General features: G+C 41.0%; 1 protein-coding gene across 1 annotated transcript; it reads left to right on the plus strand.

Annotated features, from left to right (window-relative positions):
• Positions 1–12,693: 12,693 nt before the first annotated feature.
• LOC130682205 (transcription initiation factor TFIID subunit 1-like) lies at positions 12,694–157,146 on the plus strand. Its single transcript, XM_057496335.1, has 38 exons — positions 12,694–12,777; positions 15,252–15,591; positions 65,551–65,673; positions 66,782–67,023; positions 67,433–67,651; positions 68,038–68,256; positions 68,591–68,798; positions 70,061–70,237; positions 70,584–70,711; positions 70,807–70,914; positions 71,035–71,208; positions 71,683–71,856; positions 72,084–72,188; positions 73,724–73,924; positions 74,087–74,228; positions 74,605–74,735; positions 75,411–75,491; positions 93,959–94,108; positions 94,296–94,415; positions 94,684–94,859; positions 95,485–95,663; positions 106,904–106,915; positions 113,791–113,992; positions 114,453–114,615; positions 115,932–116,143; positions 118,694–118,802; positions 125,382–125,480; positions 125,778–125,955; positions 129,530–129,597; positions 130,692–130,814; positions 131,469–131,561; positions 131,644–131,728; positions 147,986–148,053; positions 148,394–148,510; positions 151,575–151,700; positions 152,834–152,990; positions 153,612–153,789; positions 156,434–157,146. The coding sequence occupies exons 1-38, from the start codon at positions 12,694–12,696 to the stop codon at positions 156,648–156,650; spliced, it is 5,688 nt and encodes a 1,895-aa protein (XP_057352318.1). The 3' UTR covers positions 156,651–157,146.
• The last annotated feature ends 131,212 nt before the right edge of the window (positions 157,147–288,358 follow it).

Genomic DNA, 288,358 nt, shown 5'->3' on the forward strand with positions numbered 1-288,358 from the left:
GTCTTCAAATTCCTTTGGTTCCTGTGCCACCACCATGGTATGTCAGTGCTCTGTGTAGGAAGCCTGTAGCATACAAAACATTTGGGATTGCTGCTGTCTCAGAGTATGTACACACAAGTCATCAATTCATCAGTGCTCTGAGCATCCAGCACAGACATAGGCAGATGACACTTGAACCTGAACAGTTCACTTTAGAGATTTCTAACTTAGCCATCTCTTTTATGAAATGGTCAGATACAAATATCACCTGCCTTTTTATTAAATTTGTGCATTGATTTAGTTATATACCTAAATAATGGTAGCTTTGGTGTTTTTCCTTGGAAGAAAATATACTCATAGGTTCTGAAAGTTCCTTTGTGTTGGAAGAACCTATTATAAGTAGTAATTTTAGAATTATGTCCAGAACTAAAAATTAAATTCAATTCAGGTATTGTCTCCCGAAATGATTTAATGCATGCTCTTGAAATACCTACAACTTAGACACTGTTACATGAATAGAAATGTAAAATATAAGTATATGAAACCATGGTAAAATGCTACGTTTTGTTTGTTTTGCTTTTTGGTAGTAGGGAATACCTGGGATTTGTTTCAGTGGTTTTTTGAAAGAGTGAAGAGACATTTTAAAACCTGAAGAGTGTGTGTGTGTTCGTGTATAATAGTAGTTGTTCTTTTTTGACTTTTATCACTTCTAAAATTCAGGAACAATATACTCTGTTACATATTAGCTAATGCTACAATAATTGTATTTGGAATACTGATTTGCAAGTACTGGTTATTTTTAAAGTTTTACAAAATTACTAGTATATTTGGCTTTTGGATGCTTTAAATTTTCTTAGAAAGGTCTCAATCTGGTATTGACCCATTCCGCTCACTTTGGTTCATCTCAAAAGTTGAAACACACACATCAGTATTGTAGCAATAAGGAAAATGTCTTACTTTTTGTGGGTACCTGGCCTTACTGGTACCAAATTGGTGTTGAATCACTTGTGCCCATTTACCAAAAACAGCAGAGAACAGAGTAAGGCTTCAATTTTTTCAACTTTTGGAATAAAGTTGAACACAGGCTTCCACCTGCTATTTTGTCTTACCACTTTTAATCTTGTGCTGTCAGCATGAATCAGCAGTTTCTATTTCTTCTCATGTTTCACTTTTTTTTTTCCACCCCAGAAAACTAGATGTTTACCTTGATTGTAACAAAAATCTCTCCTCTTCCCATCTGATTTCCTTCTAAACAAACACCAATTTCTCTTACATACTGAAGAAGGAAATAATCCTTAAGCAGGTGTCTCAGCCAGCTCAGGCTGCTATAACAAATTACCATACTCAGGGTGTTTTAAGCAGCAAATATTTGTTTCTCACAGATTTGGAGGCTGGGAAACACGAGCTCACAGTGCCGGCAGATCTGGTGTCTCGTGAGCACCTGCGTCCTGGTCCACACGCGCTGTTCCTGCTGGTGTTCTCACACAGCAGGAAAACGGCAAGAGAGGCCTTTGTGGTCTCTTTTATGAGGGCATTCATCTCATTCATGAGGGCTGAACCCTCATGACCTGATTACCTCCTAAAGTCCTCACCTCTTAAAACCATCACACAGGGGGTTAGGATTTTAACATGCAGATATTGGGGTGACACAAACAGTCCATTTCAGTAGGCAAAAAGCAGGAGGTGCTAGAAGACATTTCTAGAAAATGCTGATAAAACTCTTGAAGGTGGTCTAAATTTCTAAAACATTTAAAAATCCCATCCTTCACCAAACCTTAAGAGAGCTTATTTCAGTCTATTCATATATTTAGGCAACAAGTATACCTTTAGGACCTATCACCTGCCCAACTCCATACCAGGAACTACATGAAAGCAGACCCACTTCCTGGAACCTTAAGGTCACACCCAGTTATAACCCAGCATGTTTAGTAAAAGTGTTGACACCTTCTTTCGCATTTTTCCCTCTCACATTTTTTTCTCATTGTTAAATTCCAATAATTTGCATCATCTTTCATTAAAACTGCTTTACTTCTTCCTTGACAGAAATCCTCTAGTTTTCTTAACTTTTAAATTAGAAATCAATCTAGATAATATCAGAGGTTCCACTTGGTTCTCTTTGCCTAGAAATAGAACTGTATATTTTCTGTTCTTATTGAGTCTCCAAACAACAGTAGTACCTGGGGAGTAGGCTGCATCTCCCACTGTAACTGATTCTCCCAGTGAGAATCCACTTTATTCTGTCTGTCCCTACCCCACCTCCAGCCTCTTGAGGATCCTGTTTTACCAAAGTCCAGTGTGACCATGAAGAAGTTCTTCAGAACCCTGGTTGTGAGGCTGAGCAGATAATGCCAAACTGCTCAGTCCCAGGCAGGAGGAATGGATGGAAGACTATGGACCCTCATGAGTAAACTTGTCTTTTACTTAATTAAAAAAAAGTTTAGCAGAGAAATACAAAATTCTAAAACCACAATAAAGTACCATGGTTCACACCCACTGGGATGGCTATAATCAACAAAATGGAAAATAACAAATGTCAGTGAAGATATGGAGAAATTGGAACCCTCATACATGCCAGAGTGAATGTATAATTGTGCAGCCTGTTTGGGAAATGGTCTAGCATTTTCTCAAAGGTTAAACATATTTACCAGAAGACCTAACAGTTCCAGTCCTAGGTTTATAACCAGGAGAAAAGATATGTTCTCACAAAAACTGGTGCATGAATGTTCATAGCAGCATTATTCACAAAGTCAATAAGTAGAAACAACCCAAATGTCCATCAACTGATAAGGGGATAAATAAAAGATGGTATAGCCATGCAATGGAATATTATTCAAGGGTAAAAAGGACCAACGTACTGATACATGCTCCAGTATGGATGAGCCTTGAAAACCTTACGCTAAGTGAAAGAGGCTAGTCACAAAAGACCACATACTATAGGAGACTGCTTATATGAAATGTCCAGAATAGGAAAATCTATAGAGCTATAAAGTATATTAGTGGTTGCAAGGGTCTGGAGGGTATGAGGGGTGGTGGTATGATGGCTAAGAGATATAGGTTTAGAACATTAAAATGTATAAAATTGGTTGTGGTTCTCATTGCACAAATCTGTGGATATAATTTTAAAAATCATTGAATTGTACACTTAAAAAAAATGAAAAGAATGCCACATACAGAATTTCATTTTAATTGTTATTCTTAAATTATTAAACAGTTTAATAAAAAATGATGCTAAGTTGGGGGTGAAGGGATCAGACTTTTGTGTATTTGTAGATATATCAAACAAAACTACATTGGTCAGGCTTATGAATTTTGAGGCCTAGCCACAAAGGTTTTTTTTTTTTTTTTTTTTTTATTTTAATAATTATTTTTTATTGAAGGATAGTTGACACACAGTATTACATTACATGAGTTTCAAGTGTACAACACAGTGGTAGAACATTTATATACATAATTCTAGGTTCCAGCTATCATCCTACCAGGCTGTTACAATATCTTGACTATATTCCTTATGCTATACATTACATCCCGGTTACTAATTTATTTTACCATTGGAAGTCTGTCCTTTTTTTTTTTTTTTTTTTTTTTGTGAGGGCATCTCTCATATTTATTGATCAAATGGTTGTTAACGACAATAAAATTCTGTATAGGGGAGTCAATGCTCAATGCACAGTCATTAATCCACCCCAAGCATAATTTTTGTCAGTCTCAAATCTTCTGAGGCATAACAAACAAGTTTTTACATGTAGAACAAATTCTTACATAATGAATAAGTTACATAGTGAACAGTACAAGGGCAGTCATCACAGAAACTTTCGGTTTTGCTCATACATTATGAACTATAAAGAGTCAGTTCAAATATGAATACTGATTTGGTTTTTATACTTGATTTATATGTGGATACCACATTTCTCTCTTTATTATTATTATTTTTAATAAAATGCTGAAGTGGTAGGTAGATACAAGATAAAGGTAGAAAACATAGTTTAGTGTTGTAAGAGAGCACATGTAGATGATCAGGTGTGTGCCTGTAGACTATGTGTTAATCCAAGCTAGACCAGGGCAATAAAACATCCACGTATGCAGAAGATTTCTCTCAGAATGGGGGGTGAGGTTCTAAGCCTCACCTCTGTTGATCCCCAATTTCTCACCTGATGGCCCCCCTGCGACTGTGCCTGTCTTAGGTTGTTCCTCCCTTGAGGAATCTTACCCGTCTCTGGCTAACCAGTCATCTTCCGGGGCCATACAGGGAAATGTGAAGTTGGTAAGTGAGAGAGAAGCCTTATTGTTTGAAAAAGTTAGCTTTTTACTTCTTTGCATATTTATGCCCTGTGGCTTCTATGCCCAGCATTTGTCTTGAGGTATCTTTACCACTTGGAAGAATTATGATACTCGGTAAATTTGATATGAGGCACGAATTCTATTTAAGGGTTGTAATTAGGAAGGAAGAAGAAAAGCTATAGAAGTAGCAGGCAGAAGAAAACATGGGAAGATTGATTATTTCTTTGATATATCTTTTTGGAGAGTAACTTCAGCATGTATAGGTTTTAACTACTACTTAAATTGCACACACACATTAACATAATAGGAGTATAGTTACATAACCAAAGCATATCTGTAATTACCAGCCATCTGCAGTGAAACCAAGAAAACCAGTTAGGCACCTTAGGCATTTGTGAAAACTTATCTATGATATGGTGGATATTGTCCAACTGAACTTGAACAGTCTGAGAGAAATCAGACAAATTAAAACAACCCATTCCTGGGGACTGTTCACATGCCATATGTTCTTTTAACAGTAAATAGTTTGTAGTTGTAAGACTTTGGAGCGCTACAATTTGCACTTCTCCAAATTCTTGGTTGAGTTCCAACAGTATAGATCCAGTCCAATTTTGTTGTTTTACTGTATGCACAGGCCAGCTTAGATATCTCCTTCCTCATTCCCATGGCAGGTCCAGGAACTGGTGGGATGAGTGCATCTACAGCTGTAGCAGTGCGTGGATCTTTGTTGGGGTTTTTTGCTGATCATCTTCTGGCATGAGTCTTCCAGAGGTTGCAGATGTTGGAAGTTCTTTTTCATATCATATCTTAGTTCATTTTCGGGGTAGCCCAATTAGGCTTTGATCCTCTGTATAAACACAAACAGACCCTTTGCCTACACTTTTATATGCCCTTTATACCCTTGTGTAGAACTCGTTGGAGGTTACCACACATGAACTGCCCTTTTTTTTTTTTTTTTTTTGCTATCACTAATCTACACTTACATGACGAATATTATGTTTACTAGGCTCTCCCCTATACCAGGTCTCCCCTATAAACCCCTTTACAGTCACTGTCCATCAGCATAGCAAAATGTTGTAGAATCACTACTTGCCTTCTCTGTGTTGTACAGCCCTCCCTTTTCGCCTACCCCCCCATGCATGTTAATCTTAATACCCCCCTACTTCTACCCCCTTATCCCTCCCTACCCACCCATCCTCCCCAGTCCCTTTCCCTTTGGTACCTGTTAGTCCATTCTTGAGTTCTGTGATTCTGCTGCTGTTTTGTTCCTTCAGTTTTTCCTTTGTTCTTATATTCCACAGATAAGTGAAATCATTTGGTATTTCTCTTTCTCTGCTTGGCTTGTTTCACTGAGCATAATACCCTCCAGCTCCATCCATGTTGCTGCAAATGATTGGATTTGCCCTTTTCTTATGGCTGAGTAGTATTCCATTGTGTATATGTACCACATCTTCTTTATCCATTCATCTATTGATGGACATTTAGGTTGCTTCCAATTCTTGGCTATTGTAAATAGTGCTGCAATAAACATAGGGGTGCATCTGTCTTTCTCAAACTTGATTGCTGCATTCTTAGGGTAAATTCCTAGGAGTGCAATTCCTGGGTCAAATGGTAAGTCTGTTTTGAGCATTTTGATGTACCTCCATACTGCTTTCCACAATGGTTGAACTAACTTACATTCCCACCAGCAGTGTAGGAGGGTTCCCCTTTCTCCACAGCCTCGCCAACATTTGTTGTTGTTTGTCTTTTGGATGGCAGCCTTCCTTACTGGTGTGAGGTGATACCTAATTGGAGTTTTAATTTGCATTTCTCTGATAATTAGAGATGTGGAGCATCTTTTCATGTGTCTGTTGGCCATCTGTATTTCTTTTTTGGAGAACTGTCTGTTCAGTTTCTCTGCCCATTTTTTAATTGGGTTATTTGTTTTTTGTTTGTTGAGGCGTGTGAGCTCCTTATATATTCTGGACGTCAAGCCTTTATCGGATGTGTCATTTTCAAATATATTCTCCCATACTGTAGGGATCCTTCTTGTTCTATTGATGGTGTCTTTTGCTTTACAGAAGCTTTTCAGCTTAATATAGTTCCACTTACTCATTTTTGCTGTTGTTTTCCTTGCCCGGGGAGATATGTTCAAGAAGAGGTCACTCATGTTTATGTCTAAGAGGTTTTCGCCTATGTTTTCTTTTAGGATTTTAATGGTTTCATGGCTTACATTCAGGTCTTTGATCCATTTTGAGTTTACTTTTGTATATGGGGTTAGACAATGGTCCAGTTTCATTCTCCTACATGTAGCTGTCCAGTTTTGCCAGCACCACCTGTTGAAGAGACTGTCATTTCGCCATTGTATGTCCATGGCTCCTTTATCAAGTATTAATTGACCATATATGTCTGGGTTAATGTCTGGATTCTCTAGTCTGTTCCATTGGTCTGTAGCTCTGCTCTTGTGCCAGTACCAAATTGTCTTGATTACTATGGCTTTATAGTAGAGCTTGAAGTTGGGGAGATCCCCCCTTCTTTATTCTTCTTTCTCAGCATTGCTTTGGCTATTCGGGGTCTTTGGTGTTTCCATATGAATTTTTGAATTATTTGTTCCAGTTCATTGAAGAATGTTGCTGGTAGTTTCATAGGGATTGCATCAAATCTTTATATTGCTTTGGGCAGGATGGCCATTTTGACGATATTAATTCTTTCTAGCCACGAGCATGGGATGAGTTTCCATCTGTTAGTGTCCCCTTTATTTTCTCTTAAGAGTGACTTGTAGTTTTCAGAGTATAAGTCTTTCACTTCTTTGGTTAGGTTTATTCCTAGGTATTTTATTTTTTTTGATGCAATTGTGAATGGAGTTGTTTTCCTGATTTCTCTCTCTGTTGGTTCATTGTTAGTATATAGGAAAGCCACAGATTTCTGTGTGTTGATTTTGTATCCTGCAACTTTGCTGTATTCCGATATCAGTTCTAGTAGTTTTGGGGTGGAGTCCTTAGGGTTTTTTATGTACAGTATCATGTCATCTGCAAATAGTGACAGTTTAACTTCTTCTTTACCATTCTGGATTCCTTGTATTTCTTTATTTTGTCTGATTGCCGTGGCTAGGACCTCCAGTACTATGTTAAATAACAGTGGAGAGAGTGTGCATCCCTGTCTAGTTCCCAATCTCAGAGGAAATGCTTTCAGCTTCTCGCTGTTCAATATAATGTTGGCTGTGGGTTTATCATAGATGGCCTTTATTATGTTGAGGTACTTGCCCTCTATTCCCATTTTGCTGAGAGTTTTTATCATGAATGGATGTTGAACTTTGTCAAATGCTTTTTCAGCATCTATGGTGATGATCATGTGGTTTTTGTCTTTCTTTTTGTTGATGTGGTGGATGATGTTGATGGACTTTCGAATGTTGTACCATCCTTGCATCCCTGGAATGAATCCCACTTGGTCATGTTGTATGATCCTTTTGATGTATTTTTGAATTCGGTTTGCTAATATTTTGTTGAGTATTTTTGCATCTACGTTCATCAGGGATATTGGTCTGTAGTTTTCTTTTTTGGTGGGGTCTTTGCCTGGTTTTGGTATTAGGGTGATGTTAGCTTCATAGAATGAGTTTGGGAGTATCCCCTCCTCCTCTCTTTTTTGGAAAACTTTAAGGAGAATGGGTATTATGTCTTCCCTGTATGTCTGATAAAATTCCGAGGTAAATCCATCTGGCCCGGGGGTTTTGTTCTTTGGTAGTTTTTTGATTACCTCTTCAATTTCGTTGCTGGTAATTGGTCTGTTTAGATTTTCTGTTTCTTCCTGGGTCAATCTTGGAAGGTTATGTTTTCCTAGGAAGTTGTCCATTTCTCCTAGGTTTCCCAGCTTGTTAGCATATAGGTTTTCATAGTATTCTCCAATAATTCTTTGCATTTCCGTGGGGTCCGTCGTAATTTTTCCTTTCACGTTTCTGATACTGTTGATTTGTGTTGACTCTCTTTTCTTCTTAATAAGTCTGGCTAGAGGCTTATCTATTTTGTTTATTTTCTCGAAGAACCAGTTCTTGGTTTCATTGATTTTTGCTATTGTTTTATTCTTCTCAATTTTATTTATTTCTTCTCTGATCTTTATTATGTCCCCCCTTCTGCTGACCTTAGGCCTCATCTGTTCTTCTTTTTCCAATTTCGATAATTGTGACATTAGAGCATTCATTTGGGATTGCTCTTCCTTTTTTAAATATGCTTGGATTGCTATATACTTTCCTCTTAAGACTGCTTTTGCTGTGTCCCACAGAAGTTGGGGCTTAGTGTTGTTGTTGTCATTTGTTTCCATATATTGCTGGATCTCCATTTTGATTTGGTCATTGATCCATTGATTATTTAGGAGCGTGTTGTTAAGCCTCCATGTGTTCGTGAGCCTCTTTGCTTTCTTTGTACAGTTTATTTCTAGTTTTATGCCTTTGTGGTCTGTAAAGTTGGTTGGTAGGATTTCAATCTTTTGGAATTTTCTGAGGCTCTTTTTGTGGCCTAGTATGTGGTCTATTCTGGAGAATGTTCCATGTGCCCTTGAAAAGAATGTATATCCCGCTGCTTTTGGATGTAGAGTTCTATAGATGTCTATTAGGTCCATCTGCTCTACTGTGTTGTTCAGTGCTTCCGTGTCCTTACTTATTTTCTGCCCAGTGTATCTATCCTTTGGGGTGAGTGGTGTGTTGCAGTCTCCTAGAATGAATGCATTGCAGTCTATATCCCCCTTTAGTTCTGTTAGTATTTGTTTCACATATGCTGGTGCTCCTGTGTTGGGTGCATATATATTTAGAATGGTTATATCCTCTTGTTTGACTGAGCCCTTTATCATTATGTAGTGTCCTTCTTTATCTCTTGTTACTTTCTTTGTTTTGAAGTCTATTTTGTCTGATATTAGTACTGCAACGCCTGCTTTCTTCTCGCTGTTGTTTGCTTGGAATATGTTTTTCCATCTCTTGACTTTTAGTCTGTACATGTCTTTGGGTTTGAGGTGAGTTTCTTGTAAGCAGCATATAGATGGGTCTTGCTTTTTTATCCATTCTGTTACTCTGTGTCTTTTGATTGGTGCATTCAACCCTTTAACATTTAGGGTGACTATTGAAAGATATGTACTTATTGCCATTGCAGGCTTTAAATTCGTGGTTACCAAAGGTTCAAGGTTAGCCTCTTTAGTATCTTACTGCCTAACTTAGCTCGCTTATTGAGCTGTTATATACACTGTCTGGAGATTCTTTTCTTCTCTCCCTTCTTGTTCCTCCTCCTCGATTCTTCATATGTTGGGTGTTTTGTGCTATGCTCTTTCTAGGAATGCTCCCATCTAGAGCAGTCCCTTTAAGATGTTCTGTAGAGGTGCTTTGTGGAAAGCAAATTCCCTCAGCTTTTGTTTGTCTGGGAATTGTTTAATCCCACCGTCATATTTGAATGACAGTCGTGCTGGATACAGTATCCTTGGTTCAAGGCCATTCTGTTTCATTGTATTAAATATATCATGCCATTCTCTTCTGGCCTGTAGGGTTTCTGTTGAGAAATCTGACGTTAGCCTGATGGGTTTCCCTTTATAGGTGACCTTTTTCTCTCTAGCTGCCTTTAACACTCTTTCCTTGTCCTTGATCTTTGCCATTTTAATTATGATGTGTCTTGGTGTTGCCCTTCTTGGATCCTTTCTGTTGGGGGTTCTGTGTATTTCTGTGGTCTGTTTGATTACTTCCTCCCCCAGTGTGGGGAAGTTTTCAGCAATTATTTCTTCTAAGATACTTTCCATCTCTTTGCCTCTCTCTTCTTCTTCTGGGACCCCTATAATACGGATATTGCTCCTTTTAGATTGGTCACACAGTTCTCTTAATATTGTTTCATTCCTGGAGATCCTTTTGTCTCTCTCTATGTCAGCTTCCATGCGTTCCTGTTCTCTGATTTCAATTCCATCAATGGCCTCTTGCATTCTATCCATTCTGCTTATAAACCCTTCCAGAGTTTGTTTCATTTCTGCGATCTCCTTTCTGGCATCTGTGATCTCTTTCCGGACTTCATCCCATTTTTCTTGCGTATTTCTCTGCATCTCTGTCAGCATGTTTATGATTCTTATTTTGAATTCTTTGTCAGGAAGACTGGTTAGGTCTGTCTCTTTCTCTGGTGTTGTCTCTGTGATCTTTGTCTGCCTGTAGCTTTGCCTTTTCATGGTGATAGGAATAGTCTGCAGAACTGGGACGAGTGACGGCTGGAAGGACTTCCTTTCTTGTTGGTTTGTGGCCCTCCTCTCCTGGGAGAACAGCGGCCTCTAGTGGCTTGTGCTGCACAGCTGCGCGCAGACAGGGTTTCTGCTTCCTGCCCGGCTGCTATGGAGTTAATCTCCGTTGTTGCTGTGTGCGTGGCCTGGCTCGGGCAGCTACTCCAAAATGGTGGAGTCGCGTTGGAGCAGGAGCTGCTGGGAGGCTATTTATCTCCGTAAGGGGCCTCCCTGCTCCCTGCAGCCCAGGGTTTAGGGTGCCCAGAGATCCCGGATTCCCTACCTCTGGATTAAGTGGCCCGCCCTGCCCCTTTAAGACTTCCAAAAAGCACCCACCAAAACAAAACATCGACCACAAAAAAAAACAAGAAAAAAAAAATTTTTAATTAAAAAAAAAAAAAAAAAATTTTTAATTAAAAAAAAAAAGGTGGTCGTTCGTTTTTCTTTATTCTCCGGTGCCAGCCTCAGGCCTCTCCTCACCGGTCTTTCTGCCCTGTTTCCCTAACATTGGGGTCCCTGTCCCTTTAAGACTTCCAAAAAGCGCTCGCCAATACAAAGCAGCAAAAAAGCAAAAAAAAAAAATGGTCGCGCGCTTTTCTTATATCCTCTGTCGCCCAGCCTCCAGTGCCTGCTCACTGTTCTTGCTGCCCTGTTTTCCCAGTATCGAGGGCCCTGCACTCTGGCCCGGATAGCTTGGGCTGGGTGTTCGGCAGCCCTGGGCTCCGTCTCCCTCCCGCTCTGCCTGCTCTTCTCCCGCCGGGAGCTGAGGGGAGGGGCGCTTGGCTCCCGCGGGGCCAGGGCTTGTATCTTACCCCCTTCGCGAGGCGCTGGGTTCTCTCAGGTGTGGATGTGGTCTGGATATTGTCCTGTGTCCTCTGGTCTTTATTCTAGGAAGGGTTGTCTTTGTTATATTTTCATAGATATATGTTGTTTTGGGAGGAGATTTCCGCTGCTCTACTCACGCCGCCATCTTCCGCCCCACCCTCACAAAGGTTTTATTTATAATATTTGTCCATATATTTCTTCCTTGTGTCCTCTCCCAGAAAATTTGAGATCATAGCTACAACAGTCAAGTAAATTTAGATTCTTCCCAGCTCCCTGGAACCAAATATATCAGTCTTGTAGTTTCAGGAGCATATAGAAAAAGGTTTTGAGTCCTAAACACTAAAGATTAGTTGTCACCACAGTAGAGATCCAAAGGTAACTTCCAATCTTCTGTTTCATACTAATTGCCCTAAGAATGCCTGGTGATTTATCATAAGAATTCAATTTAAATGCTAGAGTCTGTTCTGTCCCTAGAAATGTCTCCATGACAACCAAGGGACCTGCTAATTTCTTGCAGATATTGCTCCAAGAGTATTTCGAGGTTTTTAAACTATTTAAAATTCTGGTAATAAGAAAAAGTGAGGAATTAATTACAGAAACACATTCTTGGCAGTTTATATCAATAGGTGTACCTGCAGAGAAAGGGATAATGATCCACTAGAAAGGTATTTTTATCCATGATAATGATCTCTGCTTAAAACTGCAGTCATCTCACTTTTCCACACACTTCCTGTCTTCCCTGGCTCATCCTGTTTTCTATACCATGCCACACACTTTCTATCTCATGATCAAAAGTAGAGCTCACTAGCTCTACCAGTGACATTTCCTCTGGGCCACTAAAAACCGTTTAGATGTCGAGCCTTTCTCCTTAGGCACACCTAACTTGTACAGCCAAGATTACTAAAACAAGGAGTATTTGGCAAGGCAAATATATTGTGAAATTTGTTTTAATACTTTGTCTCACATGTGGCTCTTAGGCTCTGAGTTAGAGCTTTTTATTGGTATTTACTTTGGTGCTCTGAGAGTGTAGCAGTTGAGTGTTTAAGAAGAGTTCAAGCAAATGGATTCTGGCTTGAGATAAAGCTGCTTGGCAACTTGGCTCTTGTACTTTCTAGCTAAAGTCCTCTGGTGTATTTTCTTTGTAGAAAATAGTAGGACGTACATCATTGGATTATTGTGAGGAGCAAACGAAATACCCAAAACACAATTTCTGCCTCAGTTACAATGTAGGACCATATATGCAGTACTCTCCAGACAAAATGTCTTAACAGGGAATGTACCATATCAGTCTACCCAAGTTCCAGCGGTGCAAGGAGCATCTTTATGAAAAGAGAAAGAAAAGTTGATCCTTTCTGGGAAGTGCCTATTTGGGTAGACTTCAGATATTTTATAAAATCCAAGATGATGATCCTAGTTGTGAAGAAGGGATTGCTTACTGTAGATATGGAAAGTGATATTAAAGACAGCAAGAAAATAGAAAAAAAGGTACTAGATGGTACTTGTTATGTAACAGGTCTAATTAGAATTGGAAATACAAGAGGGATGGACACAAAACACAGATACCCTTAGGAAGGTTCAGAAGGATAGGTCAACTTCAGAGTGGTGGAAAGCACAGACTGAGGCACAGGCAGAGCTGGGTTATGAAGAGGTTGTTTTGACTTCAGTGTGAGAAATTTTTTTTCAGATTTGCAGTTGGAAGAGGATGGCAACAATGAGGGAAATATGAAAAATTGGGGGATAGGGTTTAGGAAATATAGGAGGTGGTGAACACCAGAGGTAAGTCCAGGTGAGAAACTGCATAATTAAAATCTTGATAATTTGAGATAGAGGTTTTAGAAGCCTGATGTCCTGATACTCTGACTCTGACCAGCACCTGGAGGTGGGTAAGACAGGTAATCAAACCTCTTTTTACTTCCCTTGTGAAAGCCACACAATTTATTTGGTGGTAAGTGAGGAAAAACAGCAGGTTCCATTCTTTCCCATCCTGACCAAATGAACTTTGACTCACCATTTAACTTCTGTGAAAATACCTTCACCCTGCTTAATGGAGATGTTTTGAATGTGTTGAGTGTTACAGGTAGAACAAAAAAGTATCATGATACTCAGCTCTTATGGTTTTGTGTGTGCTTGGTTACTTTCTCTATCAACAATCTGCTCTCTGGGAACACATAGTTACTTTGGAATCTTCCCAGATTGTTTCAGAGCACCTGACTCCTTGGGCTGAAGAAAAAATTTACTGCTGCCCCAGAACTTTTCTATGTTGTGTTTGAGTTTGTCAGAGTACTAAGCAGTTAATTTCTCCTGTAATTTTCATTCCCATTTTAAAGATGCCCTGTGATGTCATACTAATGGCAAATACATGTGCTTTCAATAAAACGTTAAAGGGTATTTGGGATGTTGAGCAATTTCCCAGTCAATTTCAAGCCCAGAGCTGTCCTTATCCTTCGACACCTCCTGTAGGAGCAACACTACAGCCCATTTCAGAATGAGAGTCTCTCAGAGAGCTCCTAACTCTCCTAAAGTCTGAGTATTAGTGTCAGGTAATCATCCTGGTTTTGTTGGACTTACTATCACTGGATTCTAACAATAGGGAGCATGGAAACTGTATAGCTAAGAAACATCCCAAATTAGAAATACCTGAAAGTAAAAATGACACCTGTCATCAAAACTCATTTCCAAGGCATTGTTAAAACCTTCACACCTTATTATAAAACCAGACCAAGAAGTAGAACTTTATTTATAATCTAAGTGATAACATAAAATAGGGCAATGGCTTATAAAAACAATAGCACTTCGTTTCAGAGTCACTGAGGGCCTATTTTGAACTCAACGATCTATAAATATGGCTTAAGTTATCAAAGCTAGAACTAGAACCAGGTCTCCACAGTTCCCGTCCACTAACCTTTTCATTACATAAAGGAAAGCTGCTCTGTGGGGAGGGCCATGGAGGAGAGATTTTAAAATATTCTTGTAGCATAAGTGAGCTCTTCTGTTCTGGGAGAGTTTGGGCTCTTCCAGTACCACCATGAGGATTTGCCTGAATATGGTGGTCAATTGACTGGAATATCTCCTTCCCTAGAAACCATTGAAAGTTCATTGGCAAGAGTCTGTCGTGGGGTTCAGATTAATTGCTTTCAGGGCAGGAGATTAGAAGATGTCATCTTGATTTACAATGAGCTAAACTGTAGGGCCTTTAGGTCAAATACCCATGAGTTGTACAACTGAGCTGGTTGTACAAAGGGAGTTTCTGTTTCATTTCTCAGGTTGTGGTTTCTCGATCAGTATCATGAACCCCTTATGTGAATTCCCAACTGCGTCTCCAGAAGTTATTGTGGAACACCCATTAAACCAAAATGGCAGAGGAGGGAGCCAAGATGGCGGCATGAGTAGCTCAGTGGAAATCTCCTCCCAAAAACATATATATTTTTGAAAATACAACAAATACACCCATTCCTAAAAGAGACACCAGTGGGTACAGTACAGCATCCAGGATACATCTATATCTATGAGAACACACCACCACATGAATGGGGTAAGATACAATCCACAGCAAAGTGGGACCCAAACGCTCCCCCACCCCAGGTCCCAGAGTGAAGAAAGGAATCAGAGCAGGGAGGGAGAGAAAGCCCAGGGCTGCTAAACAAGCAGCTCTAGAAATCCGCACCAGGAGCTCAGACACATGATGCACCGGGTGCTGGATATTCGAGGAATGGAAAAGCAAAACCTGTGAGCAGGTCTCCACAACAGGCGCATCCCTGGAACAAAAGAAAAGCGAGTGCTTTTTGCCAGTCTTAAAAGGACAGGGACCTCACAGTTGGATGAAGTTGTACCGGCACACTGAGCCCAGCACCTAGAAATCTTGGGGAACTCTAGGTGACCTAAACCCTTGGGTGGCAGCACAGCTCTGAAGCACCTCATGGCTATAAGAAGCCTGCCTGTAGTTCCCCTAACTGGCACAGTCACCGACACACCAGCCCACTAGTGGGAAAGTAGCAAAGGATGCAGGGGCAGCAGTGCCATACGCGCTTGGGAGCGGCCTGCACGAACCCAGAGTGGCAGTGACTGAGCAGCTCATGGCCAACCAACGTGAGCCAGCGGTGGTGGTGACAGAGCGACCCACACAAGCCCACAGTGGCAACGCCATAGGGGACCAGGAGCAGCCTGCAAGAGCATCACCAGTGGCAGCGGTGCCAGAGGGGCATGGGTGTGGCCCACAGACATCTGCAGTGGTGCCAGAGGGTCTTGGGAGTGGCCCGAGGGAGCTGGCTGCGGTGGAGAAGGAACAGCCCAGGAACAACCGTACCCCAAGCAGCTGCCCAGAATCTCAGCCTGGCACACAGCTGCCCAGGCCAGACCCAAATGGTGCTGCAGGCACACAGCTGCCTGGCAGGGGCACCGATTCCACAGGAGAATATGAGTCAGGCCAGCCACTCCCCGCAGGCTCTGTGCTGCTCTGACGGTGACCCCGCCCACAGCAGCTTAGGCGATTAACCCAGTGGACACTCCAGGAGTGTGGGTAACTGACACAGGCAGCGCATAAGTTTAAGGAATCCAGCAAGCAGGAAAGGACTTTATTCTCCCAGTTGACACATCCATAACCTGCCTACAAGTACTGCTACCACTATGAAAAGGCAGAAAAATTTAGTCCAGTCCAAAATAGTCCAGACAACCCCTGAGAGAGGATCTGCAGAGACAGACCTAACCAGTCACCCTGAAAAAGAATTCAAAAGAAAAATCATAAGCATGCTGATGGATCTGCATAGAAATATACAAGAGCTAAAAAAACAAGTACAGAGGGAGACTACAGAAATGAAAGAATCTCTGGAAGGACTTAAGAGCAGAATAGACAGGATGCAAGAGGCCATTAATCAAATAGAAACCAGAGAACAGGAATGCATAGAAGCTGATGCAGAAAGAGATAAATGGATCTCCAGAAATGAGACAATATTAAGAGAACTGTGTGACTAATCCAAAAGGAACAATATCCATATTATAGGGGTACCAGACGAAGAAGAGAGAGAAAAGGGGATAGAACATGCCTTTGAAGAAATAATTACTGAAAACTTTCCCAAACTGGGAGAGGAAATAGTTGCTCAGACCACAGAAGCACACAGAACTCCCAACAGAAAGGACCCAAAGAGGACAACACCAAGGTACATAATAATTAAAGTGGCAAAGATCAAAGACAAGGACAGAGTATTAAAGGCAGCCAGAGAGAGAAAAAAGGTCACCTACAAAGGAAAACCCATCAGGCTATCATCAGACTTCTAAACAGAAACCTTATAGGCCAGAAGAGAATGGCATGATATATTTAATGCAATGAAATAGAAAGGCACTGAATGAAGAACACTGTAGCCAGGCATGATTATCATTTAAATATGAAGGAGAGATTCACCTATTTCCAGACAAGGAAAAGTTGAGGGAATTTGCCTCCCCCAAACCACCTCTACAGGGCATCTTACAGGGACTGCCCTAGATGGGAGCAGTCCTAAAAAGAGCACAGAACAAAACACCCAACATATGAAGAAGGGAGGAAGAGGAATAAGAAGGGAGAGAAATAAAGAATCATCAGACCGTGTTTATAATAGCTCAATAAGTGAGTTAAGTTATACAGTAAGAGAGTAAAGAAGCTAACCTTGAACCTTTGGTAACCACAAACTTAAAGCCTGCAATGGCAATAAGTACATACTTTTCAATAATCACCCTAAATGTAAATGGACTGAATGCACCAATCAAAAGACACAGAGTAATAGAATGGATAAAAAAGCAAGACCCATCCATGTGCTGCTTACAAGAGACTCACCTCAAACCCAAAGACATGCACAGACTTAAAGTCAAGGGATGGAAAAAGATATTTCATGCAAACAACAGAGAGAAAAAAGCAGTTGTTGCAATACTAGTATCACACAAAATAGACTTCAAAATAAAGAAAGTAACAAGAGATAAAGAAGAACATTACATAATGATAAAGGGGTCAGTCCAACAAGAGGATATAACCGTTATAAATATATATGCACCCAATACAGGAGCACCAACATATGTGAAACAAATACTAACAGAATCAAAGGAGGAAATAGAATGCAATGCATTCACTCTGGGAGACTTTAACACACCACTCATCCCAAAGGATAGATCCACCAGACAGAAAATAAGTAAGGACACAGAGGCACTGAACAACACACTAGAACTGATGGACCTTATAGACATCTACAGAACTCTACATCCAAAAGCAACAGTACACACATTCTTCTCAAGTGCACATGGAACATTCTCCAGAAAAAAACACATACTAGGCCACAAAAAGAGCCTCAGTAAATTCCAAAAGATTGAAATCCTACCAATCAACTTTTTAGACCACAAAGGAATAAAAGTAGAACTGAATTGTACAAAGAAAGCAAAAAGGCCCACAAACACATGGAGGCTTAACAACATGCTCCAGAATAATCAATGGATCAATGACCAAATTAAAATGGAGATCCATCAATATATGGAATCAAATGACAACAACACAAAGCCCCAACTTCTGTGGGACACAGCAAAAGCAGTCTCAAAAGGAAAGTATATAGCAATCCAGGCATATTTAAAGAAGAAAAAATAATCCCAAAGAATAGTCTAATGTTACAATTATTGAAATTGCAAAAATAAGAACAAATGAGGCCTAAGGTTAGCAGAAAGAGGGACATAATAAAGATCAGAGAAGAAATAAATAAAATTGAGAAGAATAAAACAATAGGAAAAAGCAATGAAACCAAGAGCTGATTCTTCAAGAAAATAAACAAAATAGATAAGCCTCTAGCCAGGCTTATTAAGAGAAAAAGAGAATCAACACCCAACAACATAATCAGAAACGAGAAAGGAAAAATCATGACAGACCCCACAGAAATACAAAGAATTATTAGAGAGTACTATGAAAACCTCTATGCTGACAGTCTGGGAAACCTAGGAGAAATGGACAACTTTCTAGAAAAATACAACCTTTCAAGACCGACCCAGAAAGAAACAGAAAATGTAAACAGACCAATTACCACCAACGAAACTGAAAGCAGTAATAAAAAACCTACCCAAGAACAAAAACCCCTGGGCCAGATTGATTTACCTCAGAATTTTATCAGACATACAGAGAAGACATAATATCCATTCTCCTTAAAGTTTTCCAAAAAACAGAAGAGGAAGGAATAACCCCAAACTCATTCTATAAGCCAACATCACAAAACCAGGGAAAGACCCCACCAAAAAAGAAAACTACAGCCCAATATCCCTGATGAACATTGATGATAAAATAACCAAAGTATGGAAGCAACTTAATGTCCATCAGTAGATGAACGGATAAAGAAGATGTGGTACATATACACAATGGAACATTATGCAGCCATTAGAAAAAGACAGATCCTACCATTCGCATCAACATAGATGGAGCTAGAGGGTATTATGCTCAGTGAAATAAGCCAAGCAGAGACAGACAAGTACCAAATGATTTCACTCATATGTGGAGTACAAGAACAAAGGAAAACTGAAGGCACAAAACAGCAGCAGAATCACAGAACCCAAGAATGGACTAACAGTTACCAAAGGGAAAGGGACTGCGGAGGATGGGTGGGAAGGGAGGGATAAGATCTTAGTGGGGAATAAGAAAGAGGGTGTTATGATTAGCATGTATACTATGTTGGGGGGCACGGAGAGGGCTGCACAACACAGAGAAGACAAGTAGTGATTTTACCGCATCTTACTATGCAGATGGACAGTGACTGTGAAGGGGTATATGGGAGGTACTTGGTGAAGGATGAACCTAGTAAACATAATGTTCTTTCTGTAATTGTAGATTAATGATATCAAAATTTAAAAAAGAGAGACTCCAAACAATCAATCAAAACAAAAAATTAACTCAACAAAATGGGCATAGAGGGCAAGTACCTCAACATTATAAAGGTCTTATATGATAAACCCACAGCTAACATCATAATCAAGAGCGAGAAGCTGAATGATTTTCCTCTGAGATCAGGAACAAGACAGGGATGCCCACTCTCCTCAATGTTATTTAACATAGTACTGTAGGTCCTAGACATGGCAATTAGACAGAAGAAAGAAATACAAGGAATCGAGATTGGTGAAGGAGAAGTCAAACTGTCACTAATTGCAGATGACATGATATTGTACATAAAAACCCTAAAGACTCCACTCCACAACTACTAGAACTAATTTCAGAATTCAGCAAAGTTGCAGGAAACAAAATTAACACACAAAAATCTGTGACTTTCCTATACACTAACAATGAACTAATAGAGAAATCAGTAAAATAATTCCATTCACAAAGCATTCAAAATAATAAAATATCTAGAAATAAACCTAACCAAGGAATTGAAAGACCTATACCCTGAAAACTACAGTACACTCTTAAGATAAATTGAAGAGAACACTAGCAAATGGAAACTCATCCCATACTCCTGGCTAGGAAGAATTAATATCATCAAAATGGCCATCCTCCCCAAAGCAATATACAGATTCAATTCAATCCCTATCAAATTACCAACAGCATTCTTCAAGGAACTAAAAAAATAGTTCATAAATTCATATGGAACCACCAGAGACCCCTAATAGCCTAAGCAATCCTGAGAAAGAAGAATACAGTAGGGGGTTTCTCACTCCCCAACTTGAAGCTCTACTACAAGTTCACAGTAATCAAGACAATTTGGTACTGGCACAAGAACAGAGCCACAGACCAATGGAACAGAATAGAGACTCCCAACATTAACCCAAACATATATGGTCAATTAATATTCGGTAAAGGATTCATGGACATATAATGGGGGAAATGACAGTCTCTTCAAAAGATGGTGCTGGCCAAACTGGACAACTACATATAAGAGAATGAAACTGGATAACAGTCTAACTCCATACACGAAAGTAAATTTGAAATGGGTCAAAGACCTTAATGTAAGTCATGAAATCATAAAACTCTTAGAATAAAACATAGGAAAAATATCTTAGACATAAACATGTGTGACATTTTGAACATATGGCATTCCCTCCCCGGGCAAGGGAAACAAAAGCAAAAATGAACAAGTGGGACTATATCAAGCTTAAAAGCTTCTGTACAGCAAAGAACACCATCAATAGAACAAAAAGTTATCCTACAGTATGGGAGAATATATTAATAAGTGACAGATCCGATAAAGGTTTGACATACAAAATATACAAGGAGCACACACCTCAACAAACAAAAAGCAAATAATCCAATTAAAAAATGGGCAGAGGAGCTGAATGGACAGTTCACTAAGGAAGAAATCCAGATGGCCAACAGACACATTAAAAGATGCCCCACATCGCTTGTCATCAGAGAATTGCAAATTAAAACCACAATGAGATATCACCTCACACCAGTAATGATTGCCAACATCCAGAAGACAAACATCCACAAATGTTGACAAGGTTGTGGAGAAAGGGAATTCCTCCTACACTGTTGGTGGGAATGTAAATTATTTCAACCACTGTGGAAAGCAGTATGGAGGTTCATCAAAATGCATAAAATAGAAATACCATTTGACCAAGGAGTTCCATTCCTAGCAATTTACCTGAAGAAAACAAAATCCAAGCTGCAAAAAGACAGATGCACCCCTATGTATATTGCAGCACTATTTAGAATAGCCAAGAAATGGAAGCAACCTAAGTGTCCATCAGTAGATGAGTGGATAAAGAAGATGTGACATATACACAATGGAATATTATTCAGCCATGAGAAGAAAACAAATACTAACATTTGTAACATGGATGCAGCTAGAGGGTATTATGCTCAGTGAAATAAGCCAGTGGAGAAAGACAAGTACCAAATGATTTCACTCATATGTGGAGTATAAGAGCAAAGAAAAACTGAATGAACAAAACAGCAGCAGAATCAAAGAACTCACGAATGGACTAACAGTTACCAAAGGGAAAGGGACTGGGGAGGATGGGTGGAAAGGGAGGGATAAAGGTGGGAAAAGGAAAGGGGGCATTACAATTATCATGTATAGTGTGTGTGGGGGGGTATGGGGTGTGCTCTACAACACAGCGAAGACAAGTAGTGATTTTACAGCATTTTACTACACTGATGGACAGTGACTGTGAAGAGGTATGTGGGGGTGTCTTGGTGGAGTGGGAACCTAGTAAACATAATGTTCTTCATGTAATTGTAGATTAAAGATACAAAAAAAACACGATGTATGAATCTAAAAAAAAACAAACCAGAAGAATCCACATTAAGGTCCTATGTGTTACTTTTTGAACGTGGTTACCTATATTTTAATTAATATTAGATGTCTGACAAACTTTCAAGAATGGGTTTTTAAAAAAGCCCTACTACTGAAATTTCAGTAATAGTGTAAGTCTCAAGAAAAAAAAATATTTCTGGCCAGAAATTGAGAGGAAATTCTTTTTGCTCCACAAAATCAGTCCAATTGGTGATCTGTTAGTCTAGTGGGAATATGGCATAATGGAAGGAGTAGGATTTGGGAAAAGATGGATCTGGGCTTGAATTCCATCTCTGTCCCTCCTAGTTATGTGGATTTAAGGAAGTTTTTCTTACCTTTCCCATATTCCATTTATTTACCTGTACAATGAAAATTAAAATACCTACTTTGTAGGTTGTTGTAGAATGTTAAATAATCCATGCAAAAATGCCTGACCCAGAATAGTGCTCCATAAATAGTAGTATTGTTTTAGGTCTTTTCTTCCTTGCACTGTAAAATGTCTTGAAAGGCACAACCTCTATTTCCACACCTCATTCCCTCCTCAATTCTCTCCAGCTGAGTTTCCCATTCCTCCATTCCACTGGCTCTCTTCTTGTCAAAGTTACCAGTGGTGTTAAATCGTTCCTCAATTTTATGCCACTTCTCTGCAATATTTGGTCCAGATGATCACTCCTCCCTCATTGATTAGCTTTCTTCTCTTGGCTTCAGTGACACCACACCATCCTAGCTTCTACCTTTAAGTCCAGGGAGAAGAAATCCCGGGGAAAAATACGTCTTAAAACCGAACTCAGTCATAGGGAGAAATGAAGTTTAAAACCCATTTATTTCTTACAAACTGCAGCCCAGGGCTGTCTCTCTCCTTTGCTCCTGAAGAAGGAAGCCAGCAAGGAAGCCAGCTCCCTCTCTTGAACCTCTCAGATTCAGACACGCCCTCAGTTGCCTAGGTAATTACCCACTGACATAAAGATGAACTTCTCTCCACCTCCCCGGGAATGATACAAATGCACTAAAGCCATACTTCTCTCCACCCTTGAGCGTCTGTTGATATGCATATGTGCTTAAAGCCAGACGAGACATTCTGGAAATATTACAATTTTACCCACACCACCTATGTCACAGAAGGCTCCTTCTCAGTTTCCCTTGCTGGGTCCTTTCCTCCCTCCAACTCAAGTATCTCAGGTGCAGTCCTAGAACCCTGTTTCTTTTGTGGCCTCATTCCCTCCCAAGTAAAACTGTGCAGCCCTGTTGTTTTAAATTCATGTATAGACCTCCAACTATTTATTTTCCCCTGAATTCCAGACACATATGTTCAGCTGCCAATTGACATCTCCAGGTAGTAAGGTTAACTGATAAAAAAAATAGATCTCTTGACTTTCCTGGCTCCTCACATCTTCCCCCACCTTAGTAAATTGCATCATGCACCCAGTGATACTCTACCAAAACCCTACCCTCCAGCACATGCTCTTAACTCTGTTTCCAAAATGTACCCACAGTCTGCTTCATCTGTGCCACCAAACCCCCAAGACCAGGCCACCATCATTTCTTACCTGGAGCACTGCTCAAATGGTCTCCAAGTTTCCAGTACAATCCATTCTTCCACAGCAACCAGAGTGAACTTCTGAAAACATAAATCATGTCATGTCAGTTTCACACTTAAAATCTTTCAATGGCTTCCCACTGCGCTGAGAATGAAATCCAAAGTTTACCGTGGCTCTTTAAGGTCTGCATGACTTGGCCTCATCTCCCTCTCCAGCCCATCTCATCCTGCTCACCCCCTCTAGCACCCTACTCTCTGGTCGTGCCAGCCTTTCTTCTCGCCTCAACGCTTGTTTCCCCCTCAAGGTCTTGCCCTCCTCGTTTCCTCAGCCTAGACCTCTGCCGCAGATCTTTCCGTGGCTGCCCCTCCTCCTCGGCAAGGCCTTCCCTGATCAGCCGGTCTGCAATAGCACCAGCCCCTCAGTCATGCTCTATCACGTGACTCTGCTTTCTTTTCTTTTCATTATTTATAATTATATGAAATTATCTTGCTTATCTTTGTGTTTATCTGTATTTTCTTTCTTCCCTCCACTAGATTATAGGCTTCAGGAAAGTAGGATTGATCTCTCTTATTCATGCCTGTGTCCTTAAAACTTAGACAGAGCCCGACACACAATAGACACCTGAAAATGTGTGTTGAATGAGTGAATGACTGAGTGACTGCTCTGCCTGTACGCCAAGCTGAGACTCAGATGCTGTGGAATCCAGTCCTCTTCTTGGTTCAGCTTTTTCCACATGGACAGTTCTTCTGCTTTATCTAAATGTTTTTTTTTTTCTTCTCTTTCTCTGCTTCCCTCTACATTTTAAATGTCAGTGTTTTTCAACTAGTTATTAAATTCTCTCTCTTCAACATCTCCTATTTCTATCTTGTCCTCTCCTGCTCATGTCTGTCCTTACCTCACACTATCATCTTTTACCATAGCATTAAACAGTCTCTTAATTAGTCTACCTCCCTCCAGTATCACCATTCTTAAACCCAATAACCAGTTTTTCTAACACATAGATTTCAGTTAACAGCCTGGAAAGTTTCTACCTATCCCACAGACCCCTAAGTGAGGTGGGGAGAGGTCCTCTGTGGTTGGGCTGGGCCCCTGCCTTCTGTGAGCATCACAGTTCCCAGCCTCCCCAGATGACCCTATGCTCCAACCATTCCTAAATGGCTTTCAAATGTCTTCCTGCTTTTCACCCCTTGCTCTGGTACAGACTTGCTCTTTCTGCTGCCAACCCCTTCCATCTGTATGTTAAATTTACACTCATCCATCAATACCCAACTCGAGGATCTCCTCTTCTGCAAAATCTCCTCCAATCTGCCAAATCCGCATTGGTCCTTTTTCTCCTATGCTGCCTCATTAACAAGTACAAACTTTTGTGATTTTACTTTTCAAGTTATACAACAATCATTTATTAGCTTGGTACCATATTTTGAGTTCCTTATTCACAGAGATTTTGTATTATCTTTGCATCTCTAGCACTCTGCATGAAATCTCACAATTATTTATGTCCACAATACCTCTCCCTTCCGTAACTTTGAAAATGACTGGTTAACAAAATCCTTTACTTTGCATACACCTAACAATTGCTCTGAAAAAAAGTAGTCTGCTAATTATGAGAACTCTAGGTTATTTTGGAATTCCTGAACCAAATGCATAAATTGGTTCTTTTAATAGTCCTTGGAAATAGAGAGCAACCAAGCAGATGCCAAAAGAAAAGGAGATGTTTGGTGTTCTTTGCTGGGGCGTGAATGTTAGGAACACTTGTGCCTTTTGGAGCCTTCTCACTGCAGTGTCATTGTCAGCACAAATGCATACGCGCACTATAAATATAAGCCTCTTTTTTTTTTGCCTTTATCCCCTAAATCCAAAAGACTGAAATAGGATATACATCTAAACTGTATCATCTGGCCTCTGCTGCTCAGAAGAAAACTATCTACCCCAATTTTAAGGCCTGTCCTTCCTACCACTGAAGTCAGTATACCACCTTTATAAAATTCCTGTTAAGAAGCACCCCAGAAGATTTCTCCCAAGCAAAAATCAATTCCTATCACTCTGTTCAGCATTAGCGTGTGAGATTTTCAAAGAGAAACCAGCTCCCAAGATGTCAGAGGGATAAGAAACAGGAAGTTGTTGACAGAAAAGGAAGCCTGACAAGGGAAGAACAGGACTGCAGGCAAAATTCAGGGCACTTCCCGCTCGGGAAGGCCTTAGTTTTTGCATAACGATGTGGTGATTAAACCTTGCGAGTAAAATGAGCAATGGCTTCCTAAGGGGCAGCCTATTAAAAATTAGGGTTCAAACTCAAGCATCTCTGGGGCTTAGGACGATTCTCAGTCCCCCAGAGAAAAACAGTCATGGTTTGTGTGCTTACCTGGCCGTAACAAAGTGAAAACTCTGAGGTTAATGACCCGCGAAAGCATCAAAGACTGAAAGCAATACATGTGGTTCCTAACTTGGGGTGGGCTTCATTTATGTGAAACCTGACTAAGACTACCATGCTACATGTGTTTTCTTTGTGTGAAAGTATTGAGAAAATCTTAGAAAACCAAGAACTCCTCTGTAAGTCCAGGGAGAGGAATTCCCAGGGAAAAACTCCTCTCAAAATTGAAATCAGTCAAAGGGAGAAATAACGTTTAAAATCCCATTTATTGCTTACAAAACTGCAGTCTGGCCCATCTTGCTCTCCTGCTCCATCAGCAGCAAAACCGGCGCTCCCCCTCATCTCTCAGGTCCAGATAAGCCCTCTTTGCCCAGGTAATTACCCACTGATATGCAGATGAGCTTCTCCACCCCTGAGGAAAGATGCAAATGCACAAAAGTCGTACTTCCTTCCTCCTCTGAACGCCTGTTGATATGCAGATGTACCAAAGCCAGGCGCCATATTTTGGAAATGTTACCATTTTACCCACACCTCCTAAAGTGTCATAATTAGGGGGAACCCACAATAATGAAATGTTTTGCATATAGAAACACGTGAAACAACACAAACGCAGAACTGCCTTTTCTTTCTACACCAGAGTGTAGACCCCACATCCTGGGAATTCCAGTCAGAACAGCATGAACTTACACAGAAATGCTACAAGATCAAAATGGTTCAAACCTTAGAATAGCTGGTCACCTCTCAGGGAGAAGAAGCAGTGGAATGTAGGAGCGGGAAATGGAGAGATGAAAGGATGACAAGCAAAAAAAATAGTTCTATTAAATGAAATCTCTTTGCCAAATACAGAATAGAGTGTAATATTGTTATTAAGAGTATTGACTGAAACTCTTATTTACAAAACCACACTTAAGGGTTAAAAAAGCCATGACTAGCTGCCGGAAGAAAAAAAAACACTATTAATAAACTGGTAGCAACCATTCTTTTACCATCAGCATACCCAAGCATATTAGTTTCATCGGGCTGCCGAAGCAAAGTACCACAAACTGGGTGTCTTGAAGCAACAAAGTTTTTCTCCTATTGTCTATAGGCTAGAAATTAGAAATCAAGGTGTCATCAGGGCTGGGCTCCAAGACCGAGTCGAATTCGTTCTTGTCCTGACCTAGCTTCTAGTAGTGGCTGTTCCTTGTTTCTTGTTTTACAGCTGCTTCACTCCAATCTCTGCCTCTATTGTTAATGGTGTTTTCTCTGTGTCTCTCTTTAACATGACGTTTTCCTCTTATAGGGACACCAATCATACCGGATTAGAACCTACCCAAATGACGTCATCTTAACTTGGTTGCATCTGCAAAGACCTTGCTTCCAAATAAGGTCATAATCGCAGGCACTGGAGGTCAGGACTTCAGTACACCCTTTGGAGGGACACAATTCCTTTCGCGTGATCCAACCTCCCATGGAAATCTAAAATAGGGCAAGCCTCAAGTTAAAATTGTCCCAGAATCCAAAATGAATTTGTCCCAAGCCCTGCCACTTCCAAATGCAAGCTCATATGTATCTTTCACAACGACCAATATCCATTCTGTAATTCTACAGCATTTATCTTGTGAGCTCCATTTCTAAAGTACTGCACTTTTGATTCACACATCATGTAAATGGATACTTTACATCCAATCATTTATGTCCAATCTATATGTCCCACTCTTGTATGTCTGTTCTTGACTATGAGCTCCCAGAACGCAGTGACCAATTAATGGCTCCTCTTCTTTTTTATTGTAAAGCTCTTTAAGGAGTTCCTACAGCAAAGTGTTTTGAGCCCATAAAGATGTAGCTCATATATAGCAGCCTTGCAGTGTTGACACTGAGTCAGGGTAGCCTCATGTGTAGTCACGCATTGTATTCAGAATCTTCTATCTTCTACTTTGGACTTTGACCTAAGAGACTTAAGTGTAACACATTCCCTGCTCCCTTATAAGGCTTTCTTATTTTATATGTCCTTCTGTCCTCCCTTTAATACAAATTCCCTAAACCCAGCTTCCCATGAGCACATCAAGCATTGCTTTACATGACTGAATGCTAAATATAGCTGTCAAATAAGTTCTTTCCAGTGACACTCCTGAGAATCAGAAAAATTAAGAGATACAGGTGGAAATCAATTTAAGTGGCCCCCTGAGTACTTCCTTCATCATCATCATCATTTAAAAAAGCACATTGACATTCATTGAGTGCCCGACAGGTATTTTCACATTAAAAGCCCATAAGATAGGTACTTTATCATCCTAATTTAATTTGTAGTAAGGAAAACTGAGGTACAAGGACATCAAGTGACTTGCCCAAGGTCATTCAGCTACTAAGTAGAGGAACACAGGATTTCATGGTGTCTGAAGCTTTTTCTGCTTTACAACAGAGAGGACTCTGGAAACCTAGTTACCTAACTTCACACACTTGTCCCTGGTAGCTGGGGCACGGAGAAGATGTCATGTTACAAAGGAAACGTATATGTCTAGGAAGAAAAGTAGTGTGGTATTGGGTATAGGATATATATATTAATTAATATTTAATTAAGCAGGAAAACTCTTCTTATATGCAGGAGTTGGAAGAGGAAGAAAACTGAATGACCACAAATGGCTCTCTGAAAATGTGCTCCTCCTCCGAGAAATTTATTTATACAGTGAGTTCAAAGAGTCATGTGATGGAAGAGCTGTTGAGACTATCCCTGGCAAGAGGTGACTCAATCCAGTCTTGACAAGTAAGAAGTTTAAGTTCAGTTCTTCATATGTCCCATCTTCACCTCACCGATCTGTTTTTTTGATGAATTTCTCCCCTAGTCTCTTTGAATTGTTTAAGTGGACACTAGTAATGCAATACTAAATCTAAAAGAACAAATGTTGAGGATGTTGAGAATGTTGAGGTCAGGATGTGCAAAAGATGATTTTGGTGAGTGAAATCTTTTGTTGCCTCTCATAGTGTATGTGACTGGCAGTAGTGTAGGTGGTCCACCATCCATGTGTCTAATCATGACAATGGTAGTTTTTCTAAATAGTTATGAGGTAGGGCAAGGACATGGAACAAGCATCGTGATTAACTTTTCCTGCCTATGATGTAAACTGCCAAAATACAAACAGCATAGTAAGAACAGGAGGGACTCCATCTTAAGGCTAAGATTCCATTTTTAAAACAAGGGATTTAGGAAGTAGGATTCTAAACATATTCTTTGGTAATCATCCAACAACCTATCTTAAGGCAGGGCAAGCAGTCCTAATTGATATGTTCTCAGTGCTTGAGACATACCACTATCTTGGAGAAGAACTGGTCAATAAGTTCATTGTGTTAAATTTATCTTACAGAATATCTAGAGTACTGACAGTGGGTGGTGACATAAGGTCTCTCGCTGAAGAGAGACATCATGAGACCACGTGTCAAGATTACACCTCCCAACCCCCCCTGCCCTTTGCCCCATTCTTGAAAGCCTTAAAAGACAGAATCCTTAGCCCATAAGTGCACCTATTCTCTGAGCTTGTCTGCACTCCCCTTTCTTTAAGTGTGTACTTTTTGCCTTAAAGACTTGTCACTGCTCGACTTATTGCATTTTGTCTCTGCCCACTTCTGGTCTTATGTCTCTCTGTTACTGGACTATTTCATTCTATTTTCTAGACTTAAACACAAGTCTTAACTATTTCTGTCCTACTTCAGACAAGAAGAGAAAGGGAAATAAGGTTTCTGATTTGAGCTTGAAATTTTCCATAACCTGAGTGACTGGACAGGGCTGTAGATGTATGATCATGCTCTCTAGTAGCCTGCCTGAAAATATCCTTTCTTTGCCTTTTTGAAGTTCTCAGAACATAACCTCACTCTACCCAGTGCTCTGCAGCACCCCTTAATCCTGGGGTGGTAGGGGCTAAGTTCCCATGCCATGCAGATTCGGGTAGTCATTGTATACCAGGTGAACCTGGCTTTAGGAGTTGGCAAGGATCTGCCCCATGCCTAGCAGGAGTTGAGTGAGCCTCATCTCCTCCCTCCATTCTTTCTTGCTCTCTGCTGCCTGCAAGGCAGCTGCCATTCCCTGCTACTCTTGCTTTAATGAATTCCTTCCTTACCTACACTTGTCTGACCTGTTTTTGCTCAGAGTCAATAAGCCTCTTCCAATCAGACTTAGGTCTCACCTAATAGCAGGGAGAGACCTCCACAGGTGCAGCTGCCCGACAACATTTGTACTGTGTAATTAAAACTTGCAGAGAAGGAAAAAATTGTACATATTAATCATTGCTGGTATATATTGTGTACTTACTAAGTACAAGGAATGTTCCAAATACCTCACTGTTATTATCTCAGTTAAATTCTCAAAACCTTTGTCAGTACAATTCGTCAGGTTTAACATAGGAAATTGGTGATATTCAACTGTTCATAACCTATAAAAATGGCAAGCTCATATTTCAGCCTAATATTATAACCCCTTTTTAATAATGAGTAGAGTAAGGCTCATAGGGATTAAGGAATTGTCCCAAATAAATGATGGAGCCAAATAGTTGAATACAGGCAGAGTGCTTTCAATGTCCAGAGTCTTCGACTTGTTTGAAGGACACAGCATATGACAGAATGCATTAGGACAGATATCATACAAATATCTATGTTCACACATGTAGAAAGTCTCCCAGAAAGTGTTTGTTCTTCATCAAGGACAGTTTCCCTTCTTGGATTAATAATGCTTTTCCTTTTGATGCCAAATACTTAATAGCCAAAAATTTCAAAGGAAACATCACTGTGTGTGCACTACTCCTACAAATGTTCTTTTCTCCTAATAATTAACCATTTATCCCCTTTCTGACCTTTATCACAGTGAGACTGAGAATCATCACAGGGCTCCCCACACTGGAAATGATTCATCTGGTGAGTCTGTGCAGTTTGTTGGGTGATTCAATTTGTAGGAGGGTACTGGTTAAGTAAATAAAAATGTACTTGTTGTTCCAAAATATGATCTTGGAACAGAAAAAGAACATTAGAAAACAACTGATGAAGTCTGCTGAAGTATGGACTTAATAACAATGAATCAATATTAGTTTATTAATTGTCAAAAATACATCATAATAAATGTTGATAATGTGGAAACTTGATATGGGAAAACTCTGTACTATCTTGGTACTTTTTCTGCGAATCTAAAACTATTCTAATATAAAAGTTATTTCTTAAAATCTGGTTGCCTAAGGATCTCTCCTGCTGAGATGGCCTGGTCATTATATCACTCAGAATTATCTGTGAAGTAGTAATTGGAAAATCAGTATAAGCTGGCAAAAATAATCCATTGGCATAGTTTCATTTTTTGTATTATTTCTCTAATCTGATCACCCCACAGTGGTCCCAGTTCAGACCCCTCAGAAGGCCCTAAGTAATGGTAAGGGCTTCCCTAATCCAGCTGCCTGTTCCTCACCCAGAGCATATGTAACCCTTAGGGTCAGTAGCAAAGCACAGGCAGGTGAATTGAGCCACTTGGCTATTTTACTTGAAGACTAGTTATGGGGCAGGTAAAAAACGTAATTTAAATTTCAGAGTAATGTACACTTTCAGGCTTCTGGTTGCAGTAAAGCAGGGTATACAGTGGGCTTCAAAGTACTTGTAAAATATTCCCTATCTTTAGTTGAATGGAGAGTACAGGACTGCTTCTTTTATTATTCTTTAAAGCACATACATGCTTTATACACCTGTCTCAAGTTGACATTCCTGGGAAGAAGCCTCAGAGATGGAGGTTATCATAGAGAAGATTTATTTGGGAGTATCCTTAGAATCAACAGTGGAAGGTAATTGAAGGCAGCAGGATTGGATAGGGAAAGAAGCTGATCTGCAGTGCAAGTCTCAATGGATATCTCAGCCAGCAATGTAGGGGGTTTTGAGCTGGGGTGGTCCTTGAGGGTCGTCCTGACTTGGTGCTGAGGGACTGGTCTTTACAGATCCATGCTGGTCATCCAGTGAATGAAAGCTGCTCTTGGAAAAAGGTCTTCACCTTGAACACAGCTCCTCTCTTTGTCTGATGTGTCCACACAGCAGGCTCACTGCTGAGGGCTTTCTGCTGCCCTCAAGCAGCTGGGTCCAAGTCCTGACAGAGATTAGGCAGCACATCACAATGCCCACCACAAGACTAGTTTATGTGTGCTGTTTTTCACAATAAAATGCTTTTTAAAGGAAAGAAAATGAATAAAGCAAGAAGGTCAAGATGCAGAAGTCCAGCTCCAGTGAGTCCAGGAGTCCCGGAAGGATGGACAGCATTGGTGATGAACCAAAATAAATGAGGACACAGACACTAGCAAAAGATGAGCCTGGCCTTTAATTAAAAGAAGCAGCTTGATTATATACTCTTTCATTACTTAAAGTTCAGATATTAATCATTTAATTGACACGTAGCATGGTTACAAGAGTTTAGAGACTGATCTTCACCAGATCATTCATCAGATCTTAGCAGTTAACTTGTTTCTAGGTAAGCTTGGTTTTTAGTTATTGCGGACAGAAAATTTTGCAAAGGTCAGGTAGGTGTCAGACTCTTGGTTTCTACACAGATGACTATCTAAAGGTCACTACACTATTCTTTTATTTTTATGTAGAGCCCTCATTCTTTCACAGCTATACTCCCATTCCTCATCTCCAATAGGAAAGAAGGAGGCTCTCTGTAAAAGAACATGATGACCTTCTGTCAGGCAGGAACAAAGTTTATGGACTGGGCATCGGACCCATTTTCAGTAAGACTTACAATGGAGATTTTTCTGATCTGGAGTTAGGTAATGCCCTGTTCTCATTTGTTTTATTGTTTGCCAGGATGTTCTTTGGCAGGCTAAACAAAGAATATTATTTGTTCTCCGTACCCAGCTGTTGCAATTAATCATTGACTATTTTATTTGGAGGCCACCTAGGGGCTGAGGACAGAACCTTGACCCAGGTAAATTTCCCGTATCTTTTCTCCCATAAGACTGAATCCAGTACTCATGGGGTCTCACTTTCCCATCATCAGGGATAGTCACAAGGACAGTAGTGGTTTTTCCAATTTCCTTTAGGACCAGTACCCATAATTTTCAGGGATAATAGGATATGGCCTCTTCCCTGAAGGGGCAGTTTGAATTGAAACCAAAATAAACAAATGTGTTAGGAGAGGGACATTTACAGCAGGAGGGATTTTGGGGCTGCTCCTCTGGGAAGGCCACTGTGCAGTCCCTTCCATCTGACTGCCTGGACTGTGTCATCAGGCTGGCGGTTCGGCTGGCTCCCGACATCAAGATAGAAAAGAGAATTGTTTAGGAATGCTACAGAAGCTCAGACATGACAGGACAAAGTCAGGAACTTAAAATCATGAGTTAGAATGCGGGAGAAAACTGAGCAGAGTTGGGAGTGTCTGCCTGCCTACTAATACAGAGGATCTCCACTGAGAAAGATGAAACCAGTGAATCAGGTGTCACTTGGTAATACAACCCAGGCTGTATGATTAACAGTCCTAGTGGAGTCAGCCTTATGGGTGAGTTAGTGTGACAACTCTCACGAAGTTAATCTGCATATTGGGCTTTTGCTTTGTCCCCACTGTAAGGACATATGTGGACAAGGGTTTTTATTCTCAGTCTGAGAAGTCTGTGCTCCTTTAGTTATACAGTGGAAGGTGGTCCACCAGGGTGGTGAAAGATTCCTTGAGAATTCTAGTCTGGAATATGTTCAAATGATAGTAGGAATTCACTTTCTCTTCTCTCTTGCTGACAACTATTTATTATTATAAATGCTATAATAAATGTTTATTATTCACTATGAACCAGACACTGTTTTAAATGTTTAAGTGTCTTATTCATTCTTCACAACAGCTAAATGAGGTAGGTACTGTAGTTATTTCCATTTTATTGATGAGAAAAGTGAGGCACAGGTGAATTAAATCACTTACTCAAGGTCTCCAAGTTAGGAAGTAATAAGACAAGCATTGAACATAAGCCCCTTGTCCCCAGAGGCCCTCAGCTGGAATACGCAGCTGCCTGGTAGGGGTGGGAAACCATCAGTGGTGGCAGGAGCCCTGTGTGCAGCACACTCTCTCTGGGCAAGGATGCAGCTTAACTTAGCGGTCAAGTTGGCAGCACCCAGAGCTGAGATGCAGATATAGCATCCAGGCATGGAAGGTGTGCCTGGTGGGGAAGGCTGTGGGGTGACAACAAGAACCCTAAGAACCAGAGACAGCATTACCCCAGACCTTGTTCTGACTCCACAGCAGTCCCAAGGAGCTCTGCCTTGAGCCCCCAAGACTGTTCTATAACACCCTCACTCTATTTGCACAAAAATGGGGCATAATTAGGATCATGACCTGAATGAAGTTCTTGTCTGCAGATGGATTTTGAGAGTCAGGTGAGCAGTATCACTAGACAAGGAAGGATGTTGAAAAATTCTGTTCTTAGGCCGAGCAGTTCAGTGAGAAAGGAAAAAAGTTTTCTGAGGCAGAAAACACTCATACTGGGATGGGAACTTTTACGGCTCTTCCCACAGAGCAGGTTAAGAACCAGACCCTGTAGGCAGACTAGCTGGATACAGAACTGAGTAACTGGGAACCCTGCACATGATACTAACACTCTCTGTGCCTTAGGCATGGGTAAGGTGGTACCAACCTCCTCACACTGCACCCCAAATTGTAGAGCGTTGACACATGTCAAGTTTTCAGAACAGGGCCTGACCTGAGTTTTTCTGAGTACCTAGGTGCTATCATTATCTCTTCCTGGGTAGTAGGACCTTGTTCCCCTTGACAAGTCCACTCTGGTCTTTCTTTTTTTCTCCAGGAAATCAGGGTGTGGTTCTGGGATTAAAATCATTCTGAGTAACAGAGTAACTAACCATTCTGTCTGGAAGGAAGGCAAGTATCCCGAACGAGTAGACAGGCTAATTCTATTCTAGTTCTAGCATAAGCAGACTAATTCTAAAACTGGGAAACACATCAAAATGTATGATTTAAAAACAGAAAACACAATCACATTCTCTGGCCCTCTGGTTCCTTATATGTAAAGTGTGGTGGAGGTTCTGGACTCAATTGGTGGTTCCTAAATTGGCTTGCTCAGAGCTGGCATCATCAGCCTCCCAGGAGGGATGGAGGAGAAGCTGTGCAAGCAGGACCCCAGCCCCTACTCCAGCCAGAGCAGCCCCAAATGGCATCTGCTTTATTACAGTATCATGATTGCAAGAACAAAATACCTGTCAATGGAAAGAGAGCAGAACCACAGCTCTTGATGAGATATAATCAAGTTCATCCTAGAGTATGAATCTCAAATCTCTCTTTTTATAATTAAGGGTACAAACATTAAAATATTATACAATATTATACCCTTTTTCTTAATTCATGACAAATCCAAGTGAGCATAATTTGGAAAGCAGCAGGGAAGGGAATGAATAAATTGAATTAATTCCTGTGCTGAATATTCATATAATGCCACAGAAAGAGAGATGCTTTACAAATTTAAGGCAGTTGGAAAATATTTTTATCCTTGTTAGGAATTTAGACTGCTGTGTCTCTGGGAAGTCCCTTATTTCTGGCGAATGTGTGTGTCTTGTCCAACAGGCAGGCCTACCAGGACTGGCTTTTTCCTTAGACATGGTAGACACAGCAACTAGGGCCCATAATACTTTTAGGGCCCCACAGAAACGTTTTATTTTTCATTTCATGTAAAATGAGTAGAAAAAAATATTATCAATAATAATCATTTCAGACTGGATCATATTCATCTTTGTACCAACAAAATCATAAAATGTGTACATTATAAAATGTCCTTTTTAACATTTTTCAATGGAAGGAGTCAACAAAGGCAAGTGAGTGTGCAGCCTGCTAATGTCCTAATGCAGCTCACAGCAGGGAAGGGTCACACAGGGGACCGGCTGTGCAGAGTCCAGGCCCAGCCCACTTGGAGGGCCAAATCCCCTGATGTGTCTTGGAATTTAATCATGTCAGCAGCCTTCCATTTGTCCTGAGGATCCCTTGCCTAGTGTGTTAAGAGAACCTTCCTATTCAGACTGTGGCCTCATCTGGGGACTGGTTAGAAATGCAAACTCACAGGCCCCACCCAAGACCTAATGAATCAGAATTGGGATTTCCACGAGATTCTGAGTGACTTATAAGCACAGGGATATTTGCGAAACATGGTACCAAGCATGATGATTCAGATGATTCAGATGTAGAGAACTAAAATCTTCAGAGAAAAAAGCTGACCCCAGAGCAGATCAATGCCTGAGATTAGCTGGACATTTTCTTAAAAAAAAAAAAGGTAGAAGCACTAGTAAGAAGGGGTAATGCCAAAGGCAGGAGGGCCAGGAAAGAAGCAGGAATGGAAACTAAGGGAACCTGTCAGAGACGTTTGACCTTTACTGTGTTTTTCCCACTGGACTCCCTAAACGGTGTCTTGGGGTTGGGAATCTGGACACCTGACCACCCAGCATGATGGCTCCCTGGAAGCTGAATGGACAGCATGGCAGAATCAAGCTACCTGCCCACATTCTCCTCCCCCACTTGGACTCAGGCAAGGGCATCGCATCCCCCCAAGACCAGAGCCCAGAGTTTTGAGGTGACAAGAAGCTAAGGAAGCCGTGGTGTGTGGCAGAGCCAGAATCAATCCAGAAGATCAGGAGATGCCAAAGAGCAGCTTCCAGGTAGCAATTTTAATAGAGATAATAAGACCAAAACAGCTACTCTCTCCTTGTAGTCTGGGCAAAAGGGAGGTGGGTGCTAGCTCTTTGGTTATAGTAAGGTTTCATCTACATTTTCTTCTTTAAGAGGTGGTTGTATTGCTTTAAAATGTTCAAAAACTCTAAACTGGAAAAAACTCTCAAGTTCCTTCCAGCTGTAATGAGGCCTGTTTCAGCCCTAATCCTCCCTGTCTGGGAAGGTTGGTGGGCACCAGTCACTATCTTTCTCTCTCCAGCTTCAAACCAGTTGAACAAATGCACATAAGGAGCCTGAAGATGATAAAAGGACAAAACCAACTATATATCTGGTGAAGTGGAATGGGAAATAAAAACAAATTCCCACACCCCTAGGAAAGACCTGATCCCCTTATGCTATGGCAATGAGTGGCACTCAGAACCTGCTTAAAACTTATTCGAGATAGTCACAGACTCACCCCAATAACTGTCCCACCATGTCAATCAGCCAACAGCAGTCTCACCTGAGTACCTGGCTTCTGCAGGTGATGTCATCACCCTGAGCTTCTGCAAACCCACAGGCCCTGAGCCTCTGTGTTTCCCTGTAGAACCCTATTAGGCGTTTTATCAGCCATCTGCTCAGAGAGACTGTGGCTTCTTTACTATGGTTAGCGATCAATTTGGTTTTGTCGTTTTATTTCAAATATTGAGTGAGGGTCACATCATCCTTTTGACACCCCAAACTCAGGGTGTATGAATAGAACTTCTCCAAACAGTTGTAGGTGGAGATGCTTAGTTAACTAACTTCATAGATAAAGAAGCCACTGGAGAACCCTGGCATTTTTACTAATGTGTGCAGCAGTTAGAGGAAGAGAGGGAATTAGAGACATCCTAGTTTCCACTGTCCAACTGGCCATGAAGGGATGTCCACCAGATTCTCTCAGTCTCATCAAGCATATTAGTTACTTTCCAGGAGAGGGAGCACAGGTGAGAGGGAAAATGAGAGGATGGAGATAGAAAGTGGAAATAATTCTCCAAAACTGCTCCTTCCAGAGATTGGAGGCTGATTCCATAGAAACAGGAGGAAGAGAGAACAAGGACTCCTCCTAAATGTTCTCTATATGAACCACTTTGCAAGCTGGTTGGGGACAGAAGATATAAATACTTAAAACACTTGAGAAATACAGGGCAAAATAGTCTGAGAAAGATAGTTTCATTGGGGGTCAGATAGTAAGGAAGGATTTCATAGAGAGGAAAGAATTTGAGATGACCTGGAAAAGATGGAATAAATTCATCAAATATCATCAGGTATTTTTCATCAAATATGATCCATTTATCAAGTACCATGGTGTCAGATAGTGGTTTCTGGGCTTTATAAACAAAGACAGGTAAGTCATCATTTCTAACCTCAAGAAGCTCATGCCCTGAGTCAGTGGTTTGCAAACATAGCTGCACATTAGAATTACCTGAGGAGCTTTTTTCAAATACCTACAATCCTGATTTAATTGATCTGGGATGGGTTCTGGGTATCAGTATATTTTAAAACCTTGGGTGTAAGCAAAGAAATATTAAAGAGAAAAAAAGATAACCATAGAAAAAGAAGATAATTTAGACTTCATTAAAAGTAAGCTTCTCTTATCATTAAAAGACACTACCAGGAGTGAAAAGACAAGCCACAGATTGAGTGAAAATATTAGCAGAGCAAGTATCCAAAACTAGAAACAATATGAATGTTCTTTATTGCTTGTAACAAAACAATTCCCCTTAATAGGAGAATGAATAAATGAAATGTGGTCAGTACATTGATACAATGGAATACTGCACACAAAAAAATAAATAAACCACTTACACAAAGAATGAAATGGGCGAATCTCACATTTTGCTTAGTGGAAGAAGCCAAAGACAGAAGAGTATATACTGAATAACTCAATTGTTAAAATTTCAAGAACAGGTAAAACTAATTTATGGCAATCTGAGTTATTCTTTGGTGACTTGACTGGGAACAGGAACAGAGCTCTCTAGGAAGCTAGAGTTGTTTGTTTTTTTCTGAATCCTGATATGGGTGGCAGTTACACAGAGTGTGTACAAGGACAATTCTCAGGAATCCAATTGTGAACCGTCAGCAACCAACACCTTCAGCAAACAGGGGAAATAAGGGTCTTAGTACTGGAAAGGAGGTCTAGGAAGAGAATCAAAGCATCCACTCTCCAGGGAGTTCCAGTGTGGACCCCAGGGATGAGAGCTATTGGTAACTGGTTGTCAAAGTCCCTGAACACACAGGGTAATACCCAAGTGATGGTTAGAAATGCAAATTATTAACTCCTACTGAATCAGATCTGAAAGTAAAGCCCAACAACCTGTATTTTAACAAGATCCAGATAGGCACTAAACTTGAGAATACTGTTTTAAGCAGATTTCACTTATAAGTGGATAAAAGCTTTTGGAGAAATGGAAGCAAACATAGCAATGTCACAAAGCAAGTCCAGTATGACATGAACAGAGTGCATCCTGGACAGATCAATGAGAAACTTGATTAGCAAATGGGACTAGTTAGTAGAGGATTTTATTTTAAAATTTCCTCTCTTGGGGAAAGGATTAAAGATGGCAGCTTGAGAGGTGAGACAGAGGCTTCCTCCTAAAACTGCATATAATATGAAAATATAATTAATACAACTAATCCTAAAAGAGCACCAGGAAAGAGGGCTGTGCCAGACTGCATATACCTGGAGAAAAGAGCAGATCTCGTGGAACAGGGTAACATACCAAGGCTGTGGCCCACCAGGACCTAAGCCCTTCCCCCACCGCAGCTCACTGGTGGGAGGAAGAGAAACAGAGCAGGGAGGGAGTGGAAGGCTTGGGACTACTGAATACCTAACTCCGGAGATCTGCTCTGGGAGCAAAAACCTACATTTCATGGTGCAATCATGATACCCTCGTGATTAGGGGGTTGGAAAGTCAAGATCGGCAGAATTCCTGGAGAGACTGAGATTCCAGCCACTTGTGGAAAACAGGGATCCATATCTGGCTGCTCTGGTACAAAAGAAAGGCAGGCAGGAATGAAATAGAAAAGCAACAGAGACTTTTACCACTGGAAGAGTGCAGACAAATGTAATTCTAGTGTCGAGGGCAGAGCCAAGATGGCGGCGTGAGTAGAGCAGCAGAAATCTCCTCCCAAAACCATATATATTTTTGAAAATACAACAAATACAACTCTTTGTAAAAGAGAGACCAGAAGACACAGGACAACAGTAAGACTACATCCATACCTGCAAGAACCTGGCACCTCACAAAGGGGGTAAGATACAAGCTGCAGCCCAGTGGGACCAGAGTGCCCCTCACCCCAGCTCCTGATGGGAGGAGAGGAGTCTGAGCAGGGAGCTAAAGGTAGCCCAGGACTGCTAAATACCAGCCCTTGCCATCCACACCAGAGCGCAGACACAGTGCATGCATGGGGTGCTGGAAAATAGGGACACAGGACAGTAAGACCTGTGAGTGGGTCCCTGCAGCATGTGCACCTGAGACAAATAAAAGTGAGGGCGTTTTGAAAGTCTTAAAGGGACAGAGACCCTGCAGCTGGACGGAAGCATCCCAGGACAGTTAGCCTTGCAGCTGGGAATCCTGGGGAACTCCGGGCGCCCTAACCCCCTAGGCAGCAGCACAGCTCAGAGGCCCCTCACAGAGATAAACAGCCTCCCGGCCATTTCCCCTCTGACAAGGCTTGGCCATATCAGAGCAGCGGCCTGAGGCAGGCCACACCCACAGCAACAATAAAGCTAAACTGCATAGTGGCAGGGCAAGAATTATAAGCCCCATCTGTGCGCAGCTGCCTAGCACAAGCCTCTAGAGCTCGCTGTTCTCCCAGGAGAGGAGGGCCACAAACCAGCAAGAAGGGATGTTCTCCCAGCCGTCACACATGCCAGCTATACAAACTATCTCTATCGCCAGGAAAAGGCAGTAGAATTTGATAAAGACCAAAATCACAGAGTCAACCCCTGAGAAGGAGATAGACCTAACCAGTCTTCCTGAAAAATAATTCAAAATAAAGGTCATAACCATGTTGATGGAGCTGCAGAGAAATATACAAGAGCTAAGGGATAACATCCAGAGGGAGATTACAGAAATGAAACAATCTCTGGAAGGACTTAAAAGCAGAATGGATAAGAGGCCATTGATGGAATAGAAACCAGAGAACAGGAACGCATAGAAGCTGATGCAGAGAGAGATAAAAGGATCTCCAGGAATGAAACAATATTAAAGAACCTGTGTGACCAATCCAAAAGGAACAATATCTGCATTATAGGGGTACCAGAAGAAGAAGAGAGATAAAAAGGGATAGACAGTGTCTTTGAAGAAATAATGGCTGAAAACTTCCCCAAAGTGGGGGAGGAAATAATCAATCAGACCACAGAAGTACACAGAACTCCCAACAGAAGGGAGCCAAGGAGGACAACACCAAGACACATAATAATTAAAACGGCAAAGATCAAGGATAAGGACAGAGTTTTAAAGGCAGCTAGAGAGAGGAAAAAGGTCACCTACAAAGGAAACCCCATCAGGTTATCATCAGACTTCTCAACAGAAACCTTACAGGCCAGAAGAGAATGGCATGATATATCTAATGTAATGAACAGAAGGGCCTTGGACCAAGAATACTGTATCCAGCATAATTATCATTTAAATATGATGGAGGGACTGAGCAATTCCCAGACAAGCAAAAGTTGAGGGAATTTGCCTCACACAAACCACCGCTACAGGGTATTTTAGAGAGACTGCTCCAGATGGGAGCATTCTAAGACTAAACAGATGCCACCAAAGAAAGTAAAATACCAGCAAAGTAAACCAACCAAATACTAACTAAAGGCAAAAAATAAAATCAACTACTCACAAAAGCAGTTAGAGGAAACACAAAAGAGTACAGATTCAAACACCTAACACATAAAGAATGGAGGAGGAGGAATAAGAAGGGAGAGAAATAAAGAATCACCAGTGTTTATAACAGCTCAATAAGCGGGTTAAATTAGACAGTAAGATACTAAAGAAGCTAACCTTGAACCTTTGGTAACCACAAATCTAAAGCCTGCAATTGCAATAAGTACATATCTTTCAATAGTCACCCTAAATGTAAGTGGACTGAATGCACCAATCAAAAGACACATAGTAATAGAATGGATAATAAAGCAAGACCCATCTACATGCTGCTTACAAGAGAAGCACCTTAAACTCAAAGACAAGCAGGGATTTAAAGTCAAGGGATGGAAAAAGATATTTCATGCAAACAACAGGGAGAAAAAAACAGGAGTTGCAGTAGTAGTATCAGACAAAATAGACCTCAAAACAAAGAATGTAACAAGAGATAAAGAAGGACATCACATAATGATAAAGGGCTCAGTCCAACAAGAGTATGTAACCATTATAAACATATATGCACCCAATACAGGAGCACCAACATATATGAAACAAATACTAACAGAATTAAAGGAGGAAATAGAATGCACTGCATTCATTTTGGGAGACTTCAACACACCACTCACTCCAAAGGACAGATTCACCAGACAGAAAATAAGTAAGGACATAGAGGCACTGAACAACACACTAGAAACAGATGGACCCAGTAGACATCTATAGAATTCGACATCCAAAAGCAAGAGTACACACAATCTTCTCAAGTGCACATGGAACATTCTCCAGAATAAACTGCATACTAGGCCACAAAAAGAGCCTCAGTAAATTCCAAAAGATTGAAATCCTACCAATCAACTTTTTAGACCACAAAGGAATAAAAGTAGAACTGAATTGTACAAAGAAAGCAAAACGGCCCACAAATGCATGGAGGCATAACAACATGCTCCTAAATAATCAATGGATCAAAGACCAAATTAAAATGGAGATCCATCAATATATGGAAACAAATGACAACAATAACACAAAGCCCCAATTACTGTGAGACACAGTGAAAGCAGTCTTAAGAGAAAATATATATCAATCCAGGCATATTTAATGAAGGAAGAACAATCCCAAATGAATAGTCTAATGTCACAATTATCAAAATTGGAAAAGAAAAACAAATGAGGCCAAAGGTCAGCAGAAGGAGGGAGATAATAAAGATCAGAGAATAAATAAATAAAATAGAGAAAAATAAAACAATAGAAAAAATCAATGAAACCAAGACCTGGTTCTTCAAGAAAATAAACCAAATAGAGAAGCCTCTAGCAAGACTTATTAAGAGAAAAAGAGAATCAATACCCATCAACAGAATAAGAAACAAGAAAGGAACAATCACGATGGACCCCACAGAAATACAAAGAATTATTAGAGAATACTATGAAAACCTATAAGCTAGAAAACCTAGGAGAAATGGACAAGTTCCTGGAAAAATACAACCTTCCATGACTGTCCCAGAAAGAAAATGTAAAATTTAAACAGACCAATTACCAGCAACAAAATTGAAGTGGTAATCAAAAAACTACCCAAGAAATAAATCCCTGGGCCAGATGGATTTAACTCGGAATTTTATTGGACATACAGAGAAGACAATACCCATTCTCCTTATAGTTTTCCAAAAAATAGAAGAGGAGGGAATACTCCCAAACTCATTGTATGAAGCCAACATCACCCTAATACCAAAACCAGGCAAAAACCCCACCAAAAAAGAAAATTACAAACCATATATCCCTGGTGAACATAGATGCAAAAATACTCAACAAAATATTAGCAAACCGAATTTAAAAAGACATCAAAAGGATCATACACCATCACCAAGAGGGATTCATCCCAGGGATGCAAGGATGGTACAACATTCGAAAATCCATCAACGTCATCCACCACATCAACAAAAAGAAGGACAAAAATCACACCATCATCTCCATAGATGCTGAAAAAGCATTTGACAAAATTCAACATCCATTCATGATAAAAACTCTCAACAAAATGGGCATAGGGGGCAAGTACCTGAACATAATAAAGGCCATATATGATAAACCCACAGCTAACATCATACTGAACAGCGAGAAGCTGAGAACTTTTCCTATGAGTTTGGAAACAAGACAGGGATGCCCACTCTCCCCACTCTTATTCAACATAGTACTGGAGGTCCTAGCCATGGCAATCAGACAAAACAAAGGAATACAAGGAAACCAGATTGGTAAAGAAGTCAAACTGTCACTATTTGCAGATGACATGATATTGTACATAAAAATCCCTAAAGATTCCACTCCAAAACGACTAGAACTAATATCGGAATTCAACAAAGTTGCAGAATACAAAATTCACACAGAAATCTGTGGCTTTCCTATAAAAAAAAACTAATAGAAAGAGAAATTGGGAAAACAACTCCATTCACATTAGCATCAAAAATAATAAAATAACTAGGAGTAAACCTAACCAAGGAAGTGAAAGACCTATACCCTGAAAACTACAAGACACTCTTAAGAGAAATGAAAGAGGTCACTAACAAATGGAAACTCATCCCATGCTCCTGGATAGGAACAATTCATATCGTCAAAATGGCCATCGTGCCCAAGGCAATATACAGATTCGATGCAATCCCTATCAGTTACCAACAGCATTCTTCAATGAACTGGAACAAATAGTTCAAAAATTCATATAGAATGACCAGAGACCCCGAATACCCTAAGCAATCCTGAGAGGGAAGAATACACTGGGCAGGGTTCTCACTCCCCAACATCAAGCTCTACTACAAAGCCATAGTAATCAAGACAATTTGGTACTGGCACAAGAGCAGTGCCACAGACCAGTGGAACAGAATAGAGACTCTAAACATTAACCCAAACATATATGGTCAATTAATATATGATAAAGGAGCCATGGACATACAATGGGGAAATGACAGTCTCTTCAACAGATGGTGCTGGCAACACTGGACAGCTACATGTAAGAGAATGAAACTGGATCACTGTCTAACCCCATACACAAAAATAAATTCAAAATGGATCAAAGACCTGAATGTAAGTCATGAAACCATAAAAGTCTTAGAAAAAAACATAGGCAAAAATCTCTTAGACATAAACATGAATGACTTCTTCAAGAACATATCTCCCTGGGCAAGGGAAACAAAAGCAAAAATGAACATGTGGGACTATATCAAGCTAAAAATCTTCTGTACAGCAAAGAACACCATCAATAGAACAAAATGTTATCCTACAGTATGGGAGAGTATATTTATAAATGACAGATCCAATAGAGGGTTGACATCCAAAATATATAAAGAGCTTACACACCTCAGCAAACAGAAAGCAAATAATCCAATTAAAAAATTGGCAGAGGAGCTGAATAGACCGTTCTCTAAAGAAGAAACCCAGATGGCCAACAGACAGATGAAAATATATTCCACATTGCTTGTCATCAGAGAAATGCAAATTAAAACCACAATTAAATATCACCTCACACCAGTAAGGACTGCCACCATTCAAAACAGAAACAACAACAAATATTGGTGAGGTTGTGGAGAAAGGGGAATCATCCTACACTGTTGGTGGGAATGTAAGTGAGTTAAACCATTCTGGAAAGCAGTATGGAGGTTCCTCAAAATGCTTATAATAGAAATTCCATTTGACCCAGGAATTCCACTTCTAGGAATTTACCCTAAGAATGCAGCAGCCCAGTTTGAAAAATACAGATGCACCCCTATGTTTATTGCAGCAAAATTTACAATAGCTAAGAAATGGAAGCAACCTAAATATCCATCAGTAGATGAATAGATAAAGAAGATGTGGTATATATATAGAATGGAATATTATTCAGCCATTTGAAGAAAATAAATACTAACATTTGCAACAACATGGATGGAGCTAGAGGGTTTTATGCTCAGTGAAATAAGCCAAGCAGAGAAAGACAAGCACCAAATGATTGCACTCATATGTGCAGTATAAGAGCAAAGAAAAACTGAAGGAACCAAACAACAGCAGAATCACAGAACTCACGAATGGACTAACAGTTACCAAAGGGAAAGGGACTGGGGAGAATGGGTGAGAAGGGAGGGATAAGGGCGGGAAAAGGAAAGGGGCATTACAATTAGCATGTATAATATGGTGCAGGGTACGGCGTGTGCTCTACCACACAGAGAAGATAAGTAGTGATGTTACAGCATCTTACTATGCTGACGGACAGTGACTTTGTAGGGGTATGTGGGGTGGTCTTGGTGGAGTTGGGAGCCTAGTAAACGTAATCTTCTTCATGTACTTGTAGATTAATGATACCAAAAATTGTTGAACAGAAAGAAAAGACGTGCAAATATAGTAAGGTATAGATTTTTAAAAAATCAAGCACCAACCCACGAGACAGAATATATCAATAACTAGAAATGCAGAAAGATTTAGATAGCATAAGAATGGAAATCATCAATGAAGTAATTTTAAAAGTTTCTCAGAACTAAAGGATGTGCTTTTTTGGGTTGGAAAGATCCAAAGGACCCACAAAAATTAAAGAAAAGCCATTCCACTGTGACGTTTCAGAACTCTTAGGACAAATGTCACTGATTATAAAATAAAAAATTCTGGAGAAATGGAACAGTGCCATCAAAATTCTGAATGAAATGATTCCACTGTAGAATTCCATATACATCCAAACTATCAGTCAACTGCAAGTGCATGATGTTTTCAGATATGAACCATTGCAAAAATCTACTCCTTACTTGCCTTTTCTCAGGAAGGTTCTGGACAATATGTCCTACAAATACAAGAGTAAATAAAGAGAAAGTCATTAGAAACAGAGAAGAGGAGATCTGACATGGCAGTAGGGGATCCCAGATAGAGTCGATGCAGAGGACTAAAGGAATCTCCAAGAGAATGAGACAGGGAGACACTGGAGGGGACATGTTCCAGCTTGGAGCACAGCGTGCCTCAGGAATAAGGACTTCTCATGGGCTGTCAGGACAACAATGCCTGCTGTGATCTGAAGGCCGAGGGCTGAGGTGAGCCTGACTCAGGTCTGTGTCTGTAGTGGGCTTACTTTGACCATGTGCTGAAGTGCCTGCTCCCTCCTCCACACCCAGGGCAAGAATCACCTGCTAAGACCATCTTTGGACCTTGGTCTCACCCCAGAAGTACACTGCTCCAACCTAAACCTGAGAGTGGGAGGATGGCTCTGGTGAGCCTGGGATCAGGATACAGAGACACCCACACCATCCTCATTCCTGGCAGATGTCTCAAACCACATTTGAGACTACCAACTGGTGCCATAGTGTTGCCTGGAACTCACTCACAGACATGCCCCCTGATTTTTTTCTGCAAAGCATTTGTAAACTCACAGAAATGCTGAAGCCAGGTTGTATAGCACAAAGACCATTTTGTTGATCTTCTCCCAGAAGCCTTCCTTTATGCTTAGGATTATTGTCCTGTCCTTACACAATGAAATATTGCTTGAGCAGTAAGGTTCTTAATCATCTTGTCTTTCCATTTACACGTAAACTGTTGTTGAAAAAATTATAAAATATGTGGAGAAAATAAGCAGCACAGAATGATACACATTGAATCCAGACAGTGTTTACCTCAGCGAGGTAGGGATAGACAGGGGAATGAGATGAGGAGGAATATCCGGGGACCTCAACTTTGTGAACAATGCTTTATTCATAAACATCTAGTAAAAGACATATGACATGAGGCTAGTTAGTTAACATCTGATAAAGCTAGACCGTGAACATGCAGATTTTTATGATGTTAATCTCTATTCTTGCCTGCATATTTGAAACACTGCATTGTGCAATAGAATGTATTTTAAAAATGAATTGGAGAGAGGTTAGATGTAGAGGCTTAAATGACTGTCTAGAATCAATCCCTTTTAAATGGGTCTGTGATTCTGCTCTGCTTCCAAGCAAACAATTTAGCCTACTACAGATATATGGATGCTGGCAGAAAACATGAGACCCCTTGCAGAAGACAAAGGGCTTTATTGCTCATGACATATAAAGTCACAAAAGCATCATCATTATTTGCATTAATTTCTCTTGTTCCTAAGTCTCATTTGGCAGCACATACAAATTCAGATGGAAGGCCGCATGTGTCATGGGGTACATTGCAGAAGAGGAACCCTGAGCTTAGAGAACCGGAGTCTTTATCAATCGGAAGTAACCATGCTTCTGTTTTGCTCTAGAGGTAGTCAGTATCTTCTAAGGTTGAGGGCTATGCAGGTTTCTTTTAAAACGATAGTCCAGAATAATCATCTGCTTCCAAGATGTGCAGCAGCATGAGAGGCCCGTTGAGTATTATCTCCCAGTTTATATACTCAAATCACCCTGTGTATTCCCTTCACTACACTTAACACAATTATAAATAACATAGTGATTTGAGTGATTATTTGTTTACCATCCATTTCTTCTCTAAATAATTAGCCCCATGAGGGCGGGTACCTTTTCTGTTTTGTTCATGGCTACGTCTCAAGAGACTAGAAGTGTGCTGATGTGTAATAGAAGCACAGTAAAGGTTTTCTGATGAACTTCTCATGCATTATTAGACTTGAGTACACTAGAGGGACAACCAGAAGAAAGGTGAATGGCTGGTTGCTGATGTCACAAGGCAAAAATTACTTTAATGATAATTCTTTACATTCATCCAGCACTTTTTATTTTATGAACCACCTTTTGTACATTATTTCATCCAAGCTTCATAATAAATCTTCAGTTGGATGAAGATGCTGAGAAACCTGTCTGAGATCAATGGACATTTTAAGTGAAAAAACAAAACAAAACAAGTCTGAAGTCTTATTCTAAGCCAATACCCTTTCCTATCTTGGATAAGACCATTTTTTATCCATGACAGTTATAAGGTACGACAATGTCAAAGCAAACTAGGAGAAATATATTTTCAATGTTTCATGTAAATGAAAAGTTAAACATTTGGGCAAGTATTTAATATATTCATTAAAGGTATCACAGTGAAGATGAATGATTAGAATTCAATTTCCATCAGACCATGAAATACAAACAGCAATGCTTTATATATTTATAAACTATGCAACATTTATACATCATTTTATCCTTACAGAACACAGTGAGGTATATCTTATTTGTGTTTCCTTTTTAACAGATAAGAAAATTGAGACTAGTGAAATCAGTGGAATCATACACCTATTTTTTCCATAAATTAAAATATAGAAATGTTAGACTGAAAACATGAGGCTTTCTTATAAAGGAAATTGCTTTCCCAAAATGCAGAATCCTTTTCTTCAATACCACTCACAACGGTCTATTCTAATATGTTCTGCTCTACATTAATCTCTTACTTTGGCTCATTATGTCAAATATTGTGAAATCAGGAAACTATTTCCCAAACTAAGCCAATTCATCTAAGAAGCAGTTGGTATATAAACTCATAGAATCAATCACATCATCTTCAGAATCTTGATTTTCTCTGGGAGCATTGAGATTTAGAGTAAAAGTAAATATTAATAATTAAGCTTTGTAATGTGCTTTAAATTCACACTGTTGTCATGAGACAGGCATTGTAGAAGATAAAGAACTACATTAGAGGAGCAGAACTTATAAGTCTATATTTCATCCTTTCATACATTTTTTTCAGTATGTGTTCCATCCATTCTCATATATATAAAGAAAACATTTCTCATTTTTACCATTTATTTTGTAGCTATTGTATACTGCTTTGTAGGCTGATCTTTTTTTTTTTTTAAATAATTATTTTTTATTGAAGGGTAGTTGACACACAGTATTACATTACATGAGTTTCAAGTGTACAACACAGTGGTAGAACATTTATATACATAATTCTAGGTTCCAGCTATCACCCTAACAGGCTGTTACAATATCTTGACTATATTCCTTATGCTATACATTACATCCCGGTTACTAATTTATTTTACCATTGAAAGTCTGTCCTTTTTTTTTTTTTTTTTTGTGAGGGCATCTCTCATATTTATTGATCAAATGGTTGTTAACGACAATAAAATTCTGTATAGGGGAGTCAATGCTCAATGCACAATCATTAATCCACCCCAAGCCTAATTTTTGTCAGTCTCAAATCTTCTGAGGCATAACAAACAAGTTTTTACATGTAGAACAAATTCTTACATAATGAATAAGTTACATAGTGAACAGTACAAGGGCAGTCATCACAGAAACCTTCGGTTTTGCTCATGCATTATGAACTATAAACAGTCAGTTGAAATATGAATACTCATTTGGTTTCTATACTTGATTTATATGTGGATACCACATTTCTCTCTTTATTATTATTATTTTTAATAAAATGCTGAAGTGGTAGGTAGATACAAGATAAAGGTAGAAAACATAGTTTAGTGTTGTAAGAGAGCACATGTAGATGATCAGGTGTGTGCCTGTAGACTATGTGTTAATCCAAGCTAGACCAGGGCAATAAAACATCCACGTATGCAGAATATTTCCCTCAGAATGGGGGGGTGAGGTTCTAAGCCTCACCTCTGTTGATCCCCAATTTCTCACCTGATGGCCCCCCTGCGACTGTGCCTGTCTTAGGTTGTTCCTCCCTTGAGGAATCTTACCCATCTCTGGCTAACCAGTCATCTTCCGGGGCCATACAGGGAAATGTGAAGTTGGTAAGTGAGAGAGAAGCCTTATTGTTTGAAAAAGTTAGCTTTTTACTTCTTTGCATATTTATGCCCTGTGGCTTCTATGCCCAGCATTTTTCTTGAGGTATCTTTACCACTTGGAAGAATTATGATACTCGGTAAATTTGATATGAGGCACGAATTCTATTTAAGGGTTGTAATTAGGAAGGAAGAAGAAAAGCTATAGAAGTAGCAGGCGGAAGAAAACATGGGAAGATTGATTATTTCTTTGATATATCTTCTTGTAGAGTAACTTCAGCATGTACAGGTTTTAAGCTACTACTTAAATTGCACACACACATTAACATAATAGGAGTAGAGTTACATAACGAAAGCATATCTGTAATTACCAGCCATCTGCAATGAAACCAAGAAAACCAGTTAGGCACCTTAGGCATTTGTGAAAACTTATCTATGATATGGTGGATATTGTCCAACTGAACTTGAACAGTCTGAGAGAAATCAGACAAATTAAAACAACCCATTCCTGGGGACTGTTTACATGCCATATGTTCTTTTAACAGTAAATAGTTTGTAGTTGTAAGACTTTGGAGCGCTACAATTTGCACTTCTCCAAATTCTTGGTTGAGTTCCAACAGTATAGATCCAGTCCAATTTTGTTGTTTTACTGTATGCACAGGCCAGCTTAGATATCTCCTTCCTCATTCCCATGGCAAGTCCAGGAACTGGTGGGATGAGTGCATCTACAGCTGTAGCAGTGCGTGGATCTTTGTTGGGGTATTTTGATGATCATCTTCTGGCATGAGTCTTCCAGAGAGAGCAGATGTTGGAAGTTCTTTTTCATATCGTATCTTAGTTCATTTTCGGGGTAGCCCAATTAGGCTTTGATCCTCTGTATAAACACAAACAGACCCTTTGCCTACACTTTTATACGCCCTTTATACCCTTGTGTAGAACTCGTTGGAGGTTACCACACAGGAATTGTCCTTTTTTTTTTCTCTCACTAATCTACACTTACATGACGAATATTATGTTTACTAGGCTCTCCCCTATACCAGGTCTCCCCTATAAACCCCTTTACAGTCACTGTCCATCAGCATAGAAAATGTAGAATCACTACTTGCCTTCTCTGTGTTGTACAGCCCTCCCTTTTCTCCTACACCCCCATGCATGTTAATCTTAACACCCCCCTAATTCTCCCCCCCTTATTCCTCCCTACCCAGCCATCCTCCTCAGTCCCTTTCCCTTTGGTACCTGTTAGTCCATTCTTGAGTTCTGTGATTCTGCTGCTGGTTTGTTCCTTCAGTTTTTCCTTTGTTCTTATATTCCACAGATAAGTGAAATCATTTGGTATTTCTCTTTCTCCGCTTGGCTTGTTTCACTGAGCATAATACCCTCCAACTCCATCCATGTTGCTGCAAATGATTGGATTTGCCCTTTTCTTATGGCTGAGTAGTATTCCATTGTGTATATGTACAGCATCTTCTTTATCCATTCATCTATTGATGGACATTTAGGTTGCTTCCAATTCTTGGATATTGTAAATAGTGCTGCAATAAACATAGGGTGCATCTGTCTTTCTCAAACTTGATTGCTGCGTTCTTAGGGTAAATTCCTAGGAGTGGAATTCCTGGGTCAAATGGTAAGTCTGTTTTGAGCATTTTGAGGAACCTCCATACTGCTTTCCACAATGGTTGAACTAACTAACATTCCCACCAGCAGTGTAGGAGGGTTCCCCTTTCTCCACAGCCTCGCCAACATTTGTTGTTGTTTGTCTTTTGGATGGCAGCCATCCTTACTGGTGTGAGGTGATACCTCATTGTAGTTTTAATTTGCATCTCTCTGATAATTAGCGATGTGGAGCATCTTTTCATGTGTCTGTTGGCCATCTGTATTTCTTTTTTGGAGAACTGTCTGTTCAGTTCCTCTGCCCATTTTTTAATTGGGTTAATTGTATTTTTTTGTTGAGGCGTGTGAGCTCCTTATATATTCTGGACGTCAAGACTTTATCAGATGTGTCATTTTCAAATATATTCTCCCATACTGTACGGATCCTTCTTGTTCTATTGATTTTGTCTTTTGCTTTACAGAAGCTTTTCAGCTTAATATAGTTCCACTTACTCATTTTTTGCTGTTGTTTTCCTTGCCCGGGGAGATATGTTCAAGAAGAGGTCACTCATGTTTATGTCTAAGAGGTTTTTGCCTATGTTTTCTTCCAAGAGTTTAATGGTTTCATGGCTTACATTCAGGTCTTTGATCCATTTTGACTTTACTTTTGTATATGGTGTTAGACAATGGTCCAGTTTCATTCTCCTACATGTAGCTGTCCAGTTTTGCCAGCACCACCTGCTGAAGAGACTGTCATTTCGCCATTGTATGTCCATGGCTCCTTTATCAAATATTAATTGACCATATATGTCTGGGTTAATGTCTGGATTCTCTAGTCTGTTCCATTGGTCTGTGGCTCTGCTCTTGTGCCAGTACCAAATTGTCTTGATTACTGTAGAGCTTGAAGTTGGGGAGTGAGATCCCCCCTACTTTATTCTTCTTTCTCAGGATTGCTTTGGCTATTCGGGGTCTTTGGTGTTTCCATATGAATTTTTTGAATTATTTGTTCCAGTTCATTGAAGAATGTTGCTGGTAGTTTCATAGGGATTGCATCAAATCTGTATATTGCTTTGGGCAGGATGGCCATTTTGACGATATTAATTCTTCCTAGCCACGAGCATGGGATGAGTTTCCATCTGTTAGTGTCCCCTTTAATTTCTCTTAAGAGTGACTTGTAGTTTTCAGAGTATAAGTCTTTCACTTCTTTGGTCAGGTTTCTTCCTAGGTATTTTATTCTTTTTGATGCAATTGTGCATGGAGTTGTTTTCCTGATTTCTCTTTCTGTTGGTTCATTGTTAGTATATAGGAAAGCCACAGATTTCTGTGTGTTGATTTTGTATCCTGCAACTTTGCTCTATTCCGATATCAGTTCTAGTAGTTTTGGGGTTTAGTCTTTAGGGTTTTATATGTACAGTATCATGTCATCTGCAAATAGTGACAGTTTAACTTCTTCTTTACCAATCTGGATTCCTTGTATTTCTTTATTTTGTCTGATTGCTGTGGCTTGGACCTCCAGTACTATGTTAAATAACAGTGGAGAGAGTGGGCATCCCTGTCTAGTTCCCGATCTCAGCGGAAATGCTTTCAGCTTCTCGCTGTTCAATATAATGTTGGATGTGGGTTTATCATAGATGGCCTTTATTATGTTGAGGTGCTTGCCCTCTATTCCCATTTTGCTGAGAGTTTTTAACATGAATGGATGTTGAAGTTTGTCAAATGCTTTTTCAGCATCTATGGAGATGATCATGTGGTTTTTGTCTTTCTTTTTGTTGATGTGGTGGATGATGTTGATGGACTTTCGAATGTTGTACCATCCTTGCATCCCTGGGATTAATCCCACTTGGTCGTGGTGTATGATCCTTTTGATGTATTTTTGAATTCGGTTTGCTAATATTTTGTTGAGTATTTTTGCATCTACGTTCATCAGGGATATTAGTCTGTTGTTTTCTTTTTTGGTTGGTCTTTGCCCGGTTTTGGTATTAGGGTGATGTTAGCTTCATAGAATGAGTTTGGGAGTATCAACTCCTCCTCTTTTTTTTGGAAAACTTTAAGGAGATTGGGTATTATGTCTTCCTTGTATGTCTGATAAAATTCCGAGGTAAATCCATCTGGCCCGGGGGTTTTGTTCTTTGGTAGTTTTTTGATTACTGCTTCAATTTCGTTGCTGGTAATTGGTCTGTTTAGATTTTCTGTTTCTTCCTGGGTCAATCTTGGAAGGTTATATTTTTCTAGGAAGTTGTCCATTTCTCCTAGGTTTCCCAGCTTGTTAGCATATAGGTTTTCATAGTATTCTCCTATAATTCTTTGCATTTCTATGGGGTCCATCGTGATTTTTCCTTTCTCGTTTCTGATACTGTTGATTTGTGTTGACTCTCTTTTCTTCTTAATAAGTCTGGCTAGAGTCTTATCTATTTTATTTTCTCGAAGAACCTGCTCTTGGTTTCATTGATTTTTACTATTGTTTTATTCTTCTCAATTTTATTTATTTCTTCTCTGATCTTTATTATGTCCCTCCTTCTGCGGCCCTTAGGCCTCATCTGTTCTTCTTTTTCCAATTTTGATAATTGTGACATTAGACCATTCATTTGGGATTGCTCTTCCTTTTTCAAATATGCTTGGATTGCTATATACTTTCCTCTTAAGACCGCTTTTACTGTGTCCCACAGAAGTTGGGGCTTAGTGTTGTTGTTGTCATTTGTTTCCATATATTGCTGGATCTCCATTTTGATTTGGTCATTGATCCATTGATTATTTAGGAGCGTGTTGTTAAGCCTCCATGTGTTTGTGAGCCTCTTTGCTTTCTTTGTACAGTTTATTTCTAGTTTTATGCCTTTGTGGTCTGAAAAGTTGGTTGGTAGGATTTCAATCTTTTGGAATTTTCTGAGGCTCTTTTTGTGGCCTAGTATGTGATCTATTCTGGAGAATGTTCCATGTGCACTTGAGAAGAATGTATATCCCGCTGCTTTTGGATGTAGAGTTCTATAGATGTCTATTAGGTCCATCTGCTCTACTGTGTTGTTCAGTGCTTCCGTGTCCTTACTTATTTTCTGCCCAGTGGATCTATCCTTTGGGGTGAGTGGTGTGTTGATGTCTCCTAGAATGAATGCATTGCAGTCTATATCCCCCTTTAGTTCTGTTAGTATTTGTTTCACATATGCTGATGCTCCTGTGTTGGGTGCATATATATTTAGAATGGTTATATCCTCTTGTTTGACTGAGCCCTTTATCATTATGTAGTGTCCTTCTTTATCTCTTGTTACTTTCTTTGTTTTGAAGTCTATTTTGTCTGATATTAGTACTGCAACGCCTGCTTTCTTCTCACTGTTGTTTGCTTGGAATATGTTTTTCCATCCCTTGACTTTTAGTCTGTACATGTCTTTGGGTTTGAGGTGAGTTTCTTGTAAGCAGCATATAGATGGGTCTTGCTTTTTTATCCATTCTGTTACTCTGTGTCTTTTGATTGGTGCATTCAACCCATTAACATTTAGGGTGACTATTGAAAGATATGTACTTATTGCCATTGCAGGCTTTAAATTCGTGGTTACCAAAGGTTCAAGGTTAGCCTCTTAAGTATCTTACTGCCTAACTTAGCTTGCTTATTGAGCTGTTATATACACTGTCTGGAGATTCTTTTCTTCTCTCCCTTCTTGTTCCTCCTCCTCGATTATTCATATATTGGGTGTTTTGTGCTGTGCTCCTTCTAGGAGTGCTCCCATCTAGAGCAGTCCCTGTAAGATGTTCTGTAGAGGTGGTTTCTGGAAAGCAAATTCCCTCAGCTTTTGTTTGTCTGGGAATTGTTTAATCCCACCATCATATTTGAATGATAGTCGTGCTGGATACAGTATCCTTGGTTCAAGGCCCTTCTGTTTCATTGTATTAAATATATCATGCCATTCTCTTCTGGCCTGTAGGGTTTCTGTTGAGAAATCTGACGTTAGCCTGATGGGTTTCCCTTTATAGGTGACCTTTTTCTCTCTAGCTGCCTTTAACACTCTTTCCTTGTCCTTGATCTTTGCCATTTTAATTATTATGTGTCTTGGTTTTGCCCTTCTTGGATCCTTTCTGCTGGGGGTTCTGTGTATTTCCGTGGTCTGTTTGATTACTTCCTTCCCCAGTGTGGGGAAGTTTTCAGCAATTATTTCTTCTAAGATACTTTCCATCTCTTTTCCTCTCTCTTCTTCTTCTGGGACCCCTATAATACGGATATTGTTCCTTTTAGATTGGTCACACAATGAAACACACATTGTTTCATTCCTGGAGATCCTTTTGTCTTTCTCTATGTCAGCTTCTATGCGTTCCTGTTCTCTGATTTCAATTCCATCAATGGCCTCTTGCATTCTATCCATTCTGCTTACAAACCCTTCCAGAGTTTGTTTCATTTCTGCGATCTCCTTTCTGGCAACTGTGATCTCCTTCCAGACTTCATCCCATTTCTCTTGCATATTTCTCTGCATCTCTGTCAGCATGTTTATGATTCTTATTTTGAATTCTTTGTCAGGAAGACTGGTTAGGTCTTTCTCCTTCTCTGGTGTTGTCTCTGTGATCTTTGTCAGCCTGTAGCTTTGCCTTTTCATGGTGATAGGAATAGTCTGCAGGTCTGGGACGAGTGACGGCTGGAAGGACTTCCTTTCTTGTTGGTTTGTGGCCCTCCTCTCCTGGGTGAACAGCGGCCTCTAGTGGCTTGTGCTGGGCAGCTGCGCGCAGACAGGGCTTCTGCTTCCGGCCCAGCTGCTATGGAGTTAATCTCCGCTGTTGCTGTGGGCGTGGCCTGGCTCGGGCAGCTACTCCAAAATGGTGAAGTCGCGTTGGAGCAGGAGCGGCTGGGATGCTATTTATCTCCGTAAGGGGCCTCCCTGCTCCCTGCAGCCCAGGGGTTAGGGTGCCCAGAGATCCCGGATTCCCTACCTCTGGATTAAGTGACCCGCCCTGCCCCTTTAAGACTTCCAAAAAGCTCCCGCCAAAACAAAACAACGACCACAAAAAAAAAAAAGAAAAAAGATTTTTTTATTAAAAAAAAAAAAAAATTTTTAATTAAAATAAAAAAGGTGTTCGTTCGTTTTTCTTTATTCTCCGGTGCCAGCCTCAGGCCTCTGCTCACCGGTCTTTCTGCCCTGTTTCCATAGTATTGGGGACCCTGTCCCTTTAAGACTTCCAAAAAGCGCTCGCCAAAACAGAGCAGCAAAAAAGCAAAAAAAAAAAAAAAAAATGGTCACGCGCTTTTCTTATGTCCTCTGTCGCCCAGCCTCCAGTGCCTGCTCACTGTTCTTGCTGCCCTGTTTTCCTAGTATTGAGGGCCCTGCACTCTGGCCCGGATGGCTGGGGCTGGGTGTTCGGCAGCCCTGGGCTCCGTCTCCCTCCCGCTCTGCCTACTTTTCTCCCGCCGGGAGCTGGGGGGAGGGGCGCTCGGCTCCCGCGGGCCGTTGCTTGTATCTTACCCCCTTCGCGAGGTGCTGGGTTCTTTCAGTTGTGGATGTGGTCTGGATATTGTCCTGTGTCCTCTGGTCTTTATTCTAGGAAGGGTTGTCTTTGTTATATTTTCATAGATATATGTTGTTTTGGGAGGAGATTTCCGCTGCTCTACTCACGCCGCCATCTTCCGCCCCTCTCAATGCAAAGCATAATTACTCCTAATAAGAAGACAGAAGTCAGCTAAAAGTTCATAGTTCTGTATGGAGTGTTATATTTAGTTTTGAGAGCCTTCCAGAATAGCTAAGTTAAAAGTAGCATAACTATTGTTTTGAGGCCCCTGACTGAGGCTAAGGGGGAGGTCGTAGTAGCACTGATTTTTAGGGAATGTTTTAATTTAAGTTTTAGGTTTATTTCTCTAGGGAATATACGGAAGAGCATAGTGGTGGTTTCCTGTTGGGTTTTTTGAGCTGAACACCTAGGAAAGAAGAATGTTAAATTTGATAAATCTCTATTCTGAGTTCTCTTGACCTCTGAGGGTACCTTTGTCTCTGCCCTTAGCTTCCTCCTTCCCTGGCATTGGCCCCCTTCCCATAGCCTGATTTATATGGGTGCTTCTTTGGAATAACTGGAATTGCATGGAACTCATTACAAAATGCTTCACGGAGGTGAATATTGACCAAAGTATTGAAAGACAAGGTTTGATGGAGAAGAGGCAGCAGAGCATTTGGTTTGGAAACATGGCTTGTATAAAATGTTTGGAGATAGAATAGTGTGGGGGGAATTGGCCAGCGGGTTTTCTTGAAAGGAGTGGAAAACATACTGCCAAATAGCAAGTCCCCAGGGTAGAAGAACTTGACAGCATCTTCTTGGAAATAGAAAAAGTGTGTTTGAGGGGTAGGAAATTGATGATGGAGACAGGAGATTAAAATCATAGGTTGGTAAAATGAAGATAGAAGTGGTATTGATAGTAAGAAAATGTAATTTAAAAGAATATTTCAGTGATATGCAATTGCATATCTGAGTGAAAAGGTTATTTATTTATTTTTATTATTTTTTATTTTGGTATCATTAATGCACAATTACATGAAGAACATTATGTTTACTAGGCTCCCCCCTTCACCAAGTCCCCCCAACAAAACCCTATTACAGTCACTGTCCATCAGCATACTAAGATGCTGTAGAATCACTACTTGTCTTCTCTGGGTTGCAGAGCCCTCCCTGTGCCTCCCTCGACATTATACATGCTAATCGTAATGCCCCCTTTCTTTATCCCAACCCTTATCCCTCCCTTCCCACCTACCCTCCCTAGTCCCTTTCCCTTTGGTAAGTGTTAGTCCATTCTTGAATTCTGTGAATCTGCTGCTGTTTTGTTCCTTCAGTTTTTCTGTTTTTATACTCCACATTTGAGTGAAATCATTTGGTACTTGTGTTTCCCCACCTGGCTAATTTCTCTGAGCATAATATCCTCTAGCCCCATCTGTGTTGTTACAAATGGTAGGATTCGTTTTCTTCTTAATATTCTTCTATGTGGAATATTTCTTCTATAATATTCCATTGTGTATATGTACCACATCTTCTTTATCCACTCATCTACTGATGGACACTTAGGTTACTTCCATTTCTTAGCTATTGTAAATAGTGCTGCCATAAACATAGGGGTGCATCTGTCTTTTACAAACTAGGTTACTGTATTAGGGTAAATTCTTAGAAGTGGAATTACTGGGTCAAATGTTATTTCTATTTTGAGCTTTTTGAGGAACCTCCGTATTGCTTTCCACAATGGTTGAACTAATTTACATTCCCACCAGCAGTGCCCCTTTCCCCACAACCTCGCCAACATTTGTTGTTCTTTGTGTTTTGGGTGGTGGCGATCTTTACTGGTGTGAGGTGATACCTCATTGTTGTTTTAATTTGCATTTCTCTGATGATTAGCGATGTGGAGCATCTTTTCATGTGTCTGTTTGCCGTCTGAATTTCTTCTTTGGAGAAGTGTCTGTTCAGATCTTGTGCCAATATTTAATTGGATTATTTGCCTTTTGTTTGTTGAGGTGCACGAGCTCTTTCTATATTTTGGATGTCAATCCTTTATCAGATCTGTCATTTATGAATATATTCTCCCATACTGTAGGATGCCTTTGTGTTCTCTTAATGGTGTCCTTTGCTGTACAGAAGCTTTTCAGCTTGATATAGTCCCACTTGTTCTTTGCTTTTGTTTCCCTTGCCTGGGGAGATATGTTCATGAAGAAGTCGCTCATATTTATGTCCAATAGATTTTTGCCTATGTTTTTTTCTAAGATTTTTATGATTTTATGACTTACATTCAGGTCTTTGATCCATTTTGAAGTTACTTTTGTGTATGGGTTTAGACACTGATCCAGTTTCATTCTCTTACATGTAGCTGTCCAGTTTTGCCATCTCCAGCTGTTGAAGAGGCTGTTGTTTCCCCATTGTATGTCCATGGCTCCTTTATGTTATATTAATTGACCATATATGTTTGGGTTAATGTCTGGGGTCTCTATTCTGTTCCACAGGTTTGTGGCTCTGTTCTTGTGCCAGTACCAAAATGTCCTGATTACTGTGGCTTTGTAGTAGAGCTCGAAGTTGGGGTGCGAGATTCCCCCCACTTTATTCTTCCTTCTCATGGTTGCTTGGGGTGCGAGATTCCCCCCACTTTGTTCTTCCTTCTCATGGTTGCTTAGGCGATTTGGGGTCTTTTGTGGTTCTGTATGAATTCTGGAAATATTTGTTCGACTTCATTGAAGAATGTTGTTGGTAATTTGATGGGGATTGCATCAAATCTGTATATTTCTTTGGGTAGGGTGGCCATTTTGACTATATTAATTCTTCCTATCCAAGAGCATGGGATGAGTTTCCATTTGTTAGTGTCCCCTTTAATTTCACTTTAGAATGTCCTGTAGTTTTCATGTATAGGTCTTTCACTTCCTTGGTTAGGTTTATTCCTAGGTATTTTATTCTTTTTGATGCCATTGTGAATGCAATTGTTTTCCTGATTTCTCTATTAGTTCATTGTTAGTGTATAGGAAAGCCACAGATTTCTGTGTGTGAATTTTGTATCCTGCAACTTTGCTGAATTCCAATATTGGTTCTAGTAGTTTTGGAGTGGAATCTTTAGGGTTTTTTTGTACAATATCATGTCATCTGCAAATAGTGACAGTTTAACTTTTCTTTACCAATCTGGATACCCTGTATTTCTTTGTTTTGTCTGACTGCTATGGCTAGGACCTCCAGTACTATGTTGAATGACAGTGGGGATAGTGGGCATCCCTGTCTTGTTCCTGATCTCAGAGGAAAAGCTTTCAACTTCTCGCTGTTCAGTATGAGGGTAGCTGTGGGTTTATCATATATGGCCTTTATTATGTTGAGGTACTTGCCGTCTGTAACCATTTTGCTGAGAGTTTTTATCATGAATGGATGTTGAATTTTCTCAAATGCTTTTTCAGCATCTATGCAGATGATCATGTGGTTTTTGTACTTCTTCTTGTTTATGTGGTGGATTATGTTGATGGATTTTCGAATGTTGTACCATCCTTGCATCCCTGGGATGAATCCCAGTTGGTCATGGTATATGATCCTCTTGATGTATTTTTGAATTCAGTTTGCTAATATTTTGTTGAGTATTTTTGCATCTGTGTTCATTAGGGATATTGGTCTGTAATTTTCTTTTTAGGTGGGGTCTTTGTGTGGAATGGTTTTATAGTGATGCTGGCTTCATAGAATGAGTTTGGAAGTATTCCCTCTCTTCTCTTTTTTGGAAAACTTTAAGGAGAATGGGTATTATGTCTTCTCTATATGTCTGATGAAATTCTGAGGTAAATCTATCTGGCCTGGGGGTTTTGTTCTTTGGTAGTTTTCTGATTACCACTTCAATTTTGCTGCTGGTAATTGGTCTCTTTAGATTTTCTGTTTCTTTCTGGGTCAGTCTTGGAAGGTTGTATTTTTCTAAGAAGTCCATTTCTTCTAGGTTTTCCTGCTTGTTAGCATAGAGGTTTTCATAGTATTCTCTAATAGTTCTTTGTATTTCTGTGGTGTCTGCCGTCATTTTTCCTTTCTCGTTTCTGATTCTGTAGATGTGTGCTGATTCTCTTTTTCCCTTAGTAAGTCTGGCTAGAGGCTTATCTGTTTTGTTTATTTTCTCAAAGAACCAGCTCTTGGATTCATTGATTTTTGCTATTGTTTTATTATCAATTTTATTTATTTCTTCTCTGATCTTAATTATGTCCCTCCTTCTGCTGACTTTAGGCCTCATTTGTTCTTTTTCCCATTTCGATAATTGTGACTTTAGACTATTCTTTTGGGATTTGATCTTCCTTCTTTAAATTTGTCTGGATTTCTGTATACTTTCCTTTTAAGACTGCTTTCACTGTGTCCCACAGAAGGTGATCTTTGTGTTGTTGATGTCATTTGTTTCCATATATTGCTTGTTCCCTATTTTAATTTGTTCATTGATCCATTATTTATGAGCATGTTAAGCATCCATGTGTTTGTGAGCCTTTTTGTTTTCTTTGTACAATTTATTTCTAGTTTTATACCTGTGTGGTCTGAAAAGTTGGTTGGTAGTATTTCAACCTTTTTGAATTTACTGAGGCTCTTGGTTGTGGCCTAGTATGTGGTCTATTTTGGAGAATGTTCCATGTGCACTTGAGAAGAATGTGTATACTGTTGCTTTTGGATGTAGAGTTCTGTAGATGTCTATTAGTTCCATCTTTTCTAGTGTGATGCTCAGCACCTCTTTGCCTTACTTATTTTCTGACTGGTGGATCTATCCTTTGGAGTTAGTGGTGTGTTTAAGGCTCCTAAAATGAATGCATTGCTTTCTATTTCCTCCTTTAATTCTGTTAGTATTTGTTTCACATATGCTGATGCTCCTGTATTCAGTGCATATATATTTATAATGGTTATATCCTCCTGTTGGACAGGCCCATTTATCATTATGTAATGAATGTCCTTCTTTATCTCTTGTTACTTTCTTTGTTTTGAAGTCTTACTTTGTCTGATACAAGTACTGCAACACCTACTTTTTTCTCTCTGTTTTTTGCAAGGAATATCTTTTTCCATCCCTTGACTTTTAGTCTGTGCATGTCTTTGGGTTTGAGGTGAGTCTCTTGAAAAAGCATATGGATGGGTCTTGCTTTTTTATCCATTCTATTACTCTGTGTCTTTTGATAGGTGCATTCAGTGCATTTACATTTAGGGTAATTTTTGAAATACATATATTCATTGACATTGCAGGCTTTAGATTCGTGGTTACCAAATGTTCAAGGTTAGCTTTTTTACTATCTTACTGTCTACCTTGCTTATTGAGCTATTATAAACACTGTCCGATGTTTCTTTTCTTCTCTCCCTTCTTATTCCTCCTTCTCCATTCTTTTCATGTTGGGTGTTTTATTCTGTGACCTTTTGTGTTCCTTTGACTGCTTTTGTGAGTAGTTGATTTTATTTTTTGCCATTAGTTAGTATTTGGTTGGTCTGCTTTCTTTGCTGTGGTTATATTTTCTCTGGTGACATTTGTTTAGGCTTTGGAGTGCTCCCATCTAGAACAATCCCTCTAAAATACCCTGTAGAGTTGTTTTTTGGGAGGCAAATTCCCTCAACTTTTACTTGTTTGGGAATTGTTAAACCCTCCTTCATATTTAAAGGATAATTGTGCTGGATACAGTATCCTTGGTTCAAGGCCCTTCTGTTTCATTGTATTGAATATACAATGCCATTCTCTTCTGGACTATAAGGTTTTCTGTTGAGAAGTCTGATGATAGCCTGATGGGTTTTCCTTTGTAGGTGATCTTTGTCCTCTCTCTAGCTGCCTATAAAACTCTGTCCTTGTCCTGTGCACCCTTGCCAGTATTTATTATTGTCTTATGGATGTTGGCCATCCTAACTGGTGTGAGGTGATATCTGATTGTGGTTTTAATTTGCATTTCCCTGATGATTAGCCATCTGTAGTTTCTTTTCAAGTACCTGTTAGCCATTTGAATTTCTTCTTTGGAGATGTGTCTGTTCAGATCCTCTGCCCATTTTTTAATCAGGTTATTTGTTTTTTTGGGTGAGGCATATGAGTTCTTTATATATTTTTTATGTTAACCCCTTGTCTGATAAGTTGTTTATGAATATATTCTCCCGTATTGTAGGATGTCTTGTTGTCCTGTTGCTGGTGTCCTTTGCTGTACTGAAGCTTTTGTTTTGATGAACTTCCACTTTTTCATTTTTGATTTTGTTTCCCTTGCCCAAGGAGATGTGTTCAGGAAAAATTGCTCATGTTTATGTTCAAGAGATTTTGTCTATGTTTACTTCTGAGTTTTATGGTTTCATGTCTTACATTCAGGTCTTTGATCCATTTTGAGTTATCTTTGTATATGGAGTTAGGCAGTAATCCAGTTTCATTCTCTTAAATGTAGCTGTCCAGTTTTGCCAACACCAGTTGTTGAAGAGGCTGTCATTTCCCTATTGTATATAGGCAGCTCCTTTATTGTATATTAATTAGCAATATATGTGTGGCTTTGTATGAGGGCTCTCTGTTTTGTTCCATTAATCTGTGGGTTTGTTCTTGTGTGAGTTCCAAATTGTCCTGATTATTGTGACTCTGTAGTAGAGCTTTAAGTTAGGGAGCGTAATCCCCCCTACTTTGGTCTTCCCTCTCAGTATTGTTTTGGCTTTTAGGGGTCTTTTGTGCTTCCATATGAATTTTAGAACTATTTGTTCTACTTCTTTGAAGAATACTGTTGATATTTTGGTAGGGATTGAGTTGAATCTGTAGATTCCTTTAGGTAGGATGTCCATTTTGACAACATTAATTCTTCCTACCCATGCGCATGGGATACATTTCCATTTATTGGTGTCTTTAATTTTTCTCAATGAGTGTCTTGTAGTTTTCAGGATGTAGGTCTTTTGATCTCCTTGGTTAGGTTTATTCTTAGGTATTTTACTCCTTTTGATTCAATTGTAAGTAGAGTTGTTTTCTTGATTTCTCTTTCTACTAGTTCATCGTTAGTAAATAGGAATGCCAGAGATTTCTGTGTATTAATTTTGTATTCTGCAGCTTTGCTGCATTCAGTTATTGGTCATAGTACTTTTTGGTGGAGTCTTTAGGATTTTATGTGCAGTATCATATCATCTACATACAATGACAGTTTAACTTCCTCTTTACCCATCTGGATGCCTTTTATTTCTTTGTTGTCTGATTGCTGTGGCTAGGACCTGCAGAGCTATGTTGCATAAAAGTGGGAAGAGTGGGTATCCTTGTCTTGTTCTCCTTCTTAGAGGAGAAGCTTTCAGCTCTTCACTGTTAAGTCTGATGTTGGCTGTGGGTTTGTCATATATGGACTTCATTATGTTGAGGTACTTGCTTTCTATACCCTTTTTGCTGAGACTTTTTATCATGAATGGATGTTGAATTTTGTTGAATGCTTTTTTAGCATCTATTGAAATGATCATGTGAATTTTGCCCTTCTTTTGTTTGTGTGTATGATGTTAATGAATTTTTGAATATTGTGCCATCCATGCATCCCTGGAAGATATCCCATTTGCTCATGATATATGATCTTTTTGATATATTTTTGAATTTGGTTTGCTAATATTTTGTGGAGTATTTTTGCATTTATGTTCATCAGGGATATTGTTCTATAACTTTCTTTTTTTGTGGTGTCTTTGTCTGGTATTGGTACTAGAGTGAAGCTGGCCTTACAGATGGAGTTTGGAAGTGTTCCCATCTCTTCTACTTTCTGGAAAACCTTAAGGACGATGGGTATTAGGTCTTCTCTAAACGTTTGATAAATTTCAGTGGTGTAGGGGTTTTGTTCTTAGGTAGATTTTTTATTACAAGTTTAATTTTGTTGCTGGTAATTGGTCTGTTCAGATTTCCTGTTTCTTTCTGGGTCAGCTTTGGAAGGTTGTATTTTTCTAGAAAGTTGTCCATTTCTTTTAGGTTACCAGTTTGTTAGCATATAATTTTTCATAGTATTCTCTAATAATTTGTTGTATTTCTGAGGTGTCCATAGCGATTTTTAGTTTCTCATTTCTGATTTGTTTTATGTGTGTATAGACTCTCTTTTTTTCTTGATAAGTGTGGCTAAGGTTTTATCTGTTTGGTAATATTCTCGAAGAACCAGTTCCTGGTTTCATTGATTCTTTCTATTGTTTTATTCTACTCAATTCTATTTATTTCTGCTCTGATTATTATTATGTCCCTCCATCTACTGACTTTGGGCCTCATTTGTTCTTTTTCTAGTTTCATTAATTGTGAGTTTAGACTATTCATTTGGGATTGTTCTTGTTTCTTGCAGTAAGCCTGTATTGCTATGTACTTTCCTCTTAGAACTGCCTTTGCTGCATCCCACAGGTTTTGAGCTGTTGAGTTATTGTTTTCATTTGTCTTCATGTAGAGTGAAAAGGTATTTTGGTAGAAGAACATGGTACAATTGTAGAGGGGATAAGTCAGGGCAAGGCATATATATTTGGGTTTAATCTCAAAAAAGTGATTTTTGAGAAAGGAAATGGAAACTATAGAGGAATAAAAGAGTGTTCAAGACCAAGTTTTGAGTGATGCCTGTGGCTAAAGGACAGTGAAAAGCACAACCAACTGGAGAAAGTGGACAAGAAATGTGTCAGACTTGGGAGGTGAGAAAAGAAAAAGTGCAGTCTCAAGGAAAGTGACAGAAGAATGTTAAAATCAATTATGAGATTAAACGGCAAAATAACAAATAAAGCAAGATTTGATCAGGACAAGGATCAAAGTGTTTTAAACAGTTCTTGGGAACTCCCTAAGTTCCTGTATGATGTATACATAGTGGAACAGCATTTGTCGATGTCATTTCCTTCTAAATGCAGAAGGTGCATCTTCCCTGTGTGTTCTTAGGGATCTGCATAGAGCTTCATTTGATGCTTTAAATTCTTGAGTGATGAGGGAGCTCCAGACTGTTGTGTGACATTCTGAATACTGAGCTTACCTTCTTGGTATTATTAGATTATATTGAAGATGACTTTGATGCTGGTTGTGAAGACATAGATTGCAAGTTGATGCCTCCTCCCCCTCCACCCGCAGGACCTATGAAGAAGGATAAAGACCAAAATGTTATTATTACCTGTGGTAGGTAGTTTGTTTTTATTGATGGCACAAGTTTTATTCAAAAGTCCAGACTTTCGGTGTGCACATAGGGGACTATTAAGCTGCTAGGACAGGATACAACTTCCCAAAGTGATTCATACAAACTTCTGTATTTAAGGGAAGCTTTACTTTTAAAACATGTGGCAGCAGTATCTTAACATGCACTCAAGAAGAGGTAGTTTAAACTGGTCAGTGGTACTCAAATCTGGCTGCCCATCAGAATCACCCTAGGTCTTTAAAAAAATACGGATTTCTGACTCTTCATCCCTGGAGAGTCTTAATTCAGAAGATGTGGGATAGAGCTCAGGAATTTCCAAAAGTACAGTATCCCAAAGTAATTTCTGATGCAACTCATTTGGGTACTAGTATTTGGAAACTACCTGTTTAGATGATTGTCTTTAAAATAAATTAAATGGGGGAAGGCACTCTAGAATGTGTATAAATCATATAGAGCCAATAGCCACATTCAGAGATTACAAAGGCAGAGTCCTCATTGATCATCTCACCTCTTCCTCAGTCTGCAATAGTAGTAACCCTGCCCTATGCTAGAATTTGGGGAAGAGCAGTGTCTTTGATCTCCTGTATTTTGATGCTTATGTTAACCTAAACTACTTCTATTAGAATTTTAAGCCATTTCCTTTTTAGTCTTTGGGCTAAAGAGCAGCTATAATTTTATGTCATAGATTTTATTTTATGCTAAATAACTTCATTGTTATCCTATGGCCTTAAAAATATTCTTCACCGTATGGGTCTCTGAACCAGACATGATAAGGGCTGACTGATGTAAAAATGTATAATTTTGGGTACATTCATTTAACCTAATATATTTACAGGAAGTAGTAAATGTAGTAATAGTGTTTGTTCTCTTTCATCACAAACCTAGGGTACCAGGGACAAGGTGAGTTGGGGATAGTGGTAGATAATGAATTGGAATGAGTGTTTTGGGTTGCATTCTAGTAATCTGGGTTCTTGGAACTATATCCCCTGCCACTGAGCCATGCATATAAGCCTAGATTGGGGGTTGTTGACTGAATTTGAGGAAATAATGCTCACACCTGTATGCCAAAGGGGTTTCTCTTTCTTGTTGCAGTGTCTGAGGATGGAGAAGGCATTATCTTGCCCTCCATCATTGCCCCTTCCTCTTTGGCCTCAGAGAAAGGGGACTTCAGTAGTTCCTCTGACTCAGAAATTGAGATGGGACCCCAGGAAGTAACACAGGCAGAATCTGAGAACAGAAAACTGACCCTACCATTGGCTGGGATTATGCAGTATGATGCCACGAAGCTGTTGCCAAGTGTCACAGAACTCTTCCCAGAATTTCGACCTGGAAATGTACTTTCTGTGGAGAATGCCCACATTGCAAACCACTGACTTCTTCTAAATACTGAGATCTGTTGTTAAGGTACTGAATATAGAATGGCTTCCTTATTCTTAAAATCTAAAGGTGTCCTTATCCAAGGACATTATAGTAAGTCTTTTTTTAATTTGCATGCATTGATAGCACATGTGATTTATATAGTTCTCATTAGAAATCGTTCTTGTTGTCTTAGAAGAATTAGTCCAAATTACTAAGGAATACTTCTTTCTTTGCTTTTTTGGAAGAGGTTATAAATCTGAGTTTAGTGTTCCTTGATGTTTTCTCCACAGTTGAGTAGACCCCTCAAAGTTTCCAGACCCAGATATTGCTGTTTTTGTATCTGGCGTTTGAGTTTCTGATGCAGTAATGTGTTCTGTGTGCTAGGTGTTACGCTTCCTACGTCTTTTTGGGCCAGGGAAGAACGTCCCATCTGTTTGGCGGAGTGCTTGGAGAAAGAGGAAAAAGAAGCACCATGATCTGATACAAGAAGAGCAGATCCAGGAGGTGGAGTGCTCAGTAGAATCAGAAACCAACCAGAAGTCTTTGTGGAACTATGACTATGTTCCACCACCACCTCCAAAGCAGTATCTCTCTGGTGATGAAGTAGACAAAATAGGGACCTGCGATTAAGACCTAGGAGGGGAACAAATGAGTTCCCCCTAGCATATGTCTAAATTAGAAATAACACCTTAGTAGGCAGAGTACTGTGGTGATTACAAGTAATCATGAGTTCAGTCCCAGTGGCTATCTCTTCCTTTTTGTAATAAAAAAGTACTGGGGGCTGGAAGATGGTGATATGTAAACTGGGGAATAGGAGAGTTTGAATGATAAGCACAGTGTGCCATGATATACCTGTTGTTTATATTCTAACTCCAGTTCTATTCAAGAATCATCCTTATGGCTCTTTTAACTTGCTCTCCTGCCTATATTCTTAGGACATCTGGGATCAGGAAATCCTCTTCCCCTTCCACTACTTTGTTTTGTTACAGATCACGATGATGGCTCCTGTGGAGTCCAAATTTTCCCAGTCAACTGGAGATATAGATAAAGTGACAGATATCAAACCAAAAGAGGCTGAGTGGCGTTACGGGCCTGCCCGACTGTGGTATGATATGCTGGGTGTCCCTGAAGATGGCAGTGGGTTTGACTATGGCATGAAACTGAGAAAGATGGAACATGAACCTGTGATAAAAAATAAAATGATGGAGGTAAGCAACACTAGTATGTAAGAATGGAATCAATGTGCCCAGGGCCCTATCAGTTTTATTTTACTTTCCAACTAGGAAGATAATGGGCAGGGTTTCATTTGTGAAAGATGTGGGTGTCTAAGCCTTTTGTCTGGTAAGGTGTATCATCCTGGCATCTGGGTCCCATTGTAAGGATTTTAATTGTGAAATGAGTGCTGTGCTAGGAGTGGTCCTCCATTTTTGGGTGGTTCTCTCAAGTCAAGAACCACATGTGATGTATGTAATATGGGATTTGGGCTGAAAACTTTGACCAGTGACCATTCAGGGATTTGCTGTTCCTTCCGTACTTATGCAGGACTTTAGGAAGCTTGAGGAAAGCGATGGCACTGATCTTCTGGCTGATGAAAACTTCCTGATGGTGACACAGCTGCATTGGGAGGATGATATCATCTGGGATGGAGAGGATGTCAAACCCAAAGGGACAAAACCTCAGTGTGCAAGCCTGGCAGGCTGGCTTCCGTCCAGCATGACGCCTAATGCCATGGCTTACAACGTTCAGCAAGGTTTGTTTCTATGCTGGCTGTGTCCAGCACACTGCCCTTCATCTCAGTCATCCTAATTGGGCTTAGCTGTAATCTTTGCTGCTGCTGAGTGAGGACAGTGAAATGGTTTGGATCTGAGCCTTGATTCTAGTCTGTAATACATTTTTTTGCACTGTTATTAATGAGCTGGGATTCTCATTAGATGAATGTGAAAACCATTTTGAAATTAAAGATCTTTCTGAGCTATAATAATTCTTTATGTGGTTCACTTTGTTTCCAAAACTCCTTTATCTTTATCATTCAGAATTTGCCTTCTTTCTCTTTTAACATGCCAAAAAAAGGTATATTAATATTTAGTGTAGAAAACTTGGAAAATATGTTGTCAAAAGTCCCTGGTCATCCTACCATCCAAAGAGTACTGACTATTAACTTTTTTATATACTTTGTTTTCAGTTCTCTGTCTTGTGTGTGTGTATGTAGTAGCTGGGCTCATCTCTATAGATACAGTTTTTAACTAAGTATTCTATGTTCTAAGTTTTTCATAAATGTTTAATGACATGTAAAACTCATTTTAAACAAAAAGCATATGAAGTGGCATACTTGATACCCTGCTTGTGTAAGTGGGGAAGAAAAGCACTCTATATAAACACAGAAAGCTGACTAAAAGCAAATACACTATAGGTGTCAAAGTGGTTATTCTGGTTTGTAAGATCACAGGTAGCTGACTAAAAGCAAATACACTATGGGTGTCAAAGTGGTTATTCTGGTTTGTAAGATCACAGATAGCTTCAGTTTTCTTTATACCTTTCTGTATTTTCCAGATTTTCAGTTAACATGGATTACATATATAATGTGGAAGAAAAACAAAAATGTCTTAATTTTTAAATCTAAGAAATTATTTTTTTCCTTCCTCACACACTTTATTGGTTGCACAGTATTCTTACATCAATGATTTTATAAACTACAACAATAATTGTATTTTTAATATATTTTACTACCATTTATTGTTACGATATTTTGCCATATCATTTATTACCAAAATTTAACTGATTTCTTATTAAACATACGGCTTTTAAATTTTGACTCATTAAAGTTATTGCAAGGAGCATTTTTTTCTGAAACATTTTTTAAAGTGAGAAATACACTGTGTCCAGTAGGTTTCTTTTCAGTAGCCACATAAGTAATTCTTCTAACATTTGTTCCTTTTCCCTCTGCTTGAATCATGATTGAAAGGGGCATAAGTGTTTTGTCTATTGCTGAGTTTTTCTTCCTGTTTTGACTAGGTTTTGCAGCCACCCTGGATGATGACAAGCCTTGGTATTCCATTTTCCCCATTGACAATGAAGAGCTGGTATATGGACGCTGGGAGGACAATATCATTTGGGATGCCCAGGCCATGCCCCGACTGTTGGAGCCTCCTGTTTTGACACTTGATCCCAATGATGAGAATCTCATTTTGGGTATGGTACTGTAAGGCCAGTTTTATAATTGACAGCTTGCTGTTAATGTCAAGAGGCAGGAGGAAATGTGTAGGTCATGACTAGAATCTTCTCTGTAGCAGTTTGAGAGAGCAAACGGTGGCTGTTAATTTCTAATATTTGTGTATCATTTAGGGAAAACTTGTAATGTAGGAAAGTTGGAAAGTAGTACCTTTGAGATGTCCTGAGTGTGTTTGGTGAGAGTGAATCATGGACTAGAAGTGGTTTGGAGTGGGATGAGAGATCTGGTTAGGAAGTACAAAGGTACTGGGAGAAAAGGTGAATCTTAGGGATAGCACCTCCAGAGTGATTTTGATTTCATCCTTAGAAATTCCTGATGAGAAGGAAGAAGCCACCTCTAACTCCTCCTGTAAGGAGAATAAGAAGGAATCATCTCTGAAGAAGAGTCGAATTCTCTTAGGGAAAACAGGTGTCATCAAGGAGGAACCACAGCAGGTCTGTGAAGGGAAAAGGGACTTAGTGTTTAGAACAAAGAAAGGTAATGCAGAAGGGTAGTCTGACTAGGGCTTGTTTGATGACCTGTCATTTAGAACATGTGTCAGCCAGAAGTGAAAGATCCATGGAATCTCTCCAATGATGAATATTACTACCCCAAGCAACAGGGTCTTAGAGGCACTTTTGGAGGAAATATTATCCAGGTAAAAGCATTTTTTCTGTGGTGGATGGGAATCACTGCTTTGTTCTGCTGGAGAATAGAGGTTAATCTTGCCTAAGCTAGAGTGAGTATTTAATTATAACTTTTGTATCTCTTGCCTTAGCACTCAATTCCTGCTGTGGGGGTACAGCAGCCCTTCTTTCCCACCCACATGGGGCCCATCAAACTCCGGCAGTTCCATCGCCCACCTCTGAAGAAGTATTCCTTCGGGGCACTATCTGAGCCAGCTCCTCATTCAGTCCAGCCCTTGCTAAAGCACATCAAAAAGAAGGCTAAGGTATGTTTGAATCCTGGTTAGAAAGAAACAGCCATAAGTAACATTGGAGTACAAATTGGGGAAATGCACTGGATATTAGGTGATATTAGGGAATTATTTACTTTCTTAGATGTCATAGAATGTTACTGTGGTTATTTAGGAGACTGTCCTTATTTTTAGGAGATGTGAGCAAGAATACTTCATGGCTGAAGTGCTCTGATGACTGCAATTTTCAGAAATGGTTCTGCAGAACCCATAGGAGATTGTTATAGATAAAACAAATACAGCAAAATATAAACAGTTACATCTAGGTGGTGAGATGATAAGTGTTCATAGTTTTAGCTTTATTATAATGTTTCAAAATTTTTTTGATGAAATGAAAGAAAAGGCAAGTTGAGGTAGTGTTTGGTGTCAGTGTCTCAGAATGAACAGCATCAGTCTGTAGTTTCACTTACCCTATCAGGAGCTGGACTATATTCTCTTTATCCTGGGCAGATGAGAGAACAGGAGAAGCAAGCTTCAGGTGGTGGAGAGATGTTTTTTATGCGCACACCTCAGGACCTCACAGGCAAAGATGGAGATCTTATTCTTGCAGAATACAGTGAGGAAAATGGACCATTAATGATGCAGGTTGGAATGGCAACCAAGATAAAAAATTACTATAAGCGGGTGAGTCTACTCAGAATATCTTTGTTGTTAATATAGCTAGTTAGATGTCCAGTGATAATCTGTAAATGTGTATTTGTCTTTGTTATACTATAGATTTCTTGGAAGAAAGGAATGGTATCTTAGAGGTAGTAATAGTAGTAAAGTGTCAGTCATGCTCAAGGAATATTTTGTGTAGGTTTATTGATTATATTCCATGATAATAAGTGAGTCTGCTGTGTTCCTTATAGAAACCTGAAAAAGACCCTGGAGCCCCTGATTGTAAATATGGAGAAACTGTTTACTGCCATTCATCTCCTTTTCTGGGATCTCTCCATCCTGGCCAATTACTGCAGGTGAGGAATTCTTTCCTGTTGTATCGTTGTGCTAAAGAAATTGATAGATGAGCTAGTAAGCCCAGAGGGAACCAATTTTAGTTCATTGAGGTACTCTCTTACATCAAATGTGGAGAAGATCAGTATAATTCAGGAGTGGTTGTAATCCAAAATTTTTTTGATCTTTTTATTAAAATTGGCTTCTAATTATGTTATTCATAAGCTGAATTTAAAGTAGTTTTTTGAAAATGCACACTGGTAAATCCAGAAACATCTGGGTGGCAAAGGGAAGTCAACCTGGGATTAGTAATAATAGTTAATTCATAAATGTTTAATTTGGATGTGTCTAAGTGGTATGTTTTGACTGTATTAGTTGTGGTCATTTTGAGTATTGAACCACACCTAAACTGTGCTATTTAAAGTCCACAACCGTAGTAAAATGTTTTTTCTTCCTTCTTTGATGGCTGTAGAAAGGCCTTCTGGTAACCTAGCTTTCACACATTTTGTTACAGGGAAATAGAGAGGTCCACAAATGATGTGAGGAAATCTCTAGCACTTCCCTACCTTGTTTTTCTGCCGCTTAATTTCTCTTGGCAATGTTAACCATTTTCCCTGCTCTTGTACCTTGTGAGTTCCATTATTACTGTTCGTATTCTCTCAAAGCATATGCAAAGCCTATTTTTCTTTATCCTTTACATCTATAGTCCATTTTCCAACAGATTTTGAGTATTATCTTTATTCTATTACTGGCATTTTTCTTCCTGTAACTTCCTGTTGAGATGTTCTATGAATCCATCCCCTTCTTTTGTGGCTACCTTTGTAGTTTCTGAAAAATCCTGTTTTATCTTCTTCTGTAATTCTTTTTCTTTCTGTATTTCACAATTAGAATTTTGTTTGCACAGTCTTATATTGAAGATCCTCTTTCTTCTTGTCCACAACTCTGATTTTCTCGGAAGTCTTTCCTTAGATGCATAGGTTTCTTGTGACAGTTGATTCCCATGTGGCTGCTACTTAAGTACAAAATGTTTCTCTCTTCTATGTTTTATTTGTCTTCTCTAGCACATATTCGACCTTATTAGCTTTTGTTGTTTTATTTTTAAATTTCTTTAACAAATGTTCTGATCTCATCTGTATTATGTCAGGGGCTAGGGTAGTAGTATAGTACTTGTTTATCAGATGACTTCCATATATAATCTTTTTAGCAATCCTGTGAGGTATAAGCATTTTAAGTATCTGTTTTGTAGATGGCAGAAAGTTAAGCTCAGGGATATTAAATAACTTACCTGACATCATAATAGTGAGTAGCAGAGCCAGTGTCATGACTCCAAATCCTGTAGTTTCCCCTCTACTGACTCTTAAAGATTGCCAGTGGATAAAAACTTAACCTGTCCAATCCCCCTTGATATTCCATATTATAATTTGTTTATATTACTGGATGGATTTTAGGTGGCATAATTGGGACAAGAGCAGACAAGCTTGATTATCCTTTCTCATTAGTTGACCAAATTTCTTAGGGCTTCTCTGTATATAATTTGGGGTTTTTCCTTCTGTTTTAGGCATTTGAGAACAACCTTTTTCGTGCCCCTATTTACCTTCATAAGATGCCAGAAACTGACTTTCTTATCATTCGGACAAGACAAGGTTACTATATTCGGGAATTAGTGGATATTTTTGTGGTTGGCCAGCAGTGCCCCTTGTTTGAAGTTCCTAGGCCTAAGTCCAAAAGGGCGAATACACACATTCGAGACTTTCTGCAGGTAAGAATGAAAGGATGAGGAGGTCAGGATGCACATAAAAGGGTATATGAATTTGGGGGCACATCAAGAAAGAGCAAAATACACAGGGGCTTAGCAGGGGAAGGGGCCCTGGTAAGGGCTTTTATTATTTGTCAGATAAAAAACATTTGGTTTATTGGGCAGGTTTTTATTTACCGCCTCTTCTGGAAGAGTAAAGATCGGCCACGGCGGATCCGAATGGAAGATATAAAAAAAGCCTTTCCTTCCCATTCAGAAAGCAGCGTCCGGAAGAGGCTAAAGTTCTGCGCTGACTTCAAACGCACAGGTCATCAGTTGTGACTGATTATTTGTCCTCTCTGCCTCTTTCCAAGAAAGGAATTCGGGATTTCTGTTAAAGGATAAGTGTACAGCTAACAAAATGGAAAAAGAAATTGTTAGTCATCTAAAGGAGAAGATAGAAAATTGTGGAGGGTCTGATTGCTTTTTGATTTTGCCTGCCAGGAAATTCCGTGATTGTTGGATGTCTTATTTGAGATGTAGGAAAACCTAGCAGTGGTTTTCTTGACCAGTCAGGCTGTCTTTGGCCAGGCCTCATACCTTTTAGGACATTGCCTGGTTCGGTCTTTGTTTGCTATCCCTGTTGCTGTCAATGAAAGGGCCTTTGTGAATTCAGAATGTTTTCATTCTCTTATCTTTTATAGGGATGGACTCAAACTGGTGGGTGCTGAAATCTGATTTTCGTTTACCAACTGAAGAGGAGATCAGAGCTATGGTGTCTCCAGAGCAGTGCTGTGCTTATTATAGCATGATAGCTGCTGAGCAGCGACTAAAGGTGAAACCTTCCTCTTAGGCACTGCTTATGCCTAAGGGTTTTTTCAGAGAGACAAAGATGAAGACCATTTTCACTGGCTTAGAAGTGATGGTGATTTAGATTATTACCAATTACTTAAAAATTCATGTTGTATGAGGTACAGTTCTGAGGAAAACTACAGTTTAGCTGCATATCAGTGGGAAGGGTTGGTGAGGGACTTAGGGCATATTTTTTGCTGTGCAAATCCATTTGGGCAGTGACTTTAATCTTGTTCTTTATAAGACAAGCATGTAAGCAGGGAAGTATTTCTCAGTTGTTTTCCACAGCCTTAAGGGTGGGCAGAGATGATAATTTTGGTGCTGGACATGTAGTTGAGAGAAGCACAGAAGTATTCTTATCAGGCCCAAATAGAAAAGATCTAACTGATGTGTGATGGCACAACTCTGTCCCACTGAATTAATGAGTCTGAGTTAATGAGCATCTGTATTTAGCTCCCTCATGGGCCGTAACTATCCATATGTCAGCTGATCAGTTCCTTGAAATGTAATATATCCTCTGATAGCCTATGGTGATAGTTAACAGAATCATTTTCTGTGCAAAATGTGCTTCGATATTCTGTACTAGGTGTTCAGTGAAATTGTGCTTTGTGCTTTCCAGTTGATTGATAATTGATTGCATGAATTGGTCCTCTTCCAGGATGCTGGCTATGGTGAGAAGTCCTTTATTGCTCCAGAAGAAGAAAATGAGGAAGATTTTCAGATGAAGATTGATGATGAGGCAAGGAAGTACACTAACTGTTATTAGTACATACCATTTATCCTTTTTAAAAAAAACCACAGGTTTATTGTTTATTGAGGTTGTTTAGAAAACCCATTTAAAGTGTACAATTTTTATATGATATATGTTGTATATGTTTGGATGTGTGTTGATACCTATGAAATCATGATGAGTGTTTCTGTCACCCCCTAAAGTTTCTTTGTGCCTCTTTGAAGTCCTGTTATCATGCCTCTTCTGTTCTCTCCACCCTCCATGTCCCCTGACAACCACTGATCTGCTTTCTGTAACTATAGATTAGTTTACATTTTCTGGAATTTTAGATAATGGATTCATATAGTATGTATTCTTCTTTAAAATTGTGGTAAAATATACATAATATAAAACATACCATTTTAACCTTTAAGTGCACAGTTCAATAGTCTTAAGTATATTCACATTGTTGTACAACCAATCTCCAGAACTCTCTTCGTCATGCAAAACTGAAACTGTTACCCACTAAACAGTAACTCTCCACTCCTTCCTCTCCCAGCCTCTGACAACCACCATTCTACTTTTTCTTTCTTTTACTACTTGAAGTGCTTCACCAAAGTGGAATCTTTAAGTATTTGTGTTAGGTTACTGATTAATTTAATCTAGTGTAATATTCTCAAGGTTCAGCCATGTTGTAGCATCTGCCAGGATTTCCCTTTTTTAAGGGTAAAAATAATTTTGTTGTATGTGTATACCACATTTTGTTTACTCAGCCATTGATGGACATTTGTGTTGCTTCCACCTCTTGACTACTGGGAATACTACTGCTAGGAACACAGGTGTGCAAACAACTATCCAAACCTTTCTTTTGCATATATACCTAGAAATGGAATAACCGATCATATTGTAGTTCTATTTTTAGGTTTTTTTTTTTGAGGAACCTCCATACTGTTTTCCAAAGAAGCAGCACCATTTTGTATTGCTCTCAATTGTGTAAGAGTTCCAGTTTCTTCACATTTCCCAACACTTATTATTGCTTCCTTGTTAGTAGCCAGCCATCCTAATGGGTGTGAGGTAGTACCTCATTGTTGTTTTAATTTGCATTTCCTTAATCTTCAGTGATGTTCAGTATCTTTTCATGTGCTCGTGGGCCATCTGTATGTCATCTTTTGAGAAATAGCTATTCAAGTCCTTTGCTGATTTTTGACTCAGATTGTTTATTTTTTGTTGATTTGTAGTTCTTTATATATTCTGGATATTAACCGTTCATCAGATAAATGATACGCAAATATTTTCTCCCATTCCACAGGTTGCCTTTTCACATTGTGTTGTGTCCTTTGATACAAAGAGTTCTAAATTTTGATGAATTCCAATTTATCTAATTTTAGTTTTGTAAATTGTGCTTTTATCCAAGAAATCATTGCCAAATTAAATGTCATAAAGCTTTTCCCCTATGTTTTCTTCTAAGACTTTTATGTTTTTAGGTCTTCGATGTAGGTCTTTAATCCATTCTGAGTTAATTTTTATGTGGTGTAAGGTAAAGGTCCAACTTCATTAATTTGCATGTGGATATTCTTTTTTTCCAGCACCACTGGTTGACAGTATGTATTCTTTCTTGTCTGTCTTTCACTCTGTACTTATGTTGAGATTAATTCAGGTTATTGTGTATATTGAAAGTTTGTTTCATTTTTATTGCTGAACAGTATTCCATAGTCTGGATGTACCACAGTTAGTTTAACTAATCACGTATTTTTAAGGATATTTCGTTGTTCCTAGTTTTTGACTGTTAGGAATAAACTACTATGAATATTCATGTATAAATCTCTGTGTGGATGTATGTTTCCTTTTTTCTTGGGTAAATACTTAAAAGTGGAATTACTGGGTCATGTGATAATTCTGTGTCTAACTTTTGGAGGAACTGTCAGGCTTCTATAGTGGCTGCACCATTTTTCATCTCTACCAACAGGGTATCAGGGTCTCAGTTTCTCCACATCTTTGTCAAGACTGGCTGTTCTCTGATTTTTTTAAATTATGGCCTTTCTAGTGCTTGTGGCTTTAATTTCCATTTCCCTAATGGCTAAGGATGTTGAGTGTCTGCCTATTTATATACATAACATTTTTGGTCACCTGTTCATCTTTTTTTCCCATTTTTATTTTGAATTAGTTGTTTTTCTTATTATTGGGTTTTGAAACTTATGTATGTATACTAGGTCTGAGTCCTTAAAGAGGTATGTGATTTGCAAAGATGTTCTCCATCTTTATTTATTTATTTTTATTTCTTCATTCAGTTATTTTTTTTTTACTTTATTTTATTTTATTTTATTTTATTTATTTTATTTTATTTTATTTTATTTTATTTATTTTATTTTATTTTATTTTATTTTATTTTATTTTTTATTTTATTTTATTTTATTTTATTTTATTTTATTTTATTTATTTTGGTATCATTAATCTGCAATTACATGAGGAACATTATGTTTACTAAACTCCCCCCATCACCAATTCCCCCGCATATCCCCAAACACTGTCCATCAGCGTAGTAAGATGCTATAGAATCACTACTTGTCTTCTCTGTGTTGTACAGCCCTTCCTGTGCATACCCCCTCCCAACCCAACCCCCAACATGTCTGCTAATAGTAATGCCCCTCTTTTATCCCCTTATCCCTTTCCCTTTGGTAAATGTTAGTCCACTCTCGGGTTCTTTGATTCTGCTGCTGTTTGGTTCCTTCAGTTTTTTTCTTTGCTCTTCTACTCCACAGATGAGTGAAATCATTTGACACTTGTCTTTTTCCACCTGACTTATTTCACTGAGCATGATATCCTGTAGCTCCATCCATGTTGTTGCAAATGGTAGGATTTTTCTTCTTATAGCTGAATAATATTCTCTTCTGTATATGTACCACATCTTTATCCATTCATTTACTGATGGACACCTAAGTTGCATCCATTTCTTGGCTATTGTAAACATAGCCAGTGCTGTGATAAACATAGAGGTGCATATGTCTTTTTCAAATAGGGATGCTGCATTCTTAGGGTAAATTCCTAGGAGTGGAAGTCCTGGGTCAAATGCTATTTCTATTTTGAGGAACCTCCATATTGCTTTCCACAATGGTTGAACTAATGTACATTCCCACCAGCAGTGTAGGACGGTTCCCCTTTCTACACAACCTTGCCAACATTTGTCGTTTGTCTTTTGGATGGTGGTGATCCTTACTGGTGTGAGGTGATATCTCATTGTGGTTTTAATTTGTATTTCTCTGATGATTAGCTATGTGGAGCATCTTTTCATGTGTCTGTTGGCCATCTGAATTTCTTCTCTGGAGAAGTGTCTGTTCAGATCTTGTGCCAATATTTAATTGGATTATTTGCCTTTTTTTGTTGAGGTGTGCATGCCCCACCCCCCACATTATACATGCTAATCATAATGTCCCCCTTCTTTTTCGCCCCCTTAACCCTACCTTCACACCCATCTTCCACAGTCCCTTTCCCTTTGGTAACTATGGGTCCATTCTTTTGTTCTGTGATTCTGCCGCTGTTTTGTTCCTTCAGTTTTTTCTTTGTTTTGATACTCCACAGATGAGTGAAATCATTTGGTACTTGTCTTTCTCCGCCTGGCTTATTTCACTGTGCATAATACCCTCTAGCTACATCCATGTTGTTGCAAATGGTAGGATTTGTTTTCTTCTTATGGCTGGATAATATTCCATTGTATATATGCACCACATCTCTTTATCCATTCATCTACTGATGGACACTTAGGTTGCTTCCATTTTTTGGCTATTGTAAATAGTGTTGGGATAAACATTGGGGTGCATCTGTCTTTTTCAAACTGGGCTTCTGCATTTTAGGGTAAATTCCTAGTAGTGGAATTCCTGGGTCAAGTGGTATTTCTATTTTGAGCTTCTTGAGGAACCTCCATACTGCTTTCCACAATGGTTGAACTAATTAACATTCCCACCAGCTGTGTAGGAGGGTTCCCCTTTCTCCACATCCTCACCCACATTTGTTGTTCCTTGTCTTTTCTGTGTTGTCCATCCTAAATGGTGTGAGGTGATACCTCATTGTGGTTTTAATTTGTATTTCTCTGATAACTGGCAATGTGGAGGATCTTTTCATGTGTCTGTGGCCATCTGAATTTCCTTGGAGAACTGTCTGTTCAACTCCTCAGCCCATTTTATAATTGGATTATTTGCTTTTTGTCTGTTGAGGTGAATGAGCTCTTTATATATTTTGGATGTCAACCCTTTATCAGATCAGTTCGTTGAAGTAATTTATGAATATATTCTCCAATACTGTAGGATGCCTTTTTGTTCTATTGGTGGTGTCCTTTGCTGTACATAAACTTTTCAGCTTGATATAGTACCATTTGTTCATTTTTGCTTTTGTTTCCCTTGCCCGGGAGATATGTTCTTTAAGAAGTTGCTCATGTTTATGTCCAAGAGATTTTTGCTTTTTTTTCCTAAGAGTTTTATGGTCTCATGACTTACATTCAGGTCTTTGATCCATTTTGAATTTACTTTTGTGTATGGAGTTAGACAGTGATCCACTTTCATTCTCTTACATGTAACTGTCCAGTTTTGCCAGCACCAGCTGTTGAAGAAGCTGTCATTTCCCCACTGTATATCCATGGCAGCTTTATCGTGTATTAATTGACTGTATATGTTTGGGTTAATATCTGGACTCTATTCTGTTCCAGTGGTCTTTGGGTCTGTTCTTGTGCCAGTACCAAATAATCCGTACTGTGACTTTGTAGTAGAGTGTGATGTCCCCTGCTTTATTCTTGCTCCTCAGGATTACTTCGGCTCTTCCCCGTCTTTTGTGTTTCCATATGAGTTTTATAATGATTTTCTCTAGTTCGTTGAAGAATGTTGTTGGAATTTTGATAGTAATTGCAATGATACTGTAGAATGCTTTAGGTAGGATGGCCATTTTGACAATATTAATTCTTTCTATCCATGAGCATGAGGGATGTATTTCCATTTATTGGTATCTTCTTTAATTTCATTCATGAGTGTCTTGTAGTTTTCAAACTATAGGTCTTTCACCATCTTTTTTAGGTTTATTCCTAGGTGTTTCATTGTTTTTGATGCAACTGTGAATGGAATTGTTTTTCTTATTTGTCTCTCTAGTAGTTCATTGTTAGTGTATAGGAATGCCACAGATTTCTGCATATTAATTTTGTATCATGCAACTTTCCTTTCAGATATTAGGTGTATATCTTTCCTTTCAGATATTAGGTGTAGAAGTTTTGTAGTGGATTTTAGGGTTCTTTATGTACAATATCATGTCATCTGCAAACAGGGACAGTTTAACTTCTTCTTTTCCAATCTGGATGCCTTTTATTTCTTTGTGTTGTCTGACTGCTGTGGCTAGGACCTCCAGTACTATGTTGAATAGATGTGGGGAGAGTGGACATTCTTTTCTTGTTCCCAATCTTAAAGGAAAAGCTTTCAGCTTCTCACTGTTAAGTATGATGTTGGCTGTAGGTTTGTCATATATGGCCTTTATTATGTTGAGGTACTTGCCCTCTATTCCCATTTTGTTGAGAGATTTTATAATGAATGAATGTTGTCAAATGCTTTTTCTCCATCTCTGGAAATGATTATGTGGTTTTGTCCTCCTTTTCATTGATGGATTTTCTAAAGTTATACCCTCTTTGCATCTCTGGAATAAATCTGCTTGATCATGATGGATGATCTTTCTGATGTATTTTTTAGTTCGGTTTAATAATATTTTGTTGAGTATTTTTGCGTCTGGGTTCATCAGGGATATTGGTCTGTAATTTTCTTTTTTTGTTTTGTTTTTCCTTCCTTTTGGTATTAGAGTGATCCTCATAGAATGACCTTAGAAGTATTCCCTGTTGTTCTACTCTTTGGAAAACTCTAAGGAGGATGGGTATTAGGTCTTAACTAAATGTTTGATAACATTCAGTGGTGATTCCATCTGTTCCAGGGATTTTGGTCTTAGGCCGGTTTTTTATTACCAGTTCAATTTTGTTGCTGGTAATTGTTCTGTTCAGATTCTCTGTTTCTTCCTGGGTCAGCCTTGGAAGGTTGTACTTTTCTAGAAAGTTGTCCGTTTCTTTTAGGTTATCCAGTTAGCATTAATTTTTTACAGTATTCTGTACTGATTCTTTGTATTTCTGTGGTGTCTGCCTTGATCTTTCCTTTGTCATTTCTGGTTCTGTTTATGTGCGTAGACCCTTTTTTTTTTTTTTTAATTTTTAGATAATTATTTTTTATTGAAGGGTAGTTGACACACAGTATTACATTACATAAGTTTCAGGTGTACAACATAGTGATTCAACATTTATATAGATGACAATTCTAGGTAGCAGCTATCACCATACCAAGCTGTTAAAATATCTTGACTATATTCCTTATGCTATACACTACATCCCGGTTACTTATTTATTTTACCATTGGAAGTGTGTACTTTTTTTTTTTTTTGTGAGGGCATCTTTCATATTTATTGATCAAATGCATGTTAACAACAATAAAATTTAGGGGAGTCAATGCTCAATGCACAATCATTAATCCACCCCAAGCCTAATTTTCGTCAGTCTCCAATCTTCTGAGGCATAACAAACAAGTTCTTACATGGAGAACAAATTCTTACATAGTGAATAAGTTACATAGTGAACAGTACAAGGGCAGTCATCACAGAAACTTTCGGTTTTGTTCATGCATTATGAACTATAAATAGTTCAAATATGAATACTCATTTGGTTTTTATACTTGATTTATATGTGGATACCACATTTCTGTCTTTATTATTTTTTTTAATAAAATGCTGAAGTGGTAGGTAGATACAAGATAAAGGTAGAAAACATAGTTTAGTGTTGTAAGAGAGCAAATGTAGATGATCAGGTGTGTGCCTGTAGACTATGTGTTAATCCAAGCTAGACAAGGGCAATAAAACATCCACATACGCAGAAGATTTCTCTCAGAACAGGGTGGGTGAGGTTCTAAGCATCACTTCTGCTGATCCCCAATTTCTCACCTGATGGCCCCCCTGCGACTGTGCCTGTCTTAGGTTGTTCCTCCCTTGAGGAATCTTACCCGTCTCTGGCTAACCAGTCATCTTCCGGGGCCATACAGGGAAATGTGAAGTTGGTAAGTGAGAGGGAAGCCTTATTGTTTGAAAAGGTTAGCTTTTTACTTCTTTGCATATTTATGCCCTGTGGCTTCTATGCCCAGCATTTGTCTTGAGGTATCTTTACCACTTGGAGGAGTTATGATACTCGGTAAATTTGATATGAGGCACGAATTCGATTTAAGGGTTGTAATTAGGAAGGAAGAAGAAAAGCTATAGAAGTAGCAGGCAGAAGAAAACATGGGAAGATTGATTATTTCTTTGACATATCTTCTTGTAGAGTAACTTCAGCATGTATAGGTTTTAAGCTACTACTTAAATTGCGCACACACATTAACATAATAGGAGTATAGTTACATAACCAAAGCATATCTGTAATTACCAGCCATCTCCAGAGAAACCAAGAAAACCATTAAGGCACCTTAGGCATTTGTGAAAACTTATCTATGATATGGTGGATATTGTCCAACTGAACTTGAACAGTCTGAGAGAAATCAGACAAATTAAAACAACCCATTCCTGGGGAATGTTCACATCCCTTATGTTCTTTTAACTGTAAATAGCCTGTAGTTTTAAGATTTTGGAGCGCTACAATTTGCACTTCTCTTAATACTTGGTTGAGTTCCAACAGTATAGATCCAGTCAAATTTGTTGTTTTACTGTATGCACAGGCCAGCTTAGATATCTCCTTCCTCATTCCCATGGCAAGTCCAGGAGCTGGTGGGATGAGTGCATCTACAGCTGTAGCAGTGCGTGGATCTTTGTTGGGGTTTTTTGATGATCCTCTTCTGGCATGAGTCTTCCCGAGAGTGCTGATGTTGGAAATTCTTTTTCATATCGTATCTTAGTTCATTTTTGGGGTATCCCAATTAGGCTTTGATCCTCTGTATAAACACAAAAAGACCCTTTGCCTACACTTTTATATGCCCTTTATACCCTTGTATAGAACTCATTGGAGGTTACCACACAGGAACTGCCGTTTTTTTTGGTTTTTTTTTGTTTTGTTTTTGGTATCACTAATCTATACTTATAAGGAATTTTATGTTTACTAGGCTCTCCCCTATACCAGGTCTCCCCTATAAACTCCTTTACAGTCACTGTCCATCAGCATAGCAAAATGTTGTAGAATCACTACTTGCCTTCTCTGTGTTGTACAGCCCTCCCTTTTCTCCTACCCCCCATGCATGCTAATATTAACACCCCTCTACTTCTCCCCCCACTTATATCTCCCTACCCACCCATCCTCCCCAGTCCCTTTCCCTTTGGTACCTGTTAGTCCATTCTTGAGTTCTGTGATTCTGCTGTTGTTTTGTTCCTTCAGTTTTTGCTTTGTTCTTATTTTCCACAGATAAGTGAAACCATTTGGTATTTCTCTTTCTCCTCTTGGCTTGTTTCACTGAGCATAAAACCCTCCAGCTCCATCCATGTTGCTGCAAATGATTGGATTTGCCCTTTTCTTATGGCTGAGTAGTATTCCATTGTGTATATGTACCACATCTTCTTTATCTATTCATCTATCGATTGACATTTAGGTTGCTTCCAATTCGTGGCTATTGTAAATAGTGCTGCGATAAAATAGGGGTGCACTGATCTTTCTCATAATTGATTGCTGCATTCTTTGGGTAAATTCCTAGGAGTGCAATTCCTGGGTCAAATGGTAGGTCTTTTTTGAGCATTTTGATGTACCTCCATACTGCTTTCCACAATGGTTGAACTAACTTACATTCCCACCATCAGTGTAGGAGGGTTCCCCTTTCTCCACAGCCTCGCCGACATTTGTTGTTGTTTGTTTTTTGGATGGCAGCCATCCTTACTGGTGTGAGGTGATACCTCATTGTAGTTTTAATTTGCATTTCTCTGATAATTAGCGATGTGGAGCATCTTTTCATGTGTCTGTTAGCCATCTGTATTTCTTTTTTGGAGAGCTGTCTGTTCAGTTCCTCTGCCCATTTTTTAATTGGGTTATTTGTTTTTGTTTGTTGAGGCGTGTGAGCTCTTTATATATTCTGGACGTCAAGCCTTTATCGGATGTGTCATTTTCAAATATATTCTACCATACTGTAGGGATCCTTTTTGTTCTATTGATGGCATTTTTTGCTGTACAGAAGCTTTTCAGCTTAATATAGTCCCACTTACTCATTTTTGCTGTTGATTTCCTTGCCCGGGGAGATATGTTCAAGAAGAGGTCACTCATGTTTATGTCTAAGAGGTTTTCGCCTATGTTTTCTTCAAAGAGTTTAATGGTTTCATGACTTACATTCAGGTCTTTGATCCATTTTGAGTTTACTTTTGTATATGGGGTTAGACAATGGTCCAGTTTTGCCAGCACCATCTGTTGAAGAGACTGTCGTTTTGCCATTGTCTGTCCATGGCTCCTTTATCAAATATTAATTGACCATATATGTCTGGGTTAATGTCTGGATTCTCTAGTCTGTTCCATTGGTCTGTGGCTCTGCTCTTGTGCCAGTACCAAATTGTCTTGATTACTATGAATTTAGAGTAGAGCTTGAAGTTGGGGAGTGAGATCCCCCCCACTTTATTCTTTTTTCTCAGGATTGCATTGGCTATTCGGGGTCTTTGGTGTTTCCATATGAATTTTTGAATTATTTGTTCCATTTCATTGAAGAATGTTGCTGGTAGTTTCATAGGGATTGCATCAAATCTGTATATGGCTGTGGGCAAGATGGCCATTTTGACGATATTAATTCTTCCTAGCCACGAGCATGGGATGAGTTTCCATCTGTTAGTGTCCCCTTTAATTTCTCTTAAGAGTGACTTGTGGTTTTCACAGTATAAGTCTTTCACTTCTTTGGTTAGGTTTATTCCTAGGTATTTTATTTTTTTTGATGCAATTGTGAATGGAGTTGTTTTCCTGATTTCTCTTTCTGTTGGTTCATTGTTAGTGTATAGGAAAGCCACAGATTTCTATGTGTTGATTTTGTATCCTGCAACTTTGTTGTATTCCGATATCAGTTCTAGTAGTTTTGGGGTGGAGTCTTTAGGGTTTTTTATGCACAGTGTCATGTCATTTGCAAATAGTGACAGTTTAACTTCTTCTTTACCAATCTGGATTCCTTGTATTTCTTTGTTTTGTCTGATTGCCATGGCTAGGACCTCCAGTACTATGTTAAATAACAGTGGAGAGAGTGGGCATTCCTGTCTACTTCCCGATCTCAGAGGACATGCTTTCAGCTTCTCGCTGTTCAATATAATGTTGGCTGTGGGTTCATCTTAGATGGCCTTTATTATGTTGAGGTACTTGCCCTCTATTCCCATTTTGCTGAGTGTTTTTATCATGAATGGATCTTGATCTTTGTCAAATGCTTTTTCAGCATCTATGGAGATGGTCATGTGGTTTTTGTTTTTCTTTTTGTTGATGTGGTGGATGATGTTGATGGACTTTCGAATGTTGTACCATCCTTGCATCCCTGGGATTAATCCCACTTGGTCGTGGTGTATGATCCTTTTGATGTATTTTTGAATTCGGTTTGCTAATATTTTGTTGAGTATTTTTGCATCTACGTTCATCAGGGATATTAGTCTGTTGTTTTCTTTTTTGGTTGGTCTTTGCCCGGTTTTGGTATTAGGGTGATGTTAGCTTCATAGAATGAGTTTGGGAGTATCCCCTCCTTCTCTATTTTTTGGAAAACTTTAAGGAGAATGGGTATTATGTCTTCCCTGTATGTCTGATAAAATTCCGAGTTAAATCCATCTGGCCCGGGGGTTTTGTTGTTTGGTAGTTTTTTGATTACCGCCTCAATTTCGTTGCTGGTAATTGGTCTGTTTAGATTTTCTGTTTCTTCCTGGGTCAATCTTGGAAGGTTGTATTTTTCTAGGAAGTTGTCCATTTCTTCTAGTTTTCCCAGCTTGTTAGGATATAGGTTTTCATAGTATTCTCCAATAATTCTTTGCATTTCAGTGGGGTCCGTCGTGATTTTTCCTTTCTCGTTTCTGATGCTGTTGATTTGTGTAGACTCTTTTCTTCTTAATAAGTCTGGCTAGAGGCTTATCTATTTTGTTATTTCTTCGAAGAACCAGCTCTTGGATTCATTGATTTTTGCTATTGTTTTATTCTTCTCAATTTTATTTATTTCTTCTCTGATCTTTATTATGTCCCTTCTTTTGCTGACCTTAGGCCTCTTCTTTTCTTCTTTTTCCAATTTCGATAATTGTGACATTAGACCATTCTTTTGGCATTGCTCTTCCTTTTTAAAATATGCTTGGTTTGCTATATACTTTCCTCTTAAGACTGCTTTTGCTGTGTCCCACAGAAGTTGGGGCTTAGTGTTGTTGTCATTTGTTTCCATATATTGCTGGATATCCATTTTGTTTAGGTCCTTGATCCATTGATTATTTAGGATTGTGTCATTAAGCGTCCATGTTTTTGTGAGCCTCTTTGCTTTCTTTGTACAGTTTATTTCTAGTTTTATGCCTTTGTTGTCTGAAAAGTCAGTTGGTAGGATTTCAGTCTTTTGGAATTTTCTGATTCTCTTTTTGTGGCCTAGTATGTGGTCTATTCTGGAGAATGTTCCATGTGCACTTGAGAAGAATGTATATCCCACTGCTTTTGGATGTAGAGTTCTATAGATTTCTGTTAGGTCCGCCTGCTCTACTGTGTTGTTCAGTGCTTCCGTGTCCTTACTTATTTTCTGCCTGGTGGATCTATCCTTTGGGGTGAGTGGTGTGTTGAAGTCTCCTAGAATGAATGCATTGCAGTCTATTTCCCCCTTTAGTTCTGTTAGTATTTGTTTCACATATGCTGGTGCTCCTGTGTTGGGTGCATATATATTTAGAATGGTTATATCCTCTTGTTTGACTGAGACCTGTATCATTATGTAGTGTCCTTCTTTATCTCTTGTTACTTTCTTTGTTTTGAAGTCTATTTTGTCTGATATTAGTACTGCAACCCCTGCTTTCTTCTCGGTGTTGTTTGCTTGAAACATGTTTTTCATCCCTTGACTTTTAGTCTGTATATATCTTTGGGTTTGAGGTGAGTTTCTTGTAAGCAGCATATAGATGGGTCTTGATTTTTTATCCATTCTGTTACTCTGTGTCTTTTGATTTGTGCATTCAGCCCTTTAACATTTAGGGTAACTATTGAAAGATATGTACTTATTGCCATTGCAGGCTTTAAATTCGTTGTTACCAAAGGTTCAAGGTTATCCTCTTTAGTATCTTACTACCTAACTTAGCTCTCTTATTGAGCTGTTATATACACTGTCTGCAGATTCTTTTCTTCTCTCCCTTCTTATTCCTCCTCCTCGATTCTTCATATGTTGGCTGTTTTGTGCTGTGCTCTTTCTAGGAGTGCTCCCATCTAGAGCAGTCCCTGTAAGATGTTCTGTAGAGGTGGTTTGTGGAAAGCAATTTCCCTCAGCTTTTGTTTGTCTGGGAATTGTTTAATCCCACCGTCATATTTGAATGGTGGTCGTGCTGGATACAGTATCCTTGGTTCAAGGCCCTTCTGTTTCATTGTATTAAATATACCATGCCATTCTCTTCTGGTCTGTAGAGTTTCTGTCAAGAATTCTGATGTTAGCCTGATGGGTTTTCCTTTATAGGTGACCTTTTTCTCTCTAGCTGCCTTTAAAACTCTTTCCTTGTCCTTGATCTTTGCCATTTTAATTATTATGTATCGTGGTGTTGTCCTCCTTGGATCCATTCTGTTTGGGGTTCTGTGTATTTCCGTGGTCTGTTCGTTTATTTCCACCCCCAGTTTGGGGAAGTTTTCAGCAATTATTTTTTCTAAGATACTTTCCATCTCTTTTCCTCTCTCTTCTTCTTTTGGAACCCCTATAATACGGATATTGTTCCTTTTGGATTGGTCACACAGTTCTCTTAATATTGTTACATTCCTGGAGATCCTTTTGTCTCTCTCTATGTCACCTTCTATGCGTTCCTGTTCTCTGGTTTCAATTCCATCAATGGCCTCTTGCATCCTATCCATTCTGCTTATAAACCCTTCCAGAATTTGTTTCATTTCTGTGATCTCCTTTCTGGCATCTGTGATCTCCCTCCGGACTTCATCCCATATCTCTTGCGTATTTCTCTGCATCTCTGTCAGCATGTTTATGATTCTTATTTTGAATTCTTTTTCAGGAAAACTGGTTAGGTCTGTCTCCTTCTCTGGTGTTGTCTCTGTGATCTTTGTCTGCCTGTAGCTTTGCCTTTTCATGGTGATAGGAATAGTTTGCAGAACTGGGACATGTGACGGCTGGAAGAACTTCCTTTCTTGTTGGTTTGTGGCCCTCCTTTCCTGGGAGAACAGCGACCTCTTGTTGCTTGTGCTGCGCAGCTACGCGCAGACAGATCTTCTGCTTCCTGCCCGGCTGCTATGGAGTTAATCTCCGCTGTTGCTGTGGGCATGGCCTGGCTCGGGCAGCTGCTCCAAAGTGATGTAGTCACGTTGGAGCAGGAGCGGCTGGGAGGCTATTTATCTCCGTAAGGGTCCTCCCTGCTCCCTGCAGCCCAGGGGTTAGGGTGCCCAGTGATCCCTGGATTCCCTACCTCTGGATTAATTGTCCCGCCCTGCCTCCTTAAGGTTTACAAAAAGCATTCGCCAAAACAAAACGACGACCACCAAAAGAAAAAAAAGTTTTTTTAATTTAAAAAAAACAATTTTTTTTAATTAGAAAAAAAAAAAAGGTGGCCGCTCGTTTTTCTTTATTCTCCAGCGCCAGCCTCAGGCATCTGGTCACGCGTCTTGCTGCCCTGTTTCCCTAGTATTGGGGTCCCTATCCCTTTGAGACTTCCAAAAAGCGCTTGCCAAAACAAAACTGAGAAAAAAAAAAAATGGGCCCTAGCTTTTCTGGTGTTGTCCAGCGCCAGGCCACTGGTGCCCGCTCACTGTTCTTGCTGCCCTGTTTCCCTCGTATTGGGGTCCCTATCCCTTTAAGACTTCCAAAAAGTGCTTGCCAAAACAAAACAAAACAACAACCATAAAAAATTGTTCGCGCTCTTTTCTTATGTCACTCCGGTGCCTGCTCAGTGTTCTTACTGCCCCAAGGCCCCCTGGGCACGTATAGTGTCTGCACTCTGGACCAGATGGCTGGGGCTGGGTGTTCGGCAGTTCTGGGCTCCGTCTCCCTCCCACTCTGCCTATTCTTCTCCCGCCAGAAGTTGGGGGGATGGACGCTCGGCTCCTGCCTGTCCGGGGCTTTTATCTTACCCCCTTAGCTTGGTGCTGGGTTCTCTCAGGTGTGGATGTGGTCTTGATATTTCCCTGTGTCCTCTGGTCTTTATTCTAGGAAGGGTTGTCTTTGTTATATTTTCATAGATGTATGTGGTTTTGGGAGGATATTTCCGCTGCTCTACTCACGCCGCTATCTTCCGCCCCCAGATCAACTCTTTTTTTTATTGATAAGTCTTACTAGTGAGGTTTATCCATTTTTATTTTCTCAAAGAACCATTTCCTGCTTTCATTGATTCTTTCTGTTGTTTTACTTTTCTCAACTTTATTTATTTCTACTCTAATCTTTAGTATGTCCCTCGTTGAACTGACTTTGGGCCTCATTTATTCTTCCTTTTCTAGTTTTGTTAATAGTGAATTTATATTGTTCATATGGGATTGATTTTCTTTGCTTAAGTAGGCCTGTATTGCAATATACTTCTGTCTTAGCACAGCCTTTGCTGCATTCCACAGACTTTGAGGTGTTGAATTATTGTTGGTATTTATCTCCATATATTGCTTGATATCTGTTGTTATTTGGTCATTGATAAATTGGTTATTTAGGAGCATTTTGTAAAGCCTCCATCTGTTTGTGGATTTTTAAATTTTTTTTGCGTAATTTATTTCTGGTTTCATACCTTTGTGGTTTGAGAAACTGGTTTGTATAATTTCAATCTTTTTTTTATTTACCGAGGCACTTTTTCTGGCCTAGTATATGATCTATTCTTGAAAATGTTCCATGTGCACTTGAGAAGAATGTATTTTGTGCTGCTTTTGGATGTAACATTCTGTTGATATCTGTCAGGTCCATCTGTTCCAGTGTATTGTTCAGTGCCTCTGGTTTCCTTATTTATTTTCTGTCTAATTGATCGGTCTTTTGGTGTGAGTGGTATGTTAAAGTCTCTAAAATGAATGTGCTGTATTCTATTTCCCCTTTTAATTATGTTGGCTTTTGTTTGAAATATTTAGGTCCATCTGTTCTAATGTATTGCTCAGTGCCTCTGTGTACTTATTTTCTGTCTGGTTGATTGATCCTTTGGAGTGAGTGGTGTGTTAAGTCTCCTGAAATGAATGCATTATATTCTATTTCTTCATTTAATTCTGTTATCACATATTTTGGTGCCCCTTTCTTGGGTACATAGATATTTATAATGGTTATATTCTCTTGTTGAACTGACCCCTTTATCATTATGTAATGTCCTTCTTTATCTTTTGTTACTTTCTTTGTTTTGATGTCTATTTCTTCTCATACAAGTACTGCAACTCCTGCTGTTTTCTCCCTATTAATTGCATGAAATATCTTTTTCTATCCCTTCACTTTTAGTCTGTGCATATCTTTGGGTTTAAAGTAAATCTCTTGTATGCAATATATAGATGGGTTTTGTTATTTTATCCATTCAGTGGCTCTATGTCTTTTTATTGGTGCATTTAAACCATTTACATTTAGGGTGATTATCGATACGTATGTACCTGTTGCCTTTGTAGTCTTTAGATTCGTGGCTATCAAAGGCTCAAGGGTAACTTCTTTACTATCTAAGAGTCTAAGTTAACTCACGTATTATGGTATTACAAACAGTCTAAAGGTTCTTTTTATTTTTCTGTGTCTTCCTCCTCCATTCTTTATATATTAGGTGTCATATTCTGTACTCTTTGTCTATCCCTTGATTGACTTTGGGGACAGTTAATTTAATTTTGCATTTTCTTTGTAATTAGCTGTTCTACTTTCTCTACAGTGGTTTTATTACCTGTGGTGACACTACTAAACCTTAAGAACACTTCCATCTGTTGCACTCCCTCCAAAATACACTGTAGAGATGGTTTGTGGGAGGTAAATTCTTTCAGGTTTTGGTTGTCTGGAAATTGTTTAATCCCTCTTTCAAATTTAAGTGATAATCTTTCCGAATCAAGTAATCTTGGTTCGAAGGGCCCCTTTGTTCGAGGCCTTTCTCCTTCATTGTATTAAATAAATCTTGCCACTCCTTTCTGCCTATAAGGTTTCTGCCATGAAATCTGATGATAGCCTGATGGGCTTCCCTTGTATGTGTTCTAATTTCTCTCTTTGGCTGCTTTGAATAGTCTGTCCTTATCCTTGATCTTTGACATTTTAATTACTCTATGTCTTGGTGTTGTCTTCCTTGTGCCTTTGTCCTGGGAGATCTGTGCACCTCCATGGCCTGAAAGACAATCTTCTTCTCCATATTGGGGAAGTTTTCAGCAATTACCTCCTCAGAGACACTTTCTATCACTTTTTCCCTCTCTTCTCTTTCTTCTACCCCTGTAATGTGAGTATTGTTCTGTTTGATTGGTCACACAGTACTCTCAGTATTCTTTCATTCTAAGGGATCCTTTTTTCTCTGTTCCTCAGCTTCTTTGTATTCCTTTTTTCTAGTTTCTATTTCATTTATCATCTCCTCCACCATTTTTAATCTGCTTTTAATACCCCATTGTGCTCTTCAATGATTGTATCTCCGACCGGAATTCCCTCCTGAGTTCTTGAATATTTTTCTGTACCTACATAAGCATGTTAATGATTTTTATTTTGAACTCAATTTCAGGAAGATTCATGAGGTCAGTGTCATTTAAAAGTTCCTGAGGAGTTGTGTTATTAATTTAAATTTCAACCAGGTTCCTTTGGCATTTCATATTTGTGTATGGGCCCCTCTCGTATCCAGAAGCTCTACTCTGTGGAGCTGCTCAGCCCCTGAAGCAATGTCAAGGGCCACAGGGGAGTGGTATTGGTGCCTGGGGGAGGAAAGAGCTGTTTCCTGCTTCCCAGCTGCTGTGACTGTCTCCAGTGTTTGAACCAGTGGGACAACCACACAGGTATAAGCCTCTATGCTTTGCGTTTGTAGTTGCTGTAAACAGATCTTCCCTCTGGCTGTCCTAATGCCAGGGTAGGGTTTTCCGGTTTGTAAGCCAGGTGGGGCTAGCTGGGAGGAATGTGCAGTTGGTGTGTATCACTGAGGGGTTCCTTGGTGGTGCATAGCTGGCCAGGAAGCTGGAGCACCTAAAGACTGTAAAAGCTCCCAACCTGCTGGGCAGAGTGCACCCGGACAATTTGTCTACTTTCCTTTCTCCTGAGATTACTGCTCTGTGCAATCCTTGCCCCTTTAGCAGCCCTCTTGCTAAGGGCTTCCTCGTTAGGAAGTCTCTTAGACTGCCCATCTTTCTTTTGTCCCAGGGCTGCCAGATATGGATCCCTGCTTTCCACAAGCGGCTGGAATCTCAGTCCTCCAGGAATTCTGCCTGTCTTAGCTAATCACGAGAGTACCATGCAAGCACCATGAAAAGTGTGTATGTGCTCCCAGCGTAGATCTCTGGAGTTAGGTATTCAGCAGTCTCAGCCCTCCACTCCCTTCCCACTCTGTTTCTCTTCCTGCCTGGCAGTGAGCTGGGGTTGGGAAAGGGCTTGGGTCCAGCCGGGCCATGGCTTTGGTACCTTACTCTGTTCTGTGAGGTTTATTCCTTTCACCAGGTTTATGCAGTTTGGCACAACCCTCGTTCCTGTTGCCCTTTCAGGATTACTCGTATTAATTAAATTTTTGTATTTTATGTGGTTTTAAAAGGAAGCCTCCGTCTCACCTCTCATGCCTCCATCTTTAATCCTCTCCTCCTCGATCACTTTCTAGGTAATCATTTGTAGTCTTAACTAGTCTGTATGGAGAAACACATTCCCCTACTCTTAATTTCCTTACTGTTTTTGTGGGATTTCTGAAAGGTATTCAGAATTCCAGGAGAGAGAGGACAGACTGTTTCGAGCAAACCAGCGGCAGAGGTGAAGTGGACTCTGATTCAGTGCTCCTCAGGTTGGGGCTAGTGTTTTGTAAAGCATGATTTATCATCTAATTATGAAAATATGTGAGTCATTCTAAAGAAGTAATTAGACAAATGCAGTCGTCAGTCTAACTTCTGTGCATCACAAGGATGGGGGCAACACCATCTCTGAGAACTCTCATGGAAGCTCAACAAATATTGGAGTGAAGGATACCACTGTTCCACATATTCCTTCTTCTAATGGCTGAAATCTTAACTTCTATTTAATATCATGATTTAATTACCATAGGAAAGAAGAACAGCAAGCTCTGAGCCCTGGGCAGCTTTATGTAACAATTGGTTTTTGTGGACAGTTTACAAAAGCATCAAACTGTGTTACTGTAATTGATCCAACTTTCTATCATGGCTAGACATAGAGCAAATGTGCTCCATAACCCTTACATCTTTTCCTATATGTCAGGTTCACACAGCTCCTTGGAACACCACAAGGGCCTTCATTGATGCCATGAAGGGCAAGTGTCTCCTGGAGGTGACTGGGATGGCAGATCCCACAGGGTGTGGTGAAGGGTTCTCGTATGTGAAGATTCCAAAGAAACCAACACAGCAGAAGGTGAGAGTGTCTGAATTTCTGTAGGATGCGAATCAAGGAGGAAAGAAAGGAAGGTTAAGGAGTTGTGATGGATAGGATGCATGATCTAGGAAGCAGTTAAGTTGACAGGATGATTTAAGTGGCTATTACAAGGAATTCAGCTCTCTAGGATTCTTATCTGTTTTGTTGTATTTTGTTTATGACATAGGATGATAAGGAGCCTCAGCTAGTGAAGAAAACAGTGACAGGAACAGATGCAGATCTCCGTCACCTCTCTCTGAAAAATGCCAAGCAACTTCTTCGTAAATTCGGTGTGCTTGAGGAAAAGGTGAGTGTGGAAGAGGAAAACGTAGAGGCTCCTAGGGGCTTTGCACAAGGAAGGAAGAGCTAGTAGGCACATACAAGAAACTGTGTGGAGGATTTTGTGGTGTAAATTGTGGTGGCATGGGTCTTGGATTCTTTTTCAAGATTTAATTCTAAAGCTTTCTGTTTGAAATATTTTGGGTGTTGTTATTTTGGTCTAGCTCTCTAACCATGTGTCTTCGTTTGCTCTTTGAAATCCCTGAATAATTGGTGTGTGTGTCTCTCTCTTGTAGATTAAAAAGTTTTCCTGCTGGGAAGTGATTGATGCTGTACGCACAGTGTTAACAGAACAGGCCCACTCTGGAGAGGGACCCATGAGTAAATTTGCTCGTGGATCAAGGTTTTCTGTGGCTGAGCATCAAGAGCATTACAAAGAGGAATGTCAGCGCATCTTTGACCTACAGAACAAGTGTGTTTTACTGCTGCAGAAAATCCAATCTGGAAAATGGGGCGGCCAAGACACTATTTTATAATGGGGAAACCTAATTATGTTTTAGTCACACCTAATAATATAACTAGGTAGTAAGGTATCTGGAGATTTCAGGAATGCATCTGTTCATATACAGCTAGAGTACCTACTTTATTCAAAGCAACTTGGCAAAAGTTTTTGAATGGCAAGTGGTGCTAGGTTTGAGCTCTGGGTTCCATGGCAACTTTTATGGCCTACTTGGGCCTAACAGCCATTACAGTGGTGATAGGGGACAGGAAGTTGTATGTTCTCTGAAGGCTTACTGTTGAGAGGATGTTAATGCCCTAATTCAGAATAACCAATAATATATTGATGTGTTTCTCAGGGTCTCTCCAGGAATTCTAAAAGAGTTTTGCTATTTTATATTTTAAACTTGCCTTGTTCTCTACATGTCTAGGAAAACTTGTAAAGCTTTTCCATTAAGGGCCCCATGTCTTAGTGGATTTTGAGTGTTGTTTTTAAGGCTGACTTCCCAATTTCCTACTGTGGCCTCAAACTGCTTCTTCAGCTCTTTGTAAACTTGTATTTCCTCTTAATTTAAGATTGTTTTTTTTTCTCTTTTTAGGGTTTTGTCATCAACTGAAATCTTATCAGCTGACACAGATAGCAGCTCAGCTGAAGACAGTGACTTTGAAGAAATGGGAAAGAACATCGAGAACATGTTGCAGAATAAGAAAACCAGTTCTCAGCTACTACGTGAACGGGAGGAGCAGGAGCGAAAGGAACTACAGAAGATGTTATTGGGTGAGGTAGTGGCTTCACAGACAGAAGAGAAAGATTAAAAAGTATAAATAACTGCAAACTAATCACTGAGGCAATGCTGGAGGCAGCAGATGTAGGGATGAGTGTAGAAAGATGACCTGTAGATGAGGTAAGAAAGATGACTGCAAACTGGACTCTAGGTTGTGGGGCATAGATGGAAGAGATACTGTCAGTCCGCTGCTGTCTCTGCATCAGGCCTGGCCAAGCCAGGGCTCTCAGTGGTGTCCATCAAGTGAGCTTTCTGGGCATTCTTCATAGAGGGTAAGAGTTTTTAATACAGAATCTGAATGAATTTGGGGGTTGGTTCTTGAACCCTCTGCAATCAGTATGTCAAATTCTGTGCAAATGTGCCTTTTCTGAGATAATCCATGGCTTTCAGAAGATTTTCAGAGGAGTCTGAGCCCCTAAAAAGAGCTAAAAATCCTCCAGCCAAAAATGGCAGAAGTTGAGGGTGAAGGGTGATAGTGGCCTGAAGTGGTGTGCGATATATATGGACTTCGGAAATGAAAAGAGGAAAAATACAAGCTGACTTTAAAATTTCTCTCTGGGCTTGCTAGGAAGATGGTGGTACCATTGATTAAAGTAGCAAATTTCAAAGAAAGAAGCAGGTTTAACATGGGGAAGTGTGGAGTTTGAGGTCCCCATGCCACTACCTAGTGTAAATGGCAAGCAGGCAACTGAAGAGTTGGCTGTAGATACAGAGAGAGAACAAAGGCTGAAGATGAAGGTTTACGTAACTTCTTACTCATAGTAGTCTTTTCCTTTGTTTTCTCCTCTTTGTTAAAGCTTTGTGTAATTTTGTTGTTTTGACTACATTATAAAGATGTAATAAAGCCTCTTCACCAGTGTGGTCCTGGATCAGCTGTATCTACATCACATGGGAGCTTGTTAGTAATGCAGAAATCTCAGGGCTCACCACAAACCTACTGATTAGATTCTGTATTTTAACAAGATCCTCAGGTGATTCCTACTCATTCATAATTAAAGTTTGAGAAGGATACTCTGGACTTGTTTCTGTGGTGCGTGGGTACTTTTTTTTTTATTAAGGTATCCTTGATATACAATCTTATGCTCAGGTTTCACATGAGCAACAATTGTGGCTAGTACATTCCCCCCATTAAGTCCCCACCACATGTCCCATTACAGTCTCTGTCCATCAGCATAGTAAGATGCTATATAGTAATTACTTGCCATCTCTGTGCAATATACTTCCTTCCCCATGCCCCCCACTACATTCGGTGCACTAGTCATAATGCCCCTTAATCCCCTTGCACTCCCTTCACACCGACACTCCCCAGTCCCTTGTAACTGTTGGTCCATTGCTGTTTTCCTCCTTTTTGCTTTGTTGTTATATTCCACAGATGAATGAAATCATTTGGTACTTGTCTTCAGCTGGCTTATATCACTGAGCACATACCCTATAGGTCCATGATGCAAATGGTAGGATTTGTTTTCTTCTTATGGCTAAACAATATTCCATTGTGTATATGTACCACACCTTCTTTATCCATTTATCTACTGATGAGCACTTAGGTTGCTTCCATAGGTTGGCTATTGTATGTTATATTGTGCTGTGATAAACATCAGGGAGCAAAGGCCTTTTTTATTTTTTATTTTGGTACCATTAATCTACAATTACATGAGGAACTTTATGTTTACTAGACTCCTCCCATCCCCAAGCACCCCCACATACGCCGTTACAGACACTGTCCATCAGCATAGTAAGATGCTGTAGAATCACTACTTGTCTTCTCTGTGTTGTACAGCCCTCCCCATTTCTGCCCTCCCACATTATACATGCTAATCATAATGCCCCCTTTCTTTTCCCCACCCGTTATCCCTCCCTTCCCACCCATCCTCCCCAGTCCCTTTCTGTTTGGGAACTGTTAGTCTGTTCTTGGTTTCTGTGAGTCTGCTGCTGTTTTGCTCCTTCAGATTTTTTCTTTGTTCTTATACTCCACAGATGAGTGAAATCATCTGATACTTGTCTTTCTCTGCCTGGCTTATTTCACTGAGCATAATACTCTCTAGCTCCATCCATGTTTTTGCAAATGATAGATTTGTTTTCTTATGGCTGAATAATATTCCATTGTGTATATGTACCACATCTTGTTCATCCATTCATCTACCAATGGACACTTAAGTTGCTTCCATTTCTTGGCTATTGTAAATAGTACTGCAATAAACATAGAGATGCATCTGTCTTTTTCAAATTGAGCTGCGTCATTCTTAAGGTAAATTCCTAGTAGTGGAATTCTTGGGTCAAATGGTATTTCTATTTTGAGTTTTTTGAGGAACCTCCATACTGCTTTCCACAATGGTTGATGTAATTTACATTCCCACCAGCAGTGTAGGAGGGTTCCCCTTTCAACTCATCTCGACCAGCATTTGTTCTTAGTCTTTTGGATGCTGGCCATCCTTACTGGTGTGAGGTGATACCTCATTGTGGCTTTAATTTGTATTTCTCTGATGACTAGGGATGTGGAGCATCTTTTCATGTGTCCATTGGCCATCTGAAATTCTTCTTTGGAGAACTGACTGTTAGGTTCCTCTGCCCATTTTTTAATTGGATTATTAGCTGTTTGTTTGTAGAGGTGCATGAGCTCTTTATATATTTTGGATGTCAACCCTTTATCGGATCTGAAGTTTATGAATATATTCTCCCATACTGTATGATGCCTTTTTGTTCTATTGGTGATTTCCTTTGCTATACAGAAGCTTTTCAGCTTGATATAGTCCCACTTGTTCATTTTTGCTTTTGTTTCCCTTGCCTGGGAGATATGTCCATGAAGGTCACTCATGTTTATGTCAAGGAGATTTTTGCCTATGTTATTTTCTAAGAGTTTTATGGCCTCATGACTTACATTCAGGTCTTTGATCCATTGTGAATTTACTTTTGTTTATGGGGTTAGACAGTGATCCAGTTTCATTCTCTTACATGTAACTGTCCAGTTTTGCCAACACCAGCTGTTGAAGAGGCTGTCATTTCCCCATTGTATGTCCATGGCTACTTTATCGTATATTAATTGTCCATATATTTTTGGGTTGATACCTGGACTCTGTATTCTGTTCCATTGGATTGTGGGTCTGTTCTTGTACCAGGAACAAATTGTCTTAATTACTGTGGCTTTCTGGTAGAGCTTGAAGTTGGAAAGCGAGATCCCCCCTGCTTTATTCTTCCTTCTCAGCATTGCTTTGGCTATACTGGGTCTTTTGTGGTTCCATATGAATTTTTTTTTTTTTTGAAGACAAGGTAATTTATTAAATATTTATATCCTTAGTACCTATCACATCCTGGCACATACCAGCCTTTAAATAAATGATTGTTCCACTGAGTTGAATTAAAGGTGAAAACATGAAGGTGAGAGGGCAAGACATGCTGTGGGAGCAGTAGGAGTCGGCTTGGGAGGAATATAGGCTCATAAATTCTAATTGAATAGTTTGCTTGCCACATATAATTATCCAGAGTAAATTTTATGTAATTAATGATATGTTTTATTAATGAATATATTGGGTAATCCTTAATATAAGTGGTCTCTGCTAAATGCCTTGGGAGGGGTTTCAACAGACTACATTAGAATATGCCTTTGCCTTTGAGAATGCTTGAAATATTTGGGGTAAGCAACACATATACATGTGTCCTGACCAAATGAAAATTACATGCAAGTATCAACTGAAAAGACCATTTTATAAACAAGCTGGTGGTGAATGATGAAGCATCAATAAACCAGAATGAGGTTTTGGGAGTAGTTTCACTTAGGAGAAATAGAATACACGGGCTATTTTGAATAAACACTGAGGTGGTGGGCCTCAGCAGCCTGTCGCTGGTGGCAACAAGGCATGTGAATGTGCTTGGACAGCTGTGCAATGAATTCTCCTGGAATATTAATTGGACGTTCAATTTTCCAGTATCTTCCATTATTTTAATATGAACATTTCCCCTTTTAGTTCTAGATATTAGGTCGTGTGAGAATTCACATAGATTGGTACATGTCTGCACACCTGTATAAGTGAGTGTGTGCATTTTTTTTTTAATAATTATTTTTTATTGAAGAGTAGTTGACGCACAGTATTACATTACATTAGTTTCAAGTGTACAACACAGTGGTAGAACATTTATATACATAATTCTAGGTTCCAGCTATCTCCCCACCAAGCTGTTACAATATCTTGACTATATTCCTTATGCTATACATTACATCCCGGTTACTTATTTATTTTACCATTGGAAGTCTATCCTTTTTTTTTTTTTTTTTTTTTTTTTTTTGTGAGGGCATCTCTCATATTTATTGATCAAATGGTTGTTAACGACAATAAAATTCTGTATAGGGGAGTCAGTGCTCAATGCACAGTCATTAATCCACCCCAAGCCTAATTTTCGTCAGTCTACAATTTTCTGAGGCATAACAAACAAGTTCTTACATGTAGAACAAATTCTTACATAATGAATAAGTTACATAGTGAACAGTACAAGGGCAGTCATAACAGAAACTTTCGGTTTTGTTCATGCATTATGAACTATAAATAGTTCAAATATGAATACTCATTTGGTTTTTATACTTGATTTATATGTGGATACCACATTTCTGTCTTTATTATTTTTTTTAATAAAATGCTGAAGTGGTAGGTAGATACAAGATAAAGGTAGAAAACATAGTTTAGTGTTGTAAGAGAGCAAATGTAGATGATCAGGTGTGTGCCTGTAGACTATGTGTTAATCCAAGCTAGACAAGGGCAATAAAACATCCACATACGCAGAAGATTTCTCTCAGAACAGGGTGGGTGAGGTTCTAAGCATCACTTCTGCTGATCCCCAATTTCTCACCTGATGGCCCCCCTGCGACTGTGCCTGTCTTAGGTTGTTCCTCCCTTGAGGAATCTTACCCGTCTCTGGCTAACCAGTCATCTTCCGGGGCCATACAGGGAAATGTGAAGTTGGTAAGTGAGAGGGAAGCCTTATTGTTTGAAAAGGTTAGCTTTTTACTTCTTTGCATATTTATGCCCTGTGGCTTCTATGCCCAGCATTTGTCTTGAGGTATCTTTACCACTTGGAGGAGTTATGATACTCGGTAAATTTGATATGAGGCACGAATTCGATTTAAGGGTTGTAATTAGGAAGGAAGAAGAAAAGCTATAGAAGTAGCAGGCAGAAGAAAACATGGGAAGATTGATTATTTCTTTGACATATCTTCTTGTAGAGTAACTTCAGCCTATATAGGTTTTAAGCTACTACTTAAATTGTGCACACACATTAACATAATAGGATTATAGTTACATAACCAAAGCATATCTGTAATTACCAGCCATCTCCAGTGAAACCAAGAAAACCATTAAGGCATCTTAGGCATTTGTGAAAACTTATCTATGATATGGTGGATATTGTCCAACTGAACTTGAACAGTCTGAGAGAAATCAGACCAATTAAAACAACCCATTCCTGGGGACTGTTCACATGCCATATGTTCTTTTAACAGTAAATAGTCTGTAGTTGTAAGGCTTTGGAGTGCTACAATTTGCACTTCTCCAAATTCTTGGTTGAGTTCCAACAGTATAGATCCAGTCAAATTTGTTGTTTTACTGTATGCACAGGCCAGCTTAGATATCTCCTTCCTCATTCCCATGGCAAGTCCAGGAACTGGTGGGATGAGTGCATCTACAGCTGTAGCAGTGCGTGGATCTTTGTTCGGGTTTTTTGATGATCATCTTCTGGCATGAGTCTTCCAGAGAGTGCAGATGTTGTCAGTTCTTTTTCATATCATATCTTAGTTCATTTTCGGGGTAGCGCAATTAGGCTTTAATCCTCTGTATAAACACAAACAGACCCTATGCCTACACTTTTATATGCCCTTTATACGCTTGTGTAGAACTCGTTGGAGGTTACCACACAGGAACTGCCGTTTTTTTTTTTTTTTGCTTTGTTTTTGGTATCACTAATCTACACTTACATGACGAATATTATGTTTACTAGGCTCTCCCCTATACCAGGTCCCCCCTATAAAGCCCTTTACAGTCACTGTCCATCAGCATAGCAAAATGTTGTAGAATCACTACTTGCCTTCTCTGTGTTGTACAGCCCTCCCTTTTCTCCTACCCCCCCATGCATGTTAATCTTAATACCCCCCTACTTCTCCCCCCCTTTTCCCTCCCTACACACCCATCCTCCCCAGTCCCTTTCCCTTTGGTACCTGTTAGTCCATTGTTGAGTTCTATGATTCTGGTGCTGTTTTGTTCCTTCAGTTTTTCCTTTGTTCTTATATTCCACAGATAAGTGAAATCATTTGGTATTTGTCTTTCTCCGCTTGGCTTGTTCCACTGAGCATAATACCCTCCAGCTCCATCCATGTTGCTGCAAATGATTGGATTTGCCCTTTTCTTATGGCTGAGTAGTATTCCATTCTGTATATGTACCACATCTTCTTTATCCATTCATCTATTGATGGACATTTAGGTTGCTTCCAATTCTTGGCTATTGTAAATAGTGCTGCAATAAACATAGGGGTGCATCTGTCTTTCTCAAACTTGATTGCTGCGTTCTTAGGGTAAATTCCTAGGAGTGGAATTCCTGGGTCAAATGGTAAGTCTGTTTTGAGCATTTTGATGTACCTCCATACTGCTTTCCACAATGGTTGAACTAACTTACATTCCCACCAGCAGTGTAGGAGGGTTCCCCTTTCTCCACAGCCTCGCCAACATTTGTTGTTGTTTGTCTTTTGGATGGCAGCCATCCTTACTGGTGTGAGGTGATACCTCATTGTAGTTCTAATTTGCATTTCTCTGATAATTAGCGATGTGGAGCATCTTTTCGTGTGTCTGTTGGCCATCTGTATTTCTTTTTTGGAGAACTGTCTGTTCAGTTCCTCTGCCCATTTTTTAATTGGGTTATTTGTTTTTTGTTTGTTGAGGCGTGAGAGCTCCTTATATATTCTGGACGTCAAGCCTTTATCGGATGTGTCATTTTCAAATATATTCTCCCATACTGTACGGATCCTTCTTGTTCTATTGATGGTGTCTTTTGCTTTACAGAAGCTTTTCAGCTTAATATATTCCCACTTACTCATTTTTGCTGTTGTTTTCCTTGCCCGGGGAGATATGTTCAAGAAGAGGTAACTCATGTTTATGTCTAAGAGGTTTTCGCCTATGTTTTCTTCCAAGAGTTTAATGGTTTCATGGCTTACATTCAGGTGTTTGATCCATTTTGAGTTTACTTTTGTATATGGGGTTAGACAATGGTCCAGTTTCATTCTCCTACATGTAGCTGTCCAGTTTTGCCAGCACCACCTGTTGAAGAGACTGTCATTTCGCCATTGTATGTCCATGGCTCCTTTATCAAATATTAATTGACCCTATATGTCTGGGTTAATGTCTGGATTCTCTAGTCTGTTCCATTGGTGTGTGGCTCTGTTCTTGTGCCAGTACCAAATTGTCTTGATTACTATGGCTTTACAGTAGAGCTTGAAGTTGGGGAGTGAGATCCCCCCTACTTTATTCTTCTTTCTCAGTATTGCTTTTGCTATTCGGGGTCTTTGGTGTTTCCATATGAATTTTTGAATTATTTGTTCCAGTTCATTGAAGAATGTTGCTGGTAGTTTCATAGGGATTGCATCAAATCTGTATATTGCTTTGGGCAGGATGGCCATTTTAACGATATTAATTCTTCCTAGCCACGAGCATGGGATGAGTTTCCATCTGTTAGTGTCCCCTTCAATTTCTCTTAAGAGTGACTTGTAGTTTTCAGAGTATAAGTCTTTCACTTCTTTGGTCAGGTTTCTTCCTAGGTATTTTATTCTTTTTGATGCAATTGTGAATGGAGTTGTTTTCCTGATTTCTCTTTCTGTTGGTTCATTGTTAGTATATAGGAAAGCCACAGATTTCTGTGTGTTGATTTTGTATCCTGCAACTTTGCTGTATTCCGATATCAGTTCTATTATTTTTGGGGTGGAGTCTTTAGGGTTTTTTATGTACAGTATCATGTCATCTGCAAATAGTGACAGTTTAACTTCTTCTTTACCAATCTGGATTCCTTGTATTTCTTTGTTTTGTCTGATTGCCATGGCTAGGACCTCCAGTACTATGTTAAATAACAGTGGAGAGAGTGTGCATCCCTGTCTACTTCCCGATCTCAGAGGACATGCTTTCAGCTTCTCGCTGTTCAATATAATGTTGGCTGTGGGTTTATCATAGATGGCCTTTATTATGTTGAGGTACTTGCCCTCTTTTCCAATTTTTCTGAGAGTTTTTAACATGAATGGATGTTGAATTTTGTCAAATGCTTTCTCAGCATCTATGGAGATGATCATGTGGTTTTTGTCTTTCTTTTTGTTGATGTGGTGGATGATGTTGATGGACTTTCGAATGTTGTACCATCCTTGCATCCCTGGGATTAATCCCACCTGTTCATGGTGTATGATCCTTTTGATGTATTTTTGAATTCGGTTTGCTAATATTTTATTGAGTATTTTTGCATCTACATTCATCAGGGATATTGGTCTGTATTTTTCTTTTTTGGTGGTTTCTTTGCCTGGTTTTGGTATTAGGGTGATGTTAGCTTCATAGAATGAGTTTGGGAGTATCCCCTCCTCCTCTATTTTTTGGAAAACTTTAAGGAGATTGGGTATTATATCTTCCTTGTATGTCTGATAAAATTCCGAGGTAAATCCATCTGGCCCGGGGGTTTTGTTCTTTGGTAGTTTTTTGATTACTGCTTCAATTTCGTTGCTGGTAATTGGTCTGTTTAGATTTTCTGTTTCTTCCTGGGTCAATCTTGGAAGGTTTTATTTTTCTAGGAAGTTGTCCATTTCTCCTAGGTTTCCCAGCTTGTTAGCATATAGGTTTTCATAGTATTCTCCAATAATTCTTTGCATTTCCGTGGGGTCCGTCGTGATTTCTCCTTTCTCGTTTCTGATACTGTTGATTTGTGTTGACTCTCTTTTCTTCTTAATAAGTCTGTCTAGAGGCTTATCTATTTTGTTAATTTTCTCAAAGAACCAGCTCTTGGTTTCCTTGATTTTTGCTATTGTTTTATTCTTCTCAATTTTATTTATTTCTTCTCTGATCTTTATTATGTCCCTCCTTCTGCTGACCTTAGGCCTCATCTGTTCTTCTTTTTCCAATTTCGATAATTGTGACATTAGACCATTCATTTGGGATTGCTCTTCCTTTTTTAAATATGCTTGGATTGCTATATACTTTCCTCTTAAGACCGCTTTTGCTGTGTCCCACAGAAGTTGGGGCTTAGTGTTGTTGTTATCATTTGTTTCCATATATTGCTGGATCTCCATTTTGATTTTGTCATTGATCCATTGATTATTTAGGAGCGTGTTGTTAAGCCTCCATGTGTTTGTGAGCCTCTTTGCTTTCTTTGTACAGTTTATTTCTAGTTTTATGCCTTTGTGGTCTGAAAAGTTGGTTGGTAGGATTTCAATCTTTTGGAATTTTCTGAGGCTCTTTTTGTGGCCTAGTATGTGGTCTATTCTGGAGAATGTTCCATGTGCACTTGAGAAGAATGTATATCCCGCTGCTTTTGGATGTAGAGTTCTATAGATGTCTATTAGGTCCATCTGCTCTACTGTGTTGTTCAGTGCTTCCATGTACTTACTTATTTTCTGCCCAGTGGATCTATCCTTTGGGGTGAGTGGTGTGTTGAAGTCTCCTAGAATGAATGCATTGCAGTCTATATCCCCCTTTAGTTCTGTTAGTATTTGTTTCACATATGCTGGTGCTCCTGTGTTGGGTGCATATGTATTTAGAATGGTTATATGCTCTTGTTTGACTGAGCCCTTTATCATTATGTAGTGTCCTTCTTTATCTCTTGTTACTTTCTTTGTTTTGAAGTCTATTTTGTCTGATATTAGTACTGCAACCCCTGCTTTCTTCTCACTGTTGTTTGCTTGAAATATGTTTTTCCATCCCTTTACTTTTAGTCTGTACATGTCTTTGGGTTTGAGGTGAGTTTCTTGTAAGCAGCATATAGATGGGTCTTGCTTTTTTATCCATTCTGTTACTCTGTGTCTTTTGATTGGTGCATTCAGTCCATTAACATTTAGGGTGATTATTGAAAGATATGTACTTATTGCCATTGCAGGCCTTAAGTTCGTGGTTACCAAAGGTTCAAGGTTAGCCTCTTTAGTATCTTACTGCCTAATTTAGCTCGCTTATTGAGCTGTTATATACACTGTCTGGAGATTCTTTTCTTCTCTCCCTTCTTGTTCCTCCTCCTCGATTCTTCATATGTTGGGTGTTTTGTGCTGTGCTCTTTCTAGGAGTGCTCCCATCTAGAGCAGTCCCTGTAAGATGTTCTGTAGAGGTGGTTTGTGGAAAGCAAATTCCCTCAGCTTTTGTTTGTCTGGGAATTGTTTAATCCCACCGTCATATTTGAATGATAGTCGTGCTGGATACAGTATCCTTGGTTCAAGGCCCTTCTGTTTCATTGTATTAAATATATCATGCCATTCTCTTCTGGCCTGTAGGGTTTCTGTTGAGAAATCTGACGTTAGCCTGATGGATTTCCCTTTATAGGTGACCTTTTTCTCTCTAGCTGCCTTTAACACTCTTTCCTTGTCCTTGTTCTTTGCCATTTTAATTATTATGTGTCTTGGTGTTGTCCTCCATGGATCCTTTCTCTTGGGGGTTCTGTGTATTTCCGTGGTCTGTTCGATTACTTCCTCCCCCAGTGTGGGTAAGTTTTCAGCAATTATTTCTTCTAAGATACTTTCCATCTCTTTGCCTCTCTCTTCTTCTTCTGGGACCCCTATAATACGGATATTGTTCCTTTTGCATTGGTCACACAGTTCTCTTAATATTGTTTCATTCCTGGAGATCCTTTTGTCTCTCTCTATGTCAGCTTCTATGCGTTCTTGTTCTCTGATTTCAATTCCATCAATGGCCTCTTGCATTCTATCCTTTTTGCTTATAAACCCTTCCAGAGTTTGTTTCATTTCTGCGATCTCCTTTCTGGCATCTTTGATCTCCTTCCGGACTTCATCCCATTTCTCTTGCGTGTTTCTCTGCATCTCTGTCAGCATGTTTATGAATCTTATTTTGAATTCTTTGTCAGGAAGACTGGTTAGGTCTGTCTCCTTCTCTGGTGTTGTCTCTGTGATCTTTGTCTGCCTGTAGCTTTGCCTTTTCATGGTGATAGGAATAGGCTGCAGAACTGGGACGAGTGACGGCTGGAAGGACTTCCTTTCTTGTTGGTTTGTGGCCCTCCTCTCCTGGGAGAACAGCGGCCTCTAGTGGCTTGTTCTGCGCAGCTGCGCACAGACAGGGCTTCTGCTTCCTGCCCGGCTGCTATGGAGTTAATCTCCGCTGTTGCTGTGTGCGTGGCCTGGCTCGGGCAGCTACTCCAAGATGGTGGAGTCGCGTTGGAGCAGGAGCTGCTGGGAGGCTATTTATCTCCGTAAGGGGCCTCCCTGCTCCCTGCAGCCCAGGGGTTAGGGTGCCCAGAGATCCCGGATTCCCTACCTCTGGACTAAGTGTCCCGCCGTGCCCCTTTAAGACTTCCAAAAAGCACCCGCCAAACCAAAACAACGCCCACCAAAAAAAAAGAAAAAAAAATTTTTTTAATTAAAAACAAAAAAAAAATTTTTTTAATTAAAAAAAAAAGGTGGTCGTTCGTTTTTCTTTATTCTCCGGTGCCAGCCTCAGGCCTCTGCTCACCGGTCAGTCTTTCTGCCCTGTTTCCCTAGTATTGGGGTCCCTATCCCTTTAAGACTTCCAAAAAGTGCTCGCCAAAACAAAACAGCAAAAAAGCAAAAAAAAATTGTCGCGCGCTTTTCTTATGTCCTCTGTGGCCCGCCTCCAGTGCCTGCTCACTGTTCTTGCTGCCCTGTTTTCCTAGTATTGGGGTCCCTATCCCTTTAAGACTTCCAAAAAGCGCTCGCCAAAACAAAACAGCAAAAAAGCAAAAAAAAAAAAAAATTGGTGCGCGCTTTTCTTATGTCCTCTGTCGCCCGGCCTCCAGTGCCCGCCCACTGTTCTTGCTGCCCTGTTTTCCTAGTATTGAGCGCCCTGCACTCTGGCCCGGATGGCTGGGGCTGGGTGTTCGGCAGCCCTGGGCTCCGTCTCCCTCCCGCTCTGCCTGCTCTTCTCCCTCCCGCTCTGCCTGCTCTTCTCCCTCCGGGAGCTGGGGGGAGGGGCGCTCGGCTCCCGCGGGTCCGGGGCTTGTATCTTACCCCCTTCGCGAGGCGCTGGGTTCTCTCAGGTGCGGATGTGGTCTGGATATTGTCCTGTGTCCTCTGGTCTTTATTCTAGGAAGGGTTGTCTTTGTTATATTTTCATAGATATATGTTGTTTTGGGAGGAGATTTCCGCTGCTCTACTCACGCCGCCATCTTCCGCCCCTCGTTCTCCATATGAATTTTAAAACTATTTGTTCCAGTTCATTGAAGAATGCTGTTGGTACTTTGATAGGGATTGCATTGAATCTGTAGATTACTTTAGGCAGGATGTCCAATTTAACAATATTAATTCCTAGCCAAGGGCATGGGATGAGTTTCCATTTGTTAGTGTTCTCTTTAATTTCTCTTAAAAGTGTCTTGTAGTTTTCAGGGTATAGGTCTTTCACTTCTTTGTTTAGGTTTATTCCTAGGAATTTTATTCTTTTTTGATGCAATTGTGAGTGGAAAGGTTTTCCTGATTTCTCTTTCTGCTAGTTCATCATTAGCATGTAGGAAAGCAACCGATTTCTGTTTATTAATTTTGTATCCTGCAGCTTTGCTAAATTCAGGTATTTGTTCTAGTAGTTTTGGAATGGAATCTTTAGGGTTTTTTTATGTACAATAACATGTCATCTGCAAATAGTGACAGTTTGACTTCTTCTTTGCCAGTCTGAATGCCTTGTATTTCTTTGTTTTGTCTGATTACCATGGCTTGGACCTCCCATACTCTGTCGAATAACAGTGGGGAGAGTGGGCATCATGTCTTGTTCCCCATCTCAGAGGAAAAGCTTTCAGCTTCTCAGTGTTTTAAGTATGATGTTGTCTGTGTGTTTGTCATATATGACCTTTATTATGTTGAGGTACTTTCCCTCTATACCCATATTTTGGAGATCTTTTATCATGAATGGACGTTGAATTTTGTCGAATGCTTTTTCAGCATCTATGGAGATGATCATGTGGTTTTTGTCCTTTTTGTTGATGTGGTGGATGATGTTGATGGATTTTTGAATGTTGTACTATACTTGCTTCCCAGAGATAAACACCACTTGTATGATGTTTGTGATGTATTTTTGAATTCGGTTTGCTAATATTTTGTTGAGAATTTTTGCATCTATGTTCATCAGAGATATTGGTTTGTAGCGTTCTTTTTTTGTGGGGTGTTTGCCTGGTTTTAGTGTTAGAGTAATGCTGGCTTCATAGAATGTTTGGAAGTATTCCCTCCTCTCCTGTTTTTAGGAAAACTTTAAGGAGAATGGGTATTATATCTTCTCTATATGTCTAATTCAACAGTGAATACATCTGGCTCAGGAGTTTTGTTCTTGGGTAGTTTTTTGATGACTGATTCAATGTTGTTGCTGGTAATCAGTCTGTTTAGATTTTCTGTTTCTTCCTTGGTTAACCTTGGAAGATTGTATTTTTCTAGGAAGTTGTCCATGTCTTCTAGTTTTTCCAGCTTGTTAGCATGTAGATTTTCATAGTATTCTCTCATGATTCTTTGCATTTCTGTGGGGTCCATTGTGATTTTTTCTTTCTCATTTCTGATTCTGTTGATGTGTGCAGTATCTCTTTTTCTCTTAGTTAGTCTGGCTGGGGGTTTATCCATTCTGTTCACTTTCTCACAGAACCAGCTCTTGTTTTCATTGAGTCTTTTCTATTGTTTAATTCTTCTCAATTTTATTTTTTCTCTTATCTTTATTATGTCCCTCCTTCTGCTGACTTTGGGCTTCATTTGTTCTTCCTTTTCCACTTTCAATAATTGTGACTTAAGACTATTCTTTTGGGGTTGTTCTTCCTTCCTTAAATGGGACTGGATTGCTATATAGTTTCCTCTTAGGTTTTCTGCGTCCCACAGAAGTTCGGGCTTTGTGCTGTTGTCATTTGTCTTCATATATTATTGCTGGATCTCTGTTTTAATTTGCTCATTGATTCATTGATTATTTAAAAGCATGTTGTTAAGCCTCCTTGTGATTGTGAATCTTTTTGTTTTCTTTGTACAATTTATTTCTAGTTTTATACCTTTGTGGTCTGAGAAACTGGTTTGTACAATTTCAGTCTTTTTGAATATACCGAGGCTTCTTTTGTAGCCTAGTATGTGGTCTGTTCTGCAAAATGTTCCATGTGCACTTGATACAAATGTGTATTCTCCTGCTTTTGGGAGTAGAGTTCTGTCGATGTCTGTTAGGTCCATCTGTTCTAATGTGTTGTTCAGCGCCTCTCTCTCCTTACTTATTTTCTTCCTGGTTCATCTCTCTTCAGAGTGAGTGGAGTGCTGTAAGTGTCCTAGAATGAATGCATTGCATTCTATTTCCCTCTTTAATTCTGTTAGTATTTGCTTCACATATGTATGTGCCCCTGTGTTCAGTGCATAGATATTTTTAATGCCTTTATCTTCTTGTTGGATTGACCCCTTTATCATTATGTAATGCCCTTCTTTTTCTCTTGTGAGTTTCTTTGTTTTGAAGTCTATTTTGTCTCATACAAGTACTGCATCTCCTGCTTTTTTCTCCCTATTAGTTGCATGAAATATCTTTTTCCACCCTTCACTTTTAGTCTGTGTATATCGTTGGCTTTAAAGTGAGCCTCTTTTGTGCAGCATGTAGATGGGTCTTGTTTTTAATCCATTCTGTGATTCTGTGTCCTTTGATTGGTGCATTCAGTCCTTTTACATTTAGGGCGATTATCGATAGGTATGTGCTTATTGCTATTGCAGGCTTTAGATTCATGGTTACCAAAGGTTCAAGGATAACTTCCTTACTATCTAAGAGTCTTAACTCACTTAATATGCGATTACAAACACAATCTAAAAGTTCTCTTTTTTCCTCCTCCTTTGTCTTCCTCCTCCATTCTTTATATATTAGTTATCATATTCGGTACTCTTTGACTATCCATTGAATGACTTTGGATGTAGTGCAGTTAATTTTGCATTTGTTTAGTAAATAACTGTTCTACTTTCTTTACTGTGGTTTTATTACCTCTGGTAACAACTATTAAACCTTAGGAATACTGCCATCTGTAGCAGTCCCTCCAAAATACATTGTAGAGATTGTTTGTGGGAGGTAAATTCTCTCAGCATTTACTTTTATGCAAATTGTTTAATCCCTCCTTCAAATTTAAACGATAATCTTGCTGGATAAAGTATTCTTGGTTTGAGGCCATTCTGCTTCATTGCATTAAATACATCATGCCACTCCCTTCTGGCCTGTAAGGTTTCTGCTGAGAACTATGATGATAACTTGATGGGCCTTCCTTTGTATGTGATCTTATTTCTCTGTCTGGCTGCTTTTAACAGTCTGTCCTTACCTCTATCTTTGCCATTTTAATTACTATATGTCTTGGTGTTGTCTTCCTTGGGTCCCTTGTGCTGGGTGATACGTGCACCTCCATGGCCTGAGAGACTATGTCCTTACCCAGATTGGGGAAGTTTCCAGCAATTACCTCCTCAAGACAGTTTCTATCCCTTTTTCTCTCTCTTCTTCTGGTATTCCTATAAGGCAAATATTTTTCCATTTGGATTGGTCACACAGTTGTCTCTATATTCTTTCATTCTTAGGGATCCTTTATTCTCTCTGTGCCTCAGTTTCTTTGTATTCCTCTTTTCTAGTTTCTGTTTCATTTATCTTCTCCTCCATTGTATCTAAACTGCTTTTAACAGCTTCCACTGTGGTCATCAACAATTGCATCTCCCACCAGAATTCATTCTTGAGATCTTGAATATTTTTCTGTACCTCCATGAGCATGTTAATGATTTTTATTTTGCTCTCTGTTTCAGGAAGATTCATGAGGTCTGTGTCATTTAAATCTTTCTCAGGTGTTGGCTTTATAATTTTACTTGGAACCAGGTTCCTTTCACGTTTCATGTTTGTATATGGCGCTCTCTAGTGCCCAGAAGCTCTAGTGTCTGGAGCTGCTCAGCCCCTGAAGCAATATCATGGGTTACAGGGGAATGATATTGGTGCCTGGGGGGAGGAAAGAGCTGTGCCCTGCTTCCCAGCTGCTATGCCTGTCTCCACTGCCTGAACCAGTGGACCGAACACACAGGTGAAAGTGTCTATGCTTTGCGTCTGTAGTTGATGTAAATGGATCTCCCTCTGTCTGGCCTAATGCCAGAGTTGGGTTTGCCAGTTTGCAAGTCAGGTGGGGCTGGCTGGGAGAAAGGCACACTTGGGTGTGTATCACCGAGGGGGTCCTTGGTGGTGCGTAGGCAGCCAGGAAGCTGGAGCACCTAAAGACTGTGAAACCTCCTAACCTGCTGGGCAGAGTGTATCTGGACAATTTTGTCTACTTTCCTTTCTCCTGAGCAGTAAGCTCTGTGCAATCCTTGTCCCTTTAGCAGCCGTCTTGCCAAGGGTTTACTTGTTAGGAAGCTTCTCAGACTGCCCACCTTTCTTTTGTCACCAAGCAGCTGGGTAAGGATCCCTGCTTTCCACAAGCTGCTGGAATCTCAGTCTCTCCAGGAGTTCTGCCTGTCTTAGCTTTCCAATCTCCTAATTGTGGGAGTACCCTGAAAACACCATAAACGGTAGGTTTGTGCTCACAGAGCAGATCTCCCGAGTTAGGTATTCAGCAGTCCCAGGCCTCCATTCCCTCTCTGCTCCATTTCTGTACCTCCTGCTGGTGAGGAGGGGTGTTGTAAGGGCCTTGTTCCCACTGGGCCACAGTTTTGGTACATTATCCTGTTCCGGGTGGTCTGCTCTTTTCTCCAGTTGTATGTAGTCTGGTGTAGTCCTGTTTCCTATTGGTCTTTCAGGATTTCTTGAATTTATTATATGTGGCTTTAGGAGGAAACCTCTGTCTCACCTCTCACGCTGCCATCTTTAATCCTCCTTCCTGAAGTTCTTCTTTTGAGAAGTGTCAGTTCAGATCTTATGCCCATCTTTTAATCGGGTTAGTTGCTTTTTGTGTGTTAAGGCATGTGGGTTCTTTATTTATTTTGGACGATAACTCCTTGTCTCATAAATCATTTATGAATACATTCTCCCATACTGTAGGATGCCTTTTTGTTCTACTGATGGTGTCCTTTGCTGTACAGAAGCTTTTTAGTTTGAAGTACTCCTGCTTGTTCTTTTTTGCTTTTGTTTCCCTTGCCTGAGGAGATGTGTTCATAAACAAGTTACTAATGTTTATATTCAAGAGAGTTTTGCTTATGTTTTTATCTAAGTTTTATGGTTTCATGACTTCATTCAGGTCTTTGATCCATTCAGGTTTACTTTTGTGTATGGAGTTAGAAAGTAATCCAGTTTCTTTCTTTTACGTATGTCTGTCCAGTTTTGCCAACACCCGTTGAAGGGGCTGTCATTTCCCTATTGTATGCCCATGGCTCCTTTATCACATATTAATTGGCCATGTATGTGTGGGTTTATATCTGGGCTCTCTGTTCTAGTCTATTGATCTATGGCTCTGTTCTTATGCCAGTAGCAGATTGTCTTGATGACTTTGGCTTTGTAGTAGAGCTTGAAGTTGGGGAGCATAATCCCCCCTGCTTTATTCTTCCTTCTAAGGATTACTTTGGATATTCGGTTTCTTTTGTGGTTCCATATAAATTTTAGAACTATTTGGTCTAGTTCATTGAAAAATGCTGTCAGTATTTTGATAGGGATTTCATTGAATCTGGGTACTTTTCTTACGATGATCATCAGCTGTTTCCTGCTTTGACTTTTCTCTTGTGCTATTCAGAGGAATGAGAATATACCTCTTGCTGCTCTGTCACCTATAACAACATGTAGTTTTTGGAGAACTTTTCAGATTTTGTACTTATAAAAACAGGAACATTGACGGTAGTAAAGTGAAATCATGAAAAGACAAATCAATGTATTTGGGGGGCTGGTGGTGACTTTGGTTCTTTCTGTAGAGCCATGGTTTTGTGGCATGTAGAGCTTCACTGTCTCTACCCAATCCCAAGAAAATGGCTCTTTGAGTCATAGGGGTCGTTTGTCGAAATCTATTTCTGCCTTGCAGCAGCAGCAGGAAACAGTCACAGAGACAATGACACAGCTTTTGTGACTAGCCTGTACTCTTCTGCCACTGGCCGTTGTCTTAAGATTTATCGCACATTTCAAGAAGAAGAAGGGAAAGAGTATGTTCGCTGTGAGATAGTGAGAAAGCCAGCTGTCATCGATGACTATGTGCGTATACGGAACACAAAAGATGAGGAATTCATGTGAGTTTAATTAACCAGTGTGGTGTGGTAAGGAGAATGAGAAGAATGCTGGGGAATTGGGGTAAGGGTGGGTGCTTCAGTTCTAGAAACTGTTTTCTGTACCATTTTCCCTAGAAATCTGTTAACTGGGAGCAGTCTTGTCTTCATTTACATCTTTGGGTTTGAAGCCAAAGATCACAGGGAGAACTTCAAATATGCCACCAAAAAGGCATGCTTTCAGTTCCCCCTGGGTCCTTTGCATTTTAGTTGTTTGGTTGTTAAAAATATTAGGGTTTACTCACAACTTCTCAGAGGCCTCTGTGCCCGTGCAAGGCTGATGATTAAGGGAGATGGGGATGCCAGGTACTCCCTTGTTTTTCCCTCTGGATGGATTAATTTAGTTTTGAGATGTTCAGCTAATAGAACAGTCTTGTTAGTTAAAGTGCTCATGGTTCTGTGATATTTTTCTCTTTGTTGTTAGTCAAAAATTTGCCCTTTTTGATGAGCAGCATCGAGAAGAGATGAGAAAAGAATGGCGCAGGATTCAAGATCAGCTGAGGCGGTTTAAGAGGAACCAGGAAAATGAGAAGCTGAAGGGCCCTCCTGAGAATCCCCAAAAAATGAAGGAGCGTCCTGGCCTAAAAGTAAGTATGATGTGGCATGATCAAAAAGAAGAAAGCAACCTTTCCCTTTAGCTTTTGGTATCCTCCCTTACTGGGAATGAGGGCAGTGTCATGCAAAGCTAGTTTCAAATGATGTGGCTGCTTGGGTGTTAACAGTACTGGTGTGACTTATACTGATACCACCAATTTGGTGCCCTTGGGGGTAATTTTATACTTCGTCTGTTGGAAGAATTTTCTAGGAGTTGAGATAGGTTTGGTTTTTTACATGCATGTTCATGTACTTAGATACATATTTACACACACATGTATCTTATTTTTGAATTTTACAAATTAACAGAAGCAACAGAAAAAAACACAATATGGGTTGCTTTGCATAACCCAGATGGTACTGTACAATGTAGCTATAATATGACTCATAAAATGAGGCAAATATGGTACAATGGAAAGAGCCATGGAATTGGAAACAAGATCTGGACTCAGGTTCTGGTTTTACCATTTGATAGCTCTGTGACCTTAACCTCCTCAAGCCTATTTTCTATGAAATGACACCTGTCCCACAGTGTTGTTGTATTAAGTGACCTAATATATGAGAAGCACTTTATAAACTGTTAAATTCTTGACAGACATAAACTGCTGTTATGTGTACTGAGGTCATTAGTATTTTAGTGTTTCTTTCTTGTAGGTGACATGATATAAATGTGACATAGTACTGACCTCAGTTTTTCTTATGGTATTATTGATATCTGAAGGTTTCACTTGAAAAACAATCTGGTTACTACATTTGCCCATATTGAGTTTCCCCATACCCCATTGCAGTCACTGTCCATCAATGTATTAAGATGCCACAGAGTCACTGCTTGTCTTCTCTGTGCTACACTGAGTACCGACTGCATTTTATAGATGAAACTGAGGTCAGTTTCAAAACTGAGATGGAGACTTGGTATTATTGAGCCTTTTCCTTTTGGCTGAGAATATACCCATGCTAGCTGCCTATGCGGCTGAATGCAGCCTTGGGCCAGCCTTGAACTTCCAACAGCCTTTCTCCTGCATGTTTGACATTATCAATGTTTACAATTTAACAGTGAGTAAATTCCTCTCCCTTTTCTTCCTCACTTGATTTTTAAAGAAATCATCGGTCTCTGTATTTCATTTTATTTTTAATGTATCAGTTCCATACATGCACTTTTGTCTAGTGGTTTCTGGTTGAAAGGCCTATAACAATTCTATTAGAAAAAAGTTCTGAACCTGCCTTTGTTTCTCTCCTGGCTTGCATATATTTTTTAACACTAGCATGCAGCCTACTTACTCCTGTTATGTTGATACTTTTCTTTTTGCAGCAGAAATGTGGGGCTTGTGGTGCCATTGGGCACAGGAGGACAAACAAATTCTGCCCCCTCTATTATCAAACAAATGCCCCACTTTCCAACCCTGTTGCCATGACTAAGGAGCAGGAGAAGGAGTTGGAAAAGACAGTCATTCATAGTGATAATGAAGAACTTATCAAGGTTGAAGGGACCAAGATTGTTTTGGGGAAACAGCTAATTGAGAGGTAAGGGAAAGCAGATCTGTTGGAGGCTGACGACACTGATGGGTGGCAGGGGTGGATGTGATGTGTTTTCTGCAGTTAACATTGATGGATTTTCCTCAGTAATTTTTGCCAGTAATGAAAATTAGTCTTTTGTCATGAAGCACTCAAGTTCCACTAATTACCATTGGATGTGCTACCGAACTTTCCTGAGTCTCAGTTTCCTTATTTACAAAAGAGAGCTACCCATACCAGGGTACCTATGACGATAAACTGAGATGGACTATATAGAACATGTAGAACAGTGCCTGACATATTATAGATGCTCTTCCTATTCTACTTGCCAGCACTGGTAATATTCTTAAGGTCCCTAACCACAGTATTCTGATAGTGAACCATCCAAATAGATCAAGGAGACATAAACGATGCTTGTATGTACCTGTCTCTTGCCCTCAGAGAATTTGATATTGATAATCAAGTGGAGAAGTTTTTAATGAAAAAAGATTTTCCCCCTAACTTTATAGTTTGAAATTGGAAACCTACAGAAAGTTGGAAGAAGAATACAGTATACTAGTCCTTTAAACTCATCAACTGTTAAAACTTTTGTCACATTTGCTTCATCTTAAATCTGAACCGTGTTTTTCCTGAACCATTTGGAAGTAAGTTGCTGGCATCATGACATTTTAGTCATGAACTCTTTCACACACATCTTCTAATAAGGACATACCATAATACTGTTATTACAGCTAGGAAAATTAACACTGATTAAATCATATCTGATATTCAGTATTCAGAGTTCCCTGGTTGTCTCAATGCTCTATTGCATATCCTCTGTGCAGGATCCAATCCCAGTTCAAACATTAAGCGTTTTGAGTGTCTCTCAGTCTAGAACTGTCCTCTGCACCTGTTTTGTTTTTCATGTCATGTCTTTGGCAAGGTTAGTACACAGGTAATATTATGTACTTACTACACCACATCAGGAAACACATTATGTCAGGTTTTCTCATGATTTTTGATCTTGTTAAAGTGATCCCGCATATCCCACTGTAATAAATATATGTTTTACCTTTATAATTAATAAGAGGGTGAATAATCTGTTCCCAAACAATCTTTCTCTTAGTAGGTTTAGTATTGATGATCATTGCTTAACTCAATTGTTTTGTTAGGAGTTGCAAAACAGTGGTTTTTATATGTAGCATTCTTCCCGCATTAACTGGCATGCTCTAAAGAAGAGTTTTCCCTCCCTTTTGTTTGAGTATTACTATGGATTCTGAAATTCTTTCCTTTGTAAGCTTAATGTCTTGTAACTCATTAACATCATTATTAATTTTGATGTTCATTTTGTCTTAAACTTGACCTCTTCCAGCTATATCCTTTGTCCTTTTGAAATGACCCTATAAATCTTTGGGAAGTCCTTCTCTTTCTGACACAAGATGTTCTAGGCTATCCTTGAAATTTCCCTGTCCAAGACCTAGAGTCAGCCAGTTTTCCAACGAGCTGTGGTTCCTTTTATTAGGGATGGTATTTAGAAAACCAAGATCTAGATGTTAGGTATGCTCATTGTCACTAAGATATCATTGCTTCTAGGCTTTTAGTAGACAGAACTAGGAAGTGTACATATATCTGTAAATCACAACTTCATTATGATACCTCTAATTCAGACTCTTCTTCATCTTCCCCCATTCCATATTTGTATCCTTCCTGTCATTCCCAACATCAACTTATTTATTCATTTTCTCTGTTCTTAATACAGTTTGAGAATTACAATACTAATACCTCTACTATCAACAAATATATGAAGTAGATTTATGGTGTTTTCTGTAATTTGTTGTCCTTGGACTGTATGTCACTGAAGTTGTGCAGTCAGGGTATGATACTCAAAATATATTCGAATTCTTTTTCGTGTGTAATTTCTTTATGAATTTGATATAGTTATAGTCATTTGTTTATTTATTGAGGTAAAATTGGTATATGACATCATATGTTTCAGGTGTACAACATTTTAACTTGATATTTATATCGTGACCACCACCATAAGTCTTGTTTCCATCTATCACCATACAATTTGTTTCTGTTTCTATTAAGTTTTGGGATCTTTTTTCCATCCTTGTTGATTTATGTTTTTGGTATCTGTAACAGTCATGTTTTGCAGCACATTAGAAAAGGAGAATGTAGTATCTTGATCCCATACAATGGAAGGCATGAAGGTGGGTTTTTAATGACTGAGGGAAAAACAAACTTGTTTTTCTTTTCAAACCACTTTTAATACCATTCATGTTTCCATTCTGAGTAACTTAAGTTTCCTAAGACTTTAACCCTAAAAACATTGGAGCTGGAAGGATTCCTGGAATTCCTTTAGCCTAGTTCCCTTATCTTCCATAAAGAAAAGCGAGGTGAAGTTACAGCTTGCCTTGGCTGATCTGAGCCTTAGAATACAGATGTCTAGCTTTTGGTTTGGCTTCCCCCCCCACCCCAGGCTTTTGCTCTGGTACTTTGGACATTTTCATTGCAGTTGCTTTTTTTCTGGCAACTAGAAATAGGGACCACACACTATGAAAGTGTTATTGATTGCAGTGCACATGAAGTTCGCAGAAAATCTCTGGTTCTCAAGTTCCCTAAACATCAATTTCCTCCAAAGAAGAAACAGCGAATTGGAACCACTGTTCACTATGACTATTTGAATGTGAGTATTTGTATTGCTTCTTTAGGACCAGATGGGGTTCGTATTGGTTCCCCCCACCCTCTAAGCCATGGCTGTGGCACATCCTTAGATTCTCCTTTTTTCTTTGCCCTGAAAACTATATGTAGTGTTTATTACAAGATTTCCAAACTATATTTATCTAGCTAGAAAGTATTGGGTTTTTCAAGTCTGAAGATACATTCTGGGACGAAGGTGCTCAAGATGGCATCATGAGTAGAGCGGTGGAAATATCCTCCCAAAACCATATATATTTTCAAAATACAGCAAATACAACTATTCCTAAAAGAGAGACCAGAAGATATAGTACAACATCCAGGTTACATCTACATCTGCGAGAGCTCAGCATCTCACGAAAAGGGTAAGATTCAAAGCCGTGACCTGGCGGGATCTGAGCACTCCCCCAACCCCAGCTCACTGGTAGGAGGAAAAGAATCAGAGTGGGGAGGGAGTGGAAGCACAGGGCTGCTAAATAACCAGCCCTAGTAATCTGCACCGGGAGCACAGACAAACATTGCATGGTGTACTGGATATTAGAGAAATGGAAAAGTAAAGTCTGAGACAGAGTCTGTGAGCAGGTCCACACAGCCAGCTCTCCTAGGACAAAAGAAAAGTAGGTGCTTTACAAGTTTTAAAGAGACAGTGGTTTAACGGGTAGACAAAATTGTCCCAGCACATGCATCCAAGCAGACTGGGAATCTTAAGGAACGTCAGACACCCTAATCCACTGGGTGGCAATGCAGTTCTGAAGCCCATCATGTCAATAAGCAAGCTGCCGTTTGTTACCCTCCACTGGCAATGCAAGGAAACAGCTCACTGCTAGGAAATTGCTGCAGACCAGCTGTGAAGCAGCCCCATCCACAGAAACCCACACAGAGTCTTCTGCCAGCATGCAGCTAACCGGGCCAGACCCCAAGGCTTTGCACCAGAGACAGAGGAAACTGGCGCAAAGTCCAGAAGGGACGAAGGGGTGCTGTTCTCATAGGAGAACATGCCATGTGCTTGCAACCCCTGGCAGTGCCCTGGGCTATCCCAATGGCCACACTAAGCACAGCAGCTCAGGGTATTAACCCAGAGATGGTTCCCTGTGTGTGGTTAACTGGCACAGGCATCGGAGAAGGCAAGGTTACCAGCAAAGAGGAAATGGACTATGTTCTCTCAGCTGACACATGTGCCACTTGCCAGTGATCACTTCTCTTGCCATGAAAAGCCAAAAGAACCTGGTCCAGTCCAAAATCACTCAAACATTGCCAGAGAGAGGGCCTGGCAAGAAAGATATAACCAATCTTCCTGGAAAAGGATTAAAAACAAAAGTCATAACCATGCAGATGGAACTGCAGAGAAATATGCAAGAGCTAAGTGATGAAGTCTGGAGGGAGATAATAAAAACAAAACAATAAAAAGAAGGATGTAAAGAGGAGACTGGATGAGGTGCAAGAGACTGTTAATGGACTAGAAATAAGAGAACAGGAATACAGAGAAGCTGAGCCAGAGAAAGATAAAAGGATCTTTAGGAATGAAAGAATGTTAAGAGAACTGTGTGTCCAATCCAAATGGAATAATATTCGCATTATAGAGGTACCAGAGAAGAAGAGAGAGAAAAAGGGATAGAAAGTGGCTTTGAAGAAGTAATTGCTGAAAACTTCTCCAAGCTGGGGAAGAAAATAGTCTCTCAGACCACGGAAACCCACAGATCTCCCAACACAGGAGACCCAAGGAGGACAACATCAAGACATATAATAATTAAAATGGCAAAGAACAAATACAAGGACAGAGTATTAAATGCAGCCAGAGAGGGAAAAATGGTCACCTAAAAAGGAAAACACATCAGGCTATCATCAGACTTCTCAACAGAAACCTTACAGGCCAGAAAAGAATGGCATGATATATTTAATGCAATAAAACAGAAGAGCCTTGAACCAAGAATCCTGTATCCAACATGATTATCATTAAAATTTGAAGGAGGGATTAAACAATTTCCAGACAAGCAAAAGTTGAGGGAATTTGCCTCCCACAGATCACCTCTACAGGATATTTTAAAGGGACTGCTCTAGATGGAAGTACTCCTAAGGCTAAATACAGGTCACCAGAGAAAATAAAATCACAGCAAAGATAGCAGGCCAACCAAATACAAACAAAAGGCAAAAAATAAATCAGCTATATACAAAATCAGTCAAGGAAAACACAAAGGAGCACTGAATAAAACACCTAACATATAAAGAATGGAGGAGACAGAATAAGAAGGGTGAGAAATAAAGAATCATCAGAATGTGTTTATAATAGCACAATTGAGTTAAATTTAGATGGTTAGATAGTAAAGAAGCTATCCTCGAACTTTTGGTAAGCATGAATCCAAAGCCTGCAATGACAGTAAGTACATATCTACCGATAATCACCCTAAATGTAAATGGTCTGAATGCACCAATCAAAAGACACAGAGTAATAGAATGGAAAAAAGAGCATGACCCATCTATATACTGCTTACAAGAGACTCACCTCAAACCCAAAGACATATACAGACTAAAAGTGAAGGGGTGGAAAAAGTTATTTCATGCAAACAATAGGGAGAAAAAAGCAGGTGTTGCAGTACTTGTATCAGACAAAATAGACTTCAAAACAAAAAGGGTCACGAGAAAAAGAAGGACATTACATAATGATAAAGGGGGCAGTTCAACAGGAGGATGTAACCATTATAAATATATATGCACCCAACACAGGAGCACTGACATATGTGAAACAAATACTAACAGAATTAAGGAAGGAATAGAATGCAATGCATTCATTTTAGGAGACTTCAACAAACCACTAGCTCCAAAGGACAGATCAGCCAGACAGAAAATAAGTAAGGACACAGAGGCACTGAACAACACACTAGAACAGATGTAACTAACAGACAACTACAGAACTCTACACCCAAAAGCAACAGGGGAATACATGTTCTTCTCAAGTGCACATGGAATATTTTCCAGAATAGACTACATACAAGGCCATAAAAAGAGCCTCAGTAAATTCAGAAAGATTGAAATTCTACCAACCAACTTCCTCAGATCACAAAGATATAAGACCAGAAGTAAATTGTACAAAGAAAACAAAAAGGCTCACAAACACATGGATACTTAACAATGTGCTCCTTAATAATCGATGGATCAATGACCAAATTAAAACAGAGATCAAGCAATATATGGAGACAAATGAAAACAACATCACAATGCCCAGAATTCTGTGAGATGCAGTGAAGGCAGTTCTAAGAGGAAAGTGTATAGCAATCCAGGCCTATTTAAAGAAGGAAGAACAATCCCAAATGAATAGTCTAAAGTCACAATTATTGAAATTGGATAAAGAAGAACAAATGAGGCCCAATGTCAACAGAAGGAGGGATATGATAAAGAGTAAAGCAGAAATAAATAAAATTGAGAAAAATAAAACAGTAGAAAGAATCAGTGGAAACAAGAGCTGGTTCTTTGAGAAAATGAACAAAACAGATAAACCCCTAGCCAAATTTATTAAGAGAAAAAGAGAATATACACACATAAACAGAATCAGAAATGAGAAAGGAAAAATCATGACGTCCCCCACAGAAATACAAATAATTATTAGAGAATTGTATGAAAACCCATATGCCAACAAGCTGGAAAACCTAGAAGAAATGGACAACTTCCTAGAAAAATACAACCTTCCAAGAATGATCCAGCAAGAAACAGAAAATCTAAACAGACCAATTACCAGCAATGAAATTGAATCGGTAATAAAAAAAGTACACAAGAACAAAAGCCACAGGCCAGATGGATTCACTGCTGAATTTTATCAGGCTTTTAGAGAAGACATAATACCCATTCTCCTTAAAGTTTTCAAAAAAATAGAAAAGGAGGTAATATTGCAAAACTCATCTTATGAAGCCGGCATCAGTCTAATACCAAAACCAGTCAAACACCCCTCAAAAAAAAAAGGAAATTACAGACCAATATCCCTGATGAACATAGATGCAAAAATACTCAACAAAATATTAGCAAACCAAATTAAAAAATTCATCAAGAGGATCGTACACCATGATCAAGTGGGATTCATCTCAGGGATGCAAGGATGGTACAACATTCGAAAAGCCATCAACATCATACACCAAATCAACAAAATGAAGGACAAAAACCACACGATCATCTGCATAGATGCTGAAAAGCATTCAAAAATTTTCAACATCCATTCATGATAAAAGCTCTCAACAAAATGTGTATAGAGGGCAAATACCTCAACATAATAAAGGCCATATATGACAGAAACTCAGCCAACATTGTACTTAAAAATGAGAAACTGAAAGCTTTTCATGTAAGATTGGCAACAAGACAGCGATGCCCACTCTCCCCACTGTTAGTCAACATAGTACTAGATATCCTAGTCACAGCAATCAGAAAAAACAAATAAAGCACATCCAGATTGTTAAGGAAGAAGTTAAACTGTCACTATTTGCAGATGACATGCTATCGTAAATCAAAAACCCTAAGGACTCCACTCCAAAACTACTAGATGTAATATATGAATTCAGAAAATTTGTGAAGTGCAAAATTAATATACAGCAATCTGTTGCTTTCCTATACACTAATGATGAGCTAGCCAAAAGAGAAATCAGAAAAACATTTCCTTTCACAACTGCATCAAAAAGAATAAAATTGCTAAGAAAAACCTAACCAAGTGAAAGATCTATGCCCTATACCCTGAAAACTACAAAATACTCCTAAGAGAAATTAAAGAGGACACTAACAAATGGAAATTCATCCTATGCTCTTGGTTAGGAAGAATTAATATTGTTAAAATGGCCATCCTGCATAAAGCAATTACAGATTCAATGCATTCCCTATCAAAATACCAACAGCATTCTTCAACGAACTTGAACAAAGTTTTAAAATTCAAGTGGAACCACAAAAGACCCTGAATGCCAAAGCAGTCCTGAGAAGGAAGAATAAAGTAGAGGGGATTTCACTTCCCAACCTCAATCTCTTCTACAAAGCCACAATAATATAGACAATTTGGTACTGGCCCAAGAGCAGACTCATAGACCAGTGGAACAGAAGAGAGAATCCAGATATTAACCCAAAAATATGTGGTCAATTTATATACAATAAAGGAGCCATGGACATACAATGGGGAAATGACAGCCTCTTCAACAGCTGGTGTTGACAAAACCAGACAGCTACATGTAAGAGAATGAAACTGGATCATTGTCTAACCCCATACACAAAAGTAAATTTGAAATGGATCAAAAACCTGAATGTAAGTCATGAAATCATAAAACTCTTAGAAAATAACATAGGCAAAAATCTCTTGGACATAAACATGAGCAACTTCTTCATGAACATGTCTCCTGGGCAAGGGAAACAACAGCAAAAATGAATGAGTGGGACTTTATCAAGCTGAGAAACTTATGTACAGTAAAGGAAACCATCAATAGAAAAAAGGTACCCTGCAGTATGGGAGAATATATTCATAAATGACATATCCGGTAAAGGATTGACATCAAAAATATATAAAGAGCTCACATACCTTAACAAACAAAAAGCAAATAATCCAATTAGAAAATGGTCAGTGGAGCCGACAGTCAGTTCTCCAGAAAAGAAATTGAGATGGCCAACAGGCACATGAAAAGATGCTCCAAATCGCTAATCATCAGAGAAATGAAAATTAAAACCACAATGACATTTCTCCTCACACCAGTTGGGTTAGCCACCATCCAAAAGGTAAACAACAACAAATGTTGGCGAGTATATGGAGAAAGGGTAACCCTCCCTCCAACACTGCTGGTGGGGATATAAATTAGTTTCCATTGTGGAAAGTAGTATGGATATTCCTCAAAAAACTCAAAATAGAAATACCATTTGACCCTGGAATTCCACTTCTAGGAATTTACCCTAAGAATGCATCAGCACAGTTTGAAAAAGACAGATGCACCCCTATATCACAGCACTATTTACAATAGCCAAGAAATGGAAGCAACTGAAGTGTCCCATCAGTATATGAGTGCATAAAGAAGATGTAGTACATATACACAATGGAATATTATTGTGTTAAGAATAAATCCTTAAGAGGAAAATAAATTCTTACCGTTTGCAATAACATGGATGGAGCGAGAGGGTATTATGCTCAGTGAAATAAGCCAGGCAGAGAAAGACATATCAAATGACTTCCCTCATCTGTGGAGTACAAGATAAAAGAAAAAACTGAAGGAACAAAACAGCATCAGAGTCACAGAACCAAAGAATTGAGTAACAGTTACCAAAGAGAAAGAGATTGGGGAGGATGGTTGGGAAAGGAGGGATATGAGCAAAAAAGGGGCATTATGATAGGCACACATAATATAGGGGGGATCATGAGGAAGGCAGTACAACACAGAGATGACAAGTAGTGATTCTATAGCATCTTGATACTCTGATGGACAGTGACTGTAGTGGGGTATGTGGTGGGGACTTGATGATGGTGGTAGTGTAGTAACCATAATATTGCTCATGTAATTGTACATTAATGATACCAAAATTAAACATTAAAAAAGTAGCATTCGTATTTCATGTTTCTCTGTAGAGACCTCCTAAGTTCATTCACCGGCGCCAGACAGACCCCATGGTGACATTGTCCTCCATCTTGGAGTGTATCATCAGTGACATGAGAGAGCTTCCAAATGTGAGTTCATTGCATACCTATCTACAGTAGGGATTGCAAGGCCCTTTCTTGTGTGTATGATTACAGGTACAGGGAAGTAGATAGAGTCATACCTGCCTGGACCTCCTAATTTTTCTGTATATAGTTGTTTCGTTTTTTCTTTTAACAATTTAGTTAAAGAGGAAGTCAGACCTGTTCCATTTAGAAAGATTCCTTTGAGAGTTGATAGCCACTTAGACAGGTAAAATGTGAGTTTTCAGGAATTGGCTCTGGCAAGTGTTCTTTGCTCATTAATGGTGCTGGATTTTGTTTGCACAGACATACCCTTTCCACACTCCAGTCAATGGAAAGGTTGTCAAGGACTACTACAAAATTATCACTCGACCAATGGATTTACAAACACTCCGTGAAAATGTGTGTAAACACCATTACCCATCTCGGAAAGAGTTCAGAGACCATTTGGAACTAATTGTAAAAAACAGTGCAATCTACAATGGTAAGAATCACCTGATCCTTGACTACAAAGGTCACCTTTCAGATCCTTATTTATCCCTTAATAGTCCTAAATTCAGACTAGCTTGGACACTGAAAGGACACACAATGTATTGAGGCTTTTTGGGGTTATGAAAATCATGTATACATGTTTTAGTCATTTAATAAATACTACTATTTTTTAGAAGAGACTAATAAATAGCTAACATTTATTTAACATTTTCTAAGTGCCATGCACTGTGTTAAGCACTTTATATCTATTGACTTACATACTGTAATTCTCAGGACAGGCCTGAGATTTTTGTTTTATTAAGGGGTCATTGATAAACTCTCTTATGAAGGTTTCACATGAAAAACAATGTGGTTATCACTACATTTACCCGTATCATCAAGTCCTCCCTCACACCCCATTGAAGTCACAAGTAGTGTTGCTGCTTATTCCCACTTTCTAATGCACCCTCTGTATAATTTGGAGTGTGTCTGTTGAAATGAAAGAATTTCATGGTGAGTAGTGGGGGAAGAAGTGGGCCTAAGTAAGCAGAAGGGAGAGAGACTCTGTGTGGATGGAACCTGTTTAGAAACTGCGCTTGTGACCATATTTTCTGTATGTGAATCTTTGATTTGATCTACAGATCTTTTAACGTAGGGGCATTTATATGTCCATTTTGCTCAAAAGCTGGGGAGGCAAGGAGGAGGAAATCTGTTTTCTGAGTCTTAAAAGAGGGTAAAAATATAGCTTCTGCATGTAAAGGATAAAATTTCCTAGTTTCTAGTTGTGTCCTTGACCATAGGTTCATGTATAAACGTAGGGATTAAGAGTACAGCCAGAGTATGAGTAATGGCTCTGCCGCTTATTAACTGAGTTACCTCAGACAAGTTATTTAATCTCCTCAGTTTTCTCATCTGTACAACTGAGACAGTAGTAGTACCTAGATTTGAAGACCTTTCACAAGCAGGCCTAACCCATTTATCTAGTCTCATCACCTGTGACTGGATCACACAACTACTGTAGACTCCTGCCACACTCAACATATATTTCACTAAATATCCTATGCTATTTCTTCATGTCTTTGTACAGTCTTTGCTCTTGGAGTGTCCTTTCTTCCTTTTCAGTGGTAAATTTCCATTCATATTTCCAGACCAGTTCATATCATCTCTTCAAAAAGAGTTACTCAAATTGCCTAATGTATCCATTTTTCTGTCCTTTCTCTCCAGCACAATTAAATCTATGTTTTTATGTATTGTTATGTTATATATAATTACTTATATGTCTGATTCTCCCACCACTTTGTGTCCTCCTAGAGAGACCATGTCTTACTCATCTTTGTATCCCCAGGACCTAGCAGAGTGCCAGACACATAGACAAGGGAAGAATAACTTTGTTAGGTCCAACTGTCATTCAAGTTGCAAGGATAAATACTTAAAACAAAAATCAGATTGGAAGGGGAACGGAAAGCTATTTATTGACTTTGAAAATACGGAGTTTGAGGTATCTGTGGGTCATTTAGGTGGAGATGTTAGTAAAAAAAATATAAGAAAATTTTAAAGTTAGGACTGTCTTACAGCCTTACATCCCTCTCTCGCTCAATCTTCTTTGTTCCTCAGACCAAGGTGGTGGTCATACTGCTAAAAAGTAGCAGAGATGTGAGTACAAGTATATCTTATGTAAAGCCTATGCTCTTGACCACCATGCTCCATATACTCCTCCACTTACTCATTTCCCATGTGTACCTCACAACTCTGCAGTGGCCTTCTGCAGAAGTACTAGCAGCCTCCTAACTGTGGGTGGATCAGATGGCCTATTTCAGAAATACCTTTTATTTTAACAGCTTTATTGAGATATAATTTGTACGCTATATAATTCACCCACTTAAACTGGTCAGTTTTAATGTGTGTTGTACATGTTGTAGCATGTATCAGTATTTATTACCTCTTTTTATTACCACATGATATTCCTTTGTGCAGAGACCCTGTTTTTAAAAAATCTGTTCATCAGTTTATGGACACCAGGTTGTTTGTGCTTTTTGGTTAATACAGATATGCTGCTGTGAACATTTATATACAAACTATTATGTGGATATTTGTTTTAATTTATCTTGGATAAATATCTAGGAGTGGAATTGCTTGTAACAGATGGTAACTCTATGTTTAGCTTTTGAACTGCCAGATTGTTTCTCCAGAGCAACTGCACTGTTTTACAATCCCAGTGTGTAGTAAGAGTTCCAATTTCTCCACATTTTTTGTCAGTACTTGTTATTTATTGTCCATCTTTTTTATTTTAACCACCTTGTGGATACAAAGTGGTATCTTACTGTTGTATTCATTTGCATTTCCTTAGTGACTAATGATGTTGAGCATCCTTTTATCCCTCTGTCTTTGAAGTAGAATTGACATACAGCACTGTGTAAGTTTCAGTGTGTAGCATATTAATTTGACTTAACATGTGTTGTCAAATGATTACCACAGTAAGTTTAGTTAGCATCCGCCATCTTACACAGGTGCAATAAAAGGAGAAAAATTTTGCTTCATTTTGATGAGAACTCTTAAAATATACTTAACAACTTTCCTATATATCCATACAGCAGTGTTAATTATAGTCATCATGTTATACATTATGTCCCTTGTCCTTAATTTATCTTATAACTGGAAGTTTGTGCCTTTTGACCACCTTCCTATAACTCTGTTGCCCAACCCCACCTCTGATAAGTCTGATCTCTTTTTCTGTGAGTTTGGATTTTTGGTAGTGGTGGTGTTGATTTTTTTGGATCCCACATAGAAGTGAGATCATACAGTATTTTTCTTTGCTGTCGAACATTTTATCATGTGCTAAGAATAACTTTCTTGAACTTTTAAAGTTCATTTAGCACTGTTGACCACTTGTTCCTCCTCAATCCTCTCCCTCTTCTGGGGGGACTTTATGTAATCATTTCCTATCTCTTTCTTTCTCATGACTTCAGCTGCCATGTATCCACTGATATCACCATCTTACACTAAATTTGCTTAAATTTGGGCAACTGTAAGGAGGAGGAGTGTAGAAGATCATTCAAGGATTTTCCTAAAGGAGTTCAAGGAAACTAAAATAACAGTCTGAGATGGGACAGGGATTGTTGTGTGGCAAAGGCTTTGTTTGGATTAGCCATATTTTGGGAGGACATCATAAACCAGGAGTTCTGTAAATGAAAATTGCAATCACAAATTTTATATGCTAAGTATGGAAAGATATAAATCATGCAATGATCTTCTCAGCCATATTTCAGCAGATTGTCATTCCCTGTCTATAGTATCATTTACAAGGTATTAAAGGCAGCAGTATTAATAGTAGTAGTACTGTGTGTGGAGATACACAAATAAGGAAGAGTTAAAATTAGTTTATTCATACACAGTGTGGACCTGCTGTGTTAAGCCCTGAAAAATGGAGCTAAGACTAGTATACCTGTCTGACTCAGCAGCAAGGCTGGTGCCTGGCACATAGTTGTATTAGGTGCTTGAGGAAATGTGTTATAAGTCTGAAGAGGTATTGGTAGCTCTTGTCTCCTAATCTTAATGGTCCCCTCTCATAATGTTCTGCTGTAATTTAGGTCCAAAGCACTCACTGACCCAGATCTCTCAATCCATGCTGGATCTCTGTGATGAAAAATTCAAAGAGGTAAAACATTTAAAATGAGAGAAAGGCAGTATAATTTGAAGGTGGTGGGAGGAGGGTTGAGGAAGTAGGGCACTAACAGAAAGAGGAGTAGAGGAGTGTGGGAGTAGCGTATCTTCAGTATGTTAGAGTCTGGAAGGGACCTTAGAAATCATAAAATACAATCCTTTTTTGTAGATGGAAAAACTGAAGTTCATAGAAGAAAATGACTTGTCCTGGGCACCATGACTACTAAATAGTAGAGCTAGGATTAAAATCTAGAACCCACATAACTCTTCAAAAAGGGCCAAGGAAAATGACTTCCCAGGAAGTCAGCTGGAGCTAAGAGACAGTTCTGGTAGGGAGGAATTTTAATTTTTAAAAGATAATGTGTCTATATTCCATCTTCTTACCAAAAAAAAGAAAAAGTCACCTTACAAGCTTATAAAAATATACAATTGATAATGATGTTAATATGAAGTAGACATCTCATAAAAGAGGATTACCAAATGATCGATAAACATGAGAAGATTCTCAACTTGATCACTGGGAAAATGTAAATTTAAACCAACATACGTATCTGAAGCTAAAATTAAAAAAAAAATAAACCTGAAAATACTGTGTTTGTGAGGATGAGGAATAATTAGAACAATTTTTTCCTAGTATAGTCTTAAATCAGTGCATTAGGTTAGATTCCCTTATAGAGAAGTCAGTAATCACCAATAAAGTGTTCAGTGCTTTCAGCAATAGTGTTGTAGCAGAAAGAACATGATATTAAAATCTAACTTGGTCAAGGTGTTTTTGTTGTGGGAGCTAAGCTGTTGAGACCCAGGAATGTATATTTTTGGTGATCTATAGGAATAGAAGATAGAATACCTAAGAGAGTGGTTGGTATATCCCTTTTATGCTTTTGGATGTATTGGTTGATATCTCTCTTTGATCTTTTACTGGAGTATCATTTATCTGGACTTTTTGCCTGGAACTGAGTAGCTGACAATTCAATTAGACTTTCTTGCTCAAGGGAAATGGACAACTGAACTGTAAATTCTCCTCAATTTTTTGTGGTGATCACACCTCAGGAAAGCTGCTGTCTTTCCTTTTGCTTTGTTTTCTGTCAGAAAGAAGAAAAATTGGCTCGTTTAGAGAAAGCTATCAACCCCTTGCTGGATGATGATGACCAAGTGGCATTTTCTTTCATTCTAGACAACATTGTCACCCAGAAAATGATGGCAGTTGCAGATGTAAGTTGTCTTCATGCTAAATATTGTGAATATAGTAAAGGGGGAAGGAAAACAATAGGATTTGCATATATTATGTATGTTGGGGAGTCTGGAGGGTGGTATTTATCGATTCAAAGTGATATAATTTTAAAAACCAACCTTTTTGCTGTGTGAGGCATTATCATTGAAAGATTGAAATCAAAGAGGCCGAGAACCCTATAGATATAGACGCTTATTCTGCCTGTTGTTGTCATTCAGTATTTCAATGTTCCTGAGTAGCTCTGTAGAGAGATTAGGATGCCAGCTAGTGGGAGGCTTTGAATTTAAAGGTGCTTCACGACAAATGACAGTTGTAGGCATATGTTACATATGTGCAATGCTATAAAACGTCTGGATGGAGCTGGGGATAAGAAATTTTAATTGTAAGTATAGAGCAGGAGATCTTACCCTATCAGAGCATAGGAACCTTTAAAGGATTCCATGAATCCCTTAAATTATATGCAAAGTTTTATGTGATTATGTCTTTCTGAGGAGAGAGTTGGGTGATTATGTCTTTCTGGGGAGAGAGTTCATAGCTTTTGTCAGACTCTTAGGAATATTAGTGATTAGGTTGAGAATTTCTGGTATAAAGAACGATTTTTCATTTAATTATTTCTCATGCTTTCTTTTAACTAGTCGTGGCCATTTCATCACCCAGTTAATAAGAAGTTCGTTCCAGATTATTACAAAGTGATTGTGAGTCCAATGGATTTAGAGACTATACGTAAGGTGAGTGGTTTGTTCTAAAATGTCTTTTTGGAATCAAGTAACTTTGTATGCATATCTGAGTCTCTGATTCTTTTAATCACAGAATATCTCCAAGCACAAGTATCAGGGTCGGGTCAGCTTTCTGGATGATGTCAACCTTATTCTGGCCAACAGTGTTAAGTACAATGGTGGGTATTTCTCCTTTTTCCCTCCCTCTTTCCATCAGTCTATCCATCCAATATTAGTTAGCATTATTAAAATTTAAGTGCATGAAATAGCTTTGAGCATTGATAGCAGAATCAGTCAGGTGACTTTGCCTTTTTTAAAAAAACATACTTTAGTGTACATACTCTGTAAAGTTTGCTAATTTTAATGATGAAAAGGCAATGCACACTTACTTTTTAACTTTGGAAAGCACAAAAAATGAGATGAAAATGAAAATCAAATGGATATCTTTTTGAGGTTTTGAGCCATCAGTGTTTTCCATGAGATATAAAACTCACCAATGCCCCAGGCACTTAGATGAAACTTAACGAAAATATGTGACTGTAGGTGATGGTGAGCTTCTTCAAACCATGGAGTTTTTGCTCAGTACATGAACTGATTGAATAATATATGCCAGCCAGCTACTTACTTATGTGCTCGCTACTTAATCTACCTGTAGGAAAGACAGAGTCACTCTCTTTATGTGATTCACATTCTAATTGGTAGACAAAGTTAAAATGTAGCTTGACAAGGGCTATATTAGGACAAAGTACACTTCAGACACAGACTATCACTTTCACCTTAAGGGTTAGGTGATAAAACAGTCCGACAGAAGTTCAGTTTTGAATGACGTGCTTGTCAATAACTAAACACTGATTGAGCACCTACTACATACTGTTTAGTGATCAAAATGTAGATGAGCTAACAAATAAGGCATATATCAAAATATATCCGACATGTATTGTTGAAAACTGATTACTCAACGGTATGTATAGAGGGGGTTGCAGACTCAGATCCCATAGAGGAGGATGTCATTGAGTGACATTGGGCTCAATAGGGACTGATGAACTGGAGAGCACATACCCCATGTAAAGAGATCAGTCACTATTTTTAGCTCAGTTGTTGCCACAGGTGAGAGCTATAAAAGGAATAGTTGGAGGATAATTTTCACTTTTTTCTTGTGTGTACTTAGTGTTTGGATTTTTAAAATTGAGCATTCTCATAACTAAAAAAAATAATAAACTTACATTTTTGGAAGGATGGATAAACCAGATGACATCCAGAATTTCGACTTGGAGAACTGGTGCCACTGATTAATATAGGAAGAGTGGTTTTGGAGAAGTGGTAGATCTAATCTGGGTTGTGCTGTACTGAGGCAGAGCATCCAAGTGAAGACTTTTTTTTTGGTATCATTACTCTACAATTAAATGAGGAACTTTATGTTTACTAGACTCCCCCATTCACCAAGCTCCCCCCACATGCCCCATTACAGACACTGTCCATCAGCCAGTAGTGGTAAGATGCTGTAGAATCGCTACTTGTCTTCTCTGTGTTGTACAGCCCTCCCCATGCCACTCCCCAAAATATACATGCTAATTATAATGCCCCCTTTCTTTTTTCCACCACCTTATCCCTCCCTTCCCACCCATTCTCCCCAGTCCCTTTCTCTTTGGTAACTGTTAGTCCATTCTTCGGTTCTGTGAGTCTGCTGCTGTTTTGCTCCTTCAGTTTTTTTCTTTGTTTTCATACTCCACAGATGATTGAAATCATTTGGTACTTCTCTTTCTCTGCCTGACTTAGTTCACTGAGCATAATACCCTCTAGCTCCATCCATGTTGTTTCAAATGGTAGGATTTGTTTTCTTCTTATGGCTGAATAATATCCCACTCTGTATATGTACCACATCTTCTTTATCCATTCATCTGATGATGGACACTTAGGTTGTTTCCATTTCTTGGCTATTGTAAATAGTGCTGTGATAAACATTGGGGTGCATCTGTCTTTTTCAAACTGGACTCCTGCATTCTTACAGTAAATTCCTAGGAGTGGGATTTCTGGGTCAAATGGTATTTCTATTTTGAGTTTTTTGAGTAACCTCCACACTGCTTTCCACAATGGTTGAACTAATTTACATTCCCACCAGCAGTGTAGGAGGGTTCCCCTCTGTCCACAATCTCACCAACATTTGTTTATCTTTTGGATAGCATCAATCCTTACTGGTGTGAGGAGATATGTCATTTTGTTTTTAATTTTCATTTCTCTGATGACTAGTGATGCAGAGCATCTTTTCAAATGTGTCTGTTGGCCATCTGAATTTCTTTTTTGGAGAACTGACTGTTCAGCTCTTCTGACCATTTTTTAATTGGATTATTTGCTTTTCTTTGTTAAGGTGGGTGTGCTCTTTATATACTTTGGATGTCAATCCTTTATCAGATCTGTCATTTATGAATATTCTCCCATACTGTAGGATACCTTTTTATTCTATTGATGGTGTCCTTTAATGTACAGAAGCTTTTCAGCCTGATGTAGTCCCACTTGTTCATTTTTGCTTTTGTTTCCCTTGCCCAGGGTAAGATGTTCATGAAGAAGTTGCTCATGTTTATGTCCAAGAGATTTTTGCCTATGTGTTTTTCTAAGAGTTTTATGGTCTCATGACTTACATTCAGGTCTTTGATCCATTTTGAATTTACTTTTGTGTATGGGGTTGACAATGATCCAGTTTCATTCTCTAGCTGTCTAGTTTTGCCAACACCAGCTGTTGATGAGGCTGTAATTTCCCCATTGTATGTCCATGGCTCCTTTATTGTATATTAATTGACTATATATGTTTGGGTTAATGTCTGGACTCTCTATTCTGTTCCATTGGTCTTTGGGTCTGTTCTTGTGCCAATACCAAATTGTCTTAATTACTGTGGCTCTGTAGTAGAGTTTGAAGTTGAGAAGTAAGATTCCCCCCTGCTTTATTCTTTCTTCTCAGGATTACTTTCGCTATTTTGGGTCTTTTATGGTTCCATATGAATTTAAAACTATTTGTTCAGTTCTTTGAAGAACGCTGTTGGTATTTTGATAGGCATTGCATTGAAATTCTATATTGCTTTATGCAGGATGGCCATTTTGACAATATTAATTCTTCATAGCCAAGAGCATGGGATGAGTTTCCATTTGTTAGTGTCCTTTTTAATTTGTCTTAAGACTGTCTTGTAGTTTTCAGGGCATAGGTCTTTCACTTCCTCGGTTAGGTTTATTCCTAGGTATTTTATTCTTTTTGATGCAATTGTGAATGGAATTGTTTTCCTGATTTCTCTTTCGGCTAGTGTATAGGAAAGCCATGGATTTCTGTGTATTAATTTTGTATCCTGCAACTTTGCTGAATTTAGGTATTTGTCTAGTATTTTTGGAGTGGATTCTTTAGGGGTTTTTTTGTACAATATTATGTCATATGCAAATAGTGACAGTTTGACTTCTTCTTTACCAGCCTGGTTGCCTTGTATTACTTTGTTTTGTCTGATTGCCTTGGCTAGGACCTCCAGTACTGTTCTGAATAACAGTGGGGAGAATGTGAATCTCTGTCTTGTTCTTGATCTTAGAGGAAAAGCTTTCAGCTTCTCACTGTTATGTATGACGTTCGCTATGGGTTTGTCATATATGGCCTTTATTATGTTAAGGTACTTGCCCTCTATACCCATTTTGTTGAGAGTTTTTACCATGAATGGATGTTGAATTTTGTCAGATGCTTTTTCAGCATCTGTGGAGATACCAAGTGGTTTTTGTCCTTCTTTTTGTTGATGTGGTTGATGATGTTGATGGATTTTCAAATGTTGTACCATCCTTGCATCTCTGAGATGTATCCCACTTGATCATGGTGTATGATCCTCTTGATTTATTTTTGAATTCGGTTTGCTAATACTTTATTGAGTATTTCTGCATCTGTATTGATCAGGGATATTGGTCTGTAAGTTTCTTTTTTTTGTGGGGTGTTGGCCTGGTTTTGGTATTAGAGTGATGCTGGCTTCATAGAATGACTTTGGGAGTATTCCCTCCTCTTTTACTTTTTGGAAAACTTTAAGGGGAATGGTACTATGTCTTCTCTTTATGTCTGATAAAATTCAGTGGTGTATTCATCTGGCCCAGTGGTTTTGTTCTTGGGTAGTTTTTTCATTGCTGATTCAATTTTCATTGCTGGCAAGTGGTCTGTTTAGGTTTTCTGTTTCTTCCTAGATCACTCTTGGAAGGTTGTATTTTTCTAGGAAGTTGTCCATTTCTTCTAGGTTTTCCAGCTTATTAGCATATAGATTTTCATAGTATTCTGTAGTGATTCTTTGTATTTCTGTGGGGTACATCGTGACTTTTCCTTTCTCATTTCTATTTCTGTTCTGTGTAGATTCTCTTTTTCTCTTAATAAGTCTGGCTAGGGGCTTATCTGATTTGTTTATTTTATCAGAGAACAAGCTCTTGGTTTCATAAATTTTTTTCTGTTGTTTTATTATCCTCAATTTTATTTATTTCTTCTCTGATCTTTATTAATGTCCCTCCTGCTGACTGTGGGCCTCATTTGTTGTTTTATTCTTCTTTGTCCAGTTTAGATAATTGTGACTTTAGACTATTCATTTGGGATTGTTCTTCCTTCTTTAAATATGCCTGGATTGCTATACACTTTCCTCTTAAGACTGCTTTTGCTGCGTCCCACAGAAGTTGGGGCTTTGTTCTGTTGTTTTCATTTATATCCGTATATTGCTTGATCTTTATTTTAATTTGGTCATTGATCCATTGATTATTTAGGAGCATAGTGTTAAGGATCCATTTGTTTGTGAGCCTTTTTGTTTTCTTTGTACAATTTATTTCTAGTTTTATACCTTTGTGGTCTGAGAAGTTGGTTGGTAGTATTTCAAATCTTTTTGAATTTACTGAGGCTCTTTTTGTGGCCTAGTATGTAGTCTATTCTGGAGAATGTTCTGTGTGCACTTGAGAAGAATGTGTATCCTGCTGCTTTTGGGAGTAGAGTTGTGTAGATGTGTGTTAGGTCCATCTGTTCTAGTGTGTTGTTCAGTGCCTCTGTGTCCTTACTTAGTTTCTGTTTGGTGGATCTGACCGTTGGAGTGAATGTTGTATTGAAGTCTCCTAGAATGAATGCATTACGTTCTATTTCCTCCTTGATTTGTTAGTTTTTGATTCACAAATGTTGGTGCTCCTATATTGGGTGCATATATATTTCTAATGGCTATATCCTTTTTCTGGACTCACTCCTTTATCATTCCCTTTGTCATTATGTAATGTCCTTCTTTATCTCTTGTTACTTTCTTTGTTTTGAAGTCTATTTTTTCTGATACAACTATTGAAGTCCCTGCTTTTTTCTCCCTATTGTTTGCATAAAATATGTTTTTCCATCCCTTGACATTTAGTCTGTGTATGTCTTTTGGTTTGAGGTGAATTCTTGTAAGCAGCATATGGATGAGTTACTCTGTGTCTTTTCATTGGTCCATTTGCATTTAGGGTGATTATCGAAAGATACATACCTACTGCCATTGCAAGCTTTGGATTTGTGATTACCAAAATTTCAAGGGTAGTTCTTGAGTATCTAACTGTCTAACTTGAGTCTCTTATTAATCTATTATAAACACAGTGTGATGATTGTTTATTTATCTCCTTTCTTAGTCTTCCTCCTCCATTCTTTATATGTTAGGTGTTTTATTCTAGTCTTATGAGTGCTTCCATCTAGAGCATACCCTTTAAAATATCCTGTAGAGGTGGTTTGTCAGAAGGGAAATTCCCTCAAACTTTGCTTGTCTGGAAATTGTTTAAACCCTCCTTCAAATTTTAATGATAATTTTGCTGGATACAGTATTCTTGGTTCAAGGCCCTTCTGTTTCATTGTGTTAAATATATCCTGCCGTTCTCTTCTGGCCTGTAAGGTTTCTGTTGAGAAGTCTGATGATAGCCTGATGGGTTTCCTTTTGTAGGTGACCTTTTTTCTCTCTCTGGCTGCCTTTAATACTCTGTCCTTGTCTTTGATTTTTGCTGTTTTAATTATTACATGTCTTGGTGTTGTCCTCCTTAGGTCCCTTTTGTTTGGAGTTCTGTGTGCTTCCATGGTCTGAGAGACTATTTCCTACCCCAGTATGGGGAAGTTTTCAGCAATTATTTCTTCAAAGACACTTTCTATCCCTTTTTCTCTCACCTGTTTTTCTGGTACCCCTATAATGTGAATATTATTCCATTTGGATTGGTCACAGAGTTCTCTTTATATTCTTATATTTTAGGAGATCCTTTCATCTCTCTCTGCCTCAGCTTCTCTGTATTCCTATACTCTGATTTCTATTCCATTAACCGCCTCTTGCACCTCATCCAGTCTTCTCTTAAGTCCTTCCAGTGATGGTTTCATTTCTTTTATTTCCCTCCTGACTTCATCCCTTAGTTCTTGCATATTTCTCTGCAGGTCCATCAGCATGGCTATGACCTTTACTTTTAATTATTTTTGAAGAAGATTGGTTATATCTGTCTCCCCAGGCCCTCTCTGTAGGGTTTTCTGAGTGATTCTTGACTGGACCAGATTCTTCTGCCTTTTCATGGTGATGGAGGTGGTCATAAGCAGGTGGTGCATGTGATAGGTGGGAGAACAAAGTCCCTTCCTGCTTGCTGGTCACCTTACCCTTCTCCCCTTCCTGTGCCAGTTACTCACAGGTAGGGAGCAGTGTCTGGGATAATCTCCTGAGCTGCCGTGGGTGGCACATCCCTCCGGCTAGCCTAGATCCCTGCGGGGAGTTGTGGATGCGTAGCGTGTGTTCTTCTGTGGGAACAGTGCCCCTTCCTGCCTTGATCGGCTTCCTCTATCTGTGCTGGGCAGCTACAAGCTAGGAGGAGACTCTGTGTGGTTGCTGTGGGCGGGGTCGCTCTGGCTACTCCCCAGCTGTGGCTGGTCTGCCTGTTTGCTTGCAGCGCTGGCAGAGGGGAATGAACGGCAGGCTGCTTATCGCCACAATGGGCTTTAGGGCTGGGTTACCCTCCAGGGCCTAGGGCACATCAATTTCCTTAGGATTCCCAGCCTGCTGGGCTGACTGTGCCAGGACGATTCCATCCCGCTGTGAAGCCCCTGCCCCTTTAAGACTTAAAAAGCACCTGCTTTTCTTTTGTCCCAGGGACTCGGCTCTGGGGAGCCGCTCGCAGTCTCTGTCTTGGATTTTCCGTTTCCATTTCTGTAATATCTAGTACAGCATGCAAGTCTGTCTGTGCTCCCACTGCAGATTACTAGGGCTGGTTATTTATCAGCCCTGTGCTTCCACTTCCTCCCCACTCTAATTCTTTTCCTCCCGCTGGTGAGCTGGGTGGGGTGGGAGGAGTGCTCTGGTCACGCCAGGTCACGGCTTTGAATGTTACCCTTTTGATGAGATGCTGAGCTGCAGATGTACATGTAGCCTGGCTGTTTTACTGTATCTTCTGGTCTCTCTTTTAGGCATAGTTACATTTGTTGTATTTTCAAAAATATATATTGTTTTGGGAGGAGATTGTTGCTGCTCTACTCACGCTGCCATCCTGAGCTTCTCTGGTCTGTGCATCTATCCTCTGCACACTGTTGTGGTTACTGATGCTGTGTAAGTGTTACCATCAGATAGAGTGATTCCCCTCACTTTATTCTTTTTCCAAATTGTTTTCCTATTCTTTTTCCTTTCCACATAAATTTTAGAAGAATCTTGTCTGTATCTACAAAAAACTGTTGCTGGGACTTTGATAGGAATCGAGTTAAACCTACATACTAGTTTCGGGGAATTGACTTCTTTACTCACCCTGTCTTATTGTTAGTACTAGAGATCTCTATCATCCTTTAATGTCTTCTACAGTATAGATACATATGTAATAATTTGTTTAACTATTACCTGTTCGGCATTTAATTTATTTCTGTAATGCTGGTTTGCAAGTAGCTTTTTACTATTTTTACATTTCATTGATATCATTGTGCACTTATACCACAATTTCTATTGGAAATTTTAATAGAAGTTCTGAAGTTATGTTCTAAAAATTGTGCCTGTTCATAGTAAAAGTAACAGCGAGGGAAAATGCCTATTTCCCTACAACCTTTCCAACACTGGTGATATTGAAAGTCTTCACTAATCTGTAAAATTCAAGTATGCAACTTAAGGCAAAATTTTATATCATAAATAAAAAAGAAAAATTAGTTCATGTGTGACTCTCAAAAGGGCAAGAGTTAAATGAATGTTATTACGACGGTTTCTCAAAAAAAATCTACCTTTGTTTTTAAGAGTACGGTGGCTGTATTAGAGGGAGATTGCCCATTGGTAATTGATTTCTGTTAGTTTTTGCTTCACAAATGTTTGTGCTCCTGTATTGGGTGCATATATATTTGTAATGGTTATACCCTCTTTCTGGACTCACCCTTTTATCATTCCCTTTGTCATTTGATATTTCATTTCCCTGAGAATACTGCTTTGTTCAAGAATTCTTTAGGGTATAGGCTAGGTATGTGATGTCTGTAACTTACTAGCAAACCCTCTTCTCTTACATACTGTATTGAGCTCATAGATAGTGTTATATCAATCTTTGGTGTAAGGGAGCATCTTTACTTAAAGTCTTGTACTTGTGGTGAGTGAAATAGAACAATATGCCAGTCAGCAAATATGCAGCAGAATATATTAGGAATACAAAAATGTCCATGTTTTCTTTTTCTTTTAATTCTTTTTATTAATGTGTCATTGATATACACTCTTATAAAAGTTTCACAAGAAAAACGATGTGGTTTACTACATTCACCCATAAATTATTGAGTCACCCACCGTACCGCAAGTACTGCAACTCCTGCTTTTTTCTCCCTATTAGTTGCATGAAATATATCTTCTCATCCCTTCAGTTTTCAGTCTTTGTATATCTTTGGGTTTGAAGTGAATCCCTTGTAGGCAGCATATATATATATACATATATATATATGTATATATATATGTATATATATGTATATATATGTATATATATAGATCTTGTTTTTTTATCCATTCAGGACTCTATGTCTTTAGATTGGTGCATTCAGACTGTTTACATTTAGGGTGATTATCGATAGGTATGTACGTATAGCCATTGTAGGCTTTAGATTCTTGGTTACCAAAGGTTCAATGTTAGCTTCCTTACTATCTAAGGGTCTAATAACTTAACTCACTTGGTATGCTGTTACAAAAACAATTAAAGGTTCTTTTTTTAAAATTCCTTTTTCTTCCTTCTCTATTCTTTATATATTAGGTATCATATTCTGTACTTTCTGTGTATTCGTTGACTGACTTTGGGGGTAGTTGATTTAATTTTATATTTGCATAGTAATTATCTCTTCTTTCTCTACTTTGATTTTCTTACCTCTGGTGACAGCTGTTTACCTTAGGAACACTTCCTTCTATAGCAGTCCCCCAAAATACACTGTAGAGATAGTTTGTGGGAGGTAAATTCTCTCAGCTTTTGTTTGTCTGGAAATTGTTTAATCCCTCCTTCAAATTTAAATGATAATCTTGCTTTTAGATTATTCTTGGTTCGAGGCCCTTCTGCTTCATTGCATTAAATATATCATGCCACTCCCTTCTAGCCTGTAACATTTCTGTGGAGAAGTCTGATGATAGCCTGCTGGGTTTTCCTTTGTAGATGATCTTTTTTTTCTCTCTCTGGCTGCTTGTAATGGTCTGTCCTTATCCTTGAACATTTCCATTTAATTATTTTATTTCTTAGTGTTCTCATGCTTGGGTGCCTTGTGTTGGGAGATCTGTGCACCTCCATGGCCTGAGATACTATCTCCTACCCCAGATTGGGGAAGTTTTCAACAATTACCTCCTAATGACACTGTCTATCCTATTTTCTCTCTCTTATTCTTCTGGTACCCCTGTAATGCAAACATTGTTCCATTTGGATTGGTCACACAGTTCTCTCAATATTCTTTCATTCCTAGGGTTCCTTTTTTCTCTCTGTGCCTCAGCTTTTTTGTTGTCCTCTTTAGTTTCTGTTGCATTTACCGTCTCTTCTACTACATCTAACCTGCTTTTAAATTCCTCCATCATATGTTTCACTTCAGATATGGGATTTCTTAAGAGATGAATCTCCATCTAAATTCGTCTGTGAGGTCTTGAATATTTTTCTTTACCTCCATGAGCATGGTTATGATTTTTATTTTGAATTCTCTTTCAGGAAGATCAGTGAGTTCAGTTTCACTTAGGCCTTTTTTTGGTGCTTGTGATGTATCCTTCTGAACCAGGTTCCTTTGGTGTTTCATATTTGTATGTGGCGCCCTCTAGTGCACAGAAGCTCTAATTTCTGGAGCTCCTCAGTCCCTGGAATGATGTTGGGGGTTGCAGGGGAGTGGCCCTGGTGCCTGGGGGTAGGAAAGCGCTATTTCTTGATTCCCATCTGCTGTGCCTGTCTCCACTGTTGAACCAGTGGGCCGAGCACACAAGTGTAAGCCTCTGTGCTTTGGATTTGTAGCTGCCGTAAGCGGGGCCTCCCTCTGGCTGGTCTGATGCTTCCATAGCGTTTGCCTGTTTGTGAGCCGGTGCCAGCAGTCCAGGAGGAAGGTGCAGCAGGCTGTATATCACGGTCGGGGTCCTGGCAGCTAATAAGCCAGGCAGGGGGATGGAGCGCCTGAAGCTCCTGAAAGTTTCCAGCCTGCTGGGCAGAGTGTGCCTGTACAGTTTTGTCCACCTGTCATTTCTCCTGAGCAGCAAGCTGTGTGCAATCCTTGCCCCTTTAGCAGCCCTCTCTCTCACTGTTAGGAAGTCTCTCAGACTGCCTGCCTTTCTTTTGTTCCAGAGCAGCGAGATGTGGATCCCTGTTTTCCACAAACAGCTGGAATCTCAGTCTCTCCACGTAGTCCACCTGTCTTAGCTTTCCAACCCCACCAATCTCCAGAGCACAATGCAATGTAGGTTTGTGCTCCCAAAGCAGATATCCAGGGCTGGCTGTTCAGCAGTCCCAGGCCTCTGCCCTCTCCCTGCTCTGTTTCTCTTCCTGCCGCCGGTGAGCTTGGGTGGATGAAGGGCTTGGGTCCCTCCAGATCATGGCTTTGGTATGTTATCCTGTTCTGTGAGGTCTTGTCTTTTCCCCAGGTGTGTGCAGTCTGGCACCGCCTTCTTTCCTATTGCTCTTTTAGGATTATCTGTATTAACTATATTTTTGTATTTTACGTGGTTTTGGAAGGAGGTCTCTGTGTCACCTCTCACAGTGGCATCTTTAATCCCATAATCAAGTCCATGTTTTTTTTAAATTACCATTTGGGACAATAAAGGTTGTTTGTTAGGAAAAGGAGATACAGAAAAACATGCTTTCCTTCAGCCTTGAAGTTTCTGTAATGTATTTTCAGAGCAATCATGTAGTGCTAGGAGAAACAAAACAAAACCTTACCATGAGGGATATCAATCAATGTTAACTTACCCCATGTTTATTCTATATAAGCTATTGTAGTTCAGCATCGTGTGGAGTTGTGTGAAGAGTGTAGAAAGAAAAATGGGCACAGCTAGACTTAGTGATCTAAATCTATTAAGTGATTGCTGTAAGCTCTGTGAAAGCCAGATGTGTCTGCCTAATACCCCTACAGCTTAGGATAATGCTTGGCATATAGTAGATGCTGAGTAAATAGCTACTGAATGAAGTAATGGCCAAAGATAGAGGCACAGTACCAGGAAAGAGTGGAAAATGGTATTATAGAAAACACAGGATTAGAGAGTTTCGAGGAAGAAGTGATTCTCAGTTGCATATTTAACACAGGGCTTCTAAGTTCAAGTTTGAAAAATGTTCATTGGATTTGACAGTTTGTGTATCATTGTTGACTTGCTGAGAACAACTTTAATGAAGTGTTGTTTAAAACTGTCTCATTCTCTGACATGGGTGCTCCTTTCTCTATCATCCCATAGTACTTTGTGCGTTACTGAGATTAGGAGTTTCTGTACATGTTCTTCATGAGGCCGTGAAGGGCATCAAGGATAAGGACCTGTCTCTTGTTTTTTTTTTTGTTGTTATTGTTCTGTTTTTTTTAAATGTTTTATCTTTGTGTCACTAGAGCTTGTTGGCACTGTACCTGGCTTATAGTAAGTGCTGAAAAATGAAGAGTCAAGCCCTATTGTAAATTGTATTCTACAGGAAAAGGTGTTTTGATGTGCCTGTATTATTTTTCTAATTGTTGTAGAGATGTGAATGGGTATGTTTAGACAAAGCTGTATATATATTGTTAAAGTTGCTAAGTGGAATGATAGTTCATTTGGGGGAAAAAAAACATTTTCAGGCAGCTGGGGCTTTTCTTTGGGTAGGTCCTGAATGTAAATCCTAGCCTTGCCAAGTGAGATTTATTACCCCAGTTCCCCTCTGGATAGTTTCTAGCCTCTTGAGTTTCTAGTCCAGATTCTGACTGAGGTTCATTACTCAAGTTTGAGAGATCAGACCTTTTATGTCAGAAACTAAGAATCTTAACTTTCATTTGATCCAACTTCTGCATAATAGTAAAGAGCCTAGCTGAAGTCTGGAAGATTAGATTCACTTTTCTTTTTACTTTTTTCTGGACCTACTTTGAGATAATGTATCTATGAATTGGGAAAGGCCAAGCTCATCTCTTGGATCTGTGGATTGTGTGTAGTTAAATTTGGTAATTATAGTTTTTTAGAAATTAGCTGTGCAGATTTTTTTCTCTTCTTTTTAAATCTGGCACTTGTTTTTTTCTGAAAAAGCTTTCTGTCATGCTGAGATTTTATTTTTCAGTTTTAGTGATTCACATTGGAACACATGCATAATCTCCCTCATTAATAATTTATGCTAATTTATGCTTGTTTTGGCAGACTACTCATTTTCTTATGGAGGAAGGTTACTTTTAATGTTGATGTAAAAGCTCCCAAAGGAAATGTGAGCTTAGAAGTGATCACAAACCTCTCCCTTGTTGTACAGTATTGCTCACCAACTAGACTGGGCTTTTTCTCTGAGACCTTTCAGATAGCAATAATACGTGCTTTCTCTAAATAGAACCACAAATCTTAAAACTTTCCTGTCTTCTCCTTACCTCACTGAATAGGTAAATTAGCTTAGAAGTGACAGAAGGAGTTTTCTTGATTTTGGTAGAACATCAGCTTTCCCAAGCTGCCATTGGAATTACACTATTTAAGAACATTGAGATTTGAATAATATGTAGGCTGCTGACAATCCTTGTTTGAAGTGAGGCAAAATATAAACAAATGTATTTCTTTGACAAGGTATTTACAGTTGCTTTGCTATGATTTAATAAGAAGAGACGGAGAAGCAAAATATATTCAGAAAACATTTCTTTTTGTAAATGGGTAGCTTATTCTCCTGTAGGACCAGTGATAATTCATAGTTGAACTTATTTTTCATTCTCATTTTCATGTAATTCTGGAAACTACTCTGTGAGTTCTCATTTTCCATGTAGTAGCCCTTTACGGACTGGGAACTTGGGATTCGGTTTCTACTTAATCTTTTTCCCCACACGCTATTTACCCCAATAACTTTATTATTCCCACAGAGGCCCTGTTAGCTTTGTGTGTCTCTTTACTGGACTCCTTTTCTTCATAAGCTGTGACACCTAAAGCTAATTGTTCTAATTTTAGGAAGCTTCTGATTGCTGGAGAATATATAGAGTGATATATTTAGCTTTATATGGGGTGGGGTGGGGGGAGGGGTTATGGACTCCTTTGAGAGTCTCATGGAAAACCACAGGTCTTCTATCCAGAAAAATGTATATTACATATATAATTTTGTTTACAGTTTCAGGAGGTTCATGTATTGCTCTTTCATTACCCCCCCCATTCAAGAATTCCTGGTAGAGGTAGAGATAAGGAAACATCTGGGTATTTTTATCCCTTTTCAGTGGTGTTAACAGTCGTTTCCCAACTCCACCACCATGTTTAATCAAAACTAACTTAAATGCTACTTTGCATATATAGTAGAGTCATAGAGGTAAATAGTTTAAACCTTGTAACCCTTGAGAACATGGATTGTCAGAAACTGAGATGAGACACAAACAGCTAGTAATCAGAACACAAGACAAGTGTATCAGCTATGTAAACTGTATTTTTTCATATTCTGCTGGTATTATTAGGTATTTCTTCAGAGTTGAGTGTCCCAAAGAAAATAGGGAGAGAACAGGTCCCATCTTCAGAATGGTTTAAAGTAAGAGAAAATTTTGCAAATTATGAAAGTGATTTTTCCCTGTATTATAAATGAGACTGTTGCGATACTGAAGGGTTAGTTCATGTTTAAGTTTCAAAACTGAAGTATACTAAGGGCGAAATTATTAATCAGTATGCTGGAATTTTAGCCATGGGGCAGATCCCTATAGGTAAAACAGCCAGTACACTTTCCGAAGCTGATGTTGTACTGGCCCGGTGAAGGCAGCCCGTGACTGGTACGCAGTCTGTTTTCTCTGGCATCATGCATCACTGTTAAGATGAAAGCTTTTCTGATAACTTTGGCAGTCTGTCACCATCAGTATTTTGGGGACCAACCTACTGATGACCCTGGGAGATTAGAACTCTAGAAAACTTGAGTTGCAGTCTTCCGTCACTCAAAATATTCTTGATTATAAGCCAGCTATGGCTGGCTTTTATTTATGTCCTAAATACCTGGATAGATGACTTTCTTTAGTTTTCTTTCTGTTGTATTTGTGTTTGTTACAGTCAGTCAGCCTGTGTGAGGACACAACGTTATTTTATATCTTTTAAAGATTAGATGGTCTATACTTGTGAGAGCTTTTATCTGAAAGAGACTTAATTGTATAATCACTTGTAATAATCAAGTAGGTATGGCATGAAAACTTCACAGGCACATGTGTATGTTTTTTATCCTTTACATTCTGATAAACAGTAGGTTTAATTCAGGGATTAGCTCCTCTGTGGAGCCTTTCCTTTATTCCTTTTTCTCTCTTATCTCCCAGAATTGGCCACTTCCTCCTCCGTGCCTAACCCTGTGTATGCTTTTCTACTGCATTGTATCACCCTGTTTGTTTATAGTCTCTCTCACTATACTAGACTCTAAGCTTCTAGAGGGCATAGTGTATGTCTTACTCATTTCATGGTATAAAGCCAGGCACGTAGAAGGTTCTCTGTAATGTGTTATGAAGGAAGGAAGGAAGGAATTCAATCCAAATGAATTCAATCCATGAATGAATGAATGAGTGAATGAATGTGTGACTGAACAGTATATTAAAGAATATTAGGAAGCCCTTAAGGAAGGGATCAAAACCTCACATGCCTTCAGGGTCCAGGCATAAATGAGTTAAGCAGACTGGTGGGCTCTGCTGTGGTAACTTGGAGAACCCCTGCGTTACCTAAAAGGGGCAGCTTCTACTCTACTCCAGCCCATTGGTGCCTTGTGGGAATGCTGACTCTGTTGCCACACCTTTAAATTATTTAAGAGAAGCCAGACTTTGGATATTTATATGAAACCTTATGATTGGCAGCCAAGTTTCTTAAACCCTTTTATTGAGGTGTAATTTATAGACCAAAAAACCGTGTATATTAGGGGTATACACCTCAGTCCATTTTCACAAACTGAACTGATTTTTTATGTGGACCGAACAAAACTGGATTGACCTGCAGGCCACCAGTTTGCAACTTGTGACAAAGGCCATATGGGAGCTAGCTACATGGTTTTGTTAAGAATTACCTGATAGGTACGTGTGCTTTAAAGTGGCACATCAGCCAAATGCAGTGTGTGGATCTTACTTGGATTTTGATGCGAATAAATGAGATGTAGAAAAGCATTTATGAAACAGTTGGAGAAATTTGAATGTTGACTAGCTGTTTAATAATATTGAAGAATTACTGTTAATTATTTTAGATGTTACATAGTTGGCTTGGTTTTTCTTTTTTTATATAGACTTTATTTTTTAGAGCAAACTTGAACAGAAGCTGCAGAGTTCCCATATACCCTGTGACCCCTCCACATGTAGCCTCCCTCATTATAAACATCCCCCACCAAAGTGATACATTTGTTATAGTTGATGAACCTGAACTGACACATCATTATCACCCAAAGCCCATAGTTCACATTAGGGTTCACTCTTGATGTTGCACATTTTTAGGGTTTTGACATGTATAATGACATGTACTGCCATTATAATATCATAGTTATTTTTTTAAGAGTCTTTAAAGACACATACTGATTTATGAATGAAATAACATAATACTGGAATTTGTTTCAAAATAATTTTGGAACAGTGTGAAGGTTTAGTTATAAATGAAATAAACTTGACCATGTATTGGTAATCATTGAAGCTGGGTGATGGGTACATGAGAGTTCATTATATAAATGTCTCTGTTTTTGTATGTGTTTGAAAATTTTCACCTTCAAAAGCAGAGCAGAAGTTCAAGTTAAAACTGAAGCATGATTTTTGGGGTCTGGGATAATGGGACAACTACTGTAGGTTGTAGAATCTCAATTTCTGGAACTGAAGTCTACAAAATTAATAACATTTCCTTTTTCATCTGTAGGGCCTGAGAGTCAGTATACTAAGACTGCTCAGGAGATTGTGAACATCTGTTACCAGACATTGACTGAGGTAGGTGCTAAGAGGAGGTCCCCTTGAAATCCAGCTTTCTGGAATCCCTTTGTTGCCTTGTCTGAGGAGGTCTGCCTTCCCTGCCTGTCGAATTTTAAAATGTAACGTCCCACCCCCACCCTCACCCCACATCCCGTGTTTCCTTCCGTGCTTTATTTTCCTCCTTAGCATTAAATGTTTTATCAAACTATACAATTACTTATTTTGATTTTCATATGTGTTCTTCCACTAGAATAGCAGCTCCATAAAGACAGGTAATTTTGTCTGCTCTGTTTACTTTTGTATATCCAGGGTCTAAAGCACACGTTGAATGAATTCACCAATTTTCTTTATTTCTCAGTATGATGAGCATTTGACTCAACTTGAGAAGGATATTTGTACAGCTAAAGAAGCAGCTTTGGAGGGAGCAGATTTAGAAAGCTTGGACCCCATGATTCGAGGCCCTTACACATCCCAGGTGAGTCAGAGGACTAGCAACTTCCTCTTAGATTTTTCTTATTGGTTTGGGAAGTTGGGAGCATAACAGATGTATTGACTGCGATACCCTTCTTCTCTGTCCTTCCTCTTCATATGCCTTTTGTGTCCTTTCTTGTCTTCTCATAGGCTAAGGTGAGTGAGGGCCATCGGTCTTGGTGGCCTTGTTGAATCCAAGAGAGGCAGATATGGAATGAATGAGTGGGGTGGGGTGTTTGTCGTTCAGGCAGTATTTAGGAATACCAGATTCCTGACCATTATGGCCAGAGGCATCCTTTTGAGTCTCTGGAGCCCTCTTGCCCATGAACTGGGGCTCTAGGACATCCTAGAGCCTATATAACTAAGTATAGACTTAGTTATAGATGTGGGCCACATTGTTTCTGTTCCTTATAGATGCCTGATTACTCATCCCCATCTTAGTGTAGCTCAGATGTCACCCATTTTCCTGGATTGGCTCCCTTTCCTTAAAAATCAAGATAGATAACATTTATAATATTCCTTAATTTCCATGTCAAAAGATTTAGAAAGCAAGATTAATAAGAAATGTTTAGTCTCTCTGTTCTGACCCTTAAATATATACTAAGTATATTTCACCTATACTATACTCTTAGAGGGCTGGCGTATTTGAAGGAATGGACTTACCAGAATACAACTGGTGCTTGGTTTCTCAATTGGAGGCACTATGGTAAAGTGGGAAGCACATGAAGTTTGGATAAAACAGGCATGGGTTTGGATCTTAGCTCTGCTATTACCTAGCTTTGTGAGCCTGAGGTGCTAAGTTAACCTCTCTAACCCAGTTTATTTTTCTCTAAAGTATATTTCTCAAAATGGTTGTAAATATTAAATAGGCCTGTTTGCCTTGCACATAGTAGACATTCAGTAAATGTTTCCTTATCTGTATGAAAGTTGTCCACAAAGTCCTCAGAGGCCCCTTCAGACTCAACCAAATCTTTGAATGCAAAATTCTCCTAATTTCCACTGGAAAACTTTTTTTCATTCTACTGAGGTTTTACTCTAAACTAATAATGTGACCTATGTTATCTTTGTTGGATTATTGCTGTCTGTATCTCATTTATGCACTCTATCTATCTATCTTTTACTTTCTTGTTCACCCCAAACCTAGGTTACTGAGGGATCTAATAGGCCCATAGCTTCCACAAGGCCCTTTCTGGTAAGTTAAAGCCTGGGTTTTAGCCACCATTTCCCAGGAGAGATGAACCAATCTGTGGCGCATGGTTTGCTGTAGTCTATAACAGTGTAAACCTAGTCGTTGGGTGAGTCAAAGCCTTAAACCTAAAAGCCATCTCCCGTTTCTTCCCTACCCTTCCCACACTACCTGAAAGAGCTGAGGAAAAGCTGGAAACTGTTAATCCTGCTTGAGCAGTAGCTATTGCTTAGTGCAGTTAGAGGATCTCCTGGGAAGGTTGCGGTGTAGATTGCTGCTGCATCATTCTAGCTTACCCTCTCATTGTTGCCTTCACTCTTATATATACATTTTAAAATAGTAAACCCAATTCATTACCTTTTAACCTGAGGAAGATGCACATGAGTGATGGTCCTTACTCATTACTACTCTTCTGACCCAAATGTTTAATCAAAGAGTGTTTGCAAAAGTTTGACCAGGCATTATACAAGTCTAGTTGTATAGAAACATAAGAGTAATACTTTACTAACAGCTGTAAATGGTGGTATTCAATAATGCATTTTTCACTCAACTGTTTCCACCTAGCTTGTCATTGTGTGATACACTCGACTTAACCCTTTACCTAAAACTGCTCACTTTGCAGTTCCCCACAAAGCCTTTCATTCCTGATTTTCTCTTACGTTCCAGAGCTAGTTTACCTGCTCTGTAATGATTTGAATTGTCTTGCTTCTCTTTCTCCAAAACCCTCTTCTCAATGAGCCTCACTTGTTTGCTTTTTAAATGAAAGAAAGTATCATGTATGTGAATTTTTGGTTGATCAAAATTATGTGTTCGTTGGGAAAAATTGGGAAATATAAAGAATAAATAAATTACCTAAAGTCAAGTCTGCCACTCAAAACCAACCACTGTGAATATTTTGGTGTGTCTCCTTCAAGTCTGTGATGTGAGTGTGTGTGAGTTTATACACATGTGCATGCTTTTATAGACACATTTTTAAAGTGGAATGGTCAGTATGGCTTTCTGTCTTGTTTTCATGTTACAAACACTTTATTTCATTGAGTAGTCTTTAAAAACATGATTTTTAAATAGCTGTATAATATTTCTGCCCTCAGCCAGCTTTTTAGAGAACTCTACTTCTCAGCCTGTACTTTATTGATCCGCTTGCCCTCCTGTCACTGAGTAGTCCTTTTGCTGAATCCCTGTTCTCTTCAGGAGAGGGAAGAGAGAAGAGGTCTATAATTTATTGAATACCAGGCATTGGGTAAGGTGCTTAACAATTCTCTTTCTTAGTTCTTCCAACAACCTTGTGAGGTAGGTTTTACAATTGAGGAAACCAAGTTTTAGAGTAAGTAATTAGTTAAGGTTACTCAGCTTGCAAGTGATGGAGCCAGGACTTGAATCCAGAGCAGTTTATTCCAAAGCCCATGGCTTTTCACCACACCATTTTGCCTCATAGAATCCTCTGAAGAGCTCATAAGCTATTAAACCATTCCATGCTCTTGTTGTAGTTAAAATTCCTTTATCCCATTTCCTATTAGATCTCCAAACCAAACAATAAAATAGCACTGGTTGAAGCCCTGGACCTAAAAACAATATTAAGGCAAGGCTTAGAAGAAACTAGGTTATTGACCAGAAAGGCTGTTAGGATATAGAATGGTCCCATAGCTTTGATGGTTTTCTACTTCAGGCTTCTGATCATGTGCATCAGATGTCTCTCTGCTAGAATGAGCAACATTTGTAAGGTTCCCAAAAACCTGTCTACATAAACCTGTGCCAAACTATGTTTTCTCTTTAAATCAGATAATTCTGCATGACCTTTTTCTGCAGTGAAGATTTTAAGGGGGAGTTCTCTGTATTTCTCCCTTTCCTAAGTAGAAGCTAAGTTGTATGATTTATGCCACAGCCTCCTGATTTGTATGATAACAGCACATCCCTCAGTATGTCTCGAGATGCCTCTGTATTTCAAGATGAGAGCAATATGTCTGTCCTGGATATTCCTACTGCCACGCCAGAAAAGCAGGTAACAGAGGTAGGATTTTCTTTTTATCTTTCTGTGATTGGTAGTATGCTATGAGGTGGGGAGCAATGACAGTGATAATATATGACCGGTGTCAAAGATGATTGTGCCCCTTGGCCCTGGGAACGAAGGCTTAGAAATGTAATTTCAAGGTGGGATGGTAGCAGATCATGTGACTGGCATCTTCTGTCTCTCCCCACGGGCAGAGTCAGGCACAGCAGAACTTCAAGGAAGTGTAAGAGGCATCAGAGCAACCTGACAGGTGACTAGAGAGACCAGCTGCCCTCAGAGACAGTTCAAAATAATCGCCCTGCTACTTTACCTTATGTGTGCTGTAATCTGAATGAAAAATATGTATAAAATAAAATTAAAATTTTATTATTGGTCTTTTTTAGAGGTTCCAGAAGATATTCCTGATCTGAACCCAGAAATCCTCTATCAGTTTTTCTCAGTCAGGGTTCCACTGGCGAGTGAAAAAACCCTAGAGAGTTTTTCTATCCCAGAGTCCAACACAAGCTAAGGAAAGCCTGGGTTAGAAAGGAAGAGTCTTCTTATAGTCATACAGTAAGAGGAGACAAAGGACCTTCCTGTTCTTTGTGTTCTTACCCTACTCATGACTTCCAAAGAACAAATGGAGGGAAGTACACATGCCTTAAGCTGTGTAAACAGCCCCCACTAACTGTGGGGTTGACTGGGATATCAGTGAGGAGCATCGTTCCGGGTGAGAGCCCTTGGTTAAATCCCACAGGCACGTCCCTCAGTGATGTGCTATTTGTGTTCCTTACTCAGATGCACCAGGGCCGAGGTAGTCTGTGTGAGGAAGTCTCTGATGTGGATATTGAAGGGTATGAGGAGGAGGAGGAGGAGGATGGGAAACCTAAGACTCCAGCCCCAGTGAGTATGCTTACAGAAAGTTTATGGTTACATTACTCTCTTACATGGTAGGCAGACCAAATCCCAAGGTATCAGAGGGTCTCCATAGTGAGGTCCAATCTGACTTTAATCCTTGGAACTAGCTCAGGAAGTCTGTCCACCACAATTACTTAACTTCCTATGAAACTGCTAGCAAGGGTGGCTGATGGCATCTTCTGGTCTCTTACTTGGTCTGTTGATGGGACTTTGACATGCAACTGGTCTTAATTCAGGAAAGTGAAGATGCAGATGGTGATCTTGCAGATGAAGAGGAAGGAACTGTGCAACAACCTGAAGCTAGTGTTCTGTATGAGGATTTGCTTATGTCTGAAGGAGAAGATGATGAGGAAGATGCTGGGAGTGAAGAAGAAGGAAGTAATCCTTTCTCTGGTAAAGCTGGTTCCTTTGCTTGTGTTCCTATGTAGCTCACCATAGTACCCTCAGGACTGGATAAGAAGCTCTTGGCCTCATATGCTGTTGCCAGAAGGTGCTCTTCTGTTGAAGTTCCATTTATAGGCCTTAGAGGCCTGAAGACTCACTCATAGGGTGATCAGATTCTTTAGCCTTAGAGGAAGTGAGGAAATAAAACAGGAGAAGAAGGTATAAAAGATGACAGGCGAAAAGGCAATGCAATGCCTAAGTAGCAGCTTTGGTTTGAATATTTGATAAAGACAAGAAGAAATGTCTTATATGGGATAGTAGGGAAGGAAAATTAGGAGGAAAAGACCTGCTTTGGGATGTTTTGTGGATTAATGAAAATGGCAGGGAAAAAGTATAGGAAAAGATGATAGGGAAAAAACAGGTAGGTTGGACTGAGATGGAAGAAGGAATAATTGTTTGAACTCAGTTTTCATACCACAGATCATGCCACTGTTGACTGTCTGTATTCCTCGGATGTGAGGAGTCCAGGCAAGATGCCTATATAGATGTACGCAAGTAACTAGTTTTGGAAGACCAAGACAAAGATGGTACTTCTGTCAAGCTTATCTCAGGGTCTGTCTCTTTTCACAGCTATCCAGCTGAGTGAAAGTGGAAGTGACTCCGATGTGGGATCTGGTGGGATAAGACCCAAACAGCCCTGCATGCTTCAAGAGAACACAAGCATGGGCCTGGAAAATGAAGAAAACATGATGTCCTATGAGGGAGATGGTGGGGAGGCTTCTCCTGGTCTGGAGGATAGCAACATCAGGTAATTGACCACAGCATGCTACAGGGCTGTGGCATCACTGCCCAGCTCTGATGTCAAAGCGCCCAGCATCAGATTTTTTTCATCCATCAAACATTTCCTGAGCCACCTACTAGGGCCAGGAACTCTGCTAGGCCCTTGGGGATACAAAGTAGCAAGACTATCCTGCCCTTGAGGAGCTCACAGTCTAGTGGAAGAGACTGATAAAAAGAAAATCATTACAAATGCAATGTAATAAGTGCTATAGCTTAACTTAAGTACAAAGTGCGAAGGCATCACTGAGAAGGGAGTCTCTCACTCTGCTTGGGGTAATCAGGGAAAGTTTCACAGACAAGGGATCATTTGAACTGCGCCTTATAGGATGCATAGGAGTCTACTGTAAGTGGCAGCAGGTGAGGGGACTCTTAGAGATAGAATAGATTCAAGGCACAGAAATATAACAAAGTTTGTTCCAGAGAAGCGGTGTTGGGAGCTGTGGCCCCAGAAGTAGCAAGGGACTGGATTGAAGAGGATCTTAAATGGCATGCTCAGAAATTTCAGTTTTGGGTAATAGAATCATCACTTTGAGAAAAAGGAAGCAACATAAAATTTGTGTATTAAATAAGTAATTCCAGGACAATGATGAGGATCTCAACTGGGATCAGTTAGAAGCAGGGGTAAAAGGAAAGGGATGTGTTCAAGAGCTATTTGAAGAGTAGATCAATTGGATTTAGGAGGTAAGGAGATTAGTTATATAATGAATGGAAATTTCACTGAAAGAGGACAGAGTAGGAACAAGTATTAGATGAGGTAGGAAAGGAAGAAAAAAATAATTTGTTTTTGGACATGTTGGATTTAAGGTACATATGACGTATGTAGGCAGAGGTGTCTGGCAAACAGCTAAAATATTTATTCATTTATCAAATACTTATCACGAGTACAAAAGCAACTAAGATGTGGTCCCTTCCTTCAAAGAATGCAGTCTAGTGGGATACCTGAAACAGGTAAACAGATAGTCACAGTGCAGCATGAAATGTGCTATGATAGGTAGCCATAAGATTTTCTGGGACATGGGTAGGAGCAGGGAAGGTGAGCTGGGTGGAGAAAGAAGCTGAGCTGAATCAGGGTAGGAATTAGCTAGACGAAGAAGAAAGCAAAAGGCACTCTGGAGAACAAGAACAGCTCGTTGGAAGATACAGGGGCATGAAGCACTTGTAGGGAATGCAAGTAGCTCATGTGACTGCAGCTTTTGATACATTATTCATGTGATAGAGATCATTTAAAGAGGTTGGTAAGGACTAAGTCACGAGGGCCTGAACATTTTGGGTAGACGCTGATTGTGAGGGTATAGTATGATCAGGTCTCCATTTTGGAAAGATTGCTCTGTGCCCCAAAAGACAAATGTTCAAAATAACTTGAGTTAATAATTCACAAAAGAAATGCAAATGGCCAATAAATATATGAAAAAACAACTTCCATAAGAATTAAAGAAAGGCAATAAAACCATGAAATGTAATTTTTTACCTATGAGATTGACAACGATTTAAATGAATGATAATGCCTACGCCTGGTGTTGGAAAAGACATTTGCAAATGACTGGTTGAAATGTAAATTGATAAAATGGGGTGGGCAGAAGAGAGGTATAACAATTTATCATTATAAATCAAAAACTTAAAAATGTGCATCCCCTTAGGCCCCAAATTTCCATGTTTAGGAATTTATTCTATGCACTTTCATCAAGATGTTTGTACAAGGATGTTCATCACAGCATTGTTTCTAATAGTGAGGAAATTGGAGACAGCTTAAGTGTCCCAGTGAAACACTGTTAAATCATGTTACAGCCATAGATGGAATACCATGCAGCTATTAAAATGATGCTATAGATGTGTGTTTATTGATATGGAAAGCTATTCGTCATAATTATTAGTAAAAAAAAAAAAAAGACGCCTGAGGAGTATGTAGAGTACTCTAATTTTGTGAAAAAAAATGTTTAAGTATCTAAGCAAAGTGCTAGAAAAAAATTGGAAGGTCTATACCAAAAGTTTTATCTCTGGGTGGTGGAGTTATTGGTGATTTTTTTCTTTTTTTCTGGTGTACATTCTAATTTTTTTGACTAGTGAACTTGCATTACTTTTTTGATTTTTTAAGTAAAATTAAAAATAAACAAACAAAAAAAAATAAAGAGCATTCTGGTAGAAGCATGACGAATTAATTGGATTTCAGTGATGCAGGCCAGAGAAATCAAAGGACTAAGCTAAGTGAGGCAAAGTAGGGATGGAAAGGAGGGCGTAGATACAAGATACATTGAAGAGGTAGAATCTTCAGTACTGTTGACTAACTGGATTTGTAGATCAGTGACGCTGTAAGTGGTAGGTGAAACAGGTTGCCAGCATTTATGGTCATGTCAGCAGGAAGTGTGTCGTTGAGGGAGGAGAGTTTGATTCAGGTGCTTGTTTATATGAAGCTGGCTAGTTGATGTTTTTGAACAGGATCATTTTTCTCTTGGGTCCAGAGAGAGAATAGTCCAAAGAGAGTAGAATAGTCCAGAATCAGTCATTTTAGTGTCCAGGGGAGGTGAGATGGGATGATCCCTTGGTGGCATTAAGAATGGGACTGGTCAGCTAGAGGACAGTGCCTGAGCTTAAGAGATGACATGTTTTTTTCTCAGTTATGGGAGCTATGAGGAGCCTGATCCCAAGTCGAACACCCAAGACACAAGCTTCAGCAGCATCGTTGGGTATGAGGTATCAGAGGAAGAAGATGAGGAGGAAGAGCAGCGCTCTGGGCCGAGCATACTAAGCCAGGTTCAACTGTCAGAGGACGAGGAGGACAGTGAGGATTTCCACTCCATTGCTGAGGACAGTGACTTGGACTCTGATGAATGAGGCTTCCTTTGGGCCTCCTTGGTCAGCCTTCCCTGTTCTCCAGCCTAGGTGGTTCACCTTTCCCCAATTTATTTATATATGTACAGTGTCTGATCCTGAAAACACCAGGTTAACTAACACCTTAGCCTTTTAAGAGTAGTAAGTAAATGATAACAGATCACCTCTCCTTATCTTCCTGGGGAAACATCACCACACTTCGATTTAAAAGCAACCCCCTTCCCCTACTACTAAGAAAAAGAGAGCAATCTCCTCCATCTCTAGAGCCAACTTTAATTCCATTTAATTGCTCTTGGTATCATTTTTCCCTGTGGAGGGAGGGAAATTATGAAAGGACTAATAACTTTATGTCCTCTTGATGTATTAGAAATTCTTCAAGAATGGTATCATCTCAATTTTCTAATTTGTAGGCTGGAACAGGTGACAGCCCCCTTGCTGGGACAGAGAATTGGATTGTGGTGGACTCTGTATCACACTAAAAACATATCTGTTGGACAAAGTGCCTGTTGCTTTATTTGATTATGTAGTGCTTTGTTCCTAAGTGGATTTGAGGCTCAAATGACCATAAATCTTTGCAACAGCTTATGTGTCAGAAATAAAAAGTTGCCATGTAAGTGTGTTCTGTCCCCCTATCCCCAGGGGATAAAGTAGGAAAATGATAAGTTCCTTAGGGCAAAGATTGTCTTCTATTTATTCTCATACTTAGGATATCGTTCTGTGCATAGTAGGTACTCAGTAAATGTTCCTAGAGACATAAAGCCTTCAACAGATTTGTCACAGAGCATCTGCTCCAGAATAAGCACTCTACCAGGTCCTTGGGATACAAAGGTAAATACGACACATTTCTTTTACCCAAAGAGCTCACCATGAAGTTGGGGGAAGGGGAGTGGGATTTAAAATGTGTTGATAAATTATTACAATAATGTGATATGAGTTAAGAAGCTAGATACAAAGGGTAGGCAAAAATAGAGGAGTGATCATGTTTGAAAAAGTCAGGAAAGTCTTCCTGGAGGTAATTTATTAATTTTTATTTATTTATTTTTTATTTAGGTATCATTAATCTACAGTTACACGAAGAACATTATGTTTACAAGGCTCCCCCCTTCACCAAGTCCCCCCCATATACCTCTTCACAGGCATGTCCATCAGCATAGTAAGATGCTGTAAAATCACTACTTGTCTTCTCTGTGTTTTACAGTCCTCCCCGTACCCACACACACTATTCATGCTAATTGTAATGCCCCCTTTCTTTTTCCCTGCCCTTGTCCCTCCCTTCACACCCATCCTCCCCAGTCCCTTTCCCTTTGGTAACTATTAGTGCATTCTTGGGTTCTGTGATTCTGCTGCTGTTTTGTTCCTTCAGTTTTCCCTTGTTCTTATACTCCACATATGAGTGAAATCATTTGGTACTTGTCTTTCTCCGCCTGGCTTATTTCACTGAGCATAATACCCTCTTGCTCTATCCATGTTGTTGCAAATGGTAGGATCTGTTTTTTATTTATGGCTGAGTAATATTCCATCGTGTATATGTACCACATCTTCTTTATCCATTCATCTACTGATGGACATTTAGGTTGCTTCCGTATCTTGGCTATTGTAAATAGTGCAGCGATAAACATAGGAGTGCATCTCTCTTTTTCAAACTGGAGTGCTGCATTCTTAGGGTAAATTTCTAGAAGTGGAATTCCTGGGTCAAATGGTATTTTTATTTTGAGCATTTTGAGGAACCTCCATACTGCTTTCCACAATGGTTGAACTAATTTACATTCCCACCAGCAGTGTAAGAGGGTTCCACTTTCTCTACAGCCTTGCCAACATTAGTTGTTGTTTGTCATTTGGATGGTAGCCATCCTTACTGGTGTGAGGTGATACCTCATTGTGGTTTTAATTTGTATTTCTCTGATGACTAGTGATGTGGAGCACCTGTCATGTGTCTATTGGCCATCTGGATTTCTTGGAGAACTGTCTGTTCAGCTCCTCTGACCATTTTTTATTTGGGTTATTTGCTTTTTGTTTGTTGAGGTGCATGAGCTCTTTATATATTTTGGATGTCAACCCTTTATCGGATCTGTCATTTATACGTATATTCTCCCATACTGTAGGATACATTTTTGTTCCATTGATGGTGTCCTTTGCTGTACAGAAGCTTTTCAGCTTGATATAGTCCCAATTGTTCATTTTTGCTTTTGTTTCACCTTCACAGGGAGTTATATTCATGAAGATGTCACTCATGTTAATGTCCATGAGGTTTTTGCCTATGTTTTTTTCTAAAAATTTTATGGTTTAATGACTTACATTCAGGTCTTTGATCCACTTTGGATTTACTTTTGTGTATGGGATCAGACAATGATCCAGATTCATTCTTACATGTAGCTGTCCAGTTTTGCCAGCACCAACTGTTGAAGAGACTGTCATTTCCCTATTGTATGTCCATGCCTCCCTTTTTGTGTATTAATTGACCATATATGTTTGGGTTAATGTCTGGGTTCTCTATTCTGTTCCACTGGTCTGTGGCTCTGTTCTTGTGCCAGTAACAATTTGTCTAGATTACTGTGGCTTTGCAGTAGAGCTTGAAGTTGAGGTATAAGAACACCCCCATTTTATTTTTCCTTCTCAGAATTGTTTTGGCTATTCGGGATCTTTTGTGGTTCCATATGAAGTTTTGAACTATTTGTTCCAATTCATTGAAGAATGCTGTTGGTAATTTGATAGGGATTGCATCAAATCTGTATATTGCTTTGGGCAGGAAGGCCATTTTGACAATATTAATTCTTCTTAGCCAGGAGCATGGGATGAGTTTCCATTTGTTAGTGTCCTCTTTAATTTGTCTTAAGTGTCTTGTAGTTTTCAGAATATAGGTCTTTCACTTCCATGGTTAAGTTTATTCCTAGGTTTGATACTATTATGAATGGAATTATTTTCCCAATTTCTCTTTCTATTGGTTCATTGTTACTGTATAGGAAAGGCACAGATTTCTGTGTGTTGATTTTGTATCCTGCAACTTTGCTATATTCCAGTATCAGTTCTAGTAGTTTTGTAGTGGCGTCTTTAGGGTTTTATTATGTACAATATCATGTCATCTGCAAATAGTGACAGTTTGACTTCTTTTTCACCAATCTGGATTCCTTGTATTTCTTTCTTTTGTCTGATTGCCGTGGCTAGGACCTCCAGTACTATGTTGAATAACAGTGGGGAGAGTCGACATCCCTGCCTTGTTCCCGACCTTAGAGGAAAAGCTTTCAGCTTCTCGCTGTTCAGTATGATATTAGCTGTGTGTTTATAACATATGGCCTTTATTATGTTGACATACTTGCCCTCGATGCCCGTTTTGTTGAGAGTTTTTATCATGAATGGATGTTGAATTTTGTTGAGTGCTTTTTCAGCGGCTGTGGAGATTATCATGTGGTTTTTGTCCTTTTTGTTGATGTGGTGGACAATGTTGATGGATTTTCGAATGTTGTACCATCCTTGCATCCCTGGGATGAATCCCACTTGGTCATGGTGTCTGGTCCTTTTGATGTATTTTTGAATTTTGCTAATACTTCGTTTAGTATTTTTGAATCTACATTCATCAGGGAAATTGGTCTGTAATTTTCTTTTTTGGTGGGTCTTTGCCTGGTTTTGGTATTAGGGTGATGTTGGCTTCATAGAATGAATTTGGGAGTATTCCGTCCTCTTCTATTTGTTGGAAAACTTTAAGGAGAATGGGTATTATGTCTTCTCTGTATGTCTGATAAAATTCCAATGTAAATCCATCTGGCCCAGGTGTTTTGTTCCTGGGTAGTTTTAGATTACCACTTTAATTTCTTTTTTGGTAATTGGTTTGTTTAGATTTTGTGGTTCTTTCTTAGTCAGTCTTGTAAGGTTGTATTTTTCTAGGAAATTGTCCATTTCTTGTAGGTTTCCCAGCTTGTTAGCATGTAGGTTTTCATAGTATTCTCTAATACTTATTTGTGTTTCTATGGCATCCATCATGGTTTTTCCTTTCTCGTTTCTGATTCTGTTGTGTGTTGATTCTCTTTTTATTTTAATAAGTCTGGCTAAAGGCTTATCTATTTTTTTTATTTTCTTAAAGAACCAGCTCTTGGTTTCATTGATTTTTTTCTATTGCTTTATTCTTCTCAATTTTATTCATTTCTTCTCTGATCTTTATTATGTCCCTCCTTCTGCTGACTTTAGGCTTCATTTGTTCTTTTTCCAATTTCCATAATTGTGACATTGGGCTATTCATTTGGGATTGTTCTTCCTTCTTTAAATATGCCTGGATTGCTATATGCTTTCCTCTTAAGACTACTTATGCTGCATCCCACTGAAGTTGGGGCTTTGTGTTGTTGTCATTTGTTTCCATATATTGCTGTATCTCCATTTAAATTTTGTCGGTGATTCATTTATTATTTAGGAACATGTTGTTAAGCCTCCATGTGTTTGTGAGGCTTTTTGCTTTCTTTGTACAATTCATTTCTAGTTTTATACCTTTGTGGTTTGAAAAGTTGGTTGGTAGGATTTCAATCTTTTTGCATTTACTGAGGCTCTTTTTGTGGCCTAGTAGGTGGTCTATTCTGGAGAATGTTCCATGTGCACTTGAGAAGAATGTGTCCTGTTGCTTTTGGATGTTGAGTTCTATAGATATCTATTAGGTCCATCTGTTCTAGTGGGCTGTTCAGTACATCTGTGTCTTTACTTATTTTCTGTCTGGTCGATCTGTCCTTTGGAATTAGTGGTGTTTGAAGTATCCTGAATGAATGTGTTGCATTCCATTTCCTCCTTTAGTTCTGTTAGTATTTATTTCACATATGCTAGTGCTCCTGTATTGGGTGTATATATATATGGCTCCTGTATACTGGTCATATGCTCTTGTTGGACTGAGCCCTTTATCATTATGTAATGTCCTTCTTTATCTCTTGTTACTTTCTTTTTTTGAAGTCTATTTTGTCTGATACTAGTACTGCAACGCCTGCTTTTTTCTCCCTGTTCTTTGCATGAAATATCATTTTCCATCACTTGACTTTTAGTTTGTGCATGTCTTTGGGTTTGAGGTGAGTTTCTTTTAAGCAGCATGTAGATGAGTCTTGCTTTTTTGTTCATTCTATTACTGTTTGTCTTTTGATTGGTGCCTTCAGTCCGTTTACATTTAGGGTGATTATTAAAAAATATGTACTTATTGCCATTGCAGGCTTTAGATTCATGGTTACCAAAGGTTCAAGGTTAGCTTCTTTAGTGTGTTACTGTCTAACTTAACTCGCTTATTGCGCTCTTATAAACACTGTCTGGTGATTCTTTATTTCTCTCCCTTGTTATTCCTCCTCCTCCATTCTTTTTGGAGGAGTATTTGGTTGGTCTGTTTTCTTTCGTGTGATTTTATTTTCTCTGGTGACATCTATTTAGCCTTAGGAGTGCTCCCATCAAGAGCAGTCCCTCTAAAATATCCTGTAGAAGTAGTTTGTTGGAGGCAAATTCTCTCAACTTTTGCTTGTCTGGGAATTGTTCCATCCCTCCTCCATATTTTAAGGATAATCATGCTGGATACAGTATTCTGTTTGAAGACCCTTCTGTTTCATTTCATTAAATATATCATGCCATTTTTCTTCTGCCCTGTAAGGTTTCTGTTGAGAAGTCTGATGATAGCCTGATGGGTTTTCCTTTGTAGGTGACCTTTTTCCTCTTTCTACCTGCCTTTAATACTCTGTCCTTGTCCTTGAGCTTGGCCATTTTAATTATTATATGTCTTGGTGTTGTCCGTTTTGGGTCCCTTCTGTTGGAAGTTCTGTATACTTCTGTGGTCTGAACAATTATTTCCTGCCCCAGTTTGGGGAAGTTTTCAGCAATTATTTCTTCAAAGACACATTTTATCCCTTTTACTCTCTCTTCTTCTGCTGGTACCCCTATGATGTGAATATTGTTCCGTTTGGATTGGTCACACAGTTCTCTTAATATTGATTCATTCCTGGAGATCCTTTCATGTCTCTCTGTGTGAACTTGTATACATTCCTGTTCTCTGGTTTCTATTCCAGTAATGGCCTCTTACATCTTATACATTCTGCTTATAAATCCTTCCAGAGATTGTTTCATTTCTGTAATCTCCTCCCAGATGTCATCCCTTAGCTCTTGCATATTTCTCTGCAGCTCCATCAGCATGGTTATGACCTTTATTTTGAATTCTTTTTCAGGGAGATTGGTTAGGTCTGTCTCCCCAGATTCCTTGTCAGAGGAGGATGTCTGAGTTAGTCTAGTCTGTTTCAAATTCTTCTGCCTTTTCATGGCAATATACATATTTGTGGGGAGGTGGCGCATTTGTTCTCTGCGAGAACGTTCCTTCTTTCTCTTTGTGGCCTTCCTTTCCTGGGAGAAGAGCAACCCCTAGTGGTTTCTGCTGGGCAGTTGCGTGCACGTGCAAATGGGGTTCCTAATTCTTGCCTGGTCGCTGTGAAAGACACTCTGCTGTACTGCTTCAGGCTGCTTCTCCACTATGGTGGAGCCTTGTGGGTGGGGAAATGGGCAGGAGGCTGTGAGGGGCCTCCGAGGTATGCTGCTGCCCAGGTGGTTAGGGCCCCAGGAGTTCCCCGGTATTCCCAGCTGATGGGCTTAGTGTCCTGGATGTTTCTGTCCAGCTGTGGTGTCCCTGTCCATTTAAGACTTTCAAAGAGCACTCACTTTTCTTTGTCCCAGGGGCACCGGCTGTGGGGACCCAGTCACAGGTGTTACTGTCCTGTTTCCCTAGTTTCCAGCACCCCACGCACACACTGTGTGTCTGTGCTACCATGCAGATGGCTGGGGCTGGGTGTTTAGCAGACCTGGGCTCCCTCTCTTTCCCCGCTCCAACTCCTCTCCTCCCGCTGGGAGCTGGGGTGAGGGGTGCTTGGGTCCCATTGGGCCGCGGCTTGTATCTTACCCCCTTTGCGAGGCGCTGGGTTCTTGCCGTTGTGGATGTAACCTGGCTGTTGTCCTGTATCTTCTGGTCTCTCATTTAGGGATAGTTGTATTTACTGTATTTTCAAAAATATATATGGTTTAGGGAGGAGATTTCCACTGGTCTACTCATGCCGCCATCTTAGCTCCACCCCTCAATTGTGTACCATTTTTAACAAGAGTGTTAGAAGTTCTTGTGGTGAGAACTTTTAAGGTTTAGGCATTTCAGTTTACTTAGCACATCAGAACATACTTTTAAAAGACATGTTTAGCTCAAGTGCTTATGGGTTGATTTTTCATTTTGTGCATATGTTAGATTTCATTCAGCATGGTCCCATTAGGGGAAAGACCATGGAAGAAGTCACACTCTTTGTACATCATCTATAATTGGAAAGGATTTGTGTCCTTTGGTTGCTAAGTAAATGAACTGCTGAAGTCCCACAGTCTTCGTGTCGCTCCCATTAGGGCATTAACTTTCTTTCCTTGCAATTCCTGACATTTGCACTTGCACTTAGGTTCCCCTACCTAAGCTGCATTCAAAGATATATACTCTAGAGTTCTCCAGGTTATTGTGTTGTCTGAGTATGTGTGATTGGGTAGAAAAGTTTTCGGGTAGTAATCTCCCTCCATTCCTCTCTCCCTTTCCTATTGTCATAGTCATGGCCCAATTTAATTTCCCAGTGTGTCCCTCTTAGAATAATGTAGAAACAGTGAGTAGAAACAACGGCATTCACTATCGTATTCTACTAATTCATCACCCACCCATTCATTTGGCCATCACTTACCCCATGCCCACATGGTTCAGGAATGCAGTGGCTGGAAACAGCACAGGCTGGCGCCCTGCCCTCCCATCCCAGAGCCCGCAGAAGTCTTATATTGCAGATGGACAGAGTATTTGATAGTATCTCTTGTGGCCCTCCCTCAGCTGAACTGATTTTAAAAAGGTGTTCTTTGCTTGGAGATGCTGAAGTTCAAATCAAGTCAGGGATCAGAGACCCTTCTGAGACAGACTGGGCAAGGCACATGGAATCTAGGAGCCTTTTGCCCTCTCGATAGTCCCAGGTCTTTTTTCACAAAGTGCATGGAGTCCTGTGTGCATATTCTGTCATCCCAAGAGTTACCTGCTTCTACTCTGGTTTCTAATAGTCTGGTGGGCTCAAGACACTGTGACCTTGGTCTTTAACGGTTCATTTAGTAGCATGTGGCATTTATGGGCATGGTCCTGGAACTAAATGTCCCTGTAGTAGAAACTCTCTTCCTAACCCTATTGGGTAATCAGTGTTAGATCTCAGGAAACATTTGTTCCCTGTGAATGAAGCATACTTAATGTCCTGGATGTTGAACCAGGGGCCTGTCTATTGGGGTACAGTGCACAGAAGAAAACAGTGACCCTGCACCTTTCTCTCCACTTGTTCCACCTTAGTCCCATGGGGATATACACCCATGGGGGTTATGGTGCAAATGACCACCGAAGTAGCTCCCCACTGCCTGGGTTTTACCTTGTGTTGAGACTCAGTTTCTCACTCTTGGTGGAGTCAGGACATCAGTTCATTTCTCAAAGCATCATCCAAACGTGGATAAAGCCCTGGCCCACGTGCGTGTCTCCATCTACAGCCTTTGCCTTTCAGCTGTCTCCAGAAGCAGGGGGCTCACCCCACAACCTGTCTGCTTTAGGAAGTGGTTCACTCGTTACTAGTCCAACTGCCTGTCTCTGAACAGAATATAAGTATATCTCTGCAATTACATTTATATGGCTGGCATTTTTGAGTGCAGGGTTCCGTTTTTGTTTGCCAAAATCTTAGATTTATTTTTCTCGGTAGACACTCATGTAGCAGCGATACTTGGTATTCTTCTGTGGAAGAAGACTAAGCAGCTGAAACTAGTCACCTGCTTTGCTTCTATCAGTCTTGGAGAAATTATGGAAATGATGCTTCTAAGACACTAGAACAGTGGGAAGTATCCTGATATTTGGTATTTTTGAATGCATAAGAAAATGTCTACAATTTTACAAAATTATAACGACCACAGTTCTTCTGGTGAATGGCAGTATTTTGTATTTGAATAAGGCTCTTTGATATCTTTGAAGTAATTTGTATCTGTTGTCTCTTTTTATTGGTGAAGTTAGTAAGAACTATTATTGACCCATTGCCTTGTTCCATCCTTCTAGAGCATTTTACTGTGCCCAGGCAACTTCAAAAACAACTGCATTGCTCCTGTATTCGTGTGTGTGTGTGTGTGTGTGTTTGTGTGTGTATTTAATTTGGAGGAAACATATTGACCAAGTAGTTGCAGAGATAATACAGTGGGATCCTGTGTATGTACAGATGGTCCTCACCCTGGGGTGATTGTGTCCCTTCGCTGCTCCCAAGGGTGTTTGGAAATGTCTGGAGGCCTTTTGATTTTCATAATTGGATGTGCAACTGGCATCCACTGTGGAGAATAGGGATGCTTCTCTACATGCCAAAGAATATATTGCTTCACACGCAATAGTTAACCAGCCTAAAGTGTAAATAGTGCTGCAGTTGAGAAACTCTGCTCTAGACACTTGACCAGTTTCCCTAGTGTTATCATGTTAAATTACCATGACACATATATCAAAAGTAAGAAATTAACCTTGGTTCAATATCATTAAGCTATGGAATTTTTCATATTTCCATTTGTTAAAACTAAGACCCTTTGGTCCCGACTTTACTCCTCTTTAGTCTGATCACATCTGTGACAGTTTCTCCATCTTCCTTTGATTTTCGTGACCTTCATCTGCCTTTGTGTTTTTGAGCTTGGTACTTTTGAAGAGATTTGTAAGTGTTTCTCACCTGGCTGTGATACCAACCCCATCCACATAGCACAGGCAGTGTATGTAAATGTGTGCTTTGGGGTTTCATCCGTGACTGCAAGTGTCATGGCATTTAGAGGGTAGGGATGACTGGTAATCGTAGTGGCTGCAAGCTCAAGACAGTCCTGTATAACAAGGCATTTCCTAGGCAAAATGGCAACCACAGTGCCCTCCCTGCCACACATAGCTCTCATGTCCTTTCTAGTAACTAATGTAGACTGAAATGCCTTGCTTCAAGTCAAGCAAAAGGCAGGTAGTCAACTTCAAAGTAAAAGCTTAACTTTTTATAGTTTCAGTCCAGTTTTTGTATCTAACAGTAACTGTCTCTACTGAAAATCTTTGCTTTAATGTTTTTAGCAACAATTTGAGTCTTTTGGGAATTCTTTATTTGTAACTGGATGAAATGTTTCATTTTATTTGCTGAGGTATTAAAGTAAAGCATGAGTTGCAGCCCAATGGAAACACTGAAAAAAGAACTAGAATGCATAGGGTATTTCCATGGCAAAGGGGCCAGGAAAGCATTTGGGGCCTCAGCTGTGTTGAGGGAGGTGTGTGCATCCCTCCTGCTGCTCTTCTTTATAGCCCTTCTCCCCACCTGCCTGTGTGTACATTTATTTACTTGTATCTTCTGTCTCTGCCCCCTTAGAAAGCAAGTTCTCTGGGAGGAGGGACTTTGCTTTGTTTGTAGCATACTCTCTGACTCTCTAAAGGAAATACCATCAAATCCATGCTTGAACAGTATTTAAAGAAGCTTGAGCTGGAAAGAACAACACTGGCAAAGTGGCCAAATGACCTCTTACCTGGTTTCTGGCCTCCTCTAGTATGCTAGCAATATGGCTTTGTACTTGTCTAAATTGTGCATATGGCATGTGCTGCACATAATACTCCGTCTTTTCCCTTAGACAGTGTGTGTTGAGATATATCCTTCTGTAACACACATGTAGCTGTAGTTCAGTAGTTTACCACAGCAGTTCATTGTGTCCTTCAGGGGATATTTAGGAGCACCTGCAGACACTCCTGATTGTCACTGCCAGAGGTGGTCCTAATACATGTGGCCGAGAGAGGCCAGGTTTGATGCTCCAAGTCCCCGGTGCACAGGGCATCCACCCCCCACATAGAATTCTCTGTCCCAGTAGCCCAGGAGCCCATTGGCCTATTTGTTCCCTTTCATTTGTAGACTAGTATTCTCTTGACAGCACGTACTGCATCTACTTCATCCAGTCCACTACTGGTGGGTGTTCAGGCTGCTCCAGCTCGCTGCTCTGACAGAATGCTGCCTGCAGCCTCACCGATCTCTGTGTGTGTGTGTGTGCGTGCATGCTCAGTGAGTTTCTGGAAGCCGTGCTTTGTTCCAGGGAACACTCTCCAGTTCTTCTCCCAGATGCCTGCCCCCCGACACTGCCGCACTGCCTGGGACTCCCGTTCTCTGTCTCTACAGCATTTGATATTGTTTTACTTTTTATTGTTTCCCAGCCTGAAGAAGGTAAATACGCATATCATTTTTTTTTACATTTACATGATCTGGTTGGTTAATGATCATGCAAAACTATGAATAATTCATACCCAGAACATTCTGCTCAATGGGGGTAATATTTTTGTCAAGCACACAGCACTTCACAGTGCTCACCTTTGTATCTTGATGTGTGCTAAATCCACCCCCACTCCATTTTCGGAGCCTGAGTCTGACTGTTTCTGCCAGTAGAGGGCACTGTCCCTCAGTGGTTCTCCACTGGGGTGATTTTTTTTTTTTTGACAGGCACTCCCCCCACCTGGCACCCCAGAAATATGTGTCAGTGATTGGAGATATGTTTTTTTCACAATGGGGGTATGCTACCAGTACCTAGAGCAGGCAGGCCAGGGATTCTGCTACACCCCTACAGTGCAGAGGATGGCAGCCAGCCAACCGCACTTTTCCGACCCCAGGCGTTCCAAGGGGAACACATCTACTTTATCCAGTCCGCTACTGGTGGACTTGTAGGCTGCTCCATGGGGAGAGACCGTGGTGTGGATGAGATCCCGCTCTGTGACTCTATCCAAAAAAGACACGGACAAACTGTATAACGGAAAACTGCCTCCTGTTGTTATTTCAGATAAGGGCAAGGCAGGTAAAGGGGAGTCGCCCTCCTGGGGTGGGGAAGGAGGGGAGGGAGGGGAGGGTGGGTAGGAACAGACGGTGGTCATGGTGTCAGCTGCGGCTCCTCAGCGCCCGGAGCAGAGGCTTCTCAGAGGCGGGGGGCTGGATGTGCAGGCAGGGACCCCTACATCTGTCCGCGTGGGCCTGAAGGCTCCGGGCTCAGCCGCAGCCCCTTGGTGTCGTGGCCTTCGATGTGGGGAGTTCCGCTGAGGCTCCTTTTCCTGCCCTGGCGCGGGGTGCGGGCCCTCAGCTTGGTGTCCTTGGCCTGGCGCGGGCACCGCTCGGCCGTTGGGTCGCTGGAGAGACCGCCTCTGTCCCCATGCTGGGGGACCCGCAGGGCGTCGTGGCTCCGCGTGCGCCGGGGCGGCAGGCAGAGCAGCACCAGCTCCCAACCAGAGCCCTGCGCCGGCCGGGAAGGGCTGGCCCCGCGGCGGTCTGGCGTGGCACGGGCCCGGCGGCTTGCTGAGCTAGTGCCTCTGGGCGTCAGCGGCCTCACCCCTCCGGGCTCTGGTGCGTGTACAGCCAGGCGGGATGGCGTTGAGTGGTCGCGAGCGGACGCAGAGCTGCGGCTGGGCCCGGCCACGTGTGATGGTCTGGCCCAGGCTCTGCCCAGGTACTGTGCCATGGCGATGGTGTGGCGGGCGCCCTCTTCAGCTTCCCGACGTTCCGAAGGTCCGATGCCACAACGTACCACGGACGGAGGCCCGCAGGGCTCAGCTGACCGTTGGCTTTGAGGCACAAGGACAGCACATGGGGGCGCCCGGGCACGTGGTCCTGCCTGCGACAGGTCAGTGCCCGCCGGACTCGCGACCGTCCCGGGGCATGTGCGCTCCCTGAAAATGCTTGGCACCGCTGGGACCAGGGTGTTGCCTCTGGCCAGAGGAGCCGAGGAGCCATTGCTTTTTGTACCTGACGTATAAGGAATCATTCCTACCAGGTCGCAAAAAATACAGGAAATTGACAGGCAGGCACCCTCTCGCACCATTGTAAAATGAAAATAGTACTCTTCTAGGATGCTCTTTAAGGAAGGCTATTCAGTTCACTTTTACTAGTCTTTAAAGGGATGTTTCCTTTTTTCTGGCATGGTTGCTAATGTCAATTTTTGCAGCTTTGTTCATAAGGAAATTGAAAGGAAAGGAGAGACACAGCAGCAATTCACTTGGTAATTCCTCTTTATTAGGGAAAGGTGCTGGTTTATATAGGAACGAGCATGGGGTGACTGAGGTGTCACTTCTACGGGACTGGTGGCTATTGGCTAGGTGCTGGGATTGGGAGGGGGGCGAGGGGTGATTGGGCTTCAGGTGGTGCCAGCGGGAACCAAGGACCCAGAAGACAAGCAGGAAGTTCGCCATCTTATGGGTGGGGGCACTTCAGAAATGGTGAAAGCTATTCGGCATTTCTGTTTTATCTCCAAAAACATTGATTTAATGTGAACTCGCTAAATTCGAAACTTCATATATTTCATACATTCATATGTAGATCATCTCCAGTCTGAACTCTAATGCCATTTCTTTCTTGTCATTTCTACTGGTAATCCGTGTATACAGAGCATAATGAGACACAGTTCCAATTTGCAGTTGGAAATCAGGTAACTACAAATAGAGTTTTCATAGGCTGCTGGTAAACTGTTAATAGCATATCAGTTTGGAGGTCTGTTATTGGGCTGGCCCTACTGGAAGTGGGAAGGGGCAGAAATAGTGGCCAACAGAACAAGCAAGGATTGGATCAAGAGTGGGAAATAGATTTTTCTTCTGTGTCTGAGAGGTGGAAAGCTTGAACTAAAACACAAAAAACTTCTGTTGTTCAGAGAGAGGCCACATGATGGGAAAGTAGGCATGCTGTTAGCTAATGCTGATGGAGAATGAGTTCCCTAACAGTCTCTACTGAGAAATTATTTTTTAATTTGATAGATTCTTAGTTAAGGAATAATCCCTAATTATATGATTTTGAAACAAAGAAAATTTCCTATTTTGTATTCTTCTTAGTAAGACATAGCTTCATAATGGTAGACATAACTTTTCATTTCTAGGTAAGATGCGTCTTTAGATGTAGTAACACCAGATTGGATGTACTATTTCCTTATATTTTTTCTTTCCATCATCTGCAGCATTCCCCATGTTCTACTTTGCAAAGTAACCCAGAGGGTGTCATTCTGGTTTGCAGTTACAGATCCTTCAAAAAACCACACCCTTCCTCTGTTGAGATACAGTCAGCCATAAGCTAATAACCGCTAGATATGTCTTGTGCTGGTACATGAACTTGTTCAATAATTCAATTGTTTTCATAGATTTTGAAGAATTCACTCTGCTTCACAATGACTCATGTATTAATATGTCAAAGATTTCACTTTGTTAGTTTGTATTAGAGGTCAGTGTAGATCTGTGTGTTTCCTCCTGGGGCAGTGTTCCCTCCAAGGAGACATTTAGCAATATCACAATTGGCAGGGGATGGAAGCCACCAACATTGAGTAGGCAGAAATTAGGGGTGCTGCTAACCATCCTACAGGACAACCCTCACAGAAAAGAATTATTTGACCCCAAATGTCAATCATGTTGTGCTTGAGAAGCCCTGGTTTTGATGTTTGCTAAGAACATTCAGTAGTGTCATCTTTTGCTAAGAGCACTTTGTGTGGCACTATTGTGTAATGGTTCATCACACAGGTCTTGGAGCCTGAATGCTTAGGTTTTTAATTCTGGTTTAGTTTCTTGCTAACTATTTGAATACAGACAAGTTACATCCCCTCATTTTGCTTTCCTCTTATCACCTATAAGATGGTAATCATGATGGTACCCCTCTCTCAGAGTTGTTGAGAGATTAAATGAGTTAAAAAGTATAAGGCATTTTGAGGGACACGTCATACCTTTGACTTTTATTTAGAAGCCAAGAAAAATATTCACATTTCTTGGGTCTCTAGAGACTTATCTTCTTTAGTCAATATACAGTCTTTTCTTTTAAAAGATATGTATTAAAGGAAAAGGCAATATCATGACTGTCATACAAATTAAAAATAATGCTATAGAGGCTTTAATTATTAATTAATGGGGGAACTAACAAAATGATTAAATCAGTTCAAAGGAGACTTCAAGGCACCACGCATATACAGTGATTGAGGAATGGTGACGTTCATTTACAAAGAGATGCCCCACCCAGGCTTTGCACTGGGAAGTACTCTAACATGTTCCACCAGACACAGTTCCCTTGACCTCCTATGCACAAGAATGATTTACATTTAATCCATTTTCTACAATTTGTAGATTTGCAAATTAACTCAAAGACAATAAAAGGTGGAAATTGTCCAGAAAAGTGCACTCCAGATCCTCTAATAGTTTTTAACCCATTTCAAGTTTTACATAGTTTTAACTGACAGTCCCACTCCTCTTCTCTCTTGACAATAACAACTTTTCAAAAGTGAAATGTATTCTTTACAGAAGTGAAAGGAGGCAATGTGTGTTTATTTCAATTAGTGGGAACATTATGTGTGTCAGAACTCCACATCCCACACATGATTGATGTTGGTGGCAAAGGTATATTGGAGGAAGGAGGCAGGAAAAAAACTATTTCCTGAGAAAGAAAGACTGAAACCACAGAACTCTCCTCACAAAGGACTCCTCCCAAGTTACTGAAATGCATATTGTTCACTTTACCAAGGAAAATATCTAGTGAGGGAACTCATTTGCTCTCTGTAAAATATTAACATTCAAGATACCGAGTATATAATCAAATGCCAAAGGTTTTTGTGTGAGCAGTCATCTCTTTACTTAGGTGAAGCAAAGACATTGAGTATCTGTACCAGCGGGTCGTGATTTAGCCTGATGAACAAGAATGTTTGAATGAAATTGTTTCAGCACTCTGCCCCTCAGGAAACTGTTAAGACCTACTACTTGGGAAGTAAGAATCAGGAAGATTGTATTTCCCATGACAAGGGGTTTATTCAATCTCTGTGATCTGGGAGGACTACAAGGAAAATGAAGGCACTGCAGTTAAAAAAGCCTTCATTGGATTACTTTCTACTTTAATAATAAAGGTAGTGGAGGGCAGAAGATGGCGGCGTGAGTAGAGCAGTGGAAATCTCCTCCGAAAACCACATATATCTATGAAAATATAACAAAGACAATCGGTCCTAGAATAAAGACCAAAGAACACAGGACAATATCCAGACCACATCTGCACCTGAGAGAACCCAGTGCCACACAAAGGGGGTAAGATACAAGCCCCAGCCCCGCGGGAGCCGAGCGCCTATCCACCCAACTCACGGCGGGAGAAGAATAGGCAGAGCGGGAGGGAGACGGAGCACAGGACTGCCGAACACCCAGCCCCAGACATCCGGGCCCAGACACAGTACGTGCCCAGGGGGCCCTGGATACTAGGGAAACAGGGCAGCAAGAACAGAGAGCGGGCACTGGAGGCCGGGTGTCGGAGGACATAAGAAAAGGGAGCAACAAATTTTTTTTTTTTTTTCTGTTTTGTTTTGGCAAGTGCTCTTTGGAAGTATTAAGGGAAAGGGCCCCCAATACTAGGGAAACAGGGCAGAAAGAACAGTGAGCGGGCACCAGTGGCCTGGTGCCAGATGACAACAGAAAAGCGAGCAACCATTTTTTTTTTTTTTGGCTGTTTTGTTTTGGCGCTTTTTGGAAGTCTTAAAGGGATAGGGACCCCAATACCAGGGAAACAGGCAAGCAAGACCGGTGAGCAGATGCCTGAGGCTGGCACCAGAGAATAAAGAAAAACGAGCGCCCACCTTTTTCTTTTTCTTTTCATTTATTAAAAAAATCTTTCTTTTTTAATTTAAATTCTTTTTTTTTTGTGGTGGTTGTTTTGTTTTGGCGGGTGCTTTTTGGAAGTCCTAAAGGGGCAGGATGGGAAACTTAATCTAGAGGTAGGGAATCCAGGAATCTCTGGGCACCCTAACCCCTGGGCTGCAGGGAGCAGGGAGGCCCCTTACGGAGATAAATAGCCTCTCAGCAGCTCCTGCTCCAACGCGACTCCACCATTTTGGAGTAGCTGCCCGAGCCAGGCCACGCACACAGCAACAACGGAGATTAACTCCATAGCAGCCAGGCAGGAAGCAGAAGCCCTGTCTGCGCGCAGCTGCCCAGCACAAGCCACTAGAGGTCGCTGTCCTCCCAGGAGAGGAGGGCCACAAACCAACAAGAAGGGAAGTCTTTCCAGCCGTCACTCGTCCCAGCTCTGCAGACTATTCCTATCAACATGAAAAGGCAAAGCTACAGGCAGACAAAGATCACAGAGACAACACCAGAGAAGGAGACAGACCTAACCAGTCTTCCTGAAAAAGAATTCAAAATAAGAATCATAAACATGCTGACAGAGATGCAGAGAAATACGCAAGAGAAATGGGATGAAGCCGGAGGGAGATCACAGAGGCCAGAAAGGAGATCACAGAAATGAAACAAACTCTGGAAAGGTTTATAAGCAGAATGGATAGGATACAAGAGGCCATTGATGGAATTGAAATCAGAGAACAGGAACGCATAGAAGCTGACATAGAGAGAGATAAAAGGATCTACAGGAATGAAACAATATTAAGAGAACTCTGTGACCAATTCAAAAGGAACAATATCCGTATTATAGGGGTTCCAGAAGAAGAAGAGAGAGGAAAAGAGATGGAAAGTATCTTAGAAGAAATAATTGCAGAAAACTTCCCGAAACTGGGGGAGGAAATAATCGAAGAGAAAATGGAAATACACAGAACCCCCAACAGAAAGGATAGAAGGAGGACAACACCAAGACACATAATAATTTAAATGGCAAAGATCAAGGACAAGGAAAGAGTTTTATTAAAGGCAGCTAGAGAGAAATAGGTCACCTATAAAGGAAAACCCATCAGGCTAACATCAGACTTCTCGACATAAACCCTACAGACCAGAAGAGAATGGCATGATATATTAAATACAATGAAAACAGAAGGGCCTTGAACCAAGGATACTGTATCCAGCACGACTATCATTCAAATATGATGGTGGGATTAAACAATTCTCAGACAAACAAAAGCTGAGGGAATTTGCTTCCCACAAGCCACCTCTATAAAACATCTTACAGGGACTGCTCTAGATGGGAGCACTCCTAGAAAGAGCACACAGCACAAAACACCCAACCTATGAACAATCGAGGAGGAGGAATAAGAAGAGAGAGAAGGAAATAATCTCCAGACAGTGTATATAACAGCTCAATAAGCGAGCTAAGTTAGGCAGTAAGATACTAAAGAGGCTAACCTTGAACCTTTGGTAACCACGAATTTAAAGCCTGCAATGGCAATAAGTACATATCTTTCAATAGTCACCCTTAATGTTAATGGGCTGAATGCCCCAATCAAAAGACACAGAGTAATAGAATGGATAAAAAAGCAAGACTGATCTATATGCTGCTTACAAGAAACTCACCTCAAACCCGAAGACATGTACAGACTAAAAGTAAAGGGCCGGAAAAACATGTTTCAAGCAAACAACAGCGAGAAGCAGGGGTTGCAGTACTAATATCAGACAAAATAGACTTCAAAACGAAGAAAGTAACAAGAGATAAAGAAGGACACTACATAACAATAAAGGGCTCAGTCCAACAAGATGATATAACCATTCTAAATATATATGCAAAAAACACAGGAGAACCAGCATATGTGAAACAAACACTAACAGAACTAAAGGGTGAAATAGACTGCAATGCATTCATTCTAGGAGACTTCAACACACCACTCACCCCAAAGGATAGATCCACCAGGCAGAAAAGAAGTAAGGACATAGAGGCACAGAACAACACAGTAGAGCAGACGGACATAGTAGACATCTATAGAACTATACATCCAAAAGCAACAGGATATACATTCTTCTCGGGTGCACTTGGAACATTCTCCATAATAGTCCACATACTAGGCCACGAAAAGAGCCTCAGAAAAATCAAAAGATTGAAATCCTACCAACCAACATTTCAGACCACAAAGGCATAAAACTAGAAATAAACTGTACAAAGAAAGCAAAGAGGCTCACAAACACATGGAGGCTTAACAACACACTCCTAAATAATCAAAGCATCAATGACCAAATCATAATGGAGATCCAGAAATATATATGGAAACAAATGACAACAACAACACTAAGCCCCAACATCTGTGGGAAACCGCAAAAGCAGTCTTAAGAGGAAAGTATATAGCAATCCAAGCATATTTAAAAAAGGAAGAACAATCCCAAATGAATGGTCTAAAGTCACAATTATCGAAATTGGAAAAAAAAGAAGAACAGAAGAGGCCTAAGGTCAGCAGAAGGAGGGACATAATAAAGATCAGAAAAGAAATAAATAAAATTGAGAAGAATAAGACAATAGCAAAAATCAATGAAACTAAGAGCTGGTTCTTTGAAAAAATACACAAAATAGATAAGCCTCTAGACAGACTTATTAAGAAGAAAAGAGAGTCAACACAAATCAACAGTATCAGAAACAAGAAACGAAAAATCACGACGGACCCAACGGAAATACAAAGAATTATTGGAGAATACTATAAAAACCTATATGCTAACAAGCTGGGAAACCTAGGACAAATGGACAACTTCCTAGAAAAATACAACCTCCCAAGATTGACCCAGAAAGAAACAGAAAATCTAAACAGACCAATTACCAGCAACGAAATTGAAGAGGTAATCAAAAAACTACCAAAGAACAAAACCCCCGGGCCAGATGGATTTAATTCCAAATTTTATCAGACATACAGGGAAGACATAATACCCATTCTCTTTAAAGTTTTCCAAAAAAGAGAGGAGGAGGGGATACTCCCAAACTCATTCTATGAAGCTAACATCACCCTAATACCAAAACCAGGCAAAGACCCCACCAAAAAAGAAAACTACTGACCAATATCCCTGATGAACGTAGATGCAAAAATACTCAACAAAATATCAGCAAACTGAATTCAAAAATACATCAAAAGGATCATACACCATGACCAAGTGGGATTCATCCCAGGGATGCAAGGATGGTACAACATTCGAAAGTCCATCAACATCATCCACCACATCAACAAAAAGAAAGACAAAAACCACATGATCATCTCCATAGATGCTGAGAAAACATTTGACAAAGTTCATCATCCATTCATGATAAAAACTCTCAGCAAAATGGGAATAGAGGGCAAGTACCTCAACATAATAAAGGCCATCTATGAAAAACCCACAGCCAACATTATATTGAACAGCGAGAAGCTGAAAGCATGTCCTCTGAGATCGGGAACTAGACAGGGATGCCCACTCTCTCCACTGTTATTTAACATAGTACTGGAGGTCCCAGCCACGGCAATCAGACAAAACAAAGAAATACAAGGAATCCAGATTGGTAAAGAAGAAGTTAAACTGTCACTATTTGCAGATGACATGATACTGTACATAAAAAACCCTAAAGACTCCACCCCAAAACTACTAGAACTGATATCGGAATACAGCAAAGTTACAGGATACAAAATCAACACCCAAAAATCTGTAGCTTTCCTATACACTAACAATGAACTAAAGAAAGAGAAATCAGAAAAACAACTCCATTCACAATTGCATCAAAAAAATAAAATACTTAGGAACAAACCTAAACAAAGGAGTGAAAGACTTACACTCTGAAAACTACAAGTCACTCTTAAGAGAAATTAAAGGGGACACTAACAGATGGAAACTCATCCCATGCTCTTGGCTAGGAAGAATTAATACCGTCAAAATGGTCATCCTGCCCCAAGCAATATACAGATTTGATGCAATCCCTATGAAACTGCCAGGAATATTTTTCAATGAACTGGAACAAATAATTCAAAAATTCATATGGAAACACCAAAGACCCCGAATAGCCAAAGCAATCCTGAGAAAGAAGAATAAAGTAGGGGTATCTCACTCCCCAATTTCAAACTCTACTATAAAGCCATAGTAATCAAGACAATTTGGTACTGGCACAAGAAGAGAGCCACAGACCTACGGAAATGACTAGAGAATCCAGACATTAACCCCGACATATATGATAAATTAATATTTGATAAAGGAGCCATGGACATACAATAGCGAAATGGCAGTCTCTTCAACAGATGGTGCTGGCAAAACTGGACAGCTACATGTAGGAGTATGATACTGGACCATTGTCTAACCCCATATACAAAAGTAAACTCAAAATGGATCAAAGACCTGAATGTAAGTCATGAAACCATTAAACTCTTGAAAGACAACATTGGCAAAAACTTCTTTGACATAAACATTAGTGACCTCATCTTGAACATATCTCCCCAGGCAGGGAAACAACAGCAAAAATGAATAAGTGGGACTATATTAAACTGAAAAGCTTCTGTACAGCAGAAGACACCATCAATAGAAGAAAAAGGAACCCTACAATATGGGAGAATATATTTGAAAATGACACATCCAATAAAGGCTTGACGTCCAGAATATATAAAGAGCTCACATGCCTCAACAAACAAAAAACAAATAACCCAATTAAAAAATGGGCAGAGGAACGGAACAGACAGTTCTCCAAAAAAGAAATACAGATGATCAACAGACACATGAAAAGATGCTCCACATTCCTAATTATCAGAGAAATGCTAATTAAAACTACAATGAGGTATCACCTCACACCAGTAAGGACGGCTGCCATCCAAAAGACAAACAACAACAAATGTTGGCGAGGCTGTGGAGAAAGGGGAACCCTCCTACACTGCTGGTGGGAATGTAAGTTAGTACAACCATTGTGGAAAGCTGTATGGAGGTACATCAAAATTCTCAAAACAGACCTACCATTTCACCCAGGAATTACACTCCTAGGAATTTACCCTAAGAACGCAGCAACCAAGAATGAGAAAGATTAGTGCACCCGTATGTTTATCGCAGCACTATTTACAAAAGACAAGAATTGGAAGCAACCTAAATGTCCATCGATAGATGAATGGATAAAGAAGATGTGGTACATATACACAATGGAATACTACTCAGCCATAACAAAAGGGCAAATCCAACCATTTCAGCAACATGGATGGAGCTGGAGGATATTATGCTCAGTGAAACAAGCCAAGCAGAGAAAGAGAAATACCAAATGATTTCACTTATCTGAGTAATATAAGAACAAAGGAAAAACTGAAGGAACAAAACAGAAAAATCATAGAACTCAAGAATGGACTAAAAGGTACCAAAGGGAAAGGGACTGGGGAGGATGGGTGGGTAGGGAGGGATACGGGGGGTGAGAAGTAGGGGTTTTTATGATTAGCATGCATGGGGGGTTAGGAGAAAAGGGAGGGCTGTACAACACAGAGAAGGCAAGTAGTGATTCTACAACATTTTGCTGTGCTGTTGGATAGTGACTGTAAAGGGGTTTATAGGGGTGACCTGGTATAGGGGATAGCCTAGTAAATATAATATTGGTCATGTAAGTGGAGATTAGTGATACCACAGAAAAAAAAGGGGCAGTTCCTGTGTGGTAACCTCCAATGAGTTCTACACAAGGGTATAAAGGGCATATAAAAGGGTAGGCAAAGGGTCTGTTTGTGTTTATACAGAGGATCAAAGCCTAATTGGGCTACCCCGAAAATGAACTAAGATACGATATGAGAAAGAACTTCCAACATCTGCACTCTCTGGAAGACTCATGCCAGAAGATGATCATCAAAAAACCCCAACAAAGATCCCCGCACTGCTACATCTGTAGATGCACTCATCCCACCAGTTCCTGGACTTGCCATGGGAATGAGGAAGGAGATATCTAAGCTGGCCTGTGCATAGAGTAAGACAGCAAATTTGACTGAATCTATACTGTTGGAACTCAGTCAAGAATTTGGAGAAGTGCAAATTGTAGCGCTCCAAAATCTTACAACTACAGACTATTTACTGTTAAAAGAACATATGGCATGTGAACATTCCCCAGGAATGGGTTGTTTTAATTTGATTTCTCTCAGACTGTTCAAGTTCAGTTGGACAATATCCACCATATCATAGATAAGTTTTCACAAATGCCTATGGTGCCTAACTGGCTTTCTTGGTTTCACTGGAGATGGCTGGTAATTTCAGGTATGCTTTGGTTATATAACTATATTCCTATTATGTTAATGTGTGTGCACAATTTAAATAGTAGCTTAAAACCTATACATGCTGAAGTTACTCTACAAGAATATATGTCAAAGAAATAATCAATCTTCCCATGTTTTCCTCCGTCTGCTACTTCTATAGCTTTTCTTCTTCCTTCCTAATTACAACCCTTAAATAGAATTTGTTCCTCATATCAAATTTACCGATTTTCATAATTCTTCCAAGTGGTAAAGATACCTCAAGACAAATGCTGTTCATAGAAGCTACAGGGCATAAATATGCAAAGAAGTAAAAAGCTAACCTTTTCAAACAATAAGGCTTCTCTCTCACTTACCAACTTTACATCTCCCTGTATGTCCCCGGAAGATGACTGGTTATCCAGAGACGGGTAAGATTCCTCAAGGGAGGAACAACCTAAGACAGGCACAGTCGCAGGCGGGTCATCAGGTGAGAAATTTTGGATCAACAGAGGTGAGGCTTAGAACCTCACCCCCCCGTTCTGAGAGAATTCTGCATATGTGGATGTTTTATTGCCCTTGTCTAGCTTGGATTAACACATAGTCTACAGGCACACACCTGATCATCTACATTTGCTCTCTTACAACACTAAACTATGTTTTCTACCTTTATCTTGTATCTACCTACCACTTCAGCATTTTATTTAAAATAATAATAATAAAGAGAGAAATGTGGTATCCACATATAAATCAATTATAAAAATCAAATGAGTATTCATATTTGAACTGACTGTTTATAGTTCATAATGCATGAGCAAAACCTAAAGTTTCTGTGATTACTGCCCTTGTACTGTTCACTATGTAACTTATTCATTATGTAAGAATTTATTCTCCATGTAAGAACTTGTTTGTTATGCCTCAGAAGATTGGAGACTGATGAAAATTAGGCTTCGGGTGGATTAATGGTTGTGCATTGAGCATTGACTCCCCTATACAGAATTTTATTGTTATTAACACTCATTTGATCAATAAATATGAGAGATGCCCTCACAAACAAAAAAAAAAGTACAGACTTCCAATGGTAAAATTGTAAGTAACTCGGATGTAATGAATATAGTCAAGATATTTTAACAGCTTGGTATGGTGATAGCTGGTACCTAGAATTGTCATGTATATAAATGTTGAATCACTATGTTGTACACGTGAAATTAATGTAATGTAATACTGTGTGTCAACTACCCTTCAATAAAAAATAATTATCTACAAAAAAAAATAGCATTCATTGACTGTGAGGAGGAGAGTCAGTGCTCCGGGTGAATGTCCAGGATGTAGATGAATATGTTCACAACAAAGTGTCTGTTTCCGAGGTCCCAGCAGGAGAAGCTATTTCGGGGGTAAGAATGGCCAGTAGAATGAGGATTTGTCAGGAAATGGACAGGGCTCAGCAGGATAGTAAGAAAATAAAGGAAACAATACTGGGGAAAGACAGAGCAAGAAGAAAGAGATGGTCCCTAGAAAGCAGGTTATAGGAATTTCAAGGCTGAAGAATCTCTGTGGTTGGGCAAAAATACTAATTCTACCTAGTACTTGTATAACACTTCCTGGTTCACAAGGCATGTTCTTATGCATCTGAGGCATTTAATATCAATACCAGTCATTTTTGAGTAGTTAATATCATCCCTGATTTATAAATGAGGAAATGAAGGCTCAGGGAGACAGAACTGATTTGCTGAGATCACCATGCTAGAAAAATAATATCTGAGTACTTGAAATCAGGAATACTATTACTACATCCAGTGGTTTTTTTCCCCCTTTCCTAGCAAAGTGTCCACAGCAGTGGAAAAATGTGAGAGACTGACTGACCAGTTTGAAGATGTCTATTTTAGCTCTGTCATGAGGGCCTGGCCTTATTCAAGGCCAATTTGGTTGGAAGACATCCGTGGTGATTGACACTTACTGGAGATTTCAGTGGTGGGTTTAGTCTGTACTGAGCCACAATTTCTAGCCATCCTGAGAGGTGATAGAACAGGAAAGCATTAAGCAACCGGGTAGGTAGACAGAGAACACATAGCAACTTCTCCTTCTACTCTGGGTTGTACCTCAGTACTGGTTTATTGTTTTGCAGAAGGGTTTGTGTTCCCAGATTATCAATATTAGGTATGAGAAAAGAAAATATTCCATAGTTTGATTAAAAGTTTGTTGAAATTATCCCCCGCTGTAGATGATCAGGCTGTGACTGTCCTTCACATTCATGAATAATCATGCCTCAGCACAGATTTTTATTTGCTCAAGGAAGTCTTTCTTGATAGCTTGATGCTGGTCTTCAGAGATTCTCAAGCCATTACTGTCAGGTTCATGACCTGGGCTATCCAACCCAGTAGTCACCAGCCACATTTGGTTAGCAAGCACTTGAAATGTAGCTCATCCAAGATTAGATATGCTCTAAGTGTAAAGTACACAGTGAGTTTCAAAAACTTAGTACAAAATAAACTGCGAACCAGCTCAATATTGATAATATGTTAAAATTATATTTTCTCAGTTATGTTGGGCAGAAATATTTTTAAATCAATTTCAACTCTTTTTTTTTCCTTTTTTTTTTTAAACGCAGCTCCTAGAAATGTTTAAGTCATAAATGAGGCTTATATGATATTTCTATTTTCCAGTGTTGCTCTGGAGGTAGATGAAGTCAGCCAGTCCAGTGGGAATTCAGTAAAGGCCGAATAATATCTGCAAGAAATCACCTCACCTAGTTTGTAAATTCTGGTTAGAAATTCACTTATTTGGTTTCAGTCAAATAAGTCTCTGCCACCAATCCCTCCCCAGTTGCCACCATCACCCAAAACACAGTTTTTCCCCAGGGGAAGTCATACATTTACCTTTGTATTTTTTCTAGACTTTCAGAATCCTAAAATACCATTTCCTTTAATCATATGGAACTACTTGCAGTTTACTGAACAACTAAAAATATCATATCTCTGTTCCTGGGCTCACTACACACTTCGGTGTGAAGAACTCCTACTTGCCCCTTAAAACACAGCTGAAAAGTTGCCTTCTCATTCAGCAGCCCTGACTTCACGCTATGATGTCCTTCCCCCTCGGTTGAACTCCCACTGTGCCCATATTTCCATCATTCACACTGAACATTTTGAACCACACTGTGGCTTTGGAGGGGCTGATCTGCCATCCTTCCAGACTGTAAGCTCCTTGGTATTTTCAGTTCACTTTTATCTCCAGCACCTAACACAGTATCTTACTTGGTAAGTTTTCAGCAAATATTTCTTGAATTAATGGAAAAAAGAGAGATCACATTGATGAATTTGCAGCTGCTCCTGGCTTCATGTTTTCCTTCCTGTTTTTTCTTTTCTTCTCATGTTTATCACTCACTTTTTACACACATTTCGGTATTTATGCAAGCCACCGCACACAGAGTTCTGTCATTTTAATGTAGGTGCTACTGCTCAGGAAATAAAACCTGGTGGAAAGAGCCTGAAGCTCAGGACTTCTGGTTACTTCTGGGACATCAGTGCCAATGGAGGGAGTAATGCATAGACAAGCATCTCTCCGGCAGCCAGCACTGCAGCTTATGCAAAGAATACCACAGCACAATTGCCCTTCCCAAACTGTCTAGTCAGCCTAAAGCCTCTTGCTATGGGGATGCTCTGTTTACAGAGATAGGGGGAATTTTGGAGAGAGAGGTCTGTACCTTCTGTTTCTAATTTTTTTCTGTCTTGTTTTGTTTTTAATCACTGTATTTTAGAATGAATAGGAACTGGATCAACAGTGTCTTCTTTTTGAATGACCAGACTCTGGAATTTTCAAAAACTCCTTCCACTCTTGCACCACCCGCAGACCCATCTGTGCCCATCTGGATTATTGTATTTGGTGTGATATTCTGCATCGTCATTGTTGCAATCACCCTACCGGTTTTATCAGGAATCTGACAACGTAAAAGGTAAGATATTGAAAGGGAGTAATTTAAAGAGCATCATCTTATTTGTTCATGTTCAGAAAAATAAGGAGAGAATTTTGCCTGAAATTTGAAGATCATGCCCTAAATGTGAAACTTTGAAAAAAACTGGTGTTTTTTCAAAATATCACTTATGTTCTTGTTTTTAGAGACTTTTTAGAGTCCAATGTCCTTTAGCTAGCTCCTTCTACTATTTTCTTTCTCTCTATTCTACACCATATGAATGTTCATATCCAGAGTTGATTTCAACATCTTTGTTAGGACCTCATAAGCTGCAGAGCTAAGCAGACTTCCAGGAAGGCAGAGTGAATCTTCCGCAGTCATCTACCTCCACATGCTGGCAGTCCCACATTCCTTCCATTACTCCTTCTTTGGCCTGCCTCTTGGCCCTGTGTCTGAAGCCACCATCCTGTGCCACATGCTTTTACTCTGTCTTATACTTCCTGCACTTTGATGGATACTCATCTCTCTAGTGTCTATGATATTACGTAGAAGTGTGTTCCTCAAAGTGTACTTTAGATCCACTCCCTGCACCAGAATCACCTGAAACACTTGTTTACAATGTAGATTCCTTTGCCGTACCACAGACCCTCTAAATTAGAATCTCTGAAAGGGATGCATTTTAATGACTATCTAGTTTATTCTACTTCACTTAGTGTGAGAGCTTCCAGTGTAACTGCTTCTATATAGATTCCCACTTTTCCAGTTCATCTGCCCAGATTCTGAGGCTCTTGTTCACTTGCCACCTGAGTTACCAATGTTACTTCAGGAGTGAATTACAGAGCAGGTGGGGAGTCACTAAGGTGGGGGCAGGAGAGGAGACAGATTTCTCAGCGTGATGAAAGAAGGACACAATTTGGTTTACCAGTACCTCTGATCCAGAGGGAAGTAGAGCGAGTCAGCTCTTCCCTAGATACTTCATTGCATCGTAAACTTTCACTTCTGACAGTGAAGAAGAGGAGTTCTGGTGAGTGAGAAACCGGGGCACCTCCACTGGTTTTCCAAAGGCTTGGTGCTCACATGGGACATGGCGGACGTGTTTTGTGAAGTGTGTGTTCAACTCAATGTTTCTCCTGAGGTTTACTGCTTTCCCTATGTTTCATCCTGGTTACTAGCAGAAGGTAATCATTTAAAATATGGGGCTTTGTAATTTTTGTCACAGATGATAAGTGAAATGCTATGGGTACATGTTATTTATTTGCTTATAAATTAAACACTAAGGTTAAGATCAAGTTCAAGTCATACTTGCTTGATTTTCTTCATCTTGGCATGACATTTAATGTAAAGAGTGCTCATACCAGTTTATAATTTGTTTTGTTTTTTGAATATTAAAAAATATTCTCCTGTAATATTTGAATACCCACATTTAAGATTTTTAAGGTTGTTCTTTAGATTTCCATTTCTGTGTCTTCCTTAATTTCTCTCATGAGTGTCTTATAGTTTTCAGAGTGCAGGTCTTTCACCTCCTTAGACTTTTAAGTTTTGTATCACTCCAAAAGTGCTCTGATTCTGTGGCTTCTAATGATGGCAACCTTTATACTTCATCTGCTTGCTTCCAAGTTTTCTCACTAGTATGATATAGATGGAGTAGGAGTTAGGAGAGTGGACTCTTGAGATAGACTGCTTAGATTCAAAGTCTTTTTATCCTAGATTCTGCTATTGTATATAACCCATCAACTGTGTGCACATCAGGAAGCACAGGTCATGAGTCAGGAAGCCAAGCTCAGGAAAATATGCTTTGTGGTTCTAGAGTCAAGTTGGTTAAGTCTTTGCTGTCTGGGCACAGATAACTTTGCTGGAATGACAACTAACTATACTGGAAATAATGAATGTGATGGGATAAAAAGAGTTAATTCAGTAGAGTACTCAGAGTGGATCCTGGTCCACAGTGAGCATTCAGTAAGTGTTAGCTGTTACTGTTATTTTATTATCCTGCCACTTTCTGGTCTTTGAGCAAGCCTGTGCTGGGATCAGCTATCTTTCTCCTGCTGAGCCGATTCTACAGTAATATAATAACTGGTTGTGTGGCTTAATCATCTGTTGCCTGGGAGAAATTAAGCTATTGTCACAATCTTGCTTTCACAAATTCATTTCATGTTCACACTAGGAAGACAGATGGACAAATCTCTTGTGTAAACCTTAATAGCATCAATAGTTAGCAAATATAATCAGGATAGTTATGACCTTCTGAAGATAAATTGATTTGCTGTGTTTTAACTTTGATACAGCCTGTGTTGGGTTTCTCTTGGGCAAAATATTCAAAGGGGAGGAGAGGGTGCAGTTTGAACTTGGGGGATACTGATCACTGTGGCAAAGGCCTTTCTAATCATGGAAGAGATAGGTGTTGCCTCTAAAGGCCTTAGTCTTGAAGAACAAATATTTGTTCAACAGTCTGATCCATATGTTAGATAATAATGGACATAGTGTTGTGTGATATGAAATCTTAAACTTAGAAGACCAGGAGGGACCACGGGGTCATCTAAGTAAGCATTATGCTTCTATGGAGAAGAGTGCCTATGTCATCTAAAACATATGCATACTTAAACGTACTATTGAGGAGATTTCTTAAAGCTTTAACAGTTCTGTTAGCTGTGTCAAGAGCAGCATTGCATTGATTATTCAGAGCCACTAGGTTCAAGCATGAAGTCATTGGAGCCCAAACTAGGTGAACTCAAAGACCACCTATAACCCCTTTAGCTCAATGATCTTGGTTGAGTCATCTAATTTCAACGGTTCTGTTTCTCCATCTGTAATAGGGAGATAATATCTCACAGGGCTTCCGTGAAGATTGGATGAGATAAATGTGTATAAAGTACCTGGAATATAATATGCACTAAAGAAACAGTAATTATTATTGTTATCCAAGATCGGCTGAACTCATTTCTGTGATTAAGGGATGCTGAGGAAGGGTCTCTTTTCCATCCAGATGTTGCTATCATACTGTAGAAAATTTTCCAGTTCAGTGTCTCATTGCTTGGGATTTTATTAGTTAACAAGCACCCATTTTAGAAGGCAAATTATCTTAGTAGGTCTACTGTTTACTATAATAGTGGTGAACTGGTTAACCAGCTCTCTAAAAGTTAAAAAATTTATATACCCCAATTGTAGCATTTGCCAATTTCCTCTCAAGTATGAAATTTCTGAGTACTTAACAGTCACTTGAAAGCTTGTGCCGGCCAACTTCAGTACACCTTTATAACTGCCTCCTCCTTGTGTAATAATTTGAGAAGATTTCTTCTCTATCACCATCTAGTTGAGGATAGCAGTTTGGGGAAATGGGAGATTTGCTGAAGGGAAAAAGTTGGGAAAGTGCTATTTTTTTGAACTTCTGAGCAACAGTTAGGGTGCTGAGTGGATAGGAAGGCCACCATGGTGAGCTGTGTATGGTTCGCAGTGATGTCTGTGTCAGGTCTGTGTCCAGCCCCAGCCTGGAAGTGGATGATCTAGCCCTTTGGTCAGCTTGATGATGCTGGTGATGGTGCATGATAGCGGCTGTGATGGTCACAACGGTGATGTTTTTGACTTGACATGTGTTTTAGTAGAGTCAATACTTTTGGTTTTGGGGTCTAGTTCCAGGCCCTGGCATTTTTAGCTGCATGATCTTGAGCAGGTTGTGTGTGACAAATGAAGATCATATTTTCTTATATAGTTATGATGATGAGAAGACAAAGGAGAGAATATACACAAGTGCTTTCTACACTGGAAAGTGCTTTATCAATACGAGCTACTAGCACTACCATCAGAAAGCAGTTTCAAAGTGCTAATTCTGTGTCACATGGCACTTTGTGCTATAAAAGGAGTCACAGACACAGCACCATTTCAGACCTGCCTGTACATAGAATTGATTTATGAATACTGCATATAAATAGACTATTATAATATTAGGGTCTTAGGAGGGGACCTTAACAATGATCTAAATCCATCTTCCCAGAAGCCAAGGCTCAGAGAGGTAAAAATATCTTATCCCTTTATTGACCATCCATTCTGTGGTAGGAGCTGTAGTGTGTATCATGTAAGACACATACACGGATACCATGATTGGTCCTTGCCTACAAGGATATTGTGATCTTGTAGTAATCAAAACAGGTCAGGGACTCAGGACATAGAAAGCTGGTTATATTCTATTCCCAAAAGGTCAGTAGTAAACAGAAATGCACTAGATTTCTACAGATCTTGCTTTTCGTACAAGGGGATGGGGCTCAGCCAATATTTTCATATACTGAAACTTTGCATTCTTATAAAATCTTAATTAAATGAATTGTCTCAAAAATAGCAGGGTAAATGAAATCGGAAATGTTACACCATAACTGTTTTCCTTAGCTGTTCTTTAATGTACTTGCCCAATAGAAATCAAACACATATTTTAAATGAAGCCCGGGGTGATTAAATAGAGTTCTAGGTCCACTCCTTAAATCATTCTCATTCCATTCTGAAGGACAAGTTGCTCTATATAATTTATATCTCAGTTCCTTCATTTGAAAAGCAGGGATAATAATATAATATACATAATACTGCAATGGCAATTAAATGAGATGATCTATACAAAGCACTTCATCTGATTTCTGCCATGTAATACATACTAACTATTATTATTGGTGCTACATAGCAGATAAAAAGTGATGTGCCTGTAATCTCATGGTTAGAAGGTAATAGTCCCAGTGTTTAAAACCAGATAGGCTTGATTCCAAAGCCCACCGGTCTCAGTGTGCTGCCACTGTCCCTGAGATCATTCCAGTAACGCTGATGTTTTCCCCAGGAGTCCATACTGAGGAGGAGGACAGAGCCAATCCCTGATCATTGATTCTGTCCTCTTAAAATCACATTTGCCTGTCCTCTGTTGCTGTTTGGTTTATTCTTGGGCCTTGGCTCTTCAGCCCTATCTAGTTTGAAGGGAGAGAGCAAAGGACATTCCTTCAGAATGCTTCATTCACTGAGATTTTTCTAATATGGGTTTCATACTCATATACACAAATTTCAGGGTAAGATTTGACTGTTTATATAATCTTTTTATAAATTCAGCCGCCACTACCTTTTCTTGCGCAGACCCTTGTCCCCAACAGCCTCTCACTCCAAGGGCCTCCTGCTACCCCTTTTCTTCCTTCTTCTGCCATTCTTTTCTCTGGATTGATGAGAGATATCCACCCTCAACACTCCAGCCACTTTTTAAAAATCCTTTACCTGAAGCGAATCACCTGACGTCACAGAAACAGCAGAAGTCATTAATACTCATTTTTATTTTTCAGGGAAAATAATGTCTATTTGTAGCAGAATATCAAATCAGAATGATCCAGAAAGATAGTTAGGTTTTATTATTCTTAGTGACAGCCATGTGCAGGCAGTGACTCAGTTGATTGCAGTTTATGACACACTGAGAAATGTGCCAAAGTGCTGTACTTCCATCAGGTAACCTGTGATCTGCATATCGTGTCCATCGGCCAGGGAGTTCCTGACGCTGCAGTTTGGGAAGCCCGGCAATGCCACGACTGTGAACGACAGGATGCAAGGTCACAAAAGAACACTATGCCCCTGATTTGCCACTGACACCATTCGGTTTGCTAAGTTTCCACAGCCGTCTTGTTCATAATCTTGTTGGTTGAGGAATCATCCTAGAGAAGAAAGACTTGTCCTCAGCCATGGGCACCTTCCCGTTTAGTTCTCCCACCTTCCCTTGTGCTGCCCAACGGGTTGCTTTTCCTTTGTGGTGGGTGCAGGGCAGGCAGGATCCCTTGGAGTGATCTGTATGTGGCCAGCACTCTGCAGCTTTTCTTCTAACTAACTGTAAAAACATTTTTTTAACTGAAGACGCTGGCAAATACACACTGGCACCATTACTCAGAAGACCACTGTTTCAGTGCCTCCTTCAGAATGCTTCATTCACTGAGATTTTTCTAATATGGGTTTCATACTCATATACACAAATTTTAGGGTAAGATTTGACTGTTTATAAAATCTGCTTACTGTTATGGAGAATTCTTATCCACTCCAAGACCAGTGAGGAATGACTGAGGGGAAATTGCATGAGCTAGACATTTTTTTATGATAATTTATAAATATACATTTGCTACTAGGGCTTTATCCCCACTGAAACATCACTCCCCTTTTATAATCCATATAAATAGGGGAGGAAGGATGAGGGGAATTTGGAGTTTTTCCCTTTTATTGAACCATTTCTTTTCACTTTAGGACAAGAACTGTCTCTTCTAAACTATTGTAGGCACTCAAAACACAGTTATTGAATGAATTTTGGCTACTAAGAATGGAAGTGATGTGACTGCTGGTTATAGACTGTCAACTGCTTTTGCTTTCTGGAGGACATGGAAAGGAATGCTAGCCCTGTCCCCAGGAGGAGGGACCCAAGTACTCTAATCCTCACCCCCCGAGACTCCAGTGCCCACCCCAGCCTGTGCTGCTGGCTGATGGCCAGTGCAGTGTCTTCACCCTGAGGTTGGAAAAACACAGAAGCCTATCTTTCCCTATGTCTCTGGGACTATCATCCCCAACTTCCAACCCAGCATTGGGCCTGTAGTAACACACTGTGACATTTGAGACTGGCATATACAATGGCAAAATACTTTCAAATGATGACAGTGGGGTCTCCAGTATTGGAACCTACTTGGCCTTTCTTTAGGAACTCTAACCATTAGAAATTATCTAATCACCTGTCAGTGAAGCCTGGCAAAATCTATACTAACTCCTAATTCCAAAGGTTGGAAAATGAGTACTCCCTTCCATCCATTTGAAAACATAACATTATAGGAGAGAAGAAGTATAGTGTGAGTGTGTATATGTGTGTGTGTGTATGTATGTATGTATGTATATATATATATTTTTTTTTCTTCCATCCTTTCCTTCCTTTTCTTGTGGTGGGTCTCATTCAAGGTCTACCTTGGGCTGCTGTCTGAGGAACTTTGCCTACAGCATCAGTCCATCCACCCAATTGTTTGTCCAGTCACCTAACTACCATCTGTCCACTAGTCCATTAATTTATCATCCAGCCAGGCAGCCGCTGATGTGCATTCATTGATCTGCCCATCCACATGTATATGTTTCTGTCAACCAGCTAGTCAGTCACCCATGTGTCTGTCCATCCAGCTATGCACATTAGTTGAGTGTCATCTACCCTGTGCTGAGTCCTGATCAACTATTTTACAAAATGTCTTTAAATTTGGATTTTTCTCATTAGTTGCTCCTGAGAGATTCAGGTAAAAATGTGACAGGGCAGGAACACAGCATTTTATAAATAAATGAATTAAATATCCCCCCCCACACACAATATCAGTGTATCACATCCAGAGGCACTTGACAGTTTTTCTAATTGTTGGTGATGTGCACCAAATTCTCCCTTGACAAAATACAAATGTATTTTTAAAATTAGTACATTTCTTTGCTTGTGGGGGAGCTACACTGAGATCATGGGACTATGCTGTTCCCTCACTCAGTGGTTGAGTATCCATTGAGGACCCTCATCAAAATCAATTATTGCTGGAATGGTGATTTTCTGTTTCTGTTACTCCCTCCACGTTAGTTGTCATTTTTTGCAAACAAGAGCTCTCTCCTTTCCCTGCCTTCTCCACTGTATTCTTTAAGGCACATTTAGATGGGCTCTCATGTGGGACCAGTAGGAAACTACCTCGGGCATCACTGGGCCTCTTTCCTACCTCCTTACCTGCCAGAGACCCAGCAAGGTTCTAAGGGACGTCCACAGCACTGGGAGTCCATCCTGTTCACCACTCCAATGCCCGCCATTCAGCCACATGATCTGTTCAGGCCTGCCTCATTGCAGTTTCTGCAGATTCCTGGCACAAGAGAATCTTGGGCAAGTCTGGGAGCCTCAGTGCCAACCATCCTGCTTCCATGGTGCCCCAACATCTAACTTGTGATAAGCCGCAGGGAAACTCTTCCTCCGGTTGCCTGGAGGTACCCACCTCTCTTTTCTCCCTCTCCCTCTGTGATGTCAGGAATAATTGGCTCAGGGTCTTGGTCTTTCACAAGGCAGGCAGAACCTTTGAATTCAAGGTTACAGATTTCCTCACCCCAAGGAAATATTAAGGGTCTGGTTACCACTTGGGTCTGACAAAGGGCCTGAGAATGAGAAACACAAAAATTTATCCTGTCATATAGAGTTTTTGGAATGACCTGGAATTGTAGCTGTGAGTTGTAATTAGTAAGATGTTTTCTGAGTCCCAAAACCCTGACTTATAAATGAACACACTACTTTGTAATGAGTAGAGCCAAGCAGTGATATCTGCAATTTAGAATGGTCACTTCTTTCGGCAAAGTGATGAGACTTTGCTTCTTGATAACTTTTTTTTTTTTTTAAATAATTATTTTTTATTGAAGGGTAGTTGACACACAGTATTACATTACATGAGTTTCAAGTGTACAACACAGTGGTAGAACATTTATATACATAATTCTAGGTTCCAGCTATCACCCTACCAGGCTGTTACAATATCTTGACTATATTCCTTATGCTATACATTACATCCCGGTTACTAATTTATTTTACCATTGGAAGTCTGTCCTTTTTTTTTTTTTTTTGTGAGGGCATCTCTCATATTTATTGATCAAATGGTTGTTAACGACAATAAAATTCTGTATAGGGGAGTCAATGCTCAATGCACAATCATTAATCCACCCCAAGCCTAATTTTTGTCAGTCTCCAATCTTCTGAGGCATAACAAACAAGTTTTTACATGTAGAACAAATTCTTACATAATGAATAAGTTACATAGTGAACAGTACAAGGGCAGTCATCACAGAAACTTTCGGTTTTGCTCATGCATTGTGAACTCTAAACAGTCAGTTCAAATATGAATACTCATTTGGTTTTTATACTTGATTTATATGTGGATACCACATTTCTCTCTTTATTATTATTATTTTTAATAAAATGCTGAAGTGGTAGGTAGATACAAGATAAAGGTAGAAAACATAGTTTAGTGTTGTAAGAGAGCACATGTAGATGATCAGGTGTGTGCCTGTAGACTACGTGTTAATCCAAGCTAGACAAGGGCAATAAAACATCCACGGATGCAGAAGATTTCTCTCAGAACAGGGGGGGTGAGGTTCTAAGCCTCACCTCTGTTGATCCCCAATTTCTCACCTGATGGCCCCCCTGCGACTGTGCCTGTCTTAGGTTGTTCCTCCCTTGAGGAATCTTACCCGTCTCTGGCTAACCAGTCATCTTCCGGGGCCATACAGGGAAATGTGAAGTTGGTAAGTGAGAGAGAAGCCTTATTGTTTGAAAAAGTTAGCTTTTTACTTCTTTGCATATTTATGCCCTGTGGCTTCTATGCCCAGCATTTGTCTTGAGGTATCTTTACCACTTGGAAGAATTATGATACTCGGTAAATTTGATATGAGGCACGAATTCTATTTAAGGGTTGTAATTAGGAGGGAAGAAGAAAAGCTATAGAAGTAGCAGGCGGAAGAAAACATGGGAAGATTGATTATTTCTTTGACATATCTTCTTGTAGAGTAACTTCAGCATGTATAGGTTTTAAGCTACTACTTAAATTGCACACACACATTAACATAATAGGAGATAGTTACATAACCCAAGCATATCTGTAATTACCAGCCATCTCCAGTGAAACCAAGAAAACCAGTTAGGCAACTTAGGCATTTGTGAAAACTTATCTATGATATGGTGGATATTGTCCAACTGAACTTGAACAGTCTGAGAGAAATCAGACCAATTAAAACAACCCATTCCTGGGGACTGTTCACATGCCATATGTTCTTTTAACAATAAATAGTTTGTAGTTGTAAGACTTTGGAGCGCTACAATTTGCACTTCTCCAAATTCTTGGTTGAGTTCGAAGAGTATAGATCCATCCAATTTTGTTGTTTTACTGTATGCACAGGCCAGCTTAGATATCTCCTTCCTCATTCCCATGGCAAGTCCAGGAGCTGGTGGGATGAGTGCATCTACAGCTGTAGCAGTGCGTGGATCTTTGTTGGGGTTTTTTGATGATCATCTTCTGGCATGAGTCTTCCAGAGAGTGCAGATGTTGGAAGTTCTTTTTCATATCGTATCTTAGTTCATTATCGGGGTAGCCCAATTAGGCTTTGATCCTCTGTATAAACACAAACAGACCCTTTGCCTACCCTTTTATATGCCCTTTATACCCTTGTGTAGAACTCGTTGGAGGTTACCACACAGGAACTGCCTTTTTTTTTTTTTTTTTTTTTGCTATCACTAATCTACACTTACTTGACAAATATTATGTTTACTAGGCTCTCCCTATACCAGGTCTCCCCTATAAACCCCTTTACAATCACTGTCCATCAACATAGCAAAATGTTGTAGAATCACTACTTCCTTCTCTGTGTTGTACAGCCCTCCCTTTTCTCCTACCCCCCATGCATGTTAATCTTAATACCCCCCTACTTCTCACCCCTTATCCCTCCCTACCCACCCATCCTCCCCAGTCCCTTTCCCTTTGGTACCTGTTAGTCCATTGTTGAGTTCTATGATTCTGGTGCTGTTTTGTTCCTTCAGTTTTTCCTTTGTTCTTATATTCCACAGATAAGTGAAATCATTTGGTATTTGTCTTTCTCCGCTTGGCTTGTTTCACTGAGCATAATACCCTCCAGCTCCATCCATGTTGCTGCAAATGATTGGATTTGCCCTTTTCTTATGGCTGAGTAGTATTCCATTCTGTATATGTACCACATCTCTTTATCCATTCACCTATCGATGGACATTTAGGATTCTTCCAATTCTTGGCTATTGTAAATAGTGCTGTGATAAACATAGGGGTGCATTGGTCTTTCTCATACTTGATTGCTGAATTCTTAGGGTAAATTCCTAGGAGTGCAATTCCTGTGTCAAATGGTAAGTCTGTTTTGAGCATTTTGATGTACCTCCATACTGCTTTCCACAATGGTTGAACTAACTTACATTCCCACCAGCAGTGTAGGAGGGTCCCCTTTCTCCACAGCCTCGCCAACATTTGTTGTTGTTTGTCTTTTGGATGGCAGCCATCCTTACTGGTGTGAGGTGATACCTCATTGTAGTTCTAATTTGCATTTCTCTGATAATTAGCGATGTGGAGCATCTTTTCATGTGTCTGTTGGCCATCTGTATTTCTTTTTTGGAGAACTTTCTGTTCAGTTCCTCTGCCCATTTTTTAATTGGGTTATTTGTTTTTTGTTTGTTGTGGAGTGTGAGCTCTTTATATATTCTGGACGTCAAGCCTTTATCGGATGTGTCATTTTCAAATATATTCTCCCATACTGTAGGGATCCTTTTTGTTCTATTGATGGCATCTTTTGCTGTACAGAAGCTTTTCAGCTTAATATAGTCCCACTTACTCATTTTTGCTGTTGTTTTCCTTGTCCGGGGAGATATGTTCAAGAAGAGGTCACTCATGTTTATGTCTAAGAGGTTTTCGCCTATGTTTTCTTCCAAGAGTTTAATGGTTTCATGGCTTACATTCAGGTCTTTGATCCATTTTGAGTTTACTTTTGTATATAGGGTTAGACAATGGTCCAGTTTCATTCTCCTACATGTAGCTGTCCAGTTTTGCCAGCACCACCTGTTGAAGAGACTGTCATTTCGCCATTGTATGTCCATGGCTTCTTTATCAAATATTAATTGACCATATATGTCTGGGTTAATGTCTGGATTCTCTAGTCTGTTCCATTGGTCTGTGGCTCTGCTCTTGTACCAGTACCAAATTGTCTTGATTACTATGGCTTTATAGTAGAGCTTGAAGTTGGGGAGTGAGATCCCCCCTACTTTATTCTTCTTTCTCAGGAGTGCTTTGGCTATTCGGGGTCTTTGGTGTTTCCATATGAATTTTTGAATTATTTGTTCCAGTTCATTGAAGAATGTTGCTGGTAGTTTCAAAGGGATTGCATCAAGTCTGTATATTGCTTTGGGCAGGATGGCCATTTTAACGATAGTAATTCTTCCTAGCCACGAGCATGGGATGAGTTTCCATCTGTTAGTGTCCCCTTTAATTTCTCTTAAGAGTGACTTGTAGTTTTCAGAGTATAAGTCTTTCACTTCTTTGGTTAGGTTTATTCCTAGGTATTTTATTTTTTTGGATGCAATTGTGAATGGAGTTTTTTTCCTGATTTCTCTTTCTGTTGGTTCATTGTTAGTATATAGGAAAGCCACAGATTTCTGTGTGTTGATTTTGTATCCTGCAACTTTGCTGTATTCCGATATCAGTTCTAGTAGTTTTGGGGTGGAGTCTTTAGGGTTTTTTATGTACAGTATCATGTCATCTGCAAATAGTGACAGTTTAACTTCTTCTTTACCATTCTGGATTCCTTGTATTTCTTTATTTTGTCTGATTGCCGTGGCTAGGACCTCCAGTACTATGTTAAATAACAGTGGAGAGAGTGGGCATCCCTGTCTAGTTCCCGATCTCAGAGGAAATGCTTTCAGCTTCTCGCTGTTCAGTATAATGTTGGCTGTGGGTTTATCATAGATGGCCTTTATTATGTTGAGGTACTTGCCCTCTATTCCCATTTTGCTGAGAGTTTTTAACATGAATGGATGTTGAACTTTATCAAATGCTTTTTCAGCATCTATGGAGATGATCATGTGGTTTTTGTCTTTCTTTTTGTTGATGTGGTGGATGATGTTGATGGACTTTCGAATGCTGTACCATCCTTGCATCCCTGAGATGAATCCCACTTGGTCATGGTGTATGATCCTTTTGATGTATTTTGAATTAGGTTTGCTAATATTTTGTTGAGTATTTTTGCATCTACGTTCATCAGGGATATTGGTCTGTAGTTTTCTTTTTTGGTGGGGTCTTTGCCTGGTTTTGGTATTAGGGTGATGTTAGCTTCATAGAATGAGTTTGGGAGTATCCCCTCCTCCTCTCTTTTTTGGAAAACTTTAAAGAGAATGGGTATTATGTCTGCCCTGTATGTCTGATAAAATTCAGAGGTAAATCCATCTGGCCCCGGGGGGTTTGTTCTTTGGTAGTTTTTTGATTACCTCTTCAATTTCGTTGCTGGTTATTGGTCTGTTTAGATATTCTGTTTCTTCCTGGGTCAATCTTGGAAGGTTATATTTTTCTAGGAAGTTGTCCATTTCTCCTAGGTTTCCCAGCTTGTTAGCATATAGGTTTTCATAGTATTCTCCAATAATTCTTTGCATTTCCGTGGGGTCCGTCGTGATTTTTCCTTTCTCGTTTCTGATACTGTTGATTTGTGTTGACTCTCTTTTCTTCTTAATAAGTCTGGCTAGAGGCTTATCTATTTTGTTAATTTTTTCGAAGAACCAGCTCTTGGTTTCATTGATTTTTGCTACTGTTTTATTCTTCTCAATTTTATTTATTTCTTCTCTGATCTTTATTATGTCCCTCCTTCTGCTGACCTTAGGCCTCATCTGTTCTTCTTTTTCCCATTTCGATAATTGTGACATTAGACCATTCATTTGGGATTGCTCTTCCTTTTTTAAATATGCTTGGATTGCTATATACTTTCCTCTTAAGACTGCTTTTGCTGTGTCCCACAGAAGTTGGGGCTTAGTGTTGTTGTTTTCATTTGTTTCCATATATTGCTGGATCTCCGTTTTGATTTGGTCATTGATCCGTTGATTATTTAGGAGCGTGTTGTTAAGCCTCCATGTGTTTGTGAGCCTCTTTGCTTTCTTTGTACAGTTTATTTCTACTTTTATGCCTTTGTGGTCTGAAAAGTTGGTTGGTAGGATTTCAATCTTTTGGAATTTTCTGAGGCTCTTTTTGTGGCCTAGTATGTGGTCTATTCTGGAGAATGTTCCATGTGCACTTGAGAAGAATGTATATCCCGCTGCTTTTGGATGTAGAGTTCTATAGATGTCTATTAGGTTCATCTGCTCTACTGTGTTGTTCAGTGCTTCCGTGTCCTTACTTATTTTCTGCCCAGTGGATCTATCCTTTGGGGTGAGTGGTGTGTTGAAGTCTCCTAGAATGAATGCATTGCAGTCTATATCCCCCTTTAGTTCTGTTAGTATTTGTTTCACATATGCTGGTCCTCCTGTGTTGGGTGCATATATATTTAGAATGGTTATATCCTCTTGTTTGACTGAGCCCTTTATCATTATGTAGTGTCCTTCTTTATCTCTTGTTACTTTCTTTGTTTTGAAGTCTATTTTGTCTGATATTAGTACTGCAACCCCTGCTTTCTTCTCACTGTTGTTTGCTTGAAATATGTTTTTCCATCCCTTTACTTTTAGTCTGTACATGTCTTTGGGTTTGAGGTGAGTTTCTTGTAAGCAGCATATAGATGGGTCTTGCTTTTTTATCCATTCTGTTACTCTGTGTCTTTTGATTGGTGCATTCAGTCCATTAACATTTAGGGTGATTATTGAAAGATATGTACTTATTGCCATTGCAGGCCTTAAGTTCGTGGTTACCAAAGGTTCAAGGTTAGCCTCTTTAGTATCTTACTGCCTAATTTAGCTCGCTTATTGAGCTGTTATATACACTGTCTGGAGATTCTTTTCTTCTCTCCCTTCTTGTTCCTCCTCCTCGATTCTTCATATGTTGGGTGTTTTGTGCTGTGCTCTTTCTAGGAGTGCTCCCATCTAGAGCAGTCCCTGTAAGATGTTCTGTAGAGGTGGTTTGTGGGAAGCAAAATCCCTCAGCTTTTGTTTGTCTGGGAATTGTTTAATCCCACCATCATATTTGAATGATAGTCGTGCTGGATACAGTATCCTTGGTTCAAGGCCCTTCTGTTTCATTGTATTAAATATATCATGCCATTCTCTTCTGGCCTGTAGGGTTTCTGTTGAGAAATCTGACGTTAGCCTGATGGGTTTCCCTTTATAGGTGACCTTTTTCTCTCTAGCTGCCTTTAACACTCTTTCCTTGTCCTTGATCTTTGCCATTTTAATTATTATGTGTCTTGGTGTTGCCCTTCTTGGATCCTTTCTGTTGGGGGTTCTGTGTATTTCCGTGGTCTCTTCGATTACTTCCTCCCCCAGTGTGGGGAAGTTTTCAGCAATTATTTCTTCTAAGATACTTTCCATCTCTTTTCCTCTCTCTTCTTCTTCTGGGACCCCTATAATACGGATATTGTTCCTTTTAGATTGGTCACACAGTTCTCTTAATATTGTTTCATTCCTGGAGATCCTTTTGTCTCTCTCTATGTCAGCTCCTATGCGTTCCTGTTCTCTGATTTCAATTCCATCAATGGCCTCTTGCATTCTATCCATTCTGCTTATATATCCTTCCAGAGTTTGTTTCATTTCTGCGATCTCCTTTCTGGCATCTGTGTTCTCCCTCCGCACTTCATCCCATATCTCTTGCATATTTCTCTGCATCTCTGTCAGCATGTTTATGATTCTTATTTTGAATTCTTTTTCAGGAAGACTGGTTAGGTCTGTCTCCTTCTCTGGTGTTGTCTCTGTGATCTTTGTCAGCCTGTAGCTTTGCCTTTTCATGGTGATAGGAATAGTCTGCAGAACTGGGACGAGTGATGGCTGGAAGGACTTCCTTTCTTGTTGATTTGTGGCCCTCCTCTCCTGGGAGAACAGCGACCTCTAGTGGCTTGTGCTGCGCAGCTGCGTGCAGACAGGGTTTCTGCTTCCTGCCCGGCTGCTATGGAGTTAATCTCCGCTGTTGCCGTGGGCGTGGCCTGGCTCGGGCAGCTACTCCAAAATAGTGGAGTCGCGTTGGAGCAGGAGCTGCTGGGAGGCTATTTATCTCCGTAAGGGGCCTCCCTGCTCCCTGCAGCCCAGGGGTTATCGTGCCCAGAGATCCCGGATTCCCTACCTCTGGATTAAGTAACCCACCCTGCCCCTTTAAGACTTCCAAAAAGCACCCGCCAAAACAAAACAACTCCCACCAAAAAAAAAAAGAAAAAAAAATTTTTTAATTAAAAAAAAAAAAAAAAGGGTGGTCATTCGTTTTTCTTTATTCTCCTGTGCCAGCCTCAGGCCTCTGCTCACCGGTCTTTCTGCCCTGTTTCCCTAGTATTGGGGTCCCTATCCCTTTAAGACTTCCAAAAAGCGCTCGCCAAAACAAAACAGCAAAAAAGCAAAAAAAAAAATGGTCGCGCGCTTTTCTTATGTCCTCTGGCGCCCAGCCTCCAGTGCCTGCTCACTGTTCTTGCTGCCCTGTTCTCCCAGTATCCAGGGCCCCCTGGGCATATACTGTGTCTGCGCTCTGGCCCGGATGGCTGGGGCTGGGTGTTCGGCAGCCCTGGGCTCCGTCTCCCTCCCGCTCCGCCTGCTCTTCTCCCGCCGGGAGCTGGGGGGAGGGGCGCTCAGCTCCCGCGGAGCCTGGGCTTGTATCTTACCCCCTTCGCGAGGCGCTGAGTTCTCTCAGGTGCGGATGTGTTCTGGATATTGTCCTGTGTCCTCTGGTCTTTATTCTAGGAAGGGTTGTCTTTGTTATATTTTCATAGATATATGTTGTTTTGGGAGGAGATTTCCGCTGCTCTACTCACGCCGCCATCTCGAGAATTGCATCTTGAAGTGCATAATGAAGGTGGTGGAGAAAATCCTTAGGGTTAATGGTTCTGTCTGCTGATGACCAGTATGTTTTCTGCTACTCAGAGAAGCCCTGGGAAGAAAGAGAAAAGATGTTCAAGTAGTCATTGTATATTTAATGATCTGTTGCTACACACCATGGCAGAGAGCACCAGGACTGGAGCAGTGCATATCCACATTCCCTCGTCTACAACTCTCAAATTTGAAAACTTCTCAAATCCATGTGATGGCAATTCCTGACCTGAAAAGACATGATGCTCTTTGTGATCTTTATGTATTTTACTTAATGCTCTTAGTTTATTGTCCTTCATGTTTTTGAATGCAGACACATTCGAGTGTTTGGTGGTAGGATGATGTCCCAGATCCCACTGGGAGTACATTAACGTGCAGTCTATGCACAGTATTATGCATGCAAGATGCCTCAGGTACACTATGTACCTTCTCTGGGCTACACTGTTCTCCCCGTGACCCCCCACACCATGTGTACTGAACATGCGGGCATCGCTGACCTCTGGCTGATGAGCAGCACTACCCCTGTGGAAGCCCAAGGGAGGATGTGCTCGCTGTGAGCTTTCATTTCCAGGACCAACCCCAGCTTTGGCTATGCGCTTGTACCGCCCTCTGCCTCCAGCCCAGGGGGTGCGTCATTCAGCCCTGCAATGTGGGAAGCACATTCTGGCCTTAGACCCTCGGCCCTGGTTCCTCCTCCTCAGAAGTCAGTTTCCCTCGCTGGGCTCAGGCTGGCTCTGCCTATCTTTAGGTCTGGGACCCAATTGTCACCTCTTTAGCAAGATTCTGACTTCCATCTTATTACATGACACCCTGTCCTTATTTTTTATCATAGCATTCTGCTCTTTTTTTAAATTTTAGTATCATCAATATACACATATGAGCAACACTGTGGTTACAAGATTCCTCCATCAAGTCCCCTGCACAAACCCCATTACTGTAACTGTCCAACAGCGTAGTAAAATGCTGTAGAGTCACTACTTGTCTTCTCTGTGCTATACAGCCTTCCCTGTGCCCACCCCTTACATTAGGTGTGCTACTTATAATGCCACTTTCTCCCCTTATCCCTCCCTTCATACCCATCCTCCGCAGTCCCTTTCCCTTTGGTAATCGTTAGTCCATTCTTGGGTTCTGTGATTCTGCTGCTGTTTTGTTCCTTCAGTTTTTCTTTGTTCTTATACTCCACATATGCATGAAATCATGTGATAATCATCTTTCTCCACCTGGCTTATTTCACCAAACATAATACCCTCTAGCTCCATCCATTTTGTTGCAAGTGGTAGGATTTTTCTTCTTCTTATGGCTGAATAATATTCCATTGTGTATATGAACCACATCTTCTTTATCCATTTATCTACTGATGGACACTTAGGTTGCTTCCATTTCTTGGCTATTGTAAATAATGCTCCGATAAACATAGGGGTGCACCTGTCTTTTTCAAACTGGGCTGCTGAATTCTTAGGGTAAATTCCTAGAAGTGAGAATCCTGGGTCAAATGGTATTTCTATTATGAGCATTTTGAGGAACCTCCATACTGCTTTCCACAATGGTTTAACTAACTTACATTCCCACCAGCAGTGTAGGAGGGTTCCCCTTTCTCCACAACCTCACCAACATTTGCTGTTGTTTATCTTTTGGATGGTGGCCATCCTTACTGGTGTGAGAAGGTATCTCATTGTGGTTTTAATTTGTGTTTCTCTGATGACTGGTAATGTGGAGCATCTTTTCATGTGTCTGCTGGCCATCTGAGTTTCTTCTTTGGAGAACGGTTCAGCTCCTCTGCCCATTTTTTAATTGGATTATTCGCTTTTTGTTTGTTGAGGTGTGTGAGCTCTTTATATATTTTGGATGTCTGTCCTTTATCGGATCTGAGGAGGAACCGATAAGAGACACAAAAAGCAATTGAATCGGTTCAAGAATGTCAGCTTAGATTCTTGCAAATTGCTACTTTATGTGTCTCTTAATAGCACAGCCACTCTCCCTCAAATTCCCTCTAAAAGCCCCAACTGCTTGTGGTTTGGGGGGGACAGTGGTTTTAAGGCTTTTAAGGCACCAGCCTGCCACTCCCTAATTTGCTGGCTGATTAATAAACTATTTCTTTCCTTTCCTCTAAACCTTGTCATTGTGTTTTATGATTTGATTTCGGTGACAAGGACTGGTTTTCTGTAACAGACTGATCTGTCATTTCACCAGTATCCCACAAGTTTTTCAAATGGTATTCTTTAGAGGAACATTAATTAAGCCTTTAACTGGTCCTTTCTTCTTACTCATCAGTTGTGTTAATGGAAACAACCCCAAATAAGAAGAATGGGAGTAATAAAGAAAAACAGAGAGAGGAGAACAAAATTAATGAGTTAGGCTGATGGTGATAAGAAGGCGGGGGGGGGGATCCTTCTTCAGAGTATACCTAAATGCTGTGGTCACCCAAAAGGAAAAGAGCTTTAAAAGAGGAAAGGCTCAAGTCAAAATAAAATCTCATTTGCACCAGCACTGTAAAACGATCAAAGTGAACTGTTCTTTTCAGTCTAAATCTGACGTGTCCAAGTTGAGAACTTCTCACAGTCCACTGTGCACATCTAAGAAGAAGCTCTACACAGCAGTTGAGAATGAACCTGATCATTGGTACCTCAACATTTAAGGAGAAAACCACTACACATACAGCTAGGAGGTTTGCCTCAGAATATGACATCTGACTTACTTATTTTTACACGTAAGTACTGATGCCAATTTATCAAGGTGTCAGTGCCAAATAATTGTCTCCAATGTACTAGATCCAACGTTGCTGTTTTGGGTATTGGGAAACTGGAAAGGAATGTATGGTCCATTGCCTAAAAGCACCTGCACAAGGGAAGTGGCACCATTAGGTTAGAGCAGGGGTCCACAGCCTCAGCCCTACTGACATTTGGGGTTGGATAATTCTTTGTTGTAAGGGGCTGTCCTGTGTGTTGCAAGATGTTTAGCTGCCTCCCTCATCTCCACCTATCAATCTATTCCATGCCATGGGACTCGCTATCCATGCCCCCTACAGTTGTAATAAAATGCCCCAAGATTATTTCCAAATGTTCTCTGGGAGGCGAAATTGCCCTGACTGTGAACCACTGGGTTAACATACAATAGGCTCGCACAGAGGCAAAAATCTTTTATCCCCATGTGTATCTTTACCTGATGATAGCATACAAGAGAGTAGAATCAGTTTGTTACCTCTCTAATTAATCTGAAGATACTGGGGTTATTACTATAAACTTCTTTAAATTGTTTATTATGTAGATATACCAAGTTCATTCCAATTGAACCATGAAGGATCACATTTCATTAAAAATGCACGACTTCTACAAAATTATTAAGTGGCATTAAATATAACTGAGATGCTAGTTTTAAAAGTGCAGCGTTTTAATCTTATAAAAGATCTCCATTTTCAGTGATTACAGGTTTTATTAAATTTTTTGAATGTGTCACAGCTAGATGTACTTCTCACAAAGCAATAAAAATGTACAGAGTAACATTATATTTTAAGTGGTTTCAGAGTTTACTGTAGTACATTTAAATGCTATAGGTTTAATAAATTTGTGTGTAATAATGAAACTGAGTAGTCAGGGTCAAAATTGAGAAGTGGCATGGGTCCTTCCTACCTCTTGTTTTACTGCAGTAAATGGAGTGTACATATCCCCACGTACTTTCACAACTGTGATGAACTTTAATAGGCATCTCACATGAAATCAAAAGAACGACTCAAATGTTTTCTTTGCATGTGATCTCATATTTAATTTACCCTGAGAGCAATAGATCAATAGTTACGTACTGAGAAACTGCTTTTCAATGTTGTTGTAGAGTATGAAAAAGCACAGAGAAATCAATTTATTTTTCCTGTCTCAGGAGACTCGGTGCGTTCTGTATTGCTCATGGCAACACTAATCTCAGCTTTTTTTTATGTGTTCTCTAAAGTCTGAATACTGGAAGTAAATAGTAACATTATCAGAATTACTTAAACTGCTCTATTTGTTCTCACTAGCACTTTTGCTAATAAGTTATTAGGCTTGTACACATGGAATTACTAAAATAAGCATTGATTGTATGAAGCAGGTTATATAAATGTGAATCCTTTGGAAGTTTACTTAACACCTGTATATCAAAACAAGCAGTAAATACGTGCAGGGTTTTGAAGAGCATAGGAAAGGGAAAACAGTAATGTTGAGAGACAAGAATCCCAGTAACTACTGTGTTTCATCTATTTTATTAAGATTTCCAATAAGCTATTTAACCATTAATTCATCTTTACTGCTTTCTATGTATATGTAACTTGGTGTCTTTTAGTTTGATTATGAACCCACCTTAGGTTTAAATCCCCAGTCTGTGCAGATCACCACTGTGTGCACAGTTTTCGTAGTTTTCTGGGAATCATACCCAAAAACTTTGTTAAAAAATAGATGGTTAGCTCACCATTTTATGCCAGCAGTTTCTGTGGTTGAGTCTTATGTGGATTATATTAGTTTCACATATGTATTCTACATATGTTAAGTTGGAGTTCAATGACCAGTGTACAAAAAGGTATTTACAATTTAAGTGTGCAATATGGTAAGAACATTTTTGTCTCCTTTGGTAAAACTTAGTGCCTTCAGTGGCTGTGTGTGTGTGTGCTTCCTGCAGGGTTGTATTGACCTGTTTCCAGGAGCTCAGCTGAGACTGTACAATACTGGGATGCAAACCATGAGCAGACTAAAAATGGTGGACCATATTGCACTAGAGGTCAAAGCAGAGTGTAATGAATCATGATGATTGTGGAAGGCCCATATTATACCATGACATAAGCTTTCAGGGACCTGTTTGTTCAAGAGATGAGATTTGACCTGCTCCACATGGAGGAGTTCCTTGGTGTTGTAAAAGTTCTTTGAGTAGGCTATTGCTTGAGGAGAAAACAATCTATGGTTTGGGAATTTGCCAGGCTGGAGCCACATATAACAGAGGTAGATGACATAATTGCTACCTTCTTGGAACCTGTCCTTGGTATTAATTAACAAAGGTTTACTGTATTTACCACAAAGAGTCCATTTCTGGATTGTATAAACTTTATGATAAACACATAATGATATCTCAGTGTTTCTTTTTTAAAATTATGGGTAATGTTTGTCTGAACATGGGGGAATGTCTTGCTTTTCGGGTCACGAAGGGTGGACTACTGGAAGGATCGTCTTCTACTTAGATCCCCAGCAGCCACCTGTTGGTTGGTTCTCTGTCTAGTATCTTTTTCTTTCCTTCCTTCTTCTTCTTCTTCTTCTTCTTTTTTTTTTTTGTTAAGAAAAGGGAATGGAAAAGTCATTTCCAAACATACCTCCCGGATGTTTGGAACTCTGTTTCCTTTTCTTCCTTTCTCTCTTATTTTTTTAAGTGGGAATAGTGTGTTTCACCTCAGGTACATTCTACTTCAGGAATCCTTGGGTCAAGTCATTTCTCAAAGGTCACCTGGCTCAAGTCTTTTTTCTAGTGGCTGCCTTCCAATAAATTGAATAAAATTAATCTGATGGAATAAAAGCAGAGTTAAATTCTACCGAGTGCAGTTATTCCCATTTAAGTCCAGTGAAATGAAGAAATATTTACAGAGATTCTTGGCCTCCTGCGTGCTGGGATATAGATGGAGACCAAGTTTTCTGTGAGATGGGAGACAGACATATGAAACGAGGACACTAATGGTCACAAGGCACCATTGTCAGGTGGTGATGGCTTCACAGGAGGGGAGGGAGAGCTCTTTTGAGCCTGCGGCACCTTTATCCTCATCCATAATCTAGCTGGAGGGTTTCTTGTGATTTCTCAGTGCTGGGGAGGGAAAGGGGGAATGGGAGAAAAGTGCTGGAGACAGGCAGTGCTGGGTGTCCCGAATAAATGAGGGGAACGGTCAATGTGACTGACTCAGAGTCTGCATAAAGGGTGGAAAGACATGGACAAGAGCACACACAGCATAGGATACTGCAGCTTCGGGGCCGGAAGAGCTAGCGCTGTCTTGTTCTGACGCCTCATTCGCACTTGGGGGCCGCATCTAGGGGTGCGTCCTGCCAGTAGTTGGAGGGACAGGGACTTGAGGTGAGTCTTCTGACCAGGAACCAGTGCTCTTTCCTGTATGCTACGCATTTTTTAAGCATCCTGTCTCCTCTCGTTCATTCATTTGCTCATTCATTCAGCAACCATCACAGGTGCTCTTCCAGGGTTCAGGGATCCAGTGGTGAGCACACGTAGACAGTCCCAGATTCTGTGGGCTGACCTGCGCTCCTGTCCTTCTCCCAGAGGCTTCATCATGCTGGCTCTGCCTCCCGGTTCCTCCCCGTTCGGATCCCTTGGGTCTGCGATTATGGCAGATGTACACAGAGTGCTCACCATCTGCCAGGTGCTCTAGGCATTTGTGTGGATGCTCTTCCTGAAAGCCCGCAGTGGCTGCACGAGCTGTGGGTGGTCAGGATGAAACCGAAGCCTGAGTAACTTCACCCAAAGTCTGCAAGGTGCAGTGTCTGCCTGATGGCAGAGTTGATCCCAGAGCCACCATCTGTACCTGAACTGCCCTTGGCTAGATAACTGTGTGCCCTTTGCACCATGTTATAACCACCAGTTATCTTAATCTTGCATTTGTTGTTTGACCCCCAAGACTGTGAGATAATAAGTCTCTATCATTTAAGTCACTCGGCAATTTGTTACAGCTGCAGTGGGAAACTAATACAGCCCATGCGTACAGTGAGAACAAGAGCATCTGGACAGCATGGTGTCTTTGATATTAACCATAAAAGCTGGCACTTGTTGGATGCTTAGGGGGAACCATGCTAAGCATTTTACCTTCTTTTTCTCCCTGATTTCTCACAACAGCTAGGAGTCCTCTTGCCTGTGGACTGAGCCTGGAGCTCACTCACATTAGGTACCAAGTCATATCTGATGGCCTTGTGGGCAGGGTGGATTTCTGAGAGAAGAGGCCATTAGGAAACTATTGGAGGTTTTCACAGACTGGCCTTGAGCTAGAGAGATCAGGACATGAGGACTGGAAAAGGCAGGGATTACATCAGAGAAATTGTGAAGGAAACAAGAAGTGCCCAGGCTTTAGCCAATCTTGAACAAGGCAGGTGCAATCAGGGCGGTGGGGCAGGGTTCAGAGGAATCTTGCTGACCCCTCTGGGGGAGCAGGACCACCCCATGGGCCAGCCCAGGGCCTTCTATTAACCCTGCTTGGAAGCCTGCCTTGTTTCTGTTCCTGCTGCTGTTGATGGTGTGTGCTCAGTGCCTTGGCTACAGAGTGAAGCAGCTTGAGCCTTTCATCTTACTCTCTCGCTGATGGGTAGCAAGTCCTAAGAGGTCTCCAGCTAGGCCGGTGTTACTGAAGACCAGGGTTTCTCAGTCTTAGCACTACTGATATTTAGGGCTGTGTAATTCTCTCTTGTTGGGCTGTCCTGTGTAGTAAAGGAATTTAGCACCATCCTGGTCTCTATCCACTGGATGCCAGGGCCACCGTGCACCCACAGGTCCCAACAGTGTCTCTAGACATTGCCAAATGTCCACTGGGGGGCAGTATATATAGCCTGGCTGAGAACCCCATCACTACTTACATTTGCCTGGTTACCACTGTGCGTGTTTAGGAGCTGAATTTGTTTCAGACAGATCGACAGTTTGTGAGATGTTATGGATCAAAGGGTAAGATCACAAGGCCTGATTTCTGTGTTTCCATGAGAAATGGATATTAAACATGATGCTTTGAAAAACCCTGAATTTACTACACCATACAGACAGGCATACCAGTATATAAAACGTTGGGAATGTTATTTTAGTCAGAGTATATTCTTCAGTTTGTAGAATTTTCTCAATCAGTGGGTAGTTACTGACTGTCAATTGTATGTATATACCCAGAGAACCAGAAGGAAATGAATCTGCTCACATTTCAGTGCTCTGCAGCAACCCAGAGAGCTGGCCTGGCCTTCTGGGTGTGTGGCAGGGGGTGAGTCTGCAGGATGCCCTAAGAGACTACAAGCCCTCTGTGGATGAAGGAGTGGTGAGAGAATTGCCTCTGCCTTTGCTCAGCAGCTCTAGAAAGACAGGGCAAGGCCACCTTGACAGGCTGCTTATGGAACTGTGCAATCTCCAGCATTTTCCATCTGGAAGGGCCTTTTTATTTCCTTAAAGCTCAAGGAGCTGAGGGAGAGTGAGGGAAGGAGAAAGGCGCAGGCTGGGCCAAGCCCTCGGGGACCAGCTCTGCGCTCTGGTGGGTGGGGCCTGTGGAGGGCTACTGCGGGGCTCTCGCACTCCCCCAGGAGATGGTGCTGCCGGGGTGAGCAGGCCATTTCCAGGCCACGTGGACCCCGGTAGGACACCGTGGAGCCGCTGCAGGAGATGAATGCCTTTTGCCACTTGGAACTCTGTCCCGGGGAAAGGTGCCACTCTCCAGGGTGGGGGAGGCCTCTGACTGTGTGGGTCAACTGCATTTGCCCTGAAAATTATCCCTGTTTAAAAAAATGGAGATACAATTCCAATGCCATAAAATGCACCATTTTAAGGCACACAATAAGTGGCTTTTAGTGTTTCACAAAGTTGTGCCATGGTCACCACTGTTGAATTCCAGGACATTTTCATCAGCCCAAAAAGTGCCTCTGAGCAGACACTCCCCATTCCTGTTCCCTTTCCCCCTCCCCTGCCCCCAGCCACTGCTAGCCTTCTTATCTGGCCTTGCCTTTTGTGGGCATCTCATCCCAGTGCAATTGTACTGCCTTTCAGGGTAGGCTCCTTTCACCCAACCTAAGATTTTCATGGCGTTCATCCATGTTGTCGGGATCTGGTGCGTGTTTCTGCTTTCAGTTTAATGCAGGTGACATGCCATCATGGGGTCCTAACCAGGGCCGCTGTGTGAACTTTGCTCACCAGAGCAGCTGGCACCCTTTCAACAAAAATCAATTGAGGATCAAAGAACAGAGAAATTAGCTTTTAGGCTGTTACTTAACGTTTAGTTTGTTACTATACCTCACCCAGGCCTTTTCCTTTTGTTTCCTGAGGTGGTTGGGGGAAACGAAAAGGCTATATAAAGTAATAAGCCAGCCATGGAAAGGTTACCAGTGTACTTCTGTGAGGCAGCCCTGACGTCAGTACGCGGAGGGTCCAGATCAGATCCCGCCACCTGCGCCGTGCCACCGTGCAAGTCCCAGAATTTCCTCGTGGCTGGATTTTCTCATGTGTACCGTGAGAAAGACAGTGCTTGTTGTTAATGAAACAGTGTTTATTAAGTGTAAACTTTCCAAAATGTGATGGCTGGCCCTAGGAGACCAAAGGACAGAGGTGGACAAACAGTGGCCTACAGGCTGAATCCAGCCCACCCCACCACCTGTTTTGTACAAGCTTGCAAAAAAAGAGTGAGTTTTCCATTAGAAAGTGCTTGAAAAGGAATAAAAAGAGCTGTATTTCTTGAAACATATGTGAAATTCAAGTTTCAGCACCCATAAGTAAAGTTTTATGAGAGCATAGCCACACTTGGGTGTTTATTGTTGGGGACTGCTTTCAAGCTAACACTAAAAGGACAGAGATGAGTTGCTGGAAAAAGACCATGTGGCCCAAAAAAATGAAAATACTCTGGCTCTTTATAGAAGAAGTGTGCTATCCCTGATCTTATGAGTAATGGAACCTAATCAAGATAAACGTTGGTCACCACTGTTATTCAACATAGGGCTGGAGGTTCTTGCTGTGTCAGTCAGACAAAACAAAGAAATACAAGGCATCCAGATTGGTAAAGAACAAGTCAAACTGTCACTATTTACAGATGACATGATATTGTACATAAAAAACCCTAAAGACTCCACTCCAAAACCACTAGAACTGATTTCGGAATTCAGCAAAGTTGCAGGATACAAAATTAATATACAAAAATTTATTGCTTTCCTATACACTAATGATGAACTAGCAGGAAGAGAAATCAAGAAAACAATTCCATCCACAACTGCATCAAAAAGAATAAAATACCCAGGAATAAACCTAACCAACGAAGTGAAAGACCTATACCTTGAAAACTACAAGACACTCTTAAGAGAAATGAAAGAGGATGCTAACAAACAGAAACTCATCCCATGCACTTGGCTAGGAAGAATTAATATTGTCAAAATGGCCATCCTGCCTACAGCAATCTAAGATTCAATGCAAACCCTACCAAAATAGCAACAGCATTCTTCAACAAACGAGCAAATAGCTTTAAAATTCCTTTGGAACTGTAAAAGACCCCAAATAGCCAAAGCAATCCTGAAAAGGAAGAATAAAGAAGGGAGAATCTCACTTCCCAACTTCAAGCTCTACTACAAAGCCACAGTAATCAAGACAATTTGGTACTGGCATAAGAACAGACCCACAGACCAGGGGAACAGAATAGAGAGTCCAGATGTTAACCCAAATATATATGGTAAATTAATCTATGATAAAGGAGCCATGGATAGACAATGGGGAAATGACAGCTTCTTCAGCAGCTGGTGTTGGCAAAACTGGACAGCTACATGTAACAGAATGGAACTGGATCATTGTCTAAACCCATACACAAAAGTAAATTCAAAATGGATCAAAGACCTGAATGTAGGCCATGAAACCATAAAACTCTTAGAAAGAAACATAGGCAAAAATCTCCTGAACATAAACATGAGCAACTTCTTCATGAACCTATCTCCCCAGGCAAAGGAAACAAAAGCAAACATGAAGAAGTGGGACTAGGCTGAAAAGCTTCCACATAGCAAAGGAAACCATCAACAGAACAAAAAGGAATCCTGAAGTATGGGAGGATATATTTATAAATAACATATCCTATAAAGGATCGACACCCAAAATATATAAAGAGCCCATGCACCTCAACAAATAAAAGCATATAATCCAATTATAAATGGGCACAGGATCTGAACAGACAGTTTTCCAAAGATGAAATTCAGATGTCCAACAGACAGAGGAAGAGATGCTTCACATCACTAATCATCAGAGAAATGCAAATTAAAAACACAATGAGATATCACATCACAGCAGTAAGGATCTCTGCCATCCATAAGACAAACAACAACAAATGTTGGCAAGGATGTGGAGAAACAGGAACCCTCCTACCCTGCTGGTGGGAATGTAAACTAGTTCAACCATTATGGAAAGCAGTATGGAGGTTCCTCAAAAAGCTCAAAATTGAAATACAATTTGACCCAGGAATTCCACTTCTAGTAAGTTGCCCTAAGAATGCAACAGCCCAGTTCAAAAAAGACAGATGCACCCCTCTGTTTCTTGCAGCACTACTTATAAGAGCCAAGAAATGGAAGCAACCTAAGTGTCCATCAGGAGATGAATAGATAAAGAAGATGTGGTATATATACACAATGGAATATTATTCCACCATAAGCAGAAAACAAATCCTACCAATTGCAACAATATGGGTGGAACTAGAGGATAGTATACTCAGTGAAGTAAGTCAGGCAGAAAAAGACAAGTATCAGATGATTTCACTCATATGTGGAGTATAAGAACAAAGAAAAAAACTGCAGGAACAAAACAGCAGCAGACTCACAGAACCCAAGAATGGACTAACAGTGACCAAAGGGGAAGGAACTGGAGAGGACGGTTGGGAAGGGAGGGATAAGGGGGAAAAGGGGCGTTACTATTAGCAGACATAATGTAGGAGGTGTGCCTTAAGAGGGCAGAGTAATACAAAGAAGACAAGTAGTGATTCTACAGCATCTTACTATGCTGATGGACAATGAGTGTAATGTGATATGTGGGGGCGGGGACTTGGTGATGGGAGGAATCTAGTAAATATAATGTCATTCATGTAATTGTAGATTAATGATACCAAAAAAAAGGTACACATTCATTTTGGGCATCTAACGTTCATAGCATTTTGATTACTGCTAAGAGTATTGCATGCTCAAATTCCAAGAGAATAAGTCTCAAATGTTCCTCACCACAAAAAATGAAATGGTAATTATGTGACATGACAGAGGTGTTAGCCAGTGCTATGGTGACAGTCACATTGTAATATATAAGTATATTGAATCAACGCATCGTCCATCTTAAACTACACAGTGTTGAATGTCAATTACATATCAGTAAAATGAAAAAAATACTCACTGAAAACTAAGGTTTAAAGGTACAGAAAGTTCTAGTTTCTGGGAGAATGCAGATATAGTACTGTTAACTCTTTTGTGCTCCCAGGTAAATGAGTGCTGTTCCTCCCCATACTTTATGAGCTTCAGTGGGTCTGAAAGGCGAGTTGATGGAATTGTCTGTGTGCACATGTGGCTGCTCAGAACATGCAGAAGGAAACAAGAAACCCAGCTACTGTTTACCTCTTCCCATCCCCCTTTACAGTCCTGGAGATGCAGGAAGGACCCTTTGGGATCCAAGTCTTGGGGAGAGCCCTCTGTTAGCCCATTCCCCTTAGAGGAAACCATGTGGCAATTCAGCCCCAAACCACTGTCCCATTCCAGGCAACACAACACACAAAAGGAAACTGTATGTTCGCATTTGTAGAGCATTCTTAAAATAAAAGTATAGTGCTGGAGAACAGGTTAGTGGTTGCTGGAGGTTAGGGGTGGGGGCAGGTGTAGATGTGGCTATGAAAGAGTTGCCCAGGGAGACTCGTACTGGTGGAGCATTTCTGTACCTTGATTGTAAGCTACACACAGAATAAAATGTCATGGTAGTATATTTTTACATCTCAACACATGCACAGATATACGCACATGCTTGTGAATTCTGTATAAGCTCTGTGCATTGTACCAGTATCAGTTCTGGTTTGTCATGTGCTTTATCATGCAAGATGTGACACTCGGGGAGGCTGGGCGAAGGGTGCCTAAAACTCCCTGTACATTTCTTTGTAACTTTCTGTTAGTCTATGATTATAACAAAATAAAAAGTTAAAAAGAAAATCACAGAATAAAAGAAACAAACAAATCCAGTTTTTTATACTTGTTTTTCTTTAAGACCATCTCCATTCTTTAACTCACTTGAGTAAATGTAGCCCTTGGTAGGAGCTCCATAAATGTTTGTTGAATATAATTGTGCACGTAGAAACAGGTTTTATCTATGTATAATAATATTCTGCATTTCACTTACTTTTTCTCATATATAGTAGAGTTCTCAAGAGCAGTCCCTCCTTGCCAGATGTTAGAACCCCATTTTGTTGGGTGGGGTGCCCCCCCTTATCTTGACTTGGGAGATGTGACCCCCTTTACAGCCTGACTGGGGAAGCCCTGTTGCTCAAAGCCAGTGGATCTCCAGTGCCGGCGATTTTGCACATATATGTTGCAGTATATCAATTATATCTCAGGGGGCACTTGGCAATGTTTAGAGATATTTTTGATTATCACAACTGGGGGTGAGGTGAGGTGCCATTGGCATCTCAGGGGTAGAGATGTCAATGGCATCTTGGATGCTGCTTAGTGTCTTAGAGTGCACAAGACAGCCCCCACTGCCATGAAGAATGATCTGGCTCCAAGTATCAAGGGTGTCTGGGTCGCTGTGAACCTGTCATAGAGCAGCTAGGCCTGAAGTTCACTGAAGCAGGAGCCTAGTGCCTGGAGCTGTCCAGTGAGCTCTGAAGGGATGTCTGAGACTGGTAGGACTGGGGAGGAGGCTCCTTGTTCCCACACATCTACATGGAAGTAACTCCTGCTAATCGACAGCCTGTCTTCATGTAAATCTGGAGTCTGGACAGTTATGTAGCTGCCAAAAAAGCCAGGTGGTCTGACAGGAAGATGGCAGCTTGAGTAGGGCAGTGGAATTCTCCTCCCAAAACCATATAATTCTGAAAATACATCAAATACACGTATTCCTAAAAGAAAGATCAGAGGATACTGTACAACAGCCAGGCTGCACCTACATCTGTGAGAACACAGCTTCTCATGAAGGGGTTAGATACAAGCTGTGGCCCAGTGGGTTCCAAGCACTTCCCCAACCCCAGCTCCCTGGTGGGAGGAGAGGACTCAGAGCAGAGAGGGAGTAGAAGCATAGGACTTCTGAATAACCAGGCCTAGTGATCTGCACCAGGAGTGAAGACACACACTGCGTGGTGTGCTGTTTAGTAAGGAAATGGAAAAGTAAAATCTGCAAACAGGTCCATGCACCTGGCTCCCCTAGGACAAAAGAAAAATGAGGGCTTCTTGAAAGTCTTAAAGGGACAGGGGCTTCACAGCTGGACAGAATTGTCCCAGCATACCCAGCCCAGCAGCTGGGAATCCAAGGGAATGACAGGTGCCCTAAACCCCTGGGTGGCAATGCAGCTCTGAAGCCCTTCACAGTGATAAACAGGCTGCCGTTAATTCCCCCTCCTGTGTGGACCTGGCAGAGCAGCCTGGGAGTAGCAGCACCCACAATAGCCACCCAGAGCCTCCTCCCAGCATGCAGCCACCAGGTCAGATCCAAAAGCCACTGCTGGTGAGCCACTGCCTGTCGCAGGTAGAGGAAGCTGGTGTAAGGTGCGAAGGGGCACTGTACTTGCAGGAGAGCACACCTGGGGTGTCTGTCTCTCCCTGCAGGGCTCTGGGCTGCCCTGCCCACAGCAGATCAGGAAATTAACCCACAGCCTGCTCCCAGTGGGTGGGTAACCCACACAGGCAGTGGATAAGGGCAAAGCAACCAGCAGGCAGGAAGGGATTTTGTTCTCCCAGCTAACACACATGCTACCTCCATACAACTACCTCTATTGCCATGAAACGGGAGAAGAATTTGGTCCAGTCCAGAATTACTCAGACAATGCCTGAGAGAGGGCCTGGGGAGATAGATTTAACCAGTCTTCCTTTAAAAGAATTCAAAATAAAGGTCATAACCATGCTGATGGAACTGCAGAGAAATATGCAAGAGCTGAAGGATCACACTGAGAGGGAGAATACAGAAATAAAACAATCTCTGGAAGGACTGAAGACCAGACTGGATGAGGTGCAAGAGACCATTAATGGAAGAGAAATCAGAGAAAGAAATACAGAGACGCTGAGAGAGATAAAAGGATCTCCAGAAATGAAACAATATTAAGAGAACTATATGACCAATCCAAAAGGAACAATATTCACATTATAGGGGTATAAGAAGAAGAGAGACAGAAAGGGATAGAAAGTGTCTTTGGAGAAATAATTGCTGAAAACATCCCCAAATTGTGAAAGGAAATAGTCTCTCATGCCATGGAAGCCCACAGATCTCCCTACATAAGGGACCCAAGGACGACAACACCAAGACATATAAAAATTAAAATAGCAAAGATCAAAGACAAAGACAGAGTATTAAAGGCAGACAGAGAGAAAAAAAAGATCACCTACAAAGGAAAAACCATCAGGCTATCATCAGATTTCTCAGCAAACACCTTGCAGGCCAGAAGAGAATGGCATGATGTACTTAATGTAAAGAAACAGATGGGCCTTGAAATAAGGATAATGTATCCATCATGATTATCATTTAAATATGAAGGAGGGATTAAACAATTTCCAGAAAAGTAAAAGTTGAGGGAATTTGCCTCCCACAGACCACCTGTACAGGATATTTTAAAGGGACGGCTCTAAATGGAAGAACCTCTAAGGCTAAATAGATGTCACCAGAGAAAATAAAATCACAGGAAAGAAAGTAGACCAACCAAATACTAACTAAAGGTAAAAAATAAAATCAACTGTGCACAAAAGCAGTCAAAGTAAACACAAAAGAGTACAGATTCAAACACCTAACACATAAAGAATGGACGAGGAGGAATAAGAAGGGAGAGAAATAAAGAATCATCAGACTGTATTTATAATGCCTTAATAAGTGAATTAAGTTACACGACTAGATATAAAGAAGCTACCCTTGGCACTTTTGTTAACCACAAATCTAAAGCCTGCAATGGCAATAAGTACATATGTTTCAGTAATCACACTGAATGTAAGTGGACTGATGCACCAATCAAAAGACACAGAGTAATAGAAGGGATTAAAAAGCAAGGCACACCCATATGCTGCTTACAAGAGATTCACCTCAAACCCAAGACACACACAGACTTAAAGTCAAGGGATGGAAGAAGATACTTCATGCAAACAATAGAGAGAATAAAGCAGGTGTTGCAGTACTTGTATCAGATGAAATAGACTTTATAAGAAAGAAACGAGTTAAATAAAGACATTACATAATGATAAAGGGGTCAGTCAAACAAAAGGATATAACTATTATAAATATATGTGCACCCAATACAGGAGCAACAGTATATGTGAAAGAAATACTAACACAGCAAAAGGAGGAAATAGAATGCAATGCATTTATTTTGGGAGACTTGAACAAACCACCCACTTCAAAGGACAGATGCACCAGACAGAAAATAAGTAAGGACTCAGAGGCACTGAACAACACACTAGAACAGACGGACCTAATAGACATCTATAGAACTCTACACCCAAAAGCAGCAGGATACACATTCTTCTCAAGTGCACATGGAACACTTTCCAGAATAGACCACATACTAGGCCACAAAAAGAGCCTCAGTAAATTAAAAAAGATTGAAATTTTACCAACTAACTTCTCAGACCACAAAGGTATAAAACCAGAAATTAATTATACAAAGGAAACAAAAAGGCTCACAAACATATGGAGGCTTCACATACTCCTAAATAATCAAAGGATAAATCACAAAATTAAAATATAGATCAAGCAATATATGGAGACAAATGACAAGAACAGCACAAAGCCCCAACTTCTGTGGGATGCAGAAAAAGCAGTTGTAAGAGGAAAGTACATAGCAATCCAGCACTATTTAAAATAGGAAGAACAAATCCTAAATGAATAGCCTGAAGTCACAATTATTGAAATTGGGAAAAGAAGAACAAACATCACCAAAAGTCAGGAGAAGGGGGGACATAATAAAAATAAGAGAAGAAGTAAATAAAATTGAGAAGAATAAAATAATAGAAAAAAATCAATGGAACCAAGAGCTGGTTCTTTGATAAACAAAATAGACAATCTCTTAGACAGACTTATTAATAGAAAAAGACAACCTACACACATCAAGAGAATCAGGAATGAGAAAGGAAAAATCACGACGGTCCCCACAAAAATACACGGAATTATTAGAGAACACTATGAGAATCTATATGCTAACAAACTGGAAACCTGAAAGAAATGGACAACTTCCTAGAAAAACACAACCTTCCAAGACTGACTAAGGAAGAAATACAAAATCTAAACAGACCAATTATCAACAGTGAAATTGAATTGCTAATCAAAAAACTACCCAAGAACAAAACCCTGGACCAGGTGGATTCATTGCTGAATTATATCAGACATATAGAGACTATATAATATCCATTTTCCTTAAATATTTTCAAAAAATAGAAGAGGAGGGTAGGCTTCCAGACTCATTCTATAAAGCCAGCATCACTCTAATACTAAAACCAAAGACCCCACGGAAAGAAATTACATACCAACATCCCTGATGAACATAGTTGCAAAAATGCTCAACAAAATATAAGCAAACTGTATTCAAAAATACATCAAGAAGGTCATACACTTTTATCAAGTGGTATTTATCTCAGGGATGGAAGAATGGTACAACAGTTGAAAATCCATCAGCATCATCCACCATATCAACAAAAAGGACAAAAACCACATAATCATCTCTGTACATGCTGAAAAAGCATTCAACAAAATTCAATATACATTCATGATAAAAACTAAACAAAATGGGTATAGAGAGCAAGTACCTCAACATAATAAAGGCCATAAATGACTAAACCACCATCAACATCATACTTAATAGTGAGAAGCTGAAAGCCTTTCCTCTAAGATCTGGAACAAGACAGGGATGCCCACTCTCCCACTTTTACTCAACATAGGACTGGAGGTCCTGGTCATGGCAATCAGACAAAACAAAGAAATACAAGGCCTCCATATTAGTAAAGAAGTCAAATTGTCACTATTTGCAGATGACATGATATTGTATGTAAAAAACGTAGAGAATCCACTCCAAAACTACGAAACTAATATCTGAATTCAGCAACGTTGCAGGATACAAAATTAATACACAGAAATCTGTTGCTTTCCTACACACTAACAATGCACTAGCAGAAACAGAAATCAGGATAACAATTCCATTCACAATTGCATCAAAAAGAATAAAATACCTGGGGATAAATTTAACCAAGGATGTGAAAGACTCATACCCTGAAAATTACAAGGCACTCTTAAGAGAAATTAAAGAAGACACTAACAAATGAAAATTCTTCCCGTGCTCTTGGCTAGGAAGAATTAATATTGTCAAAATGGCCATCCTGCTTAAAGCAAACATACAGATTCAATGCAATCCCTATCAAAATAGCATCAACATTCTTCAATGAACTGGAGCAAATAGTTTTAAAATTCATATGGAACCACAAAAGACCCTGAATAGCAAAAGCAACCCTGATAAGGAAGAATAACGCTGGGGATCATGCTTCCCAACTTCAAACTCTACTACAAAGCCACAGTAATGAAGACAATTTGGTACTGGGACAAGAACAGAGCCACAGAGAAGTGGAAAAGGAGAGAGAGTCCAGATATTAACCCACACATATATGGTTAGTTAATATATGATAAAGGAGTCAGAAACCATGGAAGAAACAGAATAGAGAGTCCAGATATATACGGTTAATTAATATACAATAAAGGAACCACAGACATACAATGGGGAAATGACAGCCACTTCAACAGCTGGTGCTGGCAAAACTGGACAGCCACATGTAAAAGAATGAAACTGGATCATTGTTTAACCCCATAAACAAAAGTAAATTCGAAATGGATCAAAGACCTGAATGTAAGTCATGAAATCATGAAACTCTTAGAAAAAAACATAGGCAAAAATCTCTCTGACATAAACATGAGCTACCTCTTCATGAACATATCTCCACTGGTGGGCAAGGAGAAAAAAAGCAAAAATGAACAAGTACAACTATATCAAGCTGAAAATATGCTGTAGAGCAAAGGACACCACCAATAGAACAAAATGGCATTGTACAGTATGGGAGAACATATTCATAAATGACATATCTGATAAATGGTTGACATCCAAAACATATAAAGATCTCATGCATCTCAACAAAAAGCAAGTAGTCCAATAAAAAATGGTCAGAGGAGCTGAACAGAACAGGCAGTTCTCCAAAAACAAAATTCAGATAGTTAACTGACACATGAGAAGATGCTCCACATCACTAGTCCTCAGAGAAATGCAAATTAAAACCACAATGAGATATCACCTCACACCAGTAAGGAACTCCACCATCCAAAAGAAAGACAACAATAAATATTGGCAAGGATGTGGATAAAGGGGGACTACACTGCTGGTTGGAATGTAAACTAGTTCAACCATTGTGGAAACCAGTATGGAGGGTCCTCAAAAAGCTCAAAATAGAAATACCATTTGACCATTTGACCTAGAAATTCATTCCTAGGACTTTACCCTAAGAATGCAGCAGCCCATTTTTTAAAAAGACAGACGCACCCCTATGTTTAGCACAGCATTATTTACAATAGCCAAGAAATGGAAGCAACCTAAGTACCCATCAGTAGATGAATGGATAAAGAAGATATAGTACATATACACAATGGAAAATTATTCAGCCATAAGAATAAAAAAAATCCTACCATTTGCAACAACATGGATGGAGCTACAGGGTATTATGCTTAGTGAAATACACCAGGCAGAGAAAGACAAGTACCAAATGATTTCACTCATATGTGGAGTATAAGAAGAAAGGAAAAACCGAAGGAACAAAACAGAAGCAGACTCACAGAACCCAAGAATGAACTAACAGTTACCAAAGGGAAAGGGACTGGGGAGGATGGGTAGGAAGGGAGGGGAAAAAGGGGGGCATTATGATCAGCATGTATAATGTGGGGGTGGGGAACAGGGAGGGATTTCTAAAGAGAGAAGACAAATAGTGATTCTACAGCTTCTTACTACACTAATGGACAGTGACTGTAATGAGGTTTGTGGAAGGAACTTGTTAATGGGGGCAATCTAGTAAACATAATGTTCCTTGTGTAACTGTAGAATGATACCAAAATTTTAAAAATGAACAAGTGGGACTATATCAGCTGAAAAGCTTCTGTACAGCAAAGGACACCATCAATAGAACAAAAAGGCATCCTACAGTATGGGAGAACATATTCATAAATGACAGATCCGATAATGGGTTGACATCCAAAATATATAAAGAACTCACACACCTCAACAAACAAAAGGCAAGTAATCCAATTTAAAAAATGGTCAGAGGAGCTGAACAGAACAAACATTTCTCCAAAGAAGAAATTCAGATGGGCATCCATGAAATGAAAAGATGCTCCACATCACTAGTCATCATAGAAATGAAAATTAAAACCACAATGAGATATCACCTCACACCAGTAAGGATCGCCAGCATCCAAAAGACAAACAACAGCAAATGTTGGCAAGGATCTGGAGAAAGGGGAACCCTTCTACACTGCTGGGGGGAACGTAAATTAGTTCAACCATTGTGGAAGGCAGTATGGAGAATTCTGAAAAAACTCAAAATAGAAGTACCATTTCACCCAGTAATTCCACTCCTAGGTATTTACCCTAAGAATGCAGCAGCCCAGTTTGAAAGGACATAGGCACCCCTATGTTTATCACAGCACTATTTACAATAGCCAGGTAAAGGAAGCAATCTAACTGTCCATCAGTAGATGAATGGATAAAAACGATGTGGTGCATATACACAATGGAATATTATTCCACCATAAGAAGAAAACAAATCCTACCATTTGCAACAACATGGATGGAGCTACAGGGTATTATTCTCAGTGAAATACGTGAGGTGGATAAAGACAAGTATCAAATGATCTCACTCATCTGTGGAATGTAAAAACAAAGAAAAACTGAAGGAGTAAAACAGGAGCAGACTCACAGAACCCAAAAATGAACTAACAGTTACCAAAAGGAAAAGGACTGGAGAGTATGGTTGTGAGGGGTGGGATAAGTCAGGGGTGGTGGAGAAAAAGGGCACTATGATTAGCATGCATAATGTGTGGGGTGCACCTGGTATGGGGTAGGCCATAGAGCACCAAGAAGACAAGTAGTGATTCTACAGAATCTTACTATGCTGATGGTCAGTGACAGCAATGTCGTATCTGGGTGAAACTTGGTGATGGGGGAGTATGGTAAATAATGTTCCTCATGTAATTGTAGATTAATGATACCAAATTTTTAAAAATTGGCTATCCTGGTAGGCATGAAGGGGTAAGATGTGCATTTCCCTAGTGACAATAGTGGTGGACATCTGTTCATGTACTTTTTGGTCATTCAGATATCTTGAGGAAATAACCTATTTAAGACCTTTAACCATTTTTCCTCTGGGTTGTTTGCCTTTTTCTTGTTGAGTTTTAGGAGTTATTTATATATTCTGGATTCTGGACCCTTATGGGATATGCAATTTTCAATCAATGTCCAATTTTGAAAAGTTTTCCTCATGGGTTCAGCTGGGCTCAACAACCGTTGAACTGCACCAGTGATTCTTAAGTCTGCAAAACACTGGGAAAGCTTTCTTCAAGCAAATAAACAAGCAGAAAATGCAGCCCCTTACCCTCAGGTCACCCACGTGGCCTGATGAAGCTCCCTCTCTGCCAAAATTAACAGAGGTGAGGTGAAGCAGGTTTAGCTAAGGTGACATGCGACCTACCTGAGTGGACAGGTTTCATCAAAGCAGAGAACCCCGCAGTTCCATGGAGAACCAGCAAGCATCAGATCCCTGCCCAGATCCAGAATACCTGTGCAGAGCCTTTCATTAAGTGTGCAGCAGGCTGCCTTTGTCATGCCCACTGACATTATAGGACGGCCCAGCCCGCTCAAAGTACCATCAAGACTCGCCATGTTGCCAGGCCTCTCAGGAGGTGCATCCTGTCTGCCTCTGTCTTCTGTGCCTAAGGGCAGGGCGCCCTGCGTTTGCTGCAAGATGTGGAGCTGGGCCTGAATTACTTCTTGGTTTCTTTGGTGGCAGACAGCACTATTGGTGCTTGCTTATAGCATCGCTTGAATCCTCTGACTGTGGAGGAATATGGTGTTCCTCTCCCAAGAAAGATACTGTCAGCCTGTTTCCCCTACCTTGTGTACCCTTAATTCCAAAGGATGGCTCGCGGTTTGGCTCAAAACCAAGCAGGTGCGATGGTCCTGGGGCAGTTGGTGGAGCTTCCCAGTGAAAGATGGTCTCATCTGGTGGGAAGCTTGTGCAGGGACAGGTGAGGTTCCCGGGGACCCTCTGTCTCCTAGGAGCCCCTCTGAGAACAGGCCTCCTGACCCCCTCGTAGTGAGTCCAGCCCTTGCCACCCCATGCCTTCTGTGCTGCGCATGCCTCTATGTCCTTCCCCAGAGCTCCCTTCCTACGTCTCCCACAGGGCCAAAGGAACTGATTTACCCACAGACTTTGGAATAATTGAGGGACCCCTAAAATCGGCTTCTGTTCTGTAGGAAAAGAGAAGGAGAAGGCCATCTCAAAGGGCATCAGTTCCCCCGAAGAGTATGTGCTTGATTAAACTGCAAGTTAGGGAGAAAGGGGTTTTGCAGGACTGTTTCATAGGCTTGCTGTACTTAGGTGCTGCGTCATGTTGATGTTCAACTGTAGAGAGAGAAGGCAGAGCAACATCTGTTCGGAATAATCTGGTAAGCCCTGCATCTCATTCTCAGCACATGCTCACTGAGTGGGTCTTAAAATTCCATTACTATTTTAGAGCCACTGTCTCCCCCCAAAAAGGTGGAGCTCACTCCAGGGTAAGTGTTGCTCTTTACCGTTGACTGTGTACAGATGCATAGCATTGTGAAATGTCTTTAAGATGAAATTCAGATGGCCAACAGACACAATAAAAGATGCCCCACAGAGCTAATCATCAGAGAAATGCAAATTAAAACCACAATGAGATATCACCTCATACCAGTAAGGATGTCTACCATCCAAAAGACAAAAAGCAAATGTTGGTGAGGTTGTAGAGAAATGGGAACCCCACTACACTGCTGGTGTTAATGTAAACTAGTTCAACCATTGTGGAAAGCAGTATGGAGGTTCCTCAAAAAGCTCAAAATAGAAATACCATTTGACCCAGGAATTCTACTTCTGGAATTTACCCTAAGAATGCAGAAGCCCAGTTTGAAAAAGACAGATGCACCCCTATGATTACTGCAGCACTATTTACAATAGCCTGGAAATGGAAGCAACCTAAGTGTGCAGCAGCAGATGAATGGATAAAGAAGATGTGGTACATATACACAATGGAATATTATTCAGCCATAAGAAGAAAACACATCCTACCATTTGCAACAGCATGGATGGAGCTACAGGGTATTATGATCAGTGAAATAAGCCAAGTGGAGAAAGACAAGTACCAAATGATTTCACTCATGTGTGGAGTATAAGAAGAAAGGAAAACTGAAGGAGCAAAATAGTAGCAGAATCACAGAACCCAAGAATGGGCTAACAGTTACCAAAGGGAAAGGGACTGGGCAGGATGGGTGGGAAGGGAGAGTTAAGGGAGGGGCAGTAAAGGAGGCATTATGATCAGCATGTATAATGTGGGGAACGGGGAGGGCTGTGCAACACAGAGAAGATAAGTAGTGACTCCACAGCTTCTTATTACCCTAATGGACAATGACTGTAATGGGGTTTGTGGCAGGGACTTGTTAATGGGGATAGTTGAGTAAACATAATGTTCCTCATGTAATTATAGAGTAATTATACAAAAATTTATAAAAATGAACAAGTGGGACCATATCAGCTGAAAAGCTTCTGTACAGCAAAGGACACCATCAATAGAACAAAAAGGTACCCTACAGTATGGGAGAATATATTCATAAATGACAGATCCAATAAAGGGATGACATCCAAAATATATAAAGAGCTCACACACCTCAACAAACAAAAAGAAAATAATCCAATAAAAAAATGGTCAGAGGAGCTGAACAGAACAAACATTTCTCCAAAGAAGAAATTCAGATGGGCATCCGTGAAATGAAAAGATGCCCCACATCGCTAGTCATCATAGAAATGCAAATTAAAACCACAATGAGATATCACCTCACACCAGTAAGGATTTCCACCATCCAAAAGACAAACAACAGCAAATGTTGGCAAGGATCTGGAGAAAGGTGAACCCTCCTGCACTGCTGGTGGGAATGTAAATTAGTTCAACCATTGTGGAAAGGCAGTATGGAGATTTCTGAAAAAACTCAAAGTACAAAAACCGTTTCACCCAGTAATTCCACTCCTAGGAATGTACCCTAAGAATGCATCAGCCAGTTTGAAAAAGACAGTTGCACCCCTATGTTTATTGCAGCACTATTTACAATAGCCAAGGAATGGAAGCAATCTAAGTGTCCATCAGTAGATGAATGGATAAAGAAGGTGTGGTACATATACACAATGGAATATTATTCAGCCATTAGAAGAAAACAAATCCTACAATTTGCAGCAACATGGATGGAGCTAGAGGGTATTATGCTCAGTGAAATAAGCCAGGTGGAGTAAGACAAGTACCAAATGATTTCACTCATATGTGGAGTATAAGAACAAAGGAAAAACTGAAGGAACAAAACAATAGCAGAATCACAGAACCCAAGAATGGACTAAGATACCAAAAGAAAAACGACTGTTGAGGACAGGTGGGAAGGGGAGTATAAGTTGGGGGGTAGAAAAGGGGCATCAAAATTTGCATGTATAATGTGGTGTGAGGCACGGGGCGGGCTCTGCAACACAGAGAAGACAAGTAGTGATTGTATAGCATCTTACTACGCTGATAAACAGTGACTGTAATGAGGTTTGTTGGGGGAACTTGGTGATGAGGGGAGTCGAGTAAACATAATGATCATCATGTAATTGTAGACTAATTATACCAAAAAAAATATATTTAGTCCACATGTTTGGTTATCACGTTGCTTTTCTCTCTGCTTTGCTAGACTTATACTCTTTGGGGCTTGCCCTCATGCCTTGTTTCCCAGAGCCATCCCTGCACTCGGCTAGTAGCACTGCCCTCAGCCACCCTTGAGTGGGTAGCTAAATATTTATTTTATTACACTTGTGGAGGTATTTCAATATCCAAGGTGGCATTCTCAGTTTGAAAAGCAGATGCTGGTTAAAATAACAGATCATGTACTCCCTATATATGGTTCCTGCCTCTACCTGCCTACCATCTACTCTCTCCATGGAAACCACATGCACATGAAAGACAGGTGACTGTTTACCTGTGAGCATCACTTATGCAAGTTGTCAGAACCCAGACTTCAAGTTACAGTTATCCAAAGAGCATTTAAAAACTACTATTGCCCATGCTCAACCACAAATCAGTTAAATCCAGCTTCCTGGGTGAATCCAAATTTCCCTGGGGATTCTTACTGCAGCCAGGGTGGAAATCCACTGTCTCTTGGGACTTGATTTTGTTCGTGGCAGTGAATGAATATTTGTTGATGATTTCAACCTCATTATGAAACATGGACAGCTAAGCCTTGATCCTAGAAACCAGAAACACCGAGGTTTGTAAGGGGAAGGAGAGGTCAGATAGCTGTAAATGCCATTGTAATGGTGTTTTGGAGCCCTGCAGAGGGAGATAAGGATTTGCTCTTCTGACTGCACACGTAATTCATGTATATGTTGAATCCTGTCTTCCCCTGAGCTTCCTTGGTTCTCTGTGCCCCCAGCAAGGAGGGGCTTCTCGGCTAGTGGGGATTTATTTATTTCCTCCCCTGCTGAGCTGAATTCCTTGAGGTTAACTCCTCTACCTAGCATGTCAGGTAGCTTTCCCGCAGTGAATATTGGAACAAATGAATGGCACTGTAGAGTTTCCTAGGGCTGCTTCTACAGTGGGCCCCAATCTCTCTCCTCGTCAGCTAATATTACATGCCAGAGACCGTGAGCATCATTCACACCAAGCTCTGTGCCTGCCTGCGCTTGGCAGGCGCTCCCTGTGCACACCATCTGTTTGCTGGGCCAGTCCCTGGGGAGGACTTTCCATCACTGCGCCTCAGCTTGCACAGTGATGACAGACACCCACGCCCACCATGGCTGGACCCCCAACCGAATGGCCAGCTGTCAGAGGTAACGGGGTGGTCGGGACTGGCAAGTTAGCGAGTGGCCCCTTCTAAGGGGGATGGTCCTAATCAGCTTTAGCCACTTTTTGTCTCTGGGGACTATAATCCCTGTTTGCTAGCTCTTCTGATTTTTAGGACAGAAATCCAAGTGTTTGAAATGAAATCTCCGGGGTTTAAATGTTGGCAACCTGTTGGGGTTTTCATAGAACACTCTGGGTGCCAGCGCTGCGAACCAGACAGGACACGTTTGCAAACCACCTTGGCCTCTGAGCGGCCTTGGAGCTGCTACCTGCCTTGCCCTTCTTAGGCCGAGAGAAGCAGGGACCTGGAGGACTTCGGTGGTGGCCACACTTGGCTGCGGGGAGTGTGGGAAGAGGAGACGAGAGGAGAGGAGGCCGTGTAGGATTCTAGGTAAACTCCCCCTTTTAAAAATGGCTTATTTTATTTCACCACAACCCCACCTAGCCCTCTCCCTAGAATGAGTGCAGTGTTTTGGTGTCTTCCATAGTCTTTTTTTCTTTTCATAAACAAAGGAGCAAAAACTCCTTTGTTCATATATTTTTTTTATCAATTTTATAGGAATTGCATAGCAACCCTTGCTCCCTGCCCGAAGTAACCAGAACACTTCCAAGCTATTACAGCGTCTCATTAGATACGCTTCAAAACTTATCCCTGGTGGGCCCACGAGGGTGGGCGTCTGTTTGGGTTTGGCCCCTTTGGTCCACAGCACCCAGGCAGATCCTGGCAGGCGGTATGTACTCAGGCGGGTACTGCTGAACGAGTGTTGGTATGCGGTCCCTCAGTGGCTCCCATCCTCACTGTTGGCCGTTTGGTGTGTCCCCTTTCTCCTGTGGTTGCACATAGCACTGTGAGGCACCTCCTCATACATTAAGCATTTAACTTATTTTACATCATTTCCATAAGTGGCATTAGTGACATTTGGGGCTGGGTAATCCTCTGTGGAGGGCCATTCTGTGCACTGCAGGGTGTCAAGAAGTCTCCCTGGCCTCCACCCACTTGATGCTGGTACCAGCCCATACCCTCCACAGTTTGTGATGATTAAAAATGTCCCCACACCCCATCAGGAGGCACAATGGCCCCTGGTTGAGACTCACTGTGCGAGTGTCAGTGTGTTTGAAGACTTTAAACCTTACAGCGTGTGCTGCTCAGAGAACCCCTTTCCGTGAGGCGTATGCCCCTCTCAGAGCCTCCTCTGGCTCACCCCGTCCTCCCCTGGGAGAACAGCGTCTTCCTGCAGCCCTCTGGCTGTTGGCACTGCTGTCCGCCAGAACAGCTGGGATGAAGGCAGTAGTCAGTGTCTGGCAGCCACTAGCTACTTGTTCCTTGATCACTTGAAATGTGGCCAGTGTGACTGAAGAATGAACTTTTAATTTTATTTAATTAATTTGACTTTCAATAGCTGCCTGCGGCTAGTGGCCGCCACACTGGACGGTGCCAGAAAGCCTCTCTCTGTAACACCCCACCCTTTCTCAAAGTGGCCCTGCTGAAAATCAAATCGGTAGCAAGTTTGGAGGCGACTTCTCCGTGGTTGGTGTGTGTTTACTCTTGACTTCATCTCCACTTTTGTTGCCTTCCAGCTCCCAGTTAGGAAGGTTATCTAAGGAAATAAAGCCCAATTAAGACTTGAAGGGTCCAGGCTGCCCGCCAGTCCCCTAAGCCTGCCTGGAATGAATGTGTTTGCCTGTAAATCCTAAGGGGCCTGATCTGGGAATTCTGGCCTGCAGGAGAGACCCGATATGAGGATGGTGTCTTCCCTTAACTCATAACCATTTGCTTCCTCTTTTTTAAGAGGTTTCCTCCCCACCGGCCTGTATAGATGGGTTCTTCATCTGTCCATCCCTTCCTTTCTCCCTCCCTCCTTCTTTCCACTTAACCCATCCTCTGCTCATCCTTCATCCGTCCATCCATCCACTGACCCACCTACTGACCCAACTATCGATCCCTCCATCCATTCCTTTGCCCATCCTTCAGTCCATCTCTCCGTCCATCCCCCCTTCTCTCTGCCCAGCCTTCCCTCCCTCTCTCCAGCCCTCTCTCTGTCCGTCCTTTTCAGCCGTCTGAGGACAGTGCACTCCTACTGTATGGTCAGGTCTGTACTAGATGCTGGAGAGGGGAGACCTCTGTGATCCTTGACTTTGTGGGGTGCACGGCTTAGTGGGGGGCATCTGATGACACTCACCCTTCATTGTCGATTCAGAGCAGAGCAGTCTTGGAGCAGGATTTCTGGGGCCTGAGGTGAGGTAGCCTTTCCAGAGAAAGGGGCTGTAGACTCCTGGAGTGAGAAGATGTGTTAAAGTCACTGCAGGTTTGAAAGTATCGGGCTGGTGTTTTATTGTTTTTTGTTTTCTTTGGTATCATTAATCTAGAATTACATGAAGAACATTATGTTTACTAGGCTCCCCCACTCACCAAGTCCCCCCACACACACCCCATTAGAGTCACTGTCCATCAGCATAGTAAGATGCTGTAGAATCCATACTTGTCTTCTCTGTGTTGCACAGCCCTCCCCATTCCACCCCCTATACTATACATGCTAATTGAATGCCCCCTTTCTTTTCCCTGCCCTCATCTCTCCCTTCCCACCCATCCTTCCCAGTCCCTTTCCCTTTGGTAACTGTTAGCCACTCTTGGGTTCTGTGAGGCTGCTGTCATTTTGTCCCTTCAGTTTTTCTTTGTTTTTACTCCACATATGAGTGAAATAATTTGGTACCTGTCCTTCTCTGCCTGGTTTATTTCACTGAGCATAATACCCTCTAGCTCCATCCATGTTGTTGCAAATGATAGGTTTGTTTTCTTCTTATGGCTGAATAATATTCCATTGTGTATATGTACCACATCTTCTTTATCTCTTCATCTACTGACGGACATTTAGGTTGCTTCCATTTCTTGGCTATTGTTAATAGTGCTGGGATAAACATTGGGGTGCTACTGTGTTTCTCAAACTGGGCCGCTGCATTCCTAGGGTGAATTCCTAGAAGTGGAATTCTGGGTCAAATGGTATGTCTATTTTTAGCTTTTTGAGGAACCTCCATACTGCTTTCCACAATGGTTAAACTGATTTACATTCCCACCAGCATTGTAGGAGGGTTCCCCTTTCTCTGCAACCTCGCCAACATTTGTTTTTGTATGTCTTTCGGATGGTGGTGGTCCTTACTGGTTTGAGGTGATATCTCATTGTGGTTTTAATTTCATTTCTCTGATGACTAGCGATGTGGAGCATCTTTTCATGTGTCTGTTGGACATCTGAATTTCTTCTTTGGAGAGAACTGTATGTTCAGCTCCTCAGTCCATTTTTTAATTGGATTATTTGCTTTTTGTTTGTTGAGGTGTGTGAGCTCTTTGTATATTTTGGATGTTAGCCCTTTATCAGATATGTCATTTATGAATATATTCTCCCATACTGTAGGATGCCTTTTTGTTCTCTTGATGGTGTCCTTTGCTGTACAAAAGCTTTTCAGCTTGATATAGTCCCACTTGTTCATTTTTGCTTTTGTTTCCCTTGCCCAGAGAGATATGTTCGTGAAGAAGTCACTCATGTTTATGTCCAAGAGATTTTTGCCCATGGTTTTTTCTAGGAGTTTTATGGTTTCATGACTTACATTCAGGTCTTTGATCCATTTCGAATTTACTTTTGTGTATGGGGTTAGACAGTGATCCACTTTCATTCTCTTACATGTAACTGTGCAGTTTTGCCAGCAGCATCTGTTGAAGAGACTGTCATATCTCCATTGTTTGGAGTCTCTAGTCTGTTCCACTGGTCTGTGGCTCTGTTCTTGTGCCAGTACCAAATTGTTTGATTACTATGGCTTTGTAGTAGAGCTTGAAGTTGGGGAGTTGAGATCCCTGCCACTTTATTCTTCCTTGTCAGAATTGCTTTGGCTATTCAGGATCTTTGGTGTTTCCATATGAATTTTTGAACTATTTGTTTCAGTTTGTTGAAGTACGTTGTTGGTAATTTGATAGGAATTGCATCAAATCTGTATATTGCTTTGGGCAGGATGGCAATTTTGACGATATTAATTCTTCCTAGCCAAGAGCATGGGATGAGTTTGCATTTGCTAGTGTCCTCTTTAATTTCTCTTAAGAGTGTCGTGTAGTTTTCAGGGTATAGGTCTTTCACTTCCTTGGTTAGGTTTATTCCTAGGCATTTTATTCTTTTTGATGCAATTGTGAATGGAATTGTTTTACTGATTTCTCTTTCTATTAGTTCATTGTTAGTGTATAGGAAATAAACAGATTTTTGTGTATTAATTTTGTATCCTGAAACTTTGATGTATTCTTATATCAGTTCTAGTAGTTTTGGAGTGGAGTTTTTCGGGTTGTTTATGTACAATATCAAGTTATCTGCAAATCGTGACAGTTTAACTTCTTCTTTACCAATTTGGATTGGTTGTATTTCTTTGTTTTGTCTAATTTCTATGGCTAGGACCTCCACTACTATATTGAATAACAGTGGGGAGAATGGGCATTGCTATCTTGTTCCCAATCACAGTGAAAAGCTTTCAGTTTCTTGGTGTTCAGTATGATGTTGGCTGTGAGTTTATCATATATGGCCTTTATTATGTTGAGGTACTTGCCCTCTCTACCCATTTTGCTGAGAGTTTTTATCATGAATGGATGTTGAATTTTGTCGAATGCTTTTTCAGCATCTATGGAGATGATCATGTGGTTGTTGTCCTTTTTGTTGATGTGGTGGATGATGTTGATGGATTTTCGAATGTTGTACCATCCTTGCATCCCTGGAATGAATCTCACTTTGTCATGGTGTATGATCCTTTTGATGTATTTTTGAATTCGGTTTGCTAATATTTTGTTGAGTATTTTTGCATCTACGTTCATCAGGGATATTCGTCTGTAATTTTCTTTTTTGGTGGAGTCTTTGCCTGTTTTTGGTATTAGGTAAACATTGGCTTCATAGAATTAGTTTGGGAGTATTCCCTCCTCAATTTTTTTGGAAAACTTTAAGAAGAATGGTTATTATGTCTTTTCTGTATGTCTGATAAAATTCCAAAGTAAATCCATCTGGCTGGGGGTTTTGTTCCTTGGTAGTTTTTTGTTTACCACTTCAATTTTGTTGCTAGTTATTGGTCTGTTTAGATTTTGTATTTCTTCCTTGGTCAGTCTTGGAATGTTGTATTTTTCTAAGAAGTTATCCATTTCTTCTAGGTTTTCCAGCTTGTTAGCATATAGGTTTTTATAGTAGTCTCTAATACTTTTTTATATTTCTATTGGGCCTGTCGTGATGTTTCCTTTCTCATTTCTGATTCTGTTGGTGTGTGTTGCTTCTCTTTTTTTCTTAATAAGTCTGGCTAGAGGCTGATCTATTTTGTTCATTTTCTCAAAGAACCCGCTCTTGGTTTCATTTATTTTTTCTATTGTTTTATTCTTCTCAAATTTATTTATTTCTTCTCTGATCTTTATTATGTCCCTCCTTCTTCTGACTTTAGGCTTCCTTTGTTCTTTTTCCAATTTCGATAATTGTGACATTGGACTATTCATTTGGGATTGTTCTTCCTTCTTTAAATATGCCTGGATTGCTATATGCTTTCCTCTTAAGACCACTTTTGCTGCATCCCACAGAAGTTGAGGCTCTGTGTTGTTTTTATCATTTGTTTCCATATATTGCTTGATCTCTATTTTAATTTGGTCATGGATCCATTGATTATTCAGGAGCATATTGTTAAGCCTCCATGTGCTTGTTGTCCTTTTTGCTTTCTTTTTTTTTTTTTTTTTTTTTTAATAATTATTTTTTATTGAAGGGTAGTTGACACACAGTATTACATTACATGAGTTTCAAGTGTAAAACACAGTGGTAGAGCATTTATATACATAATTCTAGGTTCCAGCTATCACCCTACCAGGCTGTTACAATATCTTGACTATATTCCTTATGCTATACATTACATCCCGGTTACTAATTTATTTTACCATTGGAAGTCTGTCCTTTTTTTTTTTTTTTTTTTTTTTTTTTGTGAGGGCATCTCTCATATTTATTGATCAAATGGTTGTTAACGACAATAAAATTCTGTATAGGGGAGTCAATGCTGAATGCACAATCATTAATCCACCCCAAGCCTAATTTTCGTCAGTCTCCAATCTTCTGAGGCATAACAAACAAGTTTTTACATGTAGAACAAATTCTTACATAATGAATAAGTTACATAGTGAACAGTACAAGGGCAGTCATCACAGAAACTTTCGGTTTTGCTCATGCATTATGGACTATAAACAGTCAGTTCAAATATGAATACTCATTTGGTTTTTATACTTGATTTATATGTGGATACCACATTTCTCTCTTTATTATTATTATTTTTAATAAAATGCTGTAGTGGTAGGTAGATACAAGATAAAGGTAGAAAACATAGTTTAGTGTTGTAAGAGAGCACATGTAGATGATCAGGTGTGTGCCTGTAGACTATGTGTTAATCCAAGCTAGACCAGGGCAATAAAACATCCACGTATGCAGAAGATTTCTCTCAGAACGGGGGGGTGAGGTTCTAAGCCTCACCTCTGTTGATCCCCAATTTCTCACCTGATGGCCCCCCTGCGACTGTGCCTGTCTTAGGTTGTTCCTCCCTTGAGGAATCTTACCCGTCTCTGGCTAACCAGTCATCTTCCGGGGCCATACAGGGAAATGTGAAGTTGGTAAGTGAGAGGGAAGCCTTATTGTTTGAAAAAGTTAGCTTTTTACTTCTTTGCATATTTATGCCCTGTGGCTTCTATGCCCAGCATTTGTCTTGAGGTATCTTTACCACTTGGAAGAATTATGATACTCGGTAAATTTGATATGAGGCACGAATTCTATTTAAGGGTTGTAATTAGGAAGGAAGAAGAAAAGCTATAGAAGTAGCAGGCGGAAGAAAACATGGGAAGATTGATTATTTCTTTGACATATCTTCTTGTAGAGTAACTTCAGCATGTATAGGTTTTAAGCTACTACTTAAATTGCACACACACATTAACATAATAGGAGTATAGTTACATAACCAAAGCATATCTGTAATTACCAGCCATTTGCAGTGAAACCAAGAAAACCAGTTAGGCACCTTAGGCATTTGTGAAAACTTATCTATGATATGGTGGACATTGTCCAAATGAACTTGAACAGTCTGAGAGAAATCAGACAAATTAAAACAACCCATTCCTGGGGACTGTTCACATGCCATATGTTCTTTTAACAATAAATGGTTTGTAGTTGTAAGACTTTGGAGCGCTACAATTTGCACTTCTCCAAATTCTTGGTTGAGTTCCAACAGTATAGATCCAGTCCAATTTTGTTGTTTTACTGTATGCACAGGCCAGCTTAGATATCTCCTTCCTCATTCCCATGGCAGGTCCAGGAACTGGTGGGATGAGTGCATCTACAGCTGTAGCAGTGCGTGGATCTTTGTTGGGGTTTTTTGATGATCATCTTCTGGCATGAGTCTTCCAGAGGGTGCAGATGTTGGAAGTTCTTTTTCATATCGTATCTTAGTTCATTTTCGGGGTAGCCCAATTAGGCTTTGATCCTCTGTGTAAACACAAACAGACCCTTTGCCTACACTTTTATATGCCCTTTATACCCTTGTGTAGAACTCGTTGGAGGTTACCACACAGGAACTGCCCTTTTTTTTTTTTTTTTTTTTTTTTTTGCTATCACTAATCTACACTTACATGACGAATATTATGTTTACTAGGCTCTCCCCTATACCTGGTCTCCCCTATAAACCCCTTTACAGTCACTGTCCATCAGCATAGCAAAATGTTGTAGAATCACTACTTGCCTTCTCTGTGTTGTACAGCCCTCCCTTTTCTCCTACCCCCCCATGCATTTTAATCTTAATACCCCCCTACTTCTCCCCCCCTTATCCCTCCCTACCCACCCATCCTCCCCAGTCCCTTTCCCTTTGGTACCTGTTAGTCCATTCTTGAGTTCTGTGATTCTGCTGCTGTTTTGTTCCTTCAGTTTTTCCTTTGTTCTTATATTCCACAGATAAGTGAAATCATTTGGTATTTCTCTTTCTCCGCTTGGCTTGTTTCACTGAGCATAATACCCTCCAGCTCCATTTTTGCTTTCTTTGTACAATTTATTTCTAGTTCTATTCTTCTGTGGTCTGATAAGTTGCTTGGTAGAATTTCAATCTTTCAATCTTTTTTAATTTACTGAGGCTCTTTTTGTGGCCTAGTATGTGGTCTATTCTGGAGAATGTTCCATGTGCACTTGAGAAGAATGTGTATCCTGTTGCTTTTGGATGTAGAGTTCTCCAGATGTCTACTATGTCCATCTGTTCTAGTGTATTGTTCAGTGCCTTTGTGTCCTTACTTATTTTCTGTCTGGTGGATTTGTCCTTTGGAGTGAGTGGTGTGTTGAAGTCTCCCAAAATGAATGCACAGCAGTCTATTTCCTCCTTCAGTTCTGTTAGTATTTGTTTCACATATGCCTTTGCTCCTATGTTGGGTGTATATATATTATATATCTATATCCTCTTGTTGGACTAACCCTTTTATCGTTATGTAATGTCCTTCTTTATCTGTTGTTACTTTCTTTGTTTTGAAGTCTATTTTTTCTGACACTAGTACTGCAATGCCTGCTTTTTTCTCCCTGTTGTTTGCATGAAATATCTTTTTCCATCCCTTGACTTTTAGTCTGTGAATGTCTTTGGGTTTGAGATGGGTCTCTTGTAAGCAACATATAGATGGGTCTTGCTTTTGATCCATTCTATTACTCTTTGTTTTTCGATTGGAGTATTCAGTCCATTTACATTTAGGGTGATTATTGAAAGATATGTACTTATTGCAATTGCAGGCTTTAGATTGGTGGTTTCCAAAGGTTCATGGTTAGCTTCTTTAGTATTTTACTGCCAAACTTAACTCTCTTATTGATATATTATAGACACTATCTGGTGATTCTTTACTTCTATCCCTTCTTATTCTTCCTCCTCCATTCTTTTTATTTTGGGTGTTTTATTCTGTGCTCTTTTGTGTTTCCTTTAACTGCTTTTGTGGGTAGTTGATTTTATTTTTTGCCTTTAGTATTTGGTTGGTCTGCTTTCTTTGCTGTGATTTTATTTTCTCTGGTGACATCTGTTTAACCTTAGGAGTACTCCCATGTAGAGCAGTCCCTCTAAAATACCCTGCAGAGGTGGTTTGTGGGAGGAAAATTCCCTCAACTTTTGATTGTCTGGGAATTGTTTAATTCCTCCTTCATATTTAAAGGATAATCATGCTGGATACAGCATTCTTGGTTCAAGGCCCTTCTGTTTCATTGCATAAAATATATCATACCATTCTCTTCTGGCCTGTAAGGTTTCTGTTGAGAAGTATGATGGTAGCCTGATGGGTTTTCCTTTGTAGGTGACCTTTTCCCTCTCTCTAGCTGCCTTTAAAACTCTGTCCTTGTCCTTGATCTTTGACATTTTAATTATTATGTGTGTTGGTGTTGTCCTCCTTGGGGTACCTTCTGTTGGGAATTTGGTGTACTTCTGTGGTCTGATCGATTATTTCTCCTCCCAGTTTGGGGAAGTTTTCAGCAATTATTTCTTCAAATACACTTTCCATCCCTTTTCCTCTCTCTTCTTCTTCTGGTACCCCTATAATGCTTATATTGTTCCTTTTGGATCGGTCACCAAGTTCTCTTAATATAGTTTCATTCCTGGAGATCCTTTTATCTCTCTCTGCATCAGCTTCTATGCGTTCCTGTTCTCTGGTTTCTATTCCATCAATGATCTCTTGCATCTTATCCATTTTGCTTATAAAGCCTTTCAGAGATTGTTTCATTTCTGTAATCTCCTTTGGGACTTCATCCCTTTGCTCTTGCATATTTCTCTGCAGCTCCATCAGCACGGTTATGACCTTTATTTTAAATTAATTTTCAGGGAGATTGGTTAGGTTTATTTCCCCAGATTCCTTCTCAGGGGAGGATGTCTGTGTTAGTCTGGTCTGTATCAAATTCTTCTGCCTTTTCATGGCGATTGAGGTAGTTGTGGGAAGCTGGCTCATGTGTTGGCTGGGAGAATATCCCTCCTTGCTGGTTTGTGGCCTTCCTCTCCTGGAATAGCAGTGACCTCTATTGGCTCGTGCTGGGCAGCTGTGTGCAGATGGGACTTCTGATTCTTGCCTGGCCACTGTGAAGTTAAGGTCCGCAGTTGCTGTGAGCGTGGCCGGCCTCGGGCTGCCGCTCTAATACTTTGGAGCCACATCAGAGGGGAAAAAGGTGGGAGGCTGTTTATCTCCGTGAGGGGCCTCCGAGCTGCACTGCCGCCCAGGGTCTAGGGTGCCTGGAATTTTCAGCTGCTAGCCTAAGTGCCCTGGATCGTTTCCATTCAGTTGTAGGGTCCCTGTCCATTTAAGTTTTTCAAAAAGCACTCACTTTTCTTTGTCCCACAGGCTCTGGCTTCAGGGACCCACTTGCAGGTTTTACTGCCCCAATTCCCTAGTATCCAACACCCCACGTCCCGTATGTCTCTCCTGCAGTGCGGATGTCTATGGTGGGTATTTATCAGTCCTGGGCTCCCTCCCCCTCCCCGCTCCAACTCCTCTCCTCCTGCCCGGAGCTGGGGTGAGGTGCACTCAGGTTCCGCCAGGCCACAGCTTGTATCTTACCCCCTTCACGAGGCACTGGGTTCTCACAGGTGTAGATGTAGCCTGGCTGTTGTCCTGTATCTTCTGGTCTCTCTTTTAGGGATAGTTGTATTTGTTGTATTTTCAAAAATGTATACGGTTTTGGGAGGAGATTTCTGCTGCTCTACTCACACTGCCATGTTGGCTCTGTCCAGTCTCTGCCAGGCTGGTTTTTGGAGGCTGTGTGTGAGATGACAGGCCTGTGTCCTTGCAAGCGCCTACTCTGCATCTGCATTGCTGGACTAATATCTGAACACTGGCATGCGTGGCTTGCAGACCTTCCTTGCATCTGGTCCTGGGCTTAAATCCTTGCTTCTCTCATGTCCCTTCTGCCATCATCAAGAGACCTCAGTCACACAAGGTTTGCTTCAGCGAAGGCACTCACTGTGGATTCCTGATGAGCAGTGTTCCAGTGATTACAAAGGGCCTGGCAGCTGTGCTGTGTAATAGGCAGGTTGGGTTTCCTATAGGGCCCCATCTGGTGACAGTACTGCACTCTGCTGAATGGGCTCAGGCTCCAAGTGCTGGTGACTTGGTCTTGGGATGTCCACTGAGAAGTTTGACAGAATAAATGTCTTTCAGGAAAATAGTGCATTACTTGTTCTGTTACTTTCCATTTTGGAGACAGCTGGTGGTGTGTGTTTGTATTCAGTGGGTGGCAGTCCTACCCAGCTGGACCTCAGGTCTCCTGGCCAGGGCTCCAGATGGGAGTAGGCCTCAGCAGAGAGAGGGACCCAGTCACAGATGTAGGTGTCCATGTTTGCATGGTTGAAGGGGTGATTCTACAGGCTTTCTAGGGGTGGTTTTAAAGATGGGAGGAACCTTTAGAGAGGGCTCAGAGTGTGTCCTCCAAGGGAACTGACTGGAATCCAGCATGCATGGTCGGCCTGGAGCGGCTTGGCCCAGTGCAGTGTGGACATTGATGACCTTCCAGAGGCTTTGGGGTCCAGAGATTTCAGCCAACATGGTGTGGGATGGGAGAAAGAAGCTCTGGGGGTGGTGTGCTTATGGTGATGTGCCCTGGATTGGGTGTAGAATTTGAAGAAGTTGGCATAATGCAGCGTATTTACTGCACTTCTGCAGGTTGGAAAATAGCCTCCTTTTCATCCTGAAGGAGAGTTTGGGGCATACAATTAAGCCACGTGGTGGGGCTGCTCTAGTACCATTGCCCATAGTACTGCTCTGGTTATTCTTTTTTTATGATTCTTGTGACTTGATAAAGAACAAAATGACAGAGACCCTTCATGGGTATCTGCTATTTTGGGGTGTCTTCCTATGTTACAGGACATCCCAACACCAGGCTGATGACACTCCTTTGTCCACATGCCTGTGAGCTGGGCCTCTGCTAGGGGTGCCATGATAAAGGCTGCAGCAGCCTATTCCTACCTCCTTTAGAGTATCAGGGGAGCCTGCACCATAGAGACCTTCACACTGATCATGAGCATTCATGCAGATACACCACACAGGACCTCAAGCGCAGTGTCTTCCCTAGGTCACTCAGAAGGGAATCCACCAGGATCATGGAAGTGAGCAGACGTGGTTACAAAGTGGCACTGGTGTCCCTGCCCTTCCCATAGTGTACAGTGGGGATGGCGGTGTTTACCCGGTCCTTCTTCAGGGTCCCCGTGCATGGTGTCACAGCAGGTCCAGGCATGGCTCCATCCCTGTTCCCCTGGCCCAGCGCTCCTCAGTCCTCATTTCTGTTTCCTGCTCACACCTCCCATCCCTCTTCCTGCTCTCATTTTCTCTGCAGCCCATGGGATCTTTCTATAAAGCAGGTTTGATAGAGTGGCTGCCTCCATTCCTTTTGACTTGGCCCTGCCTGCAAACTGCGCCCCTCCCCTCTGTGAGCAGGGCCCTGCCTTGGGGCATCTTCCCTTTGCCACACTCACCCTCCAGCTACCTTCACAGGGCCAAGGCAGGGCCCCCCTCCATCTGGGACAGTCCCCCTCCACCCCCACCATGCCCCCCCCCGTGCAGGGCAGGCTGGTCTTGGTGCCCTTCTGTCTCAGGACTGGAGCCCACCGCGGTGACCCTGGCCCCTGACTGAGGAGCTGCACCCTCTGCCTGCTCCGTCTTCCCCTGGGTGGGGCCTTTGGGAACGAGGGTTCCCATAGCTGGGCTTCCGGGACTGGCAGCATTTTGTGTGTATGTGTGGGCACAATATTCTACGCAGAGATTGATGGCTTATCTCAGAGACCCAAAGAGATCCACCGAGAGTTTACTATTCCCTGCATCCTGCCTTGGCACATTGCTCCCTAGGAACTCGATGGGGACTGAGTGTCAGAGGTGACCTGGCACTTTCTCCTGTGCTCTTGTCCTCGGATTCAGTTGGGGATATAGGCAAAGGTGCTTCTATAAAGAATGAATTCTCATGCCAAAAGGAAACAGATTGCTGAAAAGTGTTTTGGGGGTAAGGTGCGAATTCATGAAGAAAAAAGTGGGTGATAAAGTCCTTTCATGTTTACTCTCAGAAGCCTGGTATAGGACTTACTGCTCCTGGGGATGGCACGATGGGAGGGCCTCAGCTTGGTGGTGTTGGCAGAGCTGAAGGGGAGATCACAGAACCCCAAGGACCATGCCAGCCTGCCGCTGGTCTGCATGGCTGGTGGGGTCCCTCCCAGGCCGCCTCCCCCTAGAACGACATTTCTAAAGAATATTATTGTTGGTCCTCTTTGCTCCCCTTGCCAATGGCTTATTTTCCTCTCCCATTTTGGTTGAATTTACTTCTTCTGTCAATTGTTACTATTTGTTTCTTTTTTTCTGAAATCCTTCCTAAAAACCTCCCCTTTTAATGTTTAAATCTCCCTTCCTGTATGTTGTATTCAGTACCAAGAACCAAACTTTTACAATCTTGTATTTTATTTTAGAAGGCATCCTTTAAGCCCCTCATCAAGCATCTTGGCCATATTACAGATAATATGGTGCACACTGACTCCCCAAACTACTGCGGTCAGAGCAGTCATCATAGAAATCTGCCGGGAAGGTGAGAGAGAGATGTTTAAAAGTGGAATGTGGTGTATAAACATTTACTATTTTTGTAGAGTAGTACAGCATCTCTCTGGCCAGTGTTTGCCTCAGGGGTAGTGGCTCCTGCCTGACCAGCCCTGGGCGCCATTGAATTTCTGTTGGAATCCCTACTCTGAGCTCCATGGTAGTACAGAAAGCGGGCTGGTTACCCAGTGGACTTCTTCCCCCTCTACCTGCACACTTCCCAGGCATATGTCCCTGAGTTCAGGGTCCTTCATTTCAGTGGAAACGGAGGTGGTGGTAATGGACCCACCTCTTCAAAGTGTCATGCAGAGGAAGGGAGGTTGTCCCTGCCTGGGGAGCACAGCACAGGGCTCCCTGGGGCTAGGGCTGTGGCTGCACACTTTCAGGTGTGTCTGCAAACCTGTGGGCTGGTAGGCGGTGGGCCTGCACAGTAAGCACTTCCCTGCTCGTATGACTGGTACGTCCACCTATACACATATCCTGGAGCATCGCCTTTCCAAGTTCCCTGCTGCTGCTGAAAGTTAGGAGATGCTTTTGTATCACATGCACAGCCAAAAGCACAGTTTCATGACCTAGTATGTTCTGTGCTCCCATTATGAGGTGTGATGTGTCCCAGTGTTCTCTGTTTAAACTAAAACACTGATTGACACCTTTTCAGTCCATTTCTTCACTGACTAATGGGTTGTTACGATAGCACGAGAGGCTCATGCAGAGTAATGTGATGAATGAAAATAGAGGATTGGAAATGATGACTTTGGGAATGTTTCAACACATATCCAACTATTTGGCAGATGTTCTGGGACAATGATTAGCCAGGACATGGAGAATCAGAATCCCCCGATGCGTGTGGCAGTAACGGGAATGAGAGGATAGTGAAACCAGCTATACTACCCTTGTCTTCCTCCATTCTTTCTTTTTCTTCTCCCGAGTGTTTCATAAGATGTGGAATCCTGAAATTGTTTCTTGACACTGTGAATGCATGGGCCTGTCTATTTTTCATATACCTTGTGTAAGGTATAATTTGCAGACCACAAAATTCACAGTTTCAGTGTAGTTTGATGAGTTTTAATAAATGTATAGAGCCATGTAACCATCAGCACAAGTTCACTTTAGGCACCCCCCTCCCACTGCCATGTCCTCTTTGTTGCTGCAGTCTATGACAGCTACTGCTCTGCCTTCTGTCTGTGTGTGTACTTTGGAATGCCTACTTTTATGGTTCATTTTTGGAAAAAATGGGTTTCAGAAGTCAGACTCCCTTGGGAGCCCTCATTTTTCCACCCTCTTGACTGAGACTGCAATGGCTGGATTCTCCGTGGTGGCCAGCCTGCCTGTTCTGAGCCCAGGGAGGAGGCCCTACTTGGGTCCATCCAGAGGGGGCTGGGTATGGATAGCTGGTGTGTATGTGCACAGGGCAAGCTTGTTAGGCAGCCACAGGACATTGGAAGGCCCACAGATGACTTTGGGATGTTCTTGTGAGGGCCCTCCAGCCTTCACTGGCTCCCCTCCCTTAGCACTGTGCATCCAGGATGCCATTCCTAATGTGACAAGCCGGAGTTTCCTGTTGCAGTGGTGCACAGACCCTGAGCACCTGTTACTCCCTTCCCCAAAGAGGAAGTGGTGCATTCGTCTCACTGCAGCCCACTCCCTCGGATCCAGGAGCTCAAGCCTTATATCTGCACACCTGCTCATGAGCCTTTTCTGGAAGGCAGAGCCATGGGAAAACAGCTTTAGAGCTGCTGTAGACATGTACAGGCACATCTTGGAGGTATCGTGGGTTCTGTTCCAGACACCTGCAATAAAGTGAATAGTGCACTAAAGTGAGTCGAATGAATTTTTTTGGTTTCCCAGTGCATACAAAAGTTATGTATGTACTATACAGTAGTCTGTTAAATATGCAGTAGAATCAGGCCTAAAAAACAATGTGCATACTGTAATTAAAAAATACTTTACTGCTTAAAAATGGTAGTCTGAGCTTTGAGCAAGTTTTCATCTCTCATCACAGATCATTGTAACAAATATAATAATGATGAAAAAGTTTGAAATATTACAGAAATGACCAAAATGTTACATAGAGACATGAAACAAGCAAATGTTGTTGGAAAACTGGTGCTGAGAGATGATAGACTTGGCTTCCTGTGGGGTCGCCACACACTGTCCATCTGTGAACAGTGTAGTGCCTGTGAAGCACAGTAACACAAGCACAATAAAGCTGTGCATCGGAGCAATGTCTATGCCTGCATGTGAGGGCAGACACCATTTGCTGCTTGCTGAGGTCAAGTGTGTGACTCACCCTGTGTGTGCAGTAGAGCACCTATGGGGGCAAGCTCTGTGGGCACAGGTCAGCGTTCAAGGACATGCCACTCTTGCCCACAGAGAACAAATACTTAGGGCAGTGTGACGTGAACACATAGCCATATTCGACTGACAGTTTTAGTAAATGTCTCAGGAGGAGAGATAAAGGCCAGCTTCCTTCCTGCTAAGACGGGCTGGGTCTAGACAGGAGGAATCTGGGCCACGTCTTGGAAGATGATTAAGGATTTGAACAGGAGGGGGCAAGGGGGAGACCCAGCAAAGGGAAAGAAGATGGCCTTTGGGAACAGCAGCTCCCGTGTGCTGCTGGGAATGCAGGCAGACAGCCAGGGGCCAGAGGGAAGTGAAGAATTCCCTGCCTGAGTGTGGTGTGGTCTTAGAAACCTAGCTTTTTCACAGTCCCCAAGAGTGGCTGTGGAAGGCAGCTTCTTAGTCTAGATATTTAAGAGCCGTCAGTCTGAGCTGGCAGGTTTCACTGTGGTCCTTGGCAGAAGCCGGCCCCGGCAGAAGCGCTGGGGCTGTGCTGCCCTGCGCAGTAGCCACGGCCACGTGGGCGATCGGGCTGAAAGGAGACGGGCTCTAAGTGTGAAACACACCCATTGCACAGACTTCCCGCCCAAAATGAAAGTAAGGTATCCCTTTTATAATCTTGATAATCATTACATGTTAAGTTGGTAGTTTTTTCAGTATATTTGGTCTCATATGTTCTTAAATTTAATTTTGCTTATTTTTTTATTGTTCTAAGTGAGGCTAGTAGAAATTTTTGAATAAAGCATATGGCTCTCATCGTATTTCTACTGGACAGCACTGCCCTAGAGAACTCGTTTTACCAACCGAGCTGACGTTTATCTTCACTTTACTCTGAGCTTATATGTGGAGGTGAACAAAGTGTTTTCCCTTATCTCAGAACTGTGCATTTGACGGGGTTGAAGCGAAACTCTCTTTCCGTTGTTGTCGTTGCGGAGGGCCCTGCTGGGTGAGGCGCCCAGACAGATGGCTGTGATCAGGTGCCCCCGTCTCGGGGTGTGGTGTCCTTGGGGCGGTAGACCTGCGGTTTGGCCTGTGGTTGGCTTGCTCAGCTCTCTGTTCTAGCACCTGGATCCCAGTCTTTGAAACTACGTTCAGTATTGTAATGTACAGTATTGTGCGGCTAAATCAGAATACTAGTGACATTCTCCCAGTTTTTAGAGTGAAACGAAATATGGAGGGAAAATGAACATTTATGGAGTATGTAGTAAGCCTGGGAAACCTTGATATCAGTCACAGCCCCCCAGCCTCACCACGCTGGAGTAAAGGTGAGGAAACCTGGGCACAGCGAGACAGGCTAGGCTCATGCTCATTAGTAACACCTTCAAGTGCAGTTTCCTCAGGGCAAGTTTTTCTCCCATGATGCTTTATAAAGTTACTGCTGTCTATGTCTGTTGTCAGTGTGATTCAACAGAATTTATACTGAGGACCCCAAACCCTTACTCAGACACCCAGTTGTTGCGTGGTCTTGTTTTCAGGTGTTGTGACTTCTGTTCAGCAGTGCCTGATACTGGGTGAGAACATGGTAGCATCACTGGGCAGTAGAGCCTCTGGAAAGTTTGCCGGTCTCCCAAAATAACTTCCTGACTGGCTTGTCTTTGGACAGTTTATTGTTTGCTGGAGAAAAAGTCATCTTACCAAGACCTTGCCTCTGTCTGCCCAGACTCCCACGTCCTGGTGGGCAGCCCTGCACTCAGGCAGTGATGCTGTAGATGCCAAGTCAGCTTGGTCTGTAGAGACTCAGAACAGAAGACATTTCACCAGTTCAGGGACCTTGCACCAGCTCAATGGCCTGCTGAGCCGCCTTTCTGTCTTCTAATGGTACCTCTGTGTATGAAGAGCTGTCAGGGAGGAGTGGCCCCTTAGTGCCTTGGCCCCCCGAGCCCTGGTTTTCTTATAATCTAGGCTTTCTGACATCAGTCAGGGTCTAAGGGCCACTTTGTCTCTCTAGTCTGTCCTATTCCAGTTGCTCCTTGAGTGCTTGTTGTCTCTGTTCTGGGTTTGTTATCGTATCAGTTTCAGAAACTGGTCTGATGAAATTTATCAGTGAAGAAATTTAATAAAGTTCTGCTGTAGGTGAGATGAATGAGAGAAACAGCACCCTTTCTTCCAAGGATCTCACAGACCAATAGGGGAGGCAGCCATGTCAGATAATGATTACACTACAGAGTGACCAGCACTGCCAATGACAGAAATATGGCCAGGTGACTGTGAGCCGATCCTCCCATCTCCCTTCTGGCTAGACGGCCTGCTCATTCACAGTGAAAAAGCTCTGCCTGTGGAACATGCTGGCACCTGGCTGTGCATGTGGAGGTTAAGAAAGGCAAATGTGTCCCTAAATGATGTTTGGTTTCTGGGAATGACACTTAGAAAAATCACAGAGAGATGTACCTAGTGGAGGTATAAAGGATAGTGGTAAAACCTGTATATTCTAAAGCAGTGAGTCTGGGGCTGGGCCTTTCATTTTTTAATCAAAGACGTGGAGACTAATTCTTCTGAAAATACAGTTCAGTGCTGCTCGGGAGAGGGCTTCTCTGTGGGCAGTTGTCTTGCCTGTTCACTACCATTCATAAAACTTCAGTGTCTCCTCTTCCCTTGAGATGTATTTGAGGAGCTGTTTGCTCTTCACATTGGTCTGATAATTCTTCTGTGAACCATAACTGCTAGTTTTGTGCTGGAGTTGATGAAAAGAGTGTATTTTTGATGGGGGGATTCTCATGAAGACATAATCTTTTCACACAGAAATCATGAATATACTTCAGGAATGATTTTAAGAATCATCACCAAAATTGGGTCACTCGTGCTGTGCTAAGACACTGAAATGTCAGATGCCATGTTTAGGCTGAGTTCCAGGTATGATTACTCTTTACCCTAATTTCTAAAATTGGAACTCAATGAGAATTGCCAACTCAAGTATATGCATATTCTAAATAAATATCTGGAGTTAAAATGTAAATATGATATCCAAGTGAATTCTCAGGATCAATGTGGCAGGTGTGTAGTACATCCACCACTATTTCAAACTTAACAGAGAAATGAGGACTCTTTCTAATAGAGCTTCACAACTTTGTGTTTTGGGGGTACCACCACTTTCAGGAATCTGCTGAAGGCCCTGGACTATGCTCATCGACATGATTGTGTCTCCTCGAGGATCTCAGGGGCTCACTGCTACGTGAGAACCCTGGTTCTCGAGTGCCAACATTATTCCATTGAAGATGGAGAAGCAACGAGCCAAGCAAGCAGGGTCCAATTCACCAAGCAAGTAACTCCAAACAGACTGGCGTCCACTTCTGGTGGGATTTGAGCCTACTTGTGAGCCAGGTCTATTCAAAAAGGTGGAAAAATTCATTATAATTTCTTGAGTACGGGTTTGGAACTGAAATTGGGATGCATGGCATCCTCTGAATGTCACATTGAGAAGAAGCACGAATCGGAACAATAAAGATTATCTTGTTCTCAGAGATGAAAGTGCCGTGACAAGCGCCACCGGGTTACCCCACCCTCCTTTGGTAATGAAAACGTGTTATGATTCAGTGCTGATACTTGCCCTCTACCCTCACCTGCTGCCACCTGCCTCTCTGCTCTGCAGTTTGGCATGTTGGTGTCAGATACTCCAGCTCCCTGAGCTTGGCTGGGAAGGATGGCATGGTCTTCAAGGCACTGAACTACTACTGACTGCTCTCCCCAGTGGCTGGATGTGGTCACTAGAATAATGGTCCCCCAACTTGTCCACATCCTGATCCCTGGAGCCTGCCAGTATGTTTTTACCTTAATGGAAAAAGGGACTTGGCAGATGAGACTAAGGTAAGGATCTTGCCATGGGGAGATTATCCCAGGTCACTTAGGTGGTCCTAGGAGCATCACAAGGGTCTTCATAAGTGGAAAAGGGAGGCAGAAGTGGGAGAACCATAGAGAGAGCATCTTGTCTGGGAGAGACTGGTGCGGCCGTGGTGGGCTTTGAAGGTGGAGGAAGGCACTATGGAACGCATGTTGTCTTTAGAAGCTGGACAAGGCAAGTGAACAGTTCTGCTCTAGAGGCTGCGCAAGGAACCCAGCGTTAGCTGAGTCCTCGGCTTCAGTTCAGTGAAGCCAGTCTGGACTTTTGATCTCCAGAACTGTAAGATAACAAATAATAAAAGCCCAAGTTTATGGTAATTTATTACAATGGTAAAAGGAAACTAATGCAGGCTGAAGCAAGGCTATTGGAGAAATAAGGGGGTGGCTGGCAGAGGAGGGGGGAGCTGGTCTTCAGGCCAGGACTAAAGAGGCCACACCCAGCTGACAGGACCCACTGAGGTTTGTCTGACCATCCCCGCTCTGAGGATTGGGAAGCTGAGCACAGAGAGAGATGGAATCACCCATCCAAGGCTTAACAGCAATAAACGGCTGTCTCAGAACTGGCTCTGACTGAAATGGCCCTGTGCCGGTTTTCAGAGAGCCCTGCAGGATGCATCAGGAAAAGGGAGAGAAAAGAGGCCAGCGTCTCTGCCAGCATCATTCTGTCCCTGCCCATGGGCCAACTCTGTGAAGAATGGCCAGCCACACACACTCATCTCCTCTGCTCAGGCCAAGAGGAGCCCCTTATGAGGGGAGAATCTGCAGTGGGCGTACCTCTGAGGGGTTAATGTTGCTCAGACCGGAGGACAGAGTGAGGAGACTGGGGAGAGCTGGCCTGGGGCCTTAAGGCCTAGTATCAGAGCATGCTTCCAAGTGTGGGGACGGCGGGTTCCCTGCTGCTCAAACCATTGCTTCCCATGTCACCTCTCCCCTCATTCTGCAAATGTGATCAGACTTAGGCTGGACTCCCTACCAACTTGTTCCTTGAAAGTAAAGCCTGCCTGTGCCCTAAGGACTTGCTCTGAGCCCTTGAACAGTGCATTAAGGATATCCCCAGAGGGTGATGAAAAAGACCACTACTTACTTCACTGGTAGGAGTGCATGCTGATGATAAAGTACTTTGGAGGTATAGTTCAGTGTTTATTGTAAGCTTCTATCCATTATTTACAATAAAGAGCAGAAAATTGGAGCAAACCTATACAGATGACTTGAGGTGCCTGATGAATGAGTTGCGGTGTACTGTACATGATGGAATATTCCAACTTGATAAAAGGGGTGCTGACCAAGATTAAAGGGCATAAAGAAGTACACAAATGAAAAAATCAGTGTATGAAATTTGATCTAGTGGTGTCGGGGTGGAAAAATGTAGGCATACAAAAGGAAGAAAATAAGCTAAAACGAATCCAGGCCTTCTGGAATATAGTAATTTTATTTCCTATTCTTAATACTTTACTGTCTGAAATTTTTACCTTGAATTTAACATGGAGAAATAAGCTTCATATCCTTCAACCTTATCAATTTACCTCTGGGAGTCTCTCAAAGAAAACAATTGTGCGTATGGATTATGGGCTTTATGTAGAGAGATGTTTTTTAAATTGAGATATAATCTACATATACCATAGAATTCACCATTTAAAGTGTACAGTTTAATTATATTTACAGAGTTGTGCGGCCATCACCATTGTCAAATTTCAGAACAATTTTATTACCCCCAGAGGAAGCCCCACACCTGTCAGCAGTCACTCCCCATTTCACCTTTCCCCTATCCCTGGCAACCACTAATCTGTGTTTTTGTCACTATGGAATTGTCTATTCTGGACGTTTCTTATAGGTGGAGGCCACCCAAAGTGTGGCCTTCTGTGTCTGGCTGCTCTTACTCAGCACAGTGGCTTCAAGGGCCATCCATGTTGTAATATGCATCAGTACTTCATTCTTTATTTTTAAGGCTGAATAGGCCATGTTTTATTTATCTGTTCATCTGTTGATGGACCTTAGTTGTTTCCATCTTTTGGCTATTGTGAGGAATGCTTTTGTGGGGATACCCCACATTTTTCTTGGGGATACCCCTAGGCACAGAATTGCTGGGTCATATGGAAACTATGTGTTTAACTATGAGAAATTGCTGAACTGTTTTCCAAAGCAGCTCTCATGAATCTTTGTGTTTTTGGGAACTTGAAAATAATGTAGCTAGCAGTGATAAGAGAGTGCTTAGGAAAATTACATTAATCCCTGTAGCAAACTGTTCATAAAAATGCAAGTTATTTATTCCTAGACCAGGGGCAGGGGGTCAAAAGCAGTTGATACTGGGTAACTGTCCTCAAAAGAGCTTAACTATAATCCATTCAACTGTTTCAGGTGATGTTTACAAATAATTTAAAACAAAGGTGACAGAATACTTGGGCTATTATGTTTGGTCATCTCTAGTAATTTTCGGATAGACTCAATGTATGAGTAAATAAGTAAGCATGTTACAAAGTTAGGTGGAAAATGCAGGATAGAAGGTTACATATGCTGCATGATCATGACTATGTCAGAAAAAATAAATAAAAAGAATGCATAGAAAAAAGGTGGAGCAAAACACATCAAAATAGGAATAATGGTCGTACTTGCATCATGGTATGAATGGACATTTCTCTCCTATTTGTTATTTCCTAAACTTTCTGTAATGGAAACAAAAAGCCCTGAGGTTGTGTGAGGAAAGGAGTTGGTGGGGAAAATCTAACACCAAGTTTTTAGGGAGATGAGAACTCAAATTTACCTGGGCTGGCATACCCATGGGTGAAGATGTAACTTTAGGGAGACCTTGTAACACCAGTCTGGGGGTTTGCTCTGGTCAACTCAGTGCTGTGCACTTTTGCAAAGAGCCAGTATGCTTGAGGAAGAATCATTGGATGTCAGTGTCTCCACCCAGTTGGAAGGATGACCAATGGCAGGATGAGAGGTCATGAGATTGTGTAGGACGAAGCCCACCACCTTGCTGAGGGTGCAGTTGTCCCTGGCCAAGTCTGTGATCTCTCCCGGGTGGCTCGTGGCCTCACCCTGACATGCAGGAATCATGCTTTCTAGGCATCAACAGCCAGGAAGCACTCTTTGTTGAAGACCTAACACCAAAAGAATGCCACTGTTGCAGACTTGCAGACATTGCACTTCTAACAGGAAAAAGGAAGCCAAGATTTATTCAGCTTCCCTCATTGTAGAAATCTCATCAAATAGGTTCTGAAACTGAATAATTCATCTGAGGTGATTTACTCATTACTAAAGTAATGTTACACACCCACAACTTTCTGAGGAAAAAAGTATCATTTTGATATCATGTAGTACAGTTTTGAGTACTCATGGTGGCATGTGCTGTGCAACAGAGAACCATGGAGTCTTTGTCCCATAAATATTTTGGAATGATAATTAGCTCAATAAACTTAGATGTTCTCAATGCACTTACTGAATGGATATCAAGCCAAAATTTTTCTCTATAAAATGCAGTTTCATCTCTCTGTAAGTCCCGGATGAGCATCATCCTGATAGATTATGAATCAGAAGAAAATGTGGATGTTTAATGTTCTTTTTTAAATGTTCTTGAATAGGATGTGAAAACCTTCTCTGCACTTCACTGCCTCTGGATAGAGGACAACCTGGACTGTCAATACAAATGTTTCCTTTCAGCACAAATATCTGATAAACTGGGAAAGGATGTCAGGGCTTAAGTATCTTATTAGTTTTCTATTGCTGCATCTCGAATTACCCTGAAATTTAGTGGCTTCAAATGACAATGAGCATTATATTACATGATTTCTGTGGTGCAGGAATTTAAGAGAAGTTTAGCTGGGTGGTCCTTACTTGGGGTCTCCTGAGGTGTGGTGGCCAGGGCTACAGTCATGTGAAGGCTTGACTGGAGCTGGTGGATTCAGTTCCAGGCTGGTTTATTCCTATGGCTGGCAATTAGGCGTCGGCTCTAGGCAGGAGGCCTCAGTGCTTCTCCGTGTGGGTCTTTCCATTGGGCTGCTTGAGTGACCTCATAACATGGCTGCTGGGTTCTCCCCAAGGCAGCAATCCCAGGTGGAGGCACCATGTCTTTTATAACTTTACTTCAGAAGCCACACACTGTTGTTTCCACAGTCTCCTGCTGGTTGCATAGCTCAGCCCTGTTTAATGATGTGGGAGGGGCTACAGGAGAGCGTGAACACCAGGAGGCAAGCAGCTTTGGGAGCCATCTTAGGTGATGGCCGCTGTTGGGGTCCTGCTGCAGGTAAGCGTGAGTTTCACAGTGTAGTGGGTGAATCCAGTGAGTGAGTTTACATACTTTTCTGTGCTGTCAGCTACCCCCTTTGCTGCATTCTGTCTGCCCAAGGGATCCGTATTCTCACTTTCTAGTTTACCACATCTGTCTTTGGGGAGCTGGAAAATGTCACTGAGCTGTCCCAGCTGCTGTCAAGTGAGTAAATGGGCTCAAAGTGTGGGTCCATTTAGAGAGATGTAGAGAGATGAGACCAACAGCAAGGACTTGAGAACATTTCTGTGCATGAAGAGACCTTGCTCTCGGCATGAGCTGGACTCCACGAGGTGTGACTCCTCACTGTCTTGCTTTTGAAGTACTCCCTCTGTGGATGGTCATGTAAACTTCATGCTTTTTTTAGAAAGGAAGTGGGATCAGAGGCAAATGGATTCTATATCAAGCCCAAATAAAATTTACCAAAACAGTAGATGTATCTGCTTATTTATTTTTGGAACAAGGAGCATGGAAGAGTCAGTGTAATTGCCTATGCTGTTTATCAGATAGAAATTGAAAAACATAGTTACAGTGGTTTTATAACAGCTCTGAAATGTAAAGTAACTGGATTGGGCTCAGCAGGTCTGTAAGGTCAGGTTCCCTATCTGTGTCTGTTGACTAAATGAGATCATATATGTAAGCATGATTAGAATGCCCTGTTTTGGGGAATTTTTTCCTAGGCTTATATATGAATCTAGGATGGCAAAGATATACTCAGAATTCAGTTTATCTTGAAATAGTATTGTTTTGTGCTGTGGGTTGGTCCAATTCAGGATCTGAATGTTGCACAACACCTGACTGTTGCATGCTGGACTTGGAACCACGCCCCCATCACACCGTCTCCGACCTGTAAAGGAATCGTGAGTAGTCAATTCAGGATCGTGATGCAGACGTTGGTCTTTGGGGATGGGGCAGACAGCGTGCAGTAGGTTCATTTTGTGATGCTGTAGGTTTTTGAGTGCATTATCTTTGGGAGGCTCTCCACAGCATATTTTAACCATCTATATATTTCTGTTTTGATATTGACTCTTAAAGTTCTTAAAACCGCATGTTTAAAATGAAGACAGGTTACAGTCTGTGCCATTCTGATGGTATTATAGGTTTCTAAATGCTACTGGGGGAGACAGAGCCTTGTTGTTGAACCAGTTTGGAGACATAACATGTTCAAAATATTCATTTTTGTCTTGGGGATTTTGGCTGTTGTTGCAGTGTTTTGCCTGTCCCAGGGCCAAGGACTTGAACAGGAGTTATGGGAGGGTTGAGTTAGTGAAATTTAGGTTATCAGATTCCTATGAGGACCAGTCATTGTGCATTTATACAGACAACCAAATAGACGACTGCCCAGACTCAGACAATTATAGGTGTGGGCCATTTTATGCAACAGCTGACTTGTCAATCAGTGTGATCATGGGCGTTGGGGAGGGGGAAGTTCTACTTAAACCCACCTGGAAGCCCTTTCCTTTATCTATCTGGGCCAAGCCAAGGCTTCCTTAATCAGACCTACTTCAAGGACAGAGGTCTGTAGACAATGAGCTTTTGTTGTTTTTCTCCAGAAAACAGAAAGGACCCTTGGCAATTGCTGAATCCTACTGGATTAGGAATACAGGCAGTAGTTGGTGGGCATCTCTTGGCGTTGTTACCATATTTGTATTTGGCTTTTTGCATCTGGTCAGTGGTTAATGTTTAGCTCCTTAATTTATCCCCACTGGTAGATGAAACTTAAAAATACATTTTTGGTAGATTTAAGCTGCAACACATGGAAACCAACAGTTTGGTGAGGCATCTGATCATGGAATAAGAGCAAAATCTGCCATGGTGGAAGGGCTGCTTTCTGTGGCCATCAACTCATTAAGCTCACCGTGAGGAGCAATTGGCTCTTTGACCTGCTTTGTAACTGCTAATATCTATTTTCACTGGTATTTGAAGCTCCACTTTGAGATAATAATGCTTTTAATTGCGAGTGTACTGATGCTCTTACTGATTATTATTTAGGCAAAGCCAGTGAGTTAATTTTCCAACCAAAGAGGTGGAGCAAAAGCAGTCAGTTACTTAAATAAATAATTTTGTATTAAAACCCAGTTCTGGAGTTGATTCAGCAGACTTATGCAAAATTGACCTGACTCTCAATTTTGTTTTCATAATTTATTTTGCAGTATAAAAAAGCCATTAACTCTTGCTAATTGTGTTGGGGATGGACTTGCTTTAGAATGGGAAGTGGTATATGATAAACAAACTGGAATTTATTACATGGACCACCTAAATACTTGAGTTATCATATATCAATGAATTTTCATGTTGACCTCAAATGTGCTAAAATCTCTTTTTGTTGAGTGAAACAATCATTGCTCTTCAAGGCAGCATTAGACTGGATTTTATAAATGCCATGTGAAGTTTTCATTAACTGACTTCTTCAAAAAGTGTAGCCGTTATGGAACTCCTTAACTTGTGCTTTGCTCAGGACTACATGGAATATACTTAATGGGACTTTTAATACCCAATATAAGGAATAAATTTTCCAGGCAGTCTGGAAATAGAAATATCTCATAATGTGCAGGTTGTGTACTGCAAAGTGGGGCTTACAAATTCTTGAAACAATGAATGCCCATGTGGTTACCTTAACTTCATTTTATCTTCTACATTTAATTTTAATAAACTTAAATTTAATTTTAACACACCAAACCTTTTTGATATATGTGAAAGGAGAACAATATGTAAAGATGACAGGAATATATTGGGTCCTTGACTCATATTCACCTTCTTGGTTTAGCTGTTCAGAGCAGTGGTTCTCAACCAGGGTTGATTTTTGCCTCCTGGGAACATGTGGTAACATCCAGAGGTGTTTTTGATGGTCACACCTAGGGAGGGTGCCCCTGGCATCTAGTGGTGGACACCAGGGCTGCTTCTCAGCCTCCTACAGTGCAGGGGACAGCCCACCAGAGAGATGGCCCCAGATGTCCATGGTGCTGGGCTTCATGCCCTGGATCATGGGCTCCATTGTGTTCTGAATCCATCTCCACCCCTCTGTTGTCTGTGTGTGCTCAGGGTGTCTGTCTGGCTAGCCATCTTTCCCGGTTGCTGGTGGGCAGCTTACACGGGGGAGGGCTGCTCTCAAGGTGAGGACTGCTGCTCGAGGAGCCTGGGCACATGTGCCCTGTGACTGCATCACCAGTCTTCAGACTCCCCTGGCCCAGGAGGCATTACTGAATGACTAGGCATCTGCCGTACCCAGCCTTTCTGAAAGCCTACCTGCCAATAGGGCCCAGGACCTGTCCTGTCTCATCACTCATAAACCCAACCTGCTCATCCCTCCATACGCCGTCTTCTGTGGGCAGCCTTGCTTGCCTGATGCTGTATCACTGCAAGTGTTACAGAGTTCCTCTCTGTACTGCCACTCTCTAGGCCCTGGAGACCCAAGAAAGTGACACCCAGGCCCCATGCTCAAGGATTCGATGTGGCACTCTGACTTAGCCAGGGACCCTAAAGCTGAGTGATCAGCAAGGACTTTCTTCTGGCCACCTTGAGTATAACTGGGATGGCTCAGCACCGTGGGGTGCAGGTGATGATGACAGCTCCAGAGTCACACCACCTCCTCCCTCTGAGGCCCTCAGGGAACCCAACTGTCTCTTTTTTCCACAGCAAAAAGAATAATAATTTTTGTAGCAATATGTACATAGGAGGCCAGAAATCCCACTCCAGAAAACTTACTCCCAAGAAGCCAACTTTTGGTAGCACCACTTTGAAGGTACAGAACCTGAGTCAGATACTCAATTGTAATTGTGCAGGTCGGTGCTGGGGTGAGAGACGAGATGACCCTCGGCTGCCCACCTTTGAGGTTCCCAAAGACCCTCCATGCACTGGGCAGAGTTTGAACAATGCCAGTCAGTCTGCTGGCTGAGTACACGTGGGAACGCTGGGCACATGCCAATAGCTGCACCTCTGCCCCACCCCAGGCCCCCAGAATCTGAACTAAGGGAATGAGGCAGGAGCCAGAGTGGTATTTGGTTGGCCTTTTTATTTCCCCACATAGCTTCTAAGGCCTGGAGAGGCTCTCTAAGAGGGCCCTGGGATGGCAGTGTGCATGGGGCTAGGGAGATGGCAGGAGCGGGTGAAAAGGGAGAACTTACACAAAACATCCCAGCAAGCCCTCATGTGTGTGTGTGTGTGTGTGTCTGTGTGTCTGTGGGTTACATAAACATGACATATTTACTTGGTTAACCATGTAGAGGGAAAATGCACAGAACATAAAATTAACCATTTTAAAATGTACAGTACAGTGGCATTTGGTGCATTCAGAGGGTTGTGCAGCCACCCCTGTGTCTAGTTCCAGAACATTCCCTCACCCCAAGTCCAGGCCCCAAACCCATGAGCAGTCACTGCCCATTCCCTTCCTATCAGCCTGGCACCCACTGAGCTCCTTTCTGTCCTTATGGATTTGCTTGGTCCCGAGATTCCCTATAAGTGGAGTCACACAATATGTGGCCTTTAGTGTCTGCTTTCTTTCATTCAGCATCAGGTTTCGATCTCCATCAGTGCTGTAGCCTGTGTCAGTACTTTGTTCCTTTGTGTGGCTGAATAACCTTCCACTGTATGGATAGACCTCATTTTATATATAAATCCCTAGTTGATAGAGTCAGGGTTGTTTATGCCTTTTGGCTGTGTGATAGTGCTTCTCAAGAACACTTTCAAAAATTATTTTACATATTTATTTAAGATTGGGTAGGGGAATTTTACTAGCTCTTCTTTCCTGTGAAGGCTCCTTTGTTTTGTTTTGGTTGCGAGCAGCCTGCATGTGTTTACCCAGATGTCATTCTCATAATGGAGCCACCACAGCCTGGGGTCTCCAGGTTTGGAGCGGGGACAGCACTTTCCAGTTTTTTCTTCCCTTAGGGCGGCCCTTCTGTTGAAGTCTCCCTTAGGAGGGTGTGGCAGTAAAAGAGGCTAGCCGTCCAGAGTTGGGTGTCCCGGCCATTGGCCCCTCCAGCCCCTCGGTGTTGGATCTGCTTTCGGGCCTGCCGTCCTCTCTCTAGGGAGCAGACTGACCTTTCCGCTCCTCATTCAGGCAGTCTGCAGCCAGCAGTCACCGATTGCCTTCTTGGTTTCAGGCTAATGAGAGGTCCTGAGAATGTAAAGGTGAAGGAGCTGTGTGCCCACCCTCGAGGGGCTTGTAGTTTAGGTGAGAAACAAAGAAACAGAAAAGCAATGCATGCCATGCATTCAGTGCTGATAGCTGTGGTCCCAGCCACTGCATTGTGATGCATGTGCTTGGAGGGGCAGAGAAGGCTTCCAAAACAAGATGTCTTTGCAAGGAGACTTAGAGGGTGGTATGGTTTCCTGGTGGGCAGAAGAGGACAGAAGCAACATAAACAGAGCATGAATGAGCATTTCCAAATATGTGGACTTGGGAAAAATTCTGTCTACTTAGAGGAGGTTGTGGGGAAAAGGACAGAAACTCAAAATGGTGCTGGCAAATTAGCTTTGGGACTCATATAACGTGTAGAGGATATTGGACTTTGTGCTTTAAAAGAGGTTTGTGTGGGAAAGCATTGCAAGCAGCGCTCGGGAGGCAGGTTCAGGCAGTGCAGTGAGGATGGCTCTTGGTGGGATGGCCCAGCGGCCTGGGTGTTTCTGGAGAGAGATCACAAGGGCCTGATTGCCCTAAGGGGTGACACACGGAGAGAAGGATATGTCGGCAGTCATTATGAGGTCTAGGGCAGCCATCGCCAGTTCTTAAAGACCCAGGGAGTACTCTGGGTGAGGGAGAGAAGATCAGTTGTCTGAGGACGAGTCTCAGGGGTGTTCCCAGGTCAGCCCAGCAGCCCCAGACAGCACTGCTCACTTGCGGAGGGAAGGCAGGAGGCAGAGCGCCACTGTTTGGTTTGGTGTTGGGGCTGGGAGTGAGGAGGCGCCGTGTGAGAATGAGTTGGGCAGTGGAAGGGTGACTCACAATCCCTCTGGGTCTGTCCAGGTGGACACGCATATTAGGAGGCAGTTGGAAAGAAGAGATGGGAGCTCCAGAGAGAGGTTGGAGCCCAAGGAGGCACCGGCCCCGCCTGGAGCTTGTGGTGAGAAAGCCAGGGTGCAGACTGAGTGCCGCATGGATGGGGGCGACACGGAAGTCCACGGACTGCAGCAGGGCTGCGAGTGTGGAGTGTTGGTGGGGGTGGGCAGAGGGGAGCAGTGGGCCGGCCAGCAGAGCCCGGGCATCCTGACGCTGAGGGCAGTGAGGCGGGGTTGGAAACACCCGTTTGTGTGACAGTGGCGAGCTCATTTGGGTTCATCTCCACCAGCATTTATTGGCAGTGTGAAACATTGTCCGGTGTTGTCTCCCCCTGCAACTAACTATTTCACGTCCGTGGAGTTTTCTTCTCTCGGCTGGGGATATACAGGTAGAAGGTGCTGCACATGCTAGGAGACTCCGTGTGGATGCTTCCATAATGTGCATTCTGGTCTTTCATTAATTTTCCTATCAACTAGTCAGTAACTCATTACCTTTGGTCAACCTAACGATTGTACGTTTAAGTCACTTACATTCTAACTCTTGGAATTTAGAGCTGACCCAGATTGAGGATCCCAGAGAGCAGCGGGGGCGCTAACAGGAGCGGATGCTGAAGGAGTACCTCGTTGTAGCCCAGGAGGCTCTCAATGCCAAGAAGGAAATCTACCAGATCAAGCAGCAGCGCTTCGAACTGGCTCAGGAGAACCAGCTGCTGCACAGAATGTGTGAGGGTGACAGCCGCTCACACACCAGCTGCGAGTTGATTGTCCTACAGTTACCATGCCTGGCTTGAAAAGCCCTCTCTCTGCTAGGTGATGGACCAACACTCATCTGTGTGGGCAAGACCGCTTCATAGGGTTACTAACCGCACCCTGTTGGGTAGTCAGGGTTCTTCCTGGGACTCGATGTCTTGCGGTAGCCCCTCCTTTAGTGAATATCAGTCAGACAAGGCCTACCCTGTGCCCACACACAGAGATAGCTGGAGCCCGAGAAGGGAGAGGTCCCTGCCCCTGACGGGCTGACATTCAGCTAGGGAAGGGAGAAAGCAAATTCCAGGTAGTGGCACCAGACAAGCTCGCGTCTCATGTGGTTGGCGTGGGAAAGGGCTTCGTGCGGAGACCTGTGTGGTGAATGCTGTTGGCCTGGGGCCATCCTTGGGAGGCCCACACGACAGTTTTGTCAATCCTACGTGGGAATATTCGGGGCCTTCACACATGTCGAGTACTTGCCTTTTCACAGAGCCCTTTCTTGGGCAGTACACTGAAGGCAGAGGCACGCAGTGTGGCCCAGAGGATCGGGGGCTATCACTTTCTGCCCTTCAGGGGAGACTGATATTCTCAAAAGGACTCCCTCTGAGCTTTGGAGGCTGCTGGAGGTGGGCCCTCGGCTCATGAGTCTCAGCAGACACTCAGGTACTGAAGGAAGCAGGTCCAGCCTCAGAAGCCAGAGCATTTTGTAACTGACATGCTCAGTCACTGCTTGAGCCAGTCCCTCCCCGACAGAGCTGTCACACTTAGAGTCCACCACAGAGGTGTTTGGCCAGGACTGTCCAGGACTCTGGTGAGCTTGGGGAGGGTGTGTGAGGTTTTATTTTATAAAGACCTAAGTCTCGTTGGGCCGTGGAAGGGCTTACCTGTGACATGACCATCCTGTTGGCAGGTATTTGGCTCTGGTGACATAGCTTTGAATGTTGAAGACATAGTTAAAGCTTTACTCTGTGTTGCAAGTCAGAGTAGAGGTGACACCAAGGGGCTGCAGGCCTTTCTTTTTTTGGTATCATTAATCTACAGCTACATGAGGAACATTATGTTTCCTAGGCTCTCCCCATCACTAGGTCTCCCTCACATACTCTATTACAGTCTCTGTCCATCAGCATAGTAAGATGAGATGCTGTACAGTCAGTCTTCTCTGTGTCGTACAGCTCTCCCTGTGCTCCCCCCACTTCGACATTTTGTCTGCTAATCACAATGCTCCCGTTCTGCCCCCCGTTTTTCTCTTCTCATTATTTTTGTCTCTGCTATTTTCTGTTTCTTCATGGATGACTTTAAGTGTCTTTTTGGCTTTCTGCCTTATCCTGTAGTTTTGATTCTCTCTAGTGTTGCCACCTTCTCTGTCCTTGAACCTGAATTTTTAACCTTTTATTCTTTTTTGATGCATTAATTCTGCTATCTCTCTGCATGAGGAATATTTTTCTTTACTTCCTCTTGTTATCTCTGCTGTTTAGTGTTTGCTTACCATCTCCTCCCTCTTCACATTTTGATTAAAAACACATTTGAACTCATTTTTCTATTTTTCACCCTGCTATCACTGAGACTCACTTCTTGTTTTTCTTATGCTTTTTCCCTTGCTCTTAATTATCTTCCTTCTTTTGTTTTTAATTTTAAAACTTCACATAAGTTTTCCTGTTTTCAGAATATTTCACCCTCCTGATCTAGCCCCCAGGGCTGCTTTGTACATTACTCTGAATGTTAGATCTACTTGCTGATGTTTTTTTCCCCATCCCCTCCCCCTATTAAAGGAATGAGACATAAAACATAGCAGAAAGGGTTGGGAGCAGCATTGGATGCCTTTCCTGCTCATCTTTTGGCTCTGTAGCCTCATACTTTCTTATATTGTATAATTTTGTTTTATTTTATTTTATTTTGGTATCTTTAATGTACAATTACTTAAACTACATTATGGTTACTAGATGCCCCATATTATAAATTGCCCCAGCCCCACATACCACATTACAGTCACTGACCATCAGCCTGTTAAGATGCTATAGAATTATTACTTGTCTTGTCTGTATATGCTGCCTTTCCCGCATCCCCCTTGACCCACTACATTATGTGGGCTAATTGTTTTGCACTTTATCCTCCCTTATCCCTCCCTTCCCACCAATCCTCTCAAGTCCCTTTCCCTTTGGTAACTGTTAGTTCATTCTTGGGTACTGTGAGTCTGCTGCTGTTTTGCTCCTTCAATTTTTTCTTTGTTCTTATGCTCCACAGATAAGTGAAATCATCTGATACTTGTCTTGCTCCACCTCACTTATTTCACTGAGCATAATACCCTTTAGCTCCATCCACCTTGTTGCAAATGGTAGGGTTTGTTTTCCTCTTGTGTCTGAATAATATTCCATTGTGTATATGTACCACATCTTCTTCTTCTTTTTTTTTGGTATCATTACTCTACAATTACATGAGGAACATTGTGGTTACTAGACACACCCCATCAACAAGTTGCCCCACATTCCCCATTACAGTTATTGTCCATAAGCATAGTCAGATGTTCTGGAATCACTACTTCTCTTCTCTGTGTGACACAACCCTCCCCATGCCCCTCACCCACATTATACTTGCTAATCATGATGCCCCCTTTCCTCCCCCACCCCTTTTCCCTCCCTTACTACCCATCCTCCCTAGTCCCTTTCCCTTAGGTAACAGTTAGTCCATCATCGTTTCTGTGAGTCTTCTGGTGTTTTGTTCCTTCAGTTTTTTCCTTTGTTCTTATACTCCACAAATGAGTGAAATCACTTGATACTTGTCTTTCTCTGCCTGGCTTATTTCACTGAGCATAATACACTCTAGCTCCATCCATGTTGTTGTAAATGGTAGGATTTGTTTTCTTCTTATGGATGAATAATATTCCACTGTGTATATGTACCACATCTTCTTTATCCATTCATCAACTGATGCATTTAGGTTGCTTCCAATTCTTGTCTCTTATGAATAGTGCTACAATAAACATTGGGGTGCATCTGTCTTTTTCAAGCTGGGCTGCTGCATTCTTAGGGTAAATTCCTAGGAGTGGAATTCCTGGGTCAAGTGGTAAGTCTATTTTGAGCTTTTTGAGGAACCTCCATACTGCTTTCCACAATGGTTGAACTAGTTTATATTCCCACCAGCAGCGTAGGAGAGTTTATCTTTCTCCACAACCTCGCCAATATTTGTTGTTGTTTATCTTTTGGATTATGGTGATACTTACTGGTGTGAGGTGTTATCTCATTCAGGTTTTAATTTGCATTTCTGTGATGACTAGTTACATGGAGCATCTTTTCATGTGTCTGTTGGCCATCTGAATTTCTTCGTTGGAGAACTGTCTGCTCAGCTCCTCTGACCATTTTTTAATTAGATCATTTGCTTTTTGTTTGTTGAGGTGCATGAGCTCATTATATATTTTGGATATCAAACCATTATTGGATCTGTCAGTTATGAATATATTCTCCCATATTGTAGGATGCCTTTTTTTCCTTTTGTGGTGTCCTTTGCTGTACAGAAGCTTTTCAGTTTGATGTAGTCCCACTTGTTGTTCTTTCCTTTTGTTTCCCTTGCCTGGGGAGATATGTTCATGATGAAGTCACTCATGTTCATTTCCAAGAGATTTTTGTCTATAATTTTTTCTAAGAGTTTTATGGTTTCATGACTTACAATCAGGTCGTTTATCCATTTCCAATTTACTTTTGTGTATGGGGTAGACATTGATCCAGTTTCTCTTACATGTAGCTGTCCAGTTTTGCCAGCACCAGCTATTGAAGAGGCTTTAATTTCCCCATTGTATGTCCATGGCTCCTTTATCATATATTAATTGACCATATATGTTCGGGTTGTTATCTGGTCTGTGGCTCTGCTCTTGTGCCAGTACCAAATTGTCTTGATTACTATGGTTTTGTAGTAGAGCTTGAAGTTAGGGAGCGAGATCCCACACACACACTTTATTCTTCCTTCTCAGGATTGTTTTGGCTATTTGGGGTCTTTGGTGGTACCATGTGAATTTTTGAACTATTTGTTCCAGTTCATTGAAGAATGCTGTTGGTAATTTGATAGGGATTGCATCAAATCTGTATATTGCTTTGGGCAGGGTGGCCATTTTGATTATATTAATTCTTCCTAGCCAAGAGCATGGGATGAGTTTCCATTTGTTAGTGACCTATTTAATTTCTCTTAAGAGTGTCTTGTAGTTTTTAGGGTATAGTTCTTTCACATCCTTGGTTAGGTTTATTCCTAGCTATTTTATTCTTTTTGATGCTATTGTGAATGAAATTGTTTTCCTGATTTCTCTTTCTATTAGTTCATTGTTAGTGTATAGGAAAGCCACACATTTCTGTGTGTGAATTTTGTATCCTGCAACTTTGCTGAATTTAGATATTAGCTATAGTAGTTTTGGAATGCAGTCTTTAGGTTTTTTTAACGTACAATACCATGTCATCTGCAAGTAGTAACAGTTTGAGTTGTTTTTGTCCAATCTCAATGCCTTGTATTTCTTTGTTTTGTCTAATTTCCGTGGCTAGGACCTCCAGTCCTATGTTGAATGACAGTGGGGAGAGTGGGCATCCCTGTCTTGTTCTCAATCTTAGAGGAAAAGCTTTCTGCTTCTCACTTTTAACTATTTTGTTCTCTGTGGGTTTTTCACATATTGCCTTTATTTTGTTGAGATACTTGCCCTCTATACACATTTTGTTGAGAGTTTTAGTCATGAATGTATGGTGAATTTTATCAAATGCTTTTTCAGCATCTATGGAGGTGTTCATGTGGCTATTGTCCTTTTAGTTGATGTGGTAGATGATGTTGATAGATTTTTGAATGTACCATGCTTGCATCCCAGAAATCAATCCCATTTGCTCATGGTGTATGATTCTCTTAATGTATTTTTGAATTCAGTTTGCTAAAATTTTGTTGAGTATTTTTGCATCTATGTTCATCAGGGATATTAGTCTGTAATTTTCCTCTTTGTTGGGGTCTTTGCCTGGTTTTGATATTAGTGATGGTGGCTTCATAGAATGGGTTTGGCAGTATTCCCTGCTCTTTTGTTTTTTGGAAAACTTTAAGGAGAATGAGTATTATGTTTTCTTGATATGTCTGATAAAATTCAGTGGTTAATCCATCTGGACCTGAGGTTTTGTTCTTGGGTAGTTTTTTGAATACTGATTCAATTGTGTTGCTGGTAATTGGTCAGTTTAAATTTTCTGTTTCTTCCTTGGTCAGTTTTGGAAGGTTGTATTTTTCTAGCAAGTTGTCCATTTCTTCTGGTTTTCCAGCTTTTTAGAATATAGATTTTCATAGTATTCTCTCATGATTCTTTGTATTTTTGTGGGGTCCATCAGGACTTTTCCCTTTTCATTTCTGATTCTGTTGATGTGTGTAGACTCTCTTTTTCTCTTCATAAGTCTGGCTAAGGGGTTATCTATTTTGTTTATTTTCTCAAAGTACCAGCTCTTCTTTCATTGCTTTTTTACTATTGTTTTATTTTTCTCAATTTTATTTATTTCTTCTCTGATTTTTATTATGTCCCTCCTTCTGGTGACTTTGGGGGTCATTTGTTGTTCTTTTTACAATCTCAGTAACTGTGACTTTAGACTATTCATTTGGGACTGTTCTTCCTTCTTTAAATAGGCCTGGTTTGCTATATACTTTACTCTTATAACAACCTTCACTGAATCCCAGAGAAGTTGGGGCTTTGTGCTATTGTTGTTATTTGTCTTCATATATTGCTTGATCTCTATTTTAATTTGTTCATTGATCCATTGATTTTTTAGGAGCATGTTTTTAAGCCTCCATGTGTTTGTGAACCTTTTTGTTTTCTTTGTACAGTTTATTTCTAGTTTTATACCTTTGTGGTCTAAGAAGTTGTTTGGTAGACTTTCAATCTTTTTTAATTTACTGAGGCTCCTTTTGTGGCCTCGTGTGTGGTCTCTTCTGGGAAATGTTCTGTGTGCACTTGAGAAGAATGTGTATCTTGCTGCTTTTGGGTGTAGATTTCTGTAGATGTCTATTAGGCCCATCTGTTGTAGTGTGTTATTCAGTGCCTCTGTGTCCTTATTTATTTTTTTTCTGGTGGATCTGCTCTTTGGAGTGAGTGCTTATGCCTTTTTTATGCCAGCGCTGTTAAAGGTGAATAAGCCATACAGGCTGTGGGAAGAGGTAGGGTTTCCCCTTTAACAAGAATGTCAGGGAGTTCTGTAATCATGTGCCTAGAGAGAATGTAGGGACTCAGATGTAATGTTATGCCATCTCCAGGATGTCTTATGTCTTATTCTTCAGATATTGGTATGTAGTGAATTTTGCTTTTTTGTTTTTCTCAACCATCCATCAGAATTTGATGGGTCAGTTCAGTGCTAACTTTGAAGAGGCTGGTTTTTCTTCACATTTTCCTTGTAATGTCTTCTGATTTTAGTATCAGGACAATACTGGCCCTACAGAATGGATTGAGAACTGTTCTTTCCTTCTATCTTTCTGGAAAGAGTTTGTGTGGGATTGGTATTAAGCTTTCTTAAACATTTGATAGAATTCACCAGGAAAGCTATCTGTACATAAAGTTCTTTGTAGGAATGCTTGTAACTACAAGTTCAGCATCATGAGTGGATATGAGGCGATTAGGATTTTCTGTTTCTTCTTGAATCAGTTTTGGTATTTGTACATTTCAAGAATTTGTCTATTTTATCTAATCCAAAAGTCAGAAATATTTTTATAAAGGATCATAAATATTTTTGGTTTTGTGGGCCATATGGTTTCAGTCACAATTACTCTGCCCTGTTATGGTACTGAAGAAGCCAGAAACAATACATAAAAGAATGTGTGTGGCTTGTTCTGATCAAAGTGTAAACATGGGTAGATTGGCCCACAGGGAATTTGCTGACCTCTGATCCAAGCCGTCAAGCTTATAAAGTTATTTGTAGAATTCCCTTATGATTCTTTTAATGTCTGGATGCTCTGCAGTGGTATCCTCTCTTTCATTCCAGATATTAATAACTTGGGTCTTTTTCTTAATCAGTGTAGCTAAGCCTTTACTGATTGTATTTTTCTTTACAATAAACTGGCTTTCATTTTCCTTTCTTTCCCTATTAGTTGTCTTCTATTTTATTGATTTCTCCTCTTTATTCTTAGTTTGGCTTCCTTCTACTTAGTTTGGCTTTAATTTGTTCTTCCTTTTCTATCTTCCTAAAGCAGAAACTTAGATCATTGATATTAGACCTTCCTTATTTTCTCACATAGCCTCAAAAGTTATAAAATTTTCCTCTAAGTACAACTTTAACTGCATACTGCAGATTTTGGTGTTTTCATTTTTAGTCAGTGCAGTATATTTTCTCATTTCCTTTGTGATTTATTTTTGACCCATGGGCTCTTTAAAATTATGTTTTTGGGACATTTTACAGATATCATGTTGATTTCCAATTTAATTTCAGTGTTGTCAGAGCTCCACTATGTAAGATTTCAGTCTTTTGGTCTCTTGAGATGACTTTTATAGCAAAACATATGGTCTCTTTTAGTAGTCTCATAGGATTGGAAGCCCATGGATGGGGTGCCTTGTAGTACACCTAGCTGAAACATAAGCTCATAACTATTTCTAAGAATATATAGGTAGCTATTATAAGGCTTTCAGAAAGTTACTTGGTAAAAGCTATGTTGAAACACATAAAATTATATTTTTTTAGCTTAAAAATTGCCAAATATTGACAATTTCTTATGATTCAGTCTGATAGAGTGTTTCCTCCCAATAGACTTTAGGGACCTTATGTGTTCCATGGGTGGATTTAGTTAGGTCTCCAAAGAGGCTCTCTGGTCAGTCTTCTTAAGCATGGAATATGAGAAAGACATATCAGATAACTGGGAAGGAAGTTTCATGCAAGTGTTTGGAAAGAAAAATTCCATTAAGAGAAGGTGTTCATGATGTTCTGGCTAGCACCAGCACAGCCAGGACTTCAGCTGTAGTGTGCATGGGAGCTCGGGACTGGAATCCTAAAAGGTGCAAATATAGGCAGACCTGAGAGCAGCATGTGGGGTTCCACAGCCAGCATGAGGGGAGTGGGGGAGCAATCCCAGTGCAACTTGAACCTGTAGGTGAAGGCACTCAAAACTTGTAGTTCTGTGGAGGTGTGACATCCCTGAGCGTCAGTTTTTGTATTTCCCTGGGCCTTTCACTCCCTTGACATTTTGGAAAATAGGGAATTATACTCAATTACGTTCCTTGCTGTGCTCCATGGAATTTTATTACTGCACAATAAAAGAAGAAATACAGATGATGCTGTCTTTGAAGTGGTGCATGAAGAAACCTCCAGCAGAGGAAGCAGATGACTCTGTGGTGTTGAATTGAGATTCTAACATAAGCTCATCATATTCCCAGCCTTCTATGAGTCTCTGTGGAGACACAGTCTCTGCAGCCACTGTGTAGGTGGCTGTGGAGGCCACATGGGGCCTGCCTGTGCTCCTGGAGGGCTGGAGGTGGTAGTGATATTCTGGGGCCCATTGCATCATCAGTAGAAAGACTCCAAATGGAATCTAGGACCTAATCCAAAAGCTTCATCAGGTTACTTCTGTCCCAGAGTTTTTGACCATGCACTATTCAATTTGCCATTTCATCTGAACTACCAATTACAGTAAGGAAAGCTCTGTTCAGTATGAGTCAAATGAATTATTTCTGGTCACAGGATAAGGCTGAAGACAGTGATCCATGGCTGGAATCACTGTGATCTAACAGATGTCTCCTACAGAGAGAGGGGTTGGGCCCACATAAGGAGTCTGATAGTGGCAGCATCCCCAGCACACCTGGGCTCCAGCTGGCCACACTTGTGGCTATTCAGCCCAGTGATATATAGCCCAGATCACTGTCAGTGCTCAGTCATCTAAGCAGGGCAGCATCTCCTTGCTCCAGTACTGGGAACAGACTAAAATTTGGGTCTATTTCCTTTATTAACAGTGACTTGAGGCGAAGGAACTAATATTCAGTGAGCTAGTGTTTTCTATGCATTGCTATGATTGCAACATTGTGAAGTACATGTTTTCTTCCTTGTTCATACGAGAAGAGATACTGGGGAGGCTACATTACATCTTTGGGGTCACATGCTCAGTAAACGGTAGAATTTGAATTTGGACCCAGATCTATTTGCATATGCAGCTTCCCGTGCTCTGTATGGTTTCCTAGACATGGAAGAGGCAGCTCAGGAAAGCTGATCATGTTTTTGGAACATCTTTCCCTCCCATTGTTCAGGTTACCTGGAAATAAAGACCGATGTAAATGGAAAAGTCATCTGGCAATTTTGCAACTTTAAAAGGGGCAAGGAGGGCAGAGCAGTTTCTGCTTCTTGATCTTTCTCTTGACCCACACTAGGATCACTAAACTATTTGTTTTGTTTCCAACAGTTATTTATTTAGTACCTGGTGTTGGCATATACTTAATGTTGGGGATGAGATTTATCTCTAATGGCTGATTATGTGGAAAAATGAGGCAATGATTGTGAACAGAGGTATTAACCAGAATAGCCATGTCTAATATTGGAATAGAAGGATATGACAGAGGGTGGGGGAGGGGATGTGCATCTCTAACACCCTTCACAGATCCCCCCCCCAGTAACGGAAACCACCAGAATAAAATTTCATTCATTGGACAGGAAAGATTTTGTGTCAATGTTGGGCCCTACAATGTCTTGGAAAGTCCAAGCCTTGACTGTTTTTGTCTCTGACCAAAGCAAATGTAGATACTTTGCTGGATTTCAGCACACATGTCGCCATGAGACTAAGACCCCTACTCTATTTCTGGAAGCTTGAGAACTAGCTGCCTGGTACACAGTCCTATTTTATGCTTTGTAGAACACTGGGAAGCAGCTGGCCTGCAATGGACTCACTGCCTCTGAGACACACCCTGTACTTTCTCTACAGCTCTGTTTTGTAGAGTTTTCTCCTACTTTCTTTCTCCTAATATGTTCGTCCATTTGCCTTTTAACACTGAATACATTCATTATTTCAGAAACTTTCGTTTTGTTACTCTTTCACTCTTCCTGAGAAACTCCAGCTTCTGGATGTGTTCAGATGAAGTCTATGACCATTTGCAGAGCCTTTTCAAAGGAGTTCTTGCATTGAGTGAATTATAGTCTGAAACACAGGTCAGCAAATTATGTATGGCCCATGGGCTAAATCTTGCTTGCTCTGGGTGTTTGCAAGTAAAGTTTTATTGGAACACAGCCACATCCATTCACTTTTCTATTGTCTGTAGCGGCTACAAGGCATAATTGAGGAATTAAGAGACTGTATGGCCCATAAGGCCAAACATATTTATTATGTGTTGTTTTGCAGAAAAAGTTTCCTAGCCCCAAATCTATCTCAGTGTTTCTGAACCCTGGCTACACAGAAGAATCTCCTGAAGGGCTTTTAAACCTGGGCCCCGCCTCCAGAGATTTTGACTTAGTTGGCCTTGGGTGGGGCCAGACTTTATTTTAAGGTTCCCAGGCAATCAGAGTTGAGATCCACTAGTCTAGCAACAGGAATGTGACTGCTACTCTGGTTCCCAGGAGCTACCAGAAGTCTATACCAAGAGTCTCTTTGGGGGGCTGGGAAAGAGTCGGCCTTATCTCTGGTGAGAAAGTGCTGACCCACCCTGAATTCCTGGGTTAAGTGGTGGTGATTGACCTTATCAGTCATCAATCCTGCCAACATTCTTTCTAAGGCTCCAAGCCCTTCCCACAAAGACAGTCTTCCATTGGTTCTCTGGTAAAGGGTTTCTCATCTGCTATCTAGGTTAGGATAAGGGCCACAGTCCATCCATTCAGCCTTTTGTTTTCCTTCATGCAAGCATGTTGAACAGGCAGGAGAAGAATGGATCACACAGGATTTTTCATAGGTATTAAGTTAGCAATACTCAGTCTTAAACGTTATAGCAAAGCACACATGTCTATTGAGATAGTCCCCTACTCTATCTAGGAAGAGAGTTCTTTGAATTTTGGGTCATCTGGTGTTACTTTTGTAGGTCACCTCTCAATAGGTTTGTTTGATTATTTTCCTTTGTTTATGGAGCCTTAAAAAAAAGTCACGTCCTCTGTTGTTGTCCTCACTTATCTGCATGCATTCCTTTGTCACTGCCCTGGTAATTAGTACCCGTCAGCTTGGAAACTGTCAAGGTTCACTGGCCTCTGAATCTTCAGAGTCCTCCTGGGCAGCCTTGATCAGGTCCCCTCTGCTCTGGCGCCTGGCGGTGCCACCTGGCCTAAGGAGCAGTCTGTCCAGAGGATGTCTTGGGAGAAGGACTACTGGTCTGTTACAGCATGTTACCCCCTTGGGGTGATCTTAGCCTCTCACAGCACGGAGGAAGCCTGTGTGTAAGAGAGAGATACAGACAGATGGACACATGGACATACGTTTCTCCCTTCCAGTACCCCATAAAATTGAAATCCAAAATAAGTCCTGGAGTCGGCAGCATTTTTGAATGCTAGAACATGGATCAGGTTTCCCTAGTGGGCCCTGGGCATTTGGGAATTGGAGACCCATTATTCTTACATTGGAAAAGGTAATCTTGTTAAAGAATCTTGGACAGATGACCCCCCAGGAGCCTAAGTTCTAGACAGAAGTCCCTCTCTGACTGATGGTACAGTGTAGGTCAAGTCACTACAAACTTAGTCTTTATAATGGGAAAACACCATCATCATTTTTCTCAAATATTTTATGGGAATAGATGAAATAATGTGAAAGACACCCCATAATAGCAAGGTATAATAATTTACATGGTTGTGACCCAGCTAAACTATCACCTTATTTCTATATCATCCAAAGCAATACTGTGCATCTGACTGGGCTCCTTAAGCTATTTAATAATACCTCTGCCTGCTCAACTCTTGAAGAGAAAGAAAGCCTCAGAGGAGAAATCCTGGTATTTATCATAAGCTGTGAGATCAGAGGCAGGTCTTAACAGAGAAAGATAAATTTTTCTAAATGTTCTGGAGTGCATACCATTAAAAATATGGACTGGAGCTTTGGACTATTCATTGCATCCCAGAAATGGGTCCCATCAGACTTACTGTCAGCCTGAGAACTGAGAAGGTAGTTGGCTAAGTTGACTTATGCCATTAAAAGTCCCACCAGTGTTCTCAATGCTCCTTAGCACTTGGATGTAAAATGGACTCTGTCGTAGGTACATGAGTTGCCTCTTCCTTCTTCCCAGTCCTGGAATTTTATAATTTTAGAGAACAAAACAAAGGTAACATGAATGGTATCAATGTAAGTAAAAGCTTTTCTACAATTTAGGATGGTTCATCTGTAGGTAATGGAAGAGACTAAATCCAATGGGCCTGGACAACAAGGCCATCTGCTGTCATATAACAGAGCCTTTTAGAGGTGGAGTGGGCCTCGCCGTTGGTGGATTTGGTGGCTCAGTGATGGTGCACTTTAGCAGGCTGCCACAGGACTGGGTACATGCTGTGCCAACTGGGGGAAAAGGGGATACCCTAAAACTGAGGGCTTCATTAGTGAGGGAGGAGAGTTGGGGGACAAGTGCTGTGTCTTTGTCTAGCTGTGCCCTACGCATTTCTAGTCTCTTGGCTAATTTTCCTTACAAAATTGCACAGTAGTTTTATATCAATGATTTAAGAGCATTTATAGCAATGATTTCAGGGTACTGTTGCTGATGTTCAACATTGCAGTTAACTTCCCTGGACTTTGGTGGGGTGGTTAGAATGGGAAAGATCCCAGGGCTGTCTTCCTCAACTGCAAGGTTGACATGCACGGATGTGAGGAGTCAGCAAGCCCAAGGCTCATATGCTTATTGTATGTGTCCCAAATGGAAGTACCTTAAGCTCAGGTCTGGAGAACTTAAGTCCCAGGAGTTCACTGTGGAGATTTGATAGAAATGATTTCTGCCTTGCAAGGGCATTGTTTGAGATGTAGCTTTCGCTACTGATCTTAAGTGAAACCAAAGAGTCAGACAGGATGGATGTCAGGGGATTTGGAAATAGACATTTGTCTAAGAAAGAATTCTATTTTAAAAACATTTTACTCCATGTCTTTGAGAGATTACAATTCTAAATATAAGAACATTTGAGATAAAGTTGGCAAACACTTAGCTCCTCCAGATATTTATTTCCAGTAGATTCTAGTGGTTTGCATTTCTGACAAATGGGGGCTTAAATAGTAGATTTTCTCTAGAACTGTTTTTTTTTAAGGAAGGAGATACCTTAACTGCTCAAATGAACTGCATTGAAAGTTGAGGCTCTTAAATAATCTTGCTGTTTAAGCCACTTGATGGCTTCGAGACATCCAGTATAAAGTCAGGAAATGATTTTCAACTAATTTCTAGCTTGCATCTAGGTATCTGGAAGACCATCAGCCTTCTGTACCCATTTCAAAGGGGCAAAAGAAAGGATGCTGACTCTGCAGATGAGTCTTCCAAGCAGGTGATGTTAGTAGAAGTAGCCTGGAGGGAAATTATGGCAGTTCTGGGACATTCCACCAGCTAAGGAAGGGATTGAAACCAAGTCACTACACACAAAGCCTGCTGGCTTCAGAAGCATCAAGAGAAAGCACTGTGGGGAGGCGAACAGGGTCATAGAAATTCAGAGTGGCCACTCTCTACTTCAGCTGCTAAAACACCAAAAAAGACTTGAGGCTATCTGTGCAGACAGGAACTGGCAAGCTGTGTAAAAGTCTCCATGTCATACCCTCCCCTGGGTACTGGCTGTTCATAGCGATGATGCTGTTCCTGTTCAAAGATCATGCATTGTGCACAGTGCATTAAGAAAGCATTTAGCTGTATGGTAGATTTTAGCTGAATATGGGGGGGGTACTTAGAGGTCTGGAAACTGCTCCAATGAAACGTGACTGTTAAGCCTTTAAAAGACAAGGTTCAGGAGGGATGGTCTGTTTCCATGACGCTGCTGAATAAAAGTGTGGGTGCTGCATTTCAGTTTGCTAGGAGTGAGCAGCTTGGAAGTATAGCTTTTTCCTAAGCCCTCCAGATACTGACACATTGCTAGAAAGTTCTTTGCCATTTTACAAATCTTTGTGTTTTCTTCTTTCTTATGTCAAGAATTGTTCATATGAAGAATATAGACATGAATAAGACAAAAATAAAGTCTTGCATAATGAAGCCATTGAGAATAACTGTAGTTAGCTTTTTGGTTCTGTTCTTCCATTCACTTGCATGTCTGTGCATTTGAAAAAGCAAAGCTGGATTCATGCTGTAAATACTGTTTACATAGTAAGAACAGTTTTCCATACCATGATCATCCCCTTATCTTGAGGTAAAAATTGCATTAGCCACAAGGCTGGCTGATTGGAGGTACTGGTTATATTGATTATGTGCCCCAGGCTTTTCAGCACTTGGCCTGGGTGAAGATTCTGCCACAACAGAGAGAGGAGAGAGGTCAGCTCAGGTCCGGGCTTGGGAACTTAGTTCAACTTAGAGCTTCAGGTGGTGAGATTCTGAGCAGTGATAAAAGGTTCCCCAGCCCTAACTGGATCTGACCCAACAATTTCAAGGGGACACCTGGACACCAGCACTGGGGGGATTGCAGTTGCAATCCAGCCAAACACCAGAATTGGGACTAGAGGTTCTTTCTAGCTGACACAAAGGTGGCCTCCCCAAACCATACCACTCATTGCTGCTGGCAACAGAATTGTCTCCTCCTGACACTCGTGGACCCCATTCAGGATGTAGCATTGTACTCCAGGTACTGTATTAAATGCAAATGTTTAGAAGAATGAGCTGCTGAGACCACATGCGAGGGGACTTAGGGGTCTGGAAACTGCTCCAATCAAACGTGACTGTTTAGCCTGGAAAGACAAGGCTCAGGAAGGATGGTCTGTTTCCATGAAGCTGCAGTTGGGTACTCCTGTGCTGTTGCAATGAAACAGGACTGTGGAGAGACAGCAGATGGCAGGTCCCCCTGCACCTAAGGAAGAGCCTGTTTGGCCGTGTGGCAGTGGGGCGGGCAATCTGGCCAGCAGAACGCACTCTGGTTTGTGAATGTGCTTTATCTGCGGTCATGTCTTAGCAAACACCAGAAGGAATTCATGTTTCAACCTAGAGGCTGAACAGGAGAAGGTGTAGGCTGTAATTCTCTTACTTCAAGGGATTGTCCCCAAATCCAGCTGAATGACTATGATACAGAACATGCTGCCTAATTTTTTCATGACTCGGAAGGTTCACTGATGCCCCATGTTGCCCTTATGAGCATAAAAAATCCTTTTGGTCAACAGGTATGAAAGAAACATACCAGGGTGTCCTTGGTCAGAGAAAGGATGCAGGTGACACCTTTGTGACCAGTGCTCTTCTGCATTTGAAAATGGCCCTGATTTTCAGCTCTCCACAAGGTGACTGCATATTTGGATGGTTATATTTTAATTCCCATTAGGTTAAAATTTTTACTCATTTAATGGACTATTTTTCCAAATATGGCTACCAGCATTATTTTAGTTGGTAATGATGTTGAGTTTTAAATGGTGGGAGCATCTTAGAAAACATAGTCAGTTTCCTATATAGGTATATTCTCCATTCTAGTCCATTCTACAAAGGAAACAAATGAACGTGGGTATCAATTTGCATCCCTAATACTATCACCAAAAGAGAGAGAGAGAGAAAGAAAGAAAAGGTTTATTGTATAACCATGGCTCTGTGTTTAGTATATACCAGTCATATTTTAGAAGAGGAAAAGCACACCCACTTCTTGTCTCTGGAAACTGAGAAGCTGGGAAGTAAAAACAACTCATGAGATCTGTTACACGTCTTAGGAAAATAGAGACCAATGTGTTTCTATGCTGACGTTTCCTCTCCCGTCTTCCCAGTGCTTCGTTTGACTCTAAGGTTCGGCTGTGGGATGTGGAGCGAGGTGTTTGCACCCACATGCTAACCAAGCATCAGGAACCTGTCTATAGTGTAGCTTTTAGCCCTGATGGGAAATACTTGGCCAGTGGCTCCTTTGACAAGTTCGTGCACATCTGGAACACTCAGGTAATCCCCCGGTAGCTGTGGCCAGATTCCTTCTGGAATGAATGCCCAGAGAGTCCTGTGTTCAGGGACCTAGCACAGAACAGCACATGGGAGAGTAATCAGTTGCCTCTGTCAGAGCCTCAAGCGAAGCTGGCCACCCCAGGAGGACTCCAGGCTTCATGCAGCCTGCTGTGTGCTCCATGTGGGTGCTGGATCTTCCCCAAAAGGATGCCTGCTAACTTCTGTCACATTTCTCAGTTCCTGGCATGAATCCTCCACCTGCCCCCATCCTTTTCTTGGGTACAGTCATCTCGGGGATGTGTCACCCAGTCCTCTTATCACCAGAGATGTGCCCTCTGGACACCAGGTTGAGGACGGTTGGGAAGTGTATCCCATCCGAACTACCCAGTAGTGCAGCCCACTGGGGTGAGGCCAGCTCTGACCCTCTGTGCCCTGCACCACCTCCTGTGGCTTCCCCGTGCAGCCAGCTGGTGAATCCAAAGGAGTATTTGTTTGTTGTTTAGCCGTGTAAGTGTTCGAGTGAGCTGTTCTGTGTTTGGGAAGTGAACCATTATGGAGCCACTGTGGGCATCTCTGGCCACACCTGAGGATAACCAAAGGCTGAATACAGAGAGTGGGGATGAACAGGCTTGAGTGTGGTAGAAAGCATTACTTTGGACAGTCGGCCTTCGTTCACCTTCTAGGGGGAGGCAGAAATGGTGGTATGGTGGAGTCCTTGAGAATAGCCAGTGATGCATTTTGATCTCCTGATGAACTCCATGACACCCCCTCCCCTTTTATTCCAGTCTACCTTCCTGATTGAGTGCCTTTGGCCTGGTTGACGTGCAGGTGGATTTGCTCTCCCAAGCACACGCCGCCCTGTGGCAGGGGGAGGTGCGACATGCCAAGCTAAGAGGCGTGGGGCAGGGGGAGGGCCACTGAGACCTCAGGCTTCCCCAGTGACTTCCTCACATCCTCTCAGGGGAGGAAAGGCAGTGGTGCACCCTAGTCAGAACCAGCCCAGTAACCACGGTGAGCCTGAAAGGCCCAGGTAGGAAAATGCGCAGAGAACACGCTTCCCAGGAATCGTGTGTAGGACTCTGTTGGTGAAGCATTTACAGAAATACTTACCAATGGATTTTTAAATGACATCATCGGTTTGGCGGTGCCTCCTGTCAAAACTTCATCGAACTGCTCTTTCACGAATCACAAAGGTCTTTGAGATGTTCTAAAGCTCACTTTGAAATGGACACCTCTACATATAAAAAAATATACAATATTGTTGACCCCCCTCATTGCCCAGTTCCCGTCTTGTGGTAGGGTCCCTCTTAGTCTCCCTGCCCTTGGCCAGGAGGTGGCATGGCCCCAGCCAAAATGCAGAGATGGATCTCATGGACAGCTGTGCATCCCAGGCTGTCTGTGGAGGGGAAAGAAATGTTGTGTCAGAAAAGAGAAAAAGGAGAAAAAGGGAAAATTCTGTGATAAACCAGAAGGGTGGGGGAGCTGTCCTCCATGTGGTGGGTTGGTCGATTCTTTCTTTGCTGACAGTTTGGACACTACAGCTGCTCCTGTAAACGATGTTCAAAGACCCATTTGTACCAATGAAATGCTCAGCTTTGTGATCCCAACACTTGTATTTTCTGAAGTCTTTGTCTGGTGGTTTTTCTATTGGCTGGAATCCTGTCGTCTTGGGGCCTTCAGTGTGAGATGGAAGCTGTTTTCACTCTGTTGCTTTTTCCCTGTGGTTACCAGGCCCCCTCCGCCTTTTCCCTTCATCTTCTGTGGTTTTGATTTGCAGTTCACCACGGAGACCATGAGGGAACCATTGGCGGCCAGCTCTCTCCCCTCCCTCCCACCCGCCTGCCCTTCCCTCCGTCTCTGACCCTTGCTCACTCTCTACCTTTGTCACAGTTGCTTCAGATCAAAAGTCTCAACGGGACTTTTGGTGCAGAATAAGTGCATTACAAGAAGGAGGGGCTGGGGGACATTCTACAGTAGAAAAATATATATATACGAGAAAGAGCCCAAAGTATTTTTGGAAAAAGAAGTATTTTTATGTTAAAACCATTTTAAAATCCTAAAATGGCCATCAGACATAGAGAGTTTTGTATGATTCACATTTTAAAACAATGTCAGGAAGACACAGGCAGGGTCTGAGGACTCTGCCTCCTTTAGCTTCGCTAAAGGCACTTAGAACTCTGGGTGGAAAAGGTCCATCCCGTGGGTTACCAGCAGGATTGTTCTGCAGCCAGAGAGAAACATCCCTGCTCTTCTGGCTGCAAGAAGAGCATTGCATCTCTCAGTGTGTATTCACCCACGTAGGGAGCAGGAGAAATAAACAACGGTGCCCTCTCACCATGCGACACATTCCCAAAACCAAATGGCATCGGAGAAGCCATCAGGCCGACCCCGCAGCCAGGTTGCCATGAGCGACACCCCACTCACAGCAGCCGCCGGGCCAGTGGCCATCAGCCCCCACCACCAGTTTGGCCAGTCCTTGTCAAGCGGCCGTGAAAGGCTCCAGGGTCGTGTTTGCTCTGACAATGACAGATATAAATGGGGAAAGATTTTCAGTCCTGAAGATGAATTTCATAGGTAGAATGTCACTAATAATTTCTGCCATCTTTGTAATTTCTCTCCCACAAGAGACTAGGAGAAAGATGTTCTTTTTCTAAGTAATGTATCTTTTCACGGTTTTTAGAACATTAAACCTGGCTTTGTGTTCATAGAGGACTTTCCTCGCATTGTGTCAGGGGACTTTGTACACTTGTAACTTGACACTAACCTATTTTATGAATTAGTAGGGGAAGGGGCTGGGAAATGAGGCCTCTTCCCATATCTGCTTTCCTGCAGGCATGCAAAGGGAGGGGAAGCTGGCTGGGCCTGGGGGTCTACCCTGCACAGGCTTCTGCTCTGTGTGTTTCAGCAACAATACAGGACCCTCTAGAGGCTGGCATCCATCCTTGGAGCCAAAAACTGACTGGCAGGGCAGGGCAAGGGCATTGTGCTCAGCTTGGAATGTGCCTGGGCCAGCTCCTAAAGTCACAGTATGCTTGTCATCCTTGGGCATTAACTGGCTTTCACTTGTACATATGAATTATTCAAACCCTAGCAAGAGAAGACCACAAAGCATTCTTTGTATGACTTGAGTATTGTGTTCTGGGTCTGCTACCTAAATGCCTACTGAACTGAGGAGTTTGGAGTTCTATGGCGCCACCATCCCGTCTTTGAAGTGCACACACACCTCCAGCTGTATTGCTCACTTCCTGCCCCAAGAGCACATTAGGTCTGGCCTGCGGTCCGTGGGGGTGCAGATAGACACCACCCTCACCCTTTTCCTTCCCCAAGTAAAACTCAGCTGTGTCCACGGAGTGTCAGTGGTCGAGGGTCAGCTAGGCTCACGTGTCAGCTGGTGTTGACAAGCCCAACAGTGCTGTCACATGACAAGGTGGGGACAGGCTATCGGGTCTGCTAGATGATCTTCATTCAGGGGGAAGTAGCTAGGCTCTCACTCAGGTGGGAGCCTCAGCCTCTTGAAAAGTCTGAAATGCTGGGAATGGTTGGGTTGGCCCGGATGCCACGGAGCCACACAGGAGTCTGGGGTGACAAGGGAGGGCCACCCACCTCCCTGGATTCTTACGGCAGCTGCAGGAGAGCTCCCCTCAGGCCCCGAGTGGAACCGAACACCAGAGTGCTGACAGCGCCCCAAGAGTCTACCCCATTCTCAGCATCTGCCAAACCTCCAATGTCTGTTCACCAGCAGACACCCTGCTGCCAGAAAGCCTGCAGAGTCACTCTGAAGCAGGGCAGGCCATGTCCTGACACTGTTGGTCATCATTTACAGCTGCTAAAACCTGTGTGAGTCTTTGTGACCAAATGTAACCTCAATTCCAGAAGTAGCACAAGGATTCCTCCTGCACCTTCAGCTGGGTTCGGAGAGACCGAGAGCAGGGCCTGCACACCTGGGAAAGGCTGCTAGCCGTGGGGGCCAGGAAGGGCTGGCCATATGTGACAGGCTTGCAACCCTGTGACCCTCTGCCCCTACCCCATGCCACCCAGACCTGTCTTTCTAAAACTAGATCATAGAGTTGAGTGAAGTGCACTTTGTGAAATGTAAGGGTCTGCTTTGTTCCTTGTTAGTTTTCTCTTTTTTAACCTTCTATTCCACCTTTTATAAAAAGAAATTGCATTTCTTGTCAAATGCAGATATGTTCCTCCTGCCAGTGAAGTTCTGAATTCTGGCTTCTGCAGTTGATATTGTCTGTGTCAGACGTAAAGCCAGATGTGGGTTCCTGTCAGCATCTCCCAGATTCAGTTACCCCCACGACCTCCATTCTGTTCTCCCCATACCCCACACACCCTCATTCATGCTGAGAAAAATTCATCTGTGTTCTAGCTCATTTGTTTCAAGAGAATCGAGATCATACTCAGTGTCCTGAATAAATTGCTCTATTTTGATATGAGATAATGTTCTGGGTGTGTTTTCTCATGTCTTGCATAAACACTTTAGCTACATGGACACCGGTGAATGCACACATTGCTCTGCACTTTCTTGAGAAGCCAGTGTCTAGAGGGCATCTGCAGGACAAGTTTAAGTAGGGGAAGAGAACTCAGCACTGTGGCGAGGCAGGAGCTTCCTCCACAGTTGCATGAAAAGGTTACTACCTAGAGAGAGTGTGCATGCTTTTTAGCATTGCCTTTTATTTCAGGCCACTGTTTTAAAAAGCAAAAGTAAATGGAGTTTCTTTTTCCAGGGGTGGGGAGATGTTGAGTGGAAGGATCAGCTCAGTAATTTGAAGAACTTAAAGCCACAGGGCATGTGTGACTTTAACTTTTGCGTGGTGTAGACTGACATTCAGCAGATCTGTCTCATCATAGCTCTGTACCAGGCAGTTCTAGGTATTTCCATTTTTAACACTTTAATCACTTGGCGGGTGTCACGTAATTGAGCTAACACTGCTCTTTTCCCGTCATTGGGAAGAGGACGTGGATTTGGAGAGACGGGTTGCATTTTGCTATACAGATGAATTGCAAACAAGGTCATGGTGTCATTCCCTCTAATTCCAGCTTGATTCTGCACTGGAACAAAACGGGACTGGGAGCCACCCATGCTCCCCCATGCTGGGTTTGGGGTTCTGAGCACCCCAGACCCCACTACTAGAGCCATAGGAAGGTTCAGGGAAGAACCTTGTAGAGAAAGTTTCACAGGAAGGAAGCAAAATGCATGACAGTCCCCAAGACAAGGATATATGTGATGTGTGGCTCGGGGTTTCAGCAGCAATGCCAGTAACATATTAGTAGCTTTAAATGGGGTCACATAGACTGATTAAGATTTATATAAATTTCTTCACAGACAAGGAACCCATTGCTGTTCAAAAATGTTTTCCTTTGTGCATTGGGTCTCCACTCTATTTATTTTGAGAATCTAAGCTTCCACTCCCTAAACAGAGGACTTGGCTAGGAACATCTTGGTGCAGTTCCTAAAGGGCATTGGAGAATGTTTGTATTCACAGAAAGTTCTGTGCACCTGTGGATGGGTGCTGGATGCTGGTCACTGCTGACAAACCTGGAAATCATTTTGTGAGTTGCATGGAAAGGAGGTGGTGGGAAGCATACAGATACCCTTCAGAAAGACTCATAATTTGGCTGAAGGGTTTTTTTCTTCCCAGTTTGGCTCCTTCTACTCAGTGTCTCATCCACTTGAAAGTGAGGCACAAGGATGCAGCTCCATGGAGAGGACAACTGAGCTTGGGGAACTGTGGAGCATGGGAGGGACAGTGACAGGGTAACTGCCCACCCACCCTGAGGTTCAGGATCTGGAGAACGGGGTCTGGGTAGGACTGTACTTTCCCTCAAGCAGAGCCACTGAAACCACAGGAAAATGGCTGGTGTGCTCCATCCTACCAGACGGACCGATGACCCTAATAAAAGATGAACTGAGGTATTCTCGAAAAGATTGATTTATTCAGGAATAGAGGAGGAATGGCAATGCAGCACAAGCAGCAAGTTACTGGTGAGACCATAGTGTGTGGCCTGACTGGATTCAGGGCAGGGCCTCAGAGAGATTTAAAACAAACTGAAACTAGCCTTGAGGATTTTCCCAAGCAGACAAAATCAGTCTGGACACACACGCATGCACACACACACAATTCAGTCCAGTCTGTGCAACTAATGCCATGTGGGTCGCCTCTGGTAATGCATCTGGCAAAACTTCCCCAGGTGGATATGACCCACGTCTGACTACCAACAGCCAAGAAAATTCCAACACGATCACTGTTCTGTCAACCCAGCATTTACAGGTAATCCATCTCTTACTCATTAAGTTTCATGCTCCTGAGGTATGTGCATAAGATCCTTCATTTTCTATCACTCTGGGTTACTTGAGAGTGGAATTGTTCCACACTACACGATTGAAAATGAGGAGGAATAAGGAAATGAGCAGACTTAAGTTCCTTGTGGTGTGATTAATGAATGGGCTAGTGAGTTGAAGTCCAAGGGAAGCTACCTGATCGAAGTCTCACCTGTCCCCAGGCTGCCCTGCCCACTCCACCAGTCAGTCCAGCCAACACACCTGCCTGTCTCCCCACCCTTCCAAAATGGTCCCCGCTTTCTCACCAAAAGGCCACCCCCCTGCAGTAGCCTTTCAGGGAAGTGACTTAAAGCCAAGGGCATCCTGTCTCTCCTTCTATGATCCCTTTGCTGTTACTCTCTTACTTCCTAGACTGACTTGGTGCACGTCTCTGCAGCTCATGGGGCACCCCAGCGCTGAGACGTAGTTGGGTACCTGGCCATAGGCCATGGAGAATTTGGTGCAGCCCTCTCTGTCCACACCACTTAAAGCCACTATGCCAGCTGGCAATACCCCACGCACAAGCCATGTTCACCAGGTAATCAGGTCAGACTGTTTATGTATAAGCTTCCAAACCTGATGCTAGCTAATATAAGCCAAAAAGAAGGCATGACGATGTTGTGTGGCTCTGGAGTCACTGTAGACCCAGGATCGGAAGTCACATGCACAGGATTAGCCAAAATCGGGCTACGGGGTCAGTTCCTAGCAGGTGACTTGGGCACAGACCCAGCACTAGGGCTGCCCACCCATCTACACCAGCTACAACTGGACCCAGCAGCACACACAAGCTGTCTTCCCATGGGGTCCACTTTTCCCCAGGCTCCAGCTTCTAACTCCAGGACTTGGGAGGCACGACTGGGTGGTTCCTGAGTCCATCAGTGGCCACACGATTCTCCCAAAGTACCAACTCTGGCTATCTTTCCTAGAGCAATAGGACACCATCTTGACATGTAGGGAGGAGTCATGTAGCAGGCTGTGTGCAGGGTCCTGGGCTAACAAGGCCTGGCTTTTCTACAGACATACCTAGGAGGCTTGCAATCTCCTCATCAGAAAAAGAATGTATATATGTGTAATTATTATTATATAACCTAATTACATATTACATATACTGATGTGTTTATTTAATAAACCTAATGGAAAGGAGCCCTAAGCAATGATTTGAGTATGTCAGGTTCCAGGATTCACTGAATTTGCTGTTTAATAAAGCACGAGGACCATGGGTAAATTCCAAATCACAGTCTAAGGCCCCACCTGCCCCTAGTAGGAAGAAATAGACATGCCATACAGAAGCCAGATACCAAGGTTTCCCTGCACGGCCTGCTAAACACAGCTCAAGGACCCAGGGTTAATGATCAGAACCTGCTGCCTCACATGCCCCCTAGTGGAGACTGAAGAACTGCTTCATGCAGCACAGAGCCCGAGGGCAAATTACTGATCAGAACCTGCCAGCACGTCTGCGACCTGCTGGACAGTGCAGGAACCGAAGGCAAATTACTCTCACAACATAACAGTAGGTCTGCCCTCTGGTGGACTCTGGAGGACATGCTATGCAGAAGTCAGATGGCTGGGTTTCGTTAGAGTGTCTGCTCAACAGAGCTCAGGGACCGAGGATTAATTATTGGTCAGAACCTGCCACCTAGTCTGCAACCTAGTGAAGAGTTAAGAATTGCTCAAGGCAGCACAGACACTGAGAGCTAATTATTTATCAGAACCTAGCAAGTCTGCCCCCCTGTGGACACTGGAGGACATGCAAGGAAGAAGTCAGATACCCTGGTTTCCCCCACTGCTCTGGAACCAAGGTTAAATTACTGATCAGAACCTGCCACAAGGCCTGCCAACTAGTGTACAGTTAAAGACATGCCAGGCAGAGATAAGATTGCCAGGTTTCTCTTGACTGCCAGCTCCACACAGATCAGGGACCGAGGTTTAAATACTGATCATGTCCTTCCACCTCAACTACCCCTAGTGGAGAGGGAATACCTGCTCAACTGAGCACAGAGACTGAGGGTAACAGACTTATGAGACTGTGCAGCCTCACCTGCCCCATAGTGGACAGTGAAGATGTCCTCATCACACTGCAGGGACCAAAGGTCAATTACTGATCAGAAACTACCAACAAGTCTACCCCCTTGTGGACACTGAAAGGCATGCAAGGAAGAAGTCTGATTCCTTGGATTCTCTCAAAGCTCTGCGACCCAGAATAAATTAGTGATAGGACCCTGTTGCCTCTTCTGCCGCATATTTCTCAGTGATGGACAGCTCAACCCAAGGCAGGGACTGATGATAAATGACTGATCACGACCTGGCTTCTTCTCTGTCCCCTAGTGGAAAGTGAAGATCTGCTTATCACTGTGCAGAGACTGAAGGTCAATTATTCATCAGTACCTACCACCAAGTCTGCCCCCTTGTGGAAACTGATTGACATGCAAAGAAGAAGTTGGATACCCTGGTTTCCCCCACTGCTCTGGAACCGAGGTTAAATTACTGATCAGAAGCTGCCACCACATCTATCACCTAGTGAACAGTTAAAGACATGCCAGGCAGAGCTCAGATTGTCAGGTTTCTCTTGACTGACTGCACAGCCCAGCTCAAGGATTGAGGATTAAATACTGATCATGTCCTTCTGCCTCATCTGCCCCCTACTGGTCAGTGAAGGACAGCTCAACACAGTGCAGGGATGGAAGATAAATGACTAATTAGGCCCTGGCTCCTCATCTGCCACATAGTAGGTAGTGAAGTTCTGCTCATCACATGGCAGGGACTAAAAGTAAATTACTCACGCAACATGACAACAGGTCCGCCCTCTTGTGGACACTGAAGGACATTCTATGCAGAAGTCAGATGGGCAGGTTTCCCTATAGTGTCTGCTCAACAGAGCTCAGGGACCAAGGATTAATATTGGTCAGAACCTGCTGCCTAGTCTGCCCCCGAGTGGAGAGTTAAGAACTGCTCAAGGCAGCACAAAAACAGAGCTGATTAATGATCAGAACCTACCAGGAAGTCTGCCCACACAAGGAGGAAGTTGGATACCCTGGTTTCTCCACTGCTCTGGGACCAATGATGAATTACTGATCAGAACCTTGGTAGACTGCTCCCTTGTGGACACTGAAGGATATGCAATGCAGAAGTCACAACTCTGGTTTCCCTAGACTCTGTGCTGAACACAGTACAGGTACAGAGAATAAATTACCAGAACCTGTCACCTCATCTGTCCCCTAGTGGACAATGAAGAACTGCTCAACACAGTGCAAGAACTGAAGATAAATTACTGACTTCAACCTTCCATAAGGTCTGTGCCCTCATAGACACTGAAGGACATGCCTGGCAGTAATCAGATTGCCAAATCTCCCTAGACTGCTCAACACACCTCTGGGACCAAAGATTAAATCATGACCAGACCTTCGGCCTCACCTGCCCCTTAGTAGACGGTGAAGAAATGTTCTATGAAGCACAGAGACTGAGGCAAAATTACTGACCAAAACCTGCCACCTCATCTGTCCCCTAGAGGAGAGTGAAGAACTTCTCAACACAGTGCATGGACCAAAGGCAAACTACTGATCAGATCCTCCAGCCTTGTCTGCCCCCTAGTGGAGAGTGATGAACATGCTGTGCAGCCTTCCTTGGGCTCTGGGTTCCTCCTGCTGCTTCTGTACATTGCTGCTGTTTGCCATCATCAGTATCTTAGTAGCATTTGCTAGCAGTGTTGTTGCACAGAATTCAAGTCAGGCTCGCAACTCAGTTACAACTACTTTATTGTATTAACTTCTTCAAGAACTTGGCTCTGGCATGGACACTGCAACCAGCCTCAGATAAACTAAGGGCAACTGCGAGTCTACAGAACTGATGAGTGTTTTTCCCTAGAAGGAATTCTTGCACTCCCACAGGCATGCTCAAGGATCATTTCCCCTACTGCAGAGAGGATCCTCAGGAGGGAGCTGTACTATGGCGATGAGAGGAAGATCTGGGGATCCTGTATCCTGGCAGTGCAGTGAAGGCACAAACACAATTCCAAAGAATGAGAAATGTCATCTTTAGGAATATAGGGTCTGGACCCTTCATGACCTCTCATAAGTCTCTCTGGGTTTTTGGAAAAGTGACATCATTTTCATTGCAGCATTCATTTGCAGTATAGATGTCCATTGTTCTGGCCTCATAACCTGGAGAGGGAAAGAGAAAAACACTGGCGTGTGTGCCCATGCCTAGGTTTTTCACAAGCTAAAGATATTTTGTGTAAAAAAAGAAAAAGAGCAAAAACCACATGATCATCTCTATAGATGCTGAAAAAGCATTCAAAAAGATTCAACATCCATTCATGTTAAAAACTCAACAAAATCAGTATAGAGGGCAAGTACCTCAACATAATAAAGGCCATATATGATGAACACATCATACGTCACAGTGAGAAGCTGAAAGCTTTTCCTCTATGATTGGGAACAAGACAGGGATGCCCACTCTCCCCACTCTTATTCCACATAGGACTGGAGGTCCTAGCCATGGAAAACAGACAAAACAAAGAAATGCAAGGAATTCAGATTGGTAAAGAAGAACTCAAAGTGTCACTATTTGTAGATGACATAATTTTGTACATATAAAAACCTAAAGATTCCACTCCAAAACTACTAGAACAAATATCTGAATTAAGCAAAGTTGCAGGATACAAAATTAACACACAGAAATTCATGGCTTTCCTATATACTAATGATAAACTAGCGGCAAGAGAAATCAGGAAAACAATAGAATGCACAATTGCATCAAAAAGAATAAAATACTAGGAATAGACTTGACCAAGGAAGTGAAAGACCTACACCCTGATAACAGCAAGACACTCTTAAGAGAAATTAAAGAGGACACTAATAAATGGAAACTCATCCCATGCGCTTGGCTAGGAAAAATTAATATTGTCAAAATGGCCATACTGCCAAAAGCAATCTACACAGTCAATGAATTGCCTTTCAAAATACCAATAGCATTCTTCAATGAATTGGAACAAATAATTTAAAATTCATATGGAAGCAAAAAATACCTTGAATAGCCAAAGCAATCCTGAGAAGGAAGAATAAAGTGGGAGAGATTTCACTACACAACCTTACGCTCTACTACAAAGCCACAGTAATCAAGACAATTTGCTACTGGCACAAGAACAGATCCACAGACCAGTGAAACAGAATAGAGAGTCCAGATATTAATCCAAACATATACGGTCAATTAATATATGATTAAGGAGCCATGGACATGCAATGGGGGAAATGACAGTCTCTAAAACAGCTGGTGTTGGCAAAATTGGACAGCTATGTGTAAGACAATGATACTGGATCATTGTCTAACCCCATACACAAAAGTAAATTAGAAATGGATAAATAAAAACCTGTATGTAAGCCATGAAACCATAAAATTCTTAGATAAAAATATAGGCAAAAATCTCTTGGACATAAACATGAGTGACTTCTTCATGAACATATCTCCCCGGGCAAGGGAAACAAAAGCAAAAATGAACAAATAAAAAAAAAAAGTTTCATCAAACTGAAAACCTTCTGTACAGCAAAGGACACCACCAATAGAACAAAAAGGCATCCTACAGAATGGGAGAATATATTCACACATGACAGATCTGATAAAGGGTTGACATCCAAAATATATAAAGAGCTTATGCACCTCAACAAACAAAAAGCAAATAATCCAATAAAAAATGATCAGAGGAGGTGAATAGACAGTTCTTCAAAGAAGAAATTCAGATGGGCAACAGACACATGAAAAGATTCTCCACATCAAAAGTCATTGGGAAATGCTAATTAAAACCACAATGAGATGTCACCTCACACCAGTGAGGATCGCCAACATCCAAAATACAAACAACAAATGTTGGCAAGGATGTGGAAAAAGGGGAATCCTCCTACACTGCTGGTGGGAATGTACATTAGTTCAATCATTGTAGAAAGCAGTATGGAGGTTCCTGAAAAAATTAAAAATATAAATACCATTTGACCCAGGAATTCCACTTCTAGGAATTTACCCTAAGAATACAGCACCCAGTTTGAAAAAGACAGATGCACCCCTATGTTTATCACAGCACTATTTAGAATAGTCAAGAAATGGAAGCAACCTAAGTGTCCATTAGTAGATAAATGGATAAAAAAGAGTTGGCACATATACACAATGGAATACTATTCAGCCATAAGAAGAAAACAAATCCTACCATTTTCAACAACATGGATGGAGCTAGAGGGTATTATGCTCAGTGAAATAAGCCAGGTGGAGAAAGACAAGTACCAGATGATTTCACTCATCTGTGGAGTTTAAGAACAAAGAAAAAAACTGAAGGAGCCAAACAGCATCAGACTCACAGAATCCAAGGATGGACTAACAGGTACCAAAGGGAAGGGAACAAGGGTGGATGGGTGGGAAGGGCGGTATAAGTAGGGGAGAGAAACTGGGCATTATGATTCACATGTATAGTGTGGGGGTGGGGCACGGGGAGGGCTGTTCAACACAGAAGACAAGTAGTGATTGTAAAGCATCTTGCTACACTGATGGACAGTGAGTGTGGTGGGGTATGTGAGGGGGTTTGGGGCTTGGTGAAGGGGGGAGTCTAGTAAATATAATTTTTCTCATGTAATTCTAGATTAATGACACCAAAATAAAAAAGAAACAGTTACATCATACTTTAACCTACATTTGATTAAATATTTCCAAAGGATTTAGCAGATCGTACAGAATCATCTAAGGCAACTGATGTATGATTGTGTGTCCACCAACCACGTGTCATCCCTTTTTCTAAACCTCGGTCCTGTGCAGCTAAATGCATCTAAGAGAGCCGACCAAGGTGGGTGCTGCAGACCAAATGAAAACCAACTGGGGACAGGGGCAGGATATGGGGCCCCATGGCCCATGCTATTGGATTTGGGAGTACACGATCACTTTTGCCACAATGGGGCCATGTGCTCCATGTGGGTGCTGGGTCTTCCCCAAAAGGATGCCCACTTCCTTCTGTCACATTTTCTCAGTTCCTGGCATGAATCCTCCACCTGCACCCATCCTTTTCTTGGGTACAGTCATCTCAGGAACATGTCACCCAGTCCTCTTATCACCAAAGATGTACCCTCTGGAACCAAGGTTGGGGGTGGTGGGGAAGTGTGTCCCATCTGAACTTCCCAGGGATGCAGCCCACTAGGGTGAGGCCAGCTCTGACCCTCTGTGCCCTGCACCACCTCTTGTGGCTTCCCCATGGAGCCAGCTGGTGAATCCAAAGGAGTATTTGTTTGTTGTTTTGCATGTAAGTGTTCGAGTGAGCTGTTCTGTGTTTGGGAAGTGAACCATATATGGAGCCACTGTGGGCATCTCTGGGCACACCTGAAGATAACCAAAGGCTGAATATGGAGAGTGGGAATGAACAGGATTGAGTGTGGTAGAAAGCATTACTTTAGGCAGTCAGCCTTGGTTCACCTTCTAGGGTGAGGGAGAAATGGTGGTATGGTGGAGTCCTTGAAAACAGCCAGTGATGCATTTTGATCTCCCAATGAACTACATGATTACCCTCTCCCCTTTTAGTCCAGTCTACCTTCCTGATTGAGTACCTTTGGCCTGGTTGACGTCCAGGTGGATTTGCTCTCCCAAGCACATGCCTTCCTGTGTCACGGGGAGGTTCAACATGCCAAGCTAAGAGGTGTGGGGCAGGGGGAGGGCCCTGAGACCTCAGGCTTCCCCAGTGACTTCCTCACGTCCTCTCGGGGGAGGAAAGGCAGTGGTGCACCCTAGTCAGAACCAGCCCAGTAACCAAGGTGAGCCTGAAAAGCCCAGGTAGGAAAATGCACAGAGAACACGCTTCCCAGGAATCGTGTGTAGGACTCTGTTGGTGAAGCATTTACAGAAATACTTACCAATGGATTTTTAAATGACATCATCAGTTTGGTGGTGCCTCCTGTCAAAACTTCATTGAACTGCTCTTTCATGAATCACAAAGGTCTTTGAGATGTTTTATAGCTCACTTTGAAATGGACACCTCTACATTTAAAAATTTATACAATATTGTTGACTCCCCTCTTTGCCCAGTTCCAATCTTGTGGTAGGGCCCCTCTTAGTCTCCCTGCCCTTGGCCATAAGGTGGCATGGCCTCAGCCAAAACGCAGAGGAGGATCCCATGGACTGCCGTGCACCTAGGCTGCCTGTGGAGGGAAGTCGGAGGCACTCTTCTGCAGCCACCTGAGCATTCAGGGGAAATTATAACTTACCTGTGTTTGAAAATTTCGTGATGACATGTTGGGGGTCAAGGAGGGGCTGCCCGTTAAACCTCACCAGTGCTCTGAGTCCCCCTTGCATCCTAAGGGGTGATCACTTTGCTTTGCAGAGTGGGAATCTCATTCACAGCTACCGAGGCACTGGCAGCAACTTCGAGGTGTGCTGTAGTGCCTGAGGGGACAAAGTGGCTGCCAGTGCATCTGATGGCTCTGTAAGCAGCTTCTGGGCTGTTCAGGGGGTTGGAGGGCTCCAGGGCAGAAAGAACGAGGGCCAAGTGGCCAATGCCTGAGCACATTTCCAGGAGGTGCGATGGGTCCTCGGCTCTGAGGGTCTGGTACCTGGCAGACACTGCAAGATGTGCCCTGGGGGAAGGTAGTTTCCAGGCTGGATCCCAGGGGATTGGTGCCACATCTGAGGATCTCTGGAATTGTTTGCTTTTTTTACTCTGGTGGGGGGTGGGGGCCAGGCATGCCGCTCAGCCCTCATACAATGCCCAGGACAGCCCCACAGCAGAGAGGTGACCAGCACCCAGAGGTCACTGAGCAGAGGCTCCATTCACTCCACAGGCCTCTAGGGTCCCACTGGGCCTGTTCTGATCCCATGTTCTGGCTTTTTGGTTCCCTCCACTTGGATTGCCATGAGGCCTAAGGCAGAGGGCAGTGCACTGGCTGACCCAGTGTCAGCGTGCTTTCCAAAGGTTCTCAGAGGCCACTGTGCTCAGGCTTCAGTTGTCATGTGCCCCACCGCGTGGGTGACTGGTCTGACACCTGCTGATGGCCACTACCACCCCCATTACTTCCTAGCATTGCCCCTGACCTGCCTTTCCCTTCCATGCTGTTGGCTTACAGTTGATTGGTCAGATGCTGAGACACTAGCCAGTAGCCAGAACTCTGAACTTTCATGACTGTGTGCCAATAAAACTTTATTTGTTAAACACAGGTGGTGGGCCAGATTTGGTCCATGGGTCATATAGCTTGCCATCCTCTGCTCTGAAGGCATCTTTGTGCATATCTCAAGATAACAGGTGCTTTCTCTTTCCTTCAAGGTGTATGTGTTGGATCTGCGAAAGTAAACACAAAACATTACAGAAGAAA

Source organism: Manis pentadactyla, chromosome Y (genome assembly GCF_030020395.1).
Source record: "Manis pentadactyla isolate mManPen7 chromosome Y, mManPen7.hap1, whole genome shotgun sequence".
NCBI classification, from domain to species: Eukaryota; Metazoa; Chordata; class Mammalia; order Pholidota; family Manidae; genus Manis; species Manis pentadactyla.

Excerpts from the sequence above, each read along its gene's own strand:
- LOC130682205 (XM_057496335.1), top strand. The coding sequence starts at position 12,694 with ATGATGATCCTAGTTGTGAAGAAGGGATTGCTTACTGTAGATATGGAA. Across the intron at positions 114,616-115,931 it reads AGGAGCGTCCTGGCCTAAAA|CAGAAATGTGGGGCTTGTGG; the intron begins GTAAGTATGATG and ends TTCTTTTTGCAG. Across the intron at positions 125,481-125,777 it reads ACATGAGAGAGCTTCCAAAT|ACATACCCTTTCCACACTCC; the intron begins GTGAGTTCATTG and ends TTGTTTGCACAG.